This window comes from Bos grunniens, chromosome 4 (assembly GCF_055505025.1).
Source record: "Bos grunniens cultivar Pamir isolate PY7600 chromosome 4, Bosgru_T2T1.0, whole genome shotgun sequence".
NCBI classification, from domain to species: domain Eukaryota; kingdom Metazoa; phylum Chordata; class Mammalia; order Artiodactyla; family Bovidae; genus Bos; species Bos grunniens.
In genome coordinates, this window is record NC_141168.1 from 26,238,154 (window position 1) to 26,486,617 (window position 248,464).

General features: G+C 41.4%; 4 protein-coding genes, 3 long non-coding RNA genes and 1 other non-coding gene across 12 annotated transcripts; 4 read left to right on the forward strand and 4 right to left on the reverse strand.

Moving 5' to 3' along the window:
- Positions 1 to 6,154: 6,154 nt before the first annotated feature.
- On the reverse strand, positions 6,155 to 15,859 carry SSMEM1 (serine rich single-pass membrane protein 1). The gene is made up of 3 exons (XM_086395671.1): positions 15,606 to 15,859; positions 9,282 to 9,336; positions 6,155 to 6,989 (listed from the first exon to the last, which is right to left on the reverse strand). Exons 1-3 carry the CDS (start codon positions 15,786 to 15,788, stop codon positions 6,502 to 6,504), a joined length of 726 nt encoding a protein of 241 aa, XP_086251797.1. The 5' UTR covers positions 15,789 to 15,859; the 3' UTR covers positions 6,155 to 6,501.
- Positions 15,860 to 15,931: 72 nt separating this feature from the next.
- Positions 15,932 to 48,900, forward strand: TMEM209 (transmembrane protein 209). 2 transcript variants are annotated; one of them, XM_086395667.1, is made up of 15 exons: positions 15,932 to 18,393; positions 19,343 to 19,479; positions 19,620 to 19,678; positions 20,488 to 20,619; positions 21,274 to 21,515; positions 22,580 to 22,781; positions 30,157 to 30,332; positions 31,147 to 31,218; positions 33,372 to 33,468; positions 39,311 to 39,436; positions 41,826 to 41,923; positions 42,923 to 43,037; positions 43,140 to 43,237; positions 44,874 to 44,947; positions 48,476 to 48,900. In XM_086395667.1, the coding sequence occupies exons 2-15, from the start codon at positions 19,343 to 19,345 to the stop codon at positions 48,528 to 48,530; spliced, it is 1,683 nt and encodes a 560-aa protein (XP_086251793.1). In that variant the 5' UTR covers positions 15,932 to 18,393; the 3' UTR covers positions 48,531 to 48,900. The 2 variants fall into 2 exon arrangements, with proteins under 2 accessions (XP_086251793.1, XP_086251792.1); XM_086395666.1 differs by having other exon boundaries at positions 18,377 to 18,557.
- Positions 41,936 to 70,756, reverse strand: LOC147373813 (uncharacterized). Of its 2 annotated transcripts, XR_015162150.1 has the most exons (5): positions 70,638 to 70,724; positions 56,627 to 56,815; positions 48,175 to 48,226; positions 44,808 to 44,911; positions 41,936 to 42,147 (listed from the first exon to the last, which is right to left on the reverse strand). It is a non-coding gene; the product is annotated as an uncharacterized LOC147373813 (long non-coding RNA). The 2 variants fall into 2 exon arrangements; XR_015162149.1 differs by lacking the exon at positions 56,627 to 56,815 and having other exon boundaries at positions 70,638 to 70,756.
- LOC147373814 (U6 spliceosomal RNA) lies at positions 66,085 to 66,191 on the reverse strand. Its single transcript, XR_015163339.1, has one exon. It is a non-coding gene; the product is annotated as a U6 spliceosomal RNA (small nuclear RNA).
- Positions 70,757 to 73,892: 3,136 nt separating the features above from the next.
- Positions 73,893 to 139,140, reverse strand: KLHDC10 (kelch domain containing 10). 2 transcript variants are annotated; one of them, XM_086395668.1, is made up of 10 exons: positions 138,866 to 139,140; positions 103,344 to 103,430; positions 87,646 to 87,867; positions 86,124 to 86,278; positions 84,847 to 84,995; positions 83,164 to 83,248; positions 82,231 to 82,297; positions 81,554 to 81,601; positions 79,619 to 79,758; positions 73,893 to 79,003 (listed from the first exon to the last, which is right to left on the reverse strand). In XM_086395668.1, exons 1-10 carry the CDS (start codon positions 139,029 to 139,031, stop codon positions 78,794 to 78,796), a joined length of 1,329 nt encoding a protein of 442 aa, XP_086251794.1. In that variant the 5' UTR covers positions 139,032 to 139,140; the 3' UTR covers positions 73,893 to 78,793. The 2 variants fall into 2 exon arrangements, with proteins under 2 accessions (XP_086251794.1, XP_086251796.1); XM_086395670.1 differs by lacking the exon at positions 103,344 to 103,430.
- A 71-nt stretch (positions 139,141 to 139,211) lies between these two features.
- Positions 139,212 to 140,386, forward strand: LOC147373816 (uncharacterized). The gene is made up of 3 exons (XR_015162151.1): positions 139,212 to 139,596; positions 139,885 to 140,060; positions 140,145 to 140,386. It is a non-coding gene; the product is annotated as an uncharacterized LOC147373816 (long non-coding RNA).
- Positions 140,387 to 166,144: 25,758 nt separating this feature from the next.
- Positions 166,145 to 182,070, forward strand: ZC3HC1 (zinc finger C3HC-type containing 1). 2 transcript variants are annotated; one of them, XM_086395673.1, is made up of 10 exons: positions 166,145 to 166,300; positions 168,263 to 168,374; positions 171,849 to 171,999; positions 172,543 to 172,626; positions 175,248 to 175,375; positions 176,662 to 176,816; positions 177,795 to 178,038; positions 178,366 to 178,578; positions 179,047 to 179,253; positions 181,637 to 182,070. In XM_086395673.1, exons 1-10 carry the CDS (start codon positions 166,155 to 166,157, stop codon positions 181,703 to 181,705), a joined length of 1,509 nt encoding a protein of 502 aa, XP_086251799.1. In that variant the 5' UTR covers positions 166,145 to 166,154; the 3' UTR covers positions 181,706 to 182,070. The 2 variants fall into 2 exon arrangements, with proteins under 2 accessions (XP_086251799.1, XP_086251800.1); XM_086395674.1 differs by lacking the exons at positions 171,849 to 171,999; positions 172,543 to 172,626 and having other exon boundaries at positions 168,263 to 168,386.
- A 19,882-nt stretch (positions 182,071 to 201,952) lies between these two features.
- LOC147373818 (uncharacterized) lies at positions 201,953 to 206,673 on the forward strand. Its single transcript, XR_015162152.1, has 3 exons — positions 201,953 to 202,041; positions 203,663 to 203,836; positions 204,431 to 206,673. It is a non-coding gene; the product is annotated as an uncharacterized LOC147373818 (long non-coding RNA).
- The last annotated feature ends 41,791 nt before the right edge of the window (positions 206,674 to 248,464 follow it).

Here is a 248,464-nt window from a genome sequence, read left to right on the forward strand (position 1 = left end):
AACCTTTGTACTATCTATGGGGGAAAAAAAAAGAGTTCACTGCAATTCTGAATAGTATAAACAAGATTGGAAAGGGAATAATTATCTACTTAAAAGAACCAGTTGTTTTGAAAAGCTTTAGAAGTATCCTTTTACATACAAACAGGGTAATTATGATTTAAACAAAGGCTAGCCTGTTTCTAAGGCTTCTTTGAAATGTCAATTACAAATTACTCGTGTTTATTCACCAAGGCAAAACCCACCCCAGTGTACCAAGCAACAGTTGGTTAGCTTGCTTTCACTTACTCTATTTGAAAATAATAAATCTCAAGTTCTTTCAGAGTTGTATAATTTAATTCAAGCTTTTCACTAATCTAGACAGTTGGTCCATCCTATAGGGTAAGTGAAGATTTACTAATTACCAGCATACAACAACCGCGAATGCGTAGAGTGACACCTGCCTTCACTAACTGAGTGGAATAGGTGGCAAATACAGAAAATTGACAAAGAAAACTATTCCAGAGCAGTGACTTTTATTTTCTATCCTACCAGAGTAAGAAGCACATTTTACAGTGATTGCAGCTTGGTACACACACTGAAACAAAAACAATACTTGTCCTTATTTTGTGTGACACTGTTACTTTCTATTTATTTTTAAATAAATGTTAGTTACTACCCACTAATTTCATAATCTATTAATGGGTCGCTGTTCTGGAAACACTACCCTAGAATCTGGTGGCGCTAGTGGAAAAGAACCCACATGCCAATGCAGGAGACGTAAAAGACGCGGGTTCGATCCCGGCATGGGGAAGATTCCCTGGCGGAGGAAATGGCAGCCGACTGCAGTATTCTTGCCGGGGGAATCCCATGGACAGAGGAGCCTGGCGGGCTATGGTTCATAGGCTTGCAAAGAGTCAGACACGACCAAAGCGACTTAGGACGCTCGCATGCACCCTAGAATCTGTTGGGAGATAGTATTCTTTTGTGAGAGAACAGGGTAAGCGGTGATGTCACCAGAAAAGCCCATTAAAAATTCCTAGGAAATAAAAATAGAATCTTGGTAATAAAGTCTAACCTTTTTTTTTCTTTCTTGTCTTTCCTTTCCTTTGTGCTTAGTCCAGTTTCACTTGCTTATGGAGTACTGCCTCACACCCATCACTTCAGCCGAGAGTTTCTATGCAAAATGGCTGCTCGGACACCTCAGCTCGGATGGCCCGGTGCAGAAGCTCTGCGCCGAACACTGCAATTCAAGATGGCGGCAGAGTGGGCCGTGTGCAGACACACTGCTCCCGGCAATGCAACCTGGAGCTTGGCGCACAGCAGCTGTACCCACACTACAAGATCTCTGCCCCATCACTGCTGACAAGATCCCTCTGTGCAGCCCCGCCCAGGGCCTCTTGGGAAGTGTGTGGACTCTAGAGGCACAAGTTGCCACCTCTCCATTCTTTGACGGGAAGAGCACAGCGTCCCTTTACTTCTGAACCCAGCTCAGCCTCATTCTATTGGTTCCAATGACACGAGGCAGGAGGACCCTTTTGGGGACCTGAGATAGGAGGATCAGTAATAATAGAAGGAACTGTAGCTATCTGATTTTCTCCGCCCATTCTTCTCTCAAATCCTTGCCCATCAACCTCTCTGCTCTAGTCACTACTGCCTCCTGTTTCTCAACATTCACTAAAAAGCTCATTCCTACCTTCATCTACCCTTCCAGCTAAGTTTCCATTTCCCTTCTTTTTTCAAAAGCCTACCCTGAGTTTCTGCCTGATCTACTGATAGTCATCCAGGCTTACCCACTGTAGGTGAGACAAGATGATGCTGTCAGGCCTCTCCACTCAACAGTGTGAACCCTTCCCTGCTTCACTTAATTGCTCCCGTCTCAGCTCAGTTTCTGGCTCTTGGCTCCATTTTCCATGAACAGTCCTTCTCTATCTCTGGACTTAGTTTGGTATTTGGTGTCTGGTCTTTCAAGTTCTTATCTAATTGCTCTCCATTAAGAACATGGATAATGTGTTATCACCACCATAAAAACAAAATCTTTGGGATCAGACAAAATCCAAGACACTCACCAGCTATATGATCTTGGGTATATCATTTGATTTCCCTGAGCCTCGGTTACATCATCCATAAAACTGGATGCAGGCTTGTGAAGGGTAAACTAATCCTTAATGCCTGGCATATAGCAAACACTCTCTAAATGTCATCTATGATCAGTATTATTACTGTTGCTGTTATTATTGGTTTAACCTACTGGCTTGTTTCCCTTCCCACCCAAACTACAACATCCGGTCTTTGAAAGACAGAGAGGTTCAGAGTTTGAGACTACCTAGTGTAGCTGTACTTTCCAGTTCCCCTATTCCCCAATTTCTCTCCAAACATCTCCTGTGCGTATAGTATCATTTTTCACTATATCTATCCCAGTTAGAGTCTTCAATGAATCCCATAGTTCCCTCCTTCATGGTTCCTGACAAGAGTTGTGATGCATGATGTAGGTGGACATTCCTACAAAGGTCAGTTCTGATCATTTCTTGCAATGATGGACCATAGATAGGAAGTAAGCCCAAGAATTCCACGCCTCCCCACAAGCAAGCCACCCAAACAGGTTATAACCTTCTACCATAAAAACCAGGTGTGGCCAAATTTATCCCATTCAGCAAGGACAGACTGAAGAAGGGACTGTTATGGAGCCCATGGGACACCCTGACAGCTCGCACAGGCTCTGCGTACAATCAACACCAAGCCAAAACTAGTATTTGCAGCCTTAGTTTCATGAACTATCTCCCACTTCACATGTTCTGTACCTCACCCATTAATACAGTTCCAGTGAGCCTGGCCATGCTTTTGCTCCTCATCCTTCCATGTCCTTGCCCTTGCCTTATTCCTTTGATTCAGTGTATTTCTCTCCTTGGCTTTGGCTGTCCTTCCAGCTATTTTTGGTCTCTGCTTTGGGTTTAATGTACTTACAAACCACCCTAACTAACTCCTTCATATTTATACCCCCTGATTTAACTTGTCCATGATTCCTTCTTCCAATATACAGCTATCACTCACCCCCAACTTTGACCTGTGTTAGCCCCATAGATGAGACCATGAAAAGTAGCAATCTTTGATATAAATGACTTTTTGGATAATAGTTCATCAATTATATTTTTGGATCTACAAGCAAAACATCTGGGGCATGGTCACTTACTCTATTATCTGGAAAATTGTCATTGTCCTCCTTTTCCTGATGAGATTATATCAGCTTGGATATGGGGCTTCTCTGGTGGCTCAGTGAAAGTGAAGTGAAAGTCTCCCAGTCGTGTCTGACTCCTTGCGACCCCATGGACTACACAGTCCATGGAATTCTCCAGGCCAGAATACTGGAGTGGGTAGCCTTTCCCAACCCAGGGATTGAACCCAGGTCTCCCGCATTGCAGGCGGATTCTTTACCAGCTGAGCCACAGGGAAGCCCAAGAATACCTATCCCTTCTCTAGGGGATCTTCCCAACCCAGGAATCAATCTGGAGTCTCCTGCATTGCAAGCAGATTCTTTACCAACTGGGCTATCAGGGAAACTCAGACAGATTGGTAAAGAATCCACCTGCAATGCAGGATATCTGGGTTCTATCCTTGGGTTGGGAAGATACCCTGGAGAAGGACATGGCAACCCACTCCAGTATTCTTGCCTGGAGAAACCCATGGACAGAGGAGCCTGGCAGGCTATATAGTCCATGGGTCACTAAGAGTCAGACACAACTCAGTGACTAACACTTATTTTTTTAATCACTTATGGCTGTGTAGGAGGTGGTAATTGACTTACCTTGAAATCAGGATCTTCCAGCTTCAGAGAATAGTGGTTAAGATCACAGTAATTAAGAACCCAAACTCCAAAGTCAGATGACTCAGATTTAAATCCTGGTCCATCAACTTACTACTATATTTTGAGCCTTTTATTTTTTAATTTGTTTTCTTGGTAATTGGGGTTTGATTATTTGGGTGCTATTTAAATAAACAAGGCAACAAGTATCTTGATCATATCAAGTTAGAAATATCAGAATCATTCAGTAAATTTTAGATATTGGCTCCTCTGCTTTCTTTGCCTCTGCTCTCCTCAGTTTCTCTCTTTTGCATTCATGAATTCCTTTGCATATTGATTCAACTAAATTATTTATCTATCATGTTGTTTGGCACTGTGCAGGGTCAGAGAAATACAAAGATAAGTCATGGACTGTACCTTTAAAGTTGAATAATATATATTTATCTTCCCAACCCAGGGACATATATATAAATGACAGAGGCAAATAAATACAGGCATTAAAATGCTAAGCGTGATGAACTTCCCTGGTGGTCCGGTGCTTAAGAATCCACCTACCAATGCAGGGGACACAGATTTGACCCCTGGTCCAGCAGGATGCCACATGCCACAAGGCAACTAAGCCTGTGAGCCACAAGCACTAAAGCCTGCATGCCTAGAGACTGTGCCCTGCACTAAGAGAAGCCACCACGGGAAACCCATGCACCCCAACTAGCGTGGCCCCCACTCGCTGCAACTAGAGAAAAGCCCACACAGCAACAAAGACTCAGCACAGCCAAAAATAAATTTTAAAAAATTTTAAAACCTCATTACCTACGAGCCCCCAATTTCCCTTAAAAAAAAAAATGCTATAGGTGCTGAGATAGAGAACGTTTCAAGGTACACTGGAGCATAAGGGAGGGCACAGGTTACACCTGAGGGGACAAAGTGAAGGACAATATCAAGAAGTAAAGGAAGTCTTTGTGGAAAAGGTTGATGCCCAGCTCAAATCTTGAAGCTGTCCTGCTTTTCACTTGCAGCCTCAGACCAATTCGAACCCTGAGGAAATCTGATTAAGACAGTCTTTACAAAAAAGCTCAGAAATGTCACCCCATGTCCTGGATTCCAGGGGCCTAGTTCCAATGGCTGGGGCTCCCACATTGCCTCCCTGGTCTCCTTGTTGGCATCAGTTAAGGAATTTGAAGTCATCAGGAGTAATCTCCAAGTCCACAGTCATAGCTCTGTTGTATCTCTCCCAATACCCCATAAAAGGCTCAGTTCTTAGTATTTAGCTAGTCTTTATCAGTGTGGTATCCAAATCTTTCCCGAACACTTAAGCCCTTCTTAAGTGATCAGAGCCCTTGTGGCTTGTCTTTGCCAGACTCTTCTCTGGGATCTGGGTCTTGTTTTGTATCCCAGTTGGAGTTCTGCCATCCTCCCGAATGGCCAACTATCTACTAGCTCTGCTTGAATTCCTGGCCCCACACTGGGGCCCACACTTAACTGGAAAACTTAGCCCAAGTATATCTGGATTGAGACTAACTTTCAGTAAAGACTCTTTCTTTGACAAATTCTAGTTAGTCTCCTCTGACCCCTCTTCTTACCCTGATCTCACCCTTGGTGCCCATCCTGCCTTTGGCTGCCCAGACCAGTTTTTGCAAGAATTCTGCTAAGTAAGTTTAATGTTTCCCACCCTTGATTTCTGATCACCCTTGACATCTGATCAAGTTCCTCATCCTCCACTTTTGATGTATAAGTCCTTGGTCTGCCTTTTGTACAAGAATCATGCTAGGTCAATTGAGCACAAATTCTCCTACCTTTGGTGGCTCCTTGTAGGAATTTTCTATCCCATCCACTGATACCCTTCCCTTGGCTACAAATCTCCACTTGAATTTGCTGATTTGGAGTTGAGCTTGATTTCTCTCCCCAGTTGCAATAGATTGGACACCTATTACAAGTAGTCGTGAATGAAGTCTTCCTTACCATTTTAACACTGTCGGAATAATTTTTGTAACACTTGTCATGCCTTTTAGACAATAATCATGGATAGCCCATGGCCCAGCTGTCCTTCTGGTCTACTGTAGGAATCGGGCCTCATTCCAGCTCCTTCTCACCAGCCCCAAGCTGACACATACACAACAATACAGCTCACGTAGGAAATTCCCTGGTGGTCCAGTGGTTAGGACTCCATGGTTAGGATGCCATGCTCTCACTGCTGAGGGCCCAGTTTCAATCCCCAGTCGGGAAACTAAGATCTACAAGCTGTGCAGCCAAAAAAATATACAACTCAGGTAGACTCACCTGTAAATATGGATCTGGGGAATTGGGGCCAATTCTATTCCGACCAACATTCCCTAATTCATTCAGTCAACTGGATAATCAAAACATATGAATAAATTTAAGTGGTTTCTAAACATAAATATATTTTCAAAGACCTTCCTTATTTGTATTACAGACATTAACAAAATACATACACTCAAGGCATAAAATATCTGTCTGGTGCTCTTTTGCATAAAAAAAATCATAGTGGATACAGATCTCTGATGCTTCAGTGGTGCCATAAACAAATTCACTGGCCTGTTTTTGGACAAAGAATTATCTGAAATTTTACCTCTTGGGTTCCAAGAATGTTTTTGTTGTTAGTAGAGAGACTTTATTGTAAAAGCCTCCTCATCTAGACCTCTGGTGATTTTTCATGTTTTATTCATCTCTTTCATTTGGCTTCAAGTGAGGTAAGGACTTGATAAAATTCAAAATTTACTGAATTTTGTCTTAATATCAGGTCCAGAATTTTCATCTCCCTTCACTGAGCTTGTTACTGAAGCATTTTGAAGGAAATGGCGAGTTAGCCATTCATTGGTTCTCATGGCTTTGCAGTGGAGGCAGGGCCTTTCCCTGATTTGGTAACCTCCCATATTCCTTTGCCTCTGAGCTATTTTTCTCTTCTTAATACCGGCTGGTGATGGGCGGTGTTCACTTTCACTCTCCTTCCATGAGGAGGCTCCGGAGTTAGATTCTTCACTGTCACACTCAGTAGTATCACTGTCATGTGGGGTCCGATTCACTTGACTGAATTCAGAATAGCGCCTCGCTCGTCTTTGTTCAAGACAGGCATTGACCAAAGCCACTTCTGAGTCAGTTACAGGGGTAAGTTGGCTCTGCTTTGGTTTTTTCATCATTTGCAAAGAATCCCAGGCATCCTCTTTGCCTCGCCGCTTATTGGAAATATCTTTGCTTTCTAACAACAATGAAAGAAATCAACAAGTTAGGCACATTTTTGGTTACTATAACCTCATCTTACCTAAAAAGGAAGCCTATGGTGTGGCTCACTCTTTGCTGCCATTTGCCAAACCACCACTTTTCCCCACATATTTTCAAGTGTTGGCAGCTGACTTCATTTTCCAGTGCCATACCAAAACTCCTAAAAACCAAAAGGATCAAATAGATGCTTGACATATTACTTTTGAAGTTTCATGGACCCTTGAAATAATATCAACAGAAAGGTCTCCAAACTTTTCTGAGGAGGACCCTTTTAACTTTTGCCTTGATGTTTTTTTTTTTTTTAATATTTATTTTTATTTACTTATTTGGCTGCACAGGGTCTTAACTGTGGCATGTGGGATCTAGTTCCCCAACCAGGGATCAAACCGAGGACCCCACATTGAAAGATCAGAGTCCTAGCCACTGGACCACCAGGCAAGTCCCTACCTTGATGTTTTAAAGATTCAAGTGTGTGTATGAATGTGATTTGGGTAGCAGAAAATGAAAAAGGATTTTCTCTGTATACACTGGTGTACTGGACTTGGCTCATACCAGCCAGCTCACAAGAAATGATAAACTTTCCAGAACCTTGCAAGACGGCTGCTAAATGTAGCCATTAGTCAAAATTAAATTATACATGCTTACCACTAAATCAATTTGCTACAAATAAATGTAATAAATATTCAGAACTCATCACTTCCTTAATTATTTTACTACATTTCATTATGAGGTTTGCTCTTGAAACTACTATTTATGTCTGTTCTTTCTGGATATTAAAAATACTATGTAATGATGTGCTGTTATGCATCTCTTCCTAACTCCCATGTTCAGTGACATTATGTTGGTAACCTGAAAGTAGTTTTGATGGGATAAAAATCAACAAGCACTAAGAATCAGGTATTCATTTACGTAGATTTGTCAAGACAGGTTCTGTAGATTGTCTAGACAGGCTTCCCAGGTGGCACTAGTGGTAAAGAACCTGCCTACCAATGCAGGCGATATAAGAGACCTAGGTTTGATCCCTGGGTTGGGAAGATCCCCTGGAGGAGGAAATGGCAACCCACTCTGGTATTCTTGCCTGGAGAATCCAATGGATAGAGGAGCCTGGTGGGCTACAGTCCATGGGGTCACAAAGAGTTGGACATGACTGAAGCAACTTGGCACACAACCCAAAGTAGTGGAGAACATGTTACTGATGCAGATAACATTTAAAGGTATCATGTCTATAGCCGCTATAATGTGAACAGCACCCAAAAATGAGGAAATATTCTTCCAGAGTATTCTAAAACTATTATCCAGCTCAGCAAAGAAGTCATTCACATCATTAACAACCAAGTTAAGTTCCAACATACCTCTTTGTGTTTCTTTTGTCCTATTCCTTAACTTAAAGGAAAGTAACAGTCATATTGGAACTAAACCCATTTATCTATTGTAACTATAGGTTGGCTAAGGCTGAAAATGGCCAAAATCAAAGAAGTACTTTGTGAGAATCAGCGGTCTATATGGAATTTACCCTAAAGTATATTATATATTTTATTATTTGTAAATTATCTGATATACATACTTTATACTAGTAAAATTTTAAATGCTATATACTACACACATTTTTGGAGAGCCAGTTGTTAAAGACTTATCAGCACACCACTGCTTGTGCGTGCTTAGTCACTCCAGTCGTGTCCGACTCTCTGCGACCCCATGGACCATGGCCTGCCAGGCTCCTCTGTCCATGGGATTCTCCAGGCAAGAATTCCAGAGTGGGTTGCCATTTCCTTCTCCAGGGAGAAAGTATGAAGTGAGTGAAGTGAGTGAAGTGAAGTCGCTCAGTCGTGTCTGACTCTGCGACCCCATGGACTGTAGCCTACCAGGCTCCTCTGTCCATGAGATTTTCCAGGCAAGAGTACTGGAGTGGGGTGCCATTTCCTTCTCCACCACTGCTTATAAGTTATTCAAAAAGATGTCAGGTATAGCTCATAGCCTCGCAGAAACACTAGCAATAATTATGTGTGAAAGGCAAGCTGTGTGATGGGAGAATGCTGAGAAATGAAAAGACAGCTTGAGCTCTACCTACCAGTAATGTGTAGCCTCTAGCAGCTCTGCTGAAGTAGCTAAGCTGTCCTTCTGCACCAAAGCAAAGTGCTCATCCATGGGCCACCAGAGGTCTGGGGAGGCTCTATAATGCTCTTGGCTATTTATCTCTGTTGTCTGCTTTTCACACCCAACACATATTTTTTTCATCATAGTCCAATATCAAATAAGTGCTGGCTCTTACCTTTACTTGGTGAAGTACTTGTCCCATTGTCTTCATCCTTTTTCTTCTCAGACATCTATTTCAGAAATACAGATTAGTAATAGTGATCTCAGTTGGTTGTTTTTCACTCATATTTACTTAGACAGTGTCTAATTTTAAGCAGTCAGTGCGGTCCAATAACAAGAAGGCAATGGCACCCCACTCCAGTACTCTTGCCTGGAAAATCCCATGGATGGAGGAGCCTGGTAGGCTGCAGTCCATGGGGTCGCACAGAGTCGGACACGACTGAAGTGACTTAGCAGCAGCAGCGGTCCAATAAATACTTATTGAGTTCCTATTATAGTGATCCTACTTCTGCAGCCCATTAAGAAGACCATGCTTTGACAGCAGGATCTACCAAAATGTTTTGAACAGCAAAATGGAAAAAAGATCGAGAGAAAATAAGACCAATGACAACTTATAAGTTATAAAGTTTTCCTGAACTCACTGACATTATAGAGAAATACTGTTTAAATGTCATTTAAAAATGACTCAGTAAAGAATCTGCCTGCAATGTGGGAGACTTGGGTTCAGTCTCTGGGTTGGGAAGATCTCCTGGAGAAGGGAATGGCTACCCACTCCAGTATTCTCGCCCAGAGAATTCCATGGACAGAGGAGCCTGGAAGGCTACAGTCTATGGGGTTGCAAGCAGTCAGACACAACTGAGCAACTAACACAAAACATAATCTTAAAAAAATGATAGTACTAGGATTAGTTTTAAATTGCTTTTTAAAGGGCATTTTATCAGGTCACATTATGATAATTCTTTAAGATCTTTATATGAATTTATAGACTTACTATCTCCTAAATCCTTCAGAAACATTATTCCAAAATGCAACCATAATATATTACTTGTGAACTTGGCAACCAGAAGAAATTGATTTCTTTGAAGAATTCCAATTTCAAATATTCTGCCCCAATATTCCATAAATATATTTGTCCCATTTTTCAGATAAATATTCCACTTTTTGATGCTAAAAATTGTTTTGCCAAAAACTACACATACAAAGCAACTCTTTCAGAATATATCAAGTACTTTATAAATACTCATAACACTTTTGGCACATAATAATTCTGGGAATCTATGACTGAGAAATAAACTCCAAAAGAAAGTTTTATGTACAGACATATTCTCCCAATGTAATTAGGATAATATAAATACAAAATTCAAAAGTAGAAATAGTTAAATTATGACACAATCATATCATATATAGTTATAAAAATTATTATAATAAGGTTACGTCATAACATGAGGAAATGAATGTTATAATATTAATTTAAAAATCAAGATGCAAATTTGTATATGCAGTATGATCACAACTTAGCTAAAAATGTGAAAAGAAGAAATACTAAGGAATGTACACAAGAGTTAGCAATAGCAGCTTTGAGAGTTGAAACTGATTTTTTTTTCCATCTAATCCTTCAAACTGTCTACAATTAGGGGAAAAATGAATTTATGTAGAAAGCCAAACTACCTTTGGATTGAAAAGTACCATACTTGGGTATTTATAACTGCAGTCTGAGATCTTTGGCCCATTCTTTTCTTAATACTCCATCTTCACAATGTTTGATAAGTTTCTCTAATGAGGTGCCTCTTTGTTTTTGAGTTACTGAAATAATTTTCTGAGAATTTTGAGTGGAATCCTCTTTAAGGATACCTTTTTAAGAATGTTTTTGGGTGGGCTTATTTTAAATGTAAAATGTTTAGAGATGATTATGAAGATATTAGAAGTTTATGAACTTTAAAAAGTTAGGTTTATTTTCTTTTCATGGAAAGCTTCCATATTTGAGTTGACATCAAATCAAAATAAAATCACAAAATCTAAAGAAAGACTTTACATCAAGCTAAGTGGAATCATATGAACTATGGTTACCAAAAGTATTTTATTAAGTGTCTCTGGGTTTGACTCAGTTGAGTGAAAACAGCAGAAGTGCCTGCCCCAAAGGGGAGGTTAGGATGGTGGGGAGCTCTGGGATATGGCTCTGCCTTTCTGCCACTGGGATTTTACCAAGCCACTTAACCCCTTCTAAGCTCCACTTCCACATACGCAAAAAGAGGAGCTTGGACTGGGACTGGGACTATTTGGGAAAATACCAGCACTGTCTGAATAAACACTAAACATATAAACTAAATATAGCATATATAGTCTGGCAAGAATACACAGAAGAACTGTACAAAAAAGATCTTCACGACCCAGATAATCACAATGGTGTGATCACTGACCTAGAACCAGACATCCTGGAATGTGAAGTCAAGTGGGCCTTAGGAAGCATCACTATGAACAAAGCTAGTGGAGGTGATGGAATCCCAGTTGAGCTATTCCAAATCCTGAAAGATGATGCTGTGAAAGTGCTGCACTCAATATGCCAGCACATTTGGAAAACTCAGCAGTGGCCACAGGACTGGAAAAGGTCAGTTTTCATTCCAATCCCAAAGAAAGGCAATGCCAAAGAATGCTCAAACTACCACACAATTGCACTCATCTCACACGCTAGTAAAGTAATGCTCAAAATTCTCCAAGCCAGGCTTCAGCAATATGTGAACCATGAACTTCCAGATGTTCAAGCTGGTTTTAGAAAAGGCAGAGGAACCAGAGATCAAATGGCCAACATCCGCTGGATCATGGAAAAAGCAAGAGAGTTCCAGAAAAACATCTATTTCTGCTTTATTGACTATGCCAAAGCCTTTGACTGTGTGGATCAGAATAAACGGTGGAAAATTCTTCAAGAGATGGGAATACCAGACCACCTGACCTGGCTCTTGAGAAATTTGTATGCAGGTCAGGAAGCAACAGTTAGAACTGGACATGGAACAACAGACTGGTTCCAAACAGGAAAAGGAGTACGTCAAGGCTGTATATTGTCACCCTGTTTATTTAACTTATATGCAGAGTACATCATGAGAAATGCTGGACTGGAAGAAACACAAGCTGGAATCAAGATTGCCAGGAGAAATATCAATAACCTCAGATTTGCAGATGACACCACCCTTATGGCAGAAAGTGAAGAGGAACTCAAAAGCCTCTTGATGAAAGTGAAAGTGGAGAGTGAAAAAGTGGGCTTAAAGCTCAACATTCAGAAAACGAAGATCACAGCGTCCGGTCCCATCACTTCATGGGAAATAGATGGGGAAACAGTGGAAACAGTGTCAGACTTTATTTTTCTGGGCTCCAAAATCACGGCAGATGGTGACTGCAGCCATGAAATTAAAAGACGCTTACTCCTTGGAAGGAAAGTTATGACCAACCTAGATAGCATATTGAAAAGCAGAGACGTTACTTTGCCAACAAAGGTCCGGCTAGTCAAGGCTATGGTTTTTCCTGTGGTCGTGTATGGATGTGAGAGTTGGACTGTGAAGAAGGCTGAGCGCCGAAGAAGTGATGCTTTTGAACTGTGGTGTTGGAGAAGACTCTTGAGAGTCCCTTAGACTGCAAGGAGATCCAACCAGTCCATTCTGAAGGAGATCAGCCCTGGGATTTCTTTGGAAGGAATGATGCTAAAGCTGAAACTCCAGTACTTTGGCCACCTCATGGGAGGAGTTGACTCATTGGAAAAGACTCTGATGCTGGGAGGGATTGGGGGCAGGAGGAGAAGGGGACGACAGAGGATGAGATGGCTGGATGGCATCACTGACTCGATGGACGTGAGTCTGGGTGAACTCCAGGAGTTGGTGATGGACAGGGAGGCCTGGCGTGCTGTGATTCATGGGGTTGCAAAGAGTCGGACACGACTGAGCGACTGATCTGATCTGATCTGATAGTCTATGAAAGCAAAAGGGTAAATGTGTCTTAAAAAGTGGCAGATCCAGAGGAGATCATTGTGCTTTATGTTGGAGGATAATTATCACCACATTTCCATCATGATTTTACCATTACTTCAAGGTTTGTAAATAAAGGTTCACAATTTAGCAGAGAAAATTAAGTTCAAAGTGAAGGAAAAATTTCATCCTTTTTGACTAGCTCGCATGTGGTTCTCAGATTTCAAATCTGGGACCCTTTAAGCTGCCATAAGGGTATAAAGAGAAAGACAAAACCTCTAAGATAATTAAGGCTTTAATCAGCACTTCAGTTCAGTTCAGTTCAATCCCTCAGTCATATCCGACTCTTTGCGACCCCATGGACTTTAATCAGCACTGAATAGATATAATTCAACATTTCAACTATGCTATGAAACAAACAAATGATATGGCAGGAAACCTGGGTCTATTCTGTCATAACCACTCATGACATTGGACAAGTCACTTAATCTCTTTGGGCTTTATCGATGGAAAACAAACAAACAAAGGAAGGATACCAATATCTTCCTTGCCTACAAAGAGGAGGCTGGACCATATGCTCTTTTGAGGTCCTTGAAGCTCATTGCTCTATGACTCCGAAGAGCTGGTGCAAGTATGGCAGCAGAGAAATAGCTTAGACTTCTCAAATGGTCTTCATGATGAAATTGTCAAGAATCATTTTCAATTTTTTATTAATTTTCTAAAGTAGCTTTTCTTGCCAATCTAGACAAATTCAATGTACTTAGCTAGGGAGTCTAAAGACCTGTATAAGTTATCAGTATTCTGAATATTCTTTTGGCAAAATATCTACCTTAAGCATATAGACTGTAGATAAAACTTATTTTTATGGGGAGGAGGTAGAGAATAGTCTTTGATTATTATAATGGAATCTAGCTGGCATAGACATAACATGCCTCCTCCTCTCCATCCATCTAGAGCTGATACAGCACTCAGTTTAGCTGACCATTGCCAGCCCAGTGCTCTGGCTGTAAGGCTAAACGGTAGTGGTTTTATTAATCATCAGCCTGGTAATAATGGCCAGCAAGGATTCCATATCAGTGACTTATAAGAGCTCGGTTACTCATAATATATGGGAGCATCAAAGCTCTGATTAAGTGGACTATCTCACTCTTTTTGTGTATGTGTGAAAGTTGTTCAGTCATGTCCAACTTTCTGTGACACCATGGACAGTAGCCTGCCAGGCTCCTCTGTCCACGGAATTCTTCAGGTAAGAATATTGGAGCCGATGAAAGAAAGAAAGTACAAATCACTCAGTTGTGTCCGACTCTTTGCAACCCCATGAACTGTAACCTACCAGGCTCCTCCATCCATGAGATTTTCCAGGCAGGAGTACTGGAGTGGGTTGCCATTTCCATCTCCAGGCAATCTTCCCAACCTGAGGATCAAAACCAGGTCTCCCACATTGCAGGAAGATTCGTTACCATCTGAGCCACGAGAGATGACCAAGATGGCATTTTCTTCTCCTAGTAGTGGTCCAGAAGGGTGACTTTAGCTCTGTTTAGTTTAGTTCTGGATCTTATTCTGTGTGGATAATGTACTGCCTCATTCCCACAACATGTGTCCTATAAATATGACAACTTTGGTATCTTTGATTAGAATTACATCCAAAGGGAATTTGGAGGTCATTAACCAGTAGGGAGATCAGCCCTGGGATTTCTTTGGAAGGAATGATGCTAAAGCTGAAACTCCAGTACTTTGGCCACCTCATGCGAAGAGTTGACTCATTGGAAAAGACTCTGATGCTGGGAGGGAAAAGACTCTGATGCTGGGAGGGATTGGGGGCAGGAAGAGAAGGGGACGACAGAGAATGAGATGTCTGGATGGCATCACTGACTCGATGGACGTGAGTCTGAGTGAACTCCGGGAGTTGGCGATGGACAGGGAGGCCTGGCGTGCTGAGATTCATGGGGTCACAAAGGCTCAGACACGACTGAGCGACTGAACTGAACTGAACTGAACCAGTAGGGAAGTTTATCCCAGCTTACTTAGCATGTGGAGAATTTAGCAACTGAGAACAATCTAAATGTCTCAAAATTGCAGATTTGCTATGCTGCAACCGTAAGACAAAATTATGCAGTCATTAAGAGTGCTTCTTCTGTGTGAAAATAATTTGATGAAGTATTACAACATAATGTTAAGTTTAAAAAAGCAGGATATGAAAATATATACAACACAATGCAAACCATCTAAGATAAAAAATAGAGATGAAGAGAGATATACTATGATACAAAAAAAAAAAAAAGAACTAGAAGAACATACTCCAAAATGTTAACAGTGGTTATCTCTAGGAAATAAGAAACAGTACATCAATTTTCTTCATCCTTTACTATATTTTTGGATCCTCTAGAATGATACTGCATTATTTTCAAAACTAGAAAACAAACTTGTAAAAACTAGTTTCACCACTGTAAAATTTATTTTATGGAAATTCCCTAGTATACAGTAAATCTATTTAAATATATATTATTTAAAATGAAAAATCAAAAATAAAATGAAAAATCATATCCTACCCAGACAGAAGCCCTAGAGAAGAACATCAGGACCAGTATAATGACAAAATACCAAAGCAGGAAGTTCCCTATTGTCCCACAAGAGTCATCCTTCCGGCATTCATAATCTTGATTTGGAATGGTAAAACTTATAGGAATGGCGGGAGGATCCACCTCCCAAAATAAAGAAAAAAGATCTCCCATGATGACTTCTTGCTTTGAAAATAAAACATGCTCATAGGGATGAAGATGACTGGGAAGTACTTGAGGTGTATGACAACTTCCTTGGCAACCTATTATGACATATACACTTCATTAATTGTGACAGGAACTGACAAACATTTCTTGGATTGCTACATTTTTGGAAGATTTGTGTAAGTCACATCTATGAAAATTTAAGGTAATTCCCCATACCTCAATATGGTGCATTCTGCCTTAATCTTTTTGTGTATGTGTCTTGAAACTTGTATACATGGTATTTTCTTTACGTAAATCTAAGTCTCTAAGGTATCCATTCATTTTTCAGTCTCTTTGATATACATCATACCATTGTAATCTAACATACATAGTTCTAATGTGTTGTAGACTGAACTGTGGTCCCCAAAAAGCCTATGTTGAAACCTCAAGCCCCGATTTGACTATAATTGTAGATAGAGCCTAAAAAGAGGTAATTAAAGTTAAATGAAGTCATAAGGATGGGGCCCTAGTCCAATATGACTGGTGTTCTTATGAGAAAAGGAAGAGACATCAAGAACGTGCAAGCACAGGGGGGAAAAAGAAAAGGCTATGTGAGGACACAGAAGAGGGCCATCTGCAAGCCAAAGGACACAGGCTCAGGAGAAATCAATCCTGCTAGCACCTTGATCTTAGATTTCCAACCTCTAACTGTGAAAAAAATTAATTCCTATTGTTTAAGCTATGTAGTCTGTGGTATTTTCCTATGGCAACCCTGGAAAACTAATACATAATGCCAACAATGTATCTAAATTAGGTAGTAGTAGTGTTCCTTTCTAAGCCTTGAATAAATGCACAGTAATTCACAGATTACATTAAGAAGGAAAACATAGATGTGTCTGTTGTGAGTTACATGAAACATGTACAGTTTCTTTCAGACATGTGTTGGGGAGGAAACTGGTATTCTAATTTTCTGTGTGTGTTAGTCGCTCAGTCATGTCCGACTCTTCTTTGAGATCCCATGGACTATAGCCCACCAGGCTCCTCTGTCCACGGATTCTCTGGGCAAGAATACTGGAGTGGGTTGCCATTTCCTTCTGCATTCTAATTTTGAACATTTGAACAATTTTCAAGTTAGTTCATCCCTAAATCTAAAACTAGAGCAAACCACAGTTGCTGCTAAGGCAATCTGCTGCTGCTGCTGCTGCTAAGTTGCTTCAGTCGTGTCCGACTCTGTGCGACCCCATAGACGGCAGCCCACCAGGTTGCCCCGTTCCTGGGATTCTCCAGGCAAGAACACTGGAGTGGGTTGCCATTTCCTTCTCCAATGCATGAAAGTGAAAAGTGAAAGTGAAGTCGCTCAGTGCTGTCCGACTCTAGCGACCCCATGGACTGCAGCCTACCAGGCCCCTCCATCCATGGGATTTTCCAGGTAAAAGTACTGGAGTGGGGTGCCATTGCCTTAAAAGTATAAAAACTCCACTTTAAAAAAAAATCAGTTAGATCTTTAAGAGCATAGCATATCTGCAGATTTTCATTAACATGCAATACCACAAGAAAACTTCATTTTCTTCTGTTGAAACTTAGAAGCATTTTAGGAAAATTTCTGGCCATTGGGACGTGCTGTGACAATCCACTGGTTTATCAGAACACAGTGTGATGTTTTTATTAGAGACACGCTTCTTTGCATCCCCACAAGCAAGTCTCCAGACCTTGTGCATCCTGAACCTTGACTGTTTCAGGCCCGTGTCACCTCCTCCAGGAAGCTTGCAGGGATCTCTGGCTGGGCCCACCACGCTTCCTTAGGGCTCACTGCACTCCACCTCACCTACCTTTCTAGTGCACCTTCCCGCCTCCCCGTTCCACCCCAATCCCCTCTCTGAGCTACTCCAGGCAGAAACCAGGGAAAGTTTTACTTTCACATCATCCCGCGCGGTTCAGCGGCACATTGTAGGCATCTATATTTGTTAAATAAAAGTAAACTGAACTCCCTGATGAATCTTTTCCTCAGGATTAGAAGTTCTTCCAAAGAATATGCATGAAAAGTAAAGACTGTTTCTTTTTAAAACCTCAAAACCACTAACAACTTTAACAAAACACAATTTGGTTTTTCTTGTTACTGCTGCAACCTCATTACACGGATATTTAAAAATTTACATGGGGTCAGGACACATAATTTTTTTTAACACAGAGGTGTGAAAAATGCTTTCTCATTGCTGAAGGTGTCTGGACACATTACCAAGTACTCTGTATCCTACAGTTACCCACATTGCTTAATAAAATCTGCTCAAAAATATAAGTCCATAAACGCCCAAAGGAAGCTAAAATGATATTAATATATAGAAAATCAGCTTGTTATAGTTATTACTTTTTACTGTGGGTTCAGAACCTGGTCTGAATTTTTGCTGCTCAGCTTTCTCCCCGCACCAGAGTCGGAGCCACAGATCCAGAGACTGTTTCCCTGGTAACGCTCCTAGCCTTTCCCCCGCCCCTCCTCCTCTTCCCGCGAGAAGAGACAGTCCCGTCCTTCCGGTAACTGGAGACGCACGAGCGGGTCGATTTCGCTGTCTCGCTTGGTTTCGCGCATGTGCGGTGGAGAGTGGCGCGAACCCGCCGCTTCCGGCCGAAGAACACGGTGCGTTTTCGGGGTCATCTTTGTGCTTCCTGGACTAGGAGTCCGCGCGGGCCGTAGGAGTTTCGCGCCTGCGGACCTGGCTAGGGTTCAGCCAAAGGGGAATGTGGCCAGACCACCCACTGCCCGTAGTGGAAGGGAGGAAAGAAGCCATAGGAGTTGCTAAAGTTTGTACTGGGACAGCCAGGGAGGGAAGCTTTCTGCACTGGGGATTATTGACTCCTGGTCAGGGTGGCGGGAAGGGTACTGATCTGTACTTAATGGGATACGACTCCCTAGAGCAGGAACAGGCCTTAACACTTGTCTGCAAAAGATTGGCCCTAGCGAAACAGAGGAAGTATACATCCCAATGTGGACCAAAACTGCTCACTGTCCCCACTCACCCTTATTCCGTTCACACCGCGAGTATTCGCCCTTCTAAAACCTAAATCCTTGTACTTTTATTAGCAACACAAAACGGAGATGGCCTGGGTGCAGAGTTGGTAAAGATCGTAGGCAGTTAATGATTTCTGCACAGGCATGTAGCAGGAGAATAATGACGTATTTTATTTGGAATATTTTCTCACCAAACTTGGTATTTTGGATTTCTTATAGCTCTTGGCCTGGTCCTTGTTACATATTCCAAAAACACAACACTAATCCTTGAATTGCAAAGTAAGACAGTTTTCTTTATTGGGAATGTTAAATTATTCTCTGAAGGGACCACCCAGTTCTCTGTGGTGCCAATGAAGCTGTCATTTAGGGTTCCTTTTTCATATTAAAGGGTATTAATTAATATTAAAGGGTATTAACTAATATTAAAGGGGAAAAACATTTGAAAGATGAGGAAAAGTATGTGCAATTTTAAGTTACCCACTGGGTGACTGAACAACAATAATAGACACAAGTTTGATTTCTTAAATGGAGCAGTAGTTCCTTTTGATTAATTCCTAAGCTTTTTGATTTTGAACAGATGCAAGGGGAGCCAAACCCAAGTGCTTCCCTTATTGACAGAACCATCAAGATGAGAAGAGAAACAGAAGCTAGGAAAGTGGTTTTAGCCTGGGGACTCCTAAATGTGTCTATGGCTGGAATGATATATACTGAAATGTAAGTTAATTAGCCAAAAAAAGTGGGAAAAAAGTAAAAATTGAAGAGGCCAACAGTTGATTCCACAAGTTTTGTGTTTTGATTTTTTGGGGGGGGGTGTGTGTGTCTTAATATTAAAAAGCCTTTCTGATTTTTTTCAGGACTGGAAAATTGATTAGTTCTTATTATAATGTGACATATTGGCCACTCTGGTATATAGGTAAGTAATTTTCACTGTGATTTAGAGTTACTCCCAATGAAAAACTGCACTCAAGTTGAATTCAACTTAGTATTCATTCCTTTATTCAACACATATTTGAATGCCTGCTATGTTCCCAAAACTGGGAATACACTAGGAAGGGAACAAGGTCCATACCCTCATGGGAGGAATACTCTAGTAGAAGAGACAATCAGTTAATAAACAGTACAATTCCAGGTAATCATGAGTTCTGTTAAGAAAAATAAACTTTGGAGCTGGTAAGATTTGTATTTGTTATTCTCCCTGAATTGCCTTCCTTACTTCTCTATGTTTTCACCTTTCAAGACCAACCAGATTTTTTTCCCATTGATACCTTCCTCGGTTTCCTCTCTCTGTTCTTCAGTAGTTCTTAGGTATAATGAGTCTTTGTGGCCATTAAAATTCCAAAGTCTAATACATACATTAAAGTCTTGATAGGGAAGTGATGGGGCAAGTGGAAGAGCAAGAGTTTTGAAATCTGTATACCTGAATTAGAATCATGTCTTCAGTGACTAGCTGTGTGCTATCACAAAAGTCACCTGACTTCTTTACACCTGTTGGCAGAGCTTTAAAATCAAGGTGAAAATGTTTATTGTAAAAGGATTAATGATAATATTTTGAAACTCACTGGTAAATGCCCTAATAGACATTCATTAGATGTTAACTGTTAATGAGGAATAAGAATATAGTTTTTAATTTTTTTGTTTTTAATTTGCTAAAGTATGCATGGTTTTCTTTCTCCCATTTAAATGTTCCACTCCCCTTTTAAAAAATAAATTGTTCTCTTCCAGAGCTTGCCCTTGCATCTCTCTTCAGTCTAAATGCCTTATTTGATTTTTGGAGGTATTTCAAATGCACTGTGGCAGCAACAAGTCTGGTTGTTAGCCCTGAACAGCAAACACTTTTAGGGCTGAAAACAGCTGGTAAGTGTTTTATACCTTTTGCAAAGGTGAGGGGAAAGTTTGGCAGTAAATCTCTCAATTTAATTTTCTCATAAACTCAGCTAGAAGGGATTTCTAACGCCATCTGATTCAACTCTATTAAACAGTTTTACAATAAATTGTCTTAAGATCAATGATTATATTCCTATTTATATAAATTAAATAACATTCATAGCCTCATGGAAGTTTGTTCCATGGTTTAATTACAGTTAAAATTAAATGACTAATTTTTGCTGCATTAAAGCCAGTTTCTTATTTTGAACTTGATGGAAAATGGTACACAACCATTTGTGTCTTTTGGTAATAATACTTTATGTAATTTAACAACCAAGTCACACTTACTTGCCATTTCCCTGACAAAGATTCAGTTCATTGCATTTGTTTTCATAGAAATTTTATTTACTGTATGTGTGCTCAGTTGCTCAGCCGTGACGGATTCTTTGCAACTCTTTGAAACTCACTGGTAAAATTTTTGGTCTATGGACTGTGGCCCTCGGGGCTCCTCTGTCTGTGGAGTGGGTTGCCATTTCCTCCTCCAGGGGATCTTCCTTACCCAGGGGTCGAACTCTCATCTCTTGTGTCTTCTGCATTGGCAGGCAGTATACTTACACACAATTATTTGTTTGTTCCTTCTAGTTGTACAGACTACTCCTCCACATGATCTGGCAGCAGCCCAAATCCCTCCCTCTCCACCTTCTCCTTCAATTCAGGGTCAGAGTGTGTTAAGTTACAGCCCATCTCGCTCACCCAGTACCAGCCCCAAGTTCACCACCAGCTGTATAACTGGATATAGCCCTCAGCTGCAAGGTCTGTCATCAGGTGGCAGTGGGTCTTACAGCCCCGGATTGACCTACTCACCCATCAGTGGTTATAACAAGGTAGGCCTCTTATCTCCTACGATTTGACTTACTGTTTCTATTACTACTACTATTTTGATTACTATTTTAAAAGTGGGAGGTTTGAATTGAAAATCACCTAGTGAGTCAAAACTCTTTTTTTTTTAATCAATGAAGAAACCCAGAACCAGTGGGTAATTGACTTGCCCAAATTTGCCTATTTAAGAGCCAGGAACAGGGCTTCCTTGGTGGCTCAGTGGTGAAGAATCTGCCAGCCGGTACAGGAGACATGGGTTTGATCCCTAGTCTGGGAAGATTGCCATGAGACTACTAAACCTTGCACTGCAGTCACTGAGCCTGCCCTCCAGAGCCCGGGAGCCACAACTACTGTGCTGTGTGTAGCAACTGCTAATAAGAGAAACGACTGCAATGAGAAGCCCGCACAGGAGAGGGAAGCCCCCAGTCTCCACAGCTAGAGGAAAACCTGCACGCACAGCAGTGAAGAGCCAACACAGCCAAAAATTTTAAAAAAGAGCCAAGAATAGAACCCAGATTTCCTGACACCAGTTAGAAGTTCTTTATATCACATCTTAAAAGAATCCTCAAAAAAAAAAAAAAAAAGATTTAGCTTTTGCAAAAGACAATGTACTGAGGGTCACCATCTAGGATTTTTCTGCAGACTCTGTATTTATTTATTTGTTTAATTTTATTTTGGGGCGTACAGCATGGCATGTAGGGTGATGGTTCCCTACTATCTCTTGTTAAGTGAGGAGTGTCTGGCAATGAAAACAAGACCTGTGTGCAAGTCTTTGTATGGGTATAAATTTTCCGCTTTTTTGGGTAAATGCAAAGGAGCAGGATGTTTGCTATTGTATGGTTTAGTTTTGTACGAAAGTGCCACACTGTCTTCCAAAGTGACTACCGTTTTGCATTCCACCAGCAATGAATCCAAGTTCCTGTTACTCTACATCCTTGCCAGCGTTTGATGTTCAGTGCTCTGGATTTTGACCATTCTAGTTGGTGTGTTACTTTTTGAAAGTTCAAAAACCAAAACAAAGAAGTATCAATTAAAGAGAAATAAAGTCAAGTTCTTTCACTTTGTACAGCTGGCAAGCTATAGTCCCTCTCCTCCTCCTCCGTATCCTACGACCGTTGGTCCAGTGGAGAGCAGTGGGCTGAGATCTCGCTACCGCTCCTCACCCACCGTCTACAACTCCCCTACTGACAAAGAAGACTACATGACCGACCTGCGAACCTTGGATACTTTCCTTAGAAGTGAAGAAGAAAAACAGCAGAGAGTTAAGCTGGGTATGTATATATTTTACTTGGAGCTAATATACATATTTGGGGTGTTGGTTATTGTTCATATATTATTTTTCTTACTTTGATCCTATGCATAATTGTTTCAAATCTTTTTACTAATACACCTTGTGTAGCTTAGCAGAGGAATTTATTTTGTTTTTGTATTTTGTGCTGTTGGAGAAGGCAATGGCACCCCACTCCAGTACTCTTGCCTGGAAAATCCCATGGACGGAGGAGCCTGTTAGGCTGCAATCCATGGGGTCGCTAAGAGTCAGACACGACTGAGCGACTTCACTTTCACTTTTCACTTTTATGCATTGGAGAAGGAAATGGCAACCCACTCCAGTGTTCTTGCCTGGAGAATCCCAGGGACGGGGGAGCCTGGTGGGCTGCCGTCTATGGGGTCGAACAGAGTCGGACACGACTGAAGCGACTTAGCATAGCATAGCATAGCATTTTGTGCTGTTAGAATCAAGTTCATCAAAATTTAAGATGTAAAATAGAGCTGAGCTAACAGAAATCTTAAACCTTTCATTTACGATTAAAAGCTTTTTTGTATAACGTAATTTATAATTTGTTTAAAAGTTGAGGTTATAAAGTGTTTTTGAAGCGGTGTGTGGCAGGGCGTGGTGAAGTGAGGGTTGTCTCTTGGGGTAGTTCTTGTGAAGGTTGGTGTAGCAGGGAGAATGGAGGGAGCATGGATTTACACCAGACATGCTGCTGTTCTTCAGAACATTTTTTAACTTGTCTCTTGTTTACCTTGGGAAACAATGTTAGCAAATCTTAATCTCTTTGGGGTGGATTTGATTATTACAAAGTCAATTATTTGAAACCAAATTAGGTTATCGAGCCGAGTAATGATTTTTCCCCCTCAGGAACTTTAACAGAAAGCACCTTCGGTGCTAAAGCACGGCCGCAATGAGGAAGCCAGTTATTGGACCATGGCTCTTTGTGTCACTCGAAGTCTCTCTATTGATTTTTAATTTAATTTTGCCTGAAAGTGCCACAGATGTCAAAGAAACAAATCAATATTACCTTGTTATTTGTCGATACATGCTTTTTCTTCTTTTTAAATTTGGAAATATTTCAAGGAAACCGAAAATTACAGAGTAAAATACAAAGAACCCTGTGTACCCTCTACATTGCCTTTGTCACAGCCAGATATTTTCTGGCTTCCATTTTTATTTCTTCTTTAACCTATACAAGTTATTTAGAAATACTGTTTGGAAGTATTATTGGTGATTGGTGTTGCTTTGAATTTCCAAATATGGGAAATGAAAGGCTTCGTTATCTTTTTTTTCCCTCCCCTAAGTTAATTGTACGGTGACTAGAGGTTTTGATCTGTACCCTATTAATTTTTTCATAGTTTTTGAAGCCTGTACCTAGGCCTGCTATTTATGACCACTTTTTGTGAGTGGATCTTAGTGTGTTGAAAAGAATGCATAGTCTATAAATATTGGGCTTCTTGTTTGTTCATTGAGTCAAGCTTCATAATGATATTCTTAAATTCTTTATTAATTTTTATCTGCTTAATTTATTACTAAGAAAGTGTGCTAAATGCACCCACTGATTGTTTCCCAATAAATGTCTCCCTGTAACTGTCAAATTTGCTAAATGTTTATGAGATTCTGTTATATGCATATAAATTCAGAATATCCTTCTAGTCAGTTACTCCTTTTATCTTTATCTCTTAGGCTTTTTGCCTTTGAGTCTGTTGTGTCTGACACTAACAGCTATACTAATTTTCTTTTGGGTATTATTTGCCTGTGTATCTATGTCCATCTATATACTTTTAAGCCTTCTGGGCCCAGAGGTTTTAGGTAATTAAGTATTTTGTATGAATTAATCTGTATTAATATTTTGTGGAAAACTACTTTGAGACTATAAATATCCTTTTCTTTATCAAATTTTCACTTAATAGCTTTAATACCCTTTTAAGATTCTTTTCAAAGTTAATTATTACTGGTTGTCATGGTACTTCTCTAATTTTTCATTCCTTTTTTTATTTATCCCTTTTTTGTTTTTTATAAACTTTGTGTGTGTGTGGTTAAATTTACATAAGAGTTACCATTTTAAACATCTTAAGTGTATCATTTAGCATTACGTACATTCAGTTTGTTGTGCAGCCACTTCTTAAATATACATATTTGTTAGTATTCTCTTGTAAGGTAGAGCTTCTTTCCTCCAGTTAGGTTATTTTGATGCTTAGATTGTCTCAGATTTGGCTAGTGTGATTGTCTAGCTTCTGTGTTCTTCTGGTATCATTCTTTGAACACTCCTCCCCCCTCCCCCAACCCTACCCCCAACCCACTTCCCATAAGATTTTCCAGGCTCTTCTTTCTCTAGTAACTAGCTTTGGAATTAGTCTGTTTTTCTGAGGGGTCGTGTTTGCTTTTAGTGGAGAAAGATATTTTGTAATTAATGTCTGTGCACTGGATATGCCATGGTTAATCTTAAGTCCACTGGGCAGACAGCTGGGAAACAGATATGGAAACACTCACACACACACACTTGTATATTTCTCCATCCGTCCGTGAAAGTGAAGTCCGTCAGTTGTGTCCAACTCCTTGCAACCCTACAGACTGTGGCCCACCAGGCTCCTCCGTCCATGGGATTTTCCAGGCAAGAATATTGGAGTGGGTTGCCATTTCCTTCTCCAGGAGATCTTCCCGACCCAGGGATCGAACCCAGCTCTCCTGCATTGCAAGCAGACTCTTTACTGTCTGAGCCACCAGGGAATCCATCTATATGTATTAAAAACCATAAGTTCCTGTGATACCTCCAATTCCAGTCCAACTATACAGGGTTTGTCTTAGCCTCCTTCCTTTACAGATTTATAACTCCTTTCTCCAATAATGAGAAAATGGACACTCACATATACTGTTTGTTGTTCAGTCGCTAAGTCGTGTCCGACTCTTTGTGACCCCATGGACTGCAGCACGCCAGACTCCTCTGTCTTCCACTATCTCCTAGAGCTTGCTCAAATTCATGTCCATTGAGTCAGTGATGCTGTCTAACCATCTCATCCTCTGTCGTCACCTTCTCCTTTTGCCTTCTGTCTTTCCGAGCGTCAGTCTTTTCCATTGCGATAATTCTTTGCATGAGGTGGCCAAGGTATTGAAAGCCTCAGCTTTAGCATCAGTCCTTCCACTGAATATTCAGGGTTGATTTCCTTTAGGATTGACTGGTTTGATTTCCTTGCAGTCTAGGGGCCTCTCAGGAGTCCTCTCCAACACCACAGTTCAAAAGCATCTATTCTTCAGCACTCAGCCTGCTTTATCATTGAACTCTCACATCCATACCTGACTACTGGAAAAACCACAGCTTTGACTTATACACACCTTTGTTGTCAAAGTGATGTCTCTGCCTTTTAATACACTGTCTGGGTTTGTCATAGCTTTCCTCACAAGGAGCATCTTTTTATTTCATGGCTGCAGTCACTGTCTGCAGTGATTTTGGAGCCCAAGAAAATAGTCTGTCACTGCTTCCACTTTTTCCCCTTCTGTTTGCCATGAAGTGATGGAACCAGATGCCATGATCTTCATTTTCTGAATGTTGAGTTTTCAGCCAACATTTTCACTTTCTTCTTTCACCCTCCTCAAGAGGCTCTTTAGTTCCTCTTCATTTTCTGCCATTAGAGTGGTATCATCGGCATTTATGAGGTTGTTGATATTTCTCCTGGCAATCTTGATTCCAGCTTGTGCTTCATCCAGCCCATCATTTCACATGATGTGCTCTGCGTAGAAGTTAAATAAGCAGGGTGACAGTATCCAGCCTTGCTGTATTCCTTTTGCAATTTGAAACCAATCTGTTCCATATCTGGTTCTAACTGTCGCTTCTTGACCTGTACACAGGTTTCTCAGAAGGTAGTTTACATGCATCTCCTAAGAACAAGGACATTTTCCTTTCTGACTACCATATGATTTTCATATTTAAGTTACTACTATTCTTCATATTTACCTTTCCTCCAGTGGACCCAATAACGACCTTGGTAGCTCTTTTCTTTTATTGATGGAGGATCCAGTCAGGGACCACATATTTCATTTAATTGTCATGCTTCTTTAGTCTTTTTTCATCTGGACCATTTATGAGTGTTTGTTCTCTTTTTTGTCTTTTATGACATTTACATTTTGAAGATACAAGGCCAGTTTGGTAGATTTGTATTTGTGTGATGGTTTTCTCATTGTTAGATTCATTTTAAATATTTTTTGGCAAGAATAAAACTTAGCTGGTGGTATGTTCCTTTCAGTGCATCACATCAGAGGATACATGATATTATTTGTCCCTCTATTGGCAAAGTTAAATTGGATCTCCTGGTCATAGTGATGGCACAGTTTGTTCATAGTAGCTTTTCCCTTCTGTAATTTATGAACAATCTATATAGTATGATGCTTTTGAGACTTAGGACTATGCTGTTCCCTTAAGCAGTCTTTCCCTCCAGCAGTTTTAGCATCCATTGATGATCCAGTGTTACTACAGTAGTAGTTGCAAAAGGGAGACTTTCTAATATTTCCATTTCTTCAGTGTACATTTAGTATTTTGGCATTCTGCTATAAAGAAGAGCATTCTGTTTTATTCCTCACTCCACAGTTTGTTTTATCCAGTTAGGACTGATGGTTCTGTCTTTTTAATTTAAACTTTAAACTGCTGTTTAACTCATTGAGTTTTTTAATTTGTCTTTTTTTTTTTTTTTTTTTTCTGGTTTCAACATTTTATTTGCTTCTCTTTGATATATGCCTGATTTATTTTAGAGTATCTTGCTTTGTTCTTATGTTTTCCATTCTTTTTCTTATCTCAGTCACTTTAAGCATACTTTAAAATTCCTGTCCAGTAGCTCCATTATCTAAAGTTCTTGATTACATACTAACATTTTTTTCTTGTTGATGCATTTTCTTGGAGATATGTTTCTTTGTGTTTTACGCATTTTTCATTTTTGGTAAGCCCGTCTTCGGTAGAGTTTCATCTGTGCTGTTTCGGTCTTAGGCAGGCTGGATGGAAGCCTTTTGTTTCCTCCTAGCAGTTTCATATTTGCCTCTATCCGGTGATTGAGGAATATCATTGATCCTGAATTAATTTAAGTAATTTCTGGGCTTGGAGGTTCCTGGACCTTACAGGGAGTATAAATGGGTGCAGTAAACCCACATGAAGGCGGAGCTGTAATTTTTAAATCTCTGGGGATTTCTTTTTAAAAACAACCTAAGAGAGACAGGCTTCCCTGTTACCTCCTGGTGTCAGTGAACAGATGTTCTTTTCCTTATCCACTGAGAACACAGCCCCTTGAGGTCCTCAGCTGTGTGCCAGGTGCAGGGAATAGAGGTAGGAAGGAGGCCTCAGTCTAGCCCGATACCTGTATGCACATTTCCAGTTCCCAGGCACTGAAGTCCACACTGATAGGTTTCCCAAAGCCTACAAAATTCTCCAGAGCAACCGCAGCATCACTTCACACACAGACCACTGGCCACTCTGATTTTCAATTCCCTCTTCATTTTTAGCAGCTATTCCTATTACATATTTGCAAGCTCCATTATTCATTTAAATTATATGTTTTATTATTCTTACATCTTTGGGGTTGTCCAGTTGTGGATTTTGTGCTATTTTGGTGGTGATGGTCATTATAGAGAGGCCCTGTTGTGTCACTTCTTGCTATATATTTTCCTTGTACTTTAGCTCATGTACAACAGATATAAAACTGTATTTCTGTCATCTACATAGAACTTTTGTCATCTAAAGCCAGACTTCTTTGAAATTTTCCTTAAGTTCAGGTTTGCCCTCAGAAAGCTTGATTACTGTTTTTAAAATTAACAGTCAAAATAATTAGTCAAAATAGGGTAAACTGTTTGCTCTTATCATGACCCCATGTCTCTTCCTTTTTTATTCCCTATGTATTCAGTCATTGTACTTGTTTAAAACTTTTCTTGACAGTATTCATTCTTCTAAGTCAATGTTGCCAGAAGTTCTACTTGGAAATATCACACCAAGTGTGATATTTCTTTATTATACATAGTTATTATCTTTATGCCAGTATGGAGCATACTTTCACCAATGCTACCAGCACAAGACTGGCTCACCTCCAAGGTTTTGATGCTGTGACTTGAAATACTGCCACATGTCCCTTTCATTTCTCATCCTCCATGCCTCTAAACATCAAAAGAAGACCAGTTTTATTATTTTACAATCATGCCTTTTAAAAATACTGCTAAGATTAAAAAAACTAGTCTCTCTTTGTGATTTTTCTGTGAGGGTACTAAATATCAATTGATATTTTAACATCAGTTAAACTTTGAAAAAAATAAACTCTTCCTAAGCATCAGTGGACATGAGTTTGACCAAGCTCTAGGAGATGGTAAAGGACAGGGAAGCCTGGGGTGCTGCAGTCCATGGGGTCACAGTCGGACATGACAGTCAGACACAACTGAGTGACTCAACAACAGCAAAGTATCATATAATTGTCATTGAAAATTTGCTGTTTATTAACGACTTGTCCTAGATGTTGGGCTTCCCAGGTGGCGCAGTGGTAAAGAACCCGCCTGCTAATGCAAAAGACGTGGGTTCAGTCCCTGGGTTGGGAAGATTCCCCTGGAGTAGGAAATGGCAACCCACTCTAGTATACTTGCCTGGAAAATTCCATGGACAGAGGAGCCTGATGGGCTACAGTCCATGGGGTTATAAAGAGTCAGACACGATTGAGCACACACGTACTAGATACTAGGGGGAAAAATACTCCCTGCCCTCGAGGACCTCAAATTTTGTTTGGGAAAGGAGACAAACCTTAAAATGTGGTAAGTACTGTGGTAAAGTCCCCTGTGGTATTAAGTCCCTAAATGTGACTGTTTACATTTCCTAAAAGTAAAATGATAAACCTAGAAGTGTAATCAGCAGACAGTCTCTTAATACAAGACAAGAGTTACTAAACTATAAATAGACCACAGTGTAGCGCTGGGAAGAGTGAGTTTAGCTGGTAGCCAAAAGACTAGTATATTAATAGGAGGCGGTAGTTATCCCATTCAGAAAGAGCTTCTAAAAATTCAAGCAAGAACTTAGCCTATTTATTTCCTGATGAAATTTGTCTTTTGTTTCTCTCTGAATCATTGGAAAGTCTTAGAGAATGAAACAAGCTTAATTTTACAACAAAAATAAGCAGACACTTTCAACCACTTAGAAATCTCATGGCTGTTAAAGTGATACTGCTCAGAAAAAGTTCTTTTTAATGTTTAGCATGAGCACTCCCATTTCTCTAAAGAAAAGATAATGTTGGGAGGAGAGAAGACTTTGTCTTGGGTTGCCATTGCATAGGTTCCTAGATACCCAGAGCTCATATACCAGCCCCTTATATCAAAATTACTACACCATACTGTGATACTCCTTCCATTCATCGTTGTAGGAAGCCCAGATTCTACTTCGCCTCCCACCAGTCCTACTTTCTGGAACTACAGCCGTTCTGTGGGGGATTATGCACAGACTTTGAAGAAGTTTCAGTATCAGCTTGCCTGTAGGTCTCAGGCGCCATGTGCTAACAAAGATGAAGCCGATCTCAGCTCTAAACAAGCTGCAGAGGAGGTAAATGGAAAATGAAAGTGACTTGATGTTTGTGATTTACAGGTTGTTTGAAAGTCTTCTTTTCTACTTCTGGAAATTGTTTTCTGTAACATCCACTTTTACTGGCTAGAAATGTAAATCTGGCACATGTTGTACACTAGAAAGGGGCTTTCCTGGGGGCTCAGATGGTAAAGAGTCTGCCCGCAGTGTGGGAGACCTGGGTTCAATCCCTGGGTCTCAAGATCCTCTGGAGAAGGGACTGGCAAACCACTACAGTCCATAGGGTCTCAAAGAGTCGCACACAACTGAGCGACTTCACTGTCACTTTCTCAAACACTAGAAAGACCCCTAGCTAACTTGTGTATTGAAAATTGAATTATATTCTACATTTTACTCTTTATGACACAGAGTTAACATTGGTGTCCTACCTAAAACATTTTGTGGCACTCATTCATAAAAAGATACCTCAGGTATCTATTTGTACTTAACACATACAAGATTCTTGCTCTTAAAATAACATTTGGATTAGAACATTTGACTAGAATATACATTTGATATGGAACATTTTGTAGTTTCATCAGTTTAGTACCAAATAAAGGATTTTGAATTTTCTTCTTAAAAGAAAGAATATTCTTTGAACATACCAATGTAAGGAATTTTAAATGTATGTGCATGAATAGCAACTACTACATGTTAATCAGGTCAGTATTGATGATCGTGAAGTTTTTTAAAAAGTATTCAAAATATATCTGAGGGTGGGGGAAGGGATGACTGATAACCTGGCAAGACTTTTCCTCACTGATTGTTCATTCTAAACATTTTTTTTTTTTAACAGGTTTGGGCAAGAGTAACTATGAATAGACAACTTCTTGATCATATGGATTCATGGACAGCTAAGTTCAGAAATGTGAGCTTTGACATTACTCTGTGGACAATGTTTGTGCCTCTTTATATACAAAGTATGTTATTAGAGTATCAGTTAGAGATGTTAATTATTAGACTATCAGAATTAAATATTACTAAAACTGCACTATGGGTGACACACACAAGGATGAAGAAGACGTTTACCATATGGTGTCTGCATTCTTGGGACTTTTCCCCTCAACACTTAGCAAATCACCGTATTTTGAGTGGATAAAGGAACAGTGTATTTAGTTGTTAAGATCTTCCCTTTCCCAACATCTCAATTTTGCTTTTCAGAGAGCTTTCCTATTAGAGCCTGTTGTGTGTCTAGACATGTGAGGGAAGCAAAAATGAGGTCATTATTCTCTGAAAACTTCAGTGTTAAAGAACATAACATATACTTGAAGCTGCTTCAGAGTGTATCCTTTTCTTCAATTTTTCATGAGAAGAGCCTTCAATCTTTGGCCTGGAGGTTGGCAAAAGCCAGCTCTCGCACATACAGAGTGAGTTTCCTGGCTTCACCCCTACCTCATTCTATTGCTCTCTGTAGTACCCACATGTCCCCAGTCTGGGGGGTAAATTGGCCCCTCCCCCACTGCAGGAAGCCCCACTTCGAGTCTGTAGAAGCTTCTTCCACTGTTTCATCCCCCACCGTTTACTCGCCAACTCCCCATCTTCTGGAAATATTGTTTGTTGAAGTCATTTATTTGTACTCATTTTTTGTTCTTTTGCTGTAATTTACATAGGGTATCAAGAGAGGGTATGGTGAAAATAGTAGGCTACTTTATTGAACCAGAAGCCTGGTTGGCTTTCTTGAATAAAAATTCCGTAGCCAGCCCTAGAACTACTCAGTGAGGCCTCCTAGGAGTGAGGCCTCGATTTCTCTCCTGCACCTCAGACAATTTTGTTGCAGCCTAAGTGTGGCTGGCAAGTAGGATACATTTAATAAATGTTGGAAGAATGAACAAGTGAAATGATGTCCTAGGACTGTACTTCCTTTTATTTCCACTTATAGGCTTATCTAAAAATGCTAATATATTTAAAAGACAAAGTCTTGGTCAGGAGTATTAGCTTGGAAGAAATGCAAACACAATCCTTGATCTGAATTCCTTAGGCTACAATGTTCTGAAATTTAGGGGATTTTATGTAGTTTCTTTTGAAAAGCAGTGTATACATATACCATATATTTTATAATACAGTAGCAGGGTCTTTTTAGTACTCAGTAATCAACCACATTATTGTTTCTGCAGCAAAATATATGAGCAATCATGCTGAGTAAGATAAAGTCTAAAAATAGTTACACAGGAATTCAATTCAGGTCTTGCCAATATATCAAATTTTCTTGCTAACTAAATTATAAAAACACATCATTTTCAGAGGTTTTTTAATTCAGAAATTTTATTAAGAGCTGTATAACTTGTATTTGATCTGAAACTTTTTTTCATCCTTCTGCTATATGGTTAAACAGAAAGGGTAGTTGAAGTAGTGATAGTGGAAGGTAGTGGAAGCAGAAAGGGTAGTTGAAGTTGGTGTTGAACACACACCCAAAACCCATAACACAAAACCAGGTTGGGTGTGGATTCTTTGAACAGTCTTTTCACATACCATGCAAAGTGGCGTTTGAAATTCCTAGTCCTAAAATGAATAGTATAATATTTACAAACTAGTTTTAAATATAATAATATCCATTTTCCACATGGTTAGGGAATTGAGGGAGCCTGCTGAGAGATAATCAGTTATGCTAGTTTTAAAAACTATTATACTAAAAAAAAAACCTATTATACTAATCACAAACCAGTAAAAAATATGTGACTAACTACCCTAGAAATAAAAACTAAAGATGATCCTTTTAGCTAAGTATTAATATATAATCATAGAAGAATTTAAGAAAAACTTAACATGTAACTGTAAATTTTATATCTTCAAAAAACAGGCAAACAGGCATATCTGATTTAAGAGTATAACTTCATTAACTTGCATTCTGTTAGCATATTTACTTAACTCTGTAACTGTGGCTGCTGTTACTTCCATTCTCTTTCACTATGTACTCTATTAATATTCAAGTACAAGACGGTAAAAAAAACTTTCACGAAAATAATCTTTTGAGAAATGCTTTAAAATTATGTGTGTAAAATCATTCATCTCATTTCTCCCTAGTGGATCAACGAGACAATATTAGTGCCGCTTGTGCAAGAGATTGAGTCTGTCAGCACGCAGATGAGGCGAATGGGTTGTCCAGAGCTGCAAATAGGAGGTATGTGAGAACAGAGCCCAGCATTTGAGTTCCTTCAGTGAATCTGCCAAGTGGAAAATTTCTTCTTGTAATGGGCTATTTAACAGCATCCTTTGTTACCTTTTTTCTTTTTTTTTTTTTTACATTTTCCTGATGGCTAATAATACTGAGCATCTATTCATGTGCTGAGCCCTTTGTATATCTTCTTAGGAGAAATACCTTTTCAGATCTTTTACCCATTTTATTCCCCCCCTTACCCATTTTTAAATTGAGTTGTCTTTATTATTGAGTTGTAGGTGTTCTTTATATATTCAAGATACAAGTAGCTTATTAGATATTAATTACAAAATTGTACAAAGCATAAAAAATGTATAACAATGCTAATTTAAAATCCCCCATTTTCAATTATCTGCTAAAAATAAAACTTAAAGTTTAGTGTAATATAATTTGCCTAAAGTATATATACTATAACTTACTTAGTGCTAAGTAGTGAAGTTTAAAAAATGTAAGGAGTATTTTAGTCAACCAGATCTTTCTAGAGAATGGATTTCTCTTTGAAATATGTAAAAGCTTTGGATTGCCTATTAACACTTTCCACTTGCTTTGGGTATCTTTTCATCAGTCTTTATTCTCTGGGTTAAGTATAAAATTGTACATTGCTAAAGTACTGGCATCATTGACTCAGTGGACATGAGTTTGGGCAAACTCTGAGAGATAGTGAAGGACAGGAAAGCTTGACGTGCCACAGTCAAGGGGTCACAAAGAGTCAGACACAGCTGAGCGACTGAACAACAAAGTACCAATTTACTAAGTACCCCAGTTTTTTTGTTTAGTTATTTGGCTGTGCTGGGTCTTACTTAGTTGCAGCATCTGGGATCTAGTTCCCTGACCAGGGATCAAACCTGGGCCCCCTGCATTGTGGAAGTCCCCAGATGTTTTATATGTAGTGTACACAACATTCACATTAACCTTGAAAGCTAGCTTTTAGTGCCTGTTTTATGGAACAGGCCACTAAGACTCAGAGAGGTAAAGTAACTAGCCCAGTGATTTGAGGCCAGAGCTCTCTGACTGCAGAGTTAGAAGGGTTACTTCCTAGGTCTTGGTAGTATTATTTGAACTTATAGTTAACTTTTTTGAGATTTTTTATAAGCTATAAAAATAAGTATCTTTCATATTTTACCAATGTGATGTGTTTTTTAGGAAAGAACAGCATTGTTTTATCACTGCAAAAACAACATGTGTATGTTCAGTGTAGAAAATTTGGAAAGTGGGTTTTCCTGGTGGTAAAGAATCCACCTGCCAGTGTAGGTTCAATCCCTGGTTTGGGAACATCCCCTGGAGAAGGAAATGGCAACCCACTCCGGTATTCCCCAGTCAGTCAGTTGTTTTTTTGTTTTGTTTTTTACTTTAATCATGAAAACTGTTCAGTTTTAGTTTTCATAGAAAGATCTTTCAAGAGGGAGGGGACATATGTATCAGATCAGATCAGTCGCTCAGTCGTGTCTGACTCTTTGCGACCCCATGAATCGCAGCACGCCAGGCCTCCCTCTCCATCACCAACTCCCGGAGTTCACTCAGACTCAAGTCCATCGAGTCAGTGATGCCATCCAGCCATCTCATCCTCTGTCGTCCCCTTCTCCTCCTGCCCCCAATCCCTCCCAGCATCAGAGTCTTTTCCAATGAGTCAACTCTTCCCATGAGGTGGCCAAAGTACTGGAGTTTCAGCTTCAGCATCATTCCTTCCAAAGAAATCCCAGGGCTGATCTCCTTCAGAATGGACTGGTTGGATCTCCTTGCAGTCCAAGGGACTCTCAAGAGTCTTCTTCAACACCACAGTTCAAAAGCATCACTTCTTCGGCGCTCAACCTTCTTCACAGTCCAACTCTCACATCCATACATGACCACAGGAAAAACCATAGCCTTGACTAGACGAACCTTTCTTGGCAAAGTAATGTCTCTGCTTTTGAATATGCTATCTAGGTTGGTCATAACTTTCCTTCCAAGGAGTAAGCATCTTTTCATTTCATGGCTGCGGTCACCATCTGCAGTGATTTTGGAGCCCAGAAAAATAAAGTCTGACACTGTTTCCACTGTTTCCCCATCTATTTGCCATGAAGTGATGGGACCGGATGCCATGATCTTTGTTTTCTGAATGTTGAGCTTTAAGCCCACTTTTTCACTCTCCACTTTCACCTTCATCAAGAGGCTTTTGAGTTCCTCTTCACTTTCTGCCATAAGGGTGGTGTCATCTGCATATCTGAGGTGATTGATATTTCTCCTGGCAATCTTGATTCCAGCTTGTGTTTCTTCCAGTCCAGCGTTTCTCATGATGTACTCTGCATATAAGTTAAATAAACAGGGTGACAGTATACAGCCTTGACATACCCCTTTTCCTATTTGGAAGCAGTCTGTTGTTCCATGTCCAGTTCTAACTGTTGCTTCCTGACCTGCATACAGATTTCTCAAGAGGCAGATCAGGTGGTCTGGTATTCCCATCTCTTTCAGAATTTTCCACAGTTCATTGTGATCCACACAGTCAAAGGCTTTGGCATAGTCAATAAAGCAGAAATAGATGCTTTTCTGGAACTCTCTTGCTTTTTCCATGATCCAGCGGATGTTGGCCATTTGATCTCTGGTTCCTCTGCCTTTTCTAAAGCCAGCTTGAACATCAGGAAGTTCACGGTTCACATATTGCTCAAGCCTGGCTTGGAGAATTTTGAGCATTACTTTACTAGCGTGTGAGATGAGTGCAATTGTGCGGTAGTTTGAGCATTCTTTGGCATTGCCTTTCTTTGGGATTAGAATGAAAACTGACCTTTTCCAGTCCTGTGGCCACTGCTGAGTTTTCCAAATGTGCTGGCATATTGAGTGCAGCACTTTCACAGCATCATCTTTCAGGATTTGGAATAGCTCAACTGGAATTCCATCACCTCCACTAGCTTTGTTCGTAGTGATGCTTTCTAAGGCCCACTTGACTTCACATTCCAGGATGTCTGGTTCTAGGTCAGTGATCCCACCATCGTGATTATCTGGGTCGTAAAGATCTTTTTTATACAGTTCTTCTGTGTATTCTTGCCATCTCTTCTTAATATCTTCTGCTTCTGTTAGGCCCATACCATTTCTGTCCTTTATTGAGCCCATCTTTGCATGAAATTTTCCTTTGGTATCTCTGATTTTCTTGAAGAGATCTCTAGTCTTTCCCATTCTGTTGTTTTCCTCTATTTCTTTGCATTGATCACTGAAGAAGGCTTTCTTATCTCTTCTTGCTATTCTTTGGAATTCTGCATTCAGATGTTTATATCTTTCCTTTTCTCCTTTGTTTTTCGCTTCTCTTCTTTTCACAGCTATTTGTAAGGCCTCCCCAGAAAGCCATTTTGCTTTTTTGCATTTCTTTTCCATGGGGATGGTCTTGATCCCTGTTTCCTGTACAATGTCACAAACCTCATTCCATAGTTCATCAGGCACTCTATCTATCAGATCTAGGCCCTTAAATCTATTTCTCACTTCCACTGTATAATCATAAGGGATTTGATTTAGGTCATACCTGAATGGTCTAGTGGTTTTCCCTACTTTCTTCAGTTTAAGTCTGAATTTGGCAATAAGGAGTTCATGGTCTGAGCCACAGTCAGCTCCTGGTCTTGTTTTTGCTGACTGTATAGAGCTTCTCCATCTTTGGCTGCAAAGAATATAATCAATCTGATTTCAGTGTTGACCATCTGGTGATGTCCATGTGTAGAGTCTTCTCTTGTGTTGTTGGAAGAGGGTGTTTGTTATGACCAGTGCATTTTCTTGGCAAAACTCTATTAGTCTTTGCCCTGCTTCATTCCATATCCCAAGGCCAAATTTGCCTGTTACTCCAGGTGTTTCTTGACTTCCTACTTTTGCATTCCAGTCCCCTGTAATGAAAAGGACATCTTTTTTGGGTCTTAGTTCTAAAAGGTCTTGTAGATCTTCATAGAACCGTTCAACTTCAGCTTCTTCAGCGTTACTGGTTGGGGCATAGACTTGGATTACTGTGATATTGAATGGTTTGCCTTGGAAACGAACAGAGATCATTCTGTCGTTTTTGAGATTGCATCCAAGTACTGCATTTCGGATCTTTTGTTGACCATGATGGCTACTCCATTTCTTCTGAGGGATTCCTGCCCGCAGTAGTAGATATAATGGTCATCTAAGTTAAATTCAGTCCAGTTCAGTTCGCTGATTGCTAGAATGTCAACATTCACTCTTGCCATCTCTTGTTTGACCACTTCCAATTTGCCTTGATTCATGGACCTGACATTCCAGGTTCCTATGCAGTATTGCTCTTTACAGCATTGGACCTTGCTTCTATCACCAGTCGCATCCACAGCTGGGTATTCTTTTTGCTTTGGCTCCATCCCTTCATTCTTTCTGGAGTTATTTCTCCACTGATCTCCAGTAGCATATTGGGCACCTACTGACCTGGGGAATTTCTCTTTCAGTATCCTATCATTTTGCCTTTTAATACTGTTCATGGGGTTCTCAAGGCAAGAATACTGAAGTGGTTTGCCATTCCCTTCTCCAGTGGACCACATTCTGTCAGATCTCTCCACCATGACCCGCCCATTTTAGGTTGCCCCACGGGCATGGCTTAGTTTCATTGAGTTAGACAAGGCTGTGGTCCTATTTTAGATTGACTAGTTGTCTATGAGTATGGTTTCATTGTGTCTGCCCTCTGATGCCCTCTTGCAACACCTACCATCTTACTTGGGTTTGTCTTACTTTGGGCATGGGGTATCTCTTCATGGCTGCTCCAGCAAAGCACAGCCAATGCTCCTTACCTTGGACGAGGGGTATCGGGACATATGTATACCTATGGCTGATTCATGTTTTTATTTGGCAGAAAGCAACAAAATTCTGTAAAGCAATTGTCCATCAATTTAAAAATAAATTTAAAAAAAACATGGAGAATCAGTCAGTTTTAGTTACAATTGTGTATTCTTTTTTGGAGAAAGATACTATGATAATCAACTATATATATCAGTTGTACGTTATATCATAATTTAAGAACATTAAAATGTGGAAAGTATGTATTTGGGAGTTGAGCAAATAGTATGTATGTGTATATGTTTTTAATTGAATTAAAGTCATACCTCCTTTTTTCCCTCCACTTTTTCTTTTTGCTAAGTATTCTCCAGTACTATTTTTATGGCTAGTTTATATTTCTTTTCTATGTATGTAATATATTGTATTTAACTGATCTTTGTTATTTAATAGAAGATTTTCCCCTTACTGTTACTAATAGTGCTGTGAGTAAATGTCCTTAAATATTTGTGTACATTTATAATTACTTCTTTAGGATAATTTCTGAGAGGTGAAGTTGTAAGTTCAATAGATATAAATGTATTAAGCCTTTGTACATAATCCTTCAAAAAGCTTAAAACGAATTTATATTCTAGCAATAATGTCACCTATAAGAAAGCCTCTTTTCCCAACACTGTATAGTAAGGTTGGGCATTTGAAACTTTCTGTTGGTTTATTAATTTCTTTGGATAGTAGTCTTGCATGAAATGATGAGAGAAATCACTGTCATAAAGTTTTCACTTGTCAGTGGCAGAATAGACATCTTTTAACTCAATCTGATTTTGAAAGCTATTGTGTATCTTTTTATTAATATATACACCCTGCAAGAATCTCCTGTGTATTAGTTGTTTATATAGCTGCCACCTTGCTAGAAATGGTCAAGTAAATTGTAGGTGAAGTAGATAATGCAGGTTGTTAAGATAAACTGTCATTGCTTTTATTTATTCTTCAACATCTATTCAGGGAAGAGCATTTGAAGTTTTTTTGAAGGTCCCCACGAAGAATAACCTGTGTGTCCTGTGTGTTTTAATTTTAACAGAGGCTAGTATTACTAGCTTGAAACAGGCTGCTTTAGTCAAAGCTCCACTCATTCCAACTCTGAATACAATCGTGCAGTATCTAGACCTCACTCCAAATCAGGAATACTTGTTTGAAAGGATCAAAGGTAATTATTGATTTGAAGGGGGAAAAAAATGAGAGCTGTTTCAGTACTTTGAAATTTTATAAATAAAGGTAACATGGGAAAGAAATTTTTTTTTATTATTAAGTATCACTAAGTATGGTCTTACTTTATAAATACACATTATGGCTTCATTAAGGCTAATACTTGAACAGATTTGGGTTTTATATTTTATATGCTTAAAAATGATCAAAATAATGTAATTATCCTTGAATACAGTAATAATTTTGTCCTATATAGGGAAACTTAAATATGAGCTAAATGGGTTCGCGTGAATATTTCATTCATTTTCTATTCTTAAACCACCAAGAATGGATGCCACAATGACATTCTTTATAATTTTAGTATGCTGATCTTCTTTCTTTCAGTTTTTATAGGTCATATGTAATATGTTGCTTCTTTATATGTCTGTTATATCCTGATTATTTGGGGAAAATAATCCTGGTTATTTTCCTGGGTTGGGAAGATCCCCTGGAGAAGACAAGAGCAACCCACTCCAGTATTCTCGCCTGTAAAATCCCATAGACAGAGGAGCCTGGAGGGCTGCAGTCTGTGAAGTCTCAAAGAGTTAGACATGACTGAGTGACAGAGAGTGTGCACGTATATACACGTACACAGTCTTCTCAGGAGCCTGACTTGAGAATCAGGATATTTAGCCTCCCTGATACCCCCACATACTCTGTTTATGCCTCCCTACATTCATTTGGATAGACTCTGTAAAATGGTCTCATCACTAAAACAAGTTTTAGAAATATTATTTCACTTTTCAGATTTATCATAAATCTTAATTTACGTTATGTGTTATGTTGCCCCTTCTGTATTCTAGCTTTAGACTAGGGTTCAGGAATAAACATTTATCATGACTTTTTTTTTTTGAGTATAATTGTTTTATAATGTTGTGTTAGTTTCCACCATATATATATCCTCCCTTACTTCCTGAGCCTCCCTCCCACCAGTCCCCCCAAGTCCCACCCATCTGGGTCGTCACAGAGCACCGAGCTGAGCTCCCTGTGCTGTGTGGCGGCTTCCTGCTGGCTAGCTGTTTGACACATGGTAGTATATGTCAGTGCTACTCTCTCATTCATCCCACCCTCTCCTGCTCCCCAAAAACGTTTTGTATAAGGAGAATTCAAATGTACTTAAAACTAGACACAAGAGTCTGCTCAGCCTTCTTATACCAGCACCCAGTTCTAGCAGCCATCAGTCCCTGTGCAGCCCTCACCCTTTGCATGTTCCCATCTACCTCCTCCCTTCCTGCATTATTTGAGGCCAGTTCTGTATGTCATCATCAGATTATCTGCAAGGATCTTGATATGTGTCTGTAGAAGAGGATAAGGCCTTTTAAAAAGAGAACCACAAACAGTGATCACACGTCATACTTTTATAGTATGAAAAATACAGCTTATATACATAGCCAGGTGGCACAGTGATAAAGAATCCGCCTGCCAATGCAGGAAGACCCAGGTTTGATCCCTGATTCGGGAAGATCCCCTGGAGGAGGAAATGGCAACCGACTCCAGTATTCTTGCCTGGAAAATCCCATGGATGAAGAAGTCTGACAGGCTACAGTCCATGGGGTTGCAAAGAGTCAGGCACAACTGAGTGACTAACTCTTCACTTTGCCTCATAGCTAACAAGATATTTATACATCCAAAAAAGACGTGTGTGTGCACATATATACAGAGTGTGTATACACATATATATATATATATAAAGTTTTATATGTCAAGTATACAAAAATGTTTAAAAAACAAAGTGAACATTTATATGGGGCTTCCAGATTGAACAATTACCATCCTTTCACAATATTTGATTCTCTCTATATATACATACGCACATGCATTTTACATATACACACACACATTTTTTTGCTCTAACATTGTGGACATCATTATTTCTCAGCACATGAGTTCCTAAAAGTAAGAACATTTTACATAACTGTAATAGAATTGTCAGACCTTAAGAATGAATATTTCTATATCTGATAATCCAGTTTATATTCAGATTTCCCATTTGTCCAGAGACTGTTATATACCCTTTTTTTCCCTAACTGGAATAGTTTATGTTCACACATTACATTGTATTGCTTTCTCTTTTTTTTAATCTCTTTGTCTAAAACAGTTCTGCCAATTTTTCCCCCCAACGTGACATTGCCTTTTTTAAGAATCCTGAATAGTAATCTTGTCTTACATTGGATTTATCTTACTCTTTCTTCATGGTGCTATTTAATTTTTTATATTGTGTATTTCTTTGTTTGAATGTTTTGATTGGGTTTTTAAGATGACATGCTTTCCTTGTTGTAACCCCTTAGCCTGTTTCTCCTTCTTTAGTATACATTCTTAGCTTTTTTTTAATCTCACCTCTGTTGCTACAGAACTTTCTCAGGGAGGCTGTATGAGCTCGTTTCGATGGAATAGAGGTGGAGACTTTAAAGGTCGCAAGTGGGATACAGACCTGCCCACGGATTCTGCTGTAAGTCCTCAGTTTTATTTTTATTTATTTTATTTATTTTTATTTATTTTTCTCAGTTTGACATTTTTGTTATGGGTTTATTTTTCCATTATAAAATAAGCATTAAAAGAACTTAGAGGGAATTCCCTGGTGGTCCAGTGGTTAGGACTCACTGCTTTCACTGCTGTAAGCCCAGGTTCAGTCCCTGGTCAGGGAACTAAGATCCTGCAAGCTGCATGCTGTGGCTGAAAAAGAAAAAAAAAATTGAAAAAAATGTTTTTAAATAAAAAGACTTTAGAAATTAAGTAGAAATAAAAAATTAAAATTGTACTGGCATCTTAACCCAACCACTATTAATATTTTGGTGTATTTTCTTATTTTTTCTTTACTTAGACTGTGCTATTTTTAATGTTTTTTATCACAGATGTAATTATAAAATTTGTATCCTGCTTTCTTTCACTTTTCAGTGTTTAAGTATTTGCATTATTACTCACTGTCATTTAACTGACCTTAAAGTTTTAGAAATATGTAGTGGCAGGGGGCGGATTTTTGTTTTTCTGTCTTAAATACTTTGGGAGTAACATACTGCATGTTTCTTTCTAATTTCGGGTTATGACTTTAAGACAGATTCCTAGAATTAGATTTATGAGATCAAAGACTAAAGTTTTAGGCATTTAAAAGTTTCTCAAAATTATGTTTGTTTTTTTAAAATGACTGTTGCATGTGAAAATGAAGTTTTAAATGCTGATAGTCAAGAATGGACTATATGTGTATTTTATCTTCATTTTGCTGTTAATTAACTATATGAGGGTGAATAATCCACTTAACACAAAATTAGGAATGTGTTTTATCTTTTCATTTTATAGATTTCAGCTTACAAATATAATCACTTGAAAGCATTTTTGCTAATTCTTTCTCAGGGGAAAAATTTAAAAATTGCAATCATTATAAACAGATGTTTGAAAAGTACCACACATAGGTTTTCATGCTGACTTTGAAAAATTATTTCCTTGTCTTCAGATCATCATGCATGTATTTTGCACCTACCTTGATTCCAGATTACCTCCACATCCTAAATATCCTGATGGAAAAACATTTACTTCTCAGCACTTTGTTCAGACACCAAATAAACCAGGTATAAACAACCTCTCCTAAAAGAATGAGTTGAGCTTTTCACATAAAATAATGTAGTGGAAGCTTTTCGTTTGTTTTTTAATGTAGCCTATTTCGTTTACAGATGTGACGAATGAGAATGTTTTTTGCATTTATCAGAGTGCTATCAACCCTCCCCATTATGAGCTAATCTACCAGCGTCATGTCTACAATCTTCCAAAGGTACTTCTATTTAGAAGCAACAGCAGTTGCTATTACTAATGTCATGGATGACTTACTTTGATATTTCTTTTAAAATTAGATTCTCTTTATGAAATAGGTAAACTTCTTAAGTTAGGGGGAAAGTGCTATTTTTATATCCCTTTTTTTTAAATTCTGAAAGTAATATATACTTAATTTGGAAAAGTATGAAGAAAAGGAAGAAAAATTCATTCCATTACTTAGAGGAAGCTGTTACTATTTGGTGTTTTTGGTTTTTTTTATTTTTTTTTATTTTGGTTTTCTCTGTACTTTTTTATGGGTTGAAATCATATTGTTTGTATAGTTCTATATCGTTTTAAAAATTAACATTATAACATAATTTTCCATGACTTTAAAAGTCTTCATAAAAACACTTTTTAATGACAATTTTAAAACTTCATGATAAAGATATAATTTATGCAACCACTCCCTACAGTTGGACATTTTGGATGTTTCTAATTCTTCATTGTCATAAATACCTTTATGCATATAACTATATGTATTTTGGATAATTTTTTAGCTCAAAGTCCAAAAGTGGAATTCTAGGTAATAGAATATTTTCAAGGCTGTTAAAATATATTATCAAATTACTATATGAAAAAATTTATTGTACCAGTTTATACTTCTATCCAGACATTTTACTCTTAATTATAAACATCAGTTCTGTTGATGACCTTTGTGGTTATTTTGTTACCAGCATCTTTACTAAAGAAATTTTACGTAGACTAAATCATAAAATTATATTCTTCATTCTGTCAGATACCCAGGAGAGAATATTTCTTTTTTTTTTAAGTTTAATATTTCAACTTTGTAAGTGTAAATAATTTGGGCCATTTAAAGAAACACTGTCTTTAAAAATCATATATCCTAAAGATATTTTAGTCAAAACAACTTAAATCAGAGTGAACAGGTATAAGTTAATCAGTAAACTGAAAATCTAAATCAGGAGCTATCAGTAGTTTGATTTTAGTGCTAGCAAAATACTGCCTTGTCCCTTGTAGATAAAATAAATTTACATTTAATATATTACTTATACTGTATGTATCATAATGTATTTTAAAGCGTGATTAAAGATTTTTTAATCTCAACACTTTTGTTTAAACTGTTGATTTTGGGGGTAGTGTTTTGTGTGTAGGATATAGCGTACCAACTTCAGAGTATCTCCCAGCCAGTCCTTCGTAAATGCTGCTCCCCTTGTGTGGGAACTTCCCAGTGTGTTTATTTCTGCTTATCTTTCAGGTCTCAACTTAAAAATATCTCTTCTCAGGGAGGCATTGCTTCACTGCTCTGGTTTTTATGTATTTGTTCCCATGGCACCCTGCACCTCCTCCTCTCTCATAACATTCCTCACACGTTAGTTCTGAGTTTCCTGTCTGCCTTTCCTTCTGCTAGACTTTAAGCTCCTTGATTACATGGATCCTCCCTGTTTTATTCACCACAGAAGTCCCACTTATAGCACAAAAGTAGGGACTTTGTTTAATGAATCAATGAAAGCCTGAATTACATGGAATTCTGAATTAGTAGAATGTAAATTGATAGGACCCACACTTACCTCTCAGGCTGAATTTTTGTTCTGGTTTGGTTTAAATCTTGCTGGGTTTTTTTGTCTTTGTTCCAGGGCCGAAATAATATGTTTCATACACTGTTGATGTTCCTCTACATTATAAAAACCAAAGAGTCAGGAATGCTTGGGTAGGTATTTATGCTTTAATACAAGTACTTATTTTATACACTTTTTCTTATGTTCGGATTCTGCAGAAGGCAGCATCATATACTGAAAAGATGTGTGTACTAAACGATACAAGGCATGACTTCTAGTACTGGCTCAGCGCTTTTGCTAACGATTTCTGCCATTTTGAGCAAGTCCATTAATTCCTTAAAACCTCCATTTCCCTATTGATAAAAAGGCAATTCGACCACGTTATTGGCTTTTACAGTGGTGTCCCCCAGAGGGACAATTCAGATATATCAGGCTCTCGCCACTTGAAAATTAAAAAAACAAACAAACCAACTGGAGTCTTGTTTGTTCAGGCTATCCCATTTCAGACACAGAGCCTTCTACAAAATATTTACACTTCCAAAGAGACTTAAGTCAGCACCCATTCCATAATATTGTTAATTGGAACGGAAGAATGGTCAGTTGAAATTATTTACTTTGTGTCATCTAAATACTTAGTAATGAAGCTCACATACTGTTACAGTAAACTCAAAATTGCTGTCTTGTCATTTTGGTGATTTGAAATTTCAGTGCTTCAAAACAGTATGTGAAGTAAATGGACCCTAGCTAATGCTGGGTAAATCTGGTAATGCACAGGCTGGAAGTCTGAGAATCTGGGTTCTGGGTGCATCTCTGCCTGCACTAAGTAACCTGAGGCTAAAAAAATGAAAAGGGAAGAGCTGAGTAGAAAGCATCAGTCTGTTCAGCTCTGATCTTCATGTTTCTGTTGAGTTCTATGCATGTCCTATTTAATACAGGTTTAGAACGGCACTGTCCCACACAGCAGCCACCAGCCACATGGGTGTGGCATTGAGCATTTGAAATATGACTAGTCTAGATTGAGATGGGCTGTCAGTGTAAAAGATCCCCTGGAGGAGGAAATGGTAGCCTACTCCAGTATTCTTGCCTGGGAAATATCATGGACAGAGGTGCCTGGAGGGCAACAGTCCACCGGGTTGCAGAGTCAGACGCGACTGAGCATGCACACAACGCGCTATAGTGTGAAATACATAGACTAGAATTTAAAGACCTAGTATCAAATAATAAAGTAAAATATCTCTTTAATAATTGTGTATATTGATTACATGTTGAAATAATATGTTGGATATACTGAGTTAAATGAAGTATATTATTAAAATTATTTTCACCTGTTTCTTTTTACTGTTTAGTTTTTAAGGTTATATATTATATTTCTGTTGGACAGCACTGCACTGGAGAAAGACAAACTCCTATCCTTAATTAAACATATTAGATGCAAAGATTTTTAGGACATAAACTGAAATTTATAAACAGCTTTCTAAGAAATTTATCAGCTTCCTGTAGCATGTATTTTTTTTAATGTAAGAAAGATTAAGAAACTCACTTTTGTCAGGCATCTCTGCTACCATGGTTCTTTTTTATTTTTTAATTACAAAAATAATGCATGCTCAATACAGAAATATTTAAACAATTCAGCAGTGTATAAACTAGTAATTGAAAACTCCCCTCTGATCAACTGTCTCTCAGTGCCACTCCTTCAAGGTATCCACTGGGTTATCAGTTGGAGGTGTATGTTTTTCCAGTTACTTTATGGGGAAAGTGGATTCTGTTTTTATTTTTCATTTTATTTAAAAATATATTGTACCCAAACATATTACCTTGTGAGCTGCCTTTTGATCTTATGGTGTAGCTTGGATATTTTTCTGTGTCAATAAATAGACTTTTTTCCTAAATTTTCTAGCAGCATTTGGTTATAGATACACATATATTAGAAAGATGGAATGTGCTATGGCTTTGTAATTCTTCATTTAAAAGTGTTTCTGGAAGGCTATTTTGAAGTGGGGAATTAATTTAGCAGTATTTTAAATAGTGAATTTTTTATTTTAATTGAAAATTTATCTTTTCCTCAAAAAATCTAAATTGATAACTGATACAAGCTTGTGTTGAGTGCCATATATAGTTTGTCAGATACATACAAATGTAAAATCTTTAAAGTACTTAGTGGGACAGTGATTTACTCAGAGGCCCAAAAGAATTGATACAGTTCTTAAAGTGCTTATTTTAACTGAATGAGCCCCTTATATGTGGAAACATAAGTGAAACATTTTAGACTAAAATTAATCTTTTTTATTTATTTGATTTTTTTAATCCAGGGGAAAAAAACTGAAATTACTAGCTTTTAAAATATGATTGATCTTTTTAATACATTGTAGAACAACCAAATGTTAAAAACTGCCCTCCTGTGTCATAAAGGAAATAAGCAAGTGGCTCAAATATAGTCCACTTGGAATCATGCCCATAATACAGCAGATTGATACAAATACAGTATCAATTCAGTGCCACTTATTTGTGCAGTTACTAGAATGATATGAATGTTTTACTTCCAAGAAGGAAAAAAATCTAGACAGAATTGACTGCACAGTAAAGTGTCCTGTTTAGCAAAAGACACCATAAATAAAGTTTGAAACTAAGTGACAAACTGAGACAAAATGCTTAGAGCAAAGCCAAGGTAATATCCATCATACATAGAGAGCGTGCACATTAGAAAAGAAAAATACAGAAAATCGTCAAAAACATGAACGAAATACTTTTTCATAGAAGAGTGTTGTGCAAGTGGTTAACAAACATGAAAAAATGCTTAGTCTCATTTACAAGCAAGCCAAAATTAAATTTTTTCTTTCCCTATCATACTGAAATTTCTCATTTGCCATGTTGTTGAGGGTATGGAGAAAAAACACAGTTGATGAAATTACCCTTTTTGAAGAGCATTTTTGGTACATTTTAAATTTTTTTATTAAAATGAATACATACTCATAATTTTAAAAGTCACAGTGTGCTAAAATTTCATGACAGAAATAAGGCATTCCCAGAACTTCCCAAGCCCATCTCCCAAAAGCAACCGCTTAGAACTCTTCTGGCTCCAGATGGTAGAGATGTGTAGTTCTCCTTTGACTGCCATCCTGTTAGATGAGTCCTTGTTCTCTTTTGGCCCTCTTCTCCTTCCTCTTACTTTGAATACAGTTGTATTACTCTATGGAGTAGATTTTTCTTTATATTATGTGCAGTAAGGCTTAATTTAAGCTATATTAGTAATACCCATATTTACTGAAGCATCCCAAATAATTAGAAAACTCCTAAATGAAATCAAATATGTAAAGTTCTCTAAGAGGCCTAGCATCTCTAAATCTCCATTTAAAAAAATTTAATTGACACTTTTACTTACTTGCTAAAATTGTCCTGTTAACTCCATCTGTTGTAGTAGTTCTTGAGTTCCACTGAAAAATTAATTTTCAACACTCCATAAACCATTTATTCTAAATTTGGGTTTTAAGCACAGGTAAGAAAGTAATAACTGTTACTAGAATTCATCTGATAAACCATGTATAACATAACTGATTGCAGAAAAGCACTAAATGTCAATTAAACTTGTATTCCTTGTAAAGACTCCTGTTATTTGGGGGGGAAAAAAAGACCTTAAATGCTTGTCAATCAATTTCACTAATTTTTTTTTTTTCTTTTTTTAGGAGAGTTAATCTTGGCCTCTCTGGTGTGAATATTTTGTGGATTTTTGGAGAGTAGTGGATAATTTAATTCCAAACATTTGGACTTTATTTGACTGAATCAGAAGTTGAATCTAAGCATCTGAGTCACTGCCTCTTCTGAAATAAGATAGTATATGCATGTTACAGACTCTTTAGATGTAACAGAAAATAGCTAGTGTGAAACATATTCTACACCAAGAAAAATTACCTTCAATTTTTTATCATTTCAGAAAAAACTACAACCCTTCAGATTTTTGTTGACACAAAACAGTGCGGTTACCCCTTAATTAATTCGAGTCCTTCTTCATTGTAACCACCAAATAAGAATCATTCACCATATTGTTCCCCACAAAAGTGTTTTTTCAATTGAGTTATTTAGTATAAATAATTAAAAAGAAACAAGCAAATTGCTCATTTTTTTTAATGTCTGTATTTCCCCAGTGTTTGGCAAATCAGCCCAAGGCCCAGATTTAAAGAAATGAGATAAACTTCTAAATAATGTTAATTCATGTGTATTTTTAAAATATTATTGAAAGAGATTTGATGGTATTAATGTTTGAAAAGTCAGCTCTCTGTGAAGTTCACAGTTTTTGAACATGGTTTGAAAAATGCTGCATGGTCTTTTCTGTGATGCCCTCGCCCCTTCCACTCCAGTCTTGCCTTACCTCTCTCCTTCCCTGCCCCAGCCAGACTGGCCCTCTCAGTGGCCTCCATGCACTCCCGCTGCCTGAGACATTCCTGCCCCACTCTTGGTCTTTCTGACCCTCCTCAGCACCCTTCTAAGTTCTGCCTAAATGTTGCTTTCCCAGGGGACTATCCCCTCCCCTTCCCCACCACCACCAGCCAAGTCCCCCAGACCCTCTGACTGTTATCTCTCCTGGTACCTTTCAACTTAGCTTATCACCAAGAAGTGGTTTGAAAGCACATGTGCACATGCATCTCTTTCTGTCTTTTTACACCTGAGCTGTTCCATTACAGCAGCCACCTAAGGCTATTAAGCACTTGAAACACACCTTGTCTGATTTGTAATGTGCTGTGAGTGTAAAATTACATCAAAGACTTGATGTGAATAAAAGACCGTAAACTAAACAGAAAAATAAAAAGTCAACTTGGGTTAAATTTAGCTGATAGAATTAAACTATTTAGGTCTTAGTCAAGAGACTGAAGACATCAAAAAAAACCAATTGCCTTGGTTTTAATAACTCAGTTTCACTATTCTCTAATATTGAGTTCCCTTCTTTAAGATCATATTCTATCTTATCTGTTTAAATTTCTTAGATGTGTTCAAAATATCTGGAGAGTAGGAAATTACCAAATTTGTAAGTTTTGCTTGACCCTCCCATCTATTTTTTTAAATGTATAAGTAGTATATCTAAGGCTAGCTAGCATCTGTATATGTTTTCTGGGTTGACATATTATTAGAGACTGCTTTACCTGGAAAACCAGTGTCTTCTCAAAAACTCCATGTCGGTATTATATATGCTGCTTCTTTTGTATAATTTGTAAATCTTGTTCCTGTTTTTAAAAAGTCAGATGTCCAAAAGAAAGGAGGTTTCTATCTTATAACTGCTTTTAATATGTGCTAAATTTGTTAGGATAATACCAATTAAACATGTTAAATATAAGAACATGTTACAGTCTAAGTCTACCATTTCAAAAGTTTGTGTATCTACTTCATAATTATAAAAAATAATATATCTTTTCTTATATTAAAGTTTATGTGTCATGCAACATACAGTAAATATTTCACATAAAGTCTAATGGTACATGTTAAAAAAGGAAAGATTTTGTTTCCCTACTAAGGGTGGTATGGGTTACTATGCTCTGGGTAGCTTTCATATATTTGTCTTCACAAATGTTTCAGCCAACATATACTTACTATAGTTTTTATTAAAAATACTTTAATGAATTAGTTTGACTTCATACTTCAAGAAGACACTGCACTGAAAATGTGGTAAATTTTGGGGTACTTCTGTTAAAAATGAGTAAATAATCTTCTTTTCTCTAATTAAATGTTATTTCTCAAATTTTTTTTCACTTGACTCATCCTTATGGGGTCAAATACACAATCTCATAGATTATGTTCACTGTATCATTCTTTCTTCTTTATGAAAATCAGCCTTTTCTTCAGCCAGATTTGTTTTAGAAGCATGTTTAGGTGTTTATAATTTAGTTCCTACTATGACATAAAAATACTGTGTTGCTTGGCCTTCTCAAACGGATACACACTTTAAGCTGATACTTCAGTGGTGAAGACAAGCAGCATGTATATAGTTGGCACTTCTAAACTCAGCTTTGTAAAATATATAAATAAATCCTTTGAATGCGGGCATTCCTTAAAGGTCAGGCTTTGGTCCTCTGCTTTTCCTTAAAGGTCTCATTCTATGACTTACTCTGCACTTGATTCCCAAGCTCATCACCAACCATAACTGTCTCTCCTGAGCTCTAGTGTTAAATTTCCTGTGACCTGTCGGACATTTCCATTTGGAAATCCTGCACATTCTTCATGTGTGGCACTGAATTCATATGTACTGAAACAGCTCCCTCTTCTCACATCCCTTTCTCTGTTCATTGTCCTACCAGTCGACCATGCTCAAAACTCTGCTTTCATCTTGATTCCTTGAGCTCCCTGGGTCCCCTGTCCAATCAGGCAGCGATCTCATCCATTCTTTCTTAACAATGTCTCTTGCAGCTGTCCCTTTCCATCTCTGCTGCCACTGTGCTCATTTATATCCTTATCAACTCGCATAGGACTACTACAACAGCCTAATTAATCTCACAGCTTCCTAATTGTTGCCATGCTTCCAGATTTTCCAATTTATCCTGCACGTCCCCTTCAAATTCATCTTCCTAGAACACTTGTTTGATCGGTTTTGTTCTGGTAAATTGCTTGGCCTGACATTTAAAGCCCTCCACAATATGGCCCCAGGCTAGCCTTATCCCCCTGGATCCTTGGCTTTAGCCAGTGTAGGCTGCTCCTTGCTGGGCTCTCTGCATATGTACCTCCTCTTCCTGATTTCTGGGGATGTTTCCTCCCCCTCTGCCCTTCCCTTAAAACTTTGCTCTAATTAAACCCACTATTTTGGGGGGTTGATCCTGACCACTGCACATGGCACTGATTTCTCCTCCAAAGTGATTAGGTCTTTCCCCTTTTTTCGGCACTCAGCAGCCATATGAGTGAATCCAGAAGTGACGTATAGTCTTGGTGGGTTCTCATAGCTTGTCTCATTCTCATGAAAGACTAGTGTTCTACTGGTCTGAGCTGTGCTGCTGTTCAGGAAGAGTTTGACGATGGCTAAAGCTACCTTTTGGGAAAGGCTTGAGTTCTTTTCAAAGGATATCTTTTGAGCAGCAAGGAGCACTGGCTTTTCTTTTGCAGCTAGACTGTAGCCTGCTAGGCTTTTCTGTCCATGGAATTCTCCAGGCAGGAATACTGGAGTGGGTTGCCATTTTCTTCTCCAAGGGATCTTCCTGACCCAGGGATCAACGGTCTTCTGCATTGCAGGTGGACTCTTAACCATTTAAGCCACCAGGGAAGCCTGTAACACTAAGAAGGAGGAAACATTTCCCAGGCCTGAAGAGCTGCAGCAGGGACACTGCCTAAAAAGTATAGGCGTTAGGAAAATACACAGCCAATTCCTTGTACTCTTGGGGATCTTCCTTAATGACCTGGAGTGAGGTTGATGCACTTAGCAGCAGCACATTGGCCCAGATGCTACAGGGTCCACTGTGAGGAGCTGGGAGAGGTCAGCTGGCCCAACCATCTGTCCAGGTGGCTTCAGTCACAGCAGTCCCCAGGTTATAGATACAGCCAAGCAGCAGAGGGCTGGGATCTCTAGCAAAAAGCCTTTTGGGAAGGATCTGGGAGGGGGCAGGGGGAACGTGTGGTTGTCTGGCAACTTGGAGTGAGAGCAGCTTGCACAATCAGCACCTGTGCTTCTTAGGCCCCAGTGACATTGCCACGTCTCACTGTGTATGCCAGTGGCTTTGTGCTGAGACTGCAGGATTGTTAGGCATTAGCTCTGAGCCATGTCTCTAATTTGATCCCTGAATGGTCATCAGTAATTTCATTTCCACACCGAATGAACTGCACTGGCCCGGGGAATAGGTTATGGATTCTATGGAGGGTGGCACCTCGGTCGGCCTTAGGAGGAAGAATCCAGTATGGCAGGATAGGTATGGAGAACAACCTCATGTGTGCCCAGAATCCTGTTTACCCAGGACAGCAGTGACCCCAGAGATATTCCACAGCTAAGTCAACATGCAAACAATCTCAGCCACTGCTAAGGATGCAATGTAGTTATAACTAAATCCTTTCATGCCCCCAAAGCAAACTGAATATTCCACAGTTCATCTGGCTAGAAGAGCCACTGGCTTGAACCAGCTGGGACTTGGGAGGACTGAGCTCTGTCACTGTTGAGGCAGGGCAGTTAACCTTTTACACTGATTTCTGGGCATAAGAAAGATATTCATACCTCAGTGATCACTGAGAAGCTGAATGAAAATAATGGATGACAGTGTGCTTTAGGGTAAGGGGGAAAATGGACTTAAAAAGTCTTTCAGGGGACTTCCCTGGTGGTCCAGTGGCTGAGACTCCATGCTCCCAATGAAGGGAGCCCGAGTTCAATCCCTGGTCAGGGCACTAGATCCCACATGCGGCAATGAAGATAGAAGATCCCACATTCCTCAACTAAGAGCTGGCATGGCCAAATAAGTTTGTTTTTTTTTTTAATAAAAAAGTCTTTCAGAATAACATTAATATAAAACTAGGAAATGGCTCTTTTGGCATTGTAAAGCAAGCCTCTCATTCTTGGACTGTGCTGAGATGTATATAGATCCTCATGCCTTGACACACTCAAACCCACCCCTACTCTCCTAGCCCAGCCATATCTGCCTCCTGCTTCCTATTTTCTTCCCCAACCCCAAACCTGGCCATTCCCCAATCAGAGACAGTACTGCCCTTGTATCTTGAAGGCTGGGCTTTCTGGTCTACCAAGAAAACGCTGTCTCCCTCCTTTACCATTTCTAAACTGGAAGGAAAAAATAACAACCCTGAATCAGACTCTGCTTTCATGAACTGCATCCCACAGGAGGAAAGTCAGAAGGTGGCAATCTGCTCTGTTGGGGGCAAAACTTGTTTTTTCAGGAGTCAAAGCCAGGCATGATTCTTCCTCAAATACATGGTGTGTAGACTGGAACCAGGAGCTCTGTGATAGTTTTGGCTGGGAATACAGGCATTAACTGGCTGAGCTGCAACTCCAAAGAAAGGCCCCTTTTGTTCCTAATGGGGAGGGTATCATCCACTGGGCACCCTGAGGGGCAGAGGAGTAGTCCCGTTAACTTGTCAAAGTGAGACTTGGCATAAGGGAGTCTGTACTAAAGCCATCAGTCGCCAGACCTGGTGGTTTGAAAAGGTGTTTTACGGCTTCCATCTCAAGTTAGTTAACCAACATTAAAAATAAATTCACTACAATGCTCTGCTTCCAGTTAAATGCTCTGCATGAATTCTTCAAAGTTTTTTTTATGCCATCTTGAGAATTCCTGGAGTTCACTGCCTTAAAGTGGTGGTTAGACTCCACTTAGACCAAGTGCCTTGGATAGAACCTGGAGGCAAAGTCCACATCCTAAAATACAGTGTCTCTTCAATAAAACACTAGGTGTTTTTTTCTGTGTAGCCAGAGAAATGATTTTTCATTTAAACTACTGTATCTAAGTTGCTACTTTTTCCCACCTCATTATATCCCACCTCCAACTCTTTGTGACCCCAGGGACTCCAGCACACCTGGTTTCCCAGTCTATCACCATCTCCCGGAGTTTGTTCAAACTCATGTCCATTGAGTCAGTGATGCCATCCAACCATCTCATCCTGTTTTCCCCTTCTCCTCCTGCCTTCAATCTTTCCCAGCATCAGGGTCTTTTCCAATGAGTTAGCTCTTTGCATCAGGTGGCCAAAGTACTGGAGCTTCCACTTCATCATCAGTCCTCCCAGTGAATATTCAGGGTTGATTTCCTTTAGGATTGACTAGCTGTGCTGTCCAGTCAGTCCTAAAGGATTTGATCTTTGTGCTGTCCAAGGGACTCTCAAGAGTTTTCTCCAGCACCACAGTTCGAAGGCATCAATTCTTTGCTGCTCATATGCGTCAAAGAGCTCTTTTCCAGCTTTCATATCCATACATGACTACTGGAAAAAATCATAACTTTGACTATATGGACCTTTGTAGGCAAAGTAATGTCTCTGCTTTTTAATATACTGTCTAGGTCTGTCATTGTTTTTCTTCCAAGGAGCAAGTGTCTTTTAATCTCATGACTGTAGTCACCATCCACAGTGATCTTGGAGCCCAAGAAAATAGCCTGGCAGTTTCCACAGTTTCCCCATCTATTCACCATGAAGTGATGGGACCAGATGCCATGATCTTAGCATTTTGAATGTTGACTTTTAATCCAGTTATTTTCACTCTCCTCTTTTTCCCACCTCACAACTCTTATTTTCCCACCTCCTACCTCTCCACTCAGCCAACCCCAGGCTGACTTGCCCTCTTGACCTTGACCTGGCTCCTGTAATAGTGGGGCTATGCTAGAACAAGTACCCAAGAAAAATGGCAAGTCTCTTGATTGGACAGAACTCCTATGAGTTATGAACTTTCTGTTAGACTGTGACTTCCTTATCATTCTTGAGGGCAGGTGCATGTCAGGTGTTCAGTAAATATTTGTTGAATTAATAATGGAGTTAAGTAGAATTCACTTGAAAAGCAATCATTTATTTTTTTGACTGGAATTTTTTATGAGTGTGCTTTCCATGCTAAAGACCATCATTGGGAATGCAGGCAGAAGGCCCACATGTGGCCTCTACATGTGACCTTCCTCATAACACAGTGGCTGAATTCCAAGGGCAAGTATCCTGAGAAAAAGGGAAGTAGGTAGAGGCAGAGCATATTACTTTTACAATCTGGGCTTGAAAGTTCTGTGTTTCTTTCACTGCTTTCTGTTGATCAACATAGGTACAACTGAACAGTTTCAAAGGGAGAGGATGTAGGGAGAGCTCTCTGGCCGGAGAGTGGAAGTGTGGCAGAGAAGAAAGGAAGCAAGAAGCTGGCAACTGGCAGTGGATCTAAACTTGTAGAAGGAAAGGCAGAGGGCCTGCTCTACATTTCCATGCATTCCTTTGTGCCGAGCTCTATGAAAATTGATTCAGTAGTAAAGAGTAGGCATGGCGGTGGGAGAAATACCATCTAGATACGTATCTGCTGGTAGTTTCTCACTAGAAAGCAAAATTGGTGGCATCGTGCAATCCCTTACAGCTGGAGCTGTATTGGGAGTGGCTGTAAGGTTTCAGGGCTGGGAACACTCTGATCCATTATCAGAGTGGATACCATTATCCCGTTCCCTGACACACTGTATAGTTTCCTCCAAGCCTGTGTGTAATTGGACCAGAGCATGTGTTCTCTGAGCCACTTCTCTGGAATCTGCTTTCTCTAATGAGGAAACCAAGATAGCTTCAGTCTACCACACAGTCAGACTCTGTGCTTCCTGGCCAGGACAATGCATACCCTAGTTATGTATACTTCTAACAAATGTACAAATGGATAAACATTTACCAAGTGCCTGCTAAGAACTGAGAATAAAAATGCAGTGATGTATCCCCTCAAGGAGCCTACAGATGAGAAACAGAGATGAGATTTACAGACTTTGAGGTCAATGCCCACAAAGAGGCCACACATCGGGGCTCTGGAGGTTGTGGTGAACCTGCAAATTACTACAAGTCTTTTGGAACACAACATGGGACTATGTGTGTGTTTCAGCCACTTGTGCTGCATAACAAATTTCCCCCGAACAATGATCATTGGTATCTCTCTCTGTGGATCAGGAATTCAGATAGGGTACAATGGGATTGGCTTCTCTCTTCTCCACAGTGTATGCGGCTGGATGACTGAATCATCTGAAGGCTGTTCACTCCTACGTTCAGTGGTTGATTCTGGGTATTGACTGGGGACATCATTGGGAATACGGGCACAAAGCCCACATGTGGCCTCTACATGTGGCTTGGGCTTCCTTGTAACATAGTGGCTGAACTCCAAGAGCAAGTGTCTTAAGAAAGAGGGGGAGATAGAGACAGAGCCTATTATGTTTTATAACCTGGGCTTGAAAGTTCCATGTTTCTTCCACTGTATTCTGTTGACGAGATGGTTGGATGGCATCACTGATGTGATGAACATGAGTTTGAGTAGGCTCCAGGAGTTGGTGATGAACAGGGAAGTCTGGAGTGCTGCAGTCCATGGGGTCACAAAGAGTCTGACACGACTGAGCGACTGAACTGAATTGATTCTGTTAATCAACACAGGTATAAAATAAATGAACAGTTTCAAAGGGCGAGAATATAGATTCCACCTCTCAATGGAGGGATATCCCACATCATAGCATGTGGGATGGGACATATATCGACGTGACCATTTTTGAAAAATACAATCTGCCACAATGTGCAAGGGCTTCCCAGGTAGCTCAAACGGTAAAGAATCTGCCTGCAACGCAGGAGACCTGGGTCAGGAAGATCCCCTGGAGAGGGGAATGGCAACCCACTCCAGTATTCTTGCCTGGAAAATCCCAAGGACAGAGGAGCCTGGCGGGCTACAGTCCATGGGGTCACAAAGAGTTGGACATGACTGAGCAACTAATACTTTCACTTCACAATGTGCAAAGCCCCCCACAATGTTAATTTTGTATTAAAATATTTTATATAAGATGTTAATGCTCTTTTAGCACTCTTTGGCTGGGAAAATATTCAACAGAAAAAAAGTTATGTCTAAGGATGTTCACTGTGTGCATTTGTTTATCCATCCACTCAACAAATACTGATTGAAGTAGTTAGCGAGGTGCTAGGAAAAGAAGCCTTAAGATTTCCTTTTTACTTGGAAATAGCTTTCTAGTCTATTAACAGCTGGGCTATAACAAAACCCATCAAATGTCAGTGATAGATGGTCTTATAAATTATAGTACATCAACTCCGTAAGACACTTGGAGGTGGTGGTTTAGTCACTAAGTCGTGTCCAACTTTTGCGACCCCATGGACTGTAGCCCACCAGGCTCCTCTGTCCATGAGGATTTCCAGGCAAGAATACTGGAGTGGGTTGCCATTCCCTTCTCCAAGACACTTACACACTTATTTTGACCTCTTTTAAAAACTCCTACAACTTTGGAAAGACTGTGGAAAGATGGGGGGAATGTTGGGTGGAAGTGAAAAGAAATCAGAATTGTATGTCTACTATGATTACAATTATGTAAAAATATGCATGCAGATCACCAGAACTAGAAAAAATAGCCAAATGTGAAATCAACTTGTTGAAATAGGAATATGGATGATTGTTTTTCCATTTTCAGAACTTGTCTCAATGTTGTATTCCTTTTACAATCGCAAAAGTCCTGGAAAAAAGTGACATGAAGACGATCCTGTAGGTCAAAGGATGAAAAAGCTCTGCTGAGCGAGGAGCTGAAGAAAGGCTTCATGAGAAAGAGGGCAATCGAATTCCAGGAGGAGGAGGAAGCAGAAGGAATCAAGACATGAAGACAGGAGAGGAAGGAGCTGTCTTTGGAAAACTGCAAAGAATCCAAATAAAGATGTACTCAGAAGAGCATGGGAAGATGGGACCAGAAGGAAAGGTGGACCTTAGTTACTAGGCTAAAGATTGCAGACTTTATTTGTAGAGACTCTGAGGCTTTCTGAGCAGAGGAAGTCAAAGTGGTGCTGCAGGAAGATGACTGAGCACAGTCTTGAAGATGGCCAGAAGCTGGAGCAGCTACAGGCAGGGAGACCTGTGAGGAGGCTGCTGCAGTAATCCAGGGCTGGATGCCAGGGGTGGCAGAAAAGACTGGAGAGCATTTGTAGAAGAAAAATGGTCACAACTTGGTAACCTGGTACACACAATGCCAACATTTCAGTTTAGGTTATTATGATATGAAGATAGTGGCACTAACAGAAACAGAGGAAGAGGAACTGGTTTGGAGCAGAAGAGAAATTTTAAACATGTTGAGTTTGAGATGCTATTGGGACATCGAGATGGAGATGACAACTGATAGTTGGAAATACAAGTCTGATTCTCAAGAGACTTCCACGTTTGGCAGAACAATTTGACTGTATCCTTTCCCCCAAATGTTCTTACCCAGCTATCTGTAACAGCTAGCTCCTCCCTGTCTTCACTAAGCCCTCTCCTCAAAAATCACCTCCTCAGACCCTTTCATGTTACCCTTGAAATGACATCCCTGGCACTTACCATCCCCATACGCAACGTGCTCAGTTCTTCTTCATTGCATATACCTGAGATTTTACTTATTATCTGCTCCCCCCACTAGCATCCCCTTAGAGATGGAATGCTAGTCTCATCTTCCTGTTTGAGGAACTATACACTAAAGGGCACCCATGTATCAATTAGGCTTCCCAGGTGGTACAGTGGTAAAGAATCTGCCTGCCGATGCAGGAGATGCAAGGTGGATCTCTGGGTCAGGAAGATCCCCTGGAGTAGGAAATGGCAACCCACTCCAGTATTCTTGTCTGGGAAATCCCATGGACAGAGGAGTCTGACAAGCTACAGTTCTTGCAGTTGAGAAGATTTAGACATGACTGAGCAACTGAGCACACACCACATTTATAAATTCATTCCTAAATAAATCTCTACTGTGAAATGATAACAACTAATAGCATGTGTTTTTTCTTCAGATCCTAGTCTAAAAGTTTCAAACTTTTCTGCGATGTTACAGAAGTAAAAACACATACCAATGGGGTGGTGGCACACACCTCCCACTGACCAGCACTTAATCACATGGACAGGACTTCCCTGGCAGCCCAGTGGTTGGGACTCCGTGCTTCCAATACAGGGGGCACAGGTTTAATCTCTTGTTGGGAAACTAAGACCCCATATGCTGCATGGCATGGCCACAAAAAACATCACACAAACATAACTAACTGCAAAAGAACCTGGGGAACATTGTGTTTTTTTTTTTTTTTTTTCTGGCCATGGCCAGCTAATAATCCTAGCACTACAGAAGAAGCAGATAATGGGCATCAGGCAACAGTAGTAGTCTTTCCCTGCAGGAGATGTCTGAATCAATCTCCAGAGCCCTGGCTGCACCTAACTCCAAGAACAGTAACTGTGGATGCAGAACTCCTGGTTCCTTTGAACAATTTAACTCTCATCAAGTGCTTCCTTAATTGTCTCACCCTCTCCGCCTTCCCCAGGGAACTGAAAATGAGGAACTGTCCAACATTTCTATATTCCAGATGCCACAATTCTATAAAACAAAAAACACTGCAGACTTGTCCATGGTTCTCCTTGATCAACATTCTAAGTATTTGTAGCCAGCATCAGCGTCAGAATTGCAAGATCCAGTGTAAAATAAATATGTGGGGCCCTTGTACAAAACTTATCAAGAAGACTTTTAAGACAGCCACAACAGAGCATTAAACCCAACACAGGGCCGTTCAAAGTGTGGGGTTCTGTGTGACTACCCAGGTCACAGGCCTGTGAAGTCATTTCTCTATTTAGCCTTTAAAAAAAAAAAGGAGTTGTTTTATTAAATAAAAAAAATTTTTTTTTATTTATTATTGTGAAACCCATAGGCAAGTAATGTTGGCTTTTCAGCCTGCTTCAGCTTTTAGGGGAGTTTTGTTTGTTTTTTTCTTTTGTCATGGCTCTGAAAACATAGAAACGGCCCTGGGAATCAAACAGTTGGACTGTTTGATTTTACAGAAGCCCAGAGAGGATCTCGGGGCTTCCCTTATAGCTCAGTTGGTAAAGAATCTGCCTGCAATGCAGGAGACCTGGGTTCAATCCCTGGGTTGGAAAGATCCCCTGGAGAAGGGAAAGGCTACCCACTCCAGTGTTCTGGCCTGGAGAATTCCATGGACTGTCCACAGGGCTGCAAAGAGTCTGACTTTCACTTTTACTACTTTCACTTTCCGAGAGGATCTGTGAGTGTCCGGGGTGCGGCTGGGTGCTGGTACCAGAGGCCACTCCAGAAGTCTGACCCCTACACTGTGCCCCCTGGGAGCCCTGAATGCACTGCAGGAGGCAGTCACTTTTCCCATCAGGCAGGCTCTGTGGTGTCAGGTCACAGGCACACTGGACAGTCTTGAGACCTCCCATTGCTTACTTGGGCTAGACTCCTCTTCCCCCCTCTGGTCAAAGCAGAGAAAAAAAACAATCATAAAGTCACCTTGTTCTTGATTCCCTTTAGGGAGGTACTGCTGGTCATGGAAAGGCTGAGTGGTTGGCCTGAGAAGAAAGAGCTTGGCCACTGCGCTCCCATGCTCCCTCCTCAGATACCTCCTGGCGGTGGGTCTGTGCCCCTCTACGTGGGCAGAGAGGTTACAGGAGGGCTGCCTGACACAGCAGAGGGCTCACCCTGACTAACACTCGCCGGGGTGAGGTACGGGCACACAGACAGTCATCCTGGCGGAGGCTGGAGCAGGAGGCAGCAAGCTGGGGAGGGCAGCGTGGGGGCTGTGCAGAGCAGAAGCAGGGGCAAGGACAGATGAATGCGTCACGGAGAGCGGGCGCGCGAGTTGTCAGATGGGCACGCTTTTCTCCAGGGGAAGGAAGGCTGTGCGAGACGCGAGACGGGAGAGGGAGGAGAGCGGAGTGATTAGCAAAGCAGGGATTGAGTCACGCATCCCGTCCCCAGGGCAGCGCGTGCAGGCTGCGGGCCCTCCCGGGTGCAGACGTGGTGGCAGGCAGCCCAGCAGGCTCCGGGAGAGGTGCCAGGCTTCCTGCGGGGCCTCGCGAGGTGGGGCCTGGAGCCTGGGGTCTGATGGCCACCTGGCTCCTGGCTGGGATCCAGAGACCGCGGGCATCTTTGCCTCTGGGCGTCCTCGCTGGCCTCAGACACCTTCCCAGTGAGCAGGCCTGATGTCCCTCCCCCGCGTCACCTTCCCCTCCACACTCTAAGGATTCGGGGTTTCTGAAGAGCTCGAGAGAGGCAGAACTCTCCCCAGGCTCCCTCCCAGCACCACTCTGGCCCAGAGAACAGAACCTGCACCCCCTGGGTGAAGGAGAGAGCGTCCAGGTCTAACACACACCGAGGTGCTGGCGGTCATGGCCACACCACCGCGGGCAGTCCCTGCCTCTCCACGACTCCTAGGCCTGTGTCCACTAGGTTTCTGGCGCCCTGGGGAGTTGTGGTAAAGAAACCCCACTACTGCTCTTCCCCGGAGGCTGGAGAGCTGTGAGTGGCTCCCCATGCCGCCAGGCCCCTCATCGCCCGGGCTCCCGGGTCCCCACAGGCCCGGAAAATGAACGTCCTGCGGCCCAGTTTCTAGAATTCCCTTTTCAGAGCCGATGGCCCCGCCCCCCTGGGCTCTGCTGCTCGGGGGCTCTTCAAAGTTGGGGAGCGCGGAGAGCCGAGGCCGGGGGTGACAGGGAGCCCACGGGGAGGGGCTGTTCAGAAACGCAGGGCCGAGCGCACTTCTGAAGCCGTGCCAATGTCTCCTCGAAGACCAGGGAGTTCTTCACACCCTAGCCTGGTCACTGCTGCTCGCCCCTCTGCTGCCAGAAGCTTCTCTGCCCTTGCTGAGGAGGGGTGGGGGAGGGGTGGGGGTGGGGTGGGCGTCCAGGAGGAGGAGGCCACACCGCTCCGGCCCCAGCAGGCGAGGGCTGGCCAGGCCTGCCGGCCTCTGTCCCCAGCTCGACCCCGCACGCGGCCCTGTGGTCCTCTCCCTCCTTCCGCATCCCTCGCGGAGGCATGGACCGTTCTGAGGCTGGGGCTTCAGAAGCTGCTTTCACCTTCCGCTCACGTTCCCCGCCTTCATTTTCTCTGTTTGCAAAATGAGATCAATACATCTCGGCTCTGAGGTAAGAGGCCCTCCCAAAGGCATAGCTTGGGAGGGAACAACAGGCCCGCCGCTCCAGGCAGTGACGCACTTTCTCTCCAGACAGCGAGCCGGCGAGCCGGCCTCGTGCTGCTGCCTCCTGCGTCATTGGCGTCGGGGGGCCAACTCCCCAACCTCTCCTAGAGGCCGGGACAGGGGTGAATGGCGCGCGCGTGTGTGGATGTGTGTGTGTGTGGATGTGTGTGTGTGTCTGGCTGTCTCCCTGGTATATTTGGTGTGTGTGTGTATGTGTGTCGGTCCTTGGTATATGTGAGGTGTGTGTGTGTGCCCCTGGTGTATTTGGGGGGTGTGTGTGTGCATGTGCATGCCCTAGTATATGTAGTGTGTGTGTGTTGTGTATTTTGTGTGGTATATGTGGAGAGGTGTGGTGTGTGGCTTGGATTTGAGGCTGGGACCGGGGTGAATGGTCCTAGTATATCTAGGACCCTAGTATATCTAGGATCTGTAGGGGGCTATCTGTTTCCTGTGGTGTATGTGGAGGGGTGTGTGTGGTGTGGTGTATAACTTTTCTGTGGTGTGGTATGTATGTCTAATGTGGGACTGTGTACACAACTGGTACTAAACCGTTTATGAAATAAAAAGCGGGCAGGTGAGACTTTTAAGAGGCTGTGGGGGTCCTCTTCCCTGTGCTGTCCCCTCAGCCCCTTGGTCTGCCCCCCCAACCCTCTTCATTAGATGAAAGTTGGAGAGGAGGCAACTCCTGACAGACCTAGAGCAGATGTGGGTGCAGCTGGGGCAGGGCAGCAGGTGGCCGTCCTTAGCCGGCACGCCCTGGGTTGACAGCCGGGTTCGGTGCACCCACTGCTGGTGGGCTGCCAGGAGCTCTTCTGCAGGGAACAGGACCTAAAGCTGCACCCCACCATTAGACCCCAGGCAGCAGGATTTGGGGGAGGGTGTAGCATAGCCTCAGTGCCCCCCTCCAGGATTATATGCCAGGCATCCCTCCGGGGGAACAGGAGGAATTCGAGGTTTTCAGGGTCAAATGTCTTGACAGGCTCTTAGCCTCCCTCTCCCCAGTCGGTTGTTGTTTTTATTCGCTTAGTTGTGTCCGACTCTGTGACCCCATGGACTACAGCACGTCAGGTTTCCCTGGCCTTCACCATCTCCCCAAGCTTGCTCAAACTCTTGTCCATTGAGTCAGTGATTGATGCCATCCAAGCATCTCATCCTCTGTCGTCCCCTCTCCTCCTGCCTTCAATTCTTCCCAGCATCAGGGTCTTTTCCAATGAGTCAGCTCATTGCATCAGGTGGCCAAAGTATGGGAACTTGAGCTTCAGCTGGAGATTAACTCATGTTATAGCAAAAGCATTTAGGTTTTGCATTCAGAGCTCCAACTCCCCTGCTTACCAGCTAAGTGGCCTTGGGCAGGTTTCTTAACTGAGTCAGATTTTTAACTGAAGCCTGTGAAGCCCAAAGTCATACGGAAACTATTATGAGAGCTTTCTGGAAAATAGAGACTGACAACACTCCCTGTAGGGAGGAGCTGTGAAAGTCATTCACGGCTCACCAAGCCCTCTGGACAACGAACTCCAGGGCACCTAGCCAACAGCATCTCCATCCTCTGTCCTATCCGAGTCCTCTCCCAATCCTGATCTCATGAAAAGGAAACCAGAAGGGCTCTATTACTTGGCTTCTATCTGGGGTCTTGAGATTTAAGGACTTTAATCAGTGGAACGTTAAAGAGTTAAATAGTTACAATAACAAAAAAGCTGCCAGCTGGCCCTTCCAGTGACCTTGCCAGAGTGCAAGGGAAATGGCTGGCACCATCTGGGTTTGACTTCCCTCCTGGGGAAAAGTGAGTGACTGCAACACTTTAGGATCCAAGTTTACCCAAAGATAAGCTGTGGTCCCCAACAGCTTATATCTAAAGTATCATCTGCTTCCTGCATCCCACTGCCCCCACCCCACCCCAGCCCTCCGCTATGCCCTGTTCCAGGTCCACAGTTCCAACATGGCATCTTTGGGAAAGGCTTATGGCACCACAAGAGGGCTCCCAGGGAAGAAATGTGGAAGTCTTAAAAAGCAGAAGTCAACAACACTGATTGAAAAGACAAGAAAAGGGGTGAATTCTTTCCTCAAATCCAAGTCCAGGATTTCCCAGGCCTCTTCTGGAGGCCATCCTGCTGTCACTGGGGGAACTTACAGCTAAATCTGTGAAGGAAAGATAGAACAATCTTCCCAGCGGTGACCGTAGAGGCAGGAGCGAGAAGGAGAGTTCCTTTTTTGAGGAACCACTGACAGGAAGCCTGAATTTGGAGACTGGGAGGCCGCCCCTAAACTCCCATGCCTCCCCCCACCCCAAACCCCAGCAATGGCTGACTAACCCCTGCCCCACCTTGTCCCTGGAAGGAAGAGGCTAAGGGAGCAGGAAGAAGGCAGGATTGAAACTCGGGCTGACGCTCAGGCTCTGCTCTTGGAAGCGCTACCGTAAGGGGATGGGCTCTTCTCTCCCAAAAGGGATGTAGATGATGCAGCAGTTTGGGGGACATCTCCCCACTGAAGGACACACTGCAGCCTTGCACCACTTGGCCAGCTCGCCCTCTCACCTCGCTGCCCCTCAGACTCCTTCCTGCAGCCCTGGAAGCTTTGTCCCCTTTGACTGGTAGGACACCACAAGCCGGCCCTGGAGGTCGTCAGAGTCTCGTCCACTCGTGCCCTTTCTGAAGGAACTGACCGTCAGTCATCCTCCCAGTGAGCAGCTTGAGCTACAGAGGTTGGGGTGGCCTGACTGTGGTGGGAAGAAGTGGTGATGAGGAAGAGCTCGCTTCCTGAAGCACGAGAAGCAAATCCCAGAGAGGGAGCCTCAGGAGGTCAGCAAGGGCTTGAGGTGGGAATGGGGTGGCAGCTGGGTGGATGGTGCGGCTCCTGAGGCTGGGACTGGAGCTCCTCCCAGGCTGTAAAGTATGACGTCAACCACCTAGGAAGAATCTAATCAGATACCTGCTGACACTGGCACTTTACAGGTCTCTCTTTTTTTCTTCTTGGGCTAGGGTCTCATAACCTTTGGAGGGCAGTTTTTCTCATTTTAGAGAGGAGGAAAGCAAGGTCCAGAAGATCACATTCTAAATCTTTAAAGACTAAATCTTTGAGTCTAAATCGTGAGGACTCAAAGTCACGTTTGGTTTAAAGCTCATGTAACTAACCCCTGGGGCCTGGCCAGCTGGGTCCAGGCGCACCCAGGGCGTCAGAGCCCGCTCAGCCGCTGGCTTGTCCTTTTCAGGGCAGGCTCTCCACAGGCGGAAATCACATGACCCAAGGCTCAGCACCACCCATGCCAGTAAAAAGACACTGAGTCTTCTTTTTTAATCCTTTAAGAGAAAGTATAGAGAATACTCTTATACTTACTACTCAGATTTGTCTTATACCTACAACTCAGCCCTGAGTTGGTGTTGAAAAAAAATTTAAGAAAAAAAATAATAGATAAACTGTAGTATATCCAGATAGAGGAGTATTATTCAGCACTTAAATGAGCCATCAAACTATGAAAAGACATGGAGGAAACCAAGTGAACCAATCTGAAAAGGCTACATACTGCATTACCCCAACTATGACATTCTGGAAAAAGCAAAACTATGTAGACAGTGAAAATATCAGTGGTTGCCAGGGAATGAGGGGAGGGGAGGTGAATTGGTAATGCACAAAAGATTTTTAGGGCAGTGACATTATTTTGTATGATACTGTGATGATAGATACATGTAACATGTATCTGTCTCTTTTTTTTAATATGAAACACTTCACAAATTTGCATGTCATCCTTGAGCAGGGGCCATGCTAATATTCTCGGCATCATTCCAGTTTTAGTATATGTGCTGCTGAAGCAAGCACTGTAATATGTATCTTTAATTTTTAAAAAGTATTCTTTAATAAAATACATATATGTACAAGAGTGAACCCTAAGGGAAACTGAACTATGCCTGCTTGTGATGTGTCATTCTTTGCAACAAACGTACCCCTCTGGTGGGGGACGTTAGTAGTGGAAGAAGCTGTGGCTGTGTAGCGGCAGGGAGTATATGAAAAATCTCTGTACCTTTCTCTGTTTTGCTGTAAACCTTAAACTGCTCCAAAAAAAGACAATCTTGTAAAAAACAAAAAGTACAGAAACGTTAAGGACAATAACACCTAAGTCTTGATGACACAAAGCCTCTACAGTGCCCCCATGGAAGTAGTTCTGTAGGTCAGTCATAACAACATACCACAAACCTGGTGACTTCAACAGAAATTGTCACATAGCTCTGGAGGCTACCAGTTCTGGATCAAGATTTGACAGGGTTCATACCTCTCTCCTAGCTCTGGTGGTTGGCTGGTAATCTTTGGTGTTCCTTAGCTTGCAGATATGGCACCCCACTCCAGTACTTTTGCCTAGAAAATCCCATGGATGGAGGAGCCTGGTAGGCTGTAGTCCATGGGGTCGCTAGAGTCGGACACGACTGAGCGACTTCACTTTCACTTTTCACTTTCATGCATTGGAGAAGGAAATGGCAACCCACTCCAGTGTTCTTGCCTGGAGAATCCCAGGGACGGCGGAGCCTGGTGGGCTGCCGTCTATGGGGTCGCACAGAGTCGGACGCGACTGAAGTGACTTAGCAGCAGCAGCTTGCAGATATATCACCTGTTTCTGCCTTCACATTCACATGCTGTTCTCTGTGTGTCCGTGTGTGTGTTCAAATTTCCCCTTTTTCTAAATACGCCAGTCATGCTGGATTAGGTAGGACCCATCCTAATGATTTCATTTTAATTTACCTCTGTAAAGACCCTATCACTGAATATGGTCACTTTCTGAGGTACTACAAGTTAGGACTGCAACATATCTTTTTTTGGGGGGGGACACGGTGCAACCCATAATGCCTGCTGAGGACACAGCCTTGCTCCAACATGTGGCAGCTGGTTGAGTGCTACGTTGCTATGGAGCCATTCAGACAGTGTTTATAACTAGCCCCGGCCAAGCAGATTTTATTCCATCTCAGAGTCTCACAGGTTATCTCACAAGCAGACTGCCACTCACACCTGCTCTCCCATTAGAGCAGCCTGTCAACCTGCAGCGTGGTGAGACACATTTTCCAGGTGTCACTGGACAGTTCTACACGTGGCAGGTCAGCCTGCATTCAACAAGCACAGACAAGTCTCCACCAGAGGGTCTCAGGGAACCTGGGCACTCTCAGAGCTTTTCTCTTTCCCATCTGTCTCTGTTGCACAGAAGCCATGCCAGACATTCCACCAGTGAGAATTTTCTCAAGATCTATTGCCCAAAACACACTTACTGTCTGACACAGTCGTTTTTATATCTTTTAGAGTCCCTTTTCGCACTGCTGACTCCAAGAAAGCTAATTAATTATTTTAGACACCACTATTAAATTGACACAGTGATTAATCTGATCATCCTTTTTATGAAATTACCTCTGAAATGCTAACTTCTCGTCTTCTGAAACTCACTGTGTAAATTACTCTAAAGATTACATTGTACCAGCTTTTGGCTCTGTAAATCTTAATAGCAGTTTTTTGTTTTTTGCCGAAAGCAATAAAAGCTGTCCCGAATTTATCAGGTTAATTAGGAAAGAGGTGGGCAGCAGGAAATTGAAGGTGACTCACACCGCAAGTGGGAGTTAGACTGATGGATTGTTAGAACCTTCTGTTGCTGGTTACCATCAGGGGACTTGGCATCAGTGAGTCAGTGAGCAGTACACAGGCAGCCTCATGAACCAGAGGGACGTGTGGAACCCACAGTTGCAGGTGTCAGGGCTCCAGCTCGAGAGAACTAGTGTTCTAAGAGTGATCCCTCCCCCCACTCTCCTCACCCCCTCCACTGCCTTTCTTGCATTTTCTCAGTGCACCTCCTGAGTCTCTTGGTGTCCCATTTGGACTCAAAGCCCACAGAGAGCTGCCTCATGGCTGCCCACCCTGAGCAGTCCCCAAAACTCCTAGGCCTGAGGAGGGAGCAGGAAGCACACCTTAGCTACTGCCCTCCACCATGCTTTACTCCACCCAGTGGGCAGGCTCCTGGACTCCAGGCTCCATCAACGCTGCCCCACAGAAGGAATTTTAAAGCCTGCAGAGGCTCTCAGGCCTGGTAGAAATAGCAGTGTCAATCTTCCTTTTTTTTTTTTTTAAAGCTAGTTTTCCTTCTTTTTTGTAGTAAATCCTGAGCATCCCATGTGTGCTAACCCTAACCCTAACCAGGAGAGTGTTAGAGGTCACACTGCCAGTCCCTTCTCAGGCTGCATGCAAAACACCTTTTACTTGTTTTGAGAACAGCTGAAAGACAGAACACACTGAACCTGAATCGGGCTTCCCACTTCTTTGCCAGTGGCAAAGAATCCACCTGCCAATGCAGGAGACACAAGAGACACAGGTTCGATCCCTGGGTTGAGAAGAATCCCCTGAAGAAGGGAATGGCAACCCACTCCAGTATTCTTGCCTAGAGAATCCCATGGACAGAGGAGCTTGGCGGGCTACAGTCCATGGGGTCTCAAAGAGTTGGACACGACTGAGCACACTGAACCTGTGGCCTCATTTATCCATCCATCAGCCCATCCATCCATCCATCAGTGTATATTGAGCAACCTACTGCATGTAAGGTGCTGCTCTAGGCTCTTGGGGAAAACAGAACGAGAACATGGCAGAGATGATTCCTGCCAGTATCTGTATCCAGAGATGATACTGTTAATAGAGAAGTTGGACAATAAGATAAATACTAAGTAAGATGGTGTTCCATGCTTTCGGATGAGGATAGGGACTACTAGTGTAGGTGGCAGTCTACAGTTTTAAATAGAAGAGTCAGGGAAGGCTGAGTTGCCTCACTAACCTCACCCTAGCCCTGGCTCTGCCTCATGGAGAAGATGACATTTGAATAAAGACCCGAAGGAGGTGCTAGGCTGAGCCATGCATAAACTGGAAGGAAGAGCCTTCCAAGCAGAGGGAACCTTCCAGTGCCAAGGCCCTGACACAGGAGAATGCCTGACTGGTCGAGGAACAGCGAGGAGGTGCTGTGGCTGGAAGAGGGTGGCAGGAGGTGCTGTGGCTGGAAGAGTGGCACGGGCCATGGAGAGAGCTGAGTAAACTTGCCACTCGGGTGTTTAAAGGAAGAAAGCATCTCTGTGTCTTGTTCCCGTGCTCCCCTGGGGTTCTGGCCTGCCCTGAAGGTGTCTATCCGCAGGCAGACCACAGCCCAGGCTGAGAAGGGTTTGGGCCGGAGAGCATGCGGAGGGGGCGGGCTCTGAAGCTCCGCTGCCGGATTCTCCACGGGCCTGAGGAAACTGAGGTTAGAGGGCCTCTCCCTGCGGCTCCCCCTGTAGTGTCACTAGGGCAGGCTTCGCCTCTGAGCAGGTTCTTTCTGCTTCACTGGGGCAGGAAGTTTACCACCTACAAGCTACCTCTGTCGGGGATTTTTCTCCCATTCCTGCGCACACAGGTGCGAGATAAAGAAAGTCCCAGGAGCTGCTGGGCCGACTCCTCCGGTGGAAGGCGAAGCGGTTAAGGATGCCCTCACATTCCACTCCTGAGGGCGGAACACGGTGAGGTCAACAGCTGGAGCGAGGCGCGGTGAAAGGCAGTCCCTGTCCTCTGGAGGGCTGAGGGGGGCACTCCTCTGTGACCCCCACACCCGAAGTCCTGTGTGGAAGTCAGCCTGTTGTTTCATTACCCTCACCCCTTCAACAAAAGGATGACTTTTCCAGTCATGACGCCACATTGAGGGGTCAAAGCCTTCCCGGGGTCTGAAGGAGGGACAGGAAGAGCCCAGGAAAGCTGAGAGGAGCATGGTAGGGAACGCAGTGTGCCCCCTAGCTCTCCTGCGCAGGCTGCTCGTTTCAGACAAACCCTGTCTTTGGGCCTGCGGCTCGGGATCACATCTGTGACTGCCCCTCTGCTGAGCTGCCCCACGGAAGGATTCTTCTGGAAAGGGATAGCGAAGTTTGAGTCCGGGGAGGCTGGGAGAGCTCTGGCAGCTGTTTTCTGCACCCCTGGGTTTGAGGATGCGTGACAGCGCCATAACTGTGTGTGTCCCCTGCCCTCTGGCTTATCTGCCTCTTCCCCCCGAGAGGGCCCAACTCCTGCCTCTTCTCCTCCCCTCCTCCAGGCCCACACCACGTTCCAGAACAATCCCCCCCACCCCAACCGGGTGCGTGGTGGAGCCGGCCTTCCTCCCCGTGGCTTTTCTTGTGAGCCTTTCCTTCCCCCACAAGTCACGCTCACATACCCGAGAGCGCCATTATCGACGGCCCTCAGGGTTGCCATGGAAACAGAGCATTCCTCCCGCCTCCCCTTCTCTCTGTTTACCTTGGTAAGAGACTGCGGCAAAAACCAGCCTGCGGCGGAAGGGGAGGAAGGGCGGAGGGACGGGGAGAGGGAAGAGAGAAAGCCAGCCTGCTCTAAACCAGATCATTCCGGTTCAGAGTGGTCCCCACCCCCTCTCCCCCGCCTCTTTCCAATCCCGGGAGCCGCTCGGCTGGGCCTGGAGGTCTGCAGTGGGAAACTTTGGGCCCTCCGGTAGCGTTAGTGGAGAGGGTCCGAGGCTCCTCTCCCCGGCCTCTGGTCAGAGCTAGACAGGTGTTCACTACACAGGGGCACCATGCTGAGGGTGGGAAGGGAGGAGGGTTGAAATCCAGCCCTGACCGGTGTGCCCTGGCCGGCCGGAAGCGTCCTCACCCTGCCTGGACCACTGCCATGACTTCCCAACAGAGTCCTACTTCCTCTCGCGCCCTCCCTGGGGCAGCCAGAAGCATCCTTCTGATTTCTCCCTGCCTGAAAAGCGTCTCATTTGCTCTTAAATAAAAGTCAAACTGTTTGCCCAGCTCTTCTTGATCTGCCTCACCTGCCTCTCCTTTCTCGCATTCCGCACCTCTGCTTCCGGGTTCCCCTTGCTCCTTCCTTCTAGAAGACTCCAGGAGGTGGGTTTTGTCCGTGTCAGGTTCGTTATAACAACATTTGAAACGCTCTGGTCCGTTATAACAACATTCGCCCTCACTGGCGCTTTCTAGCTTCCTGCACATTCAGTGGGTTCCTACGTTTTTATCTAGCTTTTCTATGTAAAACGTAAAATAGTTCATATTTACATCAGCCCCATTCCACCCACCCCAGATGGGAGCTCCCTGAAGGCAGGGCCATATTCCCTGCTGCATGGCGCACCAGGAGGCGATTGCCGCCTCTAGGGGAGCTCCATTGGTTTCATTTCTGCTGATGGGGAGAGCAGGGAATTGGCAGGGGAGCCACCCAGACAGCTCTTCAGGATGCCTGAGTTGAGCACCAGGCCACCTTTATTTTTTTGGCCTCAGCATTGGGTTGCAGCATCTTAATTCCCCAACTTGGGACTGAATCCGTACCCCCTGCATTGGAAGCTCGGAGTCTTAACCATTGGACCACCAGGGAAGTCCCCACCAGGCCATCTTGCTGCTGACAGAGAAACACTGCCCAGTGTGTGTGCAGCAGGCATCCCCAACCCTGCCCAATGGGGAAAAGCCAGGATGGCAGGGCGGCTGGAATCTCAGTCCTGGAGTGGAGGGGGCATGCGGGGTACCCTGCATCCTGAGGTGTAACTCCAGTGCCAGGGCTTCACCGTCCCAAACGGCCCACCCCCAGGAGGTGGGGGTGGGGGGAAAGGGTTCTCCAGATGGCCTTCCACTAGGATTTTCTTGGTCATGACCTGCTGTCTGCAGCCAGGCCCTGCCTGGTGGATGACAGTTCTTACAGAAAACCTCTCTGAACTGTAGGCAGGGCGCCCTTTCTCTGGGCTTTGCAGGTTTGGGTAACTCTCGTGGCAAATCACGTAAGTTGGCTTGTCTTGGTTTCACAGTCTGTGAAAGGAGGGTAAGATTTCTCCATCCTTTCAATCATCCAGTCATTTACAAGCAGACTTGGCCAGAAGGGACCCAGAGTTACAGTATCTTGAAGAACTAAATTGAAAGAGCTGCACAGGGTTCTGCATTATAAAGGAAAAAAAAAAAAAACCCAAAATCCAAGAACACACACTTAAGGAAACAGCAGCTCCCTCTGCAGCCCATCTTATCTCCCAAACTCTCTTACAGTTATTAGCTCTTTCGTCTGTTTTTTTCCTCCATTTCTTCTTTTTTAAAATTTATTTATTTAGGCTGTGCTGGGTCTTGGTTGCTGCTCAGGATTTTCTCTAGGTGTGGGGCATAGGGCTTCTCACTATAGTGGCTTTCTTCTGTGGAGCATGAACTCTAGAGTTCAAGGGCTTCAGCAGTTGTGGCTCCCCAGCTCTAGAGCACAAGCTTAGGAGTTGTGGTACATGGGCTTAGTGGCTTTGCAGCATGTAGGATCTTCCCATGGGATCGAACCCGTGTCTCCTGCATTGGCAGGCATATTCTTTACCACTGAGCCACCAGGGAAGCCCCGTTTCTTCTTTACATTTCTAATTAATATGCTTCCCTGGTTATTTTAGGTATTCTATGTATTTCCTTCCTGACATGGAAAATGAGGATTTATCTCTCTTCCAACACTCACTCTCTCTACTACCTCAGCTTCCTCTATTTAGTTTCTTTACTGGGTTATCTTTATAATTTTAATAAGTAAAGGTACTTCACCTTTATTTCTTATTCCATCATCTCTAGAGAGCAACCTAATAATGCTTATTATGTGCCGAACATCATTCTGAGCACTTTACACATATGTTTAAGCCACACGATAATATCAAGAGATGGGTTATAGTTATCAGCCCCATCTTAGGGAAAAGAAAACTAGGACTATTTTACTATTATCACTAGTGGTTTACCAAGAGGGACAGTAGATAAACGTGGGTGGCCAATCTGCCATCTGTGCACTCAGTTCTAACAGGGAAAGTTTTTGGAAGCATTCATTTTGGTCTTTGCTCTAGTTCCTTGTTGGGCCAATAAGTGTGACGGTGACAAGTAAGGTACAGAGGTCTCCTGGTCACCTCAGCCAGCACCAGGCAGTTAGCTTAGCTGTGGGACAGGGATTCCCAAATGTCACTGATCAGCTAAAATGCAATCAACTAAAGAGTTTGTTAAAGTAACTCACCTACAAAAACAATCTTTGAGATTTGGACCTAGGAATCTCTGTTTTTAACAGTCATGCCTCATGCTTAGAAACCAGTGGTTTTTCCCTTGAATCATACAGATGGTCATGACTCTGTACGTAAAGATGCACGTTTTTCCTCTGAATTCCCTGTAGCTTCTCCAACCCTTCGAAAGTCTTGGTACATCCATATAAATTTGTCTAGCAGTGGTCTGGGGAATATATGGGACGAGACAGTAAAAGGGAATATGACTTGCGCCGCAGTCACTCCCTTGCTGATGTCCTGGAGGGAGCCGAGTTGTGTTGAGGGGACTACGTATGTCCAGGAGTTCCAGAACGGGAGCAGAGAGAAGGCACACACAGTGCCTGCGGGCATGAAAGGTGGAAGACACACAGATATTACAGAGAAAAGCTGTTCCTGTGGGTGGTAAAGGACATGGTGGCGGCAGGTGGGACTGATGCTTAGGTCATACAGGTGAGCTCACATTACCATCAGACAATCATATTACCATCAGACAATCAAGGTGGCCTTAGACCAAATAGATCTGGATAAGATTTATTGATCAGATTGTTTTAGAAAACCAACAGCAAAACACTGACAAGATACATAAATACAGATTGGACATTTTAGGGTAAATTCACTATATTTCCTACGCTTGTAGGAAACCAGGTAAGGTGGAAAAGCTGTCCTGATCATATGGCATGCACACCAGACTGCAAAAGGACTTCCACACTATTTAACAGGACTGTGGCAAATAGCTTTAAGGTAAGGCAAGCATCATGTGTGGCCTAAGCATACCCTGTACCAAGAGCCAAGCCCAGGCTCATTCTCAGAGACTGTTGAGTGGGGGTTCCCTTTTGTGCCCATGTCCTTCCACTGAAAGCCTCACTGGCAGGTGCCATTAGAGGGAGATGCCTGGCACTGTCCCTGCTCAGACTCTGTGTACAAGGAAGTGGCTTTAGAGAAAGTCAGTGTGTTTCTGATGCCTCCTTTGTATTCTAAATGTGCAACTAGTAAAACAGCAATTACTACAGCTTGGTGAAACTGCCTCTGACTCACCCTGTACAGTGACTAAGCAGGTCCTTTTCAAATCTTATAAAAAGTGAAGAAGAAAAAAGATAAAAACATTAAAATTATACTAAAAAGATGGTACCACTTTTTGAAGCACAATTTAAAACTTTTTTTCTTAACACCAGATGAGGGAAGAAGTCACTTTCCACCGAATCTAATGACCTTAGAAGGGAAACACCACTGCTGGGCATGAGCTGGTGGCGACGCACAGAGGTCATGGAACTCTACCAAACCTACCTCAGGCCCTGCCAAGGCCCTGGAGCCCCAAGGCATTTGGGGAACTTAAGCAATTGAAGCCAATGGTGACTGGTTTTGGAAGCTTATGATCTCAGGACCATAAACCCTCATCCATCCTGGAGCTCAATGCTAGAACAATGAAGAAGAAGGAAAATGGCTTATTGTACTACATGAGAGTGCTGGCAGGTAGAGAATTCAATAACCTATACAGCCTTCTAAACATCTGTAAGACACATAAAAACAAACTGGTTTTAGAGAATTAAGACCAACATAGTCTTAAAGGATAATTTAACCTTTCCTACAAGCCAAGCTGTATGGCTGGAAAAGGTATCTCCTAAGGAAAATGAAGGTTCCTTCAAGAACAGTGGAAAAGCAAGTGTTTGCAAAGAGAGCCAAAGAAATGTATTCAAATGATGGGATTTCTTGTGCATCATACACAGCTTTTTCTTCTAATATGTGCTAAGAGTTCTTTGGTGGTTATAGGAGAGACAGCCTAGAACTCAGGGCAGGAGACTATGCCAAAACAGAAGAGCAAAGAGTGATATCTAAACTCAGCATTAACAGCTGTCATCTTGTTGACCAATTACAGCTAACTGAGCTGTTTTCATGTTTGCTGGTTTCTAGCCCCTCCAGGATTCCTGCTTTTCCATTTCTAACTATGCATTAGCCCCACTCCACTGAAAATGAGGTACTTGTGGGAAAGGGGTAGGGAGAAGGAAGAACTATAAATCAATCAATTGTTTGATAGGAAAGTTGAAACACTGATTATCTATGGATTGCAATTATCTGTGCTTTAATCTGGTTACTCTGGGTAACCAAAGGTCACTGTTAATATACCTTTTGCTTAGAAATGTTAATGTTTATTATTATATTTTAAAATTAGCTATATATTGGACATGAATAGTTTAGAGCAAATTTTTATATCATGTTCCAGGGCCCTGAAAAAAAGAAGATTCTGCCAGTAGAAAGGGTTTCAGTTTGGCCCCTGAAAAACAGTTAAAATTTCAATCTATTCTATATTGGTTTATAGATTTTCCAGAATATGGAAAATACTTTATTAAATGAAGAAAGTCATCATTTTCTTCAGGTAATAAAGTATTACATTCACAGATAAATTAGTATATACATGGGAGAACTGATAGTATTAAATATTAGGTTTTAATTCTCCATTTTAAAAACTTCTTACAGGTAGACTTCCTTGTTCCTGGGCAAAGAAATTTAAGAAGATATGCAAACATGAGATTGAGTACAAAGATGACTGGGGAAAAGTCTCAGTGCTAATAAGCCCAAGAAACAATAAATCTCTAATAGTTGGAGTAAGGAGACACTGGACTTGAAATCCAGGTTTGCCAAGAGTTGGCCTAAGTCAGCCAATTACATCTCAAATTTCTGGTATAATTTTAACTCTAATGTAGTGAGCTGGCTTCCCCAAGACAGATACAAAAAAGTAGTCTACCTGCTTTACAGTCACACCCTATATATAATCTGTATATATCCATATGTGTTTCTATATATTGCACTTAAACTTATAGGACTGCAGTAAGATGGCTGGGAGTACCTCAAAGAGGCAGAGAAGCAGCAGGCATAAACTTTTCTAAATCAAGTAACAGTGTCAGGCATTCAGAGTGCTGGTTATGGATATACTAAATGCCTGGTGATCCCCTATATAAAACTCTAGTCATCTACATTTAAGTCATCATACACACAGTCGCATTTGGCATCCAGAACATGTGCACCTGTGTGGTTCTATAGCACTCAGAGCTGATCATACTACATCATTTTCACTAGTGTTATATTAAAAGAAGACACTTTAGACCAAGGGTGTGTACTTTTATGAAAATGTCACACACAAGGTCTTGGATGTCAGGCCTCCGAAGTCCATGTCAAAGAAGACTACCTTCAGAAGGCTTTAAAAAGGAGGCTAGCAAGTGTGGATTGAATCCGTCTCTCTTTTAGCTCTCTGGTGTCGCAGAAGTAGAGACCTGCTTATGCCCCAAGACAATGGAAGGATAAGCACAGAGGCTGAGCATTCAGTCTTTGTACCCTATGAAACCATGACAAAGATCTTTCTGCCACCCTGAGTAGTATGACTTATTTATGGATAGTCCCCCCCGCCTCACCCCAAACATCCAGAGACTAGACTGGAGTCATGCAGCAAAGCTTTGTTTTGAACTAACAGAGCTGCTCAGACTGACTTGGTCTGGAGAGAGCTCCTCACAGGAACAAGCCTAGCAGTCGGTGGTAAGAGGTTAAAAGGCCAGACTGGTCATGGCAATGTGGGGGTGAGGCCTCCGGAGGAATTGCTCCTTTCCTCCTCTCCCCTACTCCATCATCCCCACAAAGGACCCAAACTCACAGATGAAAGATGATAAGACCCTTCAGAACACAGGCTCCATGAACTCAATCCCACATGGTTGGGAGGTTATAATAAGGCCTGGAAGTTAGGAGTCCAAGTCCAGAGGCCAAACAAAACCAGATAGTAACTTTTCAGCTACAACTCAAAGGTGATTTTACATCCACACATGAGCCTAAGAGATTCCCTTCTGAGATGAAGGAAAACAAGAATAATCTTAAAAGTTAAGTGAGAAAGAGGCACTTAAAGGAAAAATATGTCCCCAGTCTGTCTGAGTCTCCTGTTGTGATGTCACCAACGGGATGATCAGCACTGTCCCCGCCTGCACACCTTTAGCACCTTTCATACACGTAAGGACCTTCAACTGCTCGTGTCTCAGTAGGTCACTGATGGCCAAGCAAGTGAAAATTTAAGTCATTTCTGTTTTAAAATTAAAATACAATATAAAACAAACCAGAACTAAAACTTCACACCAAAGAAGTGAATGATTCTCAGTTTCTTTTCTTCCGCATGCTAGTTTTTAAAATGATTCTTAATTCTTCAGGAAGAATGACTTGTGGCTTTTCCCCAAGACCTTTTATCCAATTACTAGGCAATTACAGCACCATGCACATTAAAGCAGACAGAAAACGAGGCAAAAAGCTAAGAAAAAAATCAAGGGCCAATTGGCTTTCTAGAGATAAAACCCATTGCCTGAGAATATGGTAGGTGCATGGCCCAGAGTGAAAAAAGAAGCATTCTAAAAGGAAATGGCCAGCATGACAGCCAAAGCTCACAGCCCAAGAGCAGAAGCCCTTCCTGCCCTGCTCTTCTCTGGCCTCTCACGAACTTTATGTCCCACGGCATGAATGCCACACCTGTTTAGGGTCTGCAGTTCCCTATGATGGAGTCAAAGATACCTGAAACCATTAACAGGCATAGGAGAATTTAAAAACTTCCCAGAATGAAGAACTTTGACCACCGTAAGTTTCTTGATTTGAAATGTTCTCATGCCATAATTTCTAAGAACAACAAACAGCACAACCACCACACACGATGAAGTCTTTAGACAAGTCAACTCTAACCACTGCTGGCACCAGAAGGATGAGAAAAGAAATCACTGATTGAGAGTTGTTGAGCTGCTTAATTTCCTCTTAAGCAAGTTAAAAGATAGGTTATGAGCTGCTTAACTATCCTCTAAAGTAAGTTAAAGGATAGGTTTGGGTATCTAGGCTGAAAGATACCAACCACTGCTGCTATTAGATCCAGCTACTCAATTAGATGTACCTTTGAAAACAGCAAGTTAAACATTGAGCTTTCCCTATAATCTGCAGGATTCTCAAGGTTAGCCTTCTTGTTCTATCCCCAATGCTACTTCTCGTTGTTGCTGGATTTCCTTTTTGTAATTTTTGTTTTTATTGACAATGTTGCTTAATTTATAGAGCAATGCCTGACATGGCCATATGTTGAGAGTCCCTTTAACATTTTCTTTATCTTATCTTGATTCATTTAACGTTATGAAGGTACTTTCAGACTCTCCCTCAACTTCCATCAGGGAAGAGGGAGTATGTGAGTATGTGTGTGTACTGGGGCAGAAGGGAGAGAAGCAAAGAAAAAAGCACAAGGGAAAGTGAGATTCCATAAACTTAAAACAATTTACAGAAAGGCATCTGATGTATTTTCTGAATAAGGCCTTGATCAGGGTAACCAATTCTCTCTGTAGCACATTCTACACTGCCCATAAATAAAGGAGTCTCTTTAAATTAACATTTCCAGTATCAATGAACAGTCCAGTAATCCTCATTTCAAGCGCTCGATGAGTCCCTGTGTGAGTCCAAGGTGCAGAAGCTGTGTTCGGGAAAGGTTTGCTAGGTTGGGGAAGGCCGCAAGCAGCTTCTCCCACGCCAGTTCCAGCAGGCTAGGAACCACCAGCCAGATCTTAAACAATGACCCAGTCCGTTTATTTTCGTGGATGTTCACCACTCCTCCATGAATGTACATGCAACCAGCCTATGAACAAATGGCAGTCAAAAGAGGATAAATAACAGATACTTAAGCTGAAGATTCAGCAAAAAAAATTCATGGCAGGCTGAACTGAATGAAATGAAATCAAAAATTTCTCACTGATCCCAACACAGTGCAGAGATCAAGAAAGATTTAATAATGAATGAGTTACTAAGGGAAAAACTAGAGATTACTTTTACTTCAACAACTTTGACATCGTTAAACTAAGATTATATTAAGTACCCATCATGCCAAAGATAAGAATACAGAGTTTAAAATAAAGCTCTTAGCATTCAAGAAGCTAGTAGAATCTTCAATAACACAGCATTTTGGGGGTAAAATTATTCTGCCCTCCCAGGAAACATCTTTGACATCACTGTCAGGGCCTGAATACCACATGCAGCATTTCTTTTACATTTTATGCAGCTCTTTTAAGCTTGTTTATGATGGATTTTCTCCCTTTTTCTCAGAGGAAGAGCTAGCTTTGGAAGAAAGGTTTTAAAAACACATTCTTAATCCAAGCTTTGCTAATATCAGACATCTTTTTTTCTTGCTCTATCCCTAAAAGTATTTCCTTATCATCTGCAACTACATAAAGAAGATAAGAAAATGAAAACTTACTGGTGTAACAGCTGCACAGTGAAAATAAACTGGCTCCGGCATGGTAGCTGGGAGCTTAACCCATTGAAAAGTCTGCAGATTCAGCTTCCAGATATCTCCCAGGATCACTTCTCCATTATAGCCCCCGCAAATAAACACATCTATCAGTGGAAGAGAAAACCAAAATCAGGCAAAGGAAAAGAGCCACGGTGACAGCATGTCCTGTCGTAGCTCTCATGGCTAGATGACATGGGGCCAGTCCAGTTTCCATACCATAGGGGACTTCAGCTGGTGGGCTGCTCATTCTGCTGCCTTGTCCCTCACTAGAGTCTGAACTCAGTGTTTGGATTTTTTCTAGGGCTAAGGATGCAAGCCTCTGAGGAGGCTTCATGTCCAGGTTCTTAAATTCAAACATCTTCAGGTACCAGGGATAGGAAGTCAATGAGCAAGAAGGTTCAGGGAAAATAGATAAGCCAGGTAACAAACAGGAGTGCACTTGCTCTAACGGGGAAGACGGTGATGCAGCTCCAGCTGATGGAGCTACGCAGGACTTAAGGTCAGCAATGGCCAGACCTTCCAATTTTGTAAGAGAAGTTGGAAATTCAGATTGATTTTTTTTGAAAAATGAAACTTTTTGGTTTTTAAGTATTGGCCACTAATTCAAAAACTGTAATACACACATGAGCCAAACAAAACACAACTGCAGGCCACCAGTTTGCAAACCCTTCTTTTAAATAATGTCCCTAAAAGGATAGACATTTATCTGCCCATAGAGACAAACATTCTCTATGTAGACAACTAGCCTGCAATGTTCAGTTCGGGGCACAGAGGTTTTTCCAAGCTTTCTTCAGCCCAAAGAGAACAGTCTGAAGCCCAAATTGATCTGTGCTAGTTATTAATGTCAGGAAAAAACCTTCCCAAAATCAAAGTTTTTTTTTTTTAATCGCTGTTATTTTTCTGTTTGTTTTTGTAAAATCAGTTATAACCAAGTATACAACATGTACCAAAGGCTATCAAACTGAATGCTCAGAACTACAGCTGAGTGCAGCTTGTATGGTGCCTGGAGTCAAAGAACCAAATGAACTCTTGTCTTAACTCAGGTCTAGATCAAGTTTAAGCCAATACCTAATTAAACTACAAAATACACTAGAAACATTTTTGGCTCGGATTCAAAAAAAAGTATGGTTCCATTTTTAGAGACACAAAGCTGAACAATGCCACTATCTATAAATCTTGCCCAAAGAGCAAAAGCATAATAAAAAGCACCTCTGTTCTAGAGATGGCAGCATAATCCTAGTAAAATCTGAACTAAGCTGCTAAAAGGATATAGGCTATCAAACTCGTTTATACACACCTTCTTCCTCTCCAAAACTTTAAGGCAGTATATCCAACTATAAAATAAACTGTAAATTAAAAGACAGGAAGGTTGTCCAAAGAGGAGTCATTTATCATACTTAGATAAAGGAGCTGCAGCTGCTTTCTGAAGCCATACAATGCCTGTGTTGTAATATGGCCAGAGAATGAGCTAAGAGTTCTATTTGGCATCAGATGGAGAACAGAATAAACTTTATGAAATAACACTCTGAAGGAGTTATTACAATGTTAATACAATGTCTACCAAGGTCTCTATTGTATGTCAGGATTATTAGTGTTACCCATAATAACCACAGACATCTGTTAAGGTACAGTGCTGAAAGATTAGGTGGTATAGTAAAAGCTTACTTATCGCTTATTTTTGAGTTCTCTGATAAGAAGGAACCCAAGCACATTAGTTTATTTTATGAAAATTCCTGAGAGAAGCATAACTTTATGGATTTCCCTTTAAGTATAAACTACAAGAAATAGACTCTCCCCAAAGGTATGCTATGACTCTTTTAGGGTGATCATTAAGAAATAAGATATTCTCAGAATATACAGTTACAAAAATGGAAACAGCATGCTATTTGAAATCCTTACCATTTTTTATCTGAACACAACTGTGACATCTCCGGGCTGCAGGAAAACCTGCCAAACATATAAACATGGAAATTCCATTATTCATAAGATACAGCAAAAGACAAACTATGAATAAGTTATTTAAAACAACCCCTTTGTTGCATTAAGCAAACACTGACTAGTCCTTCCAACCCTCCCTTATTTCACACTCAAATAAAGCCATCAGAAGTTCCATCATAATGATATAATGTTAAGATGTCAGCAAAATAAAGTGAGGTGGCAGTGGGCAAGGGTTACCAGTGGCTCTCCCAAGCCCTTTTACCTACAAAGAGACAGGTACATCTTGATTTAAGTGCCTACTTCTTATCCTACCCAGATTTCCCTCTGCCACAGAATTCAGCAATCCCCATTAAAAGTCTTTGCTCAGCTGCTGAGGAAGAATAATTGGGCTAAGGAATATAAGTAATTTCTTTCTTTCTTTTTCCTAGTTCCCCAACCAGGGATCAAACTCGTGTCCCCTGCAGTGAAAACACAAGTCTTAACCACTGAACCGCCAGGGAAGTCCCATAAGTAATCTCTAATACCAGTTCAACAGATATTTTTCTTGTCATATAATGCAATAAAATCACTTTTTCACTTTCAGAACCAACTATAAAGTACATTTATTAAAGATAAATGAATCAATATTTTAAATTTACCTATTTTTTCATGGGGTTTTGTTGCAATTTCCTCCCATGCATTTGTTTCAAGGTTGTATGCATGAATCTTGGAGACAGAAAATAAGAAGACACACAAATAACTTTAGTTAGCCCAAAAACTGGATTTTTCACAACAGCCTGTACAAACATATTCCTGGTTGAAAATGCTTCTTCTCCTTTGCTATTCTCTGATCTTTCCTAATTCTAATATAAAGCAAAACATTAAGTGAAGCAGTTGAAAGTTAAGCACATACATAATTTTATTATTTTTAAGTCATAGAAAAAAATGAGGAAAAAAGTTGGAATTCTGCTGCTTCCACATTTTCTGTGATAAACATATATAATTTTTATAACAGAAAAAAGCAACTGTTTGTAAGTAAATATGAGAATGCAGTTTTGACAAAACTTGGAAAGGACCATTAAGATTCCAAAGCAGACCAGGAGCTCTGAGGCCTACAGACTTCCTCTGGGACATGTGGATTTAGAAATGCCACAGGGATGGATGAACAGAAACCCTTCAGAGCTCAGCTTTCTAAGGTTAGTGATGTGTCGTCCTAAACATGCCTGTTCTTTTTAGATACGCAGCACTGACAATGAGAGCAATGTGACATTCTGAGAATCCTGGTTCCAATTCTAATTAGTTGCTCCATTTGAGCTACTGTATCTTTCTTTTAATATCTTTTCTCATCTAGCACAAAGGGATAATTCTAATAAAGGATTTTCAGTTTGTGGTTATACAACTGTCAACGGGAAAGCACATTAGGGGCAGAGTTCAACCTTATATTATAAAGAGCATCCAACACAAAATAGGTCTTCATAAAGAATCTGCTTGAAAATTAAAATGTCTACCATAACAGAACTGTTACTTATTATGCTCAGTATAACAATGCCTTTCCTCTGGCCCTCTTCCTCTCTCTCTCCTTTTTAATGTACCTTGTTTAAGGAATAAGCTGTCCAAGAAGTACCACCTCCCAAGATGTAAATCCTCTGCCCATCATGTGCTATTTCATGTCTGTACCTGAAAATATACAATAAATACATTTATAATTAAGGGGGAAATGACCTACGTAAGAGTTGGCTGCAAGACTTTTACTGCATCATTATTTATAATAATAAATTATTGGAAATGACTCAAGTGTCTAATAATAATGAATTGGTTAAATAAATTATACAATATAAAAAATGGATTAGTATGCAACCAATAAGAATGTAGACACAGAGAATGTTAATATACTGAAAACTTTTCATGTCATTGACTGAAAAAAATCAGTTAGATAAGAGCAGATAGGTTATAATCCTACTAAAAATTTACAGATATACAAATAATGCTCAGAAAAATGACTATAAGGATACATGTAAAATGTTAACCCTGGTTATCCCTGAGTTTAGATTTTATTTTTTTATTTTCTTCATTTTGCTTATTTGTATCTTCTAGATTTTCTATAATCTTTTTGTGATAACTGTATAAGGGGGGAAAATATTACAGAGTTTTAAAAAGTGATCTGCCTACATTTAATCAGAAAGTCTAGACTATGAGTTTTCAAATTAAGATGCTTATTTAACAGATACAAAGATTATCAGGAAAAATCATGCTACATAAAGCTGTGAATATAATATGAAACATCTACCAGAACTTTTATCCAAGTAGTTTAGCTAAAAGCTGAAACAATTTATAATATATCCATAAAATTACTCAAAGAAGGCAACTATGTGAAAATACTTTGAAAACTTAATCTAGTTTCTCCTTTCCTGAAGGCCTTGGTGCTGATAAAATATATTACATCAAAATGATTCCCTGTACCAAGCCACCTCCTAAGTCCTCCTGTGGTAGTTCTGCAATAATCAGAGCACTAAGATTCTACAATAGAGATAAATCTTCCTTAGCACCCATATGCCATTTTTAAAAAGCCAACAAATAGTCTAACAGTAAATAAAAAATTGTTTACTGTCTTTGCTTTTAAACCAGAAGGGAGAAAAAAAAAAAAACACCTCTTTAAGTTTTCTGGTGAGTTTAATTCTAAGAAGAGGCAACTGCTATTAGGAAAGAAAAATGAAATATAGTTTATTTAGGACTGCTACTAAAAGGTAACTAAAGAGAATCATGTGATGTCTGAGTGTTTAATAGAGCACTTAAAATACACAATCTTCCCTCCCTTTGTTCCATTCATCCAACCACCCATTCAATCAACATTCACTGAGTACCACATGAGCAAGGCACTGTGTCCTTCCTGGGGATAGGTTGTTAAGCAAGGGAGCCAAAGAATCCTAATACGCAAGTTAAGAAGGGAAATCAAAAAGTAACTAGAAAGTAACTGTTGTGTGGGTAATATGAAATTTAGTTACAATTGTTACCACTGGTTTTTTTTTAAAGGGCTACTACTTTCTTAATGCAGGAAAATTGAAGCATAAAAGGAAATAACGTGAAAAAAAATGCTATAGTTCAGAGGGAAACATCATTTCCTCACCAGAAAACCCTTCTTTAATGCTGAACAGGGATCTAATAGCCAGTGAGCTATTTCAACCAGGGCAAAGGGCTTCTTCAAACCATACTGCCAATATTCTAAAAAAAAGTAAAATCTTAGCAAGAAAGAATATGCTTTAATTCTAGAATCTCACCTCTCTTCTGGTAGATCACAGGATAGGTTGTTTGGTTTTAGTTGTGTCCACTCTCTGGTATTGAGATCTAATTTGTGCAGGTCTGTGCTGTAAATATAGCCAGTTGTCCCTCCAAATACATAAAGGGAGCCATTGATGATAGCCATAGCCTGGATAATGAGGAGATGTGAACAAGACTGGCTCATTAACACGTGATTAAAGAATGTAAACTTATTAGATACCCAAAAATCAAGTTTTATGAAGTTTTCTTGTACTTTTTAATCTTCTAAAAATCAGACCCTTAAAGGATTAAAGATTTTAGAGAACACAGAGATTGTTTTTAGAAAAATAACTTCTGCTCAACTGGAAAGCAAGTTCTGTCTAGATGGGCAAAGGGCTCCTTAGGGGTCTTAGCCAACCAAAGAATTTACAGATCATGGACATGAGCATTTCCACTGAAAGCTGCTTCATTTTTTAAGCAGTCTAGAGAAAAATGTCTTTAAGAAGAAGGGGCAGATATGAAAATAAGACCCCAGAATCCCTAAAGTAAGAAAGTTCTCAAAACTTGACATGTTCCACCAGATTCTTCTCAATGTAAGTTTGGCTTTTGCTATAGTCATTTCTTAGCGTTTTAACCTGTGGTGGGATACAGTCATCCAGTCTGTGCTTCTACACACAGTCCAGAAGCTACGTATCAGTATCAATGCCAGCTAGTTGAGAAAGAAACCACTGCTTTGGCTGTTTTAAGTTCAGCCCATTATTCTCAAAGGGTCTCTGAGGTATGATGAGTTTTTTCCTACCTTTTTGCATATAACTTTTCAAACCTAAGGTCTGAAGTACTAGAACCTAACTGGAAGCTAATTTCTGTGTAATCTGTGTTTTAGCCAAGATCTGTATAAAAGTCTCTTAACCAAGTGCAGGGATCATCTACTCTAAACTTAGGTTAGAAAGCTCTTCAAAGCATCATATCACTCTAAAGACGATAGAACTTGGACTATATATATAGCCCAATCTCTCACTGAGGGTAAGTGAGGTCCTGACATTTAAGGAAACTTCCATATAGGTCTAGATCATTGATCCTAAAAGTTGAGTAGGAAAAAAAAAAAATAGGGGGGAAAAGAATGGAAAGAAGAAGGCAAGCAACCAGACTCACAATTTCACACTGGAACTGAAAAATCAAATAGTAACAATGGATTTATTTTCCATTTAAAAAGTTGGTGGTAATATATTCTGACGTTGTTCCTGGAACTAAAGAATCTGAACAAATTCATCCACCATGACTGGCCATAGATTGGTACCTGTCCATATATACGACTGGGTTTCTTCCCCCGACAGCTGAGCAAAGCCCATCTCTTATATTTCACGTTGCAGACGTGGACGTCATTGCCATTGCTCTCACCAAATGGGATGCCAGTACCTCCAAACACTAACAGGTTGTTTCCATGCAGCACAACTGGGAAAGAAGAAGCATGAATTTCATTTTCGTACTGGCTACTTGCATGGTACTCCCACATTAACCCAGGATATCTGAAAAACTCAAAAATGTCTGCTTTAATGCTTTCAGAAAATAGCTCAAACCACTGACATATAACTACTGTAAGTTCTACAGAAAAAGATCTAATTCACACTACATCACATGGCTCACTCTTTGATACGTGACAGGTATTCAATACACAGTTGTGGAATTCATGAAACATTGTATATAACAATACAGAATGATATGAACTACAATCCACCACTGCTGCTTAACACAGTTCAAGTACACAGTAGAGCAGAAGAAAATGAAGGCTCATCTTTGCCTTAGCAAAGACCCAGTGGGACTCAGGATGAAGGGATAAAAGGATCATTCTGTTTTTTCCAGGGGAATGATCTCTACATGTTAAATTATAGTTTCTGTCATCTTAATCCTACACCTGATAAAAAGAACATGAATATCCTGCTGGCAACTTTCTGTTCCTGTCATCAAACACACTTGTATATTCTTTCTCTTATGGCAAATATTCTGAAAATACAGCTACTGTATCATTTCAGTGATTTTTTTTTTTAACCAGTTCTTCAATTGATAGTGTTAAGAGTCAACAGCAGGAGCTCTAGAGACAGTGAAAGCTGGGTTTTAAGTCTCATGTGACCTCAGGAAAGTTATTTAATCTCTTTAAATTAATCTTTCCAACAACCCTATGAGGTAGGAACTATTATTCTCTTCTTCATTTTTATAGATGATGAAATAGAAAGTGGTGAAAGGTTTAAATAACTTGTTGAAGGTTTTCTAAAAAGAACCTTGCCAACCTAGGGTTCAATCCCAGGCAGTCTGGCTCCAGAGCCTGCACTCACAGCCACTGTTCTTAGGGCCTCTCTAAAGCCTCAGTCTCCTCATCTGTACAATGGCAAGAATTCCAGTGTTGACACCATAAAGATGCTGTGAGGATTAAACAGATGCCATGTGTGAAGCACTTTGCTCAACAGCTGTAAACCCCATTTGTTGATTTTCTACTACATTTTGCCAAGCTTATATATGATGCTTTATGTTGTACCCTCTAGATATTAATCCCATTTTATGGGTAAGGAGCTAGAAGTGGAAAATCATTAGGCAAGTACACAACATACAGCCAAATTCAAACTCAGGACAATCCAACTCACAATTAATTCTGCATGCAATGCTATAGTATTATCATAGTGAGAGTCTACCCATTAACAGGGCTTAATCATATTACTATTATGATTTAGTATTCTTAAAAATCATTAACAAGAAAAACACCTAACATTGAACCAGACCTCTCAGATATTTCATAAAGCCCAAAGTTCAGAACTGCTTGCACTCACGTGACATAGATGCCAATTCTCGGGGCATGTAGCCATCTGTGCCCATCTGGTGCCATACTCCTGTAGCAAAATGATACCTCCAAAGCTCCCTGAAGAGAGGATAGTCTTCATTATCTGGCCCTCCTGATTCATCATAATCTGGGTTATAACCTCCAAACACATACAGATTGGTATTATCTGCCACACAACGATGTCCACTTCGTGCTGGTGGAGGTCTGTGGCCTAGGAGAGAAGAGGACAGTTTTCTACAGGTGGCCCAGCAGATTAAAAGCACACACAAAATTTGGTAACAAGCATTTTATCTTTAAAAAGGTAATCAGGGAAAATTTATGATGTGGATGCACTTTTTTTAAACTAGGTTATTTTTTATGTTCACACATACTACTTAGGATTTTAAGGAGCTAGTCTCCATTTCTATTTCGTAGAACTATTTTCAAATTTTGATAACTGGAAAAGGATTTTTCCCAAGGGAGGCAAAAGAGCATCATAAACTTGAGAAAATGGCTGGTAACGGAATTTTCAACAAGAGGAGGAGGAAGGGTTTAAAAATCCAAAAGCTAAAAGGACGAATTTTCTATTTTCTTAGAGGAGGAAAAACACAGGCCAACTAAATTAAACTGAAAGTATTAGAGAACTACATAAATATAATCACAAATGTGAATGAGTCATGTATAAATAAAAATACACATACACATAACCTGTAATTTTTCTACAATATATAATTATACACTTACAAAGAAAATTGGCTTTCAAAGAGTTATAGCAAAGTTTAGGATTTAAACACACTCCAGACATTATGGTAGTTAACAAAGAATATCCCTGTCCTTATCTTAAAGAGCATCTTTCATCCTATTAAGAACTTTATTAAGAAAAGCTATTTCAAGGAATTCCCTGGTGGTCCAGTGGTCTGGATTCAGTACTTTCACTGCCGGGGCCCCAGGTTCCATCCCTAACTGGGAAACTAAGATCCCACAAACCACGCAAAAAAAAAAAAAAAAAAGCTGTTTCTACAATCTATATTTGCAAGCTCTCTGAAGTTTAAATTGTCAACTAGTTCAATAGAAGTTACTTCGATTATTTTAGAGTAAAAAACCCCCAAATTTATATTATTTCTACTAGCCTCACAATTTTTGTACCAGTCTACACAAATCCTTACATAGCTATTAGAACCAAAGATGATGAAATATTCACTGGATGAAGTAAGGTACTAGGTCTGTCTGTTATCCTAAAGACTTCTCTACTTTCATATATTATGAATGGATACTAGTATAACATTAGTATTTATGACAATGCTGGACACCTAACACACACTGTTATAGAATACATTACCAGCCTGATACAGGCCTCACATGTATCTTTTTTTATCAAAATCTTACTTCCTACTTTATGCTTTGAAACAAGAACTGAAATGAAACTGCACAGGTATAGAAAAACTAAAAGCCAGATGAACAAACCATGGCCATTGAATCACTCAAGTCCAACCTGTAGGTCCTGAGAAGTTCTCAAACAGCAATTCAGAGCCTTCCATGCTCCTTCACACTCCTGCCTGTTTAAGTTTGTCTCTCTGCTTGGAAAGCCAAGTCCTTCCCTTAGCCCTTGACCTGGTCTACCTAGCCTTCAATGTCTGGTGTGGCAAGACCTCAGGGCTCAGTCCATACAGCTATCTCATCAATAAAACTTTATAGCCCTGGGAGTTCCCTGGTGGCCTAGTGGTTAAGATCCTGGGCTTTCACTGCCATGGCCCAGGTACAATGCCTGGTCAGGAAACTGAGACACTGCAAGCTGTGTGGCACAGCCAAAAAAAGAAAACTTGCGGCCCTTACTATTCAGTACCACACCACTCAAATGTTACGATAGATGTAGACAATTAATAAGATGATTACATCGTAACTAGGTAAGTACATAATAAATATATTACACAAACTATAATCAGTTTGGAGTTTACTCATGAGCTATGATTTATCTCAAGTGAAGAGCTAAATTTCTATTTCTAAAAATCTTGAAGCAGAAAATGTGATGTGGAAGGAAGAACAATAACATATAAATATCTAGATTTGAATCCAGGTTCTAACTACTTCCTTGAGCAAGTCATTGACCCTCACTGAGTCTCAGCTTGCTTTTGTATGAAGGAATATTATTTCTGTACTTCACAGATTTATTATACTTGCTATTTTGTTAAACTACGTTTATTGGTTAATATATGCATCTTCCTAGGAGGCAATCTCTTGCCTGGAAAATCCCATGGACGGAGGAGCCTGGTAGGCTGCAGTCCATGGGGTCGCTCAGAGTCAGACAGGACTGAGCGACTTCACTTTCACTTTTCACTTTCACGCAGTGGAGAAGGAAATGGCAACCCACTCCAGTGTTCTTGCCTGGAGAATCCCAGGGACAGGGGAGCCTGGTGGGCTGCCGTCTATGGGGTTGCACAGAGTCGGACACGACTGAAGCGACTTGGCAGCAGCAGCAGCAGCAGGAGGCAATAAACTATTTGAGGGAAACAGAATGTATTTGTATTTATCTTTCTATTACCAGGCCTAAGGAACACAGGAACTACTGAACAAATTTACAAATTTTAATTTTCCTCTATTCATTAATATTTATTTTTCTTCTCCAAATAAAGGGCAAATATCACATATAGCAATTATTTCTGTATCACCACAACATCTAAAACAGAGATGTATAACAGACACTGGAAGTCTCATTGATATTAACTTCAGGTCAAAGTTTACAGTAACAGGGATGATCAGAACAGTGTACAGCTCTCAGTGGACTTTGATACTGTACTTAGAATGAGATACAATTTGGGGGACAGGAATTGGATTATGCAATGGTCTTCTTAAAACATAAATGCTTATAAGGATTAGCAAGACAAATTTAATGAAAAAAACTCAATAGAGTTCCTATGGTCAACAGATAGGATTCTCTATAGTGTCATTTGCTTGATTACCTGGAACCAACAGAAATTTCTGAAACTGCCTTTGGGCAGATATGAAAAGACATATAGCATATTCCAGAATTTTCTCTAAATGACTGCACAGCAGTCATTCCATTTTATGTTTACTGCCAACTCTTTTTGAGACAAATATAACTTATATGATTAAAGGTTGAGAAGTCAATGAAAAGATGACTTTATATTTATCCATTTATTCGTTGAGCCAAAAATATTATTGGGCGCCTGCTATATGGCAGGTACTGTGCTAGGTGCTAAGGACACAATGATAAGATCATTCCTCCTTCTGTCCTCTGGGGCTTAGAGTTAGCCCTGTGCTGTCCAACACGGTGGCCACTAGCCACATACGACTCCCAAGCATCTGAAATGAGGCTAGTCCAAACTGAGTTATGCTTTAATTGTAAAATACTCCCTGGATTTAACAGACTTAGTATCCAAAAATGAATGTAAAGTTCAGTTCAGTTCAGTAGCTCAGTTGTGTCCGACTCTTTGTGACCCCATGAATCGCAGCACGCCAGGCCTCCTTGTCCATCACCAACTCCCAAAATTCTATCTGAATATAGGTATAGTGATATTTTTGATCTCCTGATCAAATAAAAATTAAGATTAATGTCACCTGTTTTTTACTTTTTTCATAAGGCTACTAGAAAATTTAAAATTTTGTGGCTCACATAATATTAATATCAAAAGCACTGGTCTAGTTCAATTGCTGGTTTCTGTAAATAATGCCATTATCTATGCAAATTAAACTGCTGAGTTATGAGCATCTGATCAACGTTTCATAAATATTAAACATCCCGTCAAGAAGTCCTAGGGCTGGGAGTGAAAAGCTAACTATTCTTTCTCTAGTCAGTGACTAAAGATTTCTTTGGGTCTGGGGTCAAAGGAATATACACTTAAAGTTGTCACAGATTCAGCGGGTTACAACTGAGCTATATTACTTTTCAAGAAGACTGGAACAATGTATACACCCAACAACAGTGTATAGAAGTGCCTATTTCTTCATGCCCTCTTCAACCTTTTTAGTTTGTGCCAATCTGATGGGTGAAAGTGAAAGTGAAGTCGCCCAGTCGTGTCTGACTCTTTGCGACCCCATGGACTGCAGCCTCCCAGGCTCCTCCATCCATGGGATTTTCCAGGCAAGAGTACTGGAGTGGGCTGTCATTTCCTTCTCCAAGGGGTCTTCCCGATTCAGAGACTGAACCAGGGTCTCCCGCATTGCGGGCAGACGCTTTACCCTCTAAGCCACCAGGGAAGCCCAATCTGATGGGTATCAGACCAATTTGCATTTCCCTGATTATCACATGTTTATCGGCCCATTTGTACTTCTTCTTTGGGGGAACCACCTGATCATATATCCTTTGTCTACTGTATTGTCTTCTCACAGATTTGCAGAAATTATTTATTTATTCTATTTCTTTCTTCCAGCCTACTCTGGTCTTTTAATTTTGTTTATGGTATATTTTAACATATGGAAGTTTTTGTACAACTGAATCTCTCAGTCTTTCAAGGCTCCTTTGCAACAACAGCAACAAAAGGCTCATTTGCTTTACATCTTACATTATAAGATCCTTGTGCCCTTGTGCTCCTGTTCAGTTGCATCTGACTCTTTACGATCCCATGGACTGTAGCCCACCAGGCTCCTCTGTCCGTGGAATTTTCCAGGCAAGAATACTGGAGTGGGTTGCCATTTCCTACTCCAGGGATCTTCTCGAGCAAGGGATTAAACCTGCATCTCTTGCACTGGCAGGCAGGATTCTTTTAAATCTGTGCCACCTGGAAAGCATAATTATAAGATTACTATTTTCATTTACTTCTAATAAATTTTTAGTTTTGGTTTTTCATATTCAGAACCTGAATACATTTAAAACATATTTTTGTATATTTTATGAGGTAGGGTACTAATATTTCTCACAAAATGGATAGGCTGTTGTCCCTGAACCCCTTATGGAAAGCTATCCTTCCAACACTGAACTTAAAAGCTGTCTTTGAAGCTATAGTAGTGTGTGCACGCTAAGTCACTTCAGTCGTGTCCAACTGTACCATTACCCTTAGTCTTTATTGTATACTACACTGACAAGTTCTAGAGTAGAATTAGGAAAATCTCAATATCCAGGTCTAATCACCATGGACACAAAATCTATTGCTCTTTAAGAATGCATACAATCAACATAAAAACTCCACACACTCAAATGCAAAAGCTTGTAAACAGAATATAACATTTTAGCTTAATAAGCCTATCACTTAGAAGATGAAGCCACCTCTTGATGTGCTATGAAACATTTGTGGTAAGGTCATTGTTAAAAAAAAAATTAAGACCTTTACTTCTAAAAGCATTAACTAGTTATAAATATCATATAGCTTAAAGGATGAATTCAGTTTAACTGGTTGCTTTTGTTCAGTTCTCAGTCGTGTCCAACTCTTTGCGACCCCATGGACTCCAGCACGCCAGGCTTCCCTGTCTTTCACCATCTTCCAGAGCTTGCTCAAACTCATGTTCATTGAGTCAGTGATGACATCCAACTACCTCATGTCCATTGTGTCCGGAGTGACATCCAACCAGTTTAACTGGTTACTTCTTTCCAAATATAAAGCTTACCATTACCTTTACCTGAGAAGACAGGTCTTCTGTTGTACACTTGGAAGCCTGGACTGTGCCAGCTGGCTCCCACCCCTGACTGGTAGGCAGGCCTTCTTACTACTCCTAGAGTCCAAGCTGCTCAGGCAAAGGCCATCCATTAACAGCAGCACACAATATTCTTGGTTATGTAAGCGTTTCCTACTGCAGGGCTTCCATACCCTGTGTAAGACTTACATAAGATCTGGTTTCTAAGAGCAGAGTAATCTTAAGTCTAAGTTGGCAGCAATAAAAGAAACTTGGTCTGACAGACACTGGTGCTGCCATGAGTTCGTTTCAAGTGCTGAGCAAAGTGTACTTGTGATAGCTGTCACTACATACTTGCCTGGGTTTCTGGGCTCTGTTCAGTCCTGCTATTTATTACCTGTACCATTACTACACTGTTTTAATTATGACAGCTCTGAAGTATCTTAACATCTAATGGGACAAATTCCCTGCTGTCACTCTTTTTCAAAACTTCTCAGCTACTTTTCTCCATGTACTCTTGCATTGGGTTTTAGAATCAGTATGTTAAAATCTATGAGGCCCCTTGGGCAGATACCATCGTATCCAGGTGATCAAAGTTCACATCACCAGTAATGGGATAAATCAACACCACATGCAATGAAATGAACACACTATTACTTCAGTTGGTATTTCAGCCCAAAATGTATAAGCTGAATGTAATCATGAAAAAACATGAGAGAAACCCAAACTGAAGGACATACTACAATATGACTAGTCTGTACTGTTCAAGAGTATCAATATTAAGGCTTAAGATACATGAGAACTGAATTCAACACATGATCAGGGATTTTATTTTACTATAAAGGACACTTTTGGAAGAACTGGCAAAATCCAAAATGAGGTCTATAAAGCTGATAATAGTGTTAATTCAGCCCATTATGTATAGTGTTAATTTCTCAATTTTAATACTTGTTCTGCAATTACATAAGAGAGTATCTGTTTTCCAGGAACAGACACCAAAATATTTAGGGGTAAAGGAGCATTGTGTCTGCAGCTTAATCTCAAATGATTCAAACAGAAAAACAGTATGTATATGCATATGTATTAGATAGAGAGGGGAGAAAGGGGAGAAGAAACAGAGAAGAGAGGGAGCAGGATAAAGCAAATGTGATCAAATGTTAACATCTGTGGGATCCAGGTAAAGAATATAGGAAAATTTTATCATTCTTGTAACAGTTCTGTAAGTCTGAAATTATATAAAAAGAATATAATCTCTAGCCATTTATCCTCATCTTTTTGTATCATCAGTATGCTTTGTTTTCTTGATTTTTATGCCTAAGTACTTTAAAATTTTCTGTACAACTGTAAATAGACATCTATTTTTTAATTTAGTTCAGTTGCTCAGTCATGTCCGACTCTGCAACCTCAAGAACTGCAGTACGCCAGGCTTCTCTGTCCATCACCAACTCCGGGAGCTTGCTCAAAACTCATGTCCATTGAGTCAGTGATGCCATCCAACCATCTCATCCTCTATAGTCCCCTTCTCCTCTTGCTTCAATCTTGCCCAGCATCAGGGTCTTTTCCAATGAGTTCTTCGCATCAGGTGGCCAAAGCATTAGAGCTTCAGCTTCAGCATCAGTCTTCCAATGAGTATTCAGGACTGATTGCCTTTAGGATTGACTGGTTTGATTTTTTAATTGGTTGTTAATATATGGTCTGTAGCCCACCAGGCTCCTCTGTCCATGGGATTTCCCAGGCAAGAATACTGGAGTGGGTTGCTATTTCCTTCTCCAGGAGATCTTCCCAACCCAGGAATAGAACCCAGGTCTCCCACATTGCAGGCAGATTCTTTACTGTCTGAGCCACCAGGAAAGCCCTCAGGCAACTGTTAATATACAGGAAAGTAATTCATCTTTAAAGTTTAAATTTTATCTAACTAAATTTTCTAAATTCTAGTATTAGTTATCATTAGTTAATTGTCTTTTGAATTTTATAGTAGATAATCATCCTGTTACTAATGGCAATTTGCAACTCTTTCTAATATACATACCTTTTTTTTTCTCCATCTTTTATTGTATTGGCTGAAACCTTCAGAACAAGGTTGAATGGTGGAGATGACAATGGGCATTTCTGTCTTGGTTTTCACTTTTTCAGTGAGGATATTAGTAATGTTTCACCATTATATATAAAATTTGCGATTGGTTTCTTATAGATGGTCTATCAGTAAAACAAACTTTCTTTTATTCCTGGATGTCTACAAATTTTTTTCTTAACCAGGGATGAGTATGATTTAAAATAGTATTTATTAAAATGTATATACAGAAAAGGGTAGATATTATAACCAGGAATGAGTATGATTTAAAAGTCTTTATTAAAATGTATATATAGAAAAGGGTAGATATCTTAAGAGTATAGTTCAATGGATTTTAATAAAATGAACGCATTGAGTATCAAATTTTATTAAATGTGTTTTTTGATATCAGAAAAATCAAATTGTTTAAGCTTTTAAAGTACATTTCACAGATAAACCCAATTTGATCTTCATTTTCTTTATATTACCCCTGCCATCTTATATACATATATACATACATATATATATATATACACACACACACAGTTTTTAAAAAATCTGTCATTCTTATTGTTTCATTTTCCCACTTACCTAATCTTACTAAAATAATCAAGGTTTCTTTTTTTCCTCAGGAGAGCTACATACTATTATCCCCTAATATTCTTTAAAAACCCATAAATTTGTATTTCTCTAACAATACTAAGAGTAAACGAGGCCTGGAAAGAAACTTGGCTATTAACAGTGGTTACTTCTGGGAAGGGGAATAAGGTGAGGAGTAAAGATGTGAAATGGCATCTTGCTTTTTTAAGTTCTTTTATTGTGAAATGTAAGACATGTATAGGTATGTCAAATATAAGACATACATAATTATAAATGTATAGAAATGGCAACCCACTCCAGTGTTCTTGCCTGGAGAATCCTGGGACAGGGGAGCCTGGTGGGCTGCCGTCTATGGGGTTGCACAGAGTCGGACACGACTGAAGTGACTTAGCAGCAGCAGCAGCGGTTTAACAAATTTATCAGAAAGATAACATGGAACCATCATCTAGGTCCAAAAATAGAATATTGCCAGCACACAGATGCCCCCCTTACCTGCCCCTTTTGATTACAACTCTCTCCATCCCATTGGCTTCACTTTTAGAGAAAACCTATTTCCTAATATTTTATAGCAATCATAAAACTTGCTTTAACAGCCTGATTATACCTAAGTATGCACCTCTAAACAGTCCTGTTTATTTTGGCCTAGTTTTACAGTGTATTTGTATAGAATAATACAGTATGTTTTCTTTCTTGGATCTTTCATTCACTATTGTGTTTCTGAGATTCATCCATGTTGCTGGGCTTAGAGGTGGTCTGTTCATTTCCACTGCCAAATAGTGTATGTCTTTGTATGAATACATACAACAATTTACCCAGTCTATGTTGCGTGAATGGACATTTGGCTTGTTCAAATCAGTGGTTCTTAATGTAGCTATAAACACTTTTGTACATGTTTTCAGGTGTAGAGAGACCTGTATTTGTTGGCTGTAAATGCAGAAATGGAATTTCTGAAGTCATAAGCTATGAAAATCTTTACTAGATAAGGCCTGTTTACAAATTATTTAGTATTAATGTCTTCAGTCTTTTTAATTTAGCAATTCTTGTAGACCTAGTTCACCATGGTTTTAATATGCATTTATCTCATTACTAATGAGGTAGAGCACCTTTTCTTGTTTACTGGCCAACTGGATTAATCCTTTTAGGAAGTGTCTGCTCAAGCCTTTTATACATTCTTGTACTGAGATGTCTTTTTCTGATTTGTTATATATGCTTGAGATAAGGACATTCATTTTTCACCCTATATATTTCCGTATTATTTTAATTTTAATAAGCATACATCATACCTATAAATCCTAAAACAAAAAATTATAAGATCTTTAGCAGTTTTACTTTCTCCCTAGTTTATTTAAATCATCTGAAATGTTAGGAAATATTTCATATATATATATATATATATACACACACACACACACATATATATTTTTTATCATTATTCTGTGTATTTAGAAATCTTTTGTTATCAATTATACCATCCTTCACAGTTCCTGTATTTCAATGTAACTCTAAAGTTTTACTGTGTTTTTTGCACATCACCACTTCTTGTGTCCAAATTTTCCTCTTTCTTGGATTTGTTTTCCATTTTAGTGGGAATATCTCAAGTAATTTTCTCAAAAAAGGTGTGTTCACATATTTTCAGAGTCCTTATTTATTTTGACCCCTATTTAAACATTCAAATATTAGTGAGGCTAGGTACAGTTCTGTGTTCAAAATAATTTTGCCTCAGAACACTGAAGGCACTTATTTTCTAGAAACTATCTTATATCCAAAACCAATCTGATTCTTAGTCTTGAGTCTTTCTAGGTAGCCTGTTTTCCATCTTTGGAATCATAAGTAGTTCAGTAATGTACAGATAGATGCTTTTTGCTTTTACATTTCTCTAGCTTGTTCCCTGGTGGGCTCTTTATACTTGAAAATTCAGTCTTTCTTCAGCATAGGGAAATAGTCTTTAATTTTCTCTTTCACTGTCTTTCCATATGTACCCTTATAAAATGGATACTGGATCACTTAGATCTATCCTAATAGCGTAATTTTCCTTTTGTACTTTCTCTTTTTGTCCTGTTGCTTTATGGTCTGTAAATTTCCCCTACTTTAGTTTTGTAAAAATTGGTCTTAAGTCTGTGTACTATTTGAGTTGGACACGACTGAGCGACCTCACTTTCACTTTTCACTTTCATGCATTGGAGAAGGAAATGGCAACCCACTCCAGTATTCTTGCCTGGAGAATCCCAGGGATGGGGGAGCCTGGTGGGCTGCCGTCTATGGGGCCGCACAGAATCAGACACAACTGAAGTGACTCAGCAGCAGCAGCAGCTGTGTACTATTTAACTAACTGCATTTTATTTAAGCAAATTTCAATTGGAACTAATTCTTTAACCACTCCTTAATTTTCTCTTGACTCTGAGGGAACCTGCTGTGATCAGAACTTCCTCAAGTTCCATTCTGTTTCCTCGGTATCTCTATTTCCATAGTCAGCTGTTTCATTTATTCAGCTTACTAATCTTTTTTCAAGTTTTGTTGTTGTTGTCCAGTCACTCAGTAGTGTCCGACTCTTTGCGACCCAACTGAGCATCCCAGGTTCAGCAGCACTCCAGGTTCCTCTGCCCTCTACTATTTCCCCCTTTGCTCAAATTCATGTCCATTGAGTTGGTGATGCTATCTACCCATCTCATCCTCTGCCACCCCCTTCTCCTTTTGCCTTCTACATCTTTCTCAGCATCAGGGTCTTTTCCAATGAGTCTGCTCTTCAAAATAACAGATTTCCTCCACAGTTGTATTACTCTGTCTCCAAACTTCCAAATGGGAGATATGTTTGACTGTGGGTCTCTGCAGGAATATGGTATACTCACAGACAGGTTTCTCTTTAGAAGTGGAGAAAAACCTCCATTTTTCCAAAATAAGGAAGGCTGTATTTTGATGGTACAGTCATTTAACATACCTCAGTCTTCAGTGGTGCTCACTTTCTTCTTCTCCCACATTCCATCCACCTCATCCAATCTGTTGTGGAGATCCACTACCTAAAGCTCTGCTTTGCGTTCACACTCTCCAATCCCAGGTCCACTGCCTGCTCAACCCTCCCTCCAACAAATCCCCTACTTTGCTTGAAGAACTGTCCTCAGAGCAAAAGCCACTGCTCTTCCCTGCTGGCTCAAAGGTAAAGAATCTGCCTGCCAATGCAGGAGGTGCAGGTTTGATCCCAGGGAGGGGAAGGTCCCCTGGAAAAGGAAATGGCAACCTACTCCAGTATTTTTTTCTTGGGAAATCCCATGGACAGAAGAACCTGGCAGGCTATAGTCCACGGGGTGGCAAAGAGTTGGATGTGACAAACAACAACAACAACAAAGCCATTGCCAGGGAGGGACAGAAGAAGTAGAGGAAATAAGAGTTTTGAAGGCAGTCTCTTAATTATTTGCCCTGATGTTCCATTTTTCCCCAACCTTCTCCTTCCTCCTACACCTGCTGATTCTAGGCTTAGAGTTTCAGGAAAGAAGTTCCATTAAGAAATTCTCTTTCAGCATGCAGCGGGAGTACCTACTTGGGGTTGCATTTTATTCTGTTCTGGTTTCTCAATCATTATAATTCCAACTGTTTTCTATTACCCTGAAATTCCACCAATTTTCTGGTATTATAACAATAGCAAGAATGACAGCAGCTAACATTAAGTCAATACTGGCTGAACATAAAAGCTCTTGAGTGCTTTGCACATGTTACCTCTCTTGATACTCACAGCAACCCTACGAAGCTGGTATCATTATCATCATCCTAATTTTGCAGATGAGGAAATTGAGGTTAAAAAAAAAAAAAAGAATAAGCAACTTGCCCAAAGTCACATAGTTGGTAAGTGCCAGAGCCTGGATTCAGACATGGGTAATCTGGTTTCAAAGCCTCCCTTTACTGTTGTTCAATACAATTATGATTCATTCTTTTTTATATGTCTGTTTTGTAATTTTCAGTGATATATGAGAAGTATGGGAGAGGAAATGGGTATAATCAAACCATCATTTTGCAATGAAAACACGCTGTCTTCACTACACTGATATTGTTTTCACACTACTTTTTACACAGATAGAAAATAATTAGAAAAGATACAGGATCTAGTGAAGGAATCTAGTGACAGAAAATGAGTACTATGAAACTGTTTAATCAGAATCAAAAGAGGTAATGTGTAGGAGTCCCAAAATGAGAGGCTTAAAAGTGGCAATTTCAAGACTATAGATAACTTAAAAAAAAACTAAGGAAACACTAAACTGCATTTTCATATTCTCAGCAACTCATTAGTTTGCTGTCACTATCACCAGAAGGAAGTAAAAAATGTACTAAAATTTTAGTCCCATCCTATTCTCCTGACAGCAGCTTCACAAATAACAAATTCAACTCAAATACATGTGATACACCTACCACATGCACCATGCTACAAACTGGAGATAAAGAAACGAAAGGCAGTGCTCCACTGTCCCTGCCCTCACAGAGCTTACAGTCTAAGGCAGGCACACAACAAGTAAACACATGACTCTAATTCAGTGTGCTAAGTATTATGATATAGGCAGGTACACAGAGGGTGCGATCAAAACAAAGAGGCAGGCTTCCAAAGAGGCTTCCCTAGAAATAACTCTTAGACTGAGTGTCCAAGGACATGCTATTGTTGGTTTGGGGAGTTTAAACTGAATTTATTATCTTTTCCCTCAACCTACCCTTCCATCCATCTAATACAACACCTGTAAAGAGAAAATGGTCCACACAGAAAGCTGAAGCTTTCTTGGCTTTTCCCTCCTCCTCTTCAAGTGGTCACCGAGTCTCATCTAATTCCACCTCATTACATTTTAAATTGATTACGTACTCTCTAGTCCTACTATATGTAACTACCTTAGTTGTAGTCTCCATCATTTCTCACCTTGATAACTCTAACAACCTTGTAACTGGTCTTCCAATTAAATCTCTTTGCTAGTTAAATAAACTGATCCTAAAAACTTGCTGGGGACAGTGCCCGACTTGATCTGGACCCTCTCCAGCTTCTTCTATCGCACTCTTTCCCACTCTGCTGAACTTCCTACAGTTCCTCTGAAAGACCATACTCTGTTCCACCTAACTGCCTTTACTCAAGCTGCTTGGTCCCCATGTGAGACGTTCCAACTCTGCCCTGTTAACACCTACTCAGACTACTCAGTGTTATCTCTTCTGAAAAGGCATCCTGATGACTTCCCTTCCTCTGTCCTTCCCACATGTTGAGTCAGGTACCTCTTCTTGCACTCCCACACTCCCACTACCTCATCAGGACATTTACCACAAAGAATTATATGTTCAAATTATTCTGTAATTATTTCTTTACCTGCTTCTCTAGTATCTAGATTATTGAGCTAGCATAGAGCCTGTTACTCAGGAGGCAATCAAAAAATACTGAAAGAATGAAAGCATGAATGAACGAACAAGGTTAGTTAAGTCTGTGAAATCTGATGAGATAACAGGAGGAGATAATGGAGAGGACAGAATGTTGGAGTAATACCCATCTTTAGTGAGCAGGAAGAAAAAAAGCTAGTATAGGAAACGGAATGAACAATCAAAGAGGTTGGAAGAAAACATCTCAGATTGTACATCAAGGTATAACCCAAAAAGAGAGAAAAATTTAAGAAGGTGCAGGTGGTCAACAGATCAAACACTACAAACAGGTCAAAGGTGAGAAGTAAGACAAGGCCCCTGGGTCAGTGGCGGCCACTGGGGGTCCTGATGTTGCTGGTGCTGAGTTTAGTCCCACCTCACTCTTCTCAGCACAGTCAGTCCATCTTCCTCAGCCATTTTTTGAGGCGATTTAGGGCTTACAAAAATAACCAAAGGTATGAAACTTACCTGTACTAATCTCTTTTTTCCATGATTAAAACATTGAAAAACAGAGCATAAACAAAAGAAAACAAAATCCCACCAACCAGACAAAATGTTATTTCACCATTTCCTTTTTTTATGTTTATACAAAATTGATATATTGAATTTTATATCCTAATTACACAATTGCTTAATTATACTTGTTTAGTCAGCCTAAGTTAGCTTTCTCATTATAAATCAATAAATTAGCATTTTAATCTTTTAAATAGGAAAAAGAAAAATCATGTTATAGAATTTGATGTACTGCTTGGCCACGTGTACACAGTGGTTTGTTTGTTTTTTTTTTTTGGTCACATAACACTAAAATTATCTCTTAGTTTCTATTAATAAAATTATTTTTGCTAGAAGGTAGCATAGCAGGAATTCCCTGGTGGTCCGGTGGTTATGACTAGGTGCCTTCACTTCCACGGCCCAGGTTCAATCCCTGGTCAGGGAACTAAAATCCCACAAGCCATGCGGTGCAGCCAAAAAATAAAAGAAAAGAAAAAGAGAATTTTTAAAAAAGGTAGCATAACACTCTCTGTATCTTATCTTGACCTATTTATTTTTTCATCATCTGGAGCTTGGCTGCTAAAAATAGATTAGGCACTAGATATAGGAAATGTCTTTAGCTGCTGCAGGACTTTTTTCTAGACTTTAAAAAAAAATAATCTCTTCAGTCAAAATTAGATAAATTGGCTTTTAAATAAGGTCTAAATTATAATATTAAGAATGCCTGTCTGACAATTTGTTATATCTAGAAAAATAGTGTGAACCAGAGTTTTCAACCCTCTTCTGAGATTTTCTTTTTTTCAGTAGGAATATGTTTTATTGAAAAAAAAAAAAGAAAAACAGAAAGAATGAAACCTAAAAGTAAGGTTACTAGGTCAAAGGATGTGAACATTTTTAAGGCTTTTGATACATACTGCCAAATTAAATCCAGAAAGGCGGTATTAAATTTATACTTCCTTCAGTATATGAGTTTGGACTTCCCCATACCATTGCAACACTGAGTACTCTTATTTTTAGTCTTTGCTGACCTAATAGGCAAAAAATCTTATTATTTCAGTTATGTTTATAACAATAGTGAAAATAAACATCTCATATTTATTGAGCTTTTTATTATTTTTTATTAATTGTTCATGTTCTTTTGCCTATTTTTCCAATGGGTATTTGTTTTTAAACTATTAATTTGTAAGAGCTCTTTATATATTCATGATACTAACCATTTGTTACAAATATTTCTCCCTTTTATCTTATTAATGGCTTCTGACATACAAATTTACAGTCATATAAATTTTATTTCCTCCTTAAAATCGTATTAGAAAAGCATTTCCCATACCCTTATTTTATAAATTATTCAAAGTTCTTTTTAATATACTTACAAGGGAATAATACTGATAGTGAGATGATTTATTTCTACCATCTAATACACATGAAGTAATTCTAACTTCCCAAAATTTATAATTACAGTTCCAACAGTGTTCAATATGAAATACAGGTTTAAAATTAAAATTCTAGACTTCCCTTAATCCAATTTTAGCTGTTCAGACAATTTTTAAAAACCAGAGTTTTGAGTTTAGAAAATTCAAAGCTCCCTTTAACCCATATGAAGCACAGATCTCTTGCTAGTTATCACCCACCTCTCAAAAACCTGTTAGGGATCCTTATGATGGGACAGGACTGAATGAAGCGCCTCCTAACTGGGTCCCATCGTATTTTCTTCTTACCTGTTACCACAATTATCAGCAATAAGTCAGACACATACAACACATGGCAAATAATACATAGCAACTGCAGTTATAAAGACAGAAAAACAGGAAACAAAACAATACTTGAATACAGAAAGAAATGATGTAAAGTAGCATTTAACCCTGTTTTGAAAGTCAAAACAAAATCAAATTAATATATAAGCAGTGATGAAGGTTTTCAATTCATCCCCAAAAGAATATGAACAATTATGTGCACCATTTTTCAAAATTCTGGTTCAATAGAACATGCATTCAATAATCACCAATGCCATCTTGTGGCAAAAATTTACCAGGAGCTTTATAAACAGATCAGAAACGATGACATTTTTAAAAGTCAGTGAATGTTAAAAAGGGAGCTCTTACTAAAACTAATTTGATATAACGTAGGCTCCTGTTCTCTTCTGGGTTTGGTGTTAATTCTTTTATCAGTTTTATGGTTAACAGGATAAAGCAATGGGCATCATTCTTTAAATATGAAATAAGCTGATCTCGCTAAATTAAAATTTTATGATAGCAAACGAATAAAACAAACATTTAACATTTGACAATTCCCCAGTGGGGGGAGAAAAATAAGGAAATTTTTCTGTCTTCACAGGAAGCAAATTAACTGCACATTAATCCCAATTAAAACTTGTTCTTATAATATAGAAGAAAAATGCAAAGTGTTAATGGGATAATTTTGTCTCTTCTCAAAGTGCTGATAGCTCCCAAAGACAGCTCTTATAGGCAATAAAAACAATTAACATTGGTATTGAATTTAAAGTTACAAAGAGCTTCTATACATGTTATCTCATTTGATCCTCACAATAAGCCTGTACGGTTTCAACAGTCATTTCATTAAGCACCTGCTCTGCTGTGAGCCCCAGGCCAGAGGACGATATGACTCCTAGCCTCAAGAACTCATGGTCTTCTGAGGAAGGCAGATGCCTAAACAAATAATTACATTTCACTGAGGTAACTGCTATTAACAGGGGCAATAAAAACACTTCAAGGAAGATATTATCATCTTAATTTATAAGTAAGGAAGCTAAAAAAAAAAAAAAAATTAAGTGACTTAATGCCAAAGCCAGGAGTCAAGTCTGGGCAGTCTGACTCTTAATACGTGCCTTCTTTCTACTACATCACACTTAACCTGTCTCAAATTCCTTAGAAAGCATATAGTTTTTTATTTTGGCAACTGGAAATATCTTAGATGTAGTACTTGTACGTAGAGATACACAAATTCTGTGTAATGAAATGGCATTACCTGTACATGTATACTTAATATTGTGGAGGAGAGAGACTTGTGGGCAAAGGAAAGAATTATTTATTTTGCAAAGAGTTTATCTGTTTAGTCCTCTAAGTCTTTTAAATCAGCAGTTCCCAAATGTTGGCCTATGGACCACTGCTAGGCTAAGGTAAAGATTTACTAGTACAACACAAAATAAGAAAAATATGGACAAGGCAGTAAGTTTTTTAAATGCTAAAATGTTCCATTTAAAAGTCTATTCTTTTTTTCAGAAATTAGAAACTTCTGTTATTAAATATTCTTTTGTGAGATGAAGGTGATAAAAAATGGTAGCTGATTTTGTTTTTTAATATTCTTTCTTAGAAAAACAGAAATTTTGCAAGCCTGTTTGTATCCCCAAATAGATATATGTTTTTTAATTTATAGGTTTATGGCATCCAAAAATTGGAAAACCACAGCTTTTAATCAATACAATACTTGTCGATCACTCATAAGTCCAACATTGTAAAACCACACTATCAAAGGATACATAAGATGCATAAGAAACTTCCCTTGCCCTCAAGGAGCTTATATTCTAATTAGGGAGACAAGACAAACACATAAAACAATTAGCAATACGAGACAAAATATAACAAGTGATTAGCTTAAAATTTGACATCTTTATGTATCAAAAGCATTGAAATGTACATACCCTTTGACCCAGCTATTCCACTTCTAGGAATTTATTCCTAAAGAAACAATCATAGATGCATGGAAAGACGTATGGACAAAGATACTACGGTATTATTTATAATGGTAAAAAATCTGAAACACTTTCAGAGTCCAATCATAGGGAAATGGTTAAGTATGCTAAGTAAACATACTTAAATATATTCACATTCTACACACCACTAAAAAATACACACAAGAGTATTTACTAACATGAGAAGACATTCACAATATATTGCAAATGAAAGTACAGGTACAAAATAGCAGTAGCGTATTATACCATATTAACAAAGAAAAAAGTATATATAGTCATGAAAAATTCAGGCAGGATATACATCAGATTTTAATTGTGGTTATCTTTGGGCAGTTATTAAGAGCAATTTTGTTTTCTTTTCCTAGTGCTGTCTCTATTTTCCAAGCTTTCTCACTGAGTAGGTATTACTTTTGGACGGGAAGAAAGACAATACCATATTACTAATTTTTTTTGAAGCTATGATAAGAAAATACTATAAAGAAACATATCAAAGTGCTAACAGCAGTTATGATTCAGGTTGAGGATTATCACTCCTTTTATATTATCCCAAAATTCTAAGACATACATTATTTTATAGTGGAAAAATATAAAACAAATTTAGATAACAGTGAGGGAGTAATACTGAAAATTACTGAACCAAAGTTGTAATCAAAAATGCTTTTTGATGTTTTTTCAGAATTTGTCATACATCTTTGGCCTGCTTCTCTGTCAGCAACCAACATAAGTCTGTCAAAGGCACGGGCTAATATTGACTCTGCAGAGGGTTATTCAGGCGAAGTAGGCACTAACTTCAGAAGCCTTGTTTTCTTCCTTTAGCCAAAGAGCTGATAAAATGAGAAACCAGCAACATACCAAATATATCTTTCCAATTTCAAGTAAACATATTCCTGAAATTTTGTTTATTGAAGCTTTAATTTTTATATATTTGAGTGTCAATCTTCATTTGTGATTGCTTCTACTCTTCGAAACAAAAACCATAATTTTCCAATCATTTCATCAAGATTTTATTTTTGGCTAGCTTTTAAGTTTTTCCTGTTTATTTATTACACTATAAATATGATGTAGTCATCAATAATCAAGACAGTAGGCTGAGCACACTGCAAGCAACTCCCCTCTCCCCAAAACCTCACAAATAACACAAAAGCCATTTAAAAAATATATAATCAAAAAAGAGCAAGAAATGGTCTTAGTCAATCACTGAAAAATGAAAAGCTGATAGAATCAGCTTAAAGGAGGTTTATCACAGTCCTACACACCCAGAGTAGAAGGCTATTGCAAGTGATCTGAACAGCCCTTAGAGTTAACTAAATAAGCCCAGAGGTGAAAGCAGAAAGAACAGAAATAATTTACAGAATTTCAGCATAACTGGTTAGGAGTCGTTGCTTCCAGATAAGAACAATGGCATCAAACTAGAAAGGTGTCACTCCCCAGGTAGGAACAATGAGTATATAAACACTTGGATCAAAAAGACAGGACAGGAGGGAGGAGGGTTCAGGATGGGGAACACATGTATGCCTGTGGAGGATTCATTTCGATATATGGCAGAACCAATACAATAAAGTTTAAAGATAAAAAAAAAAAGACAGGACAGAGCTTTGAGTGGATATTAAATCCTAGGAAAAAGGGGACAGACATTAGAGAAGACTGGCAATTGCATAGTCCATCTCTACCCACAGTCAGTGGAGACTTGCTGCAGTAAACAGATCTAACATTCACAGGAAGGCTAACCAGGACTATCAAATAAAGATGAGTGAGCACAAAACCAAGACCCAAACATGAAAAAGTTATTAATGTTACAAAAAGAACTCACACCCAAAGAAAGAGAGCTAACAAATTAAATAGAGTAAGACCTTAGATTAGGTACAATTACTATCCTGAGATATACCAGACAGTAATATTGGGATTTCTTTGGAAGGAATGATGCTAAAGCTGAAATTCCAGTACTTTGGCCGCCTCATGCGAAGAGTTGACTCATTGGAAAAGACTCTGATGCTGGGAGGGATTGGGGGCAGGAGGAGAAGGGGAAGACAGAGGATGAGATGGCTGGATGGCATCACTGACTCGATGGACGTGAGTCTGAGTGAACTCCGGGAGTTGGTGATGGACAGGGAGGCCTGGCGTGCTGCGATTCATGGGATCGCAAAGAGTCGGACACGACTGAGCGACTGAACTGAATACATTTATTTAAGAAGAAATAAATTGGAACTTTTAGAAATTAAATTTTGATCATTTAACTAACAAAAAAATTAATTAAGGATGATAAAAAAGAACGAATTAAATTACTAGTTAAAAGATGGAGCCAAAGAAATTCACCTGAATACAGTATAAAAGGAAAAAGAGGTGGGAAGCATTTTAATAAGATATAAAAGGGAACTGAGCAGTTATTATAAAAATTCCACCTGCTTTTTTTTGCAGAAACAGACAAGCTAATATGAAACTTCATATGGAAACACAAGGAACTCATAAAACCAAAATAATCTTGAAAAAGAACTGAACTGGAAGACTTATACTTCCTGGAGTCAAAGCTTACTGCAAAGACATAGTATTCAAAACTGTAGTACTGGCATAAGGATGGACATGTGTATTAATGGGACAGAATTAAAGAGTCTACAAGTAAATCCATATACATCTGGTCAATTGACTTGACCAGGGTGACAAGATTACTCAATGAGAAAAGCATAATCTTTTCAACAAATGGTCCTGGGACAACTAGATATACTTTTAAAATGAGAAATCTGTATCAACTCAAACTCTCAGTCAATTATGAGAGTGAAATTAAGACATTCTTAAAATTTTTTTATTATTATTTTTTGGCTGTACTGCATACCTCATGGGATCCTAGTTCCCCAACCAGGGATCAAACCCATGACACATGCAAAGGAAACATGGAGGTTTAACCACTGGACCACCAGGGAAGTCCCTCCCAAGACATTTTTGAATGCACAAAGACACAAAATTTTTGCTTCTCTCAAGAATTCTGGTGAAAGAATTACTCAGAGATATATATCTAGAATTTTTTAAAAATTCAATAATCATCATCAAAGTAAAAGAAAAGAGTAAGCAGAGAAGTGCTGACTTACTGAATAAGTGTTTTAGTAAAACAAAAGCTTACTAACATTCACAAGTGTACTCTCAGGTGATATTGACAAATAATTGTAAGGGTAAAAAGAAGGGTTGGGAGAAGGGTAAGTTCATGAATGGTTAAAAAAAAAAGATACAGAGGGTGACTAATATAGATATTGATAGAAAATATAAACTTAAGTATTATGTAAAGACTTTAAGATGGCATCATTCCAAACATTTAAGGCAGACACAAATGCTTACAGAGAATAGAGAATCTTCTCATTTATAAGACTAGTAGAACCATCATATCAAAGTCTGATAAAGATATTAAAAATCATTACAGGTCAACACCTTTTAGAAACACAGGCACAAAAATTCTAAACAAAATATTATCAAATCAAAATTACATAGAAAGGATAACATCATGATTAAGTGAAATTTGTCCCCAAAATGAGACTGATAAAAAATTCAAAAATCAGTATAATTCACCACAAAAAACAGAATAAAGAGGAAAAACTATACCATCATCTCAATAAATGCAGAAAAAGCATTTGATAAAATTCAACACCAAGCAAACTGGGAGAAAAAAAAATAACTTATGCTTACACAAAAACCTGTCCATAAATGTTCACAGAAAGTTCATTCACAACAGCCAAAACCTGACCAACTTTCCAATGAATCAGAATGGGTAAACAAACTGTGGTTCCGTCTATGCCATGGCAGACTACTCAGTACCAATCAACTACTATTGATGGGGGCAACAACTTGGATGGCTCTCAAGGGAATTATGCTGAATAAAAAAAACCAGCGTCAAAAGGATACATGGGAAAAAAAAGAGGTTACATGATTCCACTTATATAACATAACTGAAATGATGAAACTATATAGAGATGGAGGACAGACTAGGGGGTGCCAGAGGTTTGCCAGGAAAGGTGGCTGTGCCTACACTTGAGGGGCCCTTGTAAATGGATCTGTGCCGTACCTTGACTAGGCAGCCATGAAAATCTACACATGTGACAAAATTACACAGAACTCAAAACACATGCATAGACACACACATGAATTAGTGCATATAAAACTAATGAAATCCGAGTAAAGTAAGTTGATATCAATGTCAATTTCCTGGTTGTTACTATGCGATAGCAATAAGATATTACCATCTGGGAAACTGGATGAAGGGTATATGGATCTCTCTGAATTATTCCTTACAACTGCATGTAAATTTACAATATTCCAAGGTAAAAAGTATGGAAAATAAAAACCAGAATGAAGAAGAAAAACCTAACTATGTTGATATGGAGCAGACTGCATTCAAAATGACCTATCAGAAACAAGAATGAATATTTTAACAATCAGAACTATTGACAGAGAACTCGATCTAAGAATTCTAGTTTAGATGATATGGTCCTACTGCTTTATACAATTTAATATTCGTAACGAATTTCCAAAGAGAAGCAAATTAATACTGTATTCAGAATCACTGCATGGTTGTGCAGACTGTTACTGCATGAGAACTCCATGCCAAGTGGATAAATGGGAGCTAAAATTCAGCCTGCACTCTACTCCTAATGTACTCGCAGAACTATGTCTACCTGTGCCACGGCATACTTTGGGCTGACAGTGACCAATTTGTTAAGTAAATTACTTCCTTTTAAACATGAGAGAAATGACATGTACTGAGTATACACTCTATTTGCAGCATGTATATACATTCATTTTAAAATGTCTGCCTTTGCCTTTCAAAATAAGATCTGAACCTGTATCGATTCTGCTGTGCTGCCTGGGTACAGAGTATTTTTTAAGAGACTTTGGTTCTGCCTCAAATCCTTTTTGAAACAAAGCAGTATATAAATTAATACAAACCAAAATATGAGTTACAGTGCTACACTGTACTGTGTTCTGGTTTGGTCATGCATTATGTATATGTATATATGTCTGTATGTGTGTGTGTGAAAATAACTGTATTCCTTAAAAAAATTCTCTTCCAAGAACTCATTTAGTCCTTACCACAACTCAGAGATAGATAAAAATTATGATCCCAAATTTACAGATGAGGAAACTAAGACACAGAGAGATTAAGTAATTTGACCAAGGTCACTTAGCCAAGTAATAAGTAAAAACTCCAGGATTCAAACCCATGCAGTCAATAATGCTCATAACCTCAATTCAATTTGGCACCTGAAAACAAGTATGTGTAATAGAGGCACTTGATAAATACTTGTTAAATGAATGAATGAATATTGAGGCAGTAATTCTCAACCAAAGATACACTCTCCCAACTCCTTAAAGAAGTTACTCTCCTCTCCCAAGATGCTCCATTATACAGTCATCCCTCAATTTCAACTGAAGATTGGTTCCAGGACCCCTTACAGATACCAAAATCCAAGGATGTTCAACTCCCTTATTCTATAAAATGGTTAAGGCTTAAGTATGCATATAATCTACTCACACATCTTCCTCTATACTTCAAATCCACTCTAGATTGATAATACCTAATACAATGTAAATGCTATGTAAGTAGTTGTAAATACAATGTAAATTATCTGTAAATAGTTGTGGGAGTGAAGCAGATTCAGATCAGATCAGATCAGATCACTTGCTCAGTCGTGTCTGACTCTTTGCGACCCCATGAATCGCAGCACGCCAGGCCTCCCTCTCCATCACCAACTCCTGGAGTTCACTCAGACTCACGTCCATCGAGTCAGTGATGCCATCCAGCCATCTCATCCTCTGTCGTCCCCTTCTTCTCTTGCCCCCAGTCCCTCCCAGCATCAGAGTCTTTTCCAATGAGTCAACTCTGCATGAGATGGCCAAAGTACTGGAGTTTCAGCTGTAGCATCATTCCTTCCAAAGAAATCCCAGGGCTGATCTCCTTCAGAATGGACTGGTTGGATCTCCTTGCAGTCCAGGGGACTCTCAAGAGTCTTCTCCAACACCACAGTTCAAAAGCATCAATTCTTCGGTGCTCAGCCTTCTTCACAGTCCAACTCTCACATCCATACATGACCACTGGAAAAACCATAGCCTTGACTAGACGAATCTTTGTTGGCAAAGTAATGTCTCTGCTTTTGAATATGCTATCTAGGTTGGTCATAACTTTCCTTCCAAGGAGTAAGCGTCTTTTCATTTCATGGCTGCAGTCACCATCTGCAGTGATTTTGGAGCCCCCCAAAGTAAAGTATGACACTGTTTCCACTGTTTCCCCATCTATTTCCCATTAAGTGATGGGACCAGATGCCATGATCTTTGTTTTCTGAATGTTGAGCTTTAAGCCAACTTTTTCACTCTCCACTTTCACTTTCATCAAGAGGCTTTTTAGTTCCTCTTCACTTTCTGCCATAAGGGTGGTGTCATCTGCATATCTGAGGTTATTGATATTTCTCCCAGCAATCTTAATTCCAGCTTGTGCTTCCTCCAGTCCAGCGTTTCTCATGATGTACTCTGCATGTAAGTTAAATAGACAGGGTGACAATATATAGCCTTGACGAACTCCTTTTCCTATTTGGAGCCAGTCTGTTGTTCCATATCCTGTTCTAACTGTTGCTTCCTGACCTGCATACAAATTTCTCAAGAGGCAGATCAGGTGGTCTGGTATTCCCATCTCTTGAAGAATTTTCCACCGTTTATTCTGATCCACACAGTCAAAGGCTTTGGCATAGTCAATAAAGCAGAAATAGATGTTTTTCTGGAACTCTCTTGCTTTTTCCATGATCCAGCGGATGTTGGAAATTTGATCTCTGGTTCCTCTGCCTTTTCTAAAGCCAGTTTGAACATCAGGAAGTTCACGGTTCACATATTGCTGAAGCCTGGCCTGGAGAATTTTGAGCGTTACTTTACTAGCGTGTGAGAGGAGTGCAATTGTGCGGTAGTTTGAGCATTCTTTGGCATTGCCTTTCTTTGGGATTGGAATGAAAACTGACCTTTTCCAGTCCTGTGGCCACTGCTGAGTTTTCCAAATTTGCTGGCATCTTGAGTGCAGCACTTTCACAGCATCATCTTTCAGGATTCGGAACAGCTCAACTGGAATTCCATCACCTCCACTAGCTTTGTTCGTAGTGATGCTTCCTAAGGCCCACTTGACTTCACATTCCAGGATGTCTGGCTCTAGGTGAGTGATCCCACCATCGTGATTACCTGGGTCGTGAAGATCTTTTTTGTATAGTTCTTCTGCGTATTCTTGCCATCTCTTCTTAATATCTTCTGCTTCTGTTAGGCCCATACCATTTCTGTCCTTTATCGAGCCCATCTTTGCATGAAATGTTCCTTTGGTATCTCTGATTTTCTTGAAGAGATCCCTAGTCTTTCCCATTCTGTTGTTTTCCTCTATTTCTTTGCATTGATCACTGAAGAAGGCTTTCTTATCTCTTCTTGCTATTCTTTGGAACTCTGCATTCAGATGCTTATATCTTTCCTTTTCTCCTTTGCTTTTCACTTCTCTTCTTTTCACAGCTATTTGTAAGGCCTCCCCAGACAGCCATTTTGCTTTTTTGCATTTCTTTTCCATGGGGATGGTCTTGATCCCTGTCTCCTGTACAATGTCACGAAGCTCATTCCATAGTTCATCAGGCACTCTATCTATCAGATCTAGGCCCTTAAATCTATTTCTCACTTCCACTGTATAATCATAAGGGATTTGATTTAGGTCATACCTGAATGGTCTAGTGGTTTTCCCTACTTCCTTCAATTTAAGTCTGAATTTGGCAACAAGGAGTTCATGGTCTGAGCCACAGTCAGCTCCTGGTCTTGTTTTGGTTGACTGTATAGAGCTTCTCCATCTTTGGCTGCAAAGAATATAATCAATCTGATTTCGGTGTTGACCATCTGGTGATGTCCATGTATAGTCTTCTCTTGTGTTGTTGGAAGAGGGTGTTTGTTATGACCAGTGCATTTTCTTGGCAAAACTCTATTAGTCTTTGCCCTGCTTCAGTCTGTATTCCAAGGCCAAATTTGCCTGTTACTCCAGGTGTTTCAGTGTTTGCTATTTCGAATTTTTTATTTTCCCGAAATATTTTGGATCCAAGGTTGGCTGAATCCATGGATGTGGAACTCGTGGATAAAGAAAGCTAATTGTATCATTATACTGCCACTTAAGAATAAAACCATAGTAAATTATTCCTAACTACTGGAATCAGATCAGATCAGATCAGATCAGTTGCTCAGTCGTGTCCGACTCTTTGCAAACCCATGAATCGCAGCACGCCAGGCCTCCCTGTCCATCACCAACTCCCAGAGTTCACTCAGACTCACATCCATCGAGTCAGTGATGCCATCCAGCCATCTCATCCTCTGTCGTCCCCTTCTCCTCCTGCCCCCAATCCCTCCCAGCATCAGAGTCTTTTCCAATGAGTCAACTCTTCATATGAGGTGGCCAAAGTACTGGAGTTTCAGCTTTAGCATCATTCCTTCCAAAGAAATCTCAGGGCTGATCTCCTTCAGAATGGACTGGTTGGATCTCCTTGCAGTCCAAGGGACTCTCAAGAGTCTTCTCCAACACCACAGTTCAAAAGCATCAATTCTTTGGCACTCAGCCTTCTTCACAGTCCAACTCTCACATGCATACATGACCACAGGAAAAACCATAACCTTGACTAGACAGACCTTTGTTGGCAAAGTAATGTCTCTGCTTTTGAATATGCTATCTACTGGAATAACTGTTAATAATTCCCATCCCTTAGGTTTTTAGGAGTCAAAATTTGTGAGGAACAACTGTGCTGGCAACTTGAAGCTCACTCTGATTCTTTTAGGGGCCTTCAAGTAGTGTGCAAGCAGCTGTTGACTACTTGCTGGTTTCTACTGTACTTCCCAAATACATGCAAAGGAAATGTATCTTTAGGGAACTAACAATATTGAGGCAAAAGCAGCAATTTGCTCCCCCAGACATCAGATATTGTATCTTCTGTTTTTTAACCACACTCCTTATTTATTTTAAATATTCCATTTTCACATGTATCTGCTTATAAGCCAACTCTATAAATAAATGGTAAATGAATGAAAATTGCTGGTTCTCGCCTTTTTGTTGTTTGCCATTTCTACTGGTCATTAAAACATATTCATTTCTCTTGCCGTGCTTCATTTTTCTGTTTTCTTTCACTTTAGTCTCTTTGTTCTTCTGACACTACTCCTCTAACACGTGTAGCAAAAGGTAGGCCGATCATAGATTTCTTTTATTCTATAAAAATTAAGTAATCACAGTACACTGAGAGACATCTTCAAATCTTAAGCTATTCTTTGTCATTTCAGTTTATATTATTAGTTATTCAAGTACTACTTTACTGAAAAAAAAAAAAAAAAGGGCTTGCTGGGTGAGTAGTTTTGTCTTCAGAGGAGGGAGGGAGCACAGGGGGAGCTGTAATTAAACTGTTCCAAAAGGTAGCCCGGAAACCAGTGTTCATAAATGATACTATCCTTCCTTAGAAATAGTAAAAACAAAAGAGGCTAAAATTTTTACAGATTAAAAATTAATCAAAAAGTATTGTAATTCATAAACTTCTGTTAGATTGAAATACTATATCAGGATCTAACAAACACAAATTCTAGGAACACTTCTAATCTAAAATAACATCATCACAGGCTCCCAAGACTTTGAAATAAAGTTTTAAATAAAAACCCCACCCTCTTGGACCAGTTTAATCTTTTGATAGGAAGGATATAACTATAAGCACATCACAAACTATATATATACTAGACTATCTCCAAAGCTCTAAAAATTCTACCATTTTCAACAGAATCAGAAAGGCTTTAATCTTAGAACTTACCCAGTACAATGGTTCCTGAGATGCTGGACTAGATGGCTCATTGCAAGCTTATTAAAAAATACAAAAACAAAAAGCAGATTACCAGGTCCATTCCAGTAGGTCCAGATTACCAGGTCCATTTCAGTAGGTCTGGTACATTAACTTTGGTAGGGAATTGGGTTCCACTGAGACTAATAAAAATTATGGCTCTCTTCCCAGAAAAAAGCACATGTATGTTCACAATTTTACATATGATACAATCCTCTGAAGACTATCCACAGACTTGTGAATTTATAGACCCCCAAGTTAAAAAATCAAAAAGAATTTAGACCCTGAAAGTTACAATTGTTTTCAAAGGGTAGCTAAATGAAGAAGGAATGGATTTATTCCATATTCTACTAGAAGATACAACTGAAAAGACTTTAGACCCAGAATGTTATAACTGTCTTCAAAGGGTAGTATTCTACCAGAAAACACAACTGGGAGAAACTCAAAGTTGCAGCTGAATTGAAGGCAAATCTTTGTAACAATTAGAGACAACAAATAATCTGACAGCTCTCTGCAAATAGGCAACCCATTAACTGAAGAGATCAAAATAAGAAGATCTCTTTAAACAGAGATTTTTTTTTTTTTTAATTAGACCTATTGTGAAAAGGATTTCCACAATGGGTAGAAGATAAAGCAAGATGACTTCCAAGGTCTTTTTCAATTTTAATATTTTATGATTCTAAGGCATTTTAGAGGAGGGGAAAAGCGAAAAATTAAAAGTCATTTTAAAACTTTTTTTTTACTTCTTATAGGTTGTTTTCTATGTTTAAAGATTTAAAAAAGAGTCTGCATTTGTGCTCTAAGTTATCTGTGTCAATGTGGCCTTTTTTTTTTTTTGAAGTATAGTTGATTTACAATGTCGTGTTGATGTGCACCTGTCTAGAAATGTAAACTATAGCAAAAGGATCTGTATTAAGCATATTAAGCTAAAATATCGAATATTTTTCTACAACCCTAAAAAACAATCTGATCAGTTTCTTTACTAACAACTACATATCTGAATCCTAATTATACTGAAATGAAAATTTATAGTAATAATTCACCCAAGAGCTAGACTACACTGTTTGGTCTTTACTTGCTCCTGGATTTCTTGTACTCTGTAACTTGAATTTCCAGAGAATAACCTCTTTCCCAAAAAACATTTCTGAGAGAAAGAGAGAGAAAAAAAAGACTACGTACTCTATGAGTACAGATGTTAGGAGACTAAATATGAAAAACAGATTTTTAAATCAAATCATTTTGACAAAGCCTGCTGATCTAAAATTTTGCAACCTCCCTCCTTTAAGGAACACTGAAGATGGGTAGCTCCTTACAGACAGAGTCCATGTTATTTCTGCAAGTGAAACTGAGGAACTCCTAAGGAGAAGGAAATCCAAAAATTCCAACAGTCAAACAATTGTATCCAGAAATGCCATTTATTATTTTTGCTATTCATTGTTTCTTGATTAAAACTAGAAAAGTGATCAGTTTTGAAAGTGAAGACACAACTGTTTTATATAAATTAACTTTGCTTTCTCTCAAGTCACCATTTTCTATTGGTAAATGCAGTGTCTTCCAAGAAAAGATCTAGACTTGACCAATGGCAATGAGAGCTTGTGGTGGACTAATCTTCCCAAAAAGAACAAAATACTCATTAAATAATTAATTTTTAACATTGGATTTTTAAAAAACTCTTAAAATTTGGTATTTAGAAACAAACTATCCTGAAAAACTGATAATAATCCTGTTATGTAATAAGCAGAGAGCCAATATCTTAAATGCAAAACTAAAAAAATGCCAGATATTAATACAGCCAAAGTACACATGATTTCTAGTAAGATATTTGCATGAACCATTATATTCAGAAATAGCTGTTCTTTACTTAGAAACAAAAATTACAAAAAGTAACATTTCACAAGAACACTTGTACTGAAGTATTCTTTCTAAAAAGGCACAAATTTTGGACTTAAAATCAAAACTGAATAGAAAAGATTTTGTTACAGCTTTGAGAAGTTATTTTTCTCCCTGAATGCTTTCCTCAATGTTTTCCTTTGTATATACATAGTATTTAAAGCTAAAGACATTACCTCTTTTAAAGGTACCCAATTCACATTCAGTTCAGTTGACTCAGTCGTATCCAACACTTTGCGACCCCATGGACTGCTGCACACCAGGCTTCCTGTCCATCACCAACTCTCAGAGCTTGCTCAAACTCACGTCCACCGAGTCGGTGATGCCATTCAACCATCTCATCCTCTGTCATCCCCTTCTCCTCCTGCCTTCAGTCTTCCCCAGCATCGGGGTCTTCTCCAATAAGTCAGTTCTTTGCATCAGGTGGCTAAAGTACTGGAGTTTCAGCTTCAGCATCAGTCCTTCCAATGAATATTCAGGACTGATTTCCTTTAGGATGGACTGGTTGGATCTCCTTGCAGTCCAAGGGACTCTCAAGAGTCTTCTCCAACACCACAGTTCAAAAGGATCAATTCATCAGTGCTCAGCTTTCTTTATAGTCCAACTCTCTCATCCATATGTGACCACTGGAAAAACCATAGCTTTGACTAGACAGATGGCAAAGTAATGTCTCTGCTTTTTAATATGCTGTCTAGATTGGTCATAGCTTTTCTTCCAAGGAGCAAGCATCTTTTAATTTCAAGGCTGCAGTCACTATCTGCAGTGATTTTGGAACCCAAAAAAGTGAGTCTCTCACTGTTTCCATTGTTTCCCCATCTACTTGCCATGAAGTGATGGGACTGGATGCCATGATCTTCGTTTTCTGAATGCTGAGCTTTAAGCCAGCTTTCTCACTGTCCTCTTTCACTTTCATCAAGAGACTCTTTAGTTCTTCTTAGCTTTCTGCCATAAGGGTGGTGTCATCTGCATATCTGAGGTAATTGATATTTCTCCCAGCAATCTTGATTCCAGCTTGTGCTTCATCCAGCCCGGCATTTCACATGATATATTCTGCATATAAGTTAAATAAGCAGGGTGACAATATACAGCCTTGACATACTCCTTTCCTTTCCAACAACCAGTCTGTTGTTCCACGTTCAGTTCTGTTGCTTCTTGACCTGCATACAGATTTCTCAGCAGACAAGTCAGGTGGTCTGGTATTCCCATCTCTTTCAGAATTTTTCAGTTTGTTGTGATCCATACAGTCAAAGGCTTTGGAAGTAGTCAATAAAGCAGAAGTAGATGTTTTGCTGGAACTCTCTTGCATTTTTGAAGATCCAATGGATGTTAGCAATTTGATCTCTGGTGTCCCTGCCTTTTCTAAATCCAGCTTGAGCATCTGGAAGTTCATGGTTTGCATACTGTTGAAGCCTGGCTTGGAGAATTGGGGCATTACTTTGCTAGCGTGTGAGATGAGTGCAATTGTGTGGTAGTTTGAATATTCTTTGCCATTGCCTTTCTCTGGGATTGGAATGAAAACTGACCTTTTCCAGTCCTGTGGCCACTGCTGAGTTTTCCAAATTTGCTGGCATATTGAGTGCAGCACTTTCACAGCAGCATCTTTTAGGATCTGAAACAGCTCAACTGGAATTCCATCACCTCCACTAGCTTTGTTCATAGTGATGCTTCCTAAGGCCCACTTGACTTGGCATTCCAAGATGTCTAGCTCTGGGTGGGTGATCACACCATCGTGGTTATCTGAGTCATGAAGATCTTTTTTGTATAGTTCTTCTGTGTATTGTTGCCACCTCTTAATATCTTCTGCTTCTGTTAGATCCATACCATTTCTGTCCTTTATTTTGCCCATCTTTGTAAGAAATGCTCCCTTGGTATCTCTAATTTTCTTGAAGAGATCTCTAGTCTTTCCCATTCTATTGTTTTCCTCTATTTCTTTGCATTAATCACTGAGGAAGGCTTTCTTATCTCTCCTTGCTATTCTCTGGAACTCTGGTATACCTTTCCTTTTCTCCTTTGCCTTTAGCTTCTCTTCTTTTCACAGCTATTTGTAAGGCCTCCTCAGACAACCATTTCACCTTTTTGCATTTTTTTCTTGGGGATAGTCTTGATCACTGCCTCCTGTACAATGTCATGAACCTCTGTCCACAGTTCTTCAGGCACTCTGTCTATCAGCTCTAATCTCTTGAGTCTATTTGTCACTTGCACTGTATAATCATAAGGGAATTGATTTAGGTCATACCTGGATTGTCTAGTGGTTTTTCCCTACTTTCTTCAATTTAAGTCTGAATTTTGTAATAAGGAGTTTATTATCTGAGTCACAGTCAGGTCCCGGTCTTGTTTTTGCTGACTGTATAGAGCTTCTCCATCTTTGGCTGCAAAGAACATAATCAATCTGATTTCGGTATTGACCATCTGGTGACGTCCATGTGTAGAGTCTTCTCTTGTGTTGTTGGAAGAGTGTGTTTGCTATGACCAGTGTGTTCTCTTGTCAAAACTCTGTTAGCCTTTGCCCTGCTTCATTTTGTACTCCAAGGCCAAATTTGCCTGTTATTACTGGTATCTCTTGACTTCCTACTTTTGCATTCCAGTCTCCTATGATGAAAAGGACATCTTTTTTGTATGTTAGTTCTAAAAAGTCTTGTAGGTCTTCATAGAACCATTCAACTTCAGCTTCTTCAGCATTACTGGTTGGGGCACAGACTTGGATTATTGTGATATTGAATGGCTTGCCTTGGAAATGAACAGAGATCACTCTGTCATTTTTGAGATTGCATCCAAGTACTGCATTTTGGACTTTCATTGACTATGAGGGCTATTCCATTTCTTCTAAGGGATTCTTGCCCACAGTAGTAGATATAAAGGTCATCTGAGTTAAATTCATCCATTCCAGTCCATTTTTAGTTCACTGATTCCTAAAATGTCAATGTTTACTCTTGCCATCTCCTGTTTGACCACTTTCAATTTACCTTGATTCCAGGTTTGTATGCAATATTGTTCTTTATAGCATCAGACTTTACTTCCATCACCAGTCACATCCACAACTGGGCATTGTTTTTGCTTTAGCTCCGTCTCTTCATTCTTTCTGGAGTTATTTCTCCATTTTTCTCCAGTAGCATATTGGGTACCTACCAACCTGGGGAGTTCATCTTTCAGTGCCATATTTTTTGCCTTTTCATACTGTTCATGGGGTTCTCAAGGCAACAATACTGAAGTGGTTTGCCATTCCCTTCTTCGGTGGACCACATTTTGTCAGAACTCTCCACCATGACCTGTCCATCTTGGGTGGCACTACACAGCACGGCTCATTGTTTCATTGAGTTAGACAGGGCTGTGGTCCATGTGAACAGTTCGATTAGTTTTCTGTGATTGTGGTTTTCATTCTGTCTGCCCTCTGATGGATAAGGATAAGAAGCTTATGGAAGCTTCCTGTTGGAAGAGACTGACTGTGGGGAAAAATGGGTCTTGTTCTGATGGGTGGGGCTATTCTCAGTAAATGTTTAATCCAATTTTCTGTTGATGGGCAGGGCTGTGTTCCCTAACTGTTGTTTGACCTGAGACCAAACTATGGTGGAGATAATGAAGATAATAGTGACCTCCTTCAAAAGGTCCCATGCATGCACTGCCACACTCAACCCTGCAGCAGGCCTCCAATGCTGCAGCAGGCCACCGCAGACCCACGCCTCCAATGGAGACTTCTGGACACTTACAGGAAAGTCCGGGTCAGTCTCTTATGGGGTCACTACTCCTTTCTCCCAGGTCCTGGTGCACACAAGGTTTTGTTTGTGCCCTCCAAGAGTCTGTTTCCCCAGTCCTGTGTAAGTTCTGGCGGCTCTATGGTGGGGTTAATGGCGACCTCATCCAAGAGGCCTTATGCCACAGCCAGGTCTGCTGCACCGAGTCCCTGCCCCTGCGGCAGGCCACTGCTGACCCATACCTCCACAGAAAACACTCAAACCCTCACAGGCAGGTCTGGCTAAGGCTCTGTGGGGTCTCCTTGTGTGTTTCAGGTTTTGTTAGAGCCCTCTGAGAGTCTCTAGTGGGAATGGGGTTTGGTTCTAAACACAATTTTGCCCCTCCTACCGTCTTGCTGGAGCTTCTCTTTTGTCCTTTTTAATTCACATTAGAAAATTCATATTCCTGCATCAAGTTTGTGTACTTCCGTGTGTTTTAAGGAATTTATTTTATGTGACACCAAGATGTTTGCAGCTAAGCTTTGATCAATTACACATCTGATTCAAATTAACTGGGTTGATAGTTTGCTGATGAAACCATATGGCAAGAGACACTAAGTAAAAAGGGAAAGCAACTTTTCTAAAAAAGCACCATTCAACTCCAATGACTGTTTACCTCATCTTTTTTTTTTGGTTTAATTACTTCTAATTTCATTGTCTAGTCTTTAGACAACTCAATGATCACACCTTAGATAAAGCTTGGAGCAAACTGACTGACAGTACAGCAATATAAAAAAGAAGAGCATGAGATAGAGCTGAATTCTAAATGCAGCAGGAAGGTACTAAGGATTTTGATCTGGGAAGCAATAATCATAGTTACACTTTGGGCAGATTAATCTTGTTTCAGTATATAGAATGAAATAGAAAAGGAAGACTGAAAGTGACAAAAACATTACAGGTTTCCCCTGTTATCCTAAAGCAGACCGTTCCCAATGAAACCTTTCCTAAGCAAAATGGTGTTATGCAAAGAAGCAATTACCTTAATTACCTTTGTGCTAACTGATGTACAAAATAAATCCTGATAAAGCCCAGATACTCACAGACACAGTGCAAAGCTATGGTGGCCTGATGCTGAGATGATGAGTGTAGTTTCCAGAGAAGGGGCCTGGAAGGGCCACTCATGCTGCTTGGGGTGTGTGCTGCCTCTGTACCAGGTCACTGCAAAACAAATGCTGAACCCATATTTTTGCTTTATCATAAAAATGACAATCCTCTTCCAATTTCTTTCAGTTAGTGAAAACAGACACTAACATAGGACTTTCTTAAAAGTGGTGTAAAGTAAACTTGGACAAGTGGGGAATAACCCATATTTGTGTTGTCTATTTGTCTTCTTAGTTGCTAAGTCATGTCCAACTCTTCAGTGACCCCAGAGACTGCAGCCTACCAGGCTCCTCTGTCCATATTTCCCAGGCAAGAATACTGGAGTGGGTTGCCATCTCCTTCTCCAGGAGATCTTCTCAACACATAGACTGCACCTGCATCTCCTGCTTGGCAGGCAGATTCTTTACCACTGAGCCACTGGGGAAGCCTTTACCTGTATTAATAAAGTCAAATTTGAGGCAATGAACACCTGAATTATGGCACTACTGGGAAAGACAGGCAACAGAGACGAGGACAGCACAGAAGTTAAAAGCATGGACACTGGGACCACATTGCCTGCATCCAACTCATAAGGGTTCTGTCCCTTGTGAATTATATGGCCTTAGAAAAGGTGTTACCCTCTGGGCCTCAGTTTCTTTCTCTATGAAAAGGGAACAATAACAGTACCTACTCCTCATTAGGTTATGAGTAAATGTTTATAAAAATTCTTAGCTAATAATAGTTACTATATATGGATAAAACACAAGGGCTTAAAGACTAGCTGGATGGGAAAGTTGAGTAAGGTAAAGAGATAACTATCAGTGTGAGTTTTAAAATTCTATAACTTAAAGAAAACTTTAAAAACACAGATATTGAAGGGCAAGTCAGCAATATTTACCACCATGCATTACACAATCTTTTTAAAGAGTAAAAGACCAGACAAAATGTAAATATCTATCAATTGTGTGGCTGGCACTTTGCTATATACCTTGAAAAGAACACAATATTGAAAATCAACTATACTCCAATAAAATTGTTTTAAAAAGACTGTGTAGCTGATAAATTACTATACATCCATACAATGCAATACTTTCAGCCATGAAGAAGAATCAGATCAATCTAAATATACTAATATAGAACAATTCCTACAATATATTTTTAGTAAAAATAAAAATAGGTGCAGAAAGAATATGTACTCCAGAAAGAATATGTATTCTTTATGTATTTACTTTAATTTGTTCAAAAATAAAGATAACATATCTACATGTGAAGCAAAAGTGAAAGTCACTCAGCCGTGTCCGACTCTTTGCAACCTCATGGACTATACACTGCATGGAATTCTCCAGGCCAGAATACTGGAGTGGGTAGCCTTTTCCTTCTCCAGGGGATCTTCCTAACCCAAGGATCGAACCCAGGTCTCCCACATTGCAGGCGGATTCTTTACCAGCTGAGCTATGAGGGAAGCCCAAGAATATTACAGTGGGGAGCCTATCCCTTGCCCAGCGGATCTTCCCAACCCAGGAATGGAACCAGGGTCTCCTGATTGCAGGCAGATTCTTTACCAACTGAGCTATCAGGGAAACTCCATACTTATATGTATACATATGCAAATTTTAATTCTGGAAAGATACACTAAAAACTAACAGATGTGATACCTCTGGAGAATTAGTGATCTAAGGAGAAGAGAGATTTGGTCTCCCTTGTATACTATTTTATCACGCTTATAGAGTGTTTTTCAGTTTAACAAAAATAATTTTTAAAAAATGACAGGCAAAAAAAAAAAAAAAGACAGGCAGGTAAGGTTGAGTTCAATAATAAGAAATCATATTTACATACGTAAGTGAGCATAACTTTTTATGTGTTCTACAAGTTTGCCCAGTATAGATACTGGTAACAGTCTAATGATCTGGGTGTGCAAAAATACTAAAGACTGTTTTTTGTGTGTTTTTTTTTAAAAAAGATCTTAAAAACAGCATCTGTTGTTGTTTGGTCGCTAACTCATGTCTGACTCCCTGCGACTCATGGACTGCGGCATGCCAGCCTTCCCTATCCTTCACTATTTCCCGGAGTTTGCTCAAATTCATGTCCACTGAGTAGGTAATGTCATCCAACCATCTCATCTTCTGTTGCCCCCTTCTCCTCCTACCTTCAGTCTTTCCCAGCATCAGGGTCTTTTCTAATGAGTCAGCTCTTAGCATCACGTGGCCAAAGTGTTGGAGCTTCAGCTTCAGCATCAGTCCTTCCAATGAATATTCAGCATTGATTTCCTTTAGGAATGACTGGTTTGATCTCCTTGCTGTTCAAGGGACTCTCAAGGGTCTTCTCCAGCACCACAATTCGAAAGCTAATTCTTTAGTGCTCAGCCTTCTTTATGGTCCAGCTCTCACATCTGTATATGGCTACTGGAAAAACCACAGCTTTGGGTGTACAGATCTTTTTTAGCAAAGTGATGTCTCTGCTTTTTAATGCACTGTCTAGGTTTGTCATAGCTTTTCTTCAAAGGACCAAGAGTCTTTAATTTCAAGGCTACAGTCATTGTTCAGTGATTTTGGAGCCCAAGTAAATAAAATCTGTCACTGTTTCCATTGTTTTCCCCATCTATTTGCCATGAAGTGATGTGACCAGATGCCATGATCTTAATTTTTTGATTGTTGAGTTTTAAGCCAGCTTTTTTATTCTCCTGTTTCACCTTCATCAAGAGACTCTTTAGTTTCTCTTCACTGTCTGCCACTGAAGTGGTATCACTTGCATATCTTGCATATCTGAGGTTGTTATTTCTCCTGGCAGTCTTGATTCCAGCTTGTGCTTCATGCAGCCTGGCATTTGCATGAGGTACTCTGCAAATAAGTTAAATAAGCAGGGTGACAATATACAGCCTTGACGTACTCCATTTCGAATTTTGAACAAGTCCGTTGTTCCACGTCCGGTTCTAACTGTTGCTTCTTGACCTGCATACAGGTTTCTCAGAAGAGAGGTAAGGTGGTCTGGTATTCCCATCTCTTTTAGAATTTTCCACAGTGACTGTAAGTACCATCTGCATGCTAATAATTCCGAAATTTATATCCTGAGCCTCTACCTCTCCCTTGATTTGATTATATATGGGGATTGTTTACCTTATATCCTCTACTTAGATGTCAAATAGGCATGTCAAGCTTAACACAGCCAAAAGAGAACTCTTGACTGACTTCCACAATCCTTCTTGTCTCAGTCTGCTCCATCACATTTAATGACACCATCATCCATCCGGTTGCTTAAGACAAAAACTTTGCAGTCATCCTGATTCTTCTCTTTCCTTCATATCTCATAATAAATCCTGTTCATACCATTTTCAAAATATATCTCATATTTAATTATTCTCACCACTTATACCACTATACCCTGTTCCAAGCCACTACCATCTTTTTAGGAGACTATTGCAGTATTTTTCTAAATAGCCTTTATGCCTCACTTTTACCATTTCCCACAATCCGTTCTCTACCTGGCAGTTACAGTAAGCTTTAAAAAATGAAAATCACACATACACAAAAAAATGTAAATCACATCACATACTCCCTTGCTTAAAACTGTCCAATAGTTCCCCCCTTAGAATAAAGAAACGTCACAAATTCCGTTTTAGACATGCTGAACTTGAGGGGTAAATGCCATGTAAGTGGAGACATGAAGAAGGCAACTATTTGGCCCTCAAGAGCGATTTAGGCAGAATTACAAAGTGGCCTGATTTCTTCATATATAACTGAAAAATGAACACCATGGATTTAGGAAAAAAATACCTAAAATAATCTGAAAAAAGAAGGGCAGAGGCATGGGACCAAGACTTGAGAACTCCAATTCCTTAAAGGCCTGGTAGAAGAAGGATCAACAAAGAAGACTTAGTATGAGTGGCCAGACACAAAAAGAAAACCAGAGCTGATGCCAGAGAAGCAAAGGAAAAAGGATGTTTCAAAATGAAGAGAGATCAGGTAAGGTGGAAACTGAAAAACATCACCTGATTTGACAACACATAAGTCACCTGTGACTTTAACAAGAGCTACTTCAAAGAAAAGAGGGGGAGATATGCAATGAAGACCTCAACTCTAGTCAATATTTTCACAAACTTGGCTCTGAAGAAAAGGGCACAACCAGAAAGATAAAACTTGAGCAAGCTCAAATGCTAAAGGCATGACTTGATCAACAGAAAGGGTCAGAAGACAGGTAAGTGATAAAAATGTAAATATTCTGAAAAGTCTGAAAAGGCAGGAAGGGGTGGAATCGTGGAAAAGACAGAAGGATACAACAACCACTGATAAGATTAGACATAAAACTGTACTTGGAAAAGCCATGCAAAAACTGTATGTGCTAAATTCCTAGGTTAAAGAAGTTTATTTAGCCTTATGTAATGTAAAATAACCTAAACTCAACTCTTCTGCCTGAGTAACTATAGATATTGACAATTACTAATACATTCAATAAATATTTATGAAAAGTCTGCTATAAATGGGGCAGTGTTCTAGTCCTGTGGAAGGTGACAGAGAATAAAATGTTATTTTTCCCTTTAAGAAGCCCACAGTTACACAGGAAGCTCAGTCCCCAATGCTTTGTGACAACATAGAGGGGTGGACTGAGGAGGGGGTGGCAAGGAGGCTCAAGAGGGAGGAGATATATGTATGTATACTAACAGCTGATCCACATTGTAAGGCAGAAGCAAAGCAATTGTCTTCCAATTTTTTTAAAAAAGCCCATAGTTAGATAAGTTCGAAAACAAATACTTGCAAAGCAATTCAATATAAGTACTGTGATCCTTTGTATAAACAAAAGAAAGTGATGGCACAAAGAAGAGGCACAATAGCACAGACTCTGAAGTCTAAGAGACAGTCTGAATCCTAACTCTGTCATTTACTAGCTATATGCACTTCTTGCAAGTTCTGCAGCTTCTCTATAAGCCTCAGTTCTTCATTACAGAAGGGGATGAGAAAGCTAATTACCTCACAAAGTTATGAGGATTAAATGAATTAATATTTGTAAAACACCCTGAACAGAGGCAGACACACAGTAACTACTCAGTATAAGTAATCTATTTGCATTAAAAGAGAGAACAGAAAAACAGCTGTGTAACGTATACTTGGGTGGGTCTTAGAAGGGATTTAGGAAATGGCAGTCTAAGAAAAAATGGTTATGTGCAGAATCATGACACAGTGTGGTACTGCAAGAAATTGCAACTTAAAAAATATCTCCTTCCCAACCTAACTTCTTCTAAGAACTTAAAGCAACTAACTGCAAATAGTTCTATAGCTGAAATATAAAATGAAACACATAAGTGGTGAGGCTGTAGTGGTAGAAAAGGTCAGAAAAATTAGAGTAAAGAGGAAAAACTGGCAAGAGTTTGTAACCAACTGTACAAGAGGTGAGCAAAAGAAAGGAATCTAATGTAATTCTCAGATTTCTGGCTTGATTCACTAAATTGATGAGGTAGCCATTAAATTAATCAGAATAAGGAACACAGAAGCAAGAACAGGTTTGGCAGGAAAGATGATGAAATTGTTTTCAGACAAGCTGAATTTAAGGCACTCATTAGTCACTTGAGTGGCACTGTCTAGTAGCCACTGGCAAACAGGCCAGGAAAAGAGGTCTGGTCTAGAGACAGATTTGTATGTTGTCAGGATATTAATGACATCACCCAGGGGAAAATATAAGAATGAGGAGGGAAACAAACAGATATACTCTTGGATATCATTATTAAGCACCAGATAAAGAAAAACTAATGAGAAATTCAAGCAATAAAAAGGGTAACTAAGAGCTCTTTAGGAATACAGACTGTGTCTAGTTATATATTCCCAGACTTTAGTAAAGGGGCTAGTCGAAATCAAAATCTAGAGAAACTGGGTAGGATGAAGACTAAGAGATATCTAATGAATTTGGCAGTTAATAAGTTATTACCTTAGCAAGAAGACTTGAGTAGAACAATGGAGGCAGAAGTGAGAAGTGCAATAGACTGAAGAGGAAAAAAAGAAATTAAACAATTGAGTCTATTCTTCCAAAACCTTGGCTGTGAAGAAAAGAAGTAAAATAGTACATCAGCTAGAAAAAAAATCTAAACAGTTATTCATATGATAAATTGAGGAGAAACAGAGTCTACTTGGTAAAATAAGAGAAAACATTTAAATACAGAACAGGTTTAAGAGAATCCCAAGTTGCCACTAGTAGTATGTAATGATTTATATAATATTAAATAAAACACAATTCACTGATAAAGAACTAAAAAAGCAAAATATCAAAATGCTGACACAAGTATCAAATGGAATTACTATAGATGATTTTCTCCTTGTTTCAAGTTTTCAATATTTTCCAAATTTTAATAATGAGCTGTATTCCTTTTTTAAAAATTGAAGTATAGCTGATATACAGTATTATGTATTTTACAGATGTACAATATAGTGATGTACAATTTTAAAGATTATATTTCATTTACAGTTTGTTACATTCCATAGGCTGTATAATATATCCTTGCAGCTTATTTTCTACCTAGTATTTTGTGCCTCTTAATCTCCTACCCCTGTATTGCCCCTCCCGCCTCCTTTACCCCATGGGTAACTACTAGCTTGTTCTCTGTATCTGTGAGCTTGCTTTTTTTCCTGCTCTATTCACTAGATTGTTGTGCTTTTTAGATCCCGCATATAAGTAATATCATACAGTATTTGTCTTTCTCTGTTTGCCTTATTTCACCCAGCAAAGTGCCTTCCGAGTCCACCCATGTTGCTGCAAACAGCCAAATCTCATTCTTTTTTATGACTGAATAGTATCCCATTGTATATATACAGCACATCTTCTTTATTTATTAATCTGTTGATGGACACTTAAGCTGTTTCCATATACTGGCTTTTATAAATAATGCCACTATGAGAGCTTGTATTCCTTTTACAGTGGTGGTAGGAAGTGGAAGACAATAAGCTTTACTAAAATTAATGCTGCCTCAGGGGCAGAAAAGACAAGTAATTCTAACTTGAAGAAGACAAGATAACAGAGACAAAATATCAGCAGGCAGAGAACAGAAAAGAAATGGAAGGAAAAAAATAAAACCAACGCAGAAATGAAATCTTCATTGTAACCAATACAAAGGAGCACAAACCCTGCTGAAAGCAGAGTAAAGCACCTGGACAACATTTTCTTGCTTGAGAAAGGCAAGCGAGATATGAATGTAAACAAACTCTGGAAACCATAAAACATTGTTGAAAGAATTAAAGGAGATCCAAATAAATGGAAAAATATCCCACGTTCAGGGATTAGAAGACAACGTTAAAAGACGGTGACATCTTCAAACTGATGTACAGATGGCAATCCCTATGAGAACCCCAGCTGAGTTCTTCCTACAAACTGACAAGTTGATTCTCAAATTTATATGGAATTGCAGGGACCCAAAATAGCCAAAACAAACCTGAAAAAGAATAAAGCAGGAGAACTCACATTTTCTGATTTCAAAACTAGGTCCAAAGCAACAGTAATTGAGGCACCATGGCACTGGCACATGGACAGACATACAGATTAATGGAACAGAATTAAGAAGTCCATAAATAAGCCTATACATGTTTAAGGTTGACAGGTTTTCAACAAGAATGCCAAGACTATTCAATGGCGGAAAGCAGTCTTTTCAACAGGACAGTCAATTAAGATAACCTTTACCACATGCATAAATGTTAGAACAAAACTATAAAATTCTTAGAAAAAACACAGGTCTTCATGACCCTGGATTTGGAAAAAGATTCTTAGACATGACAACAAAAGCAAAAGCAAATAAATAAATAACAACAGTAAGATAAACCGGTCTTCACCAAAATTTAAAACTTTTATGCTTCAAAGAGCACAATTAAGAAACTGATAAGACAACCACAGAACAAGAAAAATATTTACAAACCATATATCTGACAAAGGACTTGAAATACATAAAATATACAATGTAGAGAGAGGCTGTGGTACATATACACAATGGAGTATTACTCAGCCATTAAAAAGAATACATTTCAATCAGTTCTAATGAGATGGATGAAACTGGAGCCTATTATACAGAGTGAAGTAAGCCAGAAAGAAAATCACCAATACAGTATACTAATGCATATATATGGAATTTAGACAGATGGTAACAATAACCCTGTATGCAAGACAGCAAAAGAGACACAGATGTATAGAACAGTCTTTTGGACTCGGTGGGAGAGGGCAAGTGTGGGATGATTTGGGAGAATGGCATTGGAACATGTATAATATACATGAAACGAATTGCCAGTCCAGATTTGATGCATGATACAAGATGCTTGGGGCTGGTGCACTGGGATGACCCAAAGGGATGGTATGGGGAGGGAGATGGGAGGGGGGTTCAGGATGGGGAACACGTGTACACCTGTGGCAGATTCATGTTGATGTATGGCAAAACCAATACAATATTGTAAAGAAAAAATAAATAAATAAATAAAGGAACTTTGCGATTATGTTAGGCCCACCTGGAAAAAAAAAATGTAGAGAGAGCTAAAATGTATAAGGAGTTCTTACCATTCAATAAAGACAAATAATCCAATTAAAAATTGAGCAAAGGATCTAATAGACATTTCTCCAAAGAAGACATACAATTAGCCAACAAGTACATGAAAACATGAACAATGTCAATCATACCTTAAAAGAAAAAGAACTAGAAAGGAGGAGGAAAGAAAAGGGAAAAACAAGGAAAGATGCTTGACATTATTAGTCATGAGGGGAATGCAAGTCAAAAAGTACAATGAGATGCCACTTCATACCCACTAGGGTGATTAAAATCAAAAAGTCAGATAACAACAAGTGTTGACAAGGATGTGGAAAAACTGGAACCCTCTTACACTGTTGGTAGGAATGTAAAATTTCACCCACTTTGGAAAAGTTTGACAGTTTTGAAATGATTAAATGTCAAGCATAGTTACTAAATGACCCAACAATTCTACACCTAGATATGTGTGTGTGTACATGTGTGTATGTAAAGCTGCTTGGTCATGTCCAGCTCTTTGCCACCCCATAGACTGTAGCCTGCCAGGCTCCTCTATCCATGGGGTTTCCCAGGCATGGATACATTTCCTTTTTGTATTGATACATTTGTTTTAAATACAAATACACTACCTTCCTACCCACTGCAATGGGAGCACATGCCTGGCAGGGTAAGAGGCCCTCCCAGAAAATGTGCTGCACACAGAAGGGTTTGCTATCTGCTTTATCCACACCTGTAACCGCATGAGGCTGAGGCTGCCTCTCAGCTGGAAAATTGAGATGTATTTCAGGACACAGATCCCTGTGTCCTGACACAGGGATCGAACCCTCATCTCATGTCTCCTGTATTGGCAGGCAGGTTCTTTACCACTGCACCACCAGGGAAATCCTACTTAGGCATGTACCTAAGAGAAATGTAAACATATGTCCACACAGAGATCTATACACAAATGTTTATTTACAACAGCCAAAAAGTGAAAAACAATCTATATGTCCATTAATGGATAAACAAAATGTGATCTATTCATACAATGGAATATTATTTAGCCAGAAAAAGGAATGAAGTGCTGATATCTGCATCAAATTAATAAACTTAAAACAGTATGGAAAGTGAAAGATGGCAGTCAAAAACACTATGGTTCCACTCATAGGAAGAAGTCCATAACAGGGAAATATAGAGAGAAAGAAAGTATATTATGGTTATTTAGTGGGTGGGGGAGAAGAGGAGCAGGAAGATAAGGGAGGGACATAGGGCTTCTTCTTGAGGGGATAAAAATATTCTAAAATTGACTGTGGTAATAATTCCACAAGTCTGAATATACTAAAAAATCACTGAATTGTACACTTTAAATAGTGAACTGTACAGTATGTGAATTAAATCTCAATAATGCTACTAAAGCCATATAAATGGACATGTTAAAGTTTAAAAGGATTAACTACTCTTGTGCTAAAGAAAATAAATAAAAAATTGAACTACAAAAATATTCAGAAAATAAATACAAGAAATCTATAACTTACAAGACACATCTCAAGTACTGTTCAGAAGAAAACTTAAAATTTAACACCCAGGTGGTGCAGTGGTAAAGAATTTGCCTGCCAACGCAGGAGATGCAGGTTCAATCCCTGGGTCGGGGATATTCCCCTGGAGAAGGAAATGGCAACCCACTCCAGTATTCTTGCCTGGGAAATCCTGGATTCTCTGTGGACAGAGAATCCTGGTGGGCTACAGTCTATGGGGTCACAAAGAGTCAGATATGACTAAGCACGCACACAAACATACACAAACAGAAGAATGAAAAGACCATTAAGGATTCCACATAAGAAGACAGGAAAACAGCCACAAAATAAACATAACAAAAGCTAAAGGAAGGATTTAAAACAGTGAGAGAAAAATATAAATAAGAAAAGAGAAAATAAGAGAACTAATTTTTTAAAAAATCCAAGACTTGGTTGCAAACAACAACAAAAGGGCAAGGCCTCACATATACTAAATAAGAAGTGATAATGAGGAAAATGACAGTGTAGTCACAGACACAGGAAATTTTTTTAATCATAAAAGAGTACCTTGCTCATGTTACACAAATACTTTTGAAAAAGTGGGTGAATCAGATTATTTTGTAGGATAATATAAATTGACGAAGCTTCCTCACAAAGATATAAACGATAAGCAGTCAAATTATCATAGAAGTAAAGAGATAATTGTCAAAGAGCTAGTCTCCTCCCAAAATACTCAAGGTCCAATAATCTCACAGGCAATTCAACCAAACACTTAACTTAAAGGCCATTTAACCAGAGAGGAGAAAAAAGCATAGAAAAATAAAAGTTTGAAATTATTTTTATGAAAGTGGCATAATCCAACAAAGATAAAATACATAAAAGAAAACTACAAAGCAATTTAGCTTAAGAGGAGTGATGCAAAATTTCTAAATAAAGTTTAGCAAACAGAACCCAATTGCACATATAAAATAATACACAATAAAGCAAGGATGGTCCAGTAACAGTAAATCTATTAGGACAACTCACCACAATAGTAAACAAAGGAGAAAAATCACACAATTCCCACAGAGGCTGAAAGTTTAACTTCCATATTTTAAAAAATCTTTGTAAAATGGTAAGAGCTGACTACTTTAACATAGTATGTACACTTTAACCTAAAGTCAGGCTTAATAGGAAAGCATGAAAAAACTCGCATTTAAGTCAGGAGTAAGACAAAAATCCACTACTATTTTACTGTTTAATATTTTTGGAAAGTACTAACCAAATTGATTTGCCAAAAGAAAGAAATAAGTATAAAAACTGGAAAAGAGAAGATAAAGTTATCTTTATTTGCTAACGATATTGTGTGCAGTCACCCAGTCATGTCTGACTCTGTGTGACTCCGTGGACGGTAGCCCGCCGAGTTCCTCTGCCCATGGAATTTTCCAGGCAAGAATACTGGAGTGGGTTGCCATTTCCTCTTCCTAGGGATCTTCCCAACCTACGGATCTAACCTGCACCTCCTGCGTCTCCTGCATTGGCAGGTAGATTCTTTACCACTGAGCCACCTGGGAAGCCCAGTGATATTATTTAACTGCAAAACTTTAGAAAAACAACTGGAGAACCATAACAGATAGTACTGGGATTCCAAAGGTGGCCAAGTACAAAATTAATGCTCAGAAATTAATAGCATTACCATAATCAAAGAGCAAGATAAAAGATATAACAGCAATAGAAGCCCCATTTACAATAGCAACAATAAAAGGTAAAATACCAGGAATACATACAAAAGAAATGTAAAAGGTCTACATGAAAAAAACTTTAAATTGCTGTCGAGGGATACAAAAACAAATTTGAAAAACAAGAAATGAATGTACACCCTCTTCCTGAACAGGAGACTGAATCTCAAAAAGAAGTCAATCATCTCTAAATCAATCTTCAAATATAATGCAGTATCAATAAAAATACCAGAAGATGGGGGGAGGGAGCTCAATAAACTAAGTTTTACAGAACAAAGAATATCCAGGAAAACTCCAAAAAATAGAATGAAAGAGGATTATAATCAAAGAATGATGTCATTAGGTATAAATAAGTAATCTGATAAATGAAACAGAATAAAAGTCTAGTAAAAATACCAAATTATATATAGAAACTAAGCACACCTATAGATAATATTATAATCTATATAATATTACAATATTATAATTGATTATAATATTATAATATTATAGATAATATTTCAATACTGTGATAACTGGGTAGCCACCTAGAAGAAAAGTGAAGTTAAATCCTGCCTAAATACTTTACCTAACTAAATTTTGTACCAATAAATTCATTTAACTTAAAAATAAATTATAAAAATACCAAGAAAAACACAAGAATTTTAATTTTAATTAGAAATATCAATAATATTGAAATAGGAAAGGCCTTTCTTATGATCAAAAAAACCTAAAATCAAAAAAAGATTAATAATTAAACTACACAAATATTTTAATTTCTGCTGAAAAAATATATTGTAAACAAAGTCAAAAGCTAAATGAAACTGTGACAAGTATCTGCAACACATAACTGAGACAAGGAAATAATTTCTGTAAAACAGAGCTCCTGCAAACAATATTAAACATTCCAACAGAAAAAATATAACCAGGTAAATAGGAAATATAAGCAGATGTTATAAATAAAGGAAACAAATATGGCTGTATGGCTTTTATACCTATTGAAAAAATGAAGAAAATATACCTTTTAAATTGGCAACATAAAAAAAGTTTAATAACCCACTCTGTTACCAAATCTATAGGAAGCCAGAACTCCAACACCAATTAACACAATCTGGCACAACCTCTATGAAAGGCAACAGATAATATCTATCAAAATTTAAATAGCACATATCCTTTGACCCAGCAATTGTACTTCTAGGAATTTATTCTAAAGACAGACTCACTAATGTGCAAAATTATATACATACAAAAATATTAACAGTATCATCCTTTGTGTTAGTAAGACTGTAAACGTTTTAAATGCCCATCCAAACAAAGAAATGCTACCATTTTTCTTCCCTCCAACACACACACTCACACACTTTTCTGGAAAAGATACATACAAAATCAGTTCCTTCAAGGGAAAGAAGCCAATTATTGGTCAAAGGAAGAAGGAAAATTTGCCTTTTACCATTTGTGCCTTATATTATAAACATATATCACAAGAAAAATTCTCAGTTAATATTTTCAGTATTATTTTTACCCAGCTTTACCAATTGTTGTATTTTTCCTCCTTTTTCTTTGTCAGTTTTCCAGTCCCCATATTAGCAACATCATTTAACTGTTTCCCTAGGTAACACATGGCATTCACTCAAATTTACACACTTAAATCACAATAATAAGTGGGTTCCACTGTCCCCATGATCTCCATGCCCCTGAGCTCTATGACTGCAAGAGCACTGTCCCTGTTCTGTACTGCGTGTGGAAAGATTGAGTAGGGAGAAACCCAGGTCTGAGAAGCTATGAATTTCTTGGCCTACGGGGCAAATGCATAATCACTACTGTAATTTAGGAGACAGAAAAAAGGTGAGAAGCTGTTCAAACAAGGTTTCACAAAGCATTATTTGTGCTGCCACCACAGATGCAAAGTCTAGTCCACTATCTTTACGTTCAAGAAACTGATTGTATCCATTTGTCCAGAGTCAATGGGGCAATACGGAACTGAACCACACTAATCAATCACATTCACAAGAAATTAACTGTTTACACATAATGCCAATGTATTAATTTAGAATTTTAAAATACATATATGCCTGTATATGAATACATGTATATACACATATATATTTGATCTATGTGTGTGTAAATATATGTAAAGAGTAGCACATCATGCATATCAAAGAATTACATACAAATGGAACCACATGGGGCTACTAGTGTGTATGGAGAGAACAAATAAAAGGTCAGAGATGACTTTTCTGAAAAACAGTGTGATCAAGCTGAGATCCAATGGGAGAGAAGCTTAAAAAGAGAGAGAGAGAACAGAATGAGGATTAAGAGGGTTGCTAGATGACGGAACAGCAAGTACAACGGTCCTGTGGCAGAAGGGAGCATAATCTAAAGATCATGGGAAAAGATCAAAGAACAAGACAACATGATGTAGGGTTATCTGGAGAGCTAGAGAGGGGCCATACCACTCAGTGGCTTTTAGGCCACGTTGAGGATTTCTGCCTTATTTTAAGAGGAACGAAAAGCTAGTAAGGGGTTGTAAGCTGAGAAGAAAACAGACTCGTACTTGCAAAAGATTAGTGTGCTGTACAAACTGGAGGGCAAGAGTATAAGCAGGAAGACTGCTTAGAAAGCTAGTGTAGGAGACCTAAGGCAGGGATGATGGCTGCATCGACTGGCACAAATCAAATAAATAGGACTTGGGGACTGATTATACCAGAAATGCAAGGAAGAGGAAACCGTTAAGAAGGACGCCCAAGTTTCAGGCTTGCATAACTGCAGGGATAAAGATGCTATTGGTGAAAGAGAGACAACCCCAAGACCAGATAGTCCTGTTTTTGTTTCATTGGTGGCTGGAGGAGGGTGTATTGTGTGCATGCTCAGTCGAGTACGATTCTTTGACCCTATGGAATTGGAGCCCGCCAAGCTCCTTTGTTCATGGCATTTTTCAGGCAAGAACACTGGAATGGGTTACTATTTCCTCCTCCAGGAGATCTTCCTGAGCCAGGGACTGAACCTGCATCTCCTGCATTGGCAGGCAGATTCTTTACCCCTGAGCCACCAGAGCTCCCTGGAGAGAGGGTAGATACGCAAAAAAGTAAGAAGGGTTGCTCAGTGCCCGGTACCTGAAAATCTTGGTAGAGCAGGAGGAAAAATGTTAAATGGGATTAGAAATCAAAGGTGGCAGAAAGTTACCTACAAAGATGTATTATTCCTATTATTTTTTAATCCCCAGGGTCAGCCATAAAAAAAGCCTAGATATTTCTACCCCTCCCTTTCACTTAAAATCTTGTTGAATATCTCAAAATAAAACCTTTCAATCAAGGAGAGAGGTAAGGCTTAAAATGAAATGCTTGGGGAGAAAAAAAAATAACTGGTGTGAAAGAATTTCAAAGTATATTTTGAAATATCAGATGTTACCAATTTTTGAGAGTCAAGAGAAGACTGAGGCTTTCTACTTGGGGAAGAAAGAATGAAACGCCAGTCAAGGGGGAAAGAAAGCAGAAAAAAGAGCTAATGGCCCCATTGCATGAATTTTCACAGTTTAAACACGTTTATCTTTACCTCTGGACAAATGGCTGCTACTGGTCTTGTGTGCAAAGAGAATGCAGAAATAGCTCCACACTGAAGCCCCTTTTCAGAAACCAAGGCTTCCACTGCCATCAAGTGGTGGCAATGAGGAAGTGCACCAACCAGTTTCTTGGAGCCTGGGAATGCCAATATGAAGTCTATGGTATAATTAATCTAAACTCAAAGATTTAAGATTGCAGTAATAGAGAACAAACTAGTTACAGTCTTTGGTATCTTCTAACCTGTCAATATACAAAAATGAAAGTTTTTGCTATTACTTTGGAGTAAAAAAAGAAGATTTCTCCTTTTTCCTTTTTGATGTTAAAGAGTACATACTTAGCAATTTTAGAATACCCAGTCTGATACAATCATATCAAACCCAACTCCTGGTGTATTATATATAAATACTGCTTCACAGTTAATTTTAATCGTGCATATAAACGGATTAATGTGCATTTCTAGCATAAATCAATAACCTTATCACAAACGCATAAGCAAGTATCGAACTGAATATGCAAAATTCCCTTTCTCTTCAAATTAATCAAATAATTTTTTTACTACTTAGTACAAGGCATGGTAATAAACACCCTCATTCTCAAAACTCATCAGCTAAACAAATATAAAATCACTGATAAAATCAACTTCAATCTTATTCACAAAAAACATGGTGAATGATTAACACACATTCTTGATAGTTCTCTTCATGGTAAAAATAACCTTGCCTAACATAATATTTGACATTCTGGGCAGTACACCTTCATTCTCTATACTGACTATTCACCTACAAATGTAGCTCTTTAAAATTTGCTGCACACACACATCGATTTGATTTGTTTTTCAAGGCATCGGAACACAGGGATAGTAAATTTACACAAAAACGTTAAATAATCACACTGGGTACATTTTCCAGTTTTCAATAAGCTGTTTTCATATGAGGTGTGTGTGTTTAGTCGCTAAGTAGGGTGCGACTCTTTCGCGACCCCCTGGACTGTAGCCTGCCAGGTTCCTCTGTCCATGGGATTTCATATGGTAGACACAGCATAATTTTGTCACTAACAATATTCTTGATTTTCATTTTTTCCCGTTAAAATCCATACACGCTATCCATTCTACATATATTCCAAAATATTAATAATTCAATTAGTTTCCCTAATTCTCTTGGTTCTGTCTCATACCCACCTCCCACCCACCCCCTTCTTCCTCCTTTCTTGTTTCAGAATGCCTAACTCTTACACACTCGAGGTGGTTTTTACAAAAATCACTCCTTGGAATGCTCTTCCCTCTTTCTTTAAAAATAATTTCCCACAGCTAGGCGCCAATGTCTTTCTTTTACAAGATCAAACTGCGGAAGAGGACGAGACTGGGAACCGAGTAAGCCAAACATTTGGGAATGTCAATGAGACGACGGCCTCTCCTTTGAAAAGAAAACACAACAACTTTCAACACAGAGCTTTCAACAGATCAAAAATACTTTTTTTTTTTTTTCCGCCGTGCTCCTGTTCCCTCCCTGACCTCAAAGAAACCTTTCCTTTTCTCTAAGCCCCCCATCGTTCTGCTGTGCGTGGGGCCTGCCTTTGCTCCTCCCAAGGAAAAGAAAGGCAGGGAGAAAAGAAAAGGGAGCAGTCACCTTCCCACCCCGCCTGCGAGCTGTCAGGACCGTGCCCCACCACTCACCTGGCAGGTGCGGCCGCCCGGAGAGTTGCACGAAGCGGTTGAGCTGACCAGTCCCCCGACCCCCGTTGCCCCCACTGCCCCCGCCGGCCCCGCTACCTCCGCCGCCACCGCCGGCTGCGCCTCCTCCCCTCCGGCGGTTCCTGTCCCAGCCCTGGGCGGCCGACATGACCGGCTAACGACTGCCGCAGCCTGGTCGCGGCAGCCCGTGGCCCGGCGGCACTAGCGGAGCCTCCTTCCTGGGCTCCTCAAGAGACCCGGGAGACCGGGGAAGGGGGAGCGCCCGGTCTCACCAGCGGCCAATGACCGAGTAACTTGGTGACAGATAGCCAATGGCCAGTCGTCTTCTTGGTAGGTGGAGGGAGGCGGGGAGAGACGTGGTAACCATAGCTATGGCTTAAAAAAAAAGAAAGAAAAAAGTTGGGGGGGGGGGGTTGGAGAAAGGCAGAAGCAGCCACTCATCAGTCGCATCCACCACGCTAAGCAAGGCGCGGCGACTCCTGAGGGGTCAGGCGGGCCAATCGAAGGCCGAGTGAGAGAGGCCACGCCTGCAGAGAGTCCCGACGATAGCCGGGAATCCAGGCGTATTCAAGACTCAGGAACTCTTCCCCATAAACAGTGAAACCAGAAACAGGACGCTGACACAATACCCATATTTTGAGGCAATACAGTGTTCTTCAAAGAGCTGTCTTCGACGGGGGAAAAAAAAGCAGAGGCAGAGTCAAAGCTTAAATGTAAGAATGAGATTTCATTTGTCCTTTCAGTCCACTGGCGAATTCCTCCCTGATTCAATACAAGCCACGTCTCACACAAACGAACAATTTTAAACCTGGTTAACAAATGTGGGAAGATGTTCGAGCTCACCAATAACCGTAGAAATACAAATTGAGATCCCAATGAGAAACCATTTCAAGTTTATTACGTTAGATTCCTTAAATAACATCCAGCAGAGAATTAGAGTGCCAAGAAAAAGGTTCTTTCGCACTGTAAATGTTTTTGCTGAAACTCCTTTTTGCTCGTAGGAAATTCGAACCAGCTGGAAGACAGGAACAGGTACAGAGGATGAAGATCAAAGAAAAATGTAGATGCAGAGATCAGGAATTCTACTGGTCCAAAATTAAATGGAGAATTTGACTTTGAACTTAACTAGGCACAGTGCAAAGTAGGAAAATAGATTGTTCACTGATGTTTATGAATGGTAAGAGAAAACCATATGAATTCCTCAAGAGAAACAAAACTTTTCAAGATTTTTAGATCAGGTGACTTTTTTTTTTTCATACAGGAGAACCTTACTTGATGCGGAGAAAAAAGAAAATCTGCTGGAGCTGAGGATGTGTATCCTCTTGGTGCATGTTTGGAGTTTCACTGTCCCTGCCTCCTTTTGTTATTTTTAGGCCCCGTGGGCAGATAATTTTTCCCATGAAGCATTAGATAGCACTACTTAAGAAAATGTTTGAGATCTGGGGGGGGGGGGAGTCTCTGGCTCTAAAATATTAAAATTAATAAAATGTTAATATTTATAAAGAATCTGTACCATTGAGTAACCAAGTAGTAGATGAAGAAAATTTTCTTTTTATAGGAGTATTCCAAGTAATAAATGATGAGTGATAAGACTATCAACATTTTGTAACCTCTGATGAATTGAGAGATCAAGCCATTGAGCATCAACTATATTATCACAAAAAGTTGAGACATATGCCTTTAGAATGGAAACATGACTGTACTCTTGTAGAAAAAAAATTGAACTAGAATCCCATCAGATATCTATATCTAACTACCAATTTATAAGAAATATGGAGGCCAGAGAAACATTAAAAAATACTATAGAGATGCAAAAAGCAAAATCTAGACTATGAATATTCTACAGGATAAAGCAAATTTCTTCAAAAAAATTACAAAGGAAAAAGATTTGGAGATTTCCCTGGTAATCCGTGGTTAAGAATCTGCCTGCCAATGCACTGGACCTGGTTCAGTCCCTACTCTGTAAGATTCCACATGCCTGTGAGCGACTAAGCCCAGTTGCCCTCCCAAACCCACACCCTGCAACTGCTGAAGCCCGGGCACCTAGAGCCTGTCCTCCCAAACGCACACCCTGCAACTGCTGAAGCCCGGGCACCTAGAGCCTGTCCTCCCAAACCCACACCCTGCAACTGCTGAAGCCCTGGCACCTAGAGCCTGTCCTCCCAAACCCGCACCCTGCAACTGCTGAAGCCCTGGCACCTAGAGCCTGTCCTCCCAAACCCGCACCCTGCAACTGCTGAAGCCCTGGCACCTAGAGCCTGTCCTCCCAAACCCGCACCCTGCAACTGCTGAAGCCCTGGCACCTAGAGCCTGTCATCCCAAACCCACACCCTGCAACTGCTGAAGCCCTGGCACCTAGAGCCTGTCCTCCCAAACCCACACCCTGCAACTGCTGAAGCCCTGGCACCTAGAGCCTGTCCTCCCAAACCCACACCCTGCAACTGCTGAAGCCCTGGCACCTAGAGCCTGTCCTCCCAAACCCACACCCTGCAACTGCTGAAGCCCTGGCACCTAGAGCCTGTCCTCTCAAACCCACACCCTGCAACTGCTGAAGCCCGGGCACCTAGAGTCTGTCCCCCAAACCCACACCCTGCAACTGCTGAAGCCCTGGCACCTAGAGCCTGTCCTCCCAAACCCACACCCTGCAACTGCTGAAGCCCTGGCACCTAGAGCCTGTCCTCCCAAACCCACACCCTGCAACTGCTGAAGCCCTGGCACCTAGAGCCTGTCCTCCCAAACCCACACCCTGCAACTGCTGAAGCCCTGGCACCTAGAGCCTGTCCTCCCAAACCCACACCCTGCAACTGCTGAAGCCCTGGCACCTAGAGCCTGTCCTCTCAAACCCACACCCTGCAACTGCTGAAGCCCTGGCACCTAGAGTCTGTCCTCGCACCGCAACTAGAGAGTACCTCTTACACAGCAGCAAAGAACCAGAGCAGCCAAAAATTAAATACATAAAATTTTTAAAAGAAAGAAATAAAAAGAGATTTGGAGGAAAAAAAATCTCAACTAAAAAGAGATTTATGATTGTTGTATAACTCTGCAATATATTAAAAATCACTGACTGGTATTGGCTGCACGACTTTGTGAATATATTAAAAACCACTGAACTGTACACTTGAAAAGAGTGAGTTTTCTGGTATGTGAATTGTAGCTCATTAAAAAAAATTAATAATAATACAAGAAGGGAGAAGTGGCTGGGGAGCTGGCCCATCTTTGTATATATTAAAATTCTTCATAATAAAAAGGAAAAAAAGAATCTTCAAAAATAAGGTGATATTAACCAATCAACTGAAAACCATCTCGTATAGTTACATAACTAATTTAAAATTCCAGTAACAAAATGAAAATTTTATTCTGAACTAAATTTAAAATTATGAAATTAGTTTAAAAGTCTTTAAAAATGGTTAAGTTTTAACTTTTTAATGTAGAATATGGATACAATGATGAATACAGACATGATTTGGAGAGAGGCCTTCAAAATAAGTGCACGTGAATAATACGTACCTGCTCAAATGATGTACTATGAAGTACACAATATCACCTATGAAGTAATCATGCCAAAAACATTAACTTGAATTAATGAAGATTTAAGTGCTACTATCCAGTTTACAGGAACTTTCAAGGGTCAAAGTAACAAGTTAAATGGCATGTGAAATGATCTAATAAATCCAAGGAGACAGTCTCCGTAATATCTAGACTGATCTTGTCTGTAAGTCAATGTCAAGAAAAACAACATAAAAAAAATGAGAGGATCGTAACCCCTTGTGACATAATAGTCCTTGGCAATGATAATCAAAGCTGCTAGCATAACAAAAAGAAACAAGACATTATGTTGGTGAGTATTTGTACAAAAAAAAACACAAAACTGAATAAAATCAAAAGTTTTAGCAAGAAAAGTTATGACCAACCTAGATAGCATATTGAAAAGCAGAGACATTACTTTGCCAACAAAGATTCGTCTAGTCAAGGCTATGGTTTTTCCAGTGGTCATGTATGGATGTGAGAGTTGGACTGTGAAGAAAGCTGAGCGCCAAAAAATTGATGCTTTTGAACTGTGGTGTTGGAGAAGACTCTTGAGAGTCCCTTGGACTGCAAGGAGATCCAACCAGTCCATTCTGAAGGAGACTGGCCCTGGGATTTCTTTGGAAGGAATGATGCTAAAGCTGAAACTCCAGTACTTTGGCCACCTCATGCGAAGAGTTGACTCATTGGAAAAGACTCTGATGCTGGGAGGGATTAGGGGCAGGAGGAGAAGGGGACGACAGAGGATGAAATGGCTGGATGGCATCACTGACTCGATGGACGTGAGTCTGAGTGAACTCCGGGAGTTGGTGATGGACAGGGAGGCCTGGCGTGCTGTGATTCATGGGGTCGCAAAGAGTCGGACATGACTGAGCGACTGAACTGAACTGAACTGACCTGGTGGCTCAGACGGTAGAGAATCTTCCAGTGACCTGGGAGACCTCGGTTGGATCCTGGTTGGGAAGATCCCCTGGAGGAGGGCACAGCAACCCACTCCGGTATTCTTGCCTGGGAAATATCCTATGGACAGAGGAGACTGCCAGGCTACAGTTCATGGAGTCATAAAAGAGTCAGACACAACTTAGCAATTAAACGACAACAACAAAGAGACATACCAGCCAAATGCAGTGTTTGAGCCTTATTTGCACTTTGATTAGACTAAGCCAACTATTTTTAATGGGAAAATACGCCTGGACGTTGGATTATGTCCAGGAATCATTGTTAATTTTTTGAGGGGGGTACTGTAGTTTTTCTTTTTTTAAAGAACTCAACTTCTGTAGAAGCAGACTGAAATATGTACAGGTAAAATGCTATGATGTCTAGGATTTGCTTCAAAATAATCCAGGAAGTGGGGCATGGGAAAGACGATGCAAATGAAGATTAAACAAGAACGGCCATGAGTTGATGCTTGGTGTTGCTAGGTGATGGGTACTTGGAGTTTGTCCCACTATTCTCTCTTGGGGTTTTTTTTGTGTGTGTATATTTGAATTTTTCCCTTGTGAAATGGTTTTTTAAAAATAGTTCTTCAAAAAACAATTCCAGGTTAAAGGAAATTTACAACAAAATGTATGTGGTCCTCTTGAAAAAATCAACCTTAAAAAACTGGTGGGGGACAGCTAGAAAAATTGGAATTTGGAAAGATTATTAGAGGATCAGTTCAATTCAGTTGTGTATGACTCTTTGCAACCCCATGGACTGCAGCACACCAGGCCTCCCTGTCCATCATCAGCTCCTGGAGTTTACTCAAATTGACGTCCATTGAGTTGGTGAAACCAACCAACCATCTCGTCCTCTGTCGTCCCCTTCTCATCCTGACCTCAATCTTTCTCAGCATCAGGGTCTTTTCAAATGAGTCAGTTCTTCCCATCAAGTGGCCGAAGTATTGAAGTTTCAACTTCAGCAAGTGTCCTTCTAGTGAATATTCAGGACTGATTTCTTTTAGGATGCACTGGTTTGATCTCCTTGCAGTCCAAGGGACTCTCAAGAGTCTTCTCCAGCACTAAAGTTCAAAAGCATCAGTTCTTCAGCGCTCAGCTTTCTTTATAGTCCAACTCTCACACCTATACATGACTACTGAGAAAACCATAGCTTTGACTAGACAGACCTTTGTTGGCAAAGTGATGTCTCTGCTTTTTAATATGCTGTCTAGGTTGCTCATAGCTTTTCTTCCAAGGAGCAAGTGTCTTTTAATTTCATGGCTGCAGTCACCATCTGCCAGTGATTTTGGAGCCCAAAAAAATAAAGTCTCTCACTGTTTCCATTGTTTCCTCATCTATTTGCCTTTTAGTGATGGGACCAGATGCCATGATTTTAGTTTTCTGAATGGTGAGTTTTAAGCCAACTTTTTCACTCTCTTCTTTCACCCTCATCAAGAAGCTCTTTAGTTCTTCTTCACTTTCTGCCATAAGGGTGGTGTCATCTGCATATCTGAGGTTATTGATATTTCTTCTGGCAATCTTTATTCCAGCTTGTGCTTCATCCAGCCCAGTGTTTCTCATGATTTACTCAGCATATAAGTTAAATAAGTACGGTGACAATACACAGCTTTGACATACTCCTTTCCTGATTTGGAATCAGTCTATTGCTCCATGTCCAGTTCTAACTTTTGCTTCCTGACCTGCATACAGATTTCTCAAGAGGCAGATCAGGTGGTCTGGTATCTCCATCTCTTTAAGAATTTTCCATACTTTGTTGTGATCCACACAGTCAAAGGCTTTGGCATAGTCAATAAAGCAGAAATAGATGTTTTTCTGGAACTCTCATGCATTTGCGATGATCCAACAGATGTTGGCAATTTGATCTCTGGTTCCTCTGCCTTTTCTAAACCCAGCTTGAACATCTGGAAGTTCATGGTTCACGCACTGTTGAATCTTGGCTTGGAGAATTTTGAGCATTACTTTGCTAGCATGTGAGATGAGTGCAATTGTGTGGTAGTTTGAACATTCTTTGGCATTGCCTTTCTTTGGGATTGGAATGAAAACTGACCTTTTCCAGTCCTGCCACTCAGCCACTGCTGAGTTTTCCAAATTTGCTGGCATATTGAGTGCAGCACTTTCATAGCAGCATCGTTTAGGATTTGAAATAGCTCAACTGGAATTCCATCACCTCCACTAGCTTTGTTCATAGTGATGCTTCCTAAGGCCCACTTGATTTGGCATTCCAGGATGTCTGGCTCTAGGTGGGTGATCACACCATCATGGTTATCTGGGTCATGAAGATCTTTTTTGTATAGTTCTTCTGTGTATTCTTGCCATCTCTTCTTAATATCTTCTGCTTCTTTTAGGTCCATACCATTTCTGTCCTTTATTTTTCCCATCTTTGTATGAAATGTTCCCTTGGTACCTCTAATTTTCTTGAAGAGATCTCTAGTCTTTCCCATTCTATTGTTTTCCTCTATTTCTTTGCATTGATCACTGAGGAAGGCTTTCTTATCTTTCCTTGCTCTTCTTTGGAACTCTGCATTCAAATAAGTGTATCTTTCCTTTTCTCCTTTGCTTTTTGCTTCTCTTCTTTTCATACCTATTTGTAAGTCCTCCTCTGACAACCATTTTGCCTTTTTGCATTTCTTTTTCTTGGGATATTAGAGTATTAATGTTACATTTGGTAGGTGTGATAATGATATCAAGATGCTGTAAGAAAATTCCTTTATTTTTTAGACATGTGTAATAAAAAATTTAAGGTTGGACAATCAGTATGCAAGAATAAACCAGTCAATCCTAAAGGAAATCAACAGTGAATGTTTATCAGAAGGACTGATGCTGAAGCTAAAGCTCCCACCCTTTGGCCACCTGATGCAAAGAGCCAACTCATTAAAAAAAAAATACCCTGATGCTGGCAAAGACTGTGGCCAGGAAGAGAAGGTGGGGACAGAGGATGAGATGGTTGGATGACATCACAGACTCAATGAACATGGTTTGAGCAAACTCCGGGGGACGGTGAAGGACAGGGAAGTCTGGCGTGCTGCAGTCCATGGGGTCGCAAAGAGTTGGACATGACTCAGGCACCAAACAACATCATTACATCTCTATGCCTTCAGGCAGCAGGACCATCTCTACTCACCTGAGGCTTACCCATGATCATGATATGCAGGTAGAACTTGCAACAAATTCCAAATCAGAAAACAAGTCAGTCAGAATTAGCAAGAAATCTACATTGAGAATACTTTCCAAGAAATTTTGTTCTATAATGTTAAATACATACAGTGATTCAAACAAATTTCCAGAATTATTTTCCAGCAGAGATTCTGTAACTACAACATTTGATGTAGTGAGGAAGCAAAGGACTGGGTAAGTAGTGACAAGTACTTACTGTATATGAAATCGAGTTTTATTTATCATATTGATGTCTTAAACTCAACACTGCACTGGGAAACCCAGAGACTGTCAACACTGACTGCATTTTGGACTAACCTTAGACCATGTTGGAAAATACTGATATTCAGGTTCCATTCAGACCAATTAGATCAGAATCTCTGTAGCACAAACATTGGCCATACTTTTTTTAAAATTTCATTTTATTTTGGTTACTTGTTTTATTTTTTACTGGACTATAGTTGCTTTACAATGTTGTGTTAGTTTCTACTGTACAGCAAAGTGAATCAGCTATACCTATACATATACATATAACTCCTCTTTTTTGTATTTCCTTCCCGTGTAGGTCACCCTGTGCTATACAGTAGATTCTCATTAGTTATCTATTTTATGCATAGTATCAATTGTGTATGTGCGTCAATCCCAACCTCCTAATTCATCCCACCCTCTTCTCCTTCGTTATCCATAAATTTGTTCTCTACATCTGTATCTCTATTTTTGCTTTGTAAATGACCATGTTTTTAAAGTTCCCTGAATTATACTAATCTACAGCCAGAGTTGAGGAAACAAATGCAATCAATCCTTTGAACCCCAGTTTTATTACATGCAAAATGAGAGTAATATCTTGTTTTAGCAATATCTTAGTGTTATTGTGAGAAATCAATGAAATAGCATATGTGAAAGTACATGGAAAAGTATAATGTTTCACCTGAATGTAAAGTCATATTACCATGTTAACAATCAAGGTACAGCAATCCTTTAAAAATGTTTACTTCTTGGATTGTTGGTTATTGTCATAGATTAAATGTAACCCAGGATCATATGAACTCTTTGGTGAATAGTCAAAGGTGATAACCACCCATCATTGCACCATGCACTGTGTGCTCAGTCATGTCTGACTCTTTTGTGACCCCACGGACTGTAGCCCGCCAGGCTCCTCTGTCCATGGGATTTCCCAGGCAAGAATACTGGAGTGGGTTACCATTTCCTCCTCCAGGGGACCTTCCAGACCCAGGGATCAAACCTGCATCTCCTGCATTGGCAAGCAGATTCTTTACCACTGTGCCACCTGGGATCAAATGGGGCATTGCTACTAAGAAGCCCAAAGTAATGAGTCTTAGTTTACTTAGTTATGAAAAATTATAAGCATTTACACATACAAGCTGGAGTAGGAAATGGCAACCCATTCCAGTATTCTTGCCTGGGAAATTCCATGGACAGAGAAGCCTGGCAAGCTACAGTCCATGGGGTTGCAATGAGTCAGACACAACTGAGTGACAGAGCATGCATGCACACACACACAAGGATTACACACATATACATCACGTATATATAGACATCATAGAAGCACAAAGTACAAATTATAGCTAAGACTGCCCTAGGGAAAGAAAGAAGAGGGTTTCCAACTGTTGGCCACCTTTTATAAACTAAATACTTTGTGTATTATCACTATGGTATTTTTTGAGACATTAAGTCATGAAATTACTTTAGTGGGTTATGACCAGTAACTTCTTTTTTTACAACTATAAGTCTAGCTATGACATGTCACCATTCAAAGATATTACAGTGATTGACTATGTTCCCCACACTGTACATTTCATACTCATGACTCATGAGCAGAATGTCTTACATGAAATACAGTGGAAAAAGAAGAATAAAAATATGAACAGGAGAAAAGGACCCAGGAAATCTTAAAACACCTTGTCTAGGGACTTCCTTTGCTCCTTGGAAGAAAAACTGTGACAAACCTAGATAGCATATTAAAAAGCAGAGACATCACTTTGCCAACAAAGGTCCATATAGTCAAAGCTATGGTTTTCCCAGTAGTCATGTATGGATGTGAGAGTTGGACCATAAGGAAGGCTGAGCACCGAAGAATTGATGCTTTTGAACTGTGGTGTTGGAGAAGACTCTTGAGAGTCCCTTGGACTTCAAGGAGATCCAACCAGTCAATCCTAAAGGAGATCAATCCCAAATATTCATTGGAAGGACTGATGCTGAAGCTGAAGCTCCAATACTTTGGCCCCCTGATGTAAAGAGCCAACTCATTTGAAAAGACCCTGATGATGAGAAAGATTGAAGGTAGGAGGAGAAAGGGACAACAGAGGATGAGATAGTTGGATGGCATCACCAATTCAATGGACATGAGTTGGAGCAAGCACTGGGAGATGCTGAAGGACAGGGAAGTCTGACGTGTTGCAGTCCATGTGGTCACAAAGAATCAGACAGGACTGAGCGACTGAACAACAGAGGGACTTCCCTGGCAGTCCAGAGGTTAAGACTCTGCACTTTCAATGCAAAGGCCACCGATTTGATCTCTGGTCCAGGAACTGGGATCCCACATGCTGTGTGGAGAGGTTGAAGAAAACACCTTATCTATAAGTATTCTTGTTTGAAGAGCCTGTTGGGGAAGAACGGGTAGACTCTACAGCTCTTACCCTCCCCTCTCATGATTCTCAGGCAGGTATTTGATCAACATTAGAGGTGGCAACTAATATGTTTAGCAAAGTTTTAGGTTCTCAGAAGCCCCGTCTCAGAAATCAATCTGCAAATTGTGAAGGCAACTCTTTGTCCCTCTCCTACACCCATTTAAAACAAAATAAGGAAACAAAATGAATTTCAAAGCTCTCATGTTTCTTTGTGTAGCTCTGTGGGTAAAAGCCTGAATTTGCCGTTGAGGTTTGGAAAAACTACCTTGGGCTTTGCAAAGGTAAAACCAAGATTTCTTTCTGGACTGGGGAAGGAGTTAAACAACTCTACTTGAGATAACATTGGAAAGGTAAGCCTCTTCCAGGAGCTTAGATTGAATCCTAATGGAGCGGGAAGGAACTGAAGGCTTTAAGCAGAGAGGTGACATGATCAGATTTATGTTGTCAAAGATCACTCCAGTGAATTGGGTTGAGGATTTATCCTGGAGACTGTCTACCCCCACAGGTGCACCTGCCTATAGGCAGCAGCCTCAGGGGAAAGACCTCTACTCCCAAATATCCTCTACCTGCCTCACTAAAGATCTATCAGCTTACATTATGCATGTTTGCAAGCAATGTAACTAAAGATTGGAATTCTTGTTTAGGCTATGATTTAAATGCAATAGTGTTCTAACACTGAGCCTCAAGGTCTTATAACCTTGAATTATGAAGACAATATTTTTGTAGTGGTGTTCTGTAACTGAAAGCTGAACAGAATTAAAATTCGTTATTTAATACGTTAGGTTTTTTACTTGCCATCAGGAAAATGACATAATGTAATGCTCTGCTGTGCTTAGTCGCTCAATCGTGTCCAACTCTGTGCGACCCCATGGACTGTAGCCCACCAGGCTCCTCTGTCCATGGGGATTCTCCAGGCAAGACTACAGGAGTGGGTTGCATGCCCTCCTCCAGGGGATCTTCCCAACCCAGGGATCAAACTCAGGTCTTCTGCATTGCAAGTGGATTCTTTACCATCTGAGCCACCAGTGAAGCCCAATGTCATGCAGTAATATCAATTACTTTAATTGTTGCAGGCTAATGAGGACAAGGGCTGACATATAACATGTAAATGTTCACTCTTAACAAATGAAAGCTATCTGACATCACAGCCCCAAAGCAAGTCAAGTCCAATAAAAAGTATAAGATTATTTAAAAAAAAAAACTGAATAAGAGTCAATCATTCTTAATTATGCAAATGAGTCATTTGAGTGTTTACTTCCTTCAATAATCTAATAGAAAGTTCTGGGCTAAAACTAGACAATTTTTTCTAACATCTGCAATATTGAACTTGAAGTCCAGATATTATTCCCTGTTCCCAGTTCCAGAACAGTTGCCTTATATACTCATTTAATGCAGATTTAAAAAACACTAATTCAACTACAAGGGAACAAGACAGTTTTATGAAGATGTGAACTGACATCTCATTAAATTGACCTTAGAGGAATGCTGTCTGGCACAGATTTCTGAAATATTGGGTCAGATTATCCTGAACAAGTAAACAAAGCATTGAAATTATTAATATCATTTTGTATTTTTGATGTGACAGGCTTGCGTGAACAAGCACTCTCTGCATGTGTTAATATCAGTGAAACTGAATTACACAAGCAAATTAAATAAAGAACCTACACTGGGATATATTTTTCTATTTTTCTCCAATATTGGTGATTGTAGTTCAGCAAAGCAACATCATTCATCAGAGTCATATCATTAATGTGAACTGTTTTGAGTTTATGGTTATTTACTTTACATGTGTATTCTGATTTTATAAGTACTATAAGCATAAGGAATTTTAAATAATTTATGTGTTTAAGTAATATTCTGATAAAAATAACTTGTCAACAAGTTGAGGAGGGGACTTTTTCTCTATTTGAAATAAGAACAAAAAACATGGAATGAACATTACTCAATTTTAAGAAATACTGTTCTACCAAATTTTTCTTCTCAAGTTAAATTAGGTTAGTTACCTGAAGTCAATAAAATCCTAATTAATACACTATCTCTAGAGTTGTGAGAAATAGATGCAAACCATAAAGTAAACAATAAATGTGAGATATTTACTACACAAAATAGATTAAGAAATGCTTTTTAGCTGGCCAGCTAAGAGAGGCAAATATTGTTCTTTACAGCATCAGACTTTACTTCCATCACCAGTCACATCTACAACTGGGCATTGTTTTTGCTTTGGCTCCATCTCTTCATTCTTTCTGGAGTTATTTCTCTACTCTTCTCCAGTAGCATATGGGCACCTACCAACCTGGGGAGTACATCTTTCAGTGCCATATTTTTTGCCTTTTCATACTGTTCATGGGGTTTTCAAGGCAAGAATACTGAAGTGGTTTGTCATTCCCTTCTCCAGTGGACCACATTTTGTCAGAACTCTCCACCATGACCTGTCCGTCTTGGGTGGCACTACACAGCACGGCTCATTGTTTCATTGAGTTAGACAGGGCTGTGGTCCATGTGAACAGCTTGATTAATTTTTTCTGTGATTGTGGTTTTCATTCTGTCTGCCCTCTGATGGATAAGGATAAGAAGCTTATGGAAACTTCCTGATGGGAGAGACTGACTGTGGGGGAAACTGGGTCTTGTTCTGATGGGTGGGGCCATTCTCAGTAAATGTTTAACCCAATTTTCTGTTGATGGGCAGGGCTGTGTTCCTTACCTGTTATTTGACCTGAACCAAACTATGGTGGAGGTGATGAAAATTATGGCAACCTCCTTCAAAAGTTCCCATGAATGCACTGCCACACTCAGTGTCTCCAACCCTGCAGCAGGCCACCACAGACCCACGCCTCCACCAGAGACTCCTGGACACTTACAGCCAAGTCTGGGTCAGTCTCTTGTGGGGTCACTGCTCCTTTCTCCTGGGTCCTGGTGCACACAAAGTTTTGTTTGTGCCCTCCAAGAGTCTGTTTCTCCAGTCCTGTGTAAGTTCTGTAATCAAATCCCACTGGCTGCTGAAGTCAAATTCCCTAGGGGTTCTCAATCCCTTGCCCAGATCCCCAGCTTGGGAAATCTGTTGTGGGTCCTAGAACTTTCTTAACAGTGTGAGAATTTCTTTGGTATAATTGTTCTGCAGTTTGTGGGTCATCTGCTCAGCAGCTCTATGGTGAGGTTAATGACGACCTCTTCCAAGAGGGCTTATGTCACAGGCAGTGTCTCCAGGTCTTCTGCACTCAGAGCTGCTGCCCCTGTGGCAGGCTATTGCTGACCCATACCTCCACAGGAGGCACTCAAACACAGTTCTGGCTCAGTTACTGTGGTGTCTCTGGGACCTGGTGCACACAAGGTTTAGTTTGAGCCCTCCAAGCGTCTCTGGAGGGTATGAATTTTTATTCTAAACGTGATTTTGCCCCTCCTGCCATCTTGCTGGGGTTTCTCCTTTGCCCTTTGATGTGGGGTATCTTTTTTGGTGGGATCCTATATTCTCCTGTCAATGGTTGCTCAGCAGCAAGCTGGAATTTTGGAGTTCTCATAGGAGAAGATGAGCACACATCCTTTTACTCCACTGTCTTAGTTTCTAGAACAACATTGCGTAGGAACCTGGAATGTTAGGTCCATGAAACAAGGTAAATTGGATGTGGTCAAACAGGAGATGGCAAGAGTGAATATTGACATTTTAGGAATCAGTGAACTAAAATGGACTGGAATGGATGAATTTAACTCAGATGACCATTATATCTACTACTGTGGGCAAGAATCCCTTAGAAGAAATGGAATAGCCATCATAGCCAACAAAAAAGTCTGAAATGCAGTACTTGGCTGCAATCTCAAAAACGACAGAATGATCCCTGTTCATTTCCAAGGCAAGCTATTCAATATCACAGTAATCCAAGTCTATACCCTGACCAGTAATGTTGAGGAAGCTGAGGTTGAACGGTTCCATGAAGACTTATAAGACCTAGAACTGACACCCAAAAAAGATGTCTTTTTCATCATAGAGGACTGGAATGCAAAAGTAGGAAGTCAAGAGACACTGGAAGTAATAGGCAATTGGCCTTGGAGTACAAAGTGAAGCAGGGTGAAGGCTGACAGAGTTTTACCAAGAAAATGCACTGGTCATAGCAAACACCCTCTTCCAACAACACAAGAGAAGACTCTACACATGGTCATCACCAGAAACCATCACAGTAGTTAATACCAAAATCAGATTGATTATATTCTTTGTAGCCAAAGATGGAGATGCTCTATACAGTTAGCAAAAACAAGACTGGGAGCTGAACGTGGCTCAGATCATTAACTCCTTTTTGTGAAATTCAGACTTAAATTGAAGAAAGTAGGGAAAACCACTAGAACATTCAGGTATGACCTAAATCAAATCCCTTACGATTATACAGTGGAAGTGACAAATAGATTCAAGGGGCTGCATCTGCTAGATAGTGCCTGAGAAACTATGGACAGAGGTTCTTGACATTATACAGAAGGCAGTGATCAAGACCATCCACAAGAAAAAGAAATTCAAAAAGGCAAAATGGTTGTCTGAGGAGGCCTTACAAATAGTTGTGAAAAGAAGAGACATTAAAGGCAAAGGAGAAAAGGAAGATATACCCATTTGAATGCAGAGTTCCAAAGAATAGCAAGGAAAGATAAGAAAGCCTTCCTCAGTGATCAATGCAAAGAAATAGAGGAAAACAATAGAATGGGAAAGACTAGAGATCTCTTCAAGAAAACTAGAGATACCAAGGCAACATTTCATGCAAAGATGGGACAGAAACGGTATGGACCTAACAGAAGCAGAAGATATTAAGAAGAGATGGCAAGAATACACATACGAACTATACAAAAAAGATCTTCATGGCCCAGATAACCACGATGGTATGATCACCCACCTAAAGCCAGACATCCTGGAATGCCAAGTCAAGTGGGCTTTAGGAAGCATCACTATGAACAAAGCTAGTGGAGGTGATGGAATTCCAGTTAAGCTATTTCAAATCCTAAACGATGCTGCTATGAAAGTGCTGCACTCAATATGCCAGCAAATTTGGAAAACTCAGCAGTGGCCACAGGACTGGAAAAGGTCAGTTTTCATTCCAATCCCAAAGAAAGGCAATGCCAAAGAATGTTCAAACTACCACACAATTGCACTCATCTCACATGCTAGCAAAGCAATTCTTAAAATTCTCCAAGCCAGGTTTCAACAGTATGTGAACCATGAACTTCCAGATGTTCAAGCTGGATTTAGAAAAGGCAGAGGAACCAGAGATCAAATTGCCAACATTTGTTGGATCACTGAAAAAGCAAGAGAGTTCCAGAGAAACACCTACTTCTGCTTTATTGACTCTGCCAAAGCCTTTAACTGTGTGGATCACAATAAACTGTGGAAAATTCTTCAAGAAATGGAAATACCAGACCATCTGACCTGCCTCTTGAAAAACCTGTATGCAGGTCAGGAAGCAACAGTTAAAACTGGACGTGGAACAATAGACTGGTTCCAAATCAGAAAAGGAGTACATCAAGGCTGTATATTGTCATCCTGCTTATTTAACTTATATGGCGAGTACATCATGAGAAACGCTGGGCTGGATGAAGCACAAGCTGGAATCAATATTGCCAGGAGAAATATCAATAACCTCAGATATACAGATGACACCACCCTCATGGCAGAAAGCAAAGAAGAACTAAAGAACCTCTTGATGAAAGTAAAAGAGGAGAGTGAAAAAGCTGGCTTAAAACTCAATATTCAAAAAATGAATTTCATGGCATCCAGTCCCATCACTTCATGGCAAATAGATGGGGAAACAATAGAAACAGTGACAGACTTTATTTGGGGGGCCTCCAAAATCACTGAAGATGGTGACTGCAGCCATGAAGTTAAAAGATGCTTGCTCCTTGGAAGAAAAGCTATGACAAATCTAGACAGCATATTAAAAAGCAGAGACATTACTTTGCGAACAAAGGTCTGTCTAGTCAAAGCTATGGTTTTCTCAGTAGTTATGTATAGATGTGAGAGTCAGACTACAAAGAAAGCTGAGCACTGAAGAACTGATGCTTTTGAACTGTCGTGCTGGAGAAGACTCTTGAGAGTCCCTTGGACTGCAAGGAGATCCAGTCAGTCAGTCCATCCTAAAGGAAATCAGTCCTGAATATTCATCAGACGGACTGATGCTTAAGCTGAAAACTCCAATACTTTGGCCACCTGATGTGAAGTACTGACTCCTTGGAAAAGAACCTGATGCTGGGAAAGATTGAAGGCGGGAGGAGAAGGGGATGACAGAGATGAGATGGTTGGATGGCATCACCGACTCAATGGACATGAGTATGAGCAAGCTCTGGGAGTTGTTGATAGACAGGGAGGCCTGGTGTGCTGCAGTCCCTGGGGTTGCAAAGGTCGGACGTGACTGAGTGACTGAACTAAACTGAAGCGAGGCAAAATAAGATAGTAAATATAAAAAGTTGTAAATACTTCTAAGATAGTTTTATTGCCCAACAGCTATATGGATAACTATACTGTGTCTTTAAATTAAACTTAAATTTTTTAAATAATGAATATAAACATTGTATAATCTTCAATAAATGGAAGAGGACATAAAAAAAATTAAACTCTCCCCTTCACCCTCCACTCAGTCCTACTCTCTACTCCAAAAGACTGTTAACAGCTCAATGTCTAGCCTTCCAGGTTTTTTTCTATGTATTGACATGTATGCACATGTGGACCCTGGCATCTATTCTATTTTAGCTCCTTACATCTTACAGAATGTCTTCTGCATGGCTTTTGTTCTTTTTATACAATATGTCTTGAGTACACTGGATACATTTGTATTCATTAACAGGTCATTCTTTTTTTAAAACCTGCAGCCATTCTTCTGTCCCCTTTGGTGAAAAAAAAAAAAGAGCCAAGACCTTCAAGCCCCAAATCAGCACATTATCTTTTGGAATGTAAGTTTACAAACACAGCAAAAACAAACAAGAAGGTGTTAAAGAAATCCAAGGATTCCAAACAAATTCAAGCAAATTTATAGTTGCCTTCAGCACCTGAAAAATCTTTTCCTTCAAAAAAAAAATTACAGGTTGGGAGGGGGAATTTCTCCAAATGAGAAATACAGCTTTCAAGGTCTCAGAGGATCTGGGAATACCCTTGTTGATTGCCCTTGCACAGTAGGTTGAAAAGCCCCACTGACTTTCATTTCCCTGAAAGACTTGTTCACAGGACAATATTCTGGTTTCTCCATGCAAATTTTACTTACATCGGGGGTTTTGAACCTCTTTCAGTCTGGTGATGTCTGTGGATACTTTTTCAGAATAATATTTTTCATGCCTAAAACAAAATTTGTGGCCAAAGAAACCAATTACACTAAAATGTAGCTATCAAAATATTAAAAGAATTAAATCTGTGATATAGCAGTTCATGTACCTCCCTATCAACACATTAAATAACAAGGTCAAATGGGAATCTAATAACTACTATAATTTAAAATAGAGCATAAACAATACTTCAAGATGTTTGCAGTAAGTGTAATGGGATACAAAAATATCTGGATTTCTACTGGTGACAAAGTCACAGTACAGTTAATACCACTGTAGTTTGTTGCTTACACTTATAATTGATAGATGGGACCAGATCACTTCATGGCAAAAAGATGGGGGAAAAGTAGAAACAGTGGCAGATTTTATTTTTTTGAGCTCCAAAATCACTGCGGGTGGTGACTGCAGCCACAAAATTAAAAGATGCTTCCTCCTTGGGAGAAAAGCTATGACAAACCTAAAAAGCATATTAAAAAGCAGAGACATCACTTTGCTGAAGGAGGTCAGTATAGTCAAAGCTATGATTTTTCCAGCAGTCAAATATAGATATGAGAGTTGGACCATAAAGAGGGCTAAGCACTGAATTATTGATGCTTTTGAACTGCAGTGCTAGAAAAGACTCTTGAGAGTCCCTTGGTCTGCAAGGAAGTCAAACCAGTCTATCCTTAAGGAAATCAACCCTGAATATTCATTCATTGGAAGGACTGATGCTGAAGCTGAAGCTCCAACGTTTTGGCCACCTGATGCGAAGAGCTGACTCATTAGAAAAGACCCTGATGCTTGGAAAGATTGAAAGCAGCGGGAGAAGGGGATGACAGAGGATGAGATGGATGTGACTCAATGGATGTGAGTTTGAGCAAATTTTGGGAGATAGTGAAGGACAGGAAAGCCTGGTGTGCTACAGTCCATGGGGTCACAAAGAGCCAGATTCGACTTAGTGACTGGGCAACAGCAACAACATAATTGATGTAAATGCTAACTTTCAGTTAGAGAATTTTTAAAATAATGGTATTTTTGCCCTATCTATATTAGTTTTTTGGTATATTAATTTGATAGGCTCCATAACAAAATAACACATCCTAGAGGACTTAAAGGAGAAGTCAATGGCACCCCACTCCAGTACTCCTGCCTGGAAAATCCCATGGACACAGGAGCCTGGTGGGCTGCAGTCCATGGGGCCACAAAGAGTCGGACACCACTGAGTGACTTCACTTTCACTTTTCACTTTCATGCATTGGAGAAGGAAATGGCAACCCACTCCAGTGTTCTTGCCTGGCGAATCCCAGGGACGGGGCAGCCTGGTGGGCTGCCATCTATGGGGTCGCACAGAGTCGGACACGACTGAAGCGACTTAGCAGCAGCAGCAGCAGAGGACTTAAAACACAGAAATTTATTTTTTTCTCACAGTTCTGGAGGCTAGAAGCCTGGGACTTCTCTGGCAGTCCAGTGGTAAAGATTCCGCACTTCCACTGCATGGGGCACAGGTTTGACCCTTGGAGGGAAAACTAAGATCAAGCATTTCCAAGCAGTGCAGGGAGGGGAGGGTGGCAGAGAGGAACAAAAAACTGAAGCCCTGGAGGCTAGAAATCTGATATCAAGCTAACAACAGGATCAGTTCCTTCTGGAGGCTCTGGAGGAATATCTGTTCTGAGCCTCTCTCCTAGATTCTGGTGGGGTTGCTGGCAATCCCTTGCATTCCTTGGCTTGCAGCTGCACCACTCTAGGCTCTGCCTTCATCACCACATGATGCTCTTTCTGTGCATCTCTGTGTCCAAAGTTTCCTCTTCTTATAAGGACATCCGTAAGGACAGACATATAGGATTGAGGGTACACCCAAATCTATTGTGATATCATCTTTACTAAGTCCGTCTGCAAAAATTCCATTTCCAAATAAGGTCACATTCAGAAGTTACAGGTGGACATAAATTTTGGGGGGACACTATTCAACCCAGTATACCATCCAAGTTCACAGACTCCCTAGCTTAAATGGAATCAGTACTATGTTTGCAAGAGAGAAATGATGGAAAATTCTAATGATTATCGTGTTGGAGAGTGAAATTATGGAATTTTTTCTTATCTCTACTTTCAGAATGTTATAAAATATGATTATATTACTTTGAGAATAAAAAGTTAATAAAGAAATAATGATGGTATTGATTCTAAGCATTGGCAACTTTTTAGATAATAATTTTTCCTGAATTCAACCTTGGATAATTTCAACAGCATAAAGACAAAGGGACCTGGACAGCAAGAGGAGTAAGACTCCTGATTTTATACATCTGTGAAGTTTCAGATTAACCTGAAAAAATCTCTCTCAAAGAAAAAATATAGTCATGTTTAATTCTTTTGATATAAGAGAAATGTTACCAAAGTCTCCTAGACTTAGGCATCCTTGGACAAAAACAAATTACAATTGCCATGTAACAGTGAGATTAAAAACACTAGTCAACATGCCTTGTTAGAAAGAGGCAGGGAACCATGCATTTATGGGCAATGAACTTTTGACAAGTGTCAAGTGCATTCAAAGGGGAAATAATAATCTCTTCAACAAATGGTACTGCAGTAACTGGATTTCCACAGGCAAAGGAATCAAGCTAGACCCCTAACTCACACCATATACAAAAATTAATCCTCAGTGGATCAATGACCTACATATAAGTGCTAAAACCATAAACTATTAGAAGAAAACAGAGGTGAATCTTCATTCTCAGATATGACACCAAAACATGAGCAACAAAAGAAAAAATAGTTAAATAGGATTTCATCAAAACTTAAAAATGTTTATGCATCAAAGGACATTATCAGAAAAGTGAAGAGACAACCTACAGAATAGGAGAAATTAATTGATAGTTGCAAATCATAATAAGGGTTTAATATCAAGAATACATAAAGAACTCCTAAAACTCAACAACAAAAAGACAACCCAATTTTTAAAATGGGCAAAGGATTTGAATTGACATTTCTCCAAAGGAGATACACAAATGGCCAATAAGAACATGAAAAGATGCTCAACATCATTAGTTGTTAGGGAAATGCAAATCAAAACCACCTGAGATACCACTCCACATTCCCAAGGATAGCTAAAATCAGAAAGACAAGAATAAATGTCAGGGAGGATGCAGAGAAATTAGAACACTCATACATTGCTAACGGGATTATAAAATGGTACCACCACTTATATTTTTCAGAGTTAAACATATGACCCCAAAATTTCACTCCTTGATTTCTATTTAAGAGAACTGAAAACATATCTACACAAAAACTTGCACATATTCATAGCAGCATTATTCACAACAGCCCCAAAGTGTAAACAAACCCAAATGTCTATCAACAGATAAAAACAAAATATGATATATCTTTACAATGCAATATTATTCAACCATAAAAAAGAATGAAGTACTAATACATGATACAACATAGACGAACCTTGAAAACACCATGCTCAGTGAACAAAGCCAGACACAAAAAGCCACATATTGTATGACTTCATTTGTATGAAAAGTCCAGAACAGGCAAACTCATAGTGACTAAAACATAAGTGATTGCCAAGGGCTAGGGGAAGGGAGGAATGGAAAGTAACTGCTGTTGGGTATGGATAGGGATGGATAGGGTTTCTTTTTGGAGTGATGAAATGTTCTGGAATCAGATAGTGATGATGGTTGCACAACCATGTGAATACACTAAAAACTGCTGACACGCACACTTTATTAAAGGGGGGATCTTGTTATTTTAGTCATATATCAATAAAAAGTAGCTCATAAGAAATCACCAGCTGATTCAAAGAGCCGACACACTGGAAAAGACCCTGATGCTGGGAAAGACTGAGGGCAGGAGGAGAAGGACAGGGAAGCCTGCCATGCTGCAGTCCATGGGGTCTCAAAGAATCAGACAAAAAGTCACAAAGAGTCGGGCTTAGTAACTGAACAACAACATAAGGCATCAAAATGTTTGATAAATGTGTGGCCACTTAAAAGCCTATTGAGTATCATGTTTTATAGAAACTAAATCTTCACTAAAAATATAAATTTTGCTGTTTGGTACATTTTTCTACTTCATGAAAGAATGATATGAGCAAACGTAGTATGTTTGGCATATTCCTAAGAGTACAGGTCCTACATAGCAGAATAGGCTTATCCACATACATTTTTTGTATATTCTCACCACCCAAAAAACCCACAGCAAAGACGGTGTGACAGCTGGAGCTATCAGCAGAGTTGTTAATTTCACAGGGACAAAAACAAATGGATAAGCTGATCCTGAGAGGGTGATTAGCATGATGCAAGTTTTGGGGGAGGGCACATGGGAACACTATGGAAAGGAGTGGGAGGAAGCAGGATGGCAGGGGGAGGGGCAGGACTGGGATGCAGTCTTAAGGGAGGCCCCAGGGGCCCCTGGGCAACTCTAAAGCTAATGGCCCTTCAGCATCGTCCAGAGTTAGGAAGAGGTTAGGCCTTTTAAACATCTGTCTTGGTTAATCTCTGGATGCAGGATGCCCTTGGGAAACAGTATTAGGTTGAGTATATAAAGTGGGTCTTATGTAGAAATGGGCTTCCTTGGTGGCTCAGATGGTAAAGAATCTGCCTGCAATGTGGGAGACCTGGGTTTGATCCCTGGGTTGGGAAAATCTGATGAACAAACAGCTACCCACTCCAGTATTCTTACCTGGAGAATTTCATGGACAGAGGAGCCTGGCAGACTACAGTTCATGGGGTCCCAAAGAGTCAGACACACTTTGGGTCTTCACGACCCAGATAATCACGATGGTGTGATCACTCACCTAGAGCCAGACATCCTGGAATGCCAAGTCAAGAGGGCCTTAGGAAGCATCACTATGAACAAAGCTAGTGGAGGTGATGGAATTCCAGTTGAGCTATTTCGAATCCTAAAAGATGATGCTGTGAAAGTCCTGCACTCAATATGCCAGCAAATTTGGAAAACTCAGCAGTGGCCACAGGACTGGAAAAAGTCAGTTTTCATTCCAATCCCAAAGAAAGGCAATGCCAAAGAATGCTCAAACTACCGCACAATTGCACTCCTCTCACACACTAGTAAAGTAATGCTCAAAATTCTCCAAGCCAGGCTTCAGCAATATGAGAACCGTGAACTTCCAGATGTTCAAGCTGGGTTTAGAAAAGGCAGAGGAACCAGGGATCAAATTGCCAACATCTGCTGGATCATTGAAAAAACAGAAGAGTTCCAGAAAAACATCTATTTCTGCTTTATTGACTATGCCAAAGCCTTTGACTATATGGATCACAATAAACTGTGGAAAATTCTAAAAGAGATGGGAATACCAGACCACCTGACCTGCCTCCTGAGAAACCTGTATGCAGGTCAGGAAGCAACAGTTAGAACTGGACATGGAACAACAGACTGGTTCCAAATAGGAAAAGGAGTATGTCAAGGCTGTATATTGTCATCCTGTTTATTTAACTTATATGCAGAGTACATCATGAGAAACGCTGGGCTGGATGAACCACAAGCTGGAATCAAGATTGCCAGGAGAAATATCAAAAACCTCAGATATGCAGATGACACCACCCTTATGGCAGAAAGCAAAGAAGAACTAAAGAGCCTCTTGATGAAAGTGAAAGAGGAGAATGAAAAAGTTGGCTTAAAGCTCAACATTCGGAAAACTAAGGCATCCAGTCCCATCACTTCAAGGCAAATAGATGGGAAAACAGTGGAAACAGTGGCTGATTTTATTTTGGGGGGCTCCAAAATCACTGCAGATGGTGATTGCAGCCATGAAATTAAAAGATGCTTACTCCTTGGAAGGAAAATTATGACGAACCTAGACAGCATATTAAAAAACAGAGACATTGCTTTGTCAACAAATGTCCATCTAGTCAAGGCTATGGTTTTTCCAGTAGTCATGTATGGATGTGAGAGTTGGACTATAAAGAAAGCTGAGTGCAAAAGAATTGATGCTTTTAAACTGTGGTGTTGGAGAAGACTCTTGAGAGTACCTTGACTGCAAGGAGATCCAACCAGTCCATCCTAAAGGAGATCAGTCCTGGGTGTTCATTGGAAGGACTGATGTTGAAGCTGAAACTCCAATACTTTGGCTGTCTGATGCGAAGAGCTGAATCATTTGAAAAGACCCTGATGCTGGGAAAGATTGAGGGCAGGAGGAGAAGGGGACGACAGAGGATGAGATGGTTGGATGGCATCATCAACCTAATGGATGTGAGATTGGGTAAAATCTGGGAGTTGGTGATGGACAGCGAGGCCTGGCATGCTGCAGTTCATGGGCTCGCAGAGTCGGACACAACTGAGCGAATGAACTGAACTGAATTCTTTGTTGTGAGAGGCAGTTCTGTTCAGCAGCAACCCTAGCCTCTACCATCACCCCACTGGTAACAAATTAAAATGTCCGTAGAAATTGCCAAATATCCCCTAGAAGGCAAAATTGCACCCATTTGAGAAACACTGAGCTATAGTAACAAGAGGAAAGGTAAAGTGCTATCAGAGGATAAGCCAACCTCTCAATATATGAAATGAAAAGACAAAGTGAGATTTTTATGACCAATCTAGAAAACATATTAAAAAGTAGAGATATTACTTTGCCAACAAAAGTCTGTCTAGTCAAGGCTATGGTTTTTACAGTGGTCATGTATGGATGTGAGAATTGGACTGTGAAGAAAGCTGAGCACCGAAGAATTGATGCTTTTGAACTGTGGTACTGGAGAAGACTCTTGAGAGTCCCTTGGATTGCAAGGAGATCCAACCAGTCCATCCTAAAGGAGACCAGTCCTGGGTGTTCATTGGAAGGACTCATGCTGAGGCTGAAACTCCAATACTTTGGCCACCTCATGAGAAGAGTTGACTCACTGGAAAAGACTCTGATGCTGGGAGGGATTGGGGGCAGGAGGAGAAGGGGACGACAGAGGATGAGATGGCTGGATGGCATCACCAACTCGATGCACATGAGTTTGGGTGAACTCTGGCAGTTGGTGATGGACAGGGAGGCCTGGCATGCTGCAATTCATGGGGTCACAAAGAGTCAGACACGACTGAGCGACTGGACTGGACTGAACTGAACTGATAAGCAGTGTGGCACAAGCTCAGACAAAAAACCAAACTGCTACTCTTATACTGGATTTTGAGCAAGTGGGGAGTTCAGGGATTGGTGACCTTTCAGAGGTCTAAGTGTGTTGACATTCTCCCTACAAGTGATAACTTGGGTGAGACTATTATTGATTGGTTGGCATTTGGTGGCATGTTTATTGAAGACTTCCCTGGTGGCTCAGATGGTAAAGCGTCTGTCTACAATGTGAGAGACTTGGGTTCAATCCCTGGGTTGGGAAGATTCCCTGGAGAAGGAAATGGCAACCCACTCCAGTACTCTTACCTTGAAAATCCCATGGATGGAGGAGCTTGGTGCAGGCTACTATCCATGGGGTCCCAAAGAGTCTGGGCATGACTGAGCGACTTCACTTTCACTTTCACTTTATTGAAGTGAGCCTGTGATTGGCTGATTTTCAGAATCAATGAGTTGTCTTTGGGTTTGCAAAAGCTCCTTCACTGGGATGAGTTATCAATTGATTGAACTTAAAACTGGTTCTGATTTCTGGCTACTACCATGAGAATGAAAAAAGAAAAAAGTGAAAATGTTATTCGCTCAGTCCTATCTGACTTTTTGCAACCCCATGCACTATAGTCCGCTAAGCTCCTTCATCTTTGGAATTCTCCAGGTAAGAATACTGGAGTGGGTAGCCATTCCCTTCTCCAGGGGCTCGTCCCTGACCAGGTCTCCTGCATTGCAGGCAGATTCTTGACCATCTGAGCCACTAGGGAAGCATACTACCATGAGAATATGGGAACTTAAAAAAAATTCTCAGTACTCTATACGCTAATGGGTAGATGTGGAGTGGAAATTTGTGAAAGTTCTCTTAGGAAACAAGGACATTAGCAGACAGGGAGGATGGATTCGAAGAGATGTGAAAGTCACCTATGAAGGCAGGAGAGGAGGTACACTAGGGAAATGTAGTATGATTACTGGGAAAAATTAAGGGCCCACTTGAGGTCGAAAATAAAGAGAGACAAATCAGCATGTCATTCATTTTTCTTTAACCATATTCAGCTAACAGGGTTCAAGAGCAGAGTGGTGGAACACTGAATTCTATTGTGATTGAGGTTTTGCCAAATGAGAACTACAAATCAAGAAAGGTTCAAAGAAATTGAGAGTACATTCAAGAGAATGTATGCTTTTTAGCTTATATATTTTGCTTTTTATTATGACATTGTCAAAAATACCCAATAATATAAAGAATAATAAGCCCTCATCTATCACCCAAAGCCAACAATTCAAAGCATTTTGAAAAAAACTTTTGCCATCTTTTTTCATCTATTCTTACATTTTCTTTTCATCCAGAATTTTAAAGTAAATTCCAGACATCATTCTAGTTCATCCCTAAATATCTCAAAATGTACCTAAGGACTTTTAAAAACCATAAATCACAATGCTACTATCACATATAAAAGGAGCAATAAGTTTTTAATATTAACTATCAGTCCACATTCAAATTTTGCAAAGGAATGATAATAATGATTGGCAATGAACTAAAGTTGGCTAAGAAGAGAAGAAATACGACAGGTGGTGGAGTTAGTTAGGATCAGTGGAAAGAGTTAGAGCCATAGGTAAAAGTCCTGGTGGGTGGAAACATTATTGGCGTTAGGAGCCCACAGAAAGTGAGCTAGAAGGGTCGGAGTGGTTCCACTTTCAACTTTGCCTATTGCTCACTCATATCAGTCTTTTTTTTCCTCTTAAGAGTCTGTGTATTTCTCTTTTCCACCATCTCATCTATTTTAATTCCGGCACTGATGCTCTCAGGAGAATCTGCAGACTGAATTAGGTCCTTTATACCCTTGGTATTTCTTTGAAGCACTTTTAATTTCAAAAGTTCACGAAAACTTTTTTTTTTAATGTCTAACTCCACTAAGAACTATGTCTCTTTTATTCACTGCTGTCATTGCCATCGCTGAGCACAGCGTCAGTAGAACACCCTCATTAAATATTTTTTGGACAAAGCAGGGAAGAAGTGTTCAATGATGGCAAATACTGGAAACTTCTAAATCCACCCATAACACTGTTTCTAAGAAGAATTCGAAATTATTTACTCTCAAGTCGCCATTCTGCCACATGTAAAAAGATACAACTTTAAACCTTTTGAGTTAAATATTTTAAACCTTGAGTTAAACCTTTTTAAACTTATGAGTTAAAACTTTTAAACCTTATCAGTTAATTACCTTAAGACTAAATCGAGCACCTCACCCCTGCTGAACTCGGAGAGACAGCGCTCTAAAAACCTATCAACCCAGATATGCTCGTACCTAAAAGAAACGATTAAACTTCGTATTTAACCAGAGCCCTCCCGCGAGGGTCTATCTCGTTGTGGTTTTTTTTGGGGGGGGGGGCGGGTTGGGAGGGGGACCACGCTGCACATCACGCGGGATCTTAGTTCCTGCGACCGGGGATCTGAACCCGCCCCCTTCAATGGAAACGCGGAGTCCTAACCACTGGACCTCCAGAGAAGTCCCTAGCTCGCTCTAAAACGAGAATTTGCTTCCTTCTAACGTGGCCAAGAAGCGCTGGGCCCCGCGGTGAGGCCCCACAGGTCTCTCGGGCTAACAAGCGGGAAGCCAAAGAACGATCTTAACCGCCCAGAACGGAAGTTCCTGAGCCTTCACACCCGCGGGGAAGTAACTCGGTCACGGACCAAGATGGCGGCGCCCAGTGAGGGGACTGCCTTTACTGCGGGGGTCGAAAAGAATTGGAGTGCGGTTGTTCGCTCTCCAGAAGGGACTCCCCAAAAAGTCCGGCAGCTGATAGATGAGGGAATTGCCCCAGAAGAGGGAGGCGCCGAAGCGTGAGTGCAGCCTGTGTCTGGCGACGGCAAATTGAAGAGGGTTTGGGGGACTCGGAGCAGAGGGGATAGATACCTGGGTCTGTAACTCAGGCGGTGGGGGTGGCTTCGACCCGGGTCTTGAAGAGACTGGGATTACTTCGCCTTGTCGCCTTTAATCTTCTACTCAGGAGATACTGGATCCCACACCGCGGGCGCAATTTTGCCTTAAGCAGATTTTTTCTTTTTTTTAAGCGGGGCGGGAGGAAAAAAAAGGACCGCTAACTAAAAATGCGCACCCGATTCCTTTTGGTTGGACTTCTTAACCTTTTTAAAGTCTTAGACACTTTTGGCGGCCTGGTAAAGTTTATGAACACCTCAGAAAGTTATATTTTTCAATACATGAAGTAAATACATAGGATTATAAAGGATACCACTTACTTTGGAATGCAAAGTAAGGAAGTAAAAGATTAAAAAAGTGATGCAGTAAAACGCTTCATTAGTAAAACGCTTAATTATTAGTAGTAGATATGTTGTCTACTGTAATTTTGAGGTAGTGTTAAGCATAAATGGTATTTCAGAACATACGCAATAACCATAATGTGGTGACAAAATATCTGTGACTTCCATGGTGACGTTTACAGATACTGCTGGTGCTACTGTGTTTTTTTAAATTATCTTCATTCATAATGGAAAGAAATGCTGCATTTCAGTTCAGTTCAGTCGCTCAGTCGTGTCCGACTCTTTGCGACCCCATGAATCGCAGCACGCCAGGCCTCTTTGTCCATCACCAGCTCCCAGAGTTCACCCAAACTCATGTGCATCGAGTCGGTGATGCCATCCAGCCATCTCATCCTCTGTCGTCCCCTTCTCTTCCTGCCCTCAATCCCTCCCAGCATCAGAGTCTTTTCCAATGAGTCAACTCTTCTCATGAGGTGGCCAAAGTATTGGAGTTTCAGCTTTAGCATCAGTCCTTCCAATGAAAACCCAGGAGTTAGAGGTTACTAAAATAAATGTCACTTTTTTCTATCCAGATTTCTGAATCCTCTGAATTTTTTCCAAGATCCAACCTCCCTAAGGCTCTCTGTGACTCTCAGAAGGATTCTTGGAATAAATTACTTTTGAGTTATAGTAATTGATGTAATCTTGAAAGTGAAAGTCGTTCAGTCATGCCCCACTCTTCGCGACCCCATGGACTGTATAGTCCATGGAATTCTCCAGGCCAGACAATTGGAGTGGGTAGCAGTTCCCTTCTCCAGCGTATCTTCCCAACCCACTGGTGGAACCCAGGTCTCCCACATTGCAGACGGATTCTTTACCAGCTGAGCCACCAGGGACAGCCTGATGTAATCTTACTTTTATTAAAATTACTTTTGTGTAACACAGTTCTTCCCTTTACCCTATCCAGGCTCTGCTGAAGTGCCTTTCATTGATTATAAAAGAATTGTTTTGCTGTTTTTTTCTCCTTGCATTTTTTCATGAAATAGCCTAAAAATCTTTACTTAGATTTAAAATTTCAAATTAGTTCCTTTGGGGGAAAAGTGGGTATCAAGTATCAATCTAGGTAGAAATATAAAAACTTATTTTCTGCTTGTTAAAAGAGTTGAATTTGAAAGGTGGTTCAAGTTGTATAATGGATAGAAGCCTTGAGTCTTGTTTTGTGTTTACAAAAGTTATGCAAAGTGCTGTCAGAGACCAGAGAGTGAGGTAAAACAGTTTACCAGTACAGGATTAGCAGAGCATGGTGGAAGTAGAAATTGCTTGAAACTTAGTTATGGCCAAACTGTAAAGAGATTTGAATGCCAGACTAAAGAATTTGGATTCTGTGAAACTACTGAAAATGTTAAGTAGAGAAGTAAAATTTAGAAAGTTTAAAATCTAGAGTGGTGTGATTGATATTATGATGTACAGAGAAGCCAGATACAAAATGTTTAGGCAAAGTGATGCCTTGAAAGGATTACCAGTAGTTCTGCCTCTTTATTTTAGGAAGGACACATCTGCCACATTCCAGTCAGTTAATGGATCACCCCAAGCAGAAGAACCTCCGTTGGAATCTACAAGCAAAGAAGCCTTCTTTAGCAGAGTGGAAACATATTCGATATCCTTTTAGGTTCGTGTGAGTTGCATGTTCTCCTGCTGCTGAATTATTGGGTTTTTTTTTTTTTTTCCAGGAATAAGACCACTTACTCTGATGTTTTAATTTTTAGAATTAAACTTGGTAAGAATTTTTTTTAGGAAAATTAACATCATAAAATATTAAGGGACATTTGGCTTCTAATCTTTTTTTTTTTTTTCACAGAAGAGAAAACTAAGAGCCTGAGAGAAAAAGGAATAATAACTGACATTGTATATAGTGTTTTCATGTTTATTATCATATTTGAGCTTCATCTTAAACATATGAAAATAAGTATTCTTAATCTCATTTTGCAAAGAGGAAACAGTTCAGGTAGATTATTTGATTTACCCAGGGTCAACTTGCTAGTAACTGGTAGAACCAGAATTATGGTGTAAGGCTCTTAGTGCTCAAACCTAATATTATTTTAGACTACAGTACATTTCCTGTCTCTTTCAAGATTTTCCTCTGAAAGTTATCCATGGTTGCACAACAAATTATCCTCAGACTTAGTAGCTTAAAACCACAAACACTTATTATCTCACGTTTTCTGTGGATCAGGAATCTAGGTACAGCTTAGCTGAGTCGTATGGTTCAGGGCCTCTCTCAGACTGTCATCAAAGTATTGGCCAGGGCTAGACTAGTAAAGGATCTACTTCTAAGCTCACTCATGTTGTTGGCAAGATTAATTTCTTCATGGCTATTGGACTGAGGGTTTCAGTTCTTTACTGGCTTTTGACTGGAGCTACATGGGCCTCTCACAGGGATATTTACAACATGGCAGCAGACTTCAGTCAGAGTGAGCAAGCAAGAGAGAGCAAGATAGAAGCTAGATTATTTTTATAACCTAGTCTCAAGCAACATCACATCACTTTTGCTGTTTTCTATTTGCTGCTGCTGCTGCTAAGTTGCTTCAGTCGTGTCTGACTCTGTGCGACCCCATAGACATCCTTCCACCAGGCTCCACCGTCCCTGGGCTTCTCCAGGCAAGAACACTGGAGTGGGTTACTGCTTCCGTCTCCAGTGCATGAAAGTGAAAAATAAAAATGAAGTCGCTCAGTCGTATCCGACTCTTCTCGACCCCATGGACTGCAGCCTACCAGGCTCCTCTGTCCGTGGGATTTTCCAGGCAAGAGTACTGGAGTGGGGTGCCATTGCCTTCTCCTATTTGCTAGACTGTTTTTAATTTAAAAGCAATTACAGACTTAATAGAAAAGTTGTACAGGTTACAAAGAACCTTCTTTTGAGTACTTGAAAGTAAGTTGCCAAAGTGACACCTCATGACTCCCAAATATTTCCCACAAACAATGACTTTCTTTTACATAACCACAATGAAATCATCAAAATTGGGAAATTCACATAATAAATTACCACCGTCTAACCCTCACATCATAATCATTCCATCAGTTGTCATCATAACCTTCTTAAGAAGATCCAGTTAAAATCTTCAGTTTTTCTTTGAATTTCATGACCTTGATACTTTTGAAGATGATAGGCCAGTTATTTTATAGAGCGTATCTCAGTTTGCATTTGTCTGATGTTTGGTTATGATGAGACGCAAGTTGTGATGCTGTGTTCTCATTGCATCCTGTCAGGTGGCACATGCTTTTGATATGCCCCTTTACCTGGATGATCATTCTGATCAGTTGATTAAGTGGGTGTTTACTGTTGTAAAATAACTTTTTCCTCCTTTGTAATTAAGCTGTTTTGTGGGAATGTGCTTTGAAACTACGTAAATATAATTCCTTATCAAACTGTATGTAACTTACTTGTTTGTAGTAGCTTGGTCTCTGATTTCCTTTTTTATTCAATGGATTTTAATCCATTACTATTATTATATATTTTGAAATTCCAGGTGCCCCTGATTTGGTGAGTGGGCGGCTTGGCTACAGCACCCCAGGGTGCTCCAACTTCCCCCTCTATGGGGACTCCCTCTTTACTTCGGCTTTGATGCCTTGCCCTGAGCTGTCTCCCTCACCCTCCTGGCTTATTCCTCTGCCTTGCACCCCCTGGTGGCTTTAGGACTAAATTGTTCAGGAAGGAGAAAGTATTTTAACCATCCTTGTACTGCTGTTCCTTGGATTAATTCCTAATATTGATACAGCATTTAAAAATTATTTCATTTTGTTATTTTTTGTTCTCAGTGAATTTAATTTGATTGCCACTTTGATATGATAATTATTTATTTGACCTAAGCTAGTTAAGTGATTCTCTGACTTTTTAAAAAAAATTTATTTAGTTTTTAATTGAAGGATAATTGCTTCACAGAATTTTGTTGTTTCCTTCTTTTATTCTACAGAATTCAAACTCCTTTAACATTTATATCTAGATTCTATTTCTAGCCTTCAGTCCTTTTGCTGCTATTAAAATGTTTTCAATTTCCAATATCCCTTGTAAAAATACAGAACTTTCCTGCAACTTTCATGTTTTCTCCTTTTTGTGTGTGTGTGCTCTGTAAAACAAGAGCTCTGTAGGTAAACAGAAAAAACCGAGTGTTGAATGTTAAAGATCAATAAATGATTTTATTTTTCCCATACTGTAGATGCTCTTAATGCTCTCGGCCTATTTAAAACACACATACCACCTACACACATTAATATATAACAGTCAAATTTAGGGCAGGGATGAATAATGAATATTTTTAATTTTACTGACTTTATTCTTCAGAAGGTAAAAGCAGCAGTACAGAGGAGTGATAAATATTTCTGTTGTTTGACCTTCACCATCCCCTGTTGCTCAGGCAAATTCGGGTACTTTCACTAGTGTTTTCAAATCCTTAGAATTTTTTTATTTTATTGTATTTATTTATGGCTGCAGTGGGTCTTCATTGCCGTATGCAGGTTTTCTCTAGTTGTAGCAAGCAGGGGCTACTCTTCGTTGCAGTGCACAGGCTTGTCATTGTGGTGGCTTCCGTTGCAGAGCACGGGCTCTTGGGTACTCAGGCTTCAGTAGTTGTGGACCTCGGGCTTAGTTGCTCTATAGCATGTGAGATCTTCTTGGACCAGGGGTCAAACCTGTGTCTCCATCATTGGCAGATGGACTCCCAAACACTAGACCACCAAGGCTGCTGCTGCTGCTGCTAAGTTGCTTCAGTCGCCTCCGACTCTGTGTGACCCCATAGACGGCAGCCCACCAGGCTCCCCTGTCCCTGGGATTCTCCAGGCAAGAACACTGGAGTGGGTTGCCATTTCCTTCTCCAGTGCGTGAAAGTGAAAAGTGAAAGTGAAGTCACTCAGTCGGTCCGACTCTTAGCGACCCCATGGACTGCAGCCTACCAGGCTCCTCCATCCATGGGATTCTCCAGGCAAGAGTACTGGAGTGGGGTGCCATTGCCTTCTCCGACTCCATCCCACAACTCCCTCTGAATGTGTTTATTCCTAACTATACTAAGAGTGAATTAAAGTTTTCATTTCTGACTTACTCATTTTAATGTAGTCATGTTTTTCTTAACATGAATACTCTCTGAAATGGGCAGGCAAGCCCTCTGAGCTGTCTCCACTGGTCTGTGCAAAATACGGCTGGGTCACAGTTGAATGTGATATGCTGAAGTGCTCCAGCTGTCAGGCTTTCCTCTGTGCCACTTTACAACCAGCTTTTGATTTTGACAGATGTAAGTATAAAGTACAAATTACGTTTTTCTCCAAGTTCAAAAGATATCTATGCTAGCTTTTCTGAAAAGACTAGCCACTTGTGTTTGATCAAAGAATGTATCCTTCTATATATAACAAGGTAAATTTGTGATTTTCTTCACCTTAATTATTAGCTTCAGTCATTACTTTTTTTTTTAAAGCTCAGCTACTTTAGAGTGAACCTGTCTGTACGCATTCTGGGAAACTAGCAGCAGTATGTTTATGTTAGGATTCTGAAATTTATACTTTAGGCTCAGAAACACAGGGCATTAATGAAGGCTCACATTTTTTAATGATCTGCCTTATAAAGATACATAATAGCTCCTTGTTAACTGGTCTTAGAATCTTGATTTAAAACTTGTGACAAATATTAAGATGATGCAGTTACTAATATTTCATATCTTTAAAAATTGCCTTAGTTATTTTTATTTTTAGTTGTATCTATACTCTTAAAAGCTCTTGGCCATTGGATTTTGAATCTGTGATAGTGTTTTTTAAGGCATTGTTACCTGTATGGGTTTCAGATAAGGAGCGATGTGCTGAGCTGAAGAAAGCCTTATGTACTGCCCATGAGAAGTTCTGTTTCTGGCCAGACAGCCCCTCTCCAGGTACTTATTCCCAGCATTTCCCCATTATCATCTCTTTGGTCATTGCATTTCTAGTATTGTCTATTTCTTTGTAAAAATCTAGTCTTTGAAGTTTCTCTTTCCTCCTTTCTATTTGTGCTTTACAAGAAGCACTGACATTAATTTATTCTTACGTCATTATTAAATGCATTTGACATGACAGAGATTAAACTATGCCTACGTTATCCTGTTTAATCCTTGCAGGGGCCCTGGGAGGTAGATATTATCAATCTGATTCTTAGGTAAGGAAACTGAGAATCAGAAATCTTAAAACCAACTAGTGAGGAGCCATAACAGTGGTTTTATCTGATTTCAAACTCTGCCTTTCTTACGTAGCAAACCAGCCCCATGTTCTACCCAGGCCTCCTGGTACACTAATGGCATTAATGGTGGCAGATAACAGGTTCATTTGCTAAGGAAGACTCACAGGACTGCACATGAGAGTGATTACAAATCTCCAGTTTATGACAGTAAAACAGCACAATGTATCAGTAGCACTGAAGTGAAGGTATCACAGGGGCTTCTCAGGTGGCCCAGCGGTAAAGAACCCACCTGCATACAGGAGACTCCAGAGACGAGCCCTGGGTTGGGAAGATCCCCCGGAGGAGGAAATGGCAACTCACTCCCATATTCTTGCCTGGAAAAATCCCATGAACAGAGGAATCTGGCAGGCTACAGTCCATGGGTCACAAAAGAGTCGGACATGACTTAGTGACCAAACAACAACAACAAAGGCTATCACAGCCAAGGACTCCCCCGCCGTAAGGAGTATGGAGAGGCCAGGTGCAGGCTCCTCTCGAGCTTCCCGTGGAAGAGCTATGGCAGTACGCCCTTTCTCTTGAATCAGAAACCACTCATGTGTGCATAAAGCTCTTCAAAACAAGGGAGCCCGAAATGTAGTCTCAAGTGGTACTTGTTTATATTTTGCTGGTCTCGGAGGCATATTGTTGAGTAAAGCCTCAAGAGCACAGCCTTCTGGGGGACTCACCAAGACCAGAGACAAAACTCTTTGGACCCATAGAAAGTGTCTCTGTTTTATTTTTAACTTTTTAAGTAATTTCTAAAATTTTAGTGTTTCAAGTATTAAAAAAATGTAAATAGTAATATAAGAAGCATCTCTGTATCTACCACTCAACCTCACCAATTACTACATTTTGCTACCCTTGTAAACACCCACCTTGCATTCTTTCTGTTGATCAGGAAGAATTACAAATACAGCTGTGTAGTCCTCCCCAGCCTCATTCCCTGCCTCCCTGTCCTGCAATAATTACTATCGTGAATTTAGTGACCATGATTTGTTACATGGTTTCTGTATCTACAACATTTTCAAGTATCTAGAGGCAGTGTATATGGTACTATTTATTTGTTTTACATTTTTCTATAAATGTTATCATTCTGTATATATTCTACAACCTATCCTTCATAGGGGGAGTCAGCTTTTTTGAAATTAATCCATGTTGGCATATGTAGCAGGCTTGAAGCTTTATAGTTGGTAGAACCATCTAAAATGTTAATCTGAGAGCTGAGGAATAGTGTTTATCTAGTTGATTCTCCCTTTGGGAACACTGGCTTATTCATTTTAGAACCTCCTGTCAGACCCTCTTTCTACATTATTGTTGTGTGTGACTGTAACTTGAACACCCTTTTCACCAAGTTACATGTCATCACAGGTGTTAATCAAGCTTTCATTCTTGGTACACTTCCTACTTACTCTAGCATAGTGGCTCTTTCTCTGCTTACACAGATTTTGAGCTTTTGGATGTACAGATTAATGTTTTTAATCAAATTTGGGAAGTTTTCAGATCATATTTCTTCAAATATTGTTCCTGCCCCTTCTGGGTCTCCCATTATGCAGCTGTTGGTGTGCTTGATCAGGTCCCACAGGCCTCTGTTCATTTTCCTTCATTCCACATGGATGCTCCTTCTCTCCATCCTTGTGCCACTGATATCTTAGAGGGATTACTACTTCAGATCACCCCACTGTCTGCTAAGCTTATTTCTTTGCATCTAGGCTAACCCCTTAGTCTCTAAACTAGTGCATATATTCTATATATTTTTCCTTTAAAAAAATCTTCCAGTAGTTTCTCATCAACATACATTAATAAAATTATGGCCTGACTGCTGTCTATACTTTAACCTTCTCTTCGACTCAGCTCCCCACAGGAATAGTGTGTTCCAAGTCTGAGAAACTATTTAAAATTCCCCACACGTGCTGTCCCTTAGGGCTTTACTTTTACACATTGTTGTTGGTCTTTCCAGTTCAGCTAAGACCTGACTACTTCTGATAAACCTTTCCTGAGACTCTGCTTTCTAAATATAATCACAGGGACTTCCCTGGTGGTCCATTGGTTAAGACTCCACACTCCCAATGCAGAGGGTACAGGTTCAATCCCTGGTCAGGGAACTAAGATCCTGCATGCCCCACAGTGCAGCCAAAAAATAAAACAATCACAAAAGTATCATCCCAGCCCTATCCAAAAAAAATCGGTAATTTCTTAATATCATCAAATATCATCCATTTTACATTTCCCCTGCTGCTCTATGCATGCTTTCTTCTTAAAAGTAATTTGCACCAGTATATCTTCAGTTTACTATTTCCACAGATCGATTTGAAATGTTGCCATTGGATGAGCCCACTGTTCTTGTTAGTGAATTCCTAGATCGTTTTCAAAGCCTTTGTCACTTGGACCTCCAGCTTCCTTCCTTGAGGCCAGAGGACTTAAAAACTATGGTGAGTTTTTCTTGGCTAGCATACAGTGGCCTTCAGTTGTCACCAGCATGAAGCATTTCTTTTAATGACCAGAGGATGAAGATAGCTAAGAAGAGAACTACTTGTTTGTCTCTCAGCTGACCTTTTCCAATCTCTACTGGAAAGGTGACTTGAGGGTTTAAATAAATGAGTTCTATTTACACTTTTAGATATGATGCTCTAAGTGGCATAAATTCAATTTTATCTCAATTTGTTACTTAACAGAAGATACTGAAATGTGGCTTCATATGGCTTATTGCATACCATTTTCCAAGGAAAGTGTTAGAAAAGTTATAAACTCCCTTCTCCCTTGTAAACAGAAATTTTGAAATGCTTTGGCCCATCTGTACTTTGAACATTTACTGTCCCGTTTGTCATCGTGTGATTATTCTATCAAGACAGACTTTAAGGAAATAGAAGCTATTATTTTGCTTCTTCAATTGAGAAGCTGTTACGTATTTTAGCATCAGACTATAAACATCTGATGCCTGTTATAAATGTCCATTTGTCCCTAGCCAAGGCAAATTTTATTCACTGTGTCATGGTTCTGTATTATTCTTGGAACAAAAGTAAAGATTCTGGCAAGCTCTTCTGTTGTGTCAAAAGCAAATTCAGGGCTTCCTTGGTGGCTCAGAGAGAAAGAATCCACCTGCTAATGCAAGAAATACAGGTTTGATCCATGGTCCAGGAAGATCCCACTTGACGTGCAATAGTTAAGCCCACGTGCCACAACTATTGAGCCTATGCTGTAGAACCCAGGAGCCACAACTATCGTGAGCCTACATGCTTTAACAACTGAAGCCCACATGCCATGGAGCCCGTGCTCCACATCAAGAGAAGCCACTGCAGTGAGCAGCCGGCACACCGCAACTAGAGAGAAGCCCAGGAAGCAACAAAGGCCCAGCACATCCAAAAATAAAGTAAATTCAGTGTCAGGGCAAGATATAAGTGGTAGTCGTTACTTGGTTTACAGATTTCAGAGAAAATATGGAGTTGGTAATTTGAAAGCAAGTTGGTACTAAGAAAAGATGAGGTAGTTCCAGGAAAACTGTTCCCTTTCTCACAGCAGACCCCGGGCAGGTCACGAAGTGCCTGTGGATACCTTAGCCTCTGCTAGAAGTAAGTCTACCTGAGTGAAGAGAATTGTCTTTGTGTTTATCATTTTTTCCATGACTTTTGCCTTGTACCATCTAGATGCATCATTATCTATGGCTTCTGTTCATGGTGGTTGAAATTTGTGTAAGTCTTTCATGTTGGTTCCTTTGTAGTGCTTGACAGAAGACAAGATCAGTCTTCTCCTGCACCTGCTTGAAGATGAACTTGATCACCGGACTGATGAGAGAAAAACTGCAACCAAATTAGGCTCAGACATCCAAGTGCACGTCACTGCCTGTATTCTCTCTGTGTGTGGCTGGGCGTGTAGGTTAGCGAATGTGCCTGGGGACATAAACCGTGATGACACTATATACCCATGTATATCAGTTACTCTTAACATTTGTAGATCACGTGGTATTTGTGTGAGAAAGGCAGTGACAGAGAAAACCTAAGTGGGTGGAAGAGGGATAGTAAGAATTAGCAACCAAACCAGAATGAGAACTCAGGAATTCGTGAACACACCTGAACTTTGTTTCTTTTACTGTCACTTCCCAGTAGGAAATTTGTGTTCCTGTAAACAGTGAAGCTCCTTTCCAGTTTTAGAAAGGAAAAATCAGTTTAATTGATGAAATCTACCAAGGAAGCACCAGCTGAATCCTCTAGGCCCCAACTTGGTGTTTCCATTCCAGCTGCTCAGTTTGGCACAGAATCCTTCTGAGACAAGACTGTCAGACCAATTTTGATTTACTTTAAATATGCTTTCTTTGGTACATTAAGGACTATTCTTTTATAGGGAAAAACTTTTAAAAGGGACATGAGAAATTTATAAAACATATCTTTAAAATGGGGCTTCCCTGGTGGTTCAGACAGTAAACAATCTGCCTGTAACACAGGAGATCTGGATTTGATCCCTGGGTCGGGAAGATCCCGTGGAGAAGGGAATGCCTACCCATTCCAGTATTCTTGCCTGGAGAATCCCATGGACAGAGGATCCTGGCAGGTTACAATCCATGGCATCACAGAGAGTCGGACACAACTGAGTGACTTAACACTTTCATCTTTAAAATAATCTTGCCATAGATGGCACACTAAGACCCCTAGATCTTCCTATAGGAAATTCATAACAGGTGATGAAGTTAGGTGCTGAGATTGGAGGATAGGGGCCCTGAGAGGAGGTGGTCCCCAGGCCATTGGACCGCCCAGAGATTTGTTTGATGAGATGGAGCATACTCACAAATCATCATGCTTAGTCCCTTGGCAGTGTTACCTTCTGAGGAAACCCACTCTCTTTTCTTTTCTCACATAGTTCTTTGTTGGAACCCATGCAGCTCTCCCTGATAACTTGTTCACAGTGTATGAGGAAGGTGGGGCTCTGGGGCTTTCAGCAGATCGAGTCGTCCATGACCGACCTGGATGCTTCCTTGGGCCTGACCCCTTCCCCCGTCCCGGGATCTGAGGGCCGGCCAGAGCGCTCCCCTCTGGTGCCCGAGTCTCCTCGCAGGATGGTGACTCGGAGCCAGGATACCATCTTTTCCCCAGGCTCAGAGCAGGTATAGACTCCTTTGGCTTGTTTGGGGTGGACTTTTTAAAAACATCATTCTTACCAAAAATGTTGATGAAAAATTGGATATTAACTTAGATTAATTGATCAGAATACCATAGAATGGTTTTATTCATTAGTTGCACTGGAGATGCTAAATTCATTATTGTGTATGGAAATCTGTTATTCTTTGAAGAGTTCGGTTACATAGTTCAGAAACTAAATTTTATAGTTTTTAAAATGTTAAAAATAAATGTTAGCTTTCACATACTTCAAGAAATATTTCTCCTGACCATAGTCATTAATTTCATTGTCCAACATCTCCCCTTTCCTTCAGGCTGAAAAGAGCCCAGGTCCCATCGTCTCCAGAACTCGGAGTGGGGACTCCTCCAGTCCTGTGGACCGTCCAGAGCTGGAGGCTGCTAGCCCTGCCACCAGAACCCGCCCAGTGACCCGCAGTATGGGAACAGGAGACAGCGCCGGCCTGGAAGTGCCATCTAGTCCTCTTCGAAAAGCCAAACGGGCTCGCCTCTGCTCCTCCAGCAGCTTGGTGAGCCCACCTGCATGCTTGGAGGTCCCTGAGCACGGCCGCATGCGAGCCCTCACCGTGTATACAGCGTGGAGAAGCAGGCGCGAGCCGAGCCTGGTCCTGCGGCTGTAGGAGGCTGTGGGAATAAGTTTAAAGATGGGACAGTTGGGTGACTAGAGAGGGGAAAAGAAATTAAGGGTTTTGCCTTTTGTTTCTTTGGGATGGCTACTGGAGACATGATAAATTTGTCTAGCCCAAGGGACAGTAGTGAGAAAGGGGAACAGACCTGATAAGTTGTAGTTTAACACAAAGGGAGTGAAGGGATTTTTAAAATGAGAGGGAAGTAGATGGGCAGAGTTTAAAGAAGAACATAAAACTAGAAATGTGAGCGTCATGAGATTCTGAATTTTATGACTTAGAGCAGCGCCTCCCTGAACTTACACAGTGTCTGCCCTTCTTTAACACTGACTGCTCTGCCTCCTTCCTCAGGACGCCTCTTCCCGAAGCTTCTTTGATCCCACGTCTCAGCATAGAGACTGGTGCCCTTGGGTGAACATCACACTCGGCAAAGAAACCAAGGAGAATGGTGGCACGGAGGTGGATGCCAGCACTCCGGCAGAGCCAGGCTGGAAGGCAGTGCTGAACATCCTCTTGGCCCACAAACAGTCTAACCAGCCCGCTGAAACCGACTCCATGGTGAGATAAGCCGTTGCCCTGATCATGTGCAGCGCTTGCTGTTTATGAGATGAGAAGAGGCTGTTCCTATAATTAGCACCCTGCCTGCCCTCAGTTTTCGCAAGTCAAGATGGACTCAGTCTGGGTTCATCCCAGAGAACAAACACGGGACTGGTTCAGTGTTTCTGCAGTTTAGCATTTGGCATTCCACCAAATTCTGATAAATACTTTGTCTTTTCTACTTAGATGACTCGAAGTAGAAAAGAGAGAGAGAAACAGCAAGAGGTAACAGGCCGCTGCTCCAGCCTCGTGTTGCAGAGCAGCTGCTTTTTCCACCTGAGTTGCTGTCTCTTGGACTTGGAGCCCTGGCCCGTTAACGTAGCTGTCTGCACGGAGCTCTGTGCTCTGCTACCATGAGCACAACTTCATTCCTCATGGCGGGCACCTTGCTTTGCCTGTGTTCCGAGGCCCCAGGCTTGTGTACCGACCCTCAGCTGCCATCACACAAATGACTGCTGCTGGTTCCGCTTGTGGGTAAAAGCAAACCAGTCACGAAAGCTGAGAAAGCAACTCAAGCATTTGCTCTATGCCAAATATGGAAGCGAGAGGACGGTGGGCATTAAGGAATCATTAAAACTGCATTCTCTTTCCTTTGCTGGCTCATTTCCAAATTTGCCATGTCACCTGCTTGATACAAATATAGTAATTTCTGACTTCTGTTCCCTCCAAGGACAAAGTAAAATAATACTTGCCAGCAGCTGTTTATCAGAAGCATTCCCAGATTCATGGTTTTGTAGGGTTATAGGATTCCACTGGAGGGAGCTGCTGTGATGCTAAAAGCTCAAGAATGTACATTCATACCCTTAGTAAATATGCAGGTGATGGTTTTCCAAGTTTTTGCCAAAAAAAATTAAAAACCCTGCATTTTTCCAGTTTAAAACCTTGGAAATACATAAAGCAATCTGAAGACAAATGTTTTGGCCCACCTTGCAAATGGGAGAGATTAGGTCTGTCTTTGCATGAGTTCTTTTGCCTGGATCCTCATGAAAAAATGTATGGCAGTTCTAATTAACTCCCCTCTGTCACTGTTACGCTAACTGGAAACCCCACGGGGCTTTTTTTTTTTTTGGTAGTGGGAAAATTTGGCCTCATAAGTGGCCCTGAGTTCCAGGAGTTTGAAGGTCTGTTTTGGCAACTTGTCTGTTAAGATTCCCCACAGCTGTTGTGTGACTGGGAATTATAAAATTTAAGAGGCTCTCCTGTAAAGGATCTTGAAGCTAGAAAAAAGTTTACACTGTTTTCCAACTTAAATTTCTTTCAATTTTGTCACTGTATTAACTAAATTGCCCTCAGTCACGAGTAAGAGTTCAAACTTTGCCCTCCTAGAGCTTTATTAAGACATTCAGCCACAAAGAGGATAAGGAAACAGTGAAAATGTCATCTTCTGTCAGACGTTGGAGGGAACTTTGTGGGTTATCTTGTTAGATGTGTTTGTGCTCTCACCGAGACCCTGTGCTCATCTGTGACTCTCCAAGGCAGAGGGAACCAAGTGTTCTGCTTCCCTGAGAACTTTTATCTTTCAGTGAACTGTTTTGTCTCCCTGTAACACCATTTCTCAGAATCTCAGATCACTTCGCAGGCATGATCAAGTGGCAGTGAGATTCTTCCTATTATTAGCTCTGCTGGCGAAAACAGGAAACTGAGAAGGCCAAGGTCATAGCTTAAACTCTTCAGAGTCATTTAACTTTGTTTCATTCCTCAACCTTAGATTATTCCATGAGTACCAGCTAGGCATCTTATGAATATGAATCCTTGTTCACAGGGCCAGTTCAGCATCACAGATGAGAAGTCAGTGCAAAGTGTGTGGTGCTACACTGATGGCGGGTCACACGTGTCATGCTCTCTCTCATACAAAGATGAGGACACATGCGGATGCTTGGAGGAGGACATAAGCCGTATTGTTGAAGCGCCGAGTGTGTTAGCAGTGGTATCACAGCAGACTCAAGCTGTTTGATTCTTAGTCCAGCTTTTAGCTACCCAATCCAGTATTCTTGGGCTTTCCTTGTGGCTAAGCTGGTAAAGAATCCTCTTTGAATGCGGGAGACCTGGGTTTGACCCCTGGATTGGGAAGATCCCTTGGAGAAGGGAAAGGCTACCCACTCCGATATTCTGGCCTAGAGAATTCCGTGGACTGTATAGTGCATGGGGTCGCAAAGAGTCAGACATGACTGAGCGATTTTCACTTTCACTTTGTGTATAGCACTGTATACAATTAACTTGTTTTATTTACTCCTAGACATATCTAGATCATCGTGGGAGAAATTTACAGACCACATCTTAAAGCTATTACCCTTTGTCTCTGTAAAGGAATTTAATCTCTAATAATGAACTTTTCTATCTACAGAGTCTCTCTGAGAAATCAAGGAAGGTATTCCGAATATTCCGGCAGTGGGAATCTCTGTGCTCATCCTGAAGATATCCCAGCCCTTCCTGCAGAGAAGTGGAATGAGTGGCTTTGAAAAATAAAGCCTAAATTCCTTTTTGAGCAGCTGATGCTAACGTTTTCTCCATTCTGGTTTAATCACGAGGAGCCCCTGCCCTTGCGGACGTGTGTCACCACCTGCATCTGACAGGAGGAAATCTGTTTGCAGCACAGGGATGCGGGCAGGAGAGGCGGGGCGAGCCTGGCTCTAGCAAAGGAGTGCACGATTCCAGAACTCCAGAGAGGACCCCAGCCTTGAGCGGGTTTCATGTCTGAGGTCGGGGCAGTGTTTTGAAGACTCTTATGTCCCAGGAATATGTAAGTGTGTGTTAATAAAACATTTGTTAAGATTCTTACAGTTGGAGAACTATTTTCCTCCTTGTCTAATGGGCTGATATAAAGGAAGCTGAGACTGAGAAAACTACTACAGTGGAGCAGTAAACAAAGCCAAAATTTTAGTTTTCAGATTGGCTGCAAAGCCTGGAGTTTATCTGTGGTTCTAGTCAAAGAGGTATTCCTGAACAGAGACAAGACATTGTTTCCTGCATCACCAGACCTCCTGATGCGTTATAGTGAATGGTAAGCTCATGGCTTTCTCCCTTCACTTGATAATAACAAGAATGAGAGATGCCGAAGGGAGGAAGGCTCTTCAAAAGACCTCCTCCATGCAAGGCTCCCTGCGTGGGGCTCCCCAGGGCTCTTTCACTGCTGGTGGGGAGTTGTCTCCAGGGTGGAGAAGTTGACCCTGACCTGCCCCAACTAAAGAGACTACCCACCGAGAGAGCAACCATGAAGGAAACTAGGTATTCTGCCAAATGTCATATTTTCTTTTAGTAGCTGCAGTAGGTTGGTTTTATAACTCACTTCTTTTATATTGAAGTATTCTAGGAACATAGTATGTAATATAATACTCCACCCATGCTAAACTTTATATCTCTAAAATAAAAAATTTTTTTCTATGTATTGCACCCAACAAAATAAACCCTTAATATCATCTAATACTCAGTCCATATACAAAATTCCCAGTTGTTCCCAAAATGTCCTTTACATTTGATTTGTCCATAGCAGTATCCAATTCAAAAAATAATGGATTGCATAAATCTCTTTAGTCTAAAGGACAGCCCCCTTTTTTTCATGTATGTTAGATTTTAAATCTGTTATTTTTTTCAATCCTGACTTTCAAAGAGGGTACATAGCGTTGAATTTGCTCTTAAGCTTCCATCAGTGGGTAAGACTGGTAGAGGTTGCTTCCAAGTTATTTTTCTAGGGGCACTCCTTTGCCTTTGGCACTGATGAATGGCTTGACTGTTCATTCTCCATGGTCCCCTTAGAGTTTGGTTAACAGGTAACTTTGTAATGTTCTAGTAATGAGACTTCTGGCCTAGGATGGGAAGCCATCTGCTGACTAGTGACTGTAGAAGTCTGCTCACTAGAAGCTCATCGCCTCTAGGTCACAATTTCTTAAGGAATAGTGTTGAGACATTAACACAAGGTATTCAAATGGACTACAAGCCTAAGTTTCAGATTATAATAATGTGGGTATTTCTTTTGAGTCTTTATATTATAATTTTAATTCATACCTCCCACCAAAAAAAGATTTTTACTCTTCTTTAAAATAGAGTTCCATACTATTTTTGGCTTTGTGGGATTTTTTAAAATTACAAATGGAAGCAAATTTTGGATAGACTTGATATCATTTAAGAAACTTAAGTCTCGTGTGTGTGGCACTGTCCAAGCCCTTATATAACAAGCGTGAGTGATCACCTGGTTTCCACCCTCAAGAAGTTCCACCCTCCAAGTCCAGCCTGGAAGATATATGTGTACATAAATGTTACACGAGACAAAGAGTGATAAACAGAGTATAAAATAAGTTAATTCTCATCTATGGACTATATGGAATTGGAGAGAAATTGGGGGAAGGTGTGGATTTGGGCTGAGCCTAAAAGATGAGTTGGAGATGTAGGCTCTATGAGAACAGGGACCTTGTCTGTCTTGTTTTATCATCTCAACACTTAAAACTGCCCTGCACATGGTGAACACTTAATGAAAAAAGGATATTTGAGGCTTAAGGAACATTGAACAAAGGAGCAGAATTTCCTATGTTCCTGAAAGAGCAGGTGTTCTGCCGTGACAAGACCTTTGCATTGAGTAGAAGAGAACAGCTGAAAGAATGCAGTCTGGGCCAGTTTGAAGTCTCATGTTATACTGAGGCAGTTCTGTGGGAAGAGAAGCCGTGGAAGAATGTTTTGAGCAGGGAAGTGACGTTTCTGCTCAGGAGGACAATCCTGGTGTGTGTAGCGCATGCACTAAGGGAGACGGGAATCTGAGGGCCGTGTGATGGCTGGGAAAATGGGTGCTTGGATAGAAATGTCAGTGGTGACTTCAGCCTTGCTTTGGGGTGAAGAAGATGGAAGGAGTCACGGATGGCCCTGAGGTTTGTGGCCTGCCCTATCAAGGCAGAGAGCTCAGGTGTGGAGGGAAGACAGTCGTTTTATTTTTAAACATTGTGAGTTCAGTTATGTAAAAAGACCTGTCTGGAAATGGTGTTTTAGAGGTCAGGAGAGTTCAGTGCACTAGTCAAGGATCATTGTTTCAAATGCTCAGAATATGTAGACGCTAAAGCCGCATATAGTGATACTGTCACCCTTATCACCTCACAAGGACCTTAATGCCAGCCTATTTGTTTGTTTTGGTTGTGCCACATCACCAACTGAGATCTCCGTCCTCCAATTAGGATTGAACCCAGGCCATGGCATTGCAAGCCTGGAAACCTCACCACTAGGCCACCAGGGAACTCTCAGTGCCAGCTTGTTTAACTATGTGCCTGTGCCTGAGGGCTTGAGGCTGCCTGTCAAGTTTCTGGTGAATATGCTACTAGACTGGATGAGTATACTTTCAAATAGTAGTGTGTGGTCTCAGATGGGGTGATGATTAATTTTATGTGTCAGTTTAACTGGTTAATGGATAGCTGGTAAAACATTATCTCTGGGGACTTCCTTGGTGATCCACTGGTTAAGAATCTGCCTTCCAAGCAGAGGACACCGTTTAGATCTCTGATTGGGGAACTAAGATCCCACATGCCATGTGTGCAACTAAGCCAAAGTACCACAGCTACTGAGTCCACATGCCACAATGAAGATCCAGCACAGCCAAAAAATAATATTATTTTCCGATAATATTATATTATCAGCCTGTGAGGGTGTTTGCAAAACAGATTAGCATTTGAGTTGGTAAACTCAGTAAAGAAGATCACCCTTACCAATGCAAGTGGGCATCACCCACTGAGAGCCTGAGCAGAACGAAAAGGCTAAGGAAAGGCGAATTTGCTCTCTTTGTGGGCTGGAACCTCTGTCTTCTCCTGCCCTGGAACATTGGGGCTCCTGGTTCTTGGGCCTTTGGAGCTGGACTGGGACTCCACCACTGGCTTTCCTGGGCCTCCAAGCTTGCATGTGGTTGGTAATAGGATTTCTCAGTCTCTGTGATCATGTGAGCCACATCCCATAATAATTCTTTCTTTATATGTACTCTATTGATTCTCTTTCTCTGGAGACTGCTGACTGATAAAGATGAGTGTGAACTTACGAGCTTCATCTTCCAAAGCATTTGATTTCTTTCACACACTAGGACTCCACTTCAAGTTATTATTCATTCTTGTGGGTTGTTCCCCTAGAAGTGTTTGGTTTGACGTTTCTGGTAACCCATTTTTCCTTGTTTGATTCTTTATTTGAAAGAAAAAAATTATTTCACTTGGCAGACCCTTTTAAAGATGGAAATTGCTATCTTAAAGATAGCATTATAAATCATCATTGTAAAGAATTTCCCCGCTTATACCTAGCCAAACTAGGTAGCTTACAGAGGTACCATATAATCTCTGTGTTATCTACTGCTGGCTTTCTCATAGGTAAATAGAATTACCAACACCTTCTTCTCTCCCTCCCAGGTCAGAACCTTTTGCAGTCTGGGTCCCAGGGGTCAAGGCAGATGGTACCTTGAAGACCCCCAGCTGTTCAAGTCTATTCAGACTTCCTAGTTTGGCCAGGCCTGCCAGCCTTCAGATTCTCCTTATATTATTTTTCTCCACTGATGCCTCTAGGATTCTGTGTTTTGTTCTAACACAAGTTACACTTCCCATCCAAGTAGATTATGTTTTTTTCACAGGTTAAGATTGGCACTCAGACATTGAATAACATCTTGCTCTGTCATACAGCTAGAATGTGACAGTGTGTATGTGCTAAGTCGCTTCAGTCACGTCCGACTCTTTGCAGCCCTATGGACTGTGGCCTGCCAGGCTCCTCTGTCCTTGGAGTTTTCCAGGTAAGAATACTGGAGTGGGTTGCCACACCTTCCGCCAGGGGATCTTCCGGATCCAGGGATAGAGCCCACATGTCTTGCATTTCCTGCATTGGCCAGGGGGGTTCTTTACCACTAGCGCCACCTGGGAAACACAGAATGTGACAGAGCCCCCACTTAAACCCATGTTCCCCAGCCTCTGTTCTTTGCATTATGACACAGCTTGGAATACTTTTCAGCGCAGTGAGTCTTAAGATTTTCCTTTTCTGAGCATCAAGTCAAGACCTGCTCTCACAGGAGAAAGGAGTATCTTAAAATCTCTAATGGGATACCAGTACCAGAATGCATCTGTCACGGGGCTCTTGGATTTTAGCCAACTCGCATAGACTTAGCAGGTGGAACATTCTCTTTGGGGGCTTTCCTCATTTACTCATCAAACTCTTACACCAGTTGTGGCTGCTTTGGAGAGAGCTTTTAAATCCCTTCCACCCCGTTGCATCTTAGAACAGAAACAGCTGCTTGTATAACTTGACCAAGGGCAAAAGTACAAACACTTCTTCCTCCTCAGTTTTCCTTGCTATTTTTAGTTTTATTCCTATTTTAGATTTTTCTCTGGCTTTGTGTAGCTGTTATCTGGATTGGGTGACCCATACCCTGGAAATGAATGCTGCACCCAAGCCGTTTAATTAAAGGCCATCATTCTGTCTTTATCCCATGCTGTCTTTTCTCTCATTGCTTCCTGGCTGAAGTGGTGGTGGTTACTGTTTTTCTTTTCATAGTGCCTCTGGTTGAATTGACCATCGTGTCACTAAAGCCACCTCGGATGAGAGGAAAAGGGGAACCTGTAGGAAGGTCTCTGAGGAGGACTGGTAGGTCATGGAGATTGGTGGCATATCCAAAAATTATCCAAAGATTCAGACCACCTTAATATGCTGTTAAGCTTTTTGTCCTTACTTCAGTCAGCTACCTAGCAATAGAGTGAGATATGGGAGGAAAAAATGGACTGTTTTCTAGGTAGGTCAGTAATAGCCCTCAAGAGGGTAAAAGAGCATAAAATACTAGATTTGGAAGGAATTCTAGATATACCTTCAGGGCCTTCACCATTCTCACGAGGAAGCCAACATCACAGAGGCAAAATCATTTTTAGCCTCCAGCTCCATTTCCTAGCCAATCTTGTCCAGCTTAACAAAACCACGGGAGGGGAAAAGTCTTGGGTGGCAGGATGGATTTTGAGCCATTTTGAAGTGACAGTGAAGTAAATACTGTAGCTAGAGGCTGTGTCTTAGACTTGAAAGGGGAGACAAGAACAGTCTAGAACAGGAGAGCCTCTGAAAATTGATTTTCCTACTATGACAAAGAGCTGTTACTCCAGATACGTACTAAACTCTGCTTAGTGTTTAACCAAGCACTGTTCTAACACTGCCTTCAAAGCCTGTGTCCCTAACACTACTGTCTGTCTCCTAACCAGGAGCCTAGCCCAAAACAGCAGAAATTACATACATGAAAGATGTTCAATACATGAAAGATGTTCAATACACGCTTACTTACAATAAGAAGCTGACAATAACCTAAACATCTAACAGTTGGAGAATGATTAACTACATAGAGTATAAATTTGTGGAATATAATTCAAACTATTAAAATGATAGTTGTAATTATTCTGTTGGTATAGAAAGTTGTTTGCAATATCCATGAAAAACAATGCCAGGTCTTATATCTCCACTGTGATTTATATACCCATGTCTAGAAGAAAACTTGAAAAAATCAAAAGTCAAAGTATTAAAATAGAATTATATAATTTTCTTTGGATTCTTTTTGTCACATATACTGTTTGTGCAATGAAATTTTTTTTGTTTCCGTTTCCTCATAGCTCAGTTGGTAAAGAATCCACCTGCAATGCAGGAGACCCCGGTTCAATTCCTGGGTCGGGAAGATCTGCTGGAGAAGGGATAGGCTACCCACTCTGGTTTTCTGGCCTGGAGAATTCCATGGACTGTAGAGTCCATGGGGTCGCAAAGAGTCGGACATGACTGAGTGACTTGAAATAATAAATAAATCTTTATAATTCTGTAACCAGTAATTTGTGGCCTAGCAAAGATTTCTGGTAAACTTTATGTTCTTTTCTTAAGCCATAGATAAAAGTTTTTATATTTTGTTTTTCCTGTACTTTTTGTTTGCATTTGATATAGGGTAGGTGAGAAACGATAAAAGTGATTAATAGCATTAAGTGAAAACGTTAAGATAGAATACAATGAAGTGTTAGCTTGAAAGTTGCCACATACATTGCCTAGTTGTGGTTTATGTTTTATCTGTAAGCACATAAGAAAAGAACCATTCTTGGTAATTTACTGGCTGTACTGGATATCATTCTACACAGTTTATAGACTGAACAGGAAAGCTACCTGTTCTATATCATAGAGTAGTAAGAATAGAGGAGCTGGGCCCTTCTTTCCTACCTTCCTCTGTTCACCTTCAACCCACCTTCACTCGAGCGCACCATCTAGTCAAATCCTTTCTGAGCTGAGTATCTGCATAGCTGTTAAAAAGGAGATGGGTACACACCCATATTCATCGAAGCATTATTCACCATAGTGAAGAGGTGGAAACCTAAATGTCCATAGAGGATGAATCAATAAAGAAAATGTGGAAAATATGAAGTGGAACCTTCAGCATAAATAAAAATTTAAAAAGAAAATCCTGTCATATGTTACAGCATGGAGGAGTCTTGTAAATTCTCCTAAGAGAAATAAGCCAGTTGCAAAAAGACAAATGCTTCTTGATTCCATCTACATCTAAAAGAGACAGCTAAAGGAGTCAGACTCCTAGAAACACAAAACAGAATGTGGTGACCAGCTGCTAGGAGGGAGGGGAAATAGGGCTTAGAATTTTAGTTTTGCAAAAAGAAACAATTGTAAAGATCTACGCACTACAATATGCATGTAGTTCACACTACTTCTTACTCTCAAAAATGGATCAGATGGTAAATTTTGTTGGTATTTTAAAACCACATTAAAAAGAAACGGCCACTTCTACCACCCCCTGCTGCTGCTCCTGCCGCCAAGTCGCTTCAGTCGTGTTCGACTCTGTGCGACCCCATGGACTGCAGCCCACCAGGCTCCTCCGCCCATGGGATTTTCCAGGCAAGAGTACTGGAGTGGGGTGCCATTGCCTTCTCCGTACCACCCCCTACCTTTTCTGTATACAGAGCAGGATCACAACTTGAACCCTGTGCCCTTCATCCTTCCAGTCTAGGCTTGGGCAGCTTCGTCCATCATCCCTTTTCCTTCCGCTGGCATGTCTGGGTGCATCTTTGCTCTGAGGCTCTTCAGTTGGGCCATGGCCTTGATTATCTGTGAGCTTGAAGTTGCTCCTTCTCTAATATGGGAAGGAAATGGGTGTGAAACCCGATGTGAAAACTTTATTCTGTACATACAAAAAAATGAGATGTCAAGTGAAAGGCGGCTTATCAGATACTAAGTGACTAAGGGATATCTCTCTCCCCTAATTATCAGACCAGGAAGACATCTACACAGAGTCAAGATCAGGGATGTTGAGCAGCAATGCAGCAGTACCTTCCGGAGCCAGTAGGTGGCCCCCATGCTCCACCCCTGACTTCCCTGCTGCGTGGACCAGCCGAGGCAGGACACCTGGCCTCAGCCCTTGATGGCTCATCACTAGCAGAAAAACAGTGGCGGAGAGTCAGCACTTATTTTTCCAAAGGGCTTATTCTCATTTTCAGCATCATTCCTACTTTGTTCTTATCTTGTTACAGGCCTTCTCCTAACCAAACTTCTCGAAGGCGGAAGCTATCTTGTTTCTACTGTAGGCTTATACAGAGTGGAACAAGAGAGACAGACTGAAAGCACTGAGACAGAGATAAAGGGAGAAAATGGAGCCACAGAAGTAAAAAAGTTTAAGGTCAGGGTTAGGACCCTGTGTCCAGGATTAGGGGAAGAAGTAGCAAGGACAAGAAGCTGAGTGAGAATTCAGCTGCAAGAGGAAACCCAGGGGAAGATAAAGCCGTTGGTGGGGAACATTGGCACTCATGAGGCAGCCCTTCTGTGCCCCATCTCAGCACCAGGACTCAGGGCTGGGTCACCCCAGGGCCAACCCACAAAGTTAGGCAAGCCACTCATGAAGCTTTGCGGAGGTGTTCTTAGAAGCACAGGCCAGAGTGCTGTGTCACCAGGGCCACAGAGCAGCCTGAACCCAGCAGATGACCCTTTCCTTGTGAGGATTCCAAGGTCTGTGACTCACGCTAATTAACCCTGACTCACTGTAGCACGGAGCACAACAAGGTCATTGTCGAGTTGAGTGGGGAAACTGAGGAATGGAATGGGGAAGCAGCTTTGCTCCATGAGTGGCAGCTGGCCCTGAAGCAGCAAACACCCATGAAGCTGCCCTTGAAAACCAGGAGCAAACACTTCCCAAGAGGGGTCCAGAGGAGGAGGGGGAGGGGGGACCTTTAATTTGTGCTAGTTCCTTGTTGGGTAGAGCCATAAAACTCTACAGTTCAGTTCAATTCAGTTGCTCAGTTGTGTCCGACTCTGCAATCCCATGAATCACAGCACGCGAGGCCTCCCTGTCCATTACCAACTCCCGGAGTTCACTCAAACTCGTGTCCATCGAGTCTGTGATGCCAACCAGCCATCTCATCCTCTGTTGTCCCCTTCTCCTCCTGCCCCGAGTCCCTCCCAGCACCAGGGTCTTTTCCAATGAGTCAACTCTTCGCATGAGATGGCCAAAGTATTGGAGTTTCAGCTTTAGCATCAGTCCTTCCAAAGAACACCCAGGACTGATCTCCTTTAGAATGGACTGGTTGGATCTCCTTGCAGTCCAAGGGACTCACAAGAGTCTTCTCCAGCACCACAGTTCAAAAGCATCAATTCTTCGGTGCTCAGCTTTCTTCACAGTCCAACTCTCACATCCATACGTGACCACTGGAAAAACCATAGCCTTGACTAGACAGACCTTTGTTGGCAAAGTAATGTCTCTGCTTTTCAATATACTATCTAAGTTGGTCATAACTTTCCTTTCAAGGAGTGTCTTTTAATTTCATGGCTGCAGTCACCATCTGCAGTGATTTTGGAGCCCAGAAAAATAAAGTCTGACACTGTTTCCACTGTTTCCCCATCTATTTCCCATGAAGTGATGGGACCAGATGCCATGATCTTTGTTTTCTGAATGTTGAGCTTTAAGCCAACTTTTTCACTCTCTTCTTTCACCTTCATCAAGAGGCTTTTTAGTTCCTCTTCACTTTCTGCCATAAGGATGGTGTCATCTGCATATCTGAGGTTATTGATACTTCTCCTGGCAATCTTGAATCCAGCTTGTGCTTCTTCCAGCCCAGCGTTTCTCAAAATGTACTCTGCATATAAGTTAAATAAACAAGATGACAATATACAGCCTTGACATACTCCTTTTCCTGTTTGGAACCAGTCTATTGTTCCATGTCCAATTCTAACTGTTGCTTTCTGACCTGCATACAGATTTCTCAAGAGGCTGGTCAGGTGGTCTGGTATGCCCATCTCTTTCAGAATTTTCCACAGTTTATTCTGATCCATATAGTCAAAGCCCTGGCATAGTCAATAAAGCAGAAATAGATGTTTTTCTGGAACTCTCTTGCTTTTTCGATGATCCAGCGGATGTTGGCAATTTGATCTCTGGTTCCTCTGCCTTTTCTAAAACCAGCTTGAATATCTGGAATTTTCACGTTCACGTACTGCTGAAGCCTGGCTTGGAGAATTTTGAGCATTACTTTACTAGCGTGTGAAATGAGTGCAATTGTGCTGTAGTTTGAACATTCTTTGGCATTGCCTTTCTTTGGGATTAGAATGAAAACTGACCTTTTCCAGTCCTGTGGCCACTGCTGAGTTTTCCAAATTTGCTGGCATATTGAGTGCGGCACTTTGACAGCATCATCTTTCACGATTTGAAATAGCTCAACTGGAATTCCATCACCTCCACTAGCTTTGTTCGTAGTAATGCTTCCTAAGGCCCTCTTGACTTGGCATTCCAGGATGTCTGGCTCTAGGTGAGTGATCACACCATTGTGATTATCTGGGCCATGAAGCTCTTTTTTGTACAGTTCTTCTGTGTATTCTTTCCACCTCTTCTTAATATCTTCTGCTTCTGTTAGGTCCATACCATTTCTGTCCTTTATTGAGCCCATCTTTGTATGAAATGCTCCCTTGGGATCTCTAATTTTCTTGAAGAGATCTCTAGTCTTTCCCATTCTGTTGTTTTCCTCTATTTCTTTGCATTGATCTCTGAGTTAAGGCTTTCTTATCTCTCCTTGCTCTTCTTTGGAACTCTGCATTCACATGCTTATATCTTTCCTTTTCTCCTTTGCTTTTCACTTCTCTTCTTTTCGTAGCTATTTGTAAGGCCTCCCCAGACAGGCATTTTGCTTTTTTGCATTTCTTTACCATGGTTGTGGTCTTGATCCCTGTCTCCTGTACAGTGTCACGGACGTCCATCTCTGTTAAAACTCTACAGTGCCATGTAAAACAACAGCAAGTTGCTGACTATTTGCCCTCACCGGCTGCTTCTACGATGAGGAATCTGAAGGCCAGAGTTGGGGGAGAGAGGGCCAAGGTCGCACATGGGGTATTGTGGCTGCACCAGGAATCTCGAGGTTCCATGCTCAGTCCTCTCCCGCTACAGCCCCGCTGTCGGGGGAAGAGGCAGTAAGTAGAAGAGGGGGTAAGAGCACTGGCTCCAGATCCTGTAGCCTGGGTTCAAATTCTAGATCTGGTTACCTGTGTGCTTCTGAGCCAAGGACCCCATTCCTCAGTTTCGTCTGTAAAAAGGTGATAATGCTAGTAGCTGTCACAGGGATGTCTGAGAATTAAGCGAGATATGTGAAGTCCTTAGAATAGTGTCTGGCATGTAGTAAGTGCTAGGTATACTAGTTTTTTTTTTTTCAGTGTTATTTAAATAAGGCAGGTATGACAACGCATGTGTGTGTGCTAAGTTGCTTCAGTTGTGTCTGACTCTTTGTGACCCCATGGACTGTAGCCCACCAGGTTCCTCTGTCCATGGGATTTTCCAGTCAAGAGTACTGGAGTGGGTTACTGTGCTCTCCTCCAGGGGATTGTCTCAACCCAGGGATGGAACCCACATCTCTTACATCTACACTGGGAGGTGGGTTCTTTACCAGTAGCACCACCTGGGAAGCGAGGTATGACAGCACTTAGCTGCATATCCAGCCACTCAGCCATCCCATTGGCTTCAGCTCAACAGTCTCCCTGGCCAAGTTCCTCCAGTTCACCTGGGGTCTTGTCAGGGAAGAGAGCACTGAAACAGCAGGTGTTGGGTCAGGAGGAGGAGACCCATCAGAGTCTCTGCAGCACACTGTCCTTGCTCTGAGTAGGAGGGCTCTTAGCCCAACAGCCCCTGTGACGTCATCAGACCGTGCAGGTGCTGGTGACTCAGCTCCAAGCCCAGCTGTAGAAACATCAGGGAACTCCTTGGGCAAGAAGACACAGAACCAGAAAACCACATTCCTGCCAGTCTCCTCGGGTCCTGGCTCCAGGCCTGGCAAGCCCACTTTCAGAAGGTGGTGGTGCAGTGACGACAGGAGAGCTCATTACAGCCGTCATCCTGCCAGGATAAGAATACGGGCTTGTTTGTCCAGCACAGCTCACCTGAGTCATCCAGCCTGTAGCCTGTAGCCACCTGGGCTTGGAGCTGGACCAGCAGGCTGCCAGGAGTCTGGAACACCTCCTGTGTGCTGCCCTGGCGAGTGCCAGCACTTTCTGCTTGTTCTCTCCTCAGAAAGCAAGTCGAGACACAGCTCCAAAGTGAGTGAAGAGCCTAGAACGGGGCTTGACAACAAGCCAAAGGCTCCAGGGCCCGTCCTGGGGTGAGCAGAACCAGAGGCTTCAGAATCTTCAGAAAAACGCTTCCAGGGATCTGAGATGAAACTGAGATGGGGCGACAGCTTCCTCCTCGCCTCTGCGTCACCCCCAACACCACTGAGCCACTTCTTGGCGCCCCTGGCCCTGGGATGGGTGGCAGGCACGTTTGCCAAACCCCAACACTGCCCAGGCCACCCCCGCAGATTGTGCAGTGATCTGAGTCACCTCCCACAAGTTCGGTCTGGGTTTTCTCCAAAGTAAGATGAGGAAGAACATAGGGGCTGTATTTCACACACACACACACACACACACACACACACACACATTTTTAAAATTACAATAGAATTAGAAAATGTTTTTCAAAAGATTTAATAAATGAGGATGAAACTCCCCTGTTCTCTCTCTGACTCAGTGGGTGAGGGAAACAAGAGGACTGACTGAAGAGAAAAGGTGCGCGAGGCCCCAGGAGGAAGAAGTTTACTGCCTCGAGGTGATTTCCATAGCAGGGGAGGAGGGGACCCTCTGTGGCACAGCCAGGGAAGAGTAGCCTGAAAAGGCCTATTGAAGACACCTGTGGATGGGACAGGAGACACGGGGAACAGCGCCCTCAGACAGCAAATCTCATCGGCCCAGGAATGCGGCTCTCCTCTGGGAAAGAGCTAAAAAGCCCCATGAACCGAAGCGCTGGTCAGGATGCCAGCTTCCCTGGGGACCTGAGATGGGGACTCCGTCAGGCTCGCTCCCCACAGCTGTAGCTGTGGCTGGGGCCCCTCTGCTCCTGTAGCTCCCTCAGGAAACTGGAGGCTTGGCAGTGACACCCCATGCTGTGCAAACTGTGAACCCTTAAAGCTTCTCCATTTCTGTTGCCCACCCATTGCCCCTCGTCTTTCTAGTTTGGTGGGAAGTGAGGCTGGTGACAGACTGTCTCCTGAGGGAAGGGAGAGGCAGGTGGGAGGGGAAGACTTAACTCTAATAACTGGCTTTCTGGTTAACTTACCAACCTGAGGTGACTCCCAGCCCTGACCTTTTCAACAGCCTTATAAAGAATGTCGTGGCCTTTCCCAGAGCCAGTTGGCTATGAACACCGAGCGGAAGCCGCATGGTCTGTTCTGAACCAGCCTCAGGTTACCCAGAATCACTTCCTCTGTATTGTGTGGGCTACCAGCAAGTGATGAAGGTCAACTCAAATCCAAAGACAAGCATCCCCACCTTTCAAAGACAGGAATGTCGAACAGTTTGAGGACATCTTTTAAAATACTACGCCTCCCTTGTCAACTTCTCTGGGATGAAAACATTAAAGGTTAAGGGTGTAAGTGAATTCTTCAATTAGAACAAAGGTATGAGAGAGAGAGGTGGTGGGCGGTGGGGGGGTGGGGGCGGTGTGCTTCCCTGGTGGTTCAGATGGTAAAGTATCCACCTGCAATGCGGGAGACCTGGGATCGACCCCTGGGTTGGGAAGATCCCCTGGAGGAGGGCATGGCAACGTTCTCTAGTATTCTTGCCTGGAGAATCCCCATGAACAGAGGAGCCTGGCGGGCTATAGTCCATGAGGTTGCAAAGAGTTGGACATGGCAGCACCTAAGCACAGCACAGCACATGAGAGAGAGAAGAGAAGCCAACTTCCTGGAGGTTAAGGAATACAGTGGAATCACCTGTGAGAGTTCACACAGGAATAAGGAACTCAAGGACAGAACTCCGGCTTGAATACCATCAGCTTAGTCCACATTCATCCAAGGCAGCCTACTGAATGGGAAAAAAAAAATGTGCAAATCATGTATCTGAGAAGAGATTGATATTCAAAACACATACAACTCAATAGCAAAACACTTAAATAATCCAATTAAAAAATAGACAGTATATCTGAATAGACATTTTTCCAAAGAAGACATACAGATGGTCAGCATGTTCATGAACTGATGCTCTACATCATTAATCATCAGGAAAATGTCAATCAAAATCACAGTGAGATACCACCTCACACTGTCAGAATGGCTGTCATCAAAAAGATAAGAAATAGCAAGTATTGGCAAGGATGTGGAGAAAAGGGAACCTTTGTGTACTGTTGGTGAGAATGTAAATTGGTGCAGCCACTATGGACAATATGGAAAATAGAATGGAGGTTCCTCATAAAAATTAAAAATGGGATTACTATACTATCCATCAGTTCCAGTTCTGGGTATTTATCCAAAGAAAACAAAAACACCAATTTGAAAAGATATATACCCCTGCCACGCCATGTTCAGTGCAGCAATAGTCAAAATATGGAAGCAACCTGTGTCCATAGATGGATGAATGGATAAGGAAATCATAGTATATATATATTTTCATATACAATAGAATATTATTCAGCCATTAAAATGAATGAAATCTTGCCATTAGTGATAGCATGGATGGATCTTGAGGGCAATATGCTAAGTGAAGTAAGTCAGACAGAGAAAGACAAATACCATATTATTACTCTTACATGTGGAATCTAAATAAATAAAGTAAAAAACTAAGTTCACAGATACAGGGAACAGATTGGTGGTTGCCAGAGGTGGAGGCTGGGGAAAGGGAGAAACAAACAGGCACACTGTTTGTTTTGTTCTTATAGTTCAAATAGAATTTTTAAAAAAGCAGGTGAGTCTCTATTTTAAATTTTATTTTATTATTTGAGAAGCAGATGAGTCTTTTATTTTACATGTCCCATTACAGAACAAGCATTGAACTCACGGCTCACTCACTAACTTTTTAAAGATCAGATGCCAAACAGGACATCTATGATTAAGAATCCAGGTCAGGAGTTGTCTATTCAAAATTGGAGTTGGAGCCAGTGACAGTCTATGTCCAAAAGAAACAAAATTGAGTCAATAACCAAGAATAAAAATTGTTCCCAAAGACTTTGGCCTCAGAACCTTGGAAGAAGTAATACATCTGGCCCAGAATAATGTATACAAAGGAATTTTCTAGCCATGGTATGCCATTCTTATCATTTCTTTCATAGTCCCATGTCTTTGGGAGATGGGTAACATTGTCTATAGATTTAAATTTATTTAATATTCTTTATGCTGTTGTGGTTGGGCTTCCCTGGTGGCTCAGTGGTAAAGAATCTACCTGCAATGCAGGAGATGCAGGTTCAGACCTTAGGTTAGGAAGATCCCCTGGAGGAGGGCATGGCAACCCACTCCAGGATTTTCACCTGAAGAATCCTATGGACAGAGGAGCCTGGTGGGCTACAGTCCATGGGGTCGCAAAGAATTGGATATGACTGAGCACACACGCATGTATGCTATTGTGGTTATCCTGTTATATTTCCCAAATCTTGAGAAAAAGTCATACATGTTTCAGCATGTTGAAAGAAGTGTCCCTAGTGTAGCTATGGGGCTACACGATATATACACAGGGGGCTCCAGATACATCAGGTCATTGTATCCTTCCCCATAAATGCTGCTGCTGCTGCTAAGTCGCTTCAGTCGTGTTCGACTCTGTGCGACCCCATAGACAGCAGCCCACCAGGCTGCCCCGTCCCTGGGATTCTCCAGGCAAGAACACTGGAGTGGGTTGCCATTTCCTTCTCCGATGCATGAAAGTGAAAAGTGAAAGTGAAGTCGCTCAGTTGTGTCTGACTCTTAGCGACCCCATGGACTGCAGCCCACCAGGCTCTTCTGTCCATGGGATTCTCTGGCAAGAGTACTGGAGTTGGGTGCCATTGCCTTCTCCGTCCCCATAAATAAATATGTGTAAATACCAAACAAATACCAACCTCCATCTTCTTTCTTTTTTCTTTCTCTCTTCTTTCTTTTCTCTTTTTTAGTTTCAAATGATAGCAGTTTTATTTTGTTTTTATTAACAATTCAACTTGCAATCTCAGAATATGCTTCAATTTAACAAGGTATGCTGAGAGATTTTCCACAAGGTGTCCTCTTCAAAAATATTAAATTGGCAGCACATGGTACTGCAGCAATGGTCTCCAGCAGCTTTAAATTGGGGAACATACCTTGACATGTCCATTGTTATTTAAAATGTGTGGTAATATGGATTTTATTACAGCTTTTTAGATACCTGAAACTATATAAAAAATAAAAACTGTAATTAAACATTTGAAATGCTAAGGGCTGTGTAGAATACACTGTAAATTTCTCCTCTCCCCTTTCTACGCGTGGGTGCATCCGTGTGTGCTCACATACCATTTCTTTTGCAAATTGAGACTTGTGTGCTGCACGGAAACTCACTTCTCTTGTTCAGCTCAGGTTCACATATCTTTATTTTGCTGTTCAAAACTATTTCCTTCACATAGATCCTCGGTTTCCTCTGATATCTCATTAAGTAACTTTTCTATTTCTTCTCTCTGACATGTCCAAAATTTTAATGTATACTGACTCTTCTAAAGAATTATGAATTCTTAAGAATTAAAGGATCATGAAATATGTCTTAATCCTCAAAAAATTTTGGTCTGTGTATTTTTTTCTTTTCTTCATCCTCTATTTCCACCAAATCTTAGTCAATAATTATCAACTTTATCAAATCCAATATACTTTTTAAATTGACAAATAATTGACCTGTAACATTGCGGAAGTTTAAGGAGTACACTGTGTTGATTTGATACATTTATATGCTGTGAAACAGTTACCACCTTTGAGTTAGTTAACACCCCCCTCCCTTCATGTAATTAATTATCTTTTTTTGTGTGTGGTGAGAATAATTAATAATAATTAAAATCTAGTCTCTCAGCAGTTTTAAGTATATAATACAGTATTATTGACTATAAGCATTACACTGTGCATTAGATCTCCAGAATTTTTACATCAACTAGTTGCAAGTTTCTTAGAAAATGAAAGGCTTCCTGACTGGCTCAGTGGTAAAGAATCCACCTGCCAATGCAGGAGACACAGGAGACGTGAGTTCGATCTCTGGAGTAGGAAATGGCAACCCACTCCAGTATTCTTGCCTTGGAAATCCCATGGACAAAGGAGTCTGGAGGGTTACATAAGGACTTGATTTGGGGATCAAAAGTGCTACCACCAGAGGGGTAGGGGACAACAGATGGGGGACAGCTGCATCAGGAACAGGGAAAGAGCAGAAATGAGAGATGATGGTGCAAAGTCAAGGACCAGAGGAGAACCCTGAGAAACAGCTCTGGGGCTGTGCAGCTCTGAGGCTGTGCAGCTCTGGGGCTGTGGGTTGGAAGAGAGAAGAGAGTCAGGTGGTGCCCTGGGTAGGGATCATTCTCTCCCTGCAGCTTCTGGAGGCCTGTAGGCCTGCAGTCAGTGCCGGGCCTGCCAACTGAGGCACACGATGGCGGGGCTCCCAGGCCATGCGGGGCTCGGAGCCACTGCTTGCTGAGCTGGAAGCAAGCCACAGAGGCTGACAGACCGCTGTGAAAGCCAGACCTGACGCCAACTCTGTGGAACAGCTCACCAAGTCCAGGTTTTGGGCCCATCCTTGACAAGTAAGACAAGCCTCTGAGGGAATTCTGATGTTTGGCCCTGTTGACTGCCCAGGCTGGAAATTAGTGACACTCAGAATCCTCAGATCTTTTCGGGAATCCCAAGAGAGTGCTTCACACATGTCCACGAGCCAATCTGTCACAGGGCATCTTCCATCAAGCTCTTTGTCTCTGGCTTCGTCTCCCACCAGCCGACCTCACACAGCCCAAGGTCACTTGAGGGAGCCAAAGCTGCCATGCTTCGGGCACCCCGAGAGGTTGGGCTCCTTGTCTCTCTGTCTCCCCAGTTCAGTACCAACACTGTCAGTACACCCTGAAGCTGCAGTGCATGGTCCAGTCTTAACACCCTTTGTTATCGGTTTGGTTAGCTTCTGGTTCTCTCTCTCCAACCACGAGGGCCTAATCCTAGACCAAGGATTGTGGGGAGGGACACCCACCAGTCAGCCCGCCTCCTCTCTGCTGGGATCCTCCCTCCGACCTCTTAGCACCCAAAGCCCATTGTAGCTTCCTGGCATCAGGACACAAAACAGCTCCATTTCAGAAGAAGCTGTTCTTTATGTTTCTATTTCTAAGAGATCAAATTCAATTTCTTTTTCCTTTTTTTGCTATGCTGGATCTTAGTTGTGCCACGCGAACCCAGGGATCGAACCCGGGCTCCCTGCATTGGCAGTGTGATGTCTTAGCCACTGGACTACCAGAGAAGACCCTGTAAGACTGATTTTAGTGCTTTTTTCTGAAATAAAAAATGGTGCCCTCAACGTTTTCCAGCAAGAAATTGGTTTTGATTGTTCCCCTGGGCTCTGAAAATCTCAGGACTGAGTTGCAACAGGGCTCAGCATTACGTAAGGGCAGGAGGGATAGACAAGACGAGGCGCGTGTTGAGTGTTGAAAGATGTGGAACCACGTGGAAGAGCACGCGGGTCTCTCAGAACTTCTCAGCAGCTTCACCTACCCTCTGCCCCATGGCTCGTCCCCAGTGTTTATCCCCAGGGACTGGCGCACAGCGCTCAGGAAGGATTTACCGCGTAAATGGACGTTTGCAGTTGGTGTCGGTGTTTGAAGGCAGAACTTTGTATCGCAGCCCTGGTGTAGGATTGAGAGGTCCCCTTCCGGTCCTTTGAAAGGGGTCCGAAGACAAGATCTCCCCTTCTGCTGATGAGAAGAGGGCAAAGCCGTCTAGGAAGCGGAAGGGAAAATTACCTGAGGGCTGGAAAGGGGAAATTTGGGGCTATGTTTAGGCTGAGAAATGAAGAGGGGAACCATGAGTCCCAGCAAGTATGTGGCCTGACTTTGGTAACATTAGGAAAGTTTTTGATATAACATACACTTCTATAATCAGGGCTTCCCAGGTAGCACAGTGGTAAAGAATCCGCCTGCCAATGTAGAGATGTGGGTTCGATCCCCAGCTCAGGAAGATCTCCAGAAGTGGGAAATGGCACCCCGGAAAATTCCATGGACAGAGGAGCCTGGTAGACTGCAGTCCATGGGATCGCAAAGACTCGGGCATGACTGAGCACACGGGCACACTTCTGTAGCTTCTCACGGTCTCAACATGGCACAGGTGAGAGAATTTATGTGCAAGTGGTTCGTTTTTTTTTTTTTAATTAAGGGTAACTAACCTTGTAATGAGTTTTACCACTCACAAAACCCTAACATGTACAGTTGTCTCATCTGACCCTCCAAAACCTCCACAAAATTTAGGTGTAGTCTCACCTTCCTTTTACAGATGAGAAAAGTGAGAACTGCAGAGTCAGGAAAGGGAGTGAAGACTCCAACCAGGGCCTATTCAACTCAGAGCTCTACACTCTTCCTACTGTGTGTGTTTCACTTTGTAGTCTTTGTATTACAACACTACAACAGGGAATTAAAGAAAAATTCATTTTAAAAACTCCTTGTAAAACATAAAGCTTTATATATACATAAAAGTTTTTTTAGTTATGATAATACAGCATATGGCCAGGGCTACTGCTGGTCCATATGAAGTCTTTCTAGCAGATCATGAACTGTTTATACAGTGAACAACCCGCCCAACTGGTATATATTTCAGGGTACGGGGGAGGGTAGCAACAGATGTGAATTCGCAAAATCTGGGGGTTTAGTTCCAGTTCTGCCCCTATTAGCTTTGCCACAGTAAGCATATCATTTTGCCTCTCTGAAATTCAGTTTCTACATCTGTAAAATTTAGATATTAATTATGCTCTTACCTTTATCACAGTATTATGAGATTTGAGTTAAGATATTATATGAACGTTGTTTTACAGATAAGGAAAGACTTGCCCCGGTATGTATGTGTATGCATATATCTATATATCTATAGATATTGCTGTTGTTTTGTCGATAAGTTGTGTCTGACTCTTTTGTGGCCCCATGAACTGTAGTCCGCCAGGCTTCCCTGTCCTTGGAATTTCCCAGGCAAGAATACTGGAGTAGGAATGCCATTCCCTTCTCCAGGGGAGTTTCCTGATCCAAGGATCGAACCTGTGTCTCCTGCAGTGGCAGGCAGTTTCTTTACCACTGAGCCACCAGGGAAGCCCCATATCTAAAGATAAAGATAGATATAAAAACTAGAACTGACTTTTTGCCCTTTGTTCTTATTTTGTTTCCTTGGGGAATAGTGGACTAGTCATCATCCACCCGTTTCCCCTTCTTCTTTCCCAAAAGGTCTCAGCTTTTCTTGGATCCGGAGCTTGGCTTATGTGTCTACCCCAGCATTGAAAGGTCAGAGCTCTACAGCCTCAAGTCTATGGAGGGTATGTACTTACCCTGTGGGCAGAGCTGTGTGCACAGCCTTGATTGGCTTCAGGGATGAGATTTTACAAGGTGGATATCTGAGAATCTTTCTGGTTTTTGCTTACCCTTCATTCAACAAAGATGACAATCAGGATTTGGGTCTGAGATCACAGAGGGGAGAAGACTGATAAAGGAGCATATCTGGGGGAGATTCAGGGTTTTTTGTTGTTGTTGTCACACCCCATGGCATGTGGGATCTGAATTCCCCAACCAGGAATCGAACCCATGCCCCCAGCAGTGAAAGACTGGAACTCTAATCGCTGGACTGTCAGGGAATTCCCAAGAGTTTTCATTTGATCATAGATAACTTCTGAGATGCTCATTAGAAATCCATAGCAAGACAGTATGAGAGCACTGAGGACCATGGGGTTCACTATTCTATATGTTTGCATTATTCCATAATAATAAAAAAAGAAAAAAATCCATCACAGGAATCTGGAACTCCAGGAAGAGCTGGAAACCTTTTACAAGAGGTTGTAAACTTGGAGGTCATCAGAGTACACTTGGTATTTAATCATGGGCCTGGAGGAAGACACCTAGAAGAATCATGGAATTGAGCCCTGGGAACTCTGATTGTTTAAAAGTCAAGAGATAAGAGGGGAAGAGACAGACTTGAAGAGAGTGTGTCCTGAAAGACAGGTGATGGGGGAGTTTTAAGGGGGAATGATCAACAATGTTGAGTGCTCCTGACCATTTGAATAAGATGAGGACTGAGAATTGGCCATGGCTTTGGCAAGCTGGAGGTTGTGGTTTCAGCAGAGTGATGAGGGCAAAATCCTGATTAGAAGGGAGGAGAAAGAACACTGGGGGAGATGAGAAATGGAGGCAGTGATAGGTAGCACCATAATGAGGCTTCCCAGGTGACGCTAGTGGTAAAGAACCCACCTACCAATGCAGGAGATGTAAAAGATGCCGGTTCAATCCCTGGGTCGGGAAGATCCCCTGGAGGAGGGCATGGCAACCCACTTCAGTATCCTTGCTTGGAGAATCCCATGGACAGAGGAGCCTGGTGGGGCTGCAGTCCATAGGGTCGCAAAGAGTTGGATACGACAGTGACTTAGCAGACACGCATGCGTGCAACACCATGATGGGGTTTTGCTATAAAGAGTTTTGGAGTGGTAGCCAGACAGGAACTCTGCTTGTGTTTTGTTACAAGATAAAGATACTATCAAAAGTCTTTTTGCTGACAGAAATAATCCAGTAGGGGTGGAAACACTGACAATGAAAAGGGTGCTACAAAAGGGGGAGAGTTAAGTACTGTTGCAAGGTGTTTGAGTAGAAAGGAGGGAATAGTGTGCAAGTGAAAGAGAGCCATAGTGAGGAACCAGCTCTTTGCTTCCTTCAGACAGCTGGTTAGCCAGAGCTGCTGCGACCATTTGTGGCCACCTGAGGATAAAGTCTGTGCTGAAGGCTGCAGGATAGAGGGACAGTTCAGTTCAGTCGCTCAGTCGTGTCCAACTCTTTGAGACCCCATGAACTGCAGCACGCCAGGCCTCCCTGTCCATCACCAACTCCCAGAGTCCACCAAAACCCATGTCCATTGAGAGCCATAGTGAGGAACCAGCTCTTTCCTTCCTTCAGACAGCAGGTCAACCCCAGAGCTGCTGCGACCATTTGTGGCCACCCAAGGACAAAGTCTGTGGTGAAGGCTGCAGGATGGAGAGACAAGAAGCACCAAAATGCTCTGATGGGTGGGGTCCCTGGGCCACTAACCTGCAGCCTGCCCTACCGCAGGACCTGCCATTACATGAGACGGTAAACTACCTTCTTGTTTAAGCTGGCTCAAGTCAGGCATGGTTGTTGTTTTAACTTTATTTTGAGATATGATTACCTCCAGGAAAGTTGCAATATTAGTAAAGAAAACACCTATATACTTTCGGTCACTAATTTTTAAATGTTTGTGTGTGTGTGCATGCATACACTTGTTTTCTGGATTATACTAGAATGGACTCCGTATTCATGTCCCTTTATACTTTAGACCTCTACTTCGTCGGTGTATTTCCTAAGAACACGCATATTCTTGTTCATGGTCCAGTTATCAAATTCAGGGACATTTACACTGATACAATACTTTTATTTATGCCACAGTCCATATCCTAATTCTGTCAATAGTCTCAATGATGTCCTTTAAAGTTTGTTTTCTTTTCTTCCTAGCACAAGATCTAATTCAGGATGAATAACTGTCATATGTTTAATCTCTTTTAATTTTGATTTCTCAACCTTTTAAAATTTTTCATGATGTCATTGCCCTTTTTAACAGACTAGTTATTTTATAGAATGTCCCTCAATTTGATTTGTCTAATGTTTCCTCATAATTCTGAACTGAACTGAATGTTTTCTCATGATTAGATTCAGACTGGTTTTTCCAGTAGTCATGTGTGGATGTGAGATTTGGACCATAAAGAAGGCTGAGCACCAAAGCATTGACACTTTCGAATTGTGGTGCTGGAGAAGACTCTTGAAAGCCCCTTGGACTGCAAGGAGATCACACCAGTCCATCCTAAAGGAAATCAACCCTGAATATTCATTGGAAGGACAGATGCTGAAGCTCAAATACTTTGGCCACCTGATGTGAAGAGCAGACTCATCATAAAAGACCTTGATGCCAGGAAAGATTGAAGGCAGGAGGAGAAGAGGCAACAGAGGATGAGATGGTTGGATGGCATCATCAACACAATGGACATAAGTTTACGCAAACTCCAGGAAGATAGTGAAGGACAAGGTGTGCTTGTGTTCATAGGGTGCGCTGCAGTTCATAGGGTCACAGAGCCAGACACAGCTTAACGACTGAACCACAGCAATATATTTATGACTGGAATTATATGTGACATTAAATATTTATATATGATGAGGTATCCTTCTCAGGGTACCACAAGGGAAGCCGTGATACCTTTTTGCCCCTAGTTTTGATCACTTGGTTAAGGTGTTATCTGGTTTCTCTACCCAATGATTATTACTTTTGTAATAACCTTTTGTAATTAATATGTAATTAGTGGAGAGGGAAATGGCAACCCACTGTAGTACTCTTGCCTAGGAAACCCCACAGACAGAGAAGCCTGGCAGGCTATCATCCATGGGGATGCAAAAGAGTCAGACAGAACTTAGCGACTAAACAACTAAACAGACAGAGCTTAGCGACTAAACAATAGTGGGAACATAGTTTGAGACATGTAAGTATTCGTATGTGTCTTATCAAAGCCCCTCCCCTATTTAGCATCCATGACCATTCTTGCCAGAACCAATTTTACTATGACAAGGGTTGGGTTTTTTGTTTGTTTTTTTTGATAGATGTGGCCCCAAACCTTCTAACGCAGGGGTCCCCAGTCTCTGGGCTACAAACCGGTATCTCCTGTCCATTCAGCAGCAGCATTAGATTAGAAATAAAGTGCGCAGTAAGTGTAATGCACTTGAATCATCTCAAAACCATCCCTCCAACCCCCCCCCCCAGTTGGTGGGAAAATTGTTTTTCATGAAATTGGTCCCTGGTGCCAAAAAGGTTGGGAACCGCTGTATAACCAACATCTTAAAAAGTGTTCGGTATGAAAAATTGAACCTTGTCCTTTTGAACTAAAGAGAAAAGGAAATTTTTTGCAACCTGTCAGGCCAGGGAGGGCTCAACCCCGCAACTGGCTGGCAGCATGCGAGTATCTGGCAAACAGGGGCCAGAGAGCTTTGGAGCTGTGAGTGGGGGCCCCAGAGTTCCTCTCCTGACAAGCTCCTCTTTGTTTGCTTTATAGGAAGATTTTTTTTCCCAATTTTTCTTTCTCTAGCACAGACAATTTGCTCTGCTCCTTGCCTTCATTTCCAACAGCCTCCAGGACATTTCCATTGGGATGTCCTGTTGTCACCTTAAACTCCACGTGAACAAAGTCATTTCTGGTGTTCCAACAGTGTCATAATTATCCCAGTCACTCAGGCTGGAAACCTGAGTCACCTTTGATGTTTGGTATCTCCTTCTCTCTCATCACTGTCCATCAGTCCCCAAACCCTGTTGTCTTGTTCTTCCTGCATCTCTCACAGCCCCCCAGCTTTCCTTCCCACGCGTACTGCCCTCCTCCCCTGGCCCGGGCCCTCTTGGCATCCTGTCTAGATTGCTGTTCAGAACAGCTCTGCCTCCAGACTTTACCAGGCCTAACCCGTCTTGCACACATTCTTGCCAGATGAATCACTCCAAATTGCTTTTACCAAGCCACTGTCATTCTCAATATTCTTCAACAACTTACCATTAGGTAATGGGACTAGGGTTTTCTCAGTCCGGTGTCAACAACCGTTGTAAATTCATTCAGCTCACATACCTCACCGGCTCTGAACTCCTACGGTATTCTCTGCCTGCAATGTGTTTATTTATTTCTTGCTCACTTATCATCTTGCAACATCTTTGCTCTGCCAAAGTAATTAAGAATGTAAACTATGGAGAAAAAAAAAAAAAAGAATGTGGGCTCTAGAGCACAATACCCTGAGTTGAAATCCTGACTTCCATTTCTTGAGTAAGTTACCCAACTTCTCTGTGCCTCCATCCATCAGATGAAGATATTAATATGATTCACTTTATAGGATTTGATGTGATGAATAAATGACTTTTTATGTAAAAAGTGGGCTTCCCTGATAGTTCAGTTGGTAAAGAATCCACCTGCAATGCAGGAGACCCTGGTTTAATTCCTGGGTCGGGAAGATCCGCTGGAGAAGGGAAAGGCTACCCACTCCAGTATTCTTGGGCTTCCCTGATGGCTCTACTGGTAAAGAATCTGTCTGCAATGCAGGAGACCTGGGTTTGATCCCTGGGCTGGGAAGATCCCCTGGAGAAGGGAAAGGCTACCCACTCCAGTATTCTGGCCTGGAGAATTCCATGGACTCTATAGTCCATGGGGTCACAAAGACTCGAACATGACTGAGTGGCTTTCACTTAACTTCACTATGTAAAAAGTAGGACTTCCCTGATGGTCCAGTGGTAAAGACTTGGCACTTCCACTCCTGGGGTCATGGCTTTGATCCTTGGTCAGGGAACTAAAATCCTGCGTACCTTGCAGCACAGCCAGTAAACAAATAAGTACTTTTAAACATAGCATGGCTATATGATCCAGCAAATCTATTTCTAGATGTGTACCCAAAAGAATTAAAGGCAGGGACTTGAACAGATACCTGCACATCAAAGTCCGTAGCAGCATTTTCACGATGATCGAAAGGTTGGAACAACCCAAATATCCTTTGGTTAATGAACGGATAGACAAAATATGATATCACATACAATGGAATACTATTCAGCCTTAAAAAGGACTGAAATTCTTATAGATAATGTGTATCAACTCAGTTCAGTCACACAGTCGTGTCCGACTCTTCGCGACCCCATGAATCACAGCATGCCACGCCTCCCTGTCCATCACCAACTCCCGGAGTTCACTCAGACTCACGTCCATCGAGTCAGTGATGCCATCCAGCCATCTCATCCTCTGTCGTCCCCTTCTCCTCCTACCTCCAATCCCTCCCAGCATCAGAGTCTTTTCCAATGAGTCAACTCTTCGCATGAGGTGGCCAAAGTACTGGAGTTTCAGCTTTAGCATCATTCCTTCCAGAGAAATCCCAGGGCTGATCTCCTTCAGAATGGACTGGTTGGATCTCCTTGCAGTCCAAGGGACTCTCAAGAGTCTTCTCCAACACCACAGTTCAAAAGCATCAATTCTTTGGCACTCAGCCTTCTTCACGGTCCAACTCTCACATCCATACATGACCACAGGAAAAACCATAGCCTTGACTAGACAGACCTTTGTTGGCAAAGTAATGTCTCTGCTTTTCAATATGCTATCTAGGTTGGTCATAACTTTCCTTCCAAGGAGTAAGCGTCTTTTAATTTCATGGCTGCAGTCACCATCTGCAGTGATTTTGGAGCCCCCCAAAATAAAGTCTGACACTGTTTCCACTGTTTCCCCATCTATTTCCCATGAAGTGATGGGACCGGATGCCATGATCTTCGTTTTCTGAATATTGAGCTTTAAGCCAAATTTTTCACTCTCCACTTTCACTTTCGTCAAGAGGCTTTTTAGTTCCTCTTCACTTTCTGCCATAAGGGTGGTGTCATCTGCATATCTGAGGTTATTGATATTTCTCCCGGCAGTCTTGATTCCAGCTTGTGTTTCTTCCAGTCCAGCGTTTCTCATGATGTATTCTGCATATAAGTTAAATAAACAGGTGATAATATACAGCCTTGATGTACTCCTTTTCCTATTTGGAACCAGTCTGTTGTTCCATGTCCTGTTCTAACTGTTGCTTCCTGACCTGCGTACAGATTTCTCAAGAGGCAGGTCAGGTGGTCTGGTATTCCCATCTCTTTCAGAATTTTCCACAGTTTATTGTGATCCACACAGTCAAAGGCTTTGGTATAGTCAATAAAGCAGAAATAGATGTTTTTCTGGAACTCTCTTGCTTTTTCCATGATCCAGCGGATGTTGGCAATTTGATCTCTGGTTCCTCTGCCTTTTCTAAAACCAGCTTGAACATCAGAAAGTTCACGGTTCACGTACTGCTGAAGCCTGGCTTGGAGAATTTTGAGCATTACTTTACTAGCATGTGAGATGTATAAACCTCAAAAAATTATGCTAAGTGAAAGACATAGATGCAAAAGGAAAAATATTGTATGATTCCTCTTATGTGAGGTACCTGGACTAGGCAAATTCGCAGAGATAGAAAAATAGAATAGAGGTTCCAGGAAGGAGAAATGGGGAGTTACTATTTAATGGACATAGAATTTCTGTTTGGAAAGATGAAAAACTTTTGAAAATGAATAGTGCACAACACTGAAAGTAATTAATGCCACATGCGTGCTAAGTCACTTCAGTCATGTCCAACTCTTTGGGATCCCATGGACTGTGTAGCTCGCCAGGCTCCTTGGTCCATGAAATTCTTTAGCAAGAATACTGGAGTGGGTTGCCATGACCTCTTCCAAAGGATCTTCCCAACCCAGGGATTGAACCCATGTCTCTTACATCTCCTGCATTGGCAGGTGGGGTCTTTACACCTAGCGCCACCTGGGAAGCACTAAATTGTAAACTTAAAAATGGTTAAAATGGAAATTTTTATTTTATATGTATTTTACCACAATTTAGCCCCTCCCAAATGCTTAGAACAATACTTGGCATATATAAATGTTTAACATTTTTTAGCTGTTAACATTTATAGTAATAAATAAATATTATCTCTCATATTTCTGCCTTTGTTAAAACTTAATAGATGTCAAAGCGAGAAGGTGGCAGCGGTTTGGAGATCACTGTGGCTGGACCACACGGATCCAACAGTATGACATTATCAGTGCCTCTGGAGTTGATCATGCTTAGGAAAATCGACTCCTTAAGTCAATTCCCTAGCAATTCAACTAGACCATCAGATGCACATGCTCAGAAAGCCTCCTTGAAAAACAATCACCCTGGGATCCTTCACTAGAGATCACACCAACTAGTTTTTTGCCCTTCAACTGCCTTTTTTTCCAAATTGCAGGTAGATTTCCCCACCTGCACTCTGTTGAACATCCTGTCTTTAGCCAAGTTATCATTGTTCTTTAGTTGCTAAGTCATGTCTGACTCTTTTGTGACTCCATGGACTGTAGTGCACAAGGCTCCTCCATCCATGAGATTTCCCAGGCAAGAATACTGGAGTGGGTTTCTGTTTTCTTCTCCAGGGGATCTTTCCAACCCAGGGATCAAACCCACATTTCCTGCATTGCAGGGGATGTCTTTACCACTGAGCCACCTGGGAAGCCCTTAACCAAATTACAAAACCATTAATTCACTTATAAGCCCTTTTAGTTCTAAATCTGATAGTACACCCTTGAATGGCCCTCAGGGCCTCCTGAGTCTTCATCAGCAACACACTGAACCCCTGAAGCCACTTTGAGGGGAAATACTTTGCATCTGGCAAATGTGTTCTTTTTCATTTCTCTGGGGAGGTAACTGTCTCCAAATTCTGATGATACCCGACAGATATACACTGCCTACAATCTTGCTTTGCTGGTTAAAGCTCCTAATATTACTTGGTGCATCAATTCATTCATTCATCTAACAAGCGTTTATTGAGCATCTACTATATATCAGGCATTGTGCTAGGTGCTGGAACAACAATAGTGGGCAAAATGGACATGTGCCTCCAGAGCAGACAACCTAGTCTGCTAGGAGTGGACAAAAGATGACCATAAGGCAGTGAGATTGATTTTCTAACCAGCAAGGGTAATTGAGGCATCCAACTCTCCTCCAACGGTCCCAACAGGAGATGATACCTTCCTGCCCACCTCTAACCAAGCTGCCACTGCTCAGAGGGTTTGATTTTGTTTAACTTTTCCCATGAAATAGCTTTTAGAGCCTCTGGTGTATTCTTTTGAGTAACCTCAGTGGTGGCAAAGCCCTGAACAGTTTACAGCAGATCTGACTTTCAGAAATAGTTAAAAGGTATTCAGAGTTAAATCTGGAAAATAATTTGTAGGATAAAGTAGGGAATAACACTGTGTTTGGAAAAAAAAAGTTTTGTGTTTTTTTTTTAATGTAACTCTCTGGAGACTTCTTGTCATGCTCAAAAACTGCATCTGGAAGCAACTCCAAAACTGGAAAGCCAAGAATGTTTGGAGCCATGACAGCATCACTTCTAAAGGTGAAAGGGTAACTCTTATTTGGATACGAAGTTCCAGAGAATGGCTGGGTTGTTCATGCCACACCATTTGAGTTCCCTTTAAACTTGAGAGCCTATGGCTCTATTTTTATACCAAAACCAATCTCATTACTTCATGAACTCCCAGGAGGAGGAAGGGGCCTCAGGAAGCATCTTCCTAGCCCCCAGGCTGTGGCAACCACCTTGAGGACAGTTTAGTGCCAGGGTGATGGCCCAGCTCCAGGTGCCAATTCACATGCCAGCTCAATCCCTTGCAAGTTGTGACCCAGGGCAAATAGCATAGTCTCTCTCTGCCCCAGTGTCATCTTTAGAATAGGAATAATAATAATTGAGACTACCTTGTAACCACTGCAGAAGATAGCTGTGAAAAAGAAATGAGTTAGGACATTGTAAGACACTGAGAATAGTGCCTGGCACACAGTCAGGCTCAGGAAGTGAACGAGTGATTTCTATTGTCAGTTCTTCAGGAGCAGGGACCAGGCATGCTCTTTTGGGACTCAAATGGTTCCTAGCATGGAACTATCAACATAGTGCATGCATGCATGCTCAGTCATGTCCAACTCTTTGAAACCCCATGGACTGTAGCCCATCAGGCTCCTCTGTCCATGGGATTTTCCAGGCAAGAATACTGGAGTGGATTGCCATTTCCTCCTCATCAACGTGGTACATGCTCAATAAAAACTTATTCCAGGATAAAGTGCATGTATGCGTGCATACACACACACACACACACACACAGCCATGCCTCCAAGAGCTCTGTTTTCTGACATACACATCTATTTAAGCTCCTTTCGTCTTGGGTACTTTCACTGCAATAATGTCTCCCCTTCTGCCCAGGTGCAGTCAGTTGTCTGCTCCCTGGCAGGCCGACAGCAGGTGGAGCTGAAAGCAGGGTGAGCCAGGGGCAGGGTGGGAGCAGGAAACAGGGCCCTCTGTTTTAAGCACTTGCTTCAGCTATTCCATGGGACCCGTCCTATTAGGACTGAAAACAAAGCCCTCCTGGTGTGCCAGGGTACGCTCCCAAGGACCACTGGGGCCCAACTCATGGCAGTGAGACCGAACCCTGCCAGCCTGACTGGCTGCTCTGGAGAAGAGTGGCTTTTTCTTGGGGTCAAGTCATGTAGCTGCCTGACGTGGTGGGCGCTACCAGAGGCAGTGTGGAAAGGAAGCTGTGACTTACAGAGGACTCCTCGCCTCCGAGGCCTCTCTGTTGTCTCTGCAATGCCTCAGAGGCCTCTCCATCACCTGCAAGGGCCTCTGGGTCCCTAACCAGGTGGCTTCTCGCTGGCTTGGCTCTATTTTTAGATACTTGCAGTAGGCCAGACTATCTCCTGTTCTGAACATCCTCCCCAGCCACAGCAGAACTTACAGCAACTCAGGCCACGTCCATATTTTCTCCCAGAAATGACCATAAAGGTCACAGCGCAGGGTGAAAGGTCAAATGCTCGGCTGCCTCTCGGAGGGTGCGGGTCCTAAACTGTGGTGATGGTTTGCTCTTTTTTCTTTTAATAATTTTATTTATTTTTGTCTGTGCTGGGTCTTCATTGCTGCAAATGCTTTACTCTAGTTGCAGGAGAGCGGGGGTTAGTTACTCTTGGTTGCAGTTCAGGGGCTTCTCATTGCGGTGGTTTCTCTTGTTGGCAGAGCATGGGCTCTAGGGGACGAGGGTTTCAGAAGTCACAGCACATGGGCTCCGTAGTTGCAGTTCCTGGGCTCTACAGCACTGATTCAGTAGTTGTGGCACCGGGGCTTAGTTGCTCCGAGGCCTGTGGGATCTTTCCAGATCAGGGATGGAACCCATGTCTCCTGCAGTGGGAGGTGGATTCTTTACCACTGAGCCACCAGTGAAGCCTGACTGCTTGCTCTTCATGCTTGATCTGGTGCAACTGTACCCAAACAGAGACTGGCACCATCTCCCAGGCCTCTGTCCCTCCCGGCCCCAGGGCAGCTGAATCCAGCCGTCTTCCTCAATTCAGACTCCTCCCGCAGGCCCTAGGCAGGTCATTCTCAAAACACAGGTGGCTTGTTAAAATCACCTGGGTGGCTTGTTAACAATTCAGAGGCCTGGGCCCCATGGTTAACCCATTAAATCAGAGTCTCAGCGGTGGAGCCAGGCGTCTGAATTATTGAAACAAGGTTCCAGGTGATTCTGATTCACGCCAGAGTCAGTGCCTGCATCCATCAGGTTCTCTTTGATCCTCACTTCCTTGTTTGACTGAAACTGGAAACCCCTGAGGCTCTGACTGGACCCACATATGATTTCCGCCTCTCTAAAAAGTAAGGTTTTCTGTTGAAATTGTGCAGATACCAGGTCTCCAACATGAAGAACTTCCTGATTGCCTACGATTGGCATTTCCTGCATATCAGACTCTACTTTTTAAATATAAAACATGAGGGTGATTAGCAGGAGTGACAGAGTCAGGAGAGATGGCCTTGCCTGATTCACGTAAACCAGAAGTGTAGCTTGAGCGGCTGTTCTAAGCCAGATATGATTCTATGCACCAGGGATCCAGCATTGAACAGGCCAGGCTGGGTCCCTACCTTCATGAAGCTGACATCCTAGTGAGAGAGACAGTCAATAAATGAGCAAATAAGTAAGCAAGATAATGTCAGGCAGTCATTGAATCAGGTTGTTCTGCAGCACAAGTAACGGAAGATCCCAAAGGACCGGGCTTAAACGATAAGGGTGATTTCTGGAACTTCCCTGGAGATCCAGTAGTTAAGACTTCACCTTCCAATGCAGAGGGTGGGGCTCGATCCCTGTTGAAGGGCTAAGATCCCACATGCCTCGCGGCCAAAAAACCAAAAACATAAAATAGAAACACTATTGTAACCAATTTGATAAAGACTTTAAAAATGATCCACATTAAAAAATCTTAAAAAAAAATAAGAGTGCTTTCTTCCCCTACTGTTAGGGACTGAATTGGCCCCTGCCCCAAGTCCTAACCCTCAGCACTTCAGAATGTGACTGTATTCAGAGGGCCTTTAAAGAGATGACTGACTGAGCTAAAATGAGGTCTTTCGGGCAGGTCCTGATCCCGTGTGACTGGTGTCTTTATCAGCAGAGGAGATTGGGACAGACAAGTGCGGGGGAAGCCCACGTGAGGACAGAGACAAGGCGCTGTCTGCAAGTCAAGGAGAGAGGCCTCGGAAGGACCACCCTGCTGACACTTTGATCTCAGGCTTCAAGCCTCCAGAGCTGTGAGAAAATAAATTCCCATTGGTTTAAGCCACCCAGTCTGTGTTACTTTATTATGGCAGCCCTGACAGACTAATACACCCACCCAACGAGAGCTGCTGAGGTCAGACAGCTTCGGGCTTGCAAAATGCAGGGGCTCAGAGCCTTCATCCTTTGGCTCTGTCTCTCTGCCTGGCCCTCAGCTCCTCACAGGGTTGTAAGCTGGTTGGTAAATTTCCAGGTGTCACACTCAGGACAATGCTCCCTGGAAGGAAGGAGGAACTCTTCCAAGCCATGTGTCTCTCCTGCAGAAAAATAAAGTGTTTTCCAGCAGCCCCCTGTAGACTCCCCTCACATTTCACTGGCCAGAATGTCATCCTGTGCTCAGTCCCAAACCAAGCACTGGCAATGGGATGGGAAGCAGTGTAATTGGCTTAGATGAATTAGGATTTACTCCTGAGATGAGAGGGCTTCCTAAGCGGATCAGTGGTAAAGAATCTGCATGCCAATGCAGGAGATGCAGAAGACTCAGGTTCTATCCCTGGGTTGGGAAGATCCCCTAGAGAAGGAAATGGCAACCCACTCCAATACCCTTGCCTGGAAAATCTCATGGACAGAGGATCCTGGTGGGCTATAGTCCATGGGGTCTCAAAGAATCAGACATGACTGGACACACATGAACACACGCCTGAGATGAGGGTGAGGGCAGGAATTATCACCTGAACAAGTCACAGTCCTGTGGGCAAGGTGGAAGGAGAAATAAGCCTTGGGGAGACAGTTAACAGTGCCTGCTATGAAGTGCTCTGCAGAAAAGGAAAGCAGACTTTTCTAACATTTTTGTTCCTTTATTACTTACTTGACTTCATCGAGCCTTAGTTGTGGCACTCAGGATCTTCCTTGTGTAGTGTGGGATTTTTGTGTTGGCACTCGGAGTCTCTAGTTTTAGTGCATGGGCTTAGTTACTGCTCTACAGCACCTGAGATCCTAGTTCCCCCATCAGGGATCAAACCCACGTCCCCTGAACTGCAAGGTGGATTCTCAACCACTGGACCATCAGGAAAGTCCCAAAAGCAGCCTGATGTGATAAAGAGCGATGCAGGTAAGGGTTGAAGGTGACAGGGTTAGACCAGGAGGTCGGGCAAGGCCTCTCTGAGAAGATGCGTCATCTGATTTCCAGTTGAAAGGAAGGAGCCAGCAGCAAAAACCAGGGCTCAGAGCATCCAGGCAGTGGGACTGCAGAGGCCCAGGAGTGTAAACAAGCTGGCTGTGTTCCATCAGTGGTAAGAAGTAGGACTGCACTACCTCCAGCAAGACCTTCCATTCCCTCCTCTCCTCCCTTTCTGCCTCAGTCTATCTACCTGAAGAGGGGGTTGAATAAAGATTGTCACCATGTGCCTGAGTCATCACTGGGGTGGACTCCATTCTGGTTATTGTCTCTGATGTCACGAGAGCAGAAAGCCCAGTAAAAACCACGTGGGTGTTTTCTTCCAAGGAGGATGGGAAACCTCCACAAATGGAAGCCAGTCAAAGGACCCTTGTGGGTGAGGACCCGGAGTTTTGAGCTTTCCTACTGGAGGAGAATGTGCAGAGCTTGGTGAAGAAAAAGGTGTATGCTTGGGTCCTTTGAGAAACGTGTGTGCGGGTCCTCCAGGAAGGTAAATTTCATGTGCCAGCTGTTCACATCCCCCTCTGTCTCATTCACATCACTTCTGCCTAGGCAGGGAGCAGGGGAGAGTGTGGGGAGCAGACCCCAGTCTCTCAGAACTCAGGGCTGTGCATCCAGCATCAGGGAAAAGGCATGGCCTCACCAGATGTCAGGCTGGAAGGGACGTCTGGTGTCATCTCTCTGCCTGCTTCATCTGCTGTTTTTCTTTTCTTTAACTACTAGTATGCCTTTATATTCTCATTCTTAAACAGTGAGCATAAAGCAGTCATACCCAGAATAAATAAGGTAAAGTCCCATTGGCACATTGCTATGGCCACTTTGGAAGTTAACCTTACTTCATCAAGTTGGGTATGTCCATATCCTGTGGCCCAGCAATCCCTCTCCTAGGTGTGCACCCAGAGAAACTCATGTGCTTGCAGAAGGTGTGTGCAAGGATGTCTGTGGCAGTATTGTTGGTAGGAGCGCAAAACTGGCCACCATACAATGTACGTGCTAAATCACTTCAGTCGTGTCTGACTTTTTGTGACCCTGTGGACTGTAGCCTGCCAGGCTCCTCTGTCCATGGGAATTGTCCAGGCAAGAATACTGGAGTGGGTTGTCATGCCCTCCTCCAGGGGATCTTCCTGACCCAGGGATTGAACCCAGGTCTCCTGCATATATAGAAAACTAAAGAAAGTAGAGGAAAGAGGTTCTCACTGGGTGGAGGAAAAGGGGCACAAAGCCATGCATGGTGTGCCCTTTGGTAGGTGGGGTGGAAGGTGCATTGGTAGTCATTTTGTAAAATTGTTCTTTTTTTTTCCCTTTTGGCCACACCATGCAACATGTCAAATCTTAGTTCCCAGACCAGGGATTGAACCCATGATCCCTGTGGTGGAAACTCAGAGTCTTAGCTTTGGATCACCAGCTGCTGCTGCTAAATCATGTCAGTCGTGTCCAACTCTGTGAGACCCTATAGACAGGAGCCCACAGGCTCCCATCCCTGGGATTCTCCAGGCAAGAATACTGGAGTGGGTTGCCATTTCCTTCTCCAGTGCATGAAAGTGAAAAGTGAAAGTGAAGTCATTCAGTCCTGTCCAACTCTTCGGGACCCCATGGACTGCAGCCTACCAGGCTCCTCTGTCCATGGGATTTTCCAGGCAAGAGTACTGGAGTGGGTTGCCATTGCCTTCTCCATTGGATCACCAGGGGAAGTCCTAAAATTGTTCTTTAAGGAACTTCTGCTTCTGGCAAGATGGAGTAGACAAAATTTTACCCATTCCTTCCACCACTATAACTAAAAAGTCTGGACATTAAATAAAAAGAAATATAAAAAGACTTTGAAAGGTAGAGAGAAGAAGGCCAGCTTCATGGGAACATCAGGCCCCAAAGAAGGACACACTGGTGTGCTCTCTGAATCTTTCATTACTTCCTGTATCCCAGACCAAGCTGCAGGAGCCAGCAATGAGAATGGGCCCCGAGAAAGAAAATCCAGCAGATCCTACTCTCCCTTGCTGCCCTTGGTTCAGAATCTAGCTCCAGTCCAATTAACTGTGGACATGGGTAGCAGTCTTGTCTAAATGATGGCTCCTACAAAAACTATAATTCAAAAAGATACATGCACCCTAATGTTCATAGCAGCACTATTTACAATAGCCAAGACAAGGAAGCAATCTAAATGACCATTGACAGAAGAATGGATAAAGAAAATATGGTGTGTATATATTTATATACACACAGTGGAATAGTCAGTTCATTTCAGTTCAGTCGCTCAGTCGTGTCCGACTCTTTGCGACCCCGTGAATCACAGCATGCCAGGCCTCCCTGTCCATCACCAACTCCCGGAGTTCACTCAGACTCACGTCCATCGAGTCAGTGATGCCATCCAGCCATCTCATCCTCTCTCGTCCCCTTCTCCTCTTGCCCCCAATCCCTCCCAGCATCAGAGTCTTTTCCAATGAGTCAACTCTTCGCATGAGGTGGCCAAAGTACTGGAGTTTCAGCTTTAGCATCATTCCTTCCAGAGAACACCCAGGACATACTCAGCCATAAAAAAGAATGAAATAATGCCATGTGCAACACCATGGATGGACCTAGAGATTATCATACTAAGTGGAGTAAGTCAGCAAGAGAAAAACAAATATCATATGATATGTGGATCCAAAATATGATACAAATGAACTTATCTACAAATCAGAAACAGGCTCACAGACATAGAAAACAAGCTTACAGTTACCAAAGGGGAAAGGGGGAGGGGGAGGGATAAGATAGGAGTTTGGGATTAACATATATAAAATGGATAAGCAACAAGGTCCTACCATACAGCACAGGGAATTATATTCACTGTAGTCAATATCTGGTAATAAACCATAATGGAAAAGAATATTAAAAAGTATATATACATACATGTAGATGTGTGTGTGTGCTAAGTCACTTTAGTGTCAAACTCTGTGCGACCCTATAGACTGTAGCTCACTAGGCACCTCTCTCTGTCCATGGGATTCTTCAGTCATGAATACTGGAGTGGGTTTCCATGCCCTCCTCCAGGGGATCTTCCCCACCTAGGGATCGAACCCACATCTCTTATGTTTCCTGCATTGGCGGGCAGGTTTTTTACCACTAGCACAACCTGGGAAGCCCATGTATATATATATACACACACATGTATATATATGTGTATATATATACACACACACATGTATACACACACACACACACATATATATATATCTGAATCACTTTGCCATATACCAGAAACTAATACAACATTGTAAATCAGCCATATTTCAATTTAAAAAAAAGAACAAAGTATGGCTCCTTCTCAGAGTTGGTGATGGACAGGGAGGCCTGGCATGCTGCAGTCCATGGGGTCGCAGAGAGTCGGACACGACTGAGTGACTGAACTGAACTGAACTGATGGCTCCTTCAGCGCCTGTGAGAGCAGGCATGTTCCCAGAAGGGGACATGGGAGGGTGGGTCCTTAAAATATGCCAAGTGTAGAGGGAAACAAGTAAGCATGTAAATTATAGTTGACTACAGTTGGTACCAATGAGCCAAGGTCTAGGTGAACCCAGGTCTGGGAGTCAGGGAAAGTTTCCCAGAGGAAAAGGTCATCTGCAGGAGGAGCAGGTGTTTGCCAGGGAAATACGGGAAGCGGGCATTCCAGGAGAGGACTGTGTGGGCAAGTGGAAACTGTTGTCAGAGGTCATGGCCTGCTCAGAGCAGGGAGACAAGTGCAGGAAGACTAAAGTAAGACTGGGGTGGCAGAGATGGGAGGGAGGCTAGGCGGGATCAGACAGCAAATGACTTTGTAGAGCCGGGCTTCATCCCACAGGCAACTGGAGCCAGACTACATTTATTACACAGGGAGGTAACATGAACTATTGTTTTCTGGACTCAGGCTCCATGTTGCTCATAGGATCACCACTTCCTGCCATTGTTGGGCTCTGATACAACATCAAGGCTACTGCATGGGGTTCTTTTTCCTATGGGGGAACAGTCTTTCTTTTGGGGTGGGGGCCTTCTGTCCCGCTAATTCCAAACTCACCAGAAATATGTCTCCAATTGTGAGGGGGAGTTCAAGTAGATAGCCGGGAGTTTCATGGGAACGGGCACCCCATCTTTAGGACAATGGTAACTAGCTAGGGCTTTCAGGTGGTACTAGTGGTAAAGTAACCACCTGCTAATGTAGGAGATGTAGGAGACCATGTCCAATCCTGGATCAGGAAGATCCCCTGGAAGAGGAAATGGTAACTTACTGCAGTATTCTTGCCTGGAAAATTCCATGGACAAAGGAGCCTGGCAGGCTGTGGTCCATGGGGGGGCAAAGAGTTGGACAAAACTGAACACAGCACAGCTATAGCTAAGCTGAAGGTTAGATTAGAGGAGAGCTTAGAAGAGGGGTCTATTAGGCAACTGTCCTAATCGCCAAGGGCGAGATCTAATCAGAGGTTAGGAAGACCTGATCCAGGCTAGCAGGAGATGGGGTGGGGGCATTGTGAGAGACATTCTCTGGTGGGATCATCCAGGGCACTTGATAATCTCTGGGATGAGGATGAGGCAGAGAGAGGAGGCACCTAATGTGGGTGAGTGGGAAGAGAAGGGGCTTAGAACACACCAGCAGGCTGCAAGGTAGACACTGGATAAGGTTTTGAGCCTGCTATTTGGAGATTTCAAGCAGACAGTTGGAAATGTGGACCTGGAGCTCAAGAGAAAAGTTTTTACCTTCGCACTTCCTCTGCACTTCAATCTATTCTACGTGTTTAGCAAAGATGTTGTAAGTCATCTGTTCCATCAGTGTAACCACTGGCTGGTTTTGACGTCACTTCAGATCCTTCACTCAAGCTGTCTGGACCTGAAACTGTGGTCTCTGCCCAGGCAGGCTTTGGTTCTGTAACTTATCTTTCAAAATCTGCCCCCATCTTTGAGTCTTTTCCATTCAGTCAGCTCAGAGAACATCCTCCCAAATTGCTTCAGTGCCTCTCCTTCCTGTGACCCTCTTCTTCAGTAACAGTCTTGCAGCCCGGGTAAGGAGCCCAGAGAATCAGTCTCACTCAGCCCTGGGAGAAAGGAAAGGAAGGAGCTGATGGAGAGGGTGGCAAGTAGGAGTGGCTGAAGCTCTGGTTTTCTCTCCCTCCAGATGGTCTCGCAACCTGTGTGTGGATTCCCTTGCCTTCCTTAGGCCCATGGTGGGGCTGTCTCTGATGCTTGAGCAGAAGTTCCACCTTGAAAGGTTTTACTCTACCACCTCTCCTGCCCCCCAAGGAATTCAAACACACACACACACACACACACACACACACACACACACAACCTGGAAGGAGATGTTGCACCTCTTATATCAGGTTCTCCAGTCAAGTTTGGGAGATAGAAATGAGCATTGCTCTCATCCTGCCCCCAGCTACCTATTAAATCTCTTGCTTCTATGGCTTCTACCTTTGGAGCCTCCCTGTGGCAGAGACACTCTCCATCTTCCTGTCCTCTCCTCTTTCCTTGCCTTCTCTAAGTGTCTTCCAATCCTAGAGCACCACGCCACACAATTGAAAAGGCTGGAGGTCTTAGCTCAGGCTGCTGTAACAGGAAAATAGATGGGTGGCTTAAACAACATTCATTTCTCACAGTTGTAGAGGCTGAGAAGTCTAAGATCAAGGTACTGGCAGATTAAGGTGTCTAGTGAGGGCTGTCTTCCTGGTCACCTTCGTGCTGTGTCCTCACATAATTGGGAGAGAATGTTCTGGTCTCTCTCTCTGCTTACAAGGGCACTAATCCCAACATGGAATTAGTAGGTTCTATCCTCATGACCTCATCTGAACCTAGTTACCACCCAAAGGTCCTGCCTCCAGATACTATCACTTTAGGGGTGAGGTCTTCAACATGGACTTGGGGTGGACACAAGCTTCCAGCTCCTGGTACCCAGGCTCTCAGGTTGAGCATGGGAGAAGAGTAGGGTTGCAAGTACTTGCGCTCTAATATTTTTGACCCTGTCACATTCTGCTTCTGAATTTTATCTCTGTATATGTTTCTAAAACCATCCCATGACCTGCCTTCCTTTGTCACCACTAGATTGCAAACTCCTTGAACACAGGTAAAACCTCTAAATTAAATACATCTGAAGAGCCTGGTATACAATCATCTCTCTTTGGGAATCCTGACACCTAAGTGGATGGAAATCTGGGTCATGGCCTTGCTTGCCTCACTGAGTCAGAGGTGGTCTGCAGTGAGCAAACAGAGGTTCAAATCAGCTTTCCCACTCACTGCATGTGGTGAGCAATCCACTTCTCTCTTCTAAAAAATTAGAATAAATAACACCCGGCATGCCTTTTTTTTTTTACAGGATTCCTGTGAAAATCAAATCAAATATGGAAACACTTGTAAAAGCCCTATGTGAAGTGCGGAAAAATCCTAAACAGTGTGAGATATTGTGATTATGTGGGGCACTGGAAAGGCGAGAGCTCTATAGATAGATACGGGGTTCTATATAGATAGGATTGTACAGTTATCCTGTGTGACTTAGTCCTGACTCTGTCCAGAGTGTCTGTTTGCCTATTTTCTCAGCTTACTAGTGATCCAAAGCTGTACCAGCTTGACTAGTGTTTGGCTGGGAGGCTAAGAGAGACAAGAGACAGGGAGAATGAATGATGCTGGAAGCAGAGGTAAATGGGCAGACCTCACCTGGCTTCAGGACTGGCTGGGATTTTCCAGGGTGTGTATCACAAGACTTTCTTACCCTTCTTCATTCAACAATGAATGGCTGTCAGGGTTTGAGTCTGAGTTCACACAGAGAGAGCGCATAGCGAACTGACATGCCTGGAGACTCTGTGGAATACGGACTGTGGAACCTCTCTCGCTCCTCCTTCCCTGTACTCCAGCCACATTAAACTATCAGCAACTCCTTTAACAGAACTTCCCTGGCAGTCAAGGGTTAAGACTCTACCCTTCCAATGCAGGAAGTATGAGTTCAACCCCTGGTTGGGGACTAAGATCCCATATGTCCCTTGACCAAAAAAAAAAACAAAAACAAAATGGAATTCATCTAACATCCTGGGCTCTTTAGGTTTTGACACTACTATCTCCTTCCTGCTCCTGCTTTTTAAATATACACATTTTTAATTTTAAAAATTATTTTTATTGGAGTATAATTTATAGTGCTGTGTTAGTTTCTGTTGTACAGCAAAGTAAGTCAGTGAATCTACTCTTTTTTAGATTTTTTTGCCCATTATAGGTCATTACAGTTGAGTAGAATTCCCTGTGCTATACAGTAGGTCCTTATTAGTTATCTATTATATATATAGAGAGGAGAAGGCAATGGCACCCCACTCCAGTACTCTTGCCTGGAAAATCCTATGCACGAAGGAGCCTGGTAGGCTGCAGTCCATGGGGTCGCTGAGGGTCGGACACGACTGAGCAACTTCACTTTTTTCACTTTCATGCATTGGAGAAGGAAATGGCAACCCACTCCAGTGTTCTTGCCTGGAGAATCCCAGGGACGGGGGAGCCTGGTGGGCTACCGTCTATGGGGTCGCACAGGGTCGGACGCGACTGAAGTGACTTAGCAGTAGCATATATGTAGTGAAGCTTCTCAGGTGGCTCAGTGATAAAGAATCCGCCTGTCAATGTAAGAAACACAAAATACTTGGTTTCATTCCCTGGGTAGGGAAGAGCCCCTGGAGAAGGAAATGGCAACCTACTCCAGTATTCTTGCCTAGAATAACCCATGGACAGAGGAGCCTGGAGGACAGTCTGCAAAAGAGTCAGACGCAACTGAGCACAGCACAGCAGCATATATATTTTTATATATAGTAGTGTGTATATGTCAGTCCCAGTCTCCCAATTTATCCCTCTCCCCTCTCCTGCTCTTTAATTGTGTTTCTTCTCCTTCTTCCCTAAATACCTCTTCCCATGCCCCAAATCCTGCCTTAACCTGGCTCACTTACCTGTTCTTAGGCTTTGGCCAAAGGGTCACCTCCTCCAGGAAGCCTCCCTGAATTCCTCACTTTGGGTTAGGGGTCCAGACTGAGCATCCCACACAGGTAGTAGATATGAACTGTTCAACGATTAGGTACCAATTATGGTATTTTAAAAATGTTCTTGACGTTAACTAGAACTACCTTAAGCCCATCCACCTAAATTGAAGAGAAATTCGATACCAGTTGTTCCAGAGATGGGTTCCACCACCTTGGCTCATTGGTCAACCCTGGAGTGCTTAGAAGGGGTCCCCCGGACTCCCCATGCTCCAGCCGGAAGAGGCCTGGGTGGTTCTGCTGCTTCAAGCCCTGTTCCCCACTGACTCTCTGTCACTTCTGTCCCATGGATCCTACAGCCTCCTGCTCCAGCTCCCTGCTCAGACCTTAAGGATGTCCCCCATGGAGGCTGGCTCCACAGCATCTCCACCCTTCTCTAAACTCTGAGAGCTCTCCCACCCAGTTCTTCCTAGTGCCTGAAGCTCTCCTCAGAGATGGGCACAATAAAAGACAGAAATTGTGTGCACCTAACAAAAGCAGTGGAGAAGGCAATGGCACCCCACTCCAGTACTCTTGCCTGGAAAATTCCATGGACGGAGGAGCCTGGTAGGCGGCAGTCCATGGGGTCGCTAAGAGTCGGATACGACTGAGCGACTTCACTTTCCCTTTTCACTTTCACGCATTGGAGAAGGAAATGGCAACCCGCTCCAGTGTTCTTGCCTGGAGAATCCCAGGGACGGGGCAGCCTGGTGGGCTGCTGTCTATGGGGTCGCACAGAGTCGGACACGACTGAAGCGACTTAGCAGCAGTAGCAGTAACAAAAGCAGAAGACATTAAGAAGAGATGGCAAGAATACATAGAAGAACTATACAGAAAAGATCTTCATGACCCAGATAACCATGATGTGATCACTCACCTAAAGCCAGACATCCTAGAATGAGAAGTCAAGTGGGCCTAAGGAAGCATCACTACAAACAAAGCCAGTGGAGGTGATAGGATTCCAGTTGAGCTATTTCAAATCCTAAAAGATGATGTTGTGAAAGTGATGTACTCAATATCCCAGCAAATTTGGAAAAAGCAGTGGCCACAGGACTGGAAAAGGTCAGTTTTCATTCCAATCCCAAAGAACGGCAACGCCAAAGAATGTTCAAACTACCTCACAACTGCATTCATCTCACATGATAGTAAAGTAATGCTCAAAATTCTCCAAGCCAGGCTTTAACAGTATGTGAACTGTGAAATTCCAGATGTTCAAGCTGGATGTATGAAAGGCAGAGGAATCAGAGATCCAGTTGCCAACATCCGTTGGATCATTGAAAAAGCATGAGAGTTCCAGAGAAACATCCAGAGAGAATACAGTCAACATTCTGCTTTGTTGACTACACCAAAGCCTTTGACTGTGTGGATGACAACAAACTGTGGAAAATTTTTAAAGAGATGGGAATACCAGACCACTTTACCTGCCTCCCGAGAAATCTGTATGCAGGTCAGGAAGCAATATTAGAACTGGACATGGAGCAACAGAGTGATTCCAAATAGGGAAAGGAGTACACCAAGGCTGTATATTGTCACCCTGCTTATTTAACTTTTATGCAGAGTACAGCACGCAAAATGCCGGGCTGGATGAAACACAAGCTGGAATGAAGATTGCCATGAGAAATATCAATAACCTCAGATACACAGATGACATCACTCTTATGGCAGAAAGCGAAGAACTAAAGAGCCTCTTGATGAAAGTGAAAGAGGAGAGTGAAAAATTTGGCTTAAAACTCAACATTCAGAAAACGAAGATCATGGCATCCAGTCCCATCACTTCATGGCAAATAGATGGCGAAAAAATGGAAACAGTGAGAGAGTTTATTTTCGTGGACTCCAAAATCACTGCAGATGGTGACTGCAGCCATGAAATTAAAAGACACTTGCTCCTTGGAAGAAAAGCTATGACAAATCTAGACAGCATATTAAAAAGTAGAAACACTAGTTTGCCAACAAAGGTCCGTCTAGTTAAAGCTATGGTTTTTCCAGTAGTCATGTATGGATGTGAAATTAGTACTATAAAGGAAGCTGAGTGTCAAAGAATTGATGCTTTTGAACTGTGGTGTTGGAGAAGATTCTTGAGAGCCCCTTGGATTGCAAGATCCAACCAGTCCATCCTAAAGGAAATCAGTCCTGAATATTCATTGGAAGGACTGATGCTGAAGCTGAAACTCCAATACTTTGGCCACCTGATGTGAAGAGCTGACTCATTAGAAAAGGCCCTGATGCTGGGAAAGATTGAAGGTGGGAGGAGAAGGTTGGATGGCATCACTGACTCAATGGACATGAGTTTGAGCAAGCTCCAGGAGATAGCGAAGGACAGGAAAGCCTGGTGTGCTGCAGGGCATGGGGTCACAAAGAGTCAGACATGACTGAGGGATTGAACAACAACAATATAACTGAATCACTTTTCTATACACCAGAAGCTAATATAGCATTGTAAATCCACCATATCTCAATTAAAAAAAAAAAATCAAACTTTCACAGCTACTACAACTCTGACAAAAAAACTGGGCACTGTGGCCCAGCCAACTTGACACATGAAATTAACCATTGAGGAACTTTCCTGGAGAAGGAGAAGGGCAAGGGGACGACAGAGAATGAGATTGTTGGATGGCATCTCCAACTCGATGGACATGAGTTTGAGTAAGCTCCGGGGGTTGGTGATGGACAGGGAAGCTTGGCGGGCTGCAGTCCATGGAGTCGAAAAGAGTCAGGCACGACTGAGAGACTGAACTGAACTGAACTGAGGCTCCCCTGGGTCTGGCTGATGCCTCTTTCCTACCCCCTGAACCTCCACCCTTTTCTTAGACAAAGAAATCTAATTTCACTCATAGGAGATTACACAAACGACCCTCACCACTTCCTGTGGTCACCTTCTGGAGGTGAAGATTTCTCAGGAATCTCTTTGTGACCCCACAGGCTGTAGTTCATGGGCTCCTCTGTCCATGGGATTTCCCAGGCAAGAATACTGGAGTGGTTGCCATCTTTTCCTCCAGGGGATCTTCCCAATCCAGGGATCGAACCTGCGTCCCCGGCGTCTTCTGCATTGCAGGCAGACTCTTTACCACTGAGCCACCAAGGAATCTGAATAGAGGCCTGCTTACCATCCTGAAAGGGGGAAACGTCTTCCATTCTCTTCTAGGGCATCCACAGAGGCAAAATCCAATTCTTAAGCGATTACTCTGTTTCAATGTCGCATATTTACATCTCATCCAAACCCAAAAGAAAAGAAAACAAGAAAAAGAAGGTTCATTTGTACTTTAATTACTCGTTTCAGTCTCTTTAAAAATAGCTTTATAACTATCTTGAGGACAGATCTTTCTATTCCCAAGATGAGTGCTTAATAAATAAATGTTGGGTGAACAAATGAATTGCCTGTGGAATTCAGAACTCAGTGCAATCTTGTACTCACCAGCCATGTTACAAGCCTTAAACATCAAGGTCTATTTGGCATTCTCTTTTACTGACAGAGAACTGCTTTTCAGAGCTTGAGAGCAGCTTGTCTCCTAGACTGGGGAACGAGTTTGTCTGAGACAGAATGCTTGTATAGGAATTTTATATCATGTGTGGCCAAGTCTTTGCCAGCTTGTGAACATCAGTTCCATGGTCAGTCAATAGACTTGACCTTCGTGATTCCAGGCAGTTAATTGCCAGTGTCAATAATTCAGCAAATCATTTAGTAGAACTTGAGAACAGTTGCATCTGAGGAAAGCACTGGAAGGCCATTCACGTGCTTGGGCAAGTGTTTCGTTTATTCATGTGTTTATGTAAGTGTGTTGGGGTGGGGGGTGCGGTTGTTTTGTTTTTGTTGTGCTTTGTTTTGGACTTGCTCCATCAAAACCTTGGCTTCAGGGTGTTAATAAAACAGGCCAAATATTAATAATAAACAGTTGAATCAGCAGTGCCCCAGAAACCAAGGTGCCATGGGATGAAATGTTTCCACCTGTGCTGAAAAAGAACATGAGAAGCCCAAATGACCACAGCAAGCAGAGTTTTCATTCCAGAAGGTACGCAGCCTAAGGAGGGCTCCTTGGCACGCTCTTCTTGGCACCTGTGACTCCAGACCTCCACCCTCCCCCTGGAAACAGAGAAGGGCTCCGGAAGGCACTTAGTTATCTCAATAACAGGCAAAGTGTTATCCCTCGGTGAGAGAAATTTAATTCCAGTGATTTGTGTGTGAGAGCTCAAGGGATACCAATCAAAACCCAGCTGGTTTGAGAGAGTGAGATATCTAGTAACTAACAAACAAGTTGGTTATTTCTCCAAAACAGGTCACACCGAACACATTTATAGACTCTTTTCTTTTTTCCTTGACTTAATTACTGATCTGGTAGATAGCTGGAATGCAGTGGGAAGCAAACCCTCCAACTATAATCAGAAACACTCCCTCTCGATGCTAAAGCAGCTGCACTCAGGTTAGACGTGAGCTTGTTGTACCTGGGTGACAGCAGGTGCATGGTTGGGGCAGAGCACCAGAGCACCAGCTGGGGGAAGTGGAAGGCTCCTTGCGGAAAGGGGCCTGTGGGAAACCCGTGCCCGGTGGGGACCCTGTGAATCTACCACACACAGAATCCAACAAAGAGGGGATTTCTCTGCTGGTCCAGTGGTTGAGGCTTCGCTTTCCAATGGGTGCAAGTTTGATCCTTGGTCAGGGAGGGAGCTAGACATGCCTTTTGGCCAAAAATCCAAAACATAAAACAGATGCAATATTGTAACAAATTCAACAAAGGCTTTAAAAATGGTCCCTATCAAAAAAAAAAAAAAAATCTTTTAAAAAAAAGAATCCAACAAGGAGAAATGAAGAGGATGGGGAGTCATTGGTGGATTGAATGCCTGTCTACTACAGGAATCCCCAAGGGCTTCCTTCGATGGTAAGGAAGTTGAGGAGAAAAATTCTCCATGTGAACCCGGACAGTGGCCTCCAGACAGAACTGAGGAAAAGGGCCTGGTGAAATAAAAAAGGTGAAGAACTCCATCTAAGCATCAGTTAACAACTAATTATTGAGCACATGATTACAAAGGCCAGTGACTCTGCTGGGCGCCAAGAATAGATTGTAAGAGAGATCTGGTTACACCCTCATGGAGCTTCCTGTACTGTGAGAGATCTGGACATCGGTTAATTAATTCTACAGAGACAGTCATGGACTTTGACATTCCACAAATAATTCTAGTCTCCTGGTACTGGCCACTTGCCACCAGCTGCTTTCTCCAACTATGACCAAAGACAGATTCAGCTCAAACGCAACATTCTGAAGATCTCACAGGATTATCTCCTTTCTTCTCTCAACGCCCAGAGAGGTGAACTGTTCGTGAACAAAATTAAGCTCATTTGGGATGGAGGCGGATGTCAATTATTGGTATAAATGTTATTGCTGGTGGCTGTAAAGCAGCCACTTGATTTCTGAAAATCAAGACTCTCGCTGGTGGCTCAGATGGTAAAGAATCTGCCTGTGATGCAGGAGATCCGGGTTTGATTCCTGGGTTGAGAAGATACCCTGGAGAAGGGAATGGCAACCCACTCCAGTGTTCTTGCCTGGGAAATCCCATGGACAGAGGAGCCTATCGGGCTGCAGTCCATGGTATCACAAAAAGTTGGATACTACTGAGCAACTAAAACACATATACACATGGAGTTTTGCCCAGGGGCTCCACTTTATTTGAAATGTAACTTGAGAAATTCTTAAAAATTAGTTGTATGCATAAGCATGCAGTGCTAATTACAGTTTGTTGTTGTTATTCAGTAGCTAAGTCATGTCCAGCTCTTTTCGATCCCATGAACTACAGCACACCAGGCTTCCCTGTCTATCACCATCTCCCAGAGTTTGCTCAAACTCTCATCCATTGAGTCGGTGATGCCATCCAACCATCTCATCCTCTGTTGACCCCTTCTCCTGCCCTCCATCTTTCCCAGCATCAGGGTCTTTCCCAATGAGTTGGCTCTTCCCAGTAGGTGGCCAAAGTATTGGAGCTTCAGCATTAGTGCTTCCAATGAATATTCAGGGTTGACTTCCCTTAGGATTGACTGGTTTGATCTCCTTGTTGTAATAATAACAACAACAATAATAAAGCATACAAGTGCTCAGGAACCTCTCAACAGTTAAATGCATCCACATGATGGAATAGTTTGCAACAGCTAAAAACAATTGGAGCAGGTGGTCATGATCTAGTAAGTGAAAAAAATTGATACAAACTCATATATACAATATACTTCAACTATGTAAAAATATATGAACATAAAAATGAGAATATGCCAAATATTAAGGAAGTTTGCTCTGAGAAGTGAGATTACAGATGACTGCTATTTTTTTTTCCCACATGTTCTAAGCTTTCCCCACTGGGAGGAAATCACTTTTAAAATCAGAAAAGGGTTATTACCAACGAAAAAGAATAATTTCAGGCCTATAAACAGCTGTAGTTGAATTTGGAATTCTAAGTTTTTCCTCCGTTTTCCTGCTGCCTCCCTCTTCGCTTTGTTTCCATTTGAGGAACTAAAGGCCTGCAAGGTGAGGGTGAGTATTTGGTTTAGTAGTTTTGAAGGGCCTCCTGGCACCCCTGGAAACCAGCCACTCCCCAGGGCTTGGCCACCCTCTGAGGGAGGAGAGCAGATGACTCCACACCCCACTGGTGGGGGAGGAGGAGAGGGAAGGGGAAGGGGAGGGGGAGGAAGAGATGGAGGGGGAGGGGGAGAGGGAAGGCAGGGGGAGGAAGAGATGGAGGGGGAGGGGGAGAGGGAAGGGAGAGGAGGGAGAGGAGGAGAGGGAGGGAGGAGGAGGAGATAGAGGGGGAGGGGAAGGGAAGGGGGGAGGGGGAGGAGGGAGGAGGAGGGGAAGGGAGAGGAGGGGGAGGGGAAGGGGCAGGGCAGCTGGGGCTGGGCAATGAGGTGTCTGGGGTGGGAAAGGCAGAGACCGCTCTGGGGACTTTGCCTAGCACCTTTGTGGCTCAGCTGCTTGCAATACGGGAGACCTGGGTTTGATCCCTGGGTTGGGAAGATCCCCTGGAGAAGGGAAAGGCTACCCACTCCAGTATTCTCACCTGGAGAATTCCATGGACTATACAGTCCATGGGGTCGCAAAGAGTTGGACACGACTGAGCGACTTTCACTTCACTTCACTTCCTTACACTAAAGACAAGCATTCCCAGCAGCTACCGACTGTGTTCATTTTCCTCCTTTTCAAGGTGAGAAAGGAACATTTGCAAATTTGAGGTAAAAGCTAGACATCAGGAATGAAACAAGGGAAGTATCAAGTATGATAGATAAATCCTAGGTGAGTCTGGGCTGGGTGAACTGTTGTACCCAACTGGAGAAAATATTAGTTGCTCTGTTGTGTCCAACTCTTTGTGACCCCATGGAGCCCACTAGGCTCCTCTTGTCCATGGAATTATCCAGGTAAGGATACTGGAGTGGGTAGCCATTCCTTTCTCCAGAGGATCTGCTTGCAATGCTGGAGACCTCGCTTCGATCCCTGGATCAGGAAGATCCCCTGGAGAAAGGAATGGCTACCCACTTCAGTATCCTTACCTGGAGAATTCCATGGGCAGAGGAGCCTGGCAGGCTGCAATCCATGGGGTCACAAAGTGTCGGACACGACTGAGCGACTAACAATTTCACCTAAATGGTAAGCATTGGTAAACCAGTAACCAGCCTTCTCAGTGGAAGAGGCCAGGCCAGTGATTCTGAGACCTTCAGTGTGTTTCAGAAGCTCCTGGGTACTGGATGAGGGAGCTTTATCCCCTGTTTATGCGCTGGTGGAAAATCCTGGGCGAGGAGACAGTTTAGACGATGCAGCACGTACTGGGATCCTTCCACAGTGCAGGAGTGTTTCCCGTCTTTAAGCAGTGCCAGTGAATACCAGAAGGTTTTCTTTTCAGGAGTTCAAAATTCAAGCAGCCCAGGGATGAACAGGGCTGCAAACAAAGGCACAGCCAACTACTGAGGGGAGGAGGAGGAGAAAGGTGAGCACTAGGGCCTCCTGGGGAAACCGGGATAATCTATTTAGAGGTGGGAGGGAAAAGACGCTGGCCTCAGGGGACCAGAAAGTTTACCATTAACTTCAAGGGAGGTGGAGCCAGAGCCTCTATTTGTGTCCAGAGATGCAAATAAGGAAGGAAGAGAAGAGAGATCTCTTAGGGCTGGAGTGGAAAGGCTTGAGGGGGAAACTCCAGACAGCCTTCCCTTCTTCCTCCTGCAGGTCCTCCAGTTCTACCCACCCAACTCCATCACCCTTTTCCAAATCACCTCTCTGTGCAGGTTAATTGGGTTTGTTTCCCCAGAGGGGACCATAAGAAGACACAGGTTGTCTTCGTTTTGTATCACTGCCTCTCTGATTCATTCAGCAACTATTCCTCTGACCTGCTTCTTCTATCAATAATACCCAAACATTTTCAATTAGCAGGCCACTTCAGGAAAGGCAAAATAGCCCCTATGGAAGTGTGATTTATCTCAGTGCTGGCCAGGTTTTTCTGTGTCACAGCACACGTCATGGTAAACTTTAATATTTATATGACAGGAAGGATAAATTGATTGTGTAAGGCTGGAAGCTGTCACCAGGAGCCAGCTACTCCAGGGTTGCATGGGTTCATCTCCTCAACATGCCTGTAAACCACATCTTGGCACACTATTGGGAACCCCCAGTCTAACACTTGGAGCCTGGCCACTAAAAAATAAAATCCTTACAATTAATAAATGGAAGACATGTCTGTCAGAGACACAGTGACCTAAACTATATGTCTTAAGTATTGGGTATGTGTGTGCTCAGTTGTGTCCGACTCTGCAACTCCATGAACTGCAGCCCACCAGGCTCTTCTGCCCGTGAGATTCTCCAGAGAAGGATACTGGAATGGATTGCCATTTCCTACTCCAGGGGAATCTTCCCAATCTTGGGATCAAACCCAAGTCTCCTGAGTCTCTTGAATTGGTAGGCAAATTCTTCAGTGCTGTGCCACCTGGGCACACATTTTCAATTTAAGCCCAAAAGAAAACAAGGACATTTTAATAGGATGCTGAAGTCCCCACCTGTAGGCTATGCCTGGACTATGTTGGGAGAGCCCTGGTGGTCTAGATGTCTGTTCTAACCTGGGGGGAGAACTAAGGGCTTATTATCATTATTGTAATATCCATAGCAATATCCTTTTAACCACTACTGGTTCTGAACCAAAAGAGAACAAATCTTAGGAATGTGAAAAATTGAAATGAAAATATAACTTTCTTTCTGATAAAGCTAGATTGGAAAAATGTGGCTGATCCGTCCATCCAAACGGGCTTCCTACTTTTTCCACTCAGATTTAAACTTACCCACACGTCTTCAGCCAAGCAGCTGGATCACCACAGGGCAAACAACCCCCCATCCTTCCTGTCAGGATTGGCTGCTTACCCCATGGGGTGCGGGAGGTCTTGAGAATTCAAGTTATTTTTCCAATACCATTCCCTCCCAGAGAAACCAGCAGAAGTTTCTATTTAATGGGGCAGGATAGGAATGCAGGGTGATGAAAACAGCCCAAAGAGCCCTTTGAGGGTTTATAAACCCTTTACCCTCAAGTACATGCTGAGTGTGGCTTGGCTTCCTGGAAAACAAAGCTTGGGCAGAGCCGAAGGGTTAATGTTTCAGTGCAGAGGTTGTCAGCCCTGAGCAGCAAAGTGAGGAAGAGAGGTGAGGCCAGGAAGGAGGGGAAGCAAACACAAGGTCATGCGTTATCAAACTGGCAGCGGCCTCACAAGAAAATACACTGAGCGGCTCACTCCCTCCCTTGGGACGGCTCAGGGATTGGCAGAGTCAGTTGGGGAGAAAGAAGCAGGGCGAGCAACGGCCAGCCCCTCCTAGTCTCCTCTCCTTTTCTGGTCCAAGTTTATCCCCTGGCTGTTAACTCCCCTCATCTGGGTGGTATAAGCCCTCCGAACAGCAGCTGGGCAGGCAGAGGTCCTGGTGGCCAGCTGGGCTGGACTTGGATGCTGTCCCCTGGCTCCTTCGGGGCAGCTGAGGTCACACCTGACCAGGACAGCAGCTGTGGCTGCAGGGCCACAGAAAGAAGCCAGCACTTCTCTGGCTGGGAGGCAGGGCAAGATGAGACTGAAGGGAAAAAAAAGGTGGGGCTTAGTCAGTCTGGGAAGGTATATAAACTGGGTTCAGACAGTCCCTTAGGAAAATTCATTTTGGGCCCCTGATTGTGAACTCGCTCAGGCCCCTGATGCTCTGGGCAGTCAGATGTCTTTTGATGGCAACTTTGGTAAGCACGGACTGAAACAAAGAGCTGTGCTCTCTCCTGATGAAATGCTGCTGCAACTGTCTGCAAGGACCCAGAGCCTTGCACGTTTGAGCCCACAACAACACAGGAGCCTGGGCCATGGGTCCAACTGCTTACCAGGTAGCCAAATACATGGCATTGGTATGGCATCATTTTTTTTTAAGTGGAAGGAGAATCTGCTTTATTGTGTCATCAGAATATGATGATTTTTTTTTTAGAGGATCATTGCTTTATGGATGCTGTGTTGGTTTCTGCCATAGAGTAGTGTGAATCTGCCAGAACTATACATATGTCCCCGTCTCTCTTGAGCCTTCCTCTTCCCCTCCACCATCCCACCCCTCTAGGTTGTTACAGACCACTGGGTGGAGCTCCCTGTGTTATACAGCAACTTCTCACTGAGTTTAGTCATCCAGTCGTTCCAACTCTTTGCGACCCCATGGACTATAGCCCACCAGGCTCCTCTGTCCATGGGATTCTCCAGGCAAGAATACTGGAGTGGGGTGCCATTTCCTTCTCCAGAAGATCTTTCTGACCCAGGGATCAAACTTGCATTTCCTGAATTGGCAGGCAGATTCTTTACCATCTGAGCCACCTGGGCTTCCCAACTACCCATTCGCTGTCTATTTTACATATGGGTACAGCATCATTTTAAGTTACTTATTTATTTCAAGCTGTGTATGGTTTACTGTTTTTTTAGATAGAATTCTCATAGTTTAAAATTAATTCTTTTAAAATATACGGTTCATTTGTTTTAGATCATTCACAAGATTGTGCAACCAGCAACATAATTAATTTTAGAACATTATCATTAAAAAAAAAAAAAAAGAACATTATCATTAACCCAAAAAGAAATCCCATCCCCATCAGCCATCTCTTTCCATTTTCCATTCCCCCCAGGAAATCACTAATTGACTTTCTTTCTCTGTGAATTTGCCTATTTTGGACGTTTCATATGAGTAGAATTATACAGTACGTGGCCTGTTGTGACTGGCTTCTTTATTGAGTCTGTTTTCAATGTTCATGGATGTTGTGGCATGTATCAGAACTTCAGTACTTTTAATGCCTGATTAATAGTCCATCTTGGGCTTCCCAGGAGGTGCAGTGGTAAAGAACCACCTGCCAATGCAGGAGATATAAGAGATACAGTTTTGATCCTTGGGTCAGGAAGATCCCCTGGAGGAGAGCATGACAACCCACTCCAGTATTCTTGTCTGGAGAGTTCCATGGACAGAGGAACCTGGCAGGCTCCAGGGAATCATCTCGAACCCAGGGGTCAAAACTTCGTCTCTTATGTCTCCTGCAAGCTTTTTGTGTTTTAATTTCTCTTGGGTACACACCTAAAAATGAAACTGCTGGGTCATACATTAACTACATGCTTAACTTTTTGAGGAACTGCCAGACTGTTTTCCAAGTGGTTGCACCATTTTACTTTCCTACTGGCAATCTATGAGGCTTCTACGTATCCTCACCAGCACTTGCTGTCTGTCTCCTTTATTATAGCCATCCAAGTGGGCGAGAAGTGTTTGCTGTTGTTGTTCAGTTGCTAAGTCATATCCGATTCTTTGCAACCCCATGGACTGCACCACACTAGGCTCTTCTGTCCTCTCCTGTCTCCTGGAGTGTGCTCAAAGTCACGTCCATTTAGTCAGTGTTGCTGCCTAACCATCTCATCCTCTGTTGCCCTTTTTTCCTTTTGTCTTCAATATTTTCTGGCATCAGGTCTTCTCCAGTGAGTTGGCTCTTCGTATCAGGAGTACGTCAAGGCTGTATATTGTCACCCTGTTTATTTAACTTATATGCAGAGTACATCATGAGAAACCCTGGACTGGAAGAAACACAAGCTGGAATCAAGACTGCCGGGAGAAATATCAATAACCTCAGATATGCAGATGACACCACCCTTATGGCAGAAAGTGAAGAGGAACTAAAAAGCCTCTTGATGAAGGTGAAAGTGGAGAGTGAAAAAGTTGGCTTAAAGCTCAACATTCAGAAAACGAAGATTATGGCATCCGGTCCCATCACTTCATGGGAAATAGATGGGGAAACAGTGGAAACAGTGTCAGACTTTATTTTTCTGGGCTCCAAAGTCACTGCAGATGGTGACTGCAGCCATGAAATTAAAAGACGCTTACTCCTTGGAAGGAAAGTTATGACCAACTTAGATAGCATATTCAAAAGCAGAGACATTAGTTTGCCAACAAAGTTTCGTCTAGTCAAGGCTATGGTTTTTCCTGTGGTCATGTATGGATGTGAGAGTTGGACTGTGAAGAAAGCTGAGCGCCGAAGAACTGATGCTTTTGAACTGTGGTGTTGGAGAAGACTCTTGAGAGTCCCTTGGACTGCAAGGAGATCCAACCAGTCCATTCTGAAGGAGATCAGCCCTGGGATTTCTTTGGAGAGAATGATGCTAAAGCTGTAACTCCAGTACTTTGGCCACCTCACGCGAAGAGTTGACTCATTGGAAAAGACTCTGATGCTGGGAGGGATTGGGGGCAGGAGGAGAAGGGGACGACAGAGGATGAGATGGCTGGATGGCATCACTGACTCGATGGACGTGAGTCTCAGTGAACTCCAGGAGTTGGTGATGGACAGGGAGGCCTGGCATGCTGCGATTCATGGGGTCGCAAAGAGTCGGACACGACTGAGCGACTGATGTGATCTGATCTGATCTGATCAGGTGGCCAAAGTATTGGAACTTCAGCTTCAGCATCAGTCCTTTCAGTGAATATTCAGAGTTAATTTCCTTTAGGATTGACTGGTTTGATCTCCTTGCAGTCTAAGAGACTCTCAAGAGTCTTCTCCAGCACTACAATTCAAAATCATCAATTCTTTGGTGCTCAGCCTTCTTTATGGTCCAACTCTCACATGTGTACACAACTACTGGAAAAACCATAGCTTTGACTATACGAAACTTTGTAGGCAAAGTGGTTTCTCTGCTTTTTAATATGCTGTCTAGGTTTGTCATAGCTTTCCTTCTGAGGAGCAAGTGTCTTTTAATTTCAAGGCTGCAATCACCATCTGCAGTGATTTTGGAGCCCAAGAAAATAAAATCTGTCACTGCTTCCACTTTTCCCCCTTCTATTTGCTATGAAATGATGGGACCAGATGCCATGATCTTCGGTTTTTGAATGTTGAGTTTTAAGCCAGCTTTCTTCACTCTCCTCTTTCACCCTAGTCAAGAGGGGGTCTTTAGTTCCTTTTCAATTTCTGCCATCAGAATGGCATCATCTGCATATCTGAGGTTGTTGATATTTCTCCTGGCAATCTTGATTCCAGCTTGTGATTCATCCAGGGCGGCATTTCACATGATGTAATCTGCATATATATTAAATAAGCAGGGTGGCAATATACAGCCTTGACATACTCCTTTCCCAATTTTGAACCAGTCTGTTTTTCCATGTCTGGTTCTAAGTGTTGCTTCTTGACCCACATACAGGTTTCTTCAGTTCAGTTCAGTTCAGTTCAGTTCAGTCACTCAGTCATCTCTAATTCTTTGTGGCCCCATGGACTGCAGCACGCAAGGCCTCCCTGTCCATCATCAACTCCTGGAGTTTACTCAAACTCATGTCCATTGAGTCGGTGATGCCCTCTAACCAACTTATCCTCTGTCATCCCCTCTCCTCCCACCTTCAATCTTTCCCAGCATCAGGGTCTTTAAAATGAATCAGTTCTTCGCATTGGGTGGCCGAAGTATTGAGTTTCAGCTTCAGCATCAGTCCTTCCAAGGAATATTCAGGAATGATTTCCTTAAGGATGGACTGGTTGGATCTCCCTGCAGTCCAAGGGACTCTCAAGAGTCTTCTCCAACACCACAGTTCAAAACCATCAATTCTTTGGTGCTCAGCTTTCCTTATGGTCCAACTCTCACATCCATACATGACTTCTGGAAAAACCATAGCCTTGACTAGACGGACCTTTGTTGGCAAAGTAACGTCTCTGCTTTTCAATATGCTGTCTAGCAACAACTTTACTTCCTAGGAGCAAGTGTCTTTTAATTTCATGGATGCAGTCACCCTCTTGCAGTGATTTTGGAGCCCCAAAAAATAAAGTCTGACACCGTTTCCACTGTTTCCCCATCTATTTGCCATGAAGTGATGGGACCAGACGCCGTGATCTTACTTTTCTGAATGTTGAGTTTTAAGCCAACTTTTTCACTCTTCTCTTTCACCCTCATCAAGAGGCTCCTTAGTTCTTCTTCACTTTCTGCCATAAGGGTGGTGTCATCTGCATATCTGAGGTTATTGATATTTCTCCTGGCAATCTTCATCCCAGCTTGTGCTTCATCCAGCCCAGTGTTTCTCATAATGTACTCTGCATAAACGTTAAATAAATAGGGTGACAACATACAGCCTTGACGTACTCCTTTTCCTATTTGGAACTAGTCTGTTGTTCCGTGTCCCAGTCCTAACTGTTGCTTCCTGACCTGCATACAGATTTCTCAAGAGGCAGGTCAGGTGGTCTGGTATTCCGATCTCTTTCAGAATTTTCCATAGTTTGTTGTGATCCACACAGTCAAAGACTTTGGCATAGTCAATAAAGCAGAAGTAGATGTTTTTCTGGAATTCTCTTACTTTTTCAATGATCCAACGGATATTGACAATTTGGTCTCTGGTTCTTTTCTAAAAGAACTGCTCGTTTTAGCAGCCTTTTCTAAAACCAACTCAAACACCTAGAAGTTTACGGTTCACATGCTGTTGAAACCTGACTTGGAGAATTTTGAGCATTACTTTACTAGAATGTGAGATGAGTGCAATTGTGTGGTAATTTGAGCATTCTTTGGCATTGCCTTTATTTGGGATTGGATGAAAACTGACCTTTTCCCGTCCTGTGGCCACTGCTGAGTTTTCCAAATTTGCTGACATATTGATATATTCCAGGTTTCTTAGGAGACAGGTGAAGTGGTCTGGTATTCCCACCTTTTTAAGAGTTTTTTAGTTTGTTGTGATCCACACAGTCAAAGGCTTTAATGTAGTCAGTGAAACAGAGGTAGATGCTTTTCTGGAATTCCCTTGCTTTCTCTATGATCCAATGAATGCTGGCGATTTGATCTCTGGTTCCTCTGCCTTTTCTAAGCCCAGCTAGTACATCTGGAAATTCTTGGTTCACATATTGGTGAAGCCTAGTTTGAAGGATTTTGAGCATTACCTTATTAGCATGTGAAGTAAGCGCAATCGTGCAGTAGTTTAAACATTCTTTGGCATTGCCCTTCTTTGGGATTGGGATGAAAACTGACCTTTTCCAGTCCCGTGGCCATGGCTGAGTTTTCCAAATTTGCTGACATATTGAACACAGCACTTTCACAGCATCATCTTTTAGGATTTTAGATAGCTCAGCTGGAATTCCATGGTAGCTCAGTCAGTAAAGAACCTGCCTGCAATGCAGGAGACATGAGACCCAGTTTCAATCTCTGGGTTGGGAAGATTCCCTTGAGGAGGAAACACCGATCCACTCCAGTATTCTTGCCTGGGAAATCCCATGGACAGAGGAGCCTGGTGGTTTACAGTCCATGGAGTCACAAAGGGTCAGTTATGACCTATGGATTAAACCACAGCCACCACCAATTCCACCCTTATGCAAAATTCAAGAAAGGCATTTACATAGATTTTGTCAGATACGTGTTTGCAAATTCTCCACTCTCTGGATTCTCCTTCTGCTGTCTTGATATGTCCTTTGAAGTACAAAACTTTCAAATTAAAAAATATTTTGAGGCACATCTTTTTTATTACTTTATGTATGCATATATCAATGTGTACTGTATAAAAAAACTCAGTAATATTTGACATAAGATTATATTCACTTCAGATGTACAATATAGTGATTTGATATATGTACATATTTCAATATGATCATTTTTAACCAAGAAGAACGTTGATTGAATTAAAGCTATCATCATAAAGTTTGGTAACATTCCCCTCACCTCTACCCCCGCACCTACCCCCACACACCACCATCTGCCTTTGTGGGCCAGTGAGCTGAGGGCACCCCTTTGTCACGTGACCACTGGAATAAGACCCAAGCAACCAGAGTGCCTGGGGAAAACCAAACTGCCTCTTGAGATATTGGGAGAAAGTCAGAGGAGGAAAATTTAGGAAGGAGAAAGAACCAGGAGTCCTATTTTCTCACTTTTTGCTTTTTCTCTGCTCAACTCAGCAGATTCTCACATCTCACTTTCCCCTAAGACAATTCCATTTCTCCTCTTGTATAGCAAAAGAGACTTGGCTGGCATTGAGAGGAATAAGAAAAATTTGGTTAAGTCCTTTCAGACTTAAAATTTCAAAGGTCCTGACTCAAAGTATGTGTAACCTTCCTGGTATTAGGCCAATTTCCCCTAGTCTATCAGGGTCCAGCAGATGAATTCCCAAGGTGCCCTGTGACAGCTGGGACTGGAATTCAGAACCTCAGATTTTGAAACCATCTGCCTCAGGGCGGGGCTTCCCAGGTGGTGCAGTGGTAAAGAATCCACCTGCCAATGCGGGAGACACAGGAGATGTGGGTTTGATCCCTGGGTTGGGAAGATCCCCTGGAGGAAAAAATGGCAACCCACTCTGGTATTCTTGCCTGGAAAATTCCATGTACAGCAGAGCCTGGCGGGCTACAATCCATGAGGTTGCCAAGAGTCAGACATGACTGAGTGACTGAGCACACGCACATTCACACAGACACGCACGCACGCCTCAGAACCAGAACCTCTTCCTCCCTTCAGAGAGCCAGGTCAGGGCACTGGGTGTGGAAGCCTTGTCTCCACACGTTCTGCCTTTTAAGTGCAAATGTCTGTTTTAGGCACAGAAAATATAAAGAGGAATGAGACAATTCCTGCTCACAGTGCAGTAGGGAAGCTGTAGCAGAAACAAGTAGCTATGCCAACCATGTGACACCCACAAGCGAGAAGTGCTGGGCACACACGGAACCTGGCAAGCTGCCTGTAACTCCAGTCGATGGTCTCAGATGGGCAGCTGTGTGTGCCCTTGCAGGGGACCTGTGCCTCCCGCAGCCCCGCACACTGGAAGAAAGGGTAAGCCCCACATTTGGTGGGACAAGAATGGGGAGTTCTGCCCCAGAGAGGGCAAAGTAGGACATTCAGTGAAAAGAAAAGCTGTGGCTCTTTAAGTCGAGCAGAGAACAGAGGACAGGAGAAGTTGAGAGAGGAGGGAAGAGGATGCTCGGTCAGCAGTTGTTTTTGCTGTGACCCAGTCAACAAGGAAGAGTAGGGTTTTGCTTTGTTTTTTTTTAAAGTAGTATCTTTGTTGAGCTGTAAGCCACATACCATACCATCCACTCAAAGTGTGAAATTCAATGTTGTTTAGTACATTTACAGAGTTTTACAATCATCACCACATTATTAGAACATTTTCATCACCTTGAAAAGACACCTCTTCCAGTCAGTGGTCATTCCCCCCATTCTTCCTATTTCTCCAAGGCTAGGCAACTATCAATCTACTTTCTGTTTCTGTACCTAGTTCCATTCTGACATCTGATATAAAAGAAATTTTACAATGTTTTTGTGAGTGGCTTATTTCTCTTTGCATCATATCTTTGAGGCTCAACCAGGGTGAGTTAGTATTTCATTTCTCTTCACTGCTGAATAATATCCCATTGTATGGTTATACCATTTTACTTATCCATTCATCAGTTGATTGACATTTGGGTTGTTTCTCCCATTAAGAATAACGGTGCTTATAAACATTCATGGACAAGATTTATATGAAAGAGTAGGACTTTTCAATTAGTCCTTATCAATTATTTATTGACTGCCTCTGTGTATACAGCATAGTGATAGCTGTAGGGGTGAGAGAACAGATGTAGGAGGGTTAAAACCCAAAGAACTATGTTTTATTTTATTTATTAAAAAAATTTTTTTTCTATTCTTTGGCCATGTTACGCTGCATGTTGGATCTTATTTCGCTGACTAGAGATCATGCCTGCACCCCCTGCAGTGGACCACCATGGAAGTCCCCTAAGAACTATAAATATAAATATAATTCCCCAAATGTCCTCTGACTAAAGAGATATAAAATCAAAATACATCATGTGACTCTTCAATGGATTCTGGCTCAAAAAAAAAAAAAAAAAAGCCATAGAGGGAACAGTTAGGAACATCTGATTATGAACTGGAAATTAGATGATATTAGAGGCAGTGAATAAAAGCATCCCAAAGAAAAGGAAAAGCAAGGAGGCAAAGTGGTTATCTGAGGAGGCTTTATAAACAGTGGAAGAAAGAAGAGAAGCAAAAAGCAAGGGAGAGAGAGAAAGGTGCATCACATTTAAATGCAGAGTTCCAAAGAATAGCTAGGAGAGACAAAAAGGTCTTCTTCAGTGAACAGTGCTTAATAATAGAAGAAAACAGCAAAAGAGGAAAGACTAGAGATCTGTTTAGGAAAATCAGAAACATCAAGGGAGGATTCCACCCCAAAATGGGCACAATAAAGGATAAAAATGGTAGAGACCTAGTAGACGCTGAAAAGATCAAGAAAAGATGGAAAGGATACACAGAAGAACTGTATAAAAAAGATCTTAATGAACCAGATTACTATGATACTGTGGTTAGTCACCCAGAGCCAGATACTCTGGAGTGTGAAGTCAAGTGGGCCTTAAGAAGTACTGCTGTTAATAAAGCTAGCGGATGCGATGAAATTTCAGCAGAACTATTCAAATCCCTAAAGGATGATGCCATCAAGGTTTTGCATTCATTATGTCAGCAAATCTGGAAGGCCCAGCAGTGGTCACAGGACTGGAAAAGGTCAATCCTCATCCCATGCCCAAGAAGAGTAGAACCAAAGAATGTGCTAACCATTGAAGTTGCACTCATCTCCACATGCTAGTAAGGTCATGTTTAAAATCTTGCCTGTTAGGCTTCAGCATTATGTGAACCAACAACTTCTAGATGTCCGAGCTGGGCTTAGAAAAGGAAGAGGAACTAAAGTTCAAATTGCCAACATTCTCTGGATTAGACAGAAAGCAAGGGAATATCAGAAAAACATCTATCTCTGTTTCATTGACTACAATAAAGCCTTCGACTGTGTGGATCATGACAAACTCTGGAAAACTCTTAGAGAGATGGGAATACCAGACCATCTTACCTGTCTCCTGAGAAACCTGTATGAGGGTCAAGAAGCAACAGTTAGAACTCTGAATGGAACACATGATTGGTTTAAGACTGAGAAACCAGTACAACAGGGCTGTCTGCTATAACCTTGTTTGTTTAATCTATACCCTTAGCACATCATGAGAAATGCCAGGCTCAAAGAGTTACAAGCTGGAATCAAGATAGGCGGGAGAAACATCAACAATCTCAGATACTCAGATATGCAGATGATACCACTCTAATGGCAGAAAGCGAAGAGGAACTAAAGAGCGTCTTGATGAGGGTGAAGGAGTAAAGTGAAAGAGCCGGCTAAAGAGTATTAAAAAAAACTGAGATCAAGGCATCCGGCCCCACTACTGCATGGCAAATAGAAGGGGAAAAGGTGGATACAATGACAGATTTCTTCTTCTTGGGCTCTAAAATCACTGCACAAGCTGGAATGAAGATTGCCAGGAGAAATATCAATAACCTCAGATATGCAGATGACACCACCCTTATGGCAGAAAGCGAAGAAGAACTAAAGAGCCTCTTGATGAAAGTGAAAGAGGAAAAAAAAAAAAAGAAAGTGAAAGAGGAGAGTGAAAAAGTTGGCTTAAAACTCAACATTCAGAAAAGTAAGATCATGGCATCACTTCATGGCAAATAGATGGGGAAACAGTGGAAACAGTGACAGACATTATTTTGGGGGGCTCCAAAATCACTGCAAGAGGGTGATTACATCCATGAAATTAAAAGACACTTGCTCCTTGGAAGAAAAGTTGTTGCTAGACAGCATATTGAAAAGCAGAGACACTGCTTTGCCAACAAAGGTCTGTCTAGTCAAGGCTATGGTTTTTCCTGTGGTCATGTATGGATGTGAGAGTTGGACTATAAAGAAAGCTATCTGTCAAAGAACTGATGGTCTTAAACTGTGGTGTTGGAGAAGACTCTTGAGAGTCCCTTGGACTGCAAGGAGGTCCAACCAGTCCATCCTAAAGGAAATCATTCCTGAATATTCATTGGAAGGACTGATGTTGAAGCTGAAACTCCAATACTTTGGCCACCTCATGCGAAGAACTGATTCATTTGAAAAGACCCTGATACTGGGAAAGATCGAAGGCAGGAGGAGAAGGGGCAGACAGAGGATGAGGTGGTTGGATGGCATCACCGATTCAATGGACATGAGTTTGAGTGAACTCCAGGAGCTGGTGATGGACAGAGAGGCCTGGTGTGCTGCAGTCCATGGGGTCGCAAAGAGTCGGACACGACGGAGTGACTGAACTGAACTGAACTGAAAATCACTGTGGGCCGTGACTGCAGCCATGAAATCAGAAGACAATTGCTTCTTGGCAGGAAAGTGATGACAAACCTAGACAGGGTGTTGAAAAGTAGCGACATCATTCTGCTGACAAAGGTCCATATAGTGATCACGTATGGCTGTGAGAGCTGGACTGTAAGGAAGGCAGAACACCAAAGAATTGATGCATTTGAACCGTGGTGCTGGAGAAGACTCCTGAAAGTCCCTTGGACAGCAAGGAGATCAAACCAGTCAATCTTAAGGGAGATCAATCCTGAATATTCACTGAAAGGACTGATGCTGAAGCTGAAGATCCAGTATTTTGTGGTCATCTGATGCTAACAGATGACTCATTAGACGTCTCTGATACTGGGAAAGATCGAGGGCAGGGGAGAAGGAGATGTCAGAGGATGAGACGGTTGGATGGCATCACTAATGCAATGGACATGAACTTGGGCAAACTCCAGGAGATGGTGAGGGGCAGGGAGGCCCGGAGTGCTGCAGTCCATGGGTTGCAAAGAATCATATATGACTGGGTGACTGAACAACAACAACAGAGACTCATTGCTTATTTTCTTATGTGTGATAATGATATGGTTATAAAGGAAAATGTCCTTGTTTGCAAGGTATGCATGCTGATGTATGCAGGGCTGAAGTGTCATGGTGTCTGAAGATTATTTTCAAAAAGTTTAGCCAAAAAATGTACATATACATACATGCCTGCTGCTGCTGCTGCTGCTGAGTCGCTTCAGTCGTGTCCGACTCTGTGTGACCCCGTAGACGGCAGCCCACCAGGCTCCCCTGTCCCTGAGATTCTCCGGGCAAGACCACTGGAGTGGGTTGCCATTTCCTTCTCTGTTGCATGAAAGTGAAAAGTGAAAGTGAAAGTGAAGTCGTGTCCAACTCCTAGCGACCTCATGGACTGCAGCCTACCAGGCTCCTCCATCCATGGGATTTTCCAGGCAAGAGTACTGGAGTGGGTTGCCACTGCTTTCTACATGCAAGTAAAACAAATATGGCAAAATGTTAACAGTTGTGAAATTTGGATGGTGGGTATTTGGGTGGTCATTGTTGTGTTTTCTCATATTTTGAGCATATTTGAACATTTCCAAAATAAAAATCTAAAATAAAAATAATTACAAAGCAAAAGATCTAATGCAGGTAAGGAGATAAAGGTTAGGGGTGTATCTTTTTTTAATTTATTTTTTATGTATTTGGCTGTGCCATGTCTTAATTGTACTGGACCTTCACTGGGGCATGCAGGCCACGTGGGATCTATTATAGTTCCCTGACTAGGGCTAGAACCTGCACACCCAGAACCCGGGTCTCCTGCACTGGGAGCATGGAGTCTTAATCCCTGGACCAGCAGGGAAATCCCAAGGGTAAATCTTTTTACAAAAGGGGGTCAGAGAAGGCCTCTCTGAAGGCAGACATTGACTAAATGCATTAAGGAGGGAGTTGGCCACAAGGATTCAGGACAGGGCATTCCAGCAAGAAGGAACAGCCAGCTCAGAGGCCCTGATGTGGAAACAGGCTTGGTGTGTGGACACAAGCACTGAGAGAGCCTGAGGGTGTGTCATCGAGGCAGGAAATGAGGTTGAAAAGGTAGCCTAAATCCAGATTATATAGCATCACAGAATTGAGATTTTAGTCTACATTTAAGGATGACCTACTAATGAATCATGAGTGAGGAGTTCCTTGGGTCAAATTATATTTTAAAACATCTCTCTGGCTCCTGGGTGGTGAGTGTGGTGGTCAGAAGGAACAAGAGAGGAAGCAGAGAGGCTGATAAGTAGGATTTATTGCAGAGCTTCCCTGGTGGCTCAGATAGTAAAGCATCTGCCTACAATGTGGGAGACCCGAGTTCAATCTGTGGGTCGGGAAGATCTCCTGGAGAAGGAAATGGCAACCCACTCTAGTATTCTAGCCTGGAAAATCCCATGGATGGAGGAACCTGGTAGGCTGCAGTCCGTGGGGTCACAAAGAGTCAGACATGACTGAGTGACTTCACTTCACTTTACTTCATGGCGTTTCAGATTAGGTGATGGCACAGGGCAAAGGACTTAGTTTTGCCAAGTATGTCCCAGAAGGGGAGTTCTTATGGAGTTTGCTGATGGGCATGGGAATGAAGGGAAAAAACAGTTAAGGGAGACTCCAAGGACAGCCTGAGCCTCTGGCCAAATGGTGGTGCCGTCTGCTGAGATGGGAACTCTGGACCGGAGGCACAGACTCTTCCTTTACAGAGGAACATTAGTTGGGTTTAGAATGGCCTGAAAGTCTTCATGGTCATGGAGGAAGTGGAATTGGGGTCGGGCTTCAGAATAAGGAGTTCATCAATGTCAGCAAATGAAGGTTTTCATGTGAGTTAACAAACAGGGTTGCCCAGCTGATCTGAATCCTGGTGCTGACATTTACTGGCTATGTGACTGGGGGCCAATCACTTACCTTCTTTGACCTTGAGGTTCTTCATCCATAAAATAGGCAAAATCACATCTGTCCTTTCAGGTGTTAGGTTGTAACACACCTTGGCACAGTGCCTGGCACAGAGAAGGTACTCAACATACAGGGTTTCCTGCTACTCTGTAGAGGGCATTAGGAAGGAGTAACTTTGTGAGCATCCAAAGGACTGCTTTAAGCTGCTTATTTTTGGTTGCCTTTTTAGCTAGAGTCGTCCTTTCTTCCTTATATTTATATGATATTTGAACACTATGTGCCACATGCAGTTCTAGCCATTGCATGAATTGCAGTGAGTGAAACAGACAAAATCCCTGCCTTCTTGTAGCTTACATTTTGGTGGAGGGAGAAGACAAACATAACTAATTAATAGACAGTATGTAATGTATATATGCTGCTGCTGCTGCTGAGTCGCTTCAGTCGTGTCCGACTGTGCAACCCCATAGACGGCAGCCCACCAGGCTCCCCCGTCCCTGGGATTCTCTAGGCAAGAACACTGGAGTGGGTTGCCATTGCCTTCTCTAATGCATGAAAGTGAAAAGTGAAAGTCAAGTCGCTCAGTCGTGTCCGACTCTAGCGACCCCATAAACTGCAGCCTACCAGGGTCCTCTGTCCATGGGATTTTCCAGGCAAGAGTACTGGAGTGGGGTGCCATTGCCTTCTTCGAATGTATATATGAGATGGTGCTAAGTCCTAGGGAGAAAACAAAACAGGGAAGGGGAAGAGGAGACACTGGGGTAGAGCTAGGACTGCAATTTTAAATAGGATGCCAAGAGAAGACTCTACTGAGAAGGTGACATCTCTGTAAAGCCCTAAAGGAGAGAAGGGAGGAAGCCAAGTTTTTTAACTAAATGTAGAATGTTTTAGACAAAAAGAGGCAAGTTCAAAGGCCCTGAGGCAGGAGCATACTTGGTACGTCTGAGGAACAGCTAGAAGGCCAGTATGGCTAGAAAAGTGTGAGTGAGGGAAGAAGGTAAGAGCAGCTTCTATATGGCATGGGAAGCCTGCAATGGTTTTGGCTTTAGCGTGGAGTTAAATGGGAGTCCTCAGAGGATTTTGAACAGTGGGTATCTGGTTTATGGTTTAAAAGGATCACTGGTTTCTATCTGTGTGAATTCAGTGGTTAAAGAGAGGAGGCCTGTTGGGAAGCAATTCTAGTAAGGATGATGATTTCAGTATTAGAAGGAGGGGTCAGGGATTGTAAAGTCCATGGCCTTTGACCTCAGCAGCTGAAGGATATATTTAGTTGAACCAAATGATGTTGCTGGTATTTGATTGTTCTTGGCCTTAAAAAGTAACCATTTCATATATCCAATTTCAGTTCAGTTCAGTTCAGTCACTCAGTCGTGTCTGACTCTTTGCGACCCCATGAATAGCAGCACGCCAGGCCTCCCTCTCCATCACCAACTCCCGGAGTTCACTCAGACTCAGGTCCATCGAGTCAGTGATGCCATCCAGCCATCTCATCCTCTGTTGTCCCCTTCTTCTTTTGCCCCCAATCCCTCCCAGCATCAGAGTCTTTTCCAATGAGTCAACTCTTCGCATGAGGACGCCAAAGTACTGGAGTTTCAGCTTTAACATCATTCCCTCCAGAGAAATCCCAGGGCTGATCTCCTTCAGAATGGACTGGTTGGATCTCCTTGCAGTCCAAGGGACTCTCAAGAGTCTTCTCCAACACCACAGTTCAAAAGCATCAGTTCTTCGGCGCTCAGCCTTCTTCACAGTCCAACTCTCACATCCATACATGACCACAGGAAAAACCATAGCCTTGACTAGACAGACCTTTGTTGACAAAGTAATGTCTCTGCTTTTCAATATGCTATCTAGGTTGGTCATAACTTTTCTTCCAAGGAGTAAGCATCTTTTAATTTCATGGCTGCAGTCACCATCTACAGTGAGTACCCAATTTAATAATGGCCATTTACTGAGAAGGGAAAAACTATGTGAGGAGGTGGTGGGGAGGGTATCAGCAGTTTATTTTTGCACGTGAAAAGATGTTGAACAGGCAGCCATATATTCATGTCTGGAGTTCAGGAGTGAGGTCCCAATCAGAAATGTACATTAGGGAGTCAGAGCACAGAGGGCAGTTATAGCTCTGAGACTGGATGAGGTCACATAGGGATTAAACGTAGACGAAGGAGAACAGAGGCCTCTGCTCCCCAGAGGCCTGGGGAGCAGGCCAGGGGCCTCTAGCATTTCCAGATCGGAGAGATGAGGAAGCAGCAAAGGAAACACAGGAAGCCACGACTGGCAAAACAAGGGTTCCAAACAGGGAACTGGCCTCAATGAATAATGTAGGTGTGGATAATTTCCAACCTCCCTCTATCCTTGAGCCTTGGCATTATGGAGTGCTTGTGTGTGTGTGTG

Excerpts from the sequence above, each read along its gene's own strand:
- SSMEM1 (XM_086395671.1), bottom strand. The coding sequence starts at position 15,788 with ATGGGAGATCTTTTTTCTTTATTTTGGGAGGTGGATCCTCCCGCCATT. Across the intron at positions 9,337-15,605 it reads TCTCTAGGGCTTCTGTCTGG|ATGTCTGAGAAGAAAAAGGA; the intron begins GTAGGATATGAT and ends TTTCTGAAATAG. Across the intron at positions 6,990-9,281 it reads AAGTACTTCACCAAGTAAAG|AAAGCAAAGATATTTCCAAT; the intron begins GTAAGAGCCAGC and ends CATTGTTGTTAG.
- TMEM209 (XM_086395666.1), top strand. The coding sequence starts at position 18,495 with ATGTGGCCAGACCACCCACTGCCCGTAGTGGAAGGGAGGAAAGAAGCC. Across the intron at positions 18,558-19,342 it reads AAGCCATAGGAGTTGCTAAA|ATGCAAGGGGAGCCAAACCC; the intron begins GTTTGTACTGGG and ends GATTTTGAACAG. Across the intron at positions 22,782-30,156 it reads ACAGCAGAGAGTTAAGCTGG|GAAGCCCAGATTCTACTTCG; the intron begins GTATGTATATAT and ends TCATCGTTGTAG.
- KLHDC10 (XM_086395668.1), bottom strand. The coding sequence starts at position 139,031 with ATGTCGGCCGCCCAGGGCTGGGACAGGAACCGCCGGAGGGGAGGAGGC. Across the intron at positions 103,431-138,865 it reads CGGGCGGCCGCACCTGCCAG|GTAAGAAGAAAATACGATGG; the intron begins GTGAGTGGTGGG and ends TTGTGGTAACAG. Across the intron at positions 79,759-81,553 it reads TTGTGTTCAGATAAAAAATG|ATGTGTTTATTTGCGGGGGC; the intron begins GTAAGGATTTCA and ends TTCCACTGATAG.
- ZC3HC1 (XM_086395673.1), top strand. The coding sequence starts at position 166,155 with ATGGCGGCGCCCAGTGAGGGGACTGCCTTTACTGCGGGGGTCGAAAAG. Across the intron at positions 172,627-175,247 it reads GCCAGACAGCCCCTCTCCAG|ATCGATTTGAAATGTTGCCA; the intron begins GTACTTATTCCC and ends CTATTTCCACAG. Across the intron at positions 179,254-181,636 it reads CCGCTGAAACCGACTCCATG|AGTCTCTCTGAGAAATCAAG; the intron begins GTGAGATAAGCC and ends TTCTATCTACAG.